The sequence below is a fragment of the Gopherus evgoodei genome, chromosome 4 (genome assembly GCF_007399415.2).
Source record: "Gopherus evgoodei ecotype Sinaloan lineage chromosome 4, rGopEvg1_v1.p, whole genome shotgun sequence".
Classification (NCBI taxonomy): Eukaryota; Metazoa; Chordata; order Testudines; family Testudinidae; genus Gopherus; species Gopherus evgoodei.
This window is the reverse complement of record NC_044325.1, coordinates 67747216-68000558: the sequence shown is the minus strand read 5'-3', so window position 1 is coordinate 68000558 and position 253343 is coordinate 67747216. Positions and strand designations below refer to the sequence as shown.

The following is a 253343-nucleotide window of genomic DNA, read 5'->3' as shown; positions in this document are numbered from 1 at the left end:
TAGGAACCCACATGAGACACATATCTTATTTCACGCCTTAATTATAAAATTGTTGAAATTCAGGATGTTTTATGCAGCAAAAATAATCGTAGTCAGGCAACATTTATGTAGGTCACTCGGGAAGAAATCCCTTCACAAACAGCATTTAAATGTACAGCACTGAACACTGATTTCACAGCTGTAAGAGTGGGGGGAAAGCCTTACACCCCTCAAACTGTAACACATCGGTTTTATTCCTATTGAGTGATGAAAATTTAAGTCAATTTTACCACTGTTGTGTGGAAACTGAGGTTTCCTGTACTGGGATTTGTCCTGTGTCTGTTAAAATAGAAAATGGAACTCAGATTGTGAACAGAACTCAGCAAATAATTTGTGATGAAATTAGCTGTGTTGTTGTTGAATTGTCCACAAGCAGCTTAAGACTTTCTCAAATGTAGCTGCTCAAAAATGATTCAGTACATAATTTTGGTCTGTAGAGTGTTTGCATGGGTTTCCTTGAAGTTCTCACAGCAGCTGTTTGGTCTACAGCTGACACCTTCATTAACCAAGCACTATAAGGTGGATTTTCTGTCTTCCACTGAGGCCTCCTTTGGCCTGAAGGTGCTGCAGGGGGTGGCCCAGAAATAAATGCCAACTCTTGAGCAAGCTCACCAAAAGAAGGGGTACTTCTTTCCTTCAGAACTTTGGTTTTATAACCATCCCCACATCTGTTCTTGGCTTGCTATTTCTCAGATGTCCAGAATTGTAGGAGATGCTGGGCTGCAGAAAGGAAAGTATTGGTAAGAAATTTTCCGTTCTGTTTAACATATAAGCAATGTTCTGTTTTAAAAAACAAGCTATTGGAACTATTTTTGTATGCTTCTGCCTATAAAGCCTGGTATCATAGTCATCATGAATCCAACCAAATAAGGCCTGAGAGGGAGAAATTCTAGCTAATAACGTTTCAGGGATGTTTTAAATTATGTCCCAATTTTAAGATCTGATATCTTGGGATCGTTCAAGGTTTCATATAAGTGCTCAGAGAGGCAGCGCCTTCTCTAGAATGAAGACTTCAGACTTAATTCAGGCTGTTGGGGTCTTTCTAAGAAGTATTGTCTTGCTGAAATGTGTATCTTTTTAAATACAGAACTGAGAATACTTGCTTTACCATTCTAAAATCTCAGGGTTTGCAAAGTAAAATGCTAACAACTTATCCACTGCTTCACTTTGAGTCTCTTTTCTTACTCCCTTCCTCTTTAATGTAATCACCTGGTCTGTGTAACATGAGATTACTCTGTGTTGATGTTTGAGATTTTGCCATCCCTCCATTACTATGGAAAGGGCTGGTCTGCCTGCAATGGAGACATTGTTAGATTCTGAATTGCTGGGAAATTGCAACTGAGGCATGAGAGGTGACTGAATTAATTAGTAAAAGTTTAGCATCAAATTCTGATCTGCTGTAAGTGGCAATAACTTCTCAGCTCAGAGCAGGGGACCATCCATCTTCATTGTTTGTAAAGTGCTTGGTATATTGTGGGTGCTTGTAGTGGGCCGGCGTGGCTCCCCTCCTCCCCGGAGAGGGTCAAGCCCCGCTGGAGGCCAGAGTGGGCGGAGCTATGGAGCTCTGAGCCCACCCCTCAAAGGGTCAGGCGGCGACCCAGAACTATAAAAGCCAGCCCTCAGAGCTCAGTCAGGCCTCAGCAGCCGGAGAGATCAGACGTACCTCAGAGAGCTCGAGACTGGGAGACTCCGGCGACCCAGGGGAGCCGCCCAGACTGGCCGGAGCTCCCCCGCGCTCGCTATCTGGAGTGGCTGCCGGAGTTTCACCGTGCTCGCTACCCAGAGGAGCCGCCTTAGCTTTCCCGCCCCTGCTACCCGGAGGAGCCGACTGGGCTTCCCCACGCCTGCTGCTACCCGGAGGAGCCGCCGGCGCTACCCTGGCCTGACTATCCCGAGGAACTCCTGGACCTACCACCCAGCCCCGGTCGCGATGAGCCTATGCTCGTGGACCCTTCAGAGGCCGTCGTTAGGACCCAGGTAGGTCCCGAGGGGGAGTACGGAAGCAGCCCGGGGGCAGCCGACCCCAGTCAGGCTGTGGAATTGCCGGAGCCTATGTCAGTGTGTTGCGGCCAGGATCCCCACTGACTGACCAGCAGAGTGACAGCAGCTGTTTGGGCCCCGGGCTGGGATGCAGTGGAGTGGGAGGGTCTGCGTTCCCCCTGCCACCCCACTCCGGGGTGGCACAGTCCCCCTCTCCCTGGCCTGAGGAGGCCGAAAACTGTTACTGTTGCTCAGCTCTGACCAAAGGCCTGAGCTTACTGACTCAGCGTCTGTTACCCACCCTGACCTCGGGCTGAACCTTAATCTATTACTGGTACTACTCAGTCCTGACCCAGGCCTGAGCTTACTGACTCTGTGTTTGCTGTCCGCCTTGGCGTAGGGCCCGACGCCTCGCAGCTAGCACGGCAGCCCTGCCGGAGGGCCTGAGCCCCTTGCCTGCTGGACGGACAAGCACCGCAAGGACCGTCAGGCTAGTTTCCCGGACCAACCGGAGTGGAGTGGGCCGGCGTGGCTCCCCTCCCCCCTGGACAGGGTCGAGGCCCGGCCACACACGTTTACAGTGCTATAATAAATAAATACTAGTCTTCAGTAAGGCTACACCAACTCTGAACTGGGGCCTTTACTATTTTTAAAACTGCATTTACATTTGGGTGATGCTTTTAATTTGTCTTCAGGTGGCATTAATAGATAATTCCTGTGTACTCTTGGTTTTTTTAAGTGCAACTTTAGTCTGTAAACAATGTGAAAAGGGCAACATCTTACTCGACAGAACTTCCCCTTGTCAGAAGGGGAGATTCTGAATTCAAACTTCAGTGACGAAGCTGTTTACCCTTTTGATCTGGTTAGCACTAGCTTCAACTAAGCACAGTTCCATGCACATTGATGTGATGGCTGAACACCAAGGAGAATACTCCTCAGAAGACAGCACAAGCTGAATTCTGTTGCTTCTCCAGTGTAATTGTTGCACACAAATTGTCATACCATATAAGCCCGATGGTCCTTCTAGTCAGTGCCAGATGCTGCAGCATTGCAAACAACTCCATCATGGAATAATCTGCCCCAAAGAGAAGTGCCCTAACTCCCTCAGTTAGTGTCTGTGTTATCCCCTGAAGTACCAGGGCCCCCTGCACAGGTATGAAATTTATTTGGCACACAGGGCCTAATTCCATTTTTTAATTATGATCAGTGCACCAGGATATAAATGCATGATTACACCCTACCTTTAGTCCACAGCAAAACATCCACAGATGCCGATAGGAGGTTTAACAAAGATGGTGGTGTCTAGCCTTTATGTTGTAACTATGTTTGGTTATTTATTCACTACCTTATTGTCACATTCAGTTTCAGCAAAGAGGACTTGTTCCCAACTCAGGACATGAAACAGGCACCATATTAAGGACAGAACTGAGATGAGCTGGTCTTTCAATGTAAAATATCTGGGCCAAACTCCCACCAAATATTTTTTACAGAGCTGTGATCCGAGCGCTATAATTAAGGATGTTTCTATTCTCAGCATCCATTAACAGGAAGTTCCAAGTGCAGGAAGAAAATAGATGTTAAAAAGAAAAAGTGTCACATTTTGTAATAGGGTTTCTTTTTATAAAGTGAGTGTCAAGGTTCTGGGTAACTGGTACTGAATCCTGTAGGTGAGTCATAGATAAACTCCCAGTTATCTGCTAAGGTTTCAAAACTATTTTAAGAACTGTAGAACTTGGCTGTTGCCATAGCAGCAATAAATCCTTTAATCTCACTTCCTGTGGAGCTGAAGCTGTAATTTGATTATCTACTTTGGGATCTTCAAGGCAGGTTATGCGAGAGAGGAGTAGAGAGACAACAGCAAGAAGAGATATTGTTGTCTTAAAGCTGCTGTCCAGTCTGATACCATTTGATGAGGATTTCCTGAAGCAAAGATTCTACAAAGGGTTAATAGGAAGAATGCCACTAGGGAAACAATGCAAAATGAAAGTGATAGGACAGACCTCTCACTGCTATGACTATGTGAATCTACTAGCCCCTTTTTGGAGGCAATATGGGCTAGGGATTGGAGAACTAGACAGAAGAAAGAAACCTAAGTTTGCCAATAGCAGAGGTGGAAATAGAATCATCTTTGAGCAAATTGCTTCATCCTCTGTGTTTTGTTTTCCCTGTTCGATTTATATTGTAGTAGTGTCTGTAGACCCCAATCAGGGATTTGGGACCCATAAAAGCTTGGTAGACGTACAGAAAGATAGTCTCGCCCCTCAAGAGTTTACACTCAGTCTGTAAAGTGAATTTGAAATACCTCTTTGTGCAGTGCCTTGATATATTTGGATAAATGTACTCTCTAGCTGCAAAGTAGGGCATGCTTGTTTGCTTGTTTTAGATTACCATTTTGTGACTGCAGAGTCATCAGAAACCTGCAGAAAACTTTTCAAATTCTGCAAGGGGCAACGCCATCTAAATCTGCATTTGGATATCAGCATGGCTATAAAGCTGTCATAATTTGAAGGGCGGGGAGGGGGTTAAATGTCACATTGAAACACACTGCAAAATTCTGCACTGCCACCAGGAATGACTTAAAACCTACGAATCCAAGATTGAGGTAGTTTTCCTTCCAGTTAGTAAGGTTTGGCAATTCTGGTTCAGAGTATAAGAACTGAGGCCTAGTCATTACCAGATCACTATAGTTAGTTCCACTGCAGTTTCCACAGAAGGCTGAAGTTAAGTAATCCACTGAGCATTGTATGTGTAAGCCAATATGTTTCGTCTGTATCTGTATTCACTATATACCTCGTTTCATTTCTGTGTTTTCTGAAGCCTGAGACAAGACCCTGGCAGGATGCATGCTTTACCTGTACAAATAAAACCATTTGCAGTGCATAAAGTGTGTTTCCAAAATGGTGCTCACTGGCTGACAAATACTAAATCCATAGCTGATCATCCCTCCACAGGGTTCTGATGACAGAGGTAACTTCACCTCCTACCTCATCTTTCCTCTGCCTTCTTTCCTGCTCTGTAGCTCTGAACAACTCTGTACTAAGTGGTGAGATTGAGACACTGGAGTTAGACCAGCCAATCGTTCTGTCCCTATTGGTGGGATTGTGACTTTAGTATGAAGTCAATCAGTTATCATCCAACCCTTTTCTTATTTCCTCCCTGAGTGGATTTGCAAAGTGTTAAAAGCATTTTCGCATTTCAGTCTCAAATATTTGATTAATCATAAAACATCTATTTGATAAGATTTATTTGATGTCTTGCAGATCTGTAGAAAAATGTGATTTGCCTGATTACTCATTGATCTAACTTGGCTGGGCCGGCTCCTGGCACCAGCCGACCAAGCACGTGCTTGGGGCGGGGCAGAGCTTAGGTCTTTTGGGGGATTTTTTGGTTCAGCTGGGCAGCACTGGAAGGTTTTTATTTGTTTGTTTTTGTTTGGCTGGGCTCTGCGAGGGGGACTTGGGCAGCGCAGTGCTCGGGGGGGCTTGAGTGGTGCGATGTGGCACTTGGTGAGGCTGGGGACTTGGATGGCGCGGTGCTCGGGAGGGGCAAGGGGCTTCGATGGTGCGGTGCGCGGGGGGGGGTGGGGACTTGGGCGGCGTGGCGCTCAGGGGGGAGGGAGACTGCTCTTTTTTTTTTTTGCTTAGGGCTGCAAAAAAGTTAAAGCTGGCCCTGTAACTTGGGGTTGCCAAACTCATGTTTTTCCAGAGGGCTCCCAAGAGTCACACAGGCTGTGCCACACCCAGGCATTTGGCCATCTGGTTACACCGCCCTGCAGTCAGGCTGAGAGGTCCTACATCCAGGTAGACCCTAGAAATGTCCTGTAATTGCTGCTGCCTGTGAGGGTCCTCTACTCTCCCTGTTTGGGCCAAGCTGGGAAGCAGCAGCTGAGAGGAAGAAGTGGTGGTGGTGGGAAGAGAAGGTGAGGGGCACAATTATTATAGGACAACTCTAATTCTTTAATTTTATATTTTATCTTAAGTTTCCTTAAGGATGGATATATATATATATATATATATATATATATATATATATATTGTAAAGAGAGGCCCTGAGTAGCAAGTAAAAGGAAGGCCTTGAAAATAATGAGTTAAGAGACCAGGCGGAATGAAGTAGGGAGGATGTCTGGTTCAAAAAATCACTTCATGAAATAAGGGGAAATTTCTAAAAAGAAGGCCTCTGACATGGGGGTGACTGCACATGGCTTTAAATAAGACAAAAGAAATCTGTCTTTAAATGAACTAACTTGGCCCTTCCCCACCCACACACCACTGTTACCTCAGACGTTAGGGCCTATGTGAACCTAAGTGCAAAAACTGTTCATCAGCGAGAAGGAGGGGAAGAAAAGCCTTGGGAAGAAAGGAGGTTGTAACTCTTATCTGGATTAAGACTGGAAATAAGGGTGAACTGTCTCAAGTTGGTTTTTAGCTAAAGTTAATAATTGGCAACAGGTGAGTGACAGCCCGGGGCACCATGGTCAAGATGCAAGGAGAAGGGTTTGCCTGTGGCATGGGACCATGGAACGGGAGCTTGGGACTGGGGAGGGGGAGACGGGAGAAGCAGCAGGGACCATGGGGGGATGGGAGAGGAGCCTGAGAAGGAGAGGCAGTGTTTGGGTGGAGAGGCAGTGAGGGTCAGAGGCAATGGGTGGGGAGGCCGGAGAAGGTAGCGAGAGTCTGGGGGAATGGGTGGGGAGGCAGCGGGGGTCAGGGTGATGGCGGGAGGGCACCAAAATACAAGTTTGCCCAAGGTGCCATTTCCTCTGAGGCCTGCCCTGATTGGTGATGACATCATTTGTTTGTAAAAGGGTTATGAATTGACCCGTTCTTTGTCAGGCTCTGCCTAATCATGCTGGAATATGCCAAAATGAGATGGTCATCCCTAGGTCTGGCCTATTTGTAAGTATACTGAACACATGCTTATGAATACTTTGTTGTTACTGTATTGGGTGTAGTGACTTTATTTTTAGGCTGTTAGATGTGTGTAAGGCAGCTGCATAAAATACCGTTTGGCCTTTGGATTTAATTAACTGATGTTTGCTGATTTCCCATATAAATATTAATAATTCTAACCACAATGGCTGCAAGCTCCCACAGACATTCCCACTTGGTTCCGTATGCCGGACACCCCACTGCTCCCCTATAACCTTCTGACATCCTCCAGCACTCACCTTTCTACATAACTCTCTCTCCTTACACTTCCCAAAAGGTACCATTGCACCCCCTTCCCTCCCATACTCAGCTACCATCATTTGTGCAGCAACACATCCTACCCCCACCACTGCCTGGCACTATGTTGCCTAGAAAGTTAAATGTATGGTGTATCCACCTCTTTGTAGAGTTGACTGAAATCTCTTAACGGCACTCTCTGTCATGCGGTTGATGGTGAATGGGAGGTTTTTGTTTTTCCTCATGCTTTGAAGCCTTTATATAAATAAGGCATAGCATCATGGAATATCTCATTTTATTTGCAAGGAAGGTGATAGTAGAAAACTCTTCAGTCTGTTTTATTCTCAGTCAGGCAAGGATTCAGAAATTTGTAGGTCACAGCTATTCTCTCTCAGCTTGATGTCTCTGTGACCTTATAGCTAGATCTTTATTAATAACTTGAGACTTTGTCATCTTCTCCATGTGTTAATAGGACAGGTTTAAGGCATTTGTTTTATTTTTCTAAGGACCTATCAATGCCCAGGAGGGAGTTAATGTAATTGTGGTCACTTTTAGAACTGATTTCCATTATTCCATATTTGATTTCTTTAACATGCTAATTTTGAGACAAATCCATTAAGTGCACTTAATGTCAACAATTTGTCCTTTGCCTGGCCATCTGATATAAAACCAATTCTGCAGTGTATTGATCTTCTGACTGGTGATTAGATGAAGCATGGAGGGAAGTGCTGCTGCTTTCAATGATTTGCTGATTTATTTTGCAAACTTCTCTAATATTGTGTTTTCAAATGTAAGTCAGTGTGGCCAGGGCTGTGGATGGGAGGGAACCCTTCGGTGTGGAGTTTTAGTTCAAAATAAATAAAATGTATAGCTGTACATGCAGCTGAACCTACAAAGGTTGCCTTGAATTTCACAAGACTGAAAAGTATCAAGGCAAACAAACATATTTAGTGATATGGGAAATCAGCTACTCTCTGTTATACTTAGAAGTGATGATAGTGTATGCAAGGACCCAGTCACTGTCATCTTGCAGTGGCCCAATAATCCATCTAACATAGTATTCTGACTCCCAATATGATGATTGCATTAGCAATATGTATGTAAGCCCTATGGCCTGAAACTCTAGAGCAGTGGTTCTCAAACTTTTTTACACATAGCAAGCCTCTGAATGTGACCCCCCTTTATAAATTAAAACACTTTTTAATATATTTAACACATTATAAATGCTGGAGGCAAAGCGGGGTTGGGGTGGCAGTTGACAGCTCGCAACCCCCCATGTAATAACCTTGTAACCCTCTTGCAAACTGATCCCCAGTTTGAGAACCCCTGCTCTAGAGCGCTTGGAGCTCATTCCTGACACCTGTTGGTGAACAGGGAGAAGAATGACCCAGAGTTGCCTGAGAACTCCAGATGGGCAAAGGCTCCATAGGATAGAGGGATGGGGGGAACAACTGAAGGGGCCTGGCAGTTTGGGGCATTTTCATTAAAATTCAGTTAAGTTTTGAGCTTGGGGCCCAATAAAATGTTGTTCTCCCTGTTGGGAAATGAAAGAACAATAGAACAGCACCAAATGTGCCTGGGGCAGGGGGTTGCCATGGCCCAGACTGCAGTAAGGAGCAGTTGGGTAAAGGAGGCTGGACAGGGTGAAAAGGAGGGAAGAGGGGAGTACCTGGCTGATGGTAAGGACTCTGTAGAGTGTCTTATACTCCAGGGGCTCTCTACCTTTTTCTTTTTGAGGCCCCCTCAGCATGCTATAAAAACTCCATGGTCCACATGTGCCACAACAACTGTTTTTTTCTGCATATAAAACCCCGGGCTAGGGTTAGGGGGTAGCAAACAGGGCAGGTGCTCAGGGCCCCAGGAGCCTTGCAAAGCTAAGTTGTTCAGGCTTTGGCTTCAGCTCCAGGTGGTGGGGCTTCAGCTTTCTGCCCTGGGCCCCAGCAAGTCTAATGCCAGCCCTGCTTGGCAGACTCCCTGAAACCTGAGAGAGGCCCCCCCAGGGTACCCCAAACCCCTGATTGAGAACCACTTTTATACACCATTGCTCCTTCTGTAAATCAGCAATGAGCTGAGGCAGCATACAGAGCTGAGCTGAGGTAGCTTCAAGGTGGTGGGCTGAGGCAGCAGACAGTGCTGAGACAGGTAACAGCACTGAGGTGGCTTGGGCTGAAGCCAGATAGCACCACAGTTTAGCTAAGGGACTCAGGTGTGGGCTTCCCTATCCAGCAATGAAACTGAAATCACTTCAGCTGGGTCAGGTGGTAGAGTTCTTGGGACTGTACTGACAATACTTCTCATAGAGGCTGGAGAAGGACCTGCCTATCCTGGACAACAAACTGTGAGTGAGGGGGTGGGGAGAAGGAGGGAAGTGGCTAGAACAGTGGTTCTCAACCAGGGGTCTTCAAGGGGGTACATTAACTCATCTAGATATTTGCCTACTTTTACAACAGGCTAGATAAAAAGCACTAGCAAAGTCAGCACAAACTAAAATTTCATACAGACAATGACTTGTTTAAACTTCTCTATATACTAAAAACTGAAATGTAAGTACAATATTTATGTTCTAAATGACTTATTTTATAATTATGAGATGGTAAAAATTAGACTAAGCAATTTTTGAGTCATAGTGTGCTATGACACTTCTGTATTTTTATGTCAGATTTTGTAAGCAAGTAATTTTTAGGAGAGGTGAAAGTTGAGGGTACGCAAAACAAATCAGATTCCTGAAAGGTGTACAGTAGTCTGGAAAGGTTGAGAGCCACTGGGCTAGAAGGTGTTAGCCACCCTCAGCTGTGAGAGGAGGTTAAGACTGTTGCTCGGACACCCTGCAGAACATGGTTGATTTGTTAATAGCTGGCTTTCCCAAGTTCATTCTGTGTCTCCTTTTCCCCACCACTAATAAAAAGATTTTGTTTTATACCCCTGGACTTAATGCTTGCAGATTGGGAATTATTGCCTGCAGTTGAGACCCAGGGGAGGTAATTTAGCTTCCCAGGTGTTTGGCGGGAGCTCAATCCGGTGTTTTGTTTTCAATAGGAACCTCTAGAAAACTGTGCCTGGCATGTGTTTGCTGCTGACAATACATATAAAAAATCCAACTGGAAGGAAGTAGAAGGCATAAACCACTCATAAGGATCCTAACTGTGGAATACAGTGCTGATACTCTTAATAATTAAGGTTGATGGGTGTCATCTTGGTGACTTGGTTGATTACTGTTGTTTCTTGTGATAGATAAGGGGGGTGAGTGTATGAGTGAGAAGGAGATGTGTATGGCTTTACTCCATATTTCCCAGGTTTTGTGTTTTGAGTTGGGTTGTGTTTGGCTTTAACATCCACTGTCATTAATGGGCTTTTTTGTTTGGTTGGTTGTTTGCAAATTTAAAAGTCTATTTTCAAGTTGCGCTCCCTGCAGTGTGGAGGAATGCCTGGAGATAGTGTGAGGGAGCACATTGACTTATCCCAGGGGTGTCTCCTGTGCCCCTTTGGAAGAGCCCAGAAACTAAAATGCCCAAGGTACAGTCACTCTAATGGGAGATGAAAGGCCTTTGTGCCACCTTCTTCCAAGCACCCTCTTCCAAGCACATACAGGTATGTGTTAGGTGAGCTTGTGCCTTGGAATCATCTGTCTCTTAGGTGCCCTTCTTGGTGATCCCCTCCCTCCCCCCGGCCCCCTTGCCTCTGGGGCTGAAAAGGTAGTATGGCTGAGTGTACTGCTGCAGCCAATAGTGGCAGTTCCCAACCAGTACGGAAAACCCCAAGAAGTCCCTTCCCTCAGTCTATGCTAGTCCCTGTAATTTTCTTGCTCCCCTTCTCCTGCCTCTCCTATCCTTAGCACTAGTGCTGCCCATCTGTTGACATCTCTTTCTCAAACGTGCACTCTCCTGTGTGGCAGGGGTTGGTGGTCATTTAGGAATTGAGGTCTTTGGATATAGTGTGTCTAGAGCAGCCAATGAGTGGCTTAACTCAAGCCTTCTGATTTAGTATGACCTTGACGTGACTAGACTAGCAGCCGCTGGTTGTACGCAAGCCCGTTCTTTAATAATGCGATAGAAGCACTTTTTTGTACTAATCATCTCCCCAGAGCACTTGGGGATTAGGCACGACTGAAAAACAGTCTAAAAAATGTTTTGGACCATGCAGTTATTAACCTTTCCTCATCAACCAATCCTTGCAGCCCACTGATCATTTATGTTGCTCTTCTCTGAACACTCTCCAATTTGTCAGCCCCCTTCAGACAGCGAGATGCCTACAACTAAGCACCAGGTCCCTGGAGTGATTGTAGTGGATCAAACTTCATTGCACCGCGACCCCCTTCTGATAACAAAAATTACTACATGATCCCAGGAGGGGGGACCCAAGCCTGAGCCAGCCCAAGCCCCACTGCCCCAGCGTAGGGAGGCCCAAAGCTAATGCCCAAGGGCTTCAGCCCCAGGGAGTGGGTCTGTAACCTGAGCCCCAATGCCCCGGGCTGAAGTCCTTGGCATTTGGCCCTGGGTCCCAGCAAGTCTAAGCCAGTCCTGGTCACCCCATCAAAGTGGGGGTGTGACCCACTTTGGGATCCTGGCCCATAGTTTGAGAATCACTGTACTAGAGCTTTAAAAGGAATGATATTAACCTTGCTGATTCATGACATGAAGCTTGTAAGTGATGCAGCTCAGCACTGCTTGATTTTTTTTCTCTTCCATACTGAATCTCAAACTCCTGTTGAAGTTGTGCTGTCCCATACCATTCCCCCACATCTTTTTTTCTGCACTGTTGCTAGTCAGTTCCCTCCGCCACTGAATAATTGTGGTTTGAATTATTTTCTCCCAGAAACATTAGCCTGCATTTTTCTAAAACAAATTTTCATTTTGTTGTGTTTTGCCCATGTCTCCAATTCCTCTGTAAGGGCCCAACCCAACACCTATTGAAGTAATGCCCAAAGTCCCATTACATTATTTCTCTACCCTCTAGGGTATTTGTAGTTCCCTCCCAGTTTGGTATCACCTGTGAATTTCATGAACACACTGTTCACTTTTTCTTCCAGATCATCAGTGAAAACATAGAATAAGACCAGAACTAAACGTGATTCCTGCTTTTCTCCACTACAAATACACACACGTGCACACATGCGCGCGCGCACACACACACACACACACACACACACACACACACACACACACACACACACACACACACACACACACACTTCAATTTAATGTTACCATGGTCTTTCAGGAAGTCTTTAGTTCCCAAAACAGTGTCTGTATCCAAGTCAGTTTGAATGAGTTTTGAGAGTAAGATTGTGAGAGACAGCATGTTTACATGCTGTACTAAAGTCCAACTAAATTACCTCTCTACTGCCTTCTCTATGCATTGGTGTTGTAATTCTATCTGCATTAAATTGTGTAGGGCTGCTTGTGTACGTCTCAGTGCTGGCAGGGATAGCTCCTCACTAATAAAGACCTGCAGTTTTGTAATGCTGTTACATGTTCCAGCCTATTCCATTGCCATGTGTGTCACGTGGGGTCTGGGCTGGAAGCCAGTGCAAATGTTTCTACAAGGACTTTAGGACATATATTTTAATTATGTTTATACTCCTCCCTACCCTCCTTCCCTTTTGTACATAGTTTTCGCTCTAGCCTTTGCAAAGTGCTCTGGTCCACCTGCCAGTGCTAGTTTCTTGTATGACTCTGGCCCCTTTAACTTCCCATCATGAGAAGTTCCAAGGCTCTGGCTTGAAATACCAATACTGAACACTGTCAGGCCCCAGCACAATTCCATCGCTGCCTTCAGCTTAAGCTGGCATGGGAGGAGAGGAGCCACTCCCTGCATGAGGCAGCTTTATTGTCTCTGCATAGTCAGAGCTTGGGAGAGGGGGATGACTGTAGAATGAACACCTAAAATTTTCCAATATTAGAGAATGTCCTGATCTGAGGCCAATGGATGGAGGAAGAAGGTCTCTGTGGGAATGATGTCTGCACACGGCCTGTCTCTTTCTAACTCAGGCTGGCATTTAACACAAACGGTAGTGCCACAGAGGCCACTTAAGGCTCCCTCTTAAGCAGACCAGTTGTCACTAAGCATACAAAATAAAGTGCAATACAAAGAGTTGTGTACCAGAGCATAACTAAGCTAGGGGTGGGTCTGAGGGAAACAGTCTCTCTGTCTCAGCGCACATGCTCTGTTAGGTGAATGGGGTTGTGCATGTCTGTGTGTGTGTAGAACACGTGTGAATAGAATGGATGTGTAGAGGCATGGACTGGAGTAATATGTTATCAACCTTAGAGGGGCTGCTTTTTGTCCTTACTTTGCAAAAGGTATCTTTGCGCCTGTCTCCCAGTTTCTTTGTAGACTGACCAGATGGCCAGTACTAACCTACAGTGAGTTTCCTTCCTATGGAATTGTATGCGACGTCCCTGTTTTAGCTGAATGACAAGTATCAGAGGGGTAGCCGTGTTAGTCTGGATCTGTAAAAAGCAACAGAGAGTCCTATGGCACCTTATAGACTAACGGACTTATTGGAGCATGAGCTTCCGTGGGTGAATCCCTACTTTGTCAGACGCATGTTCCGAATGAGTTTCTCAGGGTTAATGTCATTACACTGGATCCCAAGCAAACGAATGATCCTTACTATTTGGGCAAGTTTATTATTAAATTAACGGAATTTCCAGGGAAGTACGCATCACCCCCCCACACACATTGCCAAAGAGTGGGCAAAGTGCTCACAGGCTCCAGTGACTGATGGCATCAGCCCATTGCCCAGGGAAATCTGAGCAGTGTATAGGTCGATTGTTTTTGTGTCATTTATGTGGCTGGCATCATTGTCAAAGCTGAGGTAGCAGGGGGTGGAGGGTGGGACCAGTAGGATATTGGGTTTAAGCTTCAGGATGGTGTGAAGGCGAGCAGGTATTTTGTGCAAGAGTGAGAAGTTTAAACTTGATTCACTAGCTCCCCCTTACCCAGAGCAGAAATAGCTTGAATCTCCTCTTGCCTACGCATGTTTTATACGGCTGTATGGCTCACTTCACTGGAGCTACTCCTGATCGACACTGGTGTCTGTCCACAGGGTTGTTGTAGCCATGTTGGCCCCAGGATATGAGAGAGACAAGAAAGATAAGGTAATACCTTTTTTTGGACCAACTTCTGCCAGTGGAAGGTGTGATGGGTGAGGCAGGCCATGCTCTTAGCAGGAGCTGAGGAGGGTGCTGGCTTGCAAGAGGCTCAGCTGAGTAATAAGTGCAGTTAGTCTATGTGAGTGATGAGCACTGCAGAGAGCCTCTGTGTGAATCTCCATGGTGAGTGATGGGTTGTTGGGCCTTTTGCTACACAGCAAATATGTTACTGTTGTCAGCGCTTCAGCAGATTTCTACAGTGCAGTGAAAATAAGTAGATTAACACAGCAAAGAAGATTAGAGTTGCTTTGAGGAAAGGAAAGGGGGAGGATGAGCAGAGGAGAGTATAAAAAGAGACAGCAGGAGTGTGAGTGCCAGGCTTCTTGGTGTGTGTTACTCAGGGTACCTGTCTTTGGCCCCTTCGGTTTCGGGATAGGCCAGCTGAACGGAACTGTACCAGGCACGATGTCGAAGGAGAAACTGGAGTCGCTGGTAAAAAACATGGAGATCATGCTGTCGGAGGTGGAGCAGCTGAAGATCCACTGCACTAAGCAGACAGAGGAGGTGAACCAGGTGGTGCAGGAGTTGCGCCGGGAGAACAAGGATCTGATGCAGAAGTACGAACGCATCTGCCAGGATCTGAAGGAAGCCAAGGAGACCATTGCCCAGCTTCAGGATACAAAGTTTGCCTTTGAGGCGAAGGAACGACAAGCACAGAAGCTCAACAGACAACTGTGAAGCACTACAAAGGAGATGCATGAGATTTTCCAAGCAGACCTAAAACCAAACCAAAACCTTCTACCACTGGAACCAGAAAACACTGGACTGAACTGGACTACATTATCCCCAGACCAAAGGGACATGGTGGGGAAAAAAGTCACCTATTTGTGGGGGTGAGATCTCAGAAAGGCAAGAGAAGTGCAGCTTGGATTCTCTCCTGTGGGGTTCCTTAGTAATGACTGCACACTTTATCATTCTGGGAGAAGATCCCTAACCCCTATCCTGGATCATAGAGATCTAAATCATAGTTGTAGTGGGGACCACCAAAACCTGAGCATGGCACCATCATATCTGCCATGGAGTTCACACAGGGACAGAGCTGGGGGAAAGGAACTGGACCCACCTTGAGTTTGCTGGAGGGGACTGGACTGTGTGAATACATAGAGGAGAAACAGAGAGCTCATCTTCTCATCACTCCACTTTGTTGCAGTATATGCAGACTTTTTTGTGCTGGCATTAGGCTTCAATACAGTCATGGCTTTCACTTGAGATATACATTTTCTTACTGCCTGACTGAAATACACTTGCAGAGGTGGCATTGTCTCAGCCTCATGATTCCAAGCACTAGCTACTAAAGGCATGGCTGGCCAGAGGATATTAATGCTATTACAGTCATTCTTGTCCTTTTCCCATTCCAAGCTGAAATGTAAAACTTTCAGGGATTTCTGTCTAAATTTCTATTTCAGTGTAGTCAGCTCATGATGATTTGGAGTGTTTGGTGTGTTAGAATTAAATCTTGGCTGACTTAAACACTTTTTAACTGAAGGGCTATGTTTTGGCACCAGATTTACATTTATTAAGTCTCAGTAACTGTATATTAATGGACCAGGAATTAGAGGAAAAAAATGGAGGAGGGGAGGTGGAAAGTATTATCAGGAGGCTGTTTTGCTTTCACTGTCTTTCTGATACTGTCTGTCTTGTTACCAGCACTGCAGTGGATGTTCAGTGCTGAATGTAGCTAAGAACAGGTGACTTTTGACCATACAGTGAATAGCAGGAGGGGTAGAAGGTGGGAGTGTGCGTGGGAGAGGCTGGTTAGAGAAAACAGCCTCAGAGCTTAAACAGAATAGTTGGAGTGGTTCCAGGAGGATCTTTCTTCACATCAACTGTGCTATGATCGGCTTCCTTTTATCCTTCAAAACTTCTCTTTATTATTCTTTTGCAGCAAACTCAAATACACAGTGAGGGCCAAAGGGCAGGCATAGAGGGGAAACTGAAAGGGAAAACTAATTCTAAAACCCGCAACATCAAATCGTCACCTCTCATAGTCAGTGTGCAGCTGTTGGGTGTGTTTGTTTTTCCCAGACGATTAGCTATCCTGTAAAATATTATAATCTTCGCTTTTGAAGGAATCGGTGTCACTTTTTGATCAGCAGAATAAGCTCCTAGAGCATTGGTTCTTAACCCATGACCCAATCAGCACACAGCTGCAGCCCATATGCCATCCTCAGATCAGTTATAGGTAGTGTATATAGTGTGTGGATGCAGCCCACATAACACATAGAGAGCTATGCATGTGGCTCACAATGGAAAATAGGTTAAGAGACGCTGACCTGGAGGCTCAGGACAACAACTAATGCTGGGAGTCCTTAGAACCTGTTTCTGAAGAGAGAGGTGGAGTTGCTTAGTTGGCTGCTTTGGCTTCCCAGTGAAAACCCTGTTGTGAAAGATGCAAAACCCCTCCAACACAGAGATTTTCAAAATGTGGGGGGTGCAGAGGAATGTTTGGGGCAGGGGGAGTGGTGATGCCAGGAGGCTTGGGCCAACCCTGTGCAGGGGAGCTCGGGAAGGGAGCATCACCTCCACCTTCTGTCTCACCTAAGTGGGCTACCTAGGCTGTGGGTCAGTGTCAATGCTTCTGCACCCAGTGCTAGCTCCGCCCCCAGAGGCAGTCACACACAGCTTCCCCCACCCTGAAAACAGAAGGCAGGAGGGCAGGTATTAGGGGTGAGGGCACAACCAAAAATTGAAACTCAAAGTGGGGGGAGGGGCTCAGCTAAAAAAGTTTGAAAACCACTGTTCTACTGGGTCCCCATCCAGCACAAGTGATGCCAAGTGGAGTTCTGCCATTGGCTTTAAAGGGTGCAGAGTCAGGCCCAGAATGAGGTTAGATGCATTTTTCTCCTCCAAGACAACCTCAGTTTTGGCCTGATCCAAAGCCCATGGAAGTCCAGAGCATCTTTCCATTGATTTCAATGTTCAGGCCTTCTGAGCAGAGTCACTGTGTCTGAACTGCAGTCAGTACCCTGGGATTTTCTTTCTACTTCACTTTAAACAGATTTCACTCTAGAGCTTAGTGTAAGCAGGGTCTATTCCATAATAGTTTGTTCCGTTTGTATCATCTGGGCCAGGGTTTAGCTTTAGCTCTTCTGTTCTGGGTGGGGCAGACTAGAGTATTTGAAAAACACTTTGGAGTTAAGAGATTTTTCCTTTACATTTTAAAGTGTAACCTGAATAGAAATGTCTGGGCCTGACCCTACATTCCTTGCAGTCCAAAGGAAGTTTGCAGGGCACAAGGAACACAGGATCCAGAACTAAGTTTCTTATGTTTTTTTCTTATGAATCTTTTCACTTCAAATTAATTTTCTAGCCCAAATCCACCTTTGCTTTGTTTTTCTACTTTTTTTAAACAATTAAAATTTAAACCAATAATAAAAAGGAAAACAAATGTTATATGTACAGGCATAGGAGCTTCTGTTCTGCATAAGGTAATTTCTCACTTCATTCATATCCATGGGGTGTGTGTGTGTGTGTGTGTTTACTAAAAGATAATTATTCCAGTTTCAACTCCGTGGAACAACAAAGGGTCTAATGGAGACCATGCAGATTACTCAGTGTTCCTAGGGTAATCACTCTAAATAAGATTCTCTCTCTGGATGCAAGCTTCACTCTATATTTAAATCCCTGACACTGGGAGGAAAAGGAAATTTCTATAAACCTGTGATCAGTTTCTTGGCAGTTAAGAGAATTCTAAGGCCTTGTCTACACTGCCATTTTACCAGCGCTGGTAGCTACTCCCCTCATAGCGATGAGTTTTTTACAGTGCTGGGATTGCTCTCTCCCAGCGCTGGTGCTGCCACTACACAGCCACGTTAAAGTGCTGTCGTGGCAGTGCTTTAACATTGCTAGTGAAGACGTACCCTTAGTGTCTGTCTGTCTTTAGGAACAGGGCCAGCCCTAGATCAAATGGCACTCCAGGCCAGGAGCATCTTTGGTGCCCCTCAACCCATTTGTTAAACTTTTGAATACCTTATTTTTTATTCCATTTGTAGCCAATTTAATGGCTTTGATGAATGATTTGCATGTATGATTTCTCTCTCTTATATAAGATGATAAACATGTGGAACCTTCCAGACTCTGTGAGAACTAGAAGTTTCTACCAAGGTCCAGAACATTCTAGGAGGTTAGTGGAAAAATGAATCCACACACAAAATACCTGAAACATTTTACCTGAAATATTCCATTTTCCCTTTTGTTGCTAACAACAAAAACAGCACTCTAACCCTGGCACCTCAGCAGTCACCTGACCGTAAATCCTGCCCTGTTTAGGAATGGTGAAATGACTATATATAAATATCCGAAAACAGTGGGTTTGGGATGTGAAATGTATCCCAATGCTTTAAAAACAAAAATGGAATTGAAAACATGCCCAGTGATCTTGGTCTTATTCTGATCTCTTGCTGGTATAACTCAGGAGTAGCTCTGCTGATTTAAAACCAGTGTAAAGGACATTAGAACTGGACCCTTGGTTTTTATATCCAAACCTTCAAATGTCCATCTCCAGCAGGTCATTTCCCCAGCTCCACTCTATTTTGAGGTTTCGTTTTCAGAGATACTCTCAGATGCAGAATAGTATCTTCTGTTAAAATTAGTCATGGACTTTGGAAGATTTTAATATAAAAATTATTCATACATGTTTCTCCTCTTCTGTTTTAAGGTAAGGACAAGAAGCTTGTGCTTGATTTTTCTTATCTCACCTGGCCTGGAGTCTCCAGGAGGTCAGGATTTTAATCTCAACTGATCGGAACTAGAGTAATAGAGTTTAAGGCCAGAAAGGACCAGATCATCTAGCCTGACCTCCTACATGTCAAAGGCCACCAATGGACCAAATGGACCAAAAATAATTAGAGTGACAGGCTGATCACTTACCTGGCAATGGAGAGGGGCAAGGGCAACTGCCTAACTCTGAATACAAAAGGCCAGTTCATGTACTGTCCCATTGGGGAAATGCAGCACGGGAGTCAGAACCCAGCTGACAGAAAGGGCTGAAGAAGGGGACAGAATCTGGCTCAAGGACACTAGAGCCCAGGCTGTGCTGTGCTGTGCCTGAGCAGCAGCCAGAGAAGAAAGTTGTTCTACCCAATTAGGAGAGGTGTGCCTCTGCTGCTGCATGTGAGTCCTGCAGGTTACTACAGTGGACAGTTGAACTCATCACCTTCCTAGTCTATAGGTGGCAGCTCTACCACATTAGTCAAGAGAGAACCTCCTGCGGCCTGACCTAGTAGGTGCTAGGCTGAGATGATCTCTTTACATCTCTTATATACCGCTCTTCCCTGGTGGTGCAGGCAGTGGCAGGGTGCTGACTGATTTCATTGGCCTTCACTGAACTGTCTTGTCTTGATGTGCTTGAGTGAAGGATCTGAATGGGAATGAGAGTGGCACCTCCAGCTGCAGGCTCTGCACTGAGATTTTTACGCACAAGCCCATTTGTTTACTATTGATCAAGGCTGTATTTCGAGGGGGATGTACCATAAGCGGATGTATGGGGATCTTGGGCTGGTAGCTCATGTCATTCAGCAGTCATCTTGCTGAGACTGAGTGTAGGATTTTGCCAGATGCTCCCAGCCCCTCAGGGGCATGAATGAACAGGAGTATAGATCTGTTTGGGAGCACTCACCCCTTGCATCTTAGCAGTAAGCCCAGAGCATCCATCCAGTACTGGCCTTCTCTACTCAGCCAGCATGCTCATGCATGGGGAAGAACTCCCAAGGGAAGTGGTGGGTTTGGGATGAAAGCTCAGCACCCCCTAGAAAGCCTGGCCTTACAGTCCCTTGCATCAAGAGGCGAAATAGCCCTAGCTTGTATCCACCCTGGGCAGGATGAGCTAGAATCCCTTATTCCCCACCTCTGCAAATGAAAAACAACCATATGAAAATTTAATTTTAAAAAATGCTGAGTGCCCAACAAGTCTCTCTTGAGATCAGTGGTCATTCCTGGGTATTGACAGTTAGGCCCTAAATATTAACGTACCAGCCCAACTTCAGACTTCTGTTTTGGGAATTGTTAGGCAGAATTCTTTCTGTTTCATTCCAAGCCTGTGTGTGTCAAAGACACTATAATAATAGCATGACTCACAGATTATTGATTCTTGTGGCTGTAGCCCTGCTAATACTGGGAAATATTTTTCATGTACTTTACCCCATCCTACTCAGATACTATTGCCCCCTCTCCTAACCTGACCAGGCTCCTGCTGATCCCTATACCCAGGTGCCACAGAAAGAACATATCTGCTAATAATTGTAGTCATACAAAAGTTCTGTTAATTCATCTGATCACATTGCATTGAGTGGGCCAGTCCTCAGCACTCCAGGAGAGAGATCACAGGAGTGCATAGGTGACCAGAACCGTGGAGCAGAGAGGCATTTATGGAGCAGTGCAAGAATTCCTGATAAAAAATAACTATTGCAAATAACTTGTTTGGTATAGTAAGTTATTTCAGACCTTGCTGTAGTCACACAGCAGAGTCCATCTACAAGAGAAGTCTCATAATACTTTCCAGCTTTCATTTGAGGGGCTCAAAGTGCTTCATGAACATTAACTCCTCCTCACAGGCTAGCGCTCCTGGGGGTAGGCAAGTACACCTCTACGTCGATATAACGTGACACAATATAACACCAATTCAGATATAACACGGTAAAGCAGTGCTCCGGGGGGCAGGGCTGAGCACTCCAGTGGGTCAAAGCCAGTTCAATATAATGCGGTTTCACCTATAACACAGTGAGATTTTTTGGCTCCCGAGGACCATGTTATATCGAGATAGAGGTGTATTGTCATCCCTGTGTTAGAGATGAGGAAGCTGAGAGTCTGAGGGATCAGGTGACATGCTCAGGATAATAAAAAGTGAGTCATGGCAGAGCTGGGGTTAGAACCCAAGTCCCTGACTCTCAGTTCCCTGCTGGAAGTACACAGATATTCCTGGATCTTGCTAAAACAATGAAGGGAACCTTAAACAGCAACAGCATGTCAGTCATGTGAAGCTTGTCAGGTTCTGTATTCTTATATGAATCAGTCCTTCTGAAAGGAGAAAGGGATTTCCCTGGCAATAAGGGAGTCTGGTGGTTCCTTTCCATCAAAAGTCTTCTGAGGGCTTGTTGGAAGAAAATCTGGTATTGCTGCTGCCAGGACAGACCCCTGCCTAAGAGATCAACAGCACAGTAGAAGGGATCTCCTTCATAACATGCTTTGTACCAAAAATGTTTCATTAACAATATAAAACAGGTGACCTGACTCACCCAAATTCTCCTCCTGATAGTGGTCACGCCTGTGACACTGCCCTTGCCTGCCAATGCATCCCCTGGATGAAGCAGGCTGGTGGAGAGAGTGAGTGTTCTGTGTGTCTGACTAGACTTGCTGCACTGTAAAGCTCGGGTTTGCTGTCAAATTATGAGAATGACCTTGGTGCGTTGTCACCTTTTTTTTTTTTTCATTCAAAAGTGTTTCCAGGACTTACAAGGTACACAAGGATCACTTCCTCTTTCACAGAAACTGTGTACACTTTAACTACTTACAACAGCAAGCATGGGATCACCATGCAGAAATTTGTTGCACACTTATACCCAATCATTTGATTGCTTAGAATGTATCCTTAGGGCTCCACTTTGGCCTGGAAATTTTGCAATTTCAAGCTGTCTTGTGAGACCCATAGTACAGATTTCCTGAGATGAGCTGGGCCTGGACTAAAATCCCACAAGAACAGCCTTTGTTTTTCCCATGTTCCTGCCCTCCTGTTGGAATCAGGAAGTATTAGGTACAAGGCCTTTTTTGTTTGGCTGGTTGTTGGGGTTTTTTGATGAAATGAACTTCACCAAAGTTTCAGATTGTTTGAGTTTGGAGTGAAAGTTCTGGTCAGTGCTGATTTTATTTCAACATCCCCAGGAAACATTTCTTATATCTTTATGGTTAAAAGTCTCCAGATGCTGTATGCAACCAGGATCTGCTTTAGCAAAGTAGGCACAGCTGTTTCTTGGCTGTATCCTGGCCAAATTCCAGTGTGGGCAATTACATTCCTCCTCCCAAAATTCCTCCTGTCATTGTCACAAGAGCAGCAATGCCAAACCCAGGCTTTCAAAAATCATGAGATCTCTAAAACAATGCGTATGGAGTTCTGTTGATTTGCCTGCTGGCTTTGGAAGCTTTAAGGATCATGTTTACAAGCTTTTCTCCACAACTGTGAGGGCTAGAATTTACTTTAAAAAATTACAAGCTGAGAGGCTGGTATATTCACACAATGCCAAGGCCTGTGGGGGTTAAGAAAAACATCAGCTAACACAAGACTTGTTATAAAATCATGAGACTTGGCAACACAGGTTTCTGGTAGGCTTCAGGCTGGTTCTCCAGCAGGGCCTTGGGCTGCTACACCCACATCTTGTATGCTGGGTTGCTTGGGAAGCGCTTGGTCTGGCCACAGCGGAGACATCCAGTGCCAGTTGCGGCATCTTCTCTGGAGCACCAGGGAGCTGACATTAGGGACCAGGAGGGCCGAGCAGGATTTGCAGATGGTTCTCTTCACTGACAAGTCCTGTTTCAGGATGAGCCTGTGACTGATGGTGCACTGCATGTGACAGTAGAACCGTGCCAGCTCCTGGTTCTCAGGATCTGGGCGAGGACGCAGTGAGCCGCCTGGTAGAGGAAGCTGAGCCTTTGGAAAGCCGCCTTGTCCTTCACCTGGGCCGACATCGCTGGAGGATGTGTGTCTCAGTCACCTGGAGACACCAGCAGCTGCAGCCTCTTCCTGCCCAATCCCCAGCTTTGTCAAAGAAGAATTTGGATGGCTGTGTGGAGAGCAGTTTCTGTTGTGACAGGACAATTATTTTTATGTTATTAAATGAATAATTCTCTTATATAACGTGCTGACAAGGGATGGATGAGAGGAACAGCTATTTGGTTGTGTAACTGATGCATTGGTTTGTGTACTGCACCTTTAAATCTACAGAGTTCTGCAGTCTACAGGGACAGGAGGTCATTTTGCTTTCATTGCTGTGCAGACTGACACAGAGGAGAGACACACTAGATGCTCTCTCATACAGACCTTACTGTTTTCTCATGTTTTGTTCACGTAATAGTAATTTAGAGGGAAAGTATAGGGTTGGGTTTTTGTATCTGGAAAAGCCAGAACCATAACTTGGCATTTTAGTGCCTGGGGTGAGCAAGTATATTTGCACCCTACAGTTTTTCATTATTTTTCTATCTCTCGCAGCTTTGCACACCAGGCATCTTCCCTGCTCGTGCCACCCTGGTTACAGCCCTGGGAAAAGCATACCTGGGTTCTCCTATGGCACCCCTCAGCTTTGTATCTGAGCACCATGCATCATTTGAGATTTGCTTGTCAGTAGATATGCCTCATGGGCAAAAATCTCTGCTGTAAGATTATCAAGTACAGAAGCAGTGTTACCAGCTCTCCGGATTTTGGGGGAGTATTTCCTAAAGCCCCAGCTCCTGGAATCATGTGAACCCATGAGACCCTCAGCTCTCATTTAAAAGTAAATTTCTTTGGGCTAGTCTACACTACTGCGCTACATCAGCACAGCTGCATCACTGTAGCATATCTGATGAAGATGCATTATGTTGACGAGGAGAGCATGTCCTGCTGACGCAGTGCAGTATAGACATCACATTAAGTCTATGTAATTTACATCATTGCTGGTGTGGAACCCATTTTGTGGACCAGTTATCTGGATTCTTAAAGTTATTTTGCCCTGGATAGGGGCCCAAATCAACAGGTGAAAGAGGCTCTGTTTTCAAGATCAAAGAGGGAACTACAAGCAAGAACTCACTGTCATCCATTAGCTACACTGGCATTCTGTCAGCATCTTTCCTCCTGAGCAGTTTTTACTGTTGCTAAATTGTTCTCCCAGCTGGTTTTTCACAGAGGATGTAAACTACATGGTGCATGTTAAAGGAGAAAAGAACATCTCAAATAGAGATGGGCCCGAGCTGTAATATTCATCTCTGGATATAGGGCTAACTCTTCCAAAATGCTGGGACCTTCAGATCTGACAATCTGGTTAAGCCCATCATAGAGATGGGGCCAGCTGTGAACTGGATTTGGATTCAAATTTCCCACAGTCTAGGGGATGCCTTGTTGATGACTTGTGGCTCTGGCCCATCTCTAGTTTCAAAGGAAATGTGATTACATTCAATATTTTGTTATTTAGACTTGGGAATTTATTGAAAATGAGGAACAGTGAGTGGAACTAGGAATTACTGTATCTGTCTCTTGATATGCTGCCCGCAGCTACAATAAAACTAGTTATGAAGGTCTCCACCCAGACAGTAACTTGCAGCACAGTTTTCAATTAAAGCACGCACACATTCAAAGGGAACTGGAAATCGTCCTAAATCAGGCTTTTCCATGTGTGCCTGGTTACAACTCTGGCTTTCAAAAGCAAAACAGGAAACTCATAAAGAAACTTTGAGGCTCAAGGGGTTAAATGAAATCCAACTCTCTCCTTTTCCTGTGCAGTAAGGATTAGTAACCAAACAGAAGCTGGGGAGAGGAGAGTGTTGGAGCCACTGATTGAGCTACAGAAGTGGGGAAGTGGACACGCAGCTGGGCTACAGGGTGGCTTTAGTGCCTCTAAACCTTACACTCACCTTCAAACAAACTGAGGCAGAAGGTAAGAGTTAGTTTTGCAATATGGGTCCCTTCTTTCCTCTCCTCTTCATCTCATTTGCCACTTGTCTATTTGTCTTTCCTTTGCTGTTTATGGGCTTTTTATTTCCAACTACTTTTTATCAGCCTGGCTACAGTTTAAAGGACAAGAGAGATGTTTGCTGAATGGAGTCCTGTGATTGCAAAATCAGATTTCCTGGCAGAGAGGGAAGACGACGCTCTATATATTCAGTGAATGTTAATCCCTGCTGCTCCCAACTCCCAAGTTAATTAGTCCAAGGGTTAATATAATCAAAATAGCCATTACTAACATTCTTGGGGGAGAGGGAAGAGGTATCAGTTAATGTTGGATGAGCCCAGGGGCTTGGTGCCTAAACAGATCCTGCCAGCATAAGTGTAGAAAGCAATATAAGTTTAGCAGGGCTTGTTTTGGTGTGAGAACTGTTACCAGTTTGTGGGAAAAGTAAGCCCAGTGATTAGGACGGTTAAGCTGCGGAACCAGTGGATCCCTGTACCTATTGGCAATTAATAATCAAATAACCATTACTATGGGAGACAGCTGTATGGATTGAAGGAGCACCTGCCTGTTTCCAGAGGAAGTGTGTGTCTATAGTGATCATTACACACTCATTTCACCTGTCCAGAACATAGACCTGATCCTGCAGACCTCTTCTCAAGCAAGTAGTCCCACCAAAGCCAGTGCAAGGAAGGGTTTGCAGGATCAGGACCCACTCTGACATCTTTTGTGGTTTTCCTGTTGCTAAACAAGTGAACATGTCAGCTGAGAAGGCTACTTTGGGAGCTCACTCTGAGAAAGAGATGGTAAAAGGATGGCTAGTGTTGTGACAAGTGCTGTGCTAAATCTAAAGGCACAGGATTTACAAAGTGCCCTGGTATTCTCTGGGGTGGGGCCAGCTCCTCTAAAGGACTTACACAGCTCAGAAAACCCGCATGGCTGTCAGCATGGAGTTCCCAAGATCAGGAGGTACAAGACTTGGTATAGGACATGGGGAGGGGGAGGAAGGCTGGCGGAGGTCTGTTTGTAAAGCTTGATTAAAAGTTTTTGTACCTCTGTACTCAGTGATCTTGGAAATTTTTGCACTACCTTTAGATTGTACACTCCCCATTTCTACATTGCAACAACACAGAGCCCTTCAGCAAGATTGTCTGTAGACAGCCTTGGGATTCATACTCCCCTTCCTCTCTGTACTTTGATAGATGTGATCCCCTCTCTTTCTGTAATGCTTTTTGATCCTAGAGTGTTTCATAAATGGTATAGACACAGGTCCAGTGAAATGCAGCTGTTTCTGGAGTGGAGGGCAGCAAGCAAGAGCACAGCCCACTGTACAACAGTGTGTATGGTGGGTAGTGTTGTCCAGGGATAGCAGGACAAACACTCTGCTCTTATAGAAAGTGCTTGGGGATTTTTAATGCCTACCAAAACGATACAGGGCTATGGATTTTAAAGGGATAGTAACTTAAATATAATTTAAAAAGAGAAATTGCTTTACCTACATTACTAAAACAGATTAAAATGAACATTAAAAAAATTAAATGAAAATTTCCACTATAGATGTTCTGTGTTTACTTTATTATTTCTCTCTGGCTGGACAATGAAGAGATGTTAGATTTCCCCCCCCACCACCTTTTTTTTTAAGTCATTTTCATTCTCAGATTTTCATGCAACAGCACAGACCTGTGCTGATGACACTGCAGGGAGATGTTTTGTTTCTAAAATCTGATTCCATCAGATTTGTAATGTTTCTGATGGTCTTCAGTTTTGTAAAAGTACCTTTTTTTCCCTTCCTCCCCAAAAAAGCCTCTAACAACGAAAAGTTTGGGGCCAAATTTGCTTTTACAATGACACTGTAAGGTTGTACTGCCTCCATACAGTAAATTGTGTGGAACCTGATGTACATACATCAGATGGATAAAGGCCTGAGTTAACCCCCCTGATATTGGAGACTCTGATTCTATAGAATCTACACATTTCAAACCTTCAAACCTTATTACGACTAGGCTAATAAGACATCCCCTGTAAATGTAACCTGTGAGACAGAACTCCTGTGTGACCCAAGTGGATTTGTGGCAAATGCCAAGCAGGGGTGCAAAATTTTGTCGCTAGGTCTCTCCACATTCTCTCTCTCTCTCTCTCTATCTCCCCTTAATAGTTTTAAAAAAAATTGAATTTGTTTGCTTTTAAAAATAAGCTGTAAATGACTCTCTCTCTCTAAATAGAAGGACGGCAGCTCTGAGGCTGGGATGCAGCATCAGACAGAAGTTAGAGACTGGATAACCTGAAATGTTGTTGTTTTATAAGCTAGGTGCCTTCTGATGCAGTCTGTGTGTTTCTGGTTTCGGCTCACCCCTTTTTGGGTCCAGGTGTTTATCAAGTGTGATGCAAGTGTTCTGCAGTGTCAGTTCATCTGGTCATTAAAGGGTTAGCTATCTCATAAGATATGAACGTGGACTCAGCTGGAGTGCATGTGAGTAGCTGTGTTCCAATTTGCTTGATGTGCTAGAAAAGGTGATACTTTGTTGCTGCCTTTGTGCTTTAGTCTAGAGACCCAGCTGCTCTGTAGAGGAATTTGGGAATTTTTTTATTATTATCAACACTTTAATTATGGTATTGCCCAAAGGCACTAATCTGGATTGAGGCCCTGCTGTTCTAGGTGCTGTGCAAAACATAAAAAAGAGATAATCCCTGTCCTGAAGGGTTTACTCATTAGGCTGCTGATGGTTATCTCACTCTTTAGAGTCCTTGTGTAAAATAAGCACTTCGTTAAAGAAACCAAGTCTGTGCTTTGAGATTCTTCAGAGCACAGCGTGTGGAAATAGTAAGTTTCATAAAAAAATGAGCTGTTTCTGTGAATAAGAATAACATCTGGCATTACAGTACCTAGGATGGGATTACAAGCTTTATCAATCCTCTCCTTTTAAGCTGTAGGCTCATCACCACTTGGGATCAAGAGGAATAATTTTTCTCCCAGAGGCATAATACTGCTTTAGCATGAGCTGGAATGGCTTCACTGCAATGTTATAGCCCTATAACCCGAACCAGGGGTGTGGGCAGGGTGGCCATAGTCCTCACACTTTTTAACATGGGCATACTAGTCTCAGGCAGGCTGTCAGAGGCTGCACTTTGCGGCAGGGGAGCTGAGAAGATGATCAGCTCCCCTGCCTGCCAGTGGCACCTGCCTCTTCCTGGTGGAGGGGCTGAGGTGGGCCTTAGCGCCCCGCCTCCCCCATGGGGACCTGCCTCCTGCTCCTCCTCTTCCCCTGAAGCCCTGGCCAGGCCAGAAGCTGAAGCTGGGCTGTGGTAAGAGCTGCTCAGGTAACCCAGGCTGCTGTGGGGAGCCCTGGACCCTCCACCTGCTTTGGGCAGTGTGCACCCAGGGGCAGGGACCTGAGCTGGGGGCTGCTCTCCAGCCCCCTGCCCAGAGCAGGTGGAGGATCTGGGGCTGCCTACAGTGGCACTGGCTCCCTGGGCAGCTCTTACCATGGCCTGGCTCCAGCTATCTGGCCTGGCTAGGGAGCGGGGCCCCAGGGAAAAGGGGAAGAGCAGGTGGTGGCAGGACCTTTGGGGGAAGAGGAGGAGCAGGGTTGAGACATAGCTCTGGCTCTGGTGGTCAGCCCACTTCTATGCAGGTTCCGGCGCTCCTGACCCAAGCCCTGTGGCCTGAGTCAGTTGGCAGCTGTGGGTCTTTTATTACAGTGTAGATGTGGATTCCTTTGAAGCATCCAATACTGGTTATGGTTAATGGCAGGATACTGATGCTAGATGGACGACTGGTCTGAGACAGTACATCCATTCCTAAATCCTTAAAGGTGTCCCTTAATCCTGAGGGATTTACACACTGTTCTGTGAGGGTCTCAGAGCCGTCTCCTATTGTAATCTTTGTTCTGCAGGAGTTCATTATGTGTATATCCACCCACAGTTGGTCTCTTATTTGACTCCATTATTGGATTATACCAATAGTCCATCTAAATCCAGTATCCTGTTTCTGGCAGTGACTAAAAGGCATCTCTGGTTTCTGAAGAGGGGTATATATGAATGGAACTGGATGCTTAACTACACATGTGCTCGTGCATATGTACACACCATGTGGTTCCTGCTCACTCACGCAAATGCACAAACACACTCAACATGCAAACGTATGATGTTGTCTGGAAAAACTGTACCACCCATGGATTGTTTATTTTGCTACTTAGTTCTTAGAGCAGTGACTGCTGTGCTCTGGCTGCTACTGGGGAAGCACGGTGATGGGTCTTTGCAGAACAAACAGCAGGTTTATTTTTAGATGACACAGTTATAATTTTTCTCTGATCATACAGTCCCATATGCGCTTCCTTTCATATCACACTGCAGTGCCAGGAGTGATCACACACTCATAAAGCTATTTTTTTTTTAAGCTAATTTTTAGCAGCTGCTGAGAGGTGCTGGGCTGGCAGCCCTGGAGATGGAAGCTGTTTCTCCTAGCACAGGTACTGCCTCTTAACTGTTTTTAGTGGAGTCAAAAGGATTTTTCAGTTCTGCTAGCTTTCATCTCCTCCCACTTACACAGCAATGTAAAACTGGTGTAACTCCATTTACTTCATCAGACATACTTCTGATTTACATCACTAAGGGAGAGGAAACTTGGGCCCCACAGGTGCAAAGAGAGAGAGAAAACTGTGAAGATTATTTTAAAGTTTACACTTGAAGTACTATTACAATACTTGTATGGTTGAGAAAATTGTCTTGTTGTTGGGGAGGGAGGAATAGTTTAATTGGAGGTAATTACCCAGGATCTAACTCCAGTTAGCTTCTCAATAAGTTTCCTAAAGTTAAGTGTGTTAACCAGAGCCAGCTAACAAGTTTTTAAACATCACTGTCTTTGTCCACATTCAGTGCTAGTGTTTAAAATCATGTTAGTTAATATACATAAGCTAAAACTTTTAAAACACCACTCATTTTCCTAATCTATCCAAACCCCAAATTAATGACCCATAGCAGTATTAGAATATAAATGCAAGTCTTTAGCTAGTCCTTTTCATTCTTCTTTTTAATGCTTAGGATTTCTTAATTTTAATTCTCATCATGTATGTTCTGTCTGTCTGTCCTGTTGTGGCTTGTGGCAACATTAGCTGTCTAGATTTTTTTTACATGAGGCAATGTAATAGAGACTTAATCAACATTGTGTAGTCAGTGAGATTACTAAACTACAAGTTATAATTAAATCTTTAAAAAAATAAAGGTTTGTAATGGAACCCTGGTTACAACCTTAACTATGGAAGGCTTTCTGCAGAGGGCTAAATCTGAACAGATAGCTTAGCGTCTGCCTATTACTATCCTCATGAAATATTGCATTTTTCCTTGTAATGGAACATTACAGGCTGGGACAACCACCACCTCTTCTCTGATGCACAAGACATACCTACAAATGTGTTCAATCTACATCACTAATGTTACTGTGCTATGAATTTCATGGGGTGGGAAAGACACAAATGTGCAATTTCTGCAAAGACATAGCCTCATCTCGCATTGCCATCCCACCCCTTGGCTGGGTGTGGGAGGGTGAAGGCTCACTGTAGAATCCTCTTGGTCAGGAGGTGCCAGAATCTGACCTTGCTGTTGTAGTTGATGATTTTTCAGTTTCTCTTTTCACAATCCCTACGTGGTGGGATTGAAACAAGCTTCTTGTCTGCCTGTCCACCCCGGTTCCTGACTCACAGGTCCAACAGTGTCTGCCATGAGTTACTCTTGTTCAATTCTCCTAAAGTTCTGCCAAGCTTGGCATTGTTGTAAGAGTCCCTTGTGATAATAGGGCCCACCTAAGCTGGCCACGTCAGTGATCTAGATATGATTATATGTCCGTAATGAACAGTGCCCCAGATCTCACCATCTCTCTCTCCCAAATTACAGGGGACTTAGGTGTCAGAGTGACAGGGTAGTGACTGGAGACCTCAGTACTAATTGGATCAGAAGCTTGTCTAGGTGTCTTGATTTAGTTCTCAGTCCTTAATGCAAAACCACAAACATAGCTTTACTCACAGGGCTGAAATTGCCAGGCATGGTTCAGATCGCAGTAGAAGTGCATTGGCATAGCTGTAGGGGCGGACAGGACTGGAATAGCATGAGGTGCTGCAGGTCAGGATTGAGGTGTGTTAGCAGAGCTGGACAGGTTCCCAATTGGAAAAGCAGGCAATGTTGCAGGTTGAAATTAAGTATGTTGAGAGCTGTGCAGGGAAACTTACAACGCACTTGCACTCAACCATGAAGTAAGAGAGTGCTCTTACTGTTACTGCTTCATCAATGTCTTATTTTAAGGTCAGAATTCACCTCAAATCTAAAAACACAACAACTTCATTTAAGAAAAAAGTTACAGCTGAAAGCATGTTTCAGTGATGACTAATACAAAAATAAAATTACTTTCTTAGAATCCTGAACCTCTTTACAAAAGGTCAAACATTAACAAGTGTGGAAATGAAGAGTTAGGGGATCCAGCCAGTTCCCCACTGCCATGTAAACCTTTCTCAAGCACCCAAGTCACCCCACTTTTTATCCTCTGGTCTCCTAGTCATGCTCCATCCCTCCATTCTCTCCTAGCATCTCCAGCCAGTTTATATGTATAAACATTTTAAAATTTTAAACGTTGCTTTGTATTCAGATTAAAAATAGCTCTGTCTGAGTGTGTCCCAGGACTTAGCTGCAGGTAACAGGAGAGTGGGGAGGGAAACACCATACAACATCCTGCCACTTTAACACACGCTTGCTCGTTTTCTATACAGAGTATTTCTCCATCTTGGTTCAAAGGGAGTCAGGACCAGGGTTTGCTTCGGCTTGGTCAAAAACAAAGAGAGAAATGTCAATTGAAGGACAGTTGGCTTTAGGCAGGGGAGAAAAGAAACAGCCATTAAGTTAATAAATCTCTTGGACCCAGTTTAATCCTCCTGTCTAAGGCAGAGGATCAGTTTCTCAGTGCTTCCTGGCTTGGTCCTCAGACCTTCCCAACCCTCTTTCCAGCCAGGGGAGAGCTAACCCTCATAGACCTTCTCCTGGCCTCTTTATATCGCTGCTGTAGTGAGCCACTAGTTGCCTACCTCTGTATAGGACGTGTTCACCCCATCTCATGCTGTTCGGGTTATATCTCTAATTCCTATACTAATCCCACCATAAATCCTAAAAAAGGAACCTGATTCTCCCTGGCAAGGCCAGCAAACCAAAAAATAAAATAAAATGTGGAGTTGAGCCATATTGGAGATAGGGTGAGTAAAACAACAGTTAGGAACATTTTAAGAAAATAAACAGGGAAAATTTTAAGACATCATAGGCCAGATCCTCTGTTTATGTAAACTTTCAGCTATGACTAAACCACCTTAGGAATCAAGCTCCATAATTTAAAATATCCCTTTCTGATTTGTTGGTTGGTTGGTATGTTTCTTGGTTGTAGGTTTGGTTTTTTGTTTTTTTTTTCCTTCCCCTCCGTCCCTCTTCCAGACTTCCCAGAAAATCTGTCCTTGCATAGAATCTTCAAGGGACCTTGAGAGGTCATCTAGTCCAGTCTCTTGCCTCAGGGCAGGACTAAGTATTATCTAGAACATCCCTGACAGGTGTTTGTCTAACCTGCTCTTAAAAATCTCCAGTGATGGAGATTCCACAACCTCCCTAGACAATTTATTCCAGTGCTTAACTATCCTGACAGTTAGGAAGTTTTTCTTAATGTCCAACCTAAATCTCCTTTGCTGCAATTTAAGCCCATTGCTTCTTGTCCTATCCTCAGAGGTTTAGAAAAACAATTTTTCTCCCTCCTCCTTGTAACAACTTTTTATGTACTTGAAAACTGTTATCATGTCCCCTTTCAGTCTTCTCTTTTCCAGACTAAACAAACCAAATTTTTTCAATCTTCCCTCATAGGTCATGTTTTCTAGTCTCTTGTCTGGACTTGTACCATGTAAAGCAGAACCAGGCACTGCTGTCTGTCCAATGATTTTTTGAAAAGATATAGTTTAAAAAGAGAGAGAGAGAGAGAGAGAGAGAGATAGATGGGGAAACCATTTTGAAAAGCAGCTGTCTAAATTGTGTCAGCCATTTCCTCAAGTCCAAAAGAGCATGGTGTGCAGTGACCCATCCCGAGCTCCTATGGCCTCATTTGCACATGCAGATATGATTTTTGAACAAGCAGTTTAGGCACCCATAGAACTGGGGTAAAGGTGCCCAGGATTCCACATGAAGCTATAAATTGGACCGAGGCTGTGTTAGAACATAGACCTGAGCTTGCTGAAAGGTTTGAGTTTAGAGTTTGCAATAAAATGAGATTCACAGAGTTTCTAGTTTCCATTGCCACAGTGTCACACTGGTGTTGTCAAAGCTACTGTGGAGGTACAGCTACAGTGCGGACTATCAGCTCTTTCCAGGCCTCCTAAATGCTAGCAATGGGCAAACCTCAAAATCTTCAGCATTGGGTAGTTCAATATTAAACCTGAGAGTCTGGATGCTTATCCCAGCATTCTTGGGACTGCACAGCTGGGCTGCACATTTCACCAGTGCTTCTCATGAAATTGGTGGGATCTCATTCTGGCCAGGCTGGATTCAAACCAAGGAGCCCCTCTTAGTATTCTGGCACTTCTGCTTCCAGGCCCACCCTTTCAAATCTCAAAAAGCGTCAGGTTGGGGCTAAGCTTTCCATATTCGGCCCTTCACTCAAACTCTTGTATCCTGGTGCAGCTGATATGGGGCAAATTTTTTAAACTTGGGTGCCTAACTCTAGAAACCTGATTCCATATGAGGCATCTAAATAAATGTAGGCACCTGACAATTCCTGTTGACTTCAAAGGCAGCTGCAGGTGGTAAGCACCTCTCCAAAATCAGGCAAGATCTTTAGATGCCTAAATATGGATTTTAGACAGCCAAATTTGAAGATTTTAGACATGCAAGATCACCTCCTGTATTCTAAGACCCTGATCCTGAAACTCCTCCAAATCAAACAGGGTGAGTCAGATGCAGAAAGAATCTTTAACCTGGGAATTTCCTGGTTTTGATTGGCTGAAGTCAGAACATTATTATTTTAAATACCTTTTTTAAAAAAACCCTATATATGTTGTATGCATAAATAGGTGGATGGGAGGACAAGAAACAGCATGTGTTTCCCTCTCCTGTCCCCTCTTCTCCATGCCCTGTGATGGTGTTCTCATTATGCCAAAGGCAAGCTTAGGAGAAACGCTGGGGATCAGTAATTACATGCTGGGTTTCTGTGGAGGATAATTTCAGTCTTTAAGTTGCCTTGATTTGTCTGGGATACGTAGTGACAAACTACCTTTTACTTGCCTTTGGTTTCAGTCCATCCCCTTTTCCTGTTGAGTCTCTTTCACTCCATGGTCCCTTCCATCAGATCTCTCACCAGACCAGCTTGCCCCTTCCATCCCTGACCTGTGCTCCACAGAGAGTTCTAGCCAGGAAGGAGCAAGAACCCAGCAGTTCTGATCAGTGTTCTCTTTATTCCACAGAGGAAGATGAAGAACTTGTTCCTCCTGCTCATGCTAACTATGATGTCACTTCCTGCATCTTCAGTAAGTTAAGCACCTTTTCTCAAAAGTGGCTGCTACCAGGGATGGCACGAAACTTGGGGTAGAGGGTTTCAACTTTTGGCAGCCAAAGTGTTTGTAGAGAACTTGGGGTAATGGGTGTCCTGCTTGAAAATGGCTACATACATGCACTTGAAGAAGTTACTACTTGACTGACGTACACTTTATGTTGTATCTGTCCTCCATGTCTCCACCAAGGAGATAGTGGTACACACGCATGCTAGTCATTGCATTAGAAAGTCTATGAGCTAGTTGAGTGTGTTACACAATCTCTCCCTGCTAGCTGTTAACACAATATGGCTCAAAACCAGCAGCCTTGGCCAAAAAAGAGCCAAAAAAGTTCATCCCATATGAGCAACGCACCACGCTGTCCTATGAAGCAGGAGAATCTCTGGAGGATGGCTTTATGCTGCTTGTCTCTGATATTAGACACTGTGTCCTAAAGTCAGTAACTTCTCTTGGCAGAATGTGTAATGAATGGAAATGGTGGTGCATCTGTAGAGAAGGGGAAGTTTAACAATCTGTCCTTAAGTGCCTCTGTGGTGTGAGAGCCATATTGGATGCTGGAACTGCCCAGCTAGGGAGGTGTGAGGAGATGCAGTTGAACAGTAGAGAGAGGAATGGAAGCACCCACGCATTCAGATGGGTCATTCCTAGTTCCTTCCATGACAGATTAAAGGCATGACTCCTCATAGTCATCAAGGGAATTTCATGCTTAATTTGCCTCACATGACATTAAAAATTTCCCTCCCCCATTTGTGATTCCTGTAGTCACAGAGATCAGTGAGAATTTGAAAATATCTGTATTGGAAGGTGCACTTAAACATTTTGCAGGAGGAACAGTTTTTCTTTTATGAGAGGTATTGTGTCTTTAAAATGGTGGAGCTCTGTTACTCCTCTTCTGATGTAGTCAGAGCTAATCCCAGAGCAGCCCTGCTGTTGAGGCAGGAACCCTTGTTTTGTGTTCACTGTTGAACAAGTTGCATGTAGCATAGAAGTCAGGTGAGATGGTTGTATTTGAATAAAGGTAATTCACCCTTCAGCCTTGCCAGAGCAGTATGGACCTCTGGAGTCAATGGTACTCCAAAAGGGGCTTAAAGGACTGTCCAGTGACATGGCAGCATGAAAAAAAAACTAACCGTCATGTGTGGGCTTCACTGTAGACACAGTAACTCTTCTGTTGTAAACTGTTCTCAACCTTTTGCCTAGAAATACAGAAGTTTTTCTGATGAATCAGAGCATAGGCAACTGTCATTGCTGGAGGCTATGACATTTTGTGTTATACAAACACACAATGTTCTGTCCAGGGTTGAGTAACAAACCAGGGCCCTTGGACACACATCTGGATAAACACCTCTAATCACTTCTGTCAGGCACATCTCTTCCAATGGGCCATAAAACAGCTAATAGGATACTGCTAATGTTCCTTCTTCTATAGAAGCCCCAGGTCAAAAGTCCATGCTGTTCCAGCTGACACTGGGTTTTTGCTATTCTAAAAGAGCCCAAATTTAGAACATTTCCCTACTAGGTGCCAGAAAGATAGAACTTTAGGAGTTACCTTCACATTTGCTGGAAATCTAACCAAGGAAATGAATTAAAACCTCTCAATGTGTAGCCTTTTGGAAGGGGCTAGCTCACAGAAAGTAAATCCCCAATACATAAGCATACTTTTGCTGCTATATAATTTAATAATAATATTTTACCTCTTGAAACCTATTTCCATGCTTCACATACGTCATAAGTGACAGGTACCTGTCCTTACCTAGTCTCAAATCCAACATGTCCATATTATTGTCCACTCTGCTCAGAATAAATGCAGGATTGGAAGAGATGGTATACTGCAGGGCAGAACTGAGATATATTGACAAAACTCTGAGAGGACCCAGAGCTGGAATAGCAGGGGCATTGGCAGGTCAGCTTGATAGGAACTTACAGATATAATATAAATATAAAATGGAGATATACCTATCTCATAGAACTGGAAGGGACTCTGAAATGTCATCAAGTCTATCCCCCGGCCTTTACTAGGCAGGACCAATTTTGCCCCAGATCCTAAGTGGCCCCCTCAAGGATTGAGCTCACAACCCTGGTTTTAGCAGGCCAATGCACAAACCACTGAGCTAGCTCTTACAGAGCTACTTATAGAGTTCCTACCACTGCTTAGTGGGAAATGTGCTAAGACTGAAAACATTGTTGGGGTGTCAAATCAGTAAAGAGGTCCATTGCCAGAGTTGTGTAGAGGATTGAATAACAGGGATGATGCAGCTCAGCTGGAGGGGCTCTGGGAGAGCTATATGTAAGAGGCTTGCGCTGTGTCTGCTTGCGCTGTATTTGCCTTTAATTCTTTCATGGATGATAAAATGAATAAAATTAATTCCTCTGCCTCCCACACCAGTGCCCAAAAAAGAATCTACATGTCCTGCCCTGCTCCCACAGTGTCATTGGCTGATAGCTATGATTCCCCAACTGAATGGGCTAGTATATGACAGCAAACCCCTTATGGCTTAGTGGATTAACAGTATGAGGAGAAGTGCATAAGGAGGATGTGTGCAGGGGTGCTGAAAAGGGTATATACGGACACAGGGATTATGCCCCCACTCCCCTTATTAGTAGCTGTGAATGTTGTGGAAAATGCAGCTGTCTCAGCTCTGAGAACAGTGAGTGGAGGTTGATGAATCACATCATGGGGCCGAATCTGCTCTCACGGAAGTCAGTCAGAGTTTGAACACTGACATGATTGAGAGTAGGATTGGGCCCAGTGTATTCCAAAATTGAGCATGTGCACACGCAAATTTACAAAACGTTCTACAGAAGGTACAGTCTGCTGGCTTCTGAAATTCCCTGCCCTCATTGAATGGGAGGGGAATCTGGGAAGAAGACCTTCTGATAATGAACCACATGCCCCAAAGGACACATGCTGCCTGGCTACACTGATTGGGACCACTTCCATGTGATGACATTGCCTTAACAAACTGCCTTCAGTGGAGGTGGATCGAGAGCATGGACTTTGCAACGATACAGACTGATAATGATAATGCACATATAGAAATCAACTGGGTGTGAGCTGCAGGCAGGGGTGTGTGAATATGTGTGTGTGCCTGCTTGTGAACAGGACTCCTTTAAACTAATTTGATTGAAGGGTGAGTCCTAGTGGCTGCTCTTTTCCTTCTCCTCTTCCTTTTTGTGTTCCTGTTTTAGTCTGGAGTGGGCAATTTTTTTAATTTTAATGACATCAACTGTCAGATCAGGGAAAGCCCAGATAACTGAGTGGGGAGGTGCTGGCATAGGTGAAAACTGAGAATTTTGTCTGGGTCCAGCCTCAGCAGGGTGTCAGATTTGTGGCCAGAGTGAGCTGCAGATTTAGCTGCTGCCTGCAATAGGCAGCACTGAGGAGGAACTCAGATGCACTGATTGCCTGCAGCACCCAGCTGGCTAATATGAGTTTATCTCCCAATGCTCCATCCTCAGTGGCACCCGCTGTCCCAGGCTTTGCCTCCCCTCCTCGCCAGCCAGAACATGCTGGTACAGTAGTTTCCCCAGGAACGGAAATTAGTGGGAGTGTCAGGGCCAATGAGATATATAAAAGAGATATGAATAAAGTAAATGTAAAGTAAACCATCATGGGATAAGAGGGAAGTCCTCTCATGGATCAGTAACTGGTTAAAATATGGGAAACAAAGGGTAGGAATAAATTATCAGTTTTCAGAATGGAGAGAGATAAATAGTGGTATCCCAGAGGGGTCGGTGCTGGGACGATTACTGTTCAACATACTCATAAATGATCTGGAAAAATGGGTAAACAGTGTGGTGACAATTTTCAGATTATACAAAACTATTCAAAATAATTAAGTCCCAGGCAAACTGCAAAGAGTTACAAAGGGATCTCACTAAACTGGGTGACTGGCCAGCCAACAAAATGGCAGATGAAATTCAATGTTGATAAATGCAAAGTAGTGCACATTGGAAAACAATCTCAACTATACACACAAAATGAAGGAGTCTGAATTAGCTGTTACCACTCAAGAAAGAGATCTTGGAGTCATGGATAGTTCTCTGAAAACATCCACTCAATGTGCAGCAGCAGCCAAAAAAGCAAACAGAATGTTGGGAATCATTAAGAAAGGGATAAATAATAAGACAGAAAATATCATATTGCCTCTATATAAATCCATGGTATGTGTACACCTTGAATACTGTGTGCAGATCTGGTTACCCCATCCCAAAAGAGAGAGATTGGAAATGGAAAAGGTACAGAGATGGACAACTAAAATGATTAGGGGTATGAAACAGGAGGAGACATTAAAATGATTGGGAATTTTCAGTTTAGAAAAGAAACGACTAAGGTGGGATACAATAGAGGTCAATCAGCACAGGCTAAGTACACTTCTACTGACCTTTACTCATACAATAAGAACAACATTTCATTTCCCACCCTCCACGCCCCGCATTCAAATGATTTGTAACCCAACCCCAGCCAAAATCTATCACTTGAGCAACACAGCTCTGTTTGCTGGATACCTAGGTACATTAGGTGTGAATGTAAATACAATCTGGTCCTGAAGCCTTTCCCCTCCAGCTCATCACTAGCTATCAGGGAGAGCTCATTTAGAATTTGCTTACAAATCATTATTTGAAATTATTAGGTTGGCCAACATCACCGAAATGAATGCACTGACATTGTCATAAAAAAATAACAGTTGTATAAAGAAGCTAGTCTATGTTCATACTTTTGAAATCTATTATACTTTTTCAGATCTATGTATTTTATCATACACTGTATATGCTTTTAAAGTGTGTATTACTGTTTCAGTTTTAATTCAAATTTCCAAACAGTCACTAAATTGGCATGTTTCAGAGTAGCAGCAGTGTTAATCTGTATCCACAAAAAGAACAGGAGTACTTGTGGCACCTTAGAGACTAACCCTTTATTTGAGCATAAGCTTTTGTGGGCTACAGCCCACTTCATCGGATCCATAGAATGGAACATATAGTGAGGAGATATATATACATACAGAGAACATGAAAAGGTGGGAGTTACCCAACCAACTCAAAGAGGCTAATTAATTAAGATGAGCTATTGTCAGCAGGAGAAAAAAACTTTTGTAGTGATAATCAAGATGACCATTTAAGATAGTTTGACAAGAAGGTGTGAGGATACTTAACATGGGGAAATAGATTCAATGTGTGTAATGGCTCAGCCATTCCCAGTCTCTCTTTAAGCCTAAATTGATTGTATCTAGTTTGCATATTAATTCAAGTTCAGCATTTTCTTGTTGAAATCTGATTTTGAAGCTTTTCTATTGCAAAATTGCCACCTTTAAATCTGTTACTGAATGGCCAGAGAGGTTGAAGTGTTCTCCTACTGGTGTTTGAATGTTATAATTCTTGACGTCAGATTTGTGTCCATTTATTCTTTTGCATAGAGACTGTCCGGTTTGGCCAATGTACATGGCAGAGGGGCATTGCTGACACATGATGGCATATATCACATTGGTCGATGTGCAGGTGAACGAGCTCCTGATGGCATGGCTGATGTGATTAGGTCCTATGATGGTGTCACTTGAATAGATATGTGGACAGAGTTGGCATCGGGCTTTGTTGCAAGGATAGGTTCCTGGGTTAGTGTTTTTGTTCTGTGGTGTGTGGTTGCTGGTGAGTATTTGCTTCAAGTTGTGAGGGCTGTCTGTAAGTGAGGACAAGTCTGTCTCCCAAGATCTGGGAGAGTGAGGGATCATCTTTCAGGATAGGTTGTAGATCTCTGATGATGCGCTGGAGAGATTTTAGTTGAGAGCTGAAGGTAACAGCTTAGTGGCGTTCTGTTATTTTCTATGTTGGGTCTGTCTTGTAGTAGGTGACTTCTGGGTACTCTTCTGGCTCTGTCAATCTATTTTTTCACTTCAGCAGGTGGGTATTGTAGTTGTAAGAACGCTTGATAGAGATCTTGTAGGTGTTTGTCTCTGTCTGAGGGATTGGAGCAAATGCAGTTGTGTCATAAACAGATAGTTAAGGGTTAATGCCTTTTTTACCTGTAAAGGGTTAAGAAGCTCAGTAAACCTGGCTGACACCTGACCAGAGGACCAATAAGGGGACAAGATATTTTCAAATCTTGGTGGGGGGAAGTCATTTGTTTGTGCTTTTTGTGCTGGGGGTTATTCACTCTTGGGACTAAGAGGGACCAGACGTCAATCCAGGCTCTCCAAATCTTTCTGAATCAGTCTCTCATGTTTCAAACTTGTAAGTAATAGCTAGGCAAGGCATGTTAGTCTTATTTTTGTTTTCTCAACTTGGAAATGTTCCTTTTTGCTGATAGGATTTTACCTCTGTTTGCTGTAACTTTGAACCTAAGGCTAGAGGGAGTTCCTCTGGGCTATATGAATCTGATTACCCTGTAAAGTATTTTCCATCCTGATTTTACAGAGATGATTTTTACCTTTCTTTCTTTAATTAAAAGTTTTCTTTTTAAGAGCCTAATTGATTTTTACTTATTTTAAGATCCAAGGGGATTGGATCTGGACTCACCAGGAATTGGTGGGGAAAAGGAGCGGGGGGATGGTTAAATTCTCCTTGTGTTAAGATCCAAGGGGTTGGATCGGTGTTCACTAGGAACTTGGTGAAAAAGCCTCTCAAGGCTGCCAGGGAGGGGAACGTTTTGGGGGGACAGGAAGTGTTCCAGACACTGAAATTTCTGGATGGTGGCAGTATTACCAGATCTAAGCTAGTAATTAAGCTTAGAAGTGTCCTTGCAGGTCCCCACGTCTGTATCGTAAAGTTCAGAGTGGGGGAGGAACCGTGACAAGTTGTATCTTAGAGCTTGGCTGAAAACAGTGGATCATGTGGTGAGCCCAGGATGGAAGCTGGAGACATGTAGGTAAGTAAAGTGGTCAGTGGGTTTCCGGTATAGGGTGGTGTTTATGTGACCATCACTTATTAGCACAGTAGTGTCAAGGAAATAGATCTCTTGTGTGGATTGGTCTAGGCTGAAGTTGATAGTGGGATGGAAATTGTTGAAATCGTGGTGGAATTCCTCAAGGGCTTCTTTTTCATGGTTCCAGATGATGAAGATGTCATCAGTGTGCAGTAGGGGCATTAGGGGACGAGAGCTAAGGAAGCATTGTTATAAGTGAGCCATAAAAATGTTGGCATGCTATGGGCCATGCGGGTACCCGTAGCAGTGCTGCTGACTTGAAGGTGTATGTTGTCTCCAAATGTGAAATAGTTGTGGGTGAGGACAAAGTCGTAAAGTTCAGCCACCAGGTTTGGCATGTAACTGGTTCACAAAACTGGGGGGGGGGTTGGGGAAATTCGGGAAATTCAGGGGAGGTGTAGGGAAATAACTGTGCCGGTACCAAGCAGAACCGACAGGATCTCTCTCTCTCCTCTTCCCAACACATGAGGGACCCCAGGCTCCATAGGGGAGGACCTAGGGAGGAGACCAGCCCAGCTTGCCAGCATCTCCTCTGTTGTTTGTATCAGTAGTGCCTAGGTGCAGGATACGGGCTCATTGTGCTAGATGCTCTACAGACAAGTAACAAAGATGACAGTCCCTGTCTCCTAGAGCTTACACACTAGGTGTCGGACAAGACAGGACAGGTGGACAACACAGACAAAGGCCTTAGTGTAGACAAGCCCTAAAGCTGCTTCTGTTCTAGGAAAGTTGGAATTCATGGTAATGATGGTGGAGGCTAGGAGTGAGGCATTTTTTATCATTGAGACTCAGAGCAGGAGGAGATAACACAACAGTAAAACTTCCCAAACTCTGTCTACAGTACAGCTCCACTGCTGCTACTGCATGTGGAACTGTGCTACGGGAGACGAGTGAATTTTCCTGCTGTAGACAAAGCTTCAGATAAAAGCCACTTTCTCAAGGTCTTGCACATGACTAATCCTTCCCTCTTGGCTATGGAGATTTTGATTGTTTGGTACATAATGGGCCTGATTTCCAGCCAGGCCTTGTCCTGGCTTCCATTTGTGCAAATGTAATTTTGTGCCTCAAATAACTGCACCCTGCATGTTTTTGCCCCTTTTGGGCCAGATTACAAACCCCTTCCCCATGCTGGTGGCAATCCCAGTCATCAAAGCAGTCCCACTGAAGTCACTCAGCTTATTCCAGTGTGTAACTGCTCATCTGATCTGGCTGTTCAGGTAGTTAGAGGATGTCTAATTTGCCCCCACTCTGAATAGCAAAGGGAGGCTGTTTTGAGGCCTGGTTGAAAATCCTGCCCAGTGTGTGTTAATCTGGAGACTCCTGCCTTCCACTGGTATCTCTACATTTACACTTACATGAATAGGTTAATGTGATGTTCTTTAATATGGTGCTCACTACTTCTGTACCATTTAGTGTTTCATCTCCTGCTGCCACCACCTTGTTTTGTTTTAGTTGTTCCTGTTTTGTTTGAATGCATTTCCTTGATGACTTTTGTATTGTTCATAATAATGATACTTAGCACTTTTTGCCTTTAAAGATCTTTACCACCGTGTGTCTCCCGAGGCAAGAATAATGAGGAATTAAGACAGAATTACTGGAAATGATTGCCTGAGTCCAGCCTCAGCAGAGTGTCTGAAACTCATGGCCAGAGTGAGCAGAGATTTAGCTGTAGCCTGCAATATATACAGGCAGCACTATAAGGCAGAAGATGGACTCCTACCTGCAGCACTCTGTGTTGAGGGTTTTTCTTTTGCCTTATTTATATAGGACATCCATTTATTTCTCATTTGTTTTGTTACACCAACAGCCTAAAATGAGTTGCATATCCAAAAGCAATCCATCTGCATACACCCAAATAACTCCACTTGTCATGTTTCTACAGTGAGATGCTGAGCGCCATCAACTCCCCTTCATCTCGATGGGAGTTGAGGGATCAGCACCTTGTAGGATTGAGCCTTCAGTCACTCAGGAAAATGACATGCAGATTATTACTACTTAGATGATCATAATGCACCACAGATGCTAGGATTTTTCCACATAGAATCTTAGAAAATCAGGGTTGGAAGGGACCTCAGGAGGTCATCTAGTCCAACTTCCTGCTCAAAGTAGGACTAATCCCAGATAGATTTTTGCTCCAGATCCCTAAATAGCCCCCTCAAGGATTGAACTCACAACCCTGGCTTTAGCAGGACAATGCGCAAACCACTGAGCTGTCTGTCCCCTCATTTTAGTCCAACCCCCTGCTCAAAGCAGGACCAATCCCCATGTGGAGGATGACCTGGTCCAAGACCATTAACACCATTTTTTCTCATTGATAACTGCTTTGTTTCTCAGCAAATTGTTTTGCAAACACAATCAGTCACATTCCTTGCTGAGGACTCCATGCACCTCAAGAGTGGACTCTCTGTCAATCCATTATGAAATAAACTGTGATCAACCCGGAAGAATCAGAACATTTTTGTGTGTGTTGAAATAACTGTTCCTCCAACCCCACAATCACATATCTCAACAATGGCCAAATGGAAACGTTTGCCCTTGATTAGACCTCAAGGATGCATCAATACAAAATAAACTTGATGCCATTAAACCGACTTAGCAATAAAAGCATGGAAAGTTATCTAAGAAATGCAAAGTACTGTAAGATCAAACTGGATATGAGAAATGACCTATGCAGTCTCTGGGTATGATTGTAGTTTTATGCGACAGATGTTCTACGTGACTTGACAATAAGACATAGGGAACCAAGTCCACATTAATCTTTTATCACTGAAGTTGACAGTCATACCTTCTCTTCCAGCAGGTAACATTGTGCAAACTCTTGTAGCTAGTTCTCCAATGTGGAGGCACTTTTCATCACCACCTTTTTTTTGGAAACAAGCTTGTGTGCCCAAATAAGCAAGGTTTGTACCAGATCTATGTAGAGTCTAATAATTGGATTATTGGGTTCAGTAAGCCCCAGAAATGCTAATTATGGCTCAAGTAATGTGTTTGTTTTTTTGAGGAATTTCCAAGGAGTTTTGAACAGCAGTTCACAATATAAAGTTGCCAACTTAGTGGAGAACAGGCCTGATTAGATACAGTGCCCAGTGCAGTTCTTTGGGAAACTTCTGAAGGGGCTGATTCAAAGCTCTTTGAAGCCAATGACATGGATTGGGCCCTAAATGCTGAAAAATAGGACCTTAGAATGTAAATTCCTTCTTAACCATAAAGTGGTGCTATAATTATAAAACCATTGTGTCTCCAACAGGAATTTTATGCCTGATACCTGCCAGTGCTCCCTCTATTTGCAATATGTTGTGTAGTTGTAGCCATGTCACTCCCAGGATATTAGAGAGACAAGGTGGGTGAGGTAATATCTTTTATTGAACCAATTTCTGTTGGTGAGAGAGAGAAGCTTTCTATAAAGTTTTCAGAGAAGAGTTCTGTGTGGCTCGAAGGCTTGTCTCTCTCACCAGCAGGAATTGGTCCAATAAAAGATATTACCTCATCTGCTTGTCTGTCTGAAATACCCAGACTTTTCTCTTTACTTATCTACTTGTCTGTCTCCCTGAGCGGCTGAGAAATCCCCAAAGGGCCTTCTCTAACGCCACACAGGTACTGCCAACATTCTCTACCCCTCCCAGTTGGGTTTCATACCTCCTCCCTGCAGTACCTTGTACTGTAAGTTCAGTTTGTATCCTGCTTGGTTCATGGGCTCCTTAGAGCACTGCGTATATTGGAATCACTCTCAAAGGCAGGGTATGAACCAATCCTCACGGGAGCTGGAGGCATCCCTTTTACACCACTAACTGGTTACTCTGGACACAGTTGTCTTTGTAAGCAGAAGATGCCACAAATCAGGTCAGCAACAGCCTAACCCAGTAGTTACAAATGTTACACTAGACTTAGAAATGAGACCATTGACCTTAAAAAGTTCCACTTGGTTCAGAGCACCACTGTGGGGGTGCTAGCCCATTAGGGGCCATATGCAGGAATGTTTCCGCCCCCTCATATTAAAACATAATAAAAAGCTAATAGGTGGCCCCTTGAGCTGCCCCTAAAGCACTTGCTTAGTCTGCTTATGCCTAATGTTGGCTCTGGAGCACAGCAGCCTATTTACTCTGCCACACCGACCACGGAGAGCTGAGCATGTCACATGAATATCCCACTCTCCTGAGTAATCTTACTCTTTAAAATCCTCCATGCACCTGGAGTACAAGATGTCCAAGCAGAGGAGAGAGTCAGCAAGGGGGGGCATATGTCATTCTACTGCTTTAACCATTCCCCACAATGGACGGCTGCCTAGTAAGGAGAGCTAACCAGAGCTTGTGTTTCTGATGCCTTTGTGTGTCAGGCAGGGCAATTCTGTACCCTGTGGTGCTTTCTCTGACATGTTAAAACATGCTCTCCTAGGCACACCCATGGCAAATTAGAGAACTCTGTGGATGTGTGTTGCTGAAGGCAGGAAAATGAAGCTGGGTGGTACACTAATAATGAACGTTGAGGATTCTGCTCGAGGGTCCAGCAGGGACAGGGGGTTTAGTCATCATGGCTGACACTAGATGAAAGCATACCAGAGGCTGAGCAGAGCAAAGGAAGGCTGTTAGGACAAAAACTGGATAATGGCGTCTAGAAACAGCTTATTATAAGGATCCTGTAATAATAGATTTTGTATCTATCATAAATACACAGACCTATAAAATAGCTATATATTTATGCAAGTCTGTACACATGCACATAAGACAAGCCCAGTGCATTGTTTTGAATATATGGGAGTAGTGAGCCCAGCATGGAAATTCCTCTGTCACTATACTGCTCAGCAAGGGCTCTTTTGCTGAGATATCCCTTTTGTGCTGTGGCTAAACGAAGTAGTGCTGAATCGATGGTTGCTCCTGGGCTCTGCAGGTCCATACACCTCACTGTGAAGAGTCCATGGGGATGTCACTTTGTGTACAGAGAAGAAAGAATGACAATACTTATATAGCAGAAATGCCTGAATATTTATCACACTAGGCCATGTGCTAAGGGAGGGCTTGAGAGCAGCTGCTGCCTTTCTACCCCCTCCCAGTTATCTGATTCTCAACCACCTTGAGTCAGGATTCGATCTAGGTGTTTTCTTCTTCTTTCTGCTGACTGAAAGATCCTGTGTTTCCAGAATGAATTAATGCTGCTTCTGAATCAGCCAGCAGGTAGAAAGGAGAAACACCGCAGAGCAACAGATCTGTAGCATGTTTCTTTCGTCTGTGTATAGGGACTCTAGGACTGGAAGGGACCTCGAGAGGTCATTGAGTCCAGTCCCCTGCCCTCATGGCAGGACCAAATACTGTCTAGATTATCCCTATTAGACATTTATCTAACCTACTCTTAAATATCTCCAGAGATGGAGATTCCACAACTTCCCTAGGCAATCTATTCCAGTGTTTAACTACCCTGACAGTTAGGAACTTTTTCCTAGTGTCCAACCTAAATCTCCCTTGCTGCAGTTTAAGCCCATTGCTTCTTTTCTATCATTGGAGGCTAAGGTGAACAAGTTTTCTCCCTCCTCCTGATGACACCCTTTTAGATACCTGAAAACTGCTATCATGTCCCCTCTCAGTCTTCTCTTTTCCAAACTAAACAAACCCAATTCCTTCAGCCTTCCTTCACAGGTCATGTTCTCAAGACCTTTAATCATTCTTGTTGCTCTTCTCTGGACCCTCTCCAATTTCTCCACATCTTTCTTGAAATGCGGTGCCCAGAACTGGACACAATATTCCAGCTGAGGCCTAACCAGCGCAGAGTAAAGCGGAAAAATGACTTCTCGTGTCTTGTTTACAACACACCTGTTAATGCATCCCAGAATCACGTTTGCTTTTTTTGCAACAGTATCACACTGTTGACTCATATTAAGCTTGTGGTCTACTATGACCCCTAGATCTCTTTCTGCCATACTCCTTCCTAGACAGTCTCTTCCCATTCTGTATGTGTGAAACTGATTGTTCCTTCCTAGGTGGAGCACTTTGCATTTATCTTTATTGAACTTCATCCTGTTTACCTCAGACCATTTCTCCAATTTGTCCAGATCATTTTGAATTTTGACCCTGTCCTCCAAAGCAGTTGCAATCCCTCCCAGTTTGGTATCGTCCGCAAACTTAATAAGCGTACTTTCTATGCCAACATCTAAATCGTTGATGAAGATATTGAACAGAACCGGTCCCAAAACAGACCCCTGCGGAATCCCACTTGTTATACCTTTCCAGCAGGTTTGGGAGCCATTAACAACTACTCTCTGAGTACGGTTATCCAGCCAGTTATGCACCCACCTTATAGTAGCCCCATCTAAATTGTACTTTCCTAGTTTATCTATAAGAATATCATGCGAGACCGTATCAAATGCCTTACTAAAGTCTAGGTATATCACATCCACTGCTTCTCCCTTATCCACAAGGCTCGTTATCCTATCAAAGAATGCAATCAGATTAGTTTGACACGATTTGTTCTTTACAAATCCATGCAGGCTATTCCCTATCACCTTACCACCTTCCAAGTGTTTGCAGATAATTTCTTTGATTACCTGCTCCATTATCTTCCCTGGCACAGAAGTTAAACTAACTGGTCTGTAGTTTCCTGGGTTGTTTTTATTTCCCTTTTTATAGATGGGCACTATATTTGCCCCCTTCCAGTCTTCTGGAATCTCCCCCGTCTCCCATGATTTCCCAAAGATAATAGCTAGAGGCTCAGATACCTCTTCTATTAACTCCTTGAGTATTCTAGGATGCATTTCATCAGGCCCTAGTGACTTGCAGGCATCTAATTTTTCTAAGTGATTTTTTACTTGCTCTTTTTTTATTTTCTCTTCTAAACCTACCCTCTTCCCGTAAGCATTCACTATACTAGACATTCCTTCAGACTTCTCAGTGAAGACTGAAACAAAGAAGTCATTAAGCATCTCTGCCATTTCCAAGTCTCCTGTTACTGTTTCCCCCTCCTCATTGAGCAGTGGGCCTACCCTGTCCTTGGTCTTCCTCTTGCTTCTAATGTATTGATAAAAAGTCTTCTTGTTTCCCTTTATTCCCATAGCTAGTTTGAGTTCATTTTGTGCCTTTGCTTTTCTAATCTTGCCTCTGCGTTCCTGTGTTATTTGCCTATATTCATCCTTTGTAATCTGACCTAGTTTCCATTTTTATATGACGCCTTTCTATTTTGTAGGTCACGCAAGATCTCGTGGTTAAGCCAAGGTGGTCTTTTGCCACATTTTCTATCTTTCCTAACCATCGGAATAGCTTGCTTTTGGGCCCTTAATAGTGTCCCTTTGAAAAACTGCCAACTTTCTTCAGTTGTTTTTCCCCTCAGTCTTAATTCCCATGGGACCTTACCTATCAGCTCTCTGAGCTTACCAAAATCCGCCTTCCTGAAATCCATTGTCTCTATTCTGCTGTACTCCCTTCTACCCTTCCTTAGAATTGCAAACTCTATGATTTCATGATCACTTTCACCCAAGCTTCCTTCTACTTTCAAACAGACAGAGGACAGAGGATGAAGGAGGAGAGAAAAGGCGTATACAGATTGATACCAGTACAGAGGACAGGAGTAGGGGGCTGGAGGATCAATTTAAAAGATTGAGAGGCCCAAAACTCCACTGATGGGACCATTCCTAAAATGGCGAGGTAGGAAGGAGAGACAGACATCCAGCAGGTTATTTCTGACCAAGGGGAAATGCATGACTGAGTGAGACAGACTGATTAATAAGAGTTCAGTTTTGGGCCCTGTGCACCAGCAATGAGTGCTCTGGCCAGGAAGATATTTACTAGAAGGGGAAAAGTGCATGGAAGTGCCTGTAATACAGAGAGAGCAGTTTCGCTGAGTCAGGCATGCTGTAGCTAGGATGAGCATAGGCGGCAGGTTATATGGGCTCGAGGTGCCCGGGCTCCAGGAATATTCAGGGCTGGGGGCCCTGCCCCAGCAATATTTGGAGCTGGGTCTTTCACCCGGCCCTGCCTGGATTGGGCCTGGGCCCGGGCCCCGGCCCCCGCGCCCGGGCCCCCGCGCCCGGGCCCCGGCCCCCGCGCCCGGGCCCCGGCCCCCGCGCCCGGGCCCTGGCCCCCGCGGGTATCCCCCCACCGTCCCGCCCCACCACGTCCCTGCCTGGAGTGGGTCCCAGCCTCCGCCTTCTACCCCTCCCCCTGCGTCCCTCCTCTGCTGCGTCTTTGCCTGCTCGTGCTGCCAGAGAACTGCTCCTGGCAGAACTGCTGTCTGCTGCCCCAGGGTCCTAGCACCTGCCATCCGCTAATGGCAAGGCAGGCTGCCCTTATCCTGCTCTTCTGCCCTAGCCTTGAGCCTCTCCAATGCCCCAAACCCCTCATTCCCAGCCAGAGCCCTCATCCCTCTGCACCCTAATCCTCTGCCTCAGCCCTGAGCCCCCCCACAGCATGAACCCCTCATTCTCAGCCCCAACCCTCATTCCCCTGCACCCTGAGCCTCTGCCCCAGCTCTGAGCCCCCCCACAGCATGAACCCCTCATTCTCAGCCCCAACCCTCATTCCCCTGCACCCTGAGCCTCTGCCCCAGCTCTGAGCCCCCCCGCATCATGAACCCCTCATCCTCAGCCCCAACCCTCATTCCCCTGCAGTCTGATCCTCTGCCCCAGCGTGCACCACCTCCCCCTTACTACACCCCCATCCCCAGCCGACCCTGCACCCAAACTCCATCCCAAAGCCTGCACCCCTCACTCCCTCCTGCACACCCACCCCCTGCTCCAGCCCAGAGCCTGCACCCAGCACCCAAACTCCCTCCCAGAGCCTGCACCCCTCACCCCTTCCTACACCCCTATCACCAGCCCAGAGCCTGCACCCAAACTCCGTCCGAAAGCCTGCAGCCTTCACCCCCTCCTGCACGCTCACCCCCTGCCCCAGCCCAGAGCCTGCACCCAGCACCCAAACTCCCTCCCAGAGCCTGCACCCCTCACCCCTTCCTACACCCCCATCACCAGCCCAGAGCCTGCACCCAAACTCCGTCCCAAAGCCTGCAGCCTTCACCCCCTCCTGCACGCTCACCCCCTGCCCCAGCCCAGAATCTGCACCCAGCACCCAAACTCCTTCCCAAAGCCTGCACCCCTCCTGCACCCTAATCCCCAGCCCAGGACCTGCACCCCAGACCTCCCCCCTGAAACCCCACCCAGAGCCTTAGGCAGGTGGAGGCGGAGTTTGAGGGGGCGGAGATGGGGGGGCGGGTTCTGGGCAAAATTTCTACAAACTTGCCTCCCATGAGGATGAGAGAGATGGTCAGCACCAAGGGATTCATCTCAAGGGGTTTGGATTGTAGACTTGTAGTGTAAGAGGTTGAAGAGGGTTGTACATAGCTTGTATAACGCAAACAGGACATAAAAGTGCAAGGAGAAGGAACGACTTCTTCCAGTGCATCCTTACAAATGCTAGGGCATCACAGGGACTAGATAGGAAGAACTCATGAGGATGTTGCAGAAAGACATTCATGAGTGTGATTCGGTAGCAGTTACAGAAATATGGGATGATTCCTGTGACAGTGGGATGATTCCTGTGACAGTGGGAAAGTGGGATGATTCCTGTGACAGTTGTATCAGCAAAGGGAGACATTCTGTACAGGAAGGAGACAGGAGGAGAGACAGCTATGGGTGTTACACCAAGGACTCATATACAAGTAAGGAAATATATATAGAAAATAAAAAAGCCATCTCCAGAAGACGGGGAATTTACACACTGTTTTCTGGAGGAGGACTAATTTGATAGTTTACAAGGGCCAGGCCAAGCTATGGCTGGGCCAACAGTCATACTGGAGATCTGAAACAACCATTTTAGGATCAGCCTGATCCGACCCAACCCAGCAACTATTCTGTTACAACATAAGATCACAATGAGTGATGTCATCATGCTGTGCTGCCAGCCTGCAACAGCTTGTTCTTCAGCAGGAGACCATTCCCGGAGTGCAACTGGAAGATGATGTCTGGGTGCAGGGGAATGCCAGCTTTATCCAGAACACACATGCCTTCATTGCACAGGGGTTGCAGTGGCCGTCAGCACACAGGAGGTTAATAGCCTTTGGCTGCTATTTTCTGCAAGGTTGTAAATAGTGTAAGATTTGACTATTACATGAGTTTGTATTTAAAGTACCAAAGAATGTTTAGGGAAGCTCTGGATATGTTCCAAAAGACACAGTCACCTTTGCACCCCTCCCTTCCAGAGCTGTACCCAATACAGCTTGGATGCAGTCCAGGCTCTGGGCCCTTGAGATTGATGTAAGCATTACAGTAGGCATCCTGGGTTCATAAATCCTGCCAGATAAACTCAATTGCTTTTTGGATAGAATTATAACATTAAAGGGCAAAGGAAATGGAGTGGTTGTAAAGACAGCTACTGACTCCTGTTGCAACCTTTTATATCTCTCAGCTCCATCGTCCAGGCGGTAGCAACGTTGGCTTGCTGCCCAAGCAGACACTTAGCCCCTCTCAACTGCAGGATTTGCAAACAGAGCCCTGTGGACACAGACACACAACCCTAGTTACAAGCCTTATTTTCAATTACCATTCTAAATCCAGGACTCCTATCTCTCTCTGGGGTGCACTGTTTTCCCCCCTTCTTTCTTCCAAATAATCTCATAGTAAGTAATCTCCTTGCATCTCTGCAATCATTATTCCTTCTCAGACTATCTCCCCCCTCCCCAAGTTCCACATCCTTCTCTGTACTGATCATGCTGACTGCGATGAGCCAGGTTTCCCCCAGCTACAATATTTTACACCCTTCTGGGGCAATGTTCTCTTACTGATAGCATTGCGCTTAGTACCAATATCTTATCCTAGTCTTAAATGTATCTGTGGGTTCCCTTGACACCCATACCTCAGTTATATCATCTAGAATACAAACATGATAAGGACTATCAATGCTGATGCCCAGAGCATGTGGTGACCACCAGGGATAGTCAGGAAAAAATGTTCCTCCCTGGAATCATATTGCAGACAGCTACATTGTAGGTGTTTTATGCCTTTCTCTGAAGAGTCGGGCCTGGAGACAGGATAAAGGAGTAGATGGCACTATTGATCTGGTCTGGGATGGTGATGCCTATGTCACCATATCTTTTTGCCTAATCTGGGAAGTAGTGCTTTGTGTCTAGACCAAATTTCATTGCACTGCAACCCCCTTCTGACAACAAAAATTACTACACGACCCTTGAAATGGGGACTGAAGACCAAACCCCTCCACCCCAGGCAGGGGAGCCAAAGTGGGAGCCTAAGCCCCGCCCCACTAGGTTGAAGGGCAAAGTCAAAGCTTGAGGGCTTCTGCCCTGGGCCGGTGGGAGCTGTAACCTGAACCCCGCCGCCCAAGGCTGAAGCCCTCAGGTTTCAGCTCCAACTCTGGGCGGTGGGGCTCAGACTTTTGGCTTCAGCCCCAGGTCCCAGCAAGCCTAATGCCAGCCCTGGTGACCCTATTAAAACAGAATCACAACCCACTTTGGGGTCCTGACCAACAGTTTGAGAACTGCTGGTCTAGAGTGTTGGGAGAAACATCCCAAGGAACTGGAATCCTTTCTTGGAGGCAACCGAATTGATTGAAGGTGAATAGAGTTGGCCCATATGTTTATGCTGCAATAAAAGACTTGTGGCACAGCCATGGTGGGCCCAGATCAGCTGGCTCAAGTTCACAGGACTTGATCTGCAGGGCCATAAAACTGCAGTTTAGATGTTCAGGCTTGTGATCCCATGGATGGGTGGGGCACTAGATGCTTTTTCTAGTACTTAAGGCTTTTTGTTCTTGGCTCTTGTCCTTTTCCCTGTATCTCCTTACCCATTAGCTAGGGAGAGGGAATGGTAACACCTTTGCTTGGTACAGCATGATGTAGTTGGTTCAATTTTGCTGCTTTTGTTCTGTCTCAACGTGTTCACTTGAATGTTTGGTTTTCACAGGCCCGCAAGGCAAAGCGGCAGATTGATTTCTGGGGGGACTGGGGAGAATGGAGCAGGTGCAGTCGGAGCTGTGGTGGGGGCATCAGCTTTCGGCAGCGACGCTGCTACTCGCAAAGGTGAGGGCTCTCTCTCTTTATATTACCGTGCTCTTTCTCCTCCCATAAGAGGCATCACCAGGTAGCTCAGGGTAGCTTTCTAATTTCTCTTGGTGGACTGAGCTGTCAATCACCTACCAAAGAAAGTTTGACCTGTCACTCTTATTCCCTGCATGGAAATAAGGCTAAATCTGTTTTCTGGAAGGCATCTCTAATAAGCAGCTCTCCCCCAAAAGAGTTCATTTAGAGATGAAGTAGAATCTAGTGTATATAAATAAGATGAAACTGAGAGGCAGAGTTTGGCTCCAGAATGGGGCCAGATCCCCAGCAAGTGTAAATCAGCATTGCTCCATTAGCCTCAATAGAGCTTCAACAATTTACACCAGCCTAGGAGCTGACCTTAGGTTTCTTTTATTAGGGTTTAGAGTGTGGCTTCAAAGCTGAACAAGGCTAAAATTTGATTTTGGTGATGCCAAAATTGCATCAGCTTTTCTGTCAAAATTTCAGCCCAAATATCTTAGATCTTGAGAAACCAGCTGTTGCCACTGGATCCAGAAAATAGGCCTTTTCCAGTTTTCAGCCCTAGACACAGCTAAAATTATGGTGGTGGGTTCAGATCCAGGGGAACAAATCCAAACTGACCCACATTCAAGGTGGATTGAGTGGGGTTCTTATCTGAGGTTACAGTTTGGGGCCATCTCTAATATATAATGGAGTCACAGTAAAAACTCTATTATATAGGAAGCTTTTCACATAGTTTTTGTTACAAACCTGATGGAGATTTTCCTCTAACTTTCTGAACAGGCTGGGCTCGCTTCAGCCTGAAAAGCCCATGCTAGAGGAGAATGGCATTGTTGGAAAGTTTGAGGTTAATTGGACAAGAAAAGTTGTGTTTGGGGCACAAGTTTGATATGGCAAAATGGTGTCTTTCTGGCCAGGATTATGGTGCCCTGTGGGGGAAACGTGCACACCACTGTGCCTATCATTCTCCTGCAGGCAGAAAGCCATCTCCGTGCTAAGATCTTTCAGACCAGAGCTGGTGGGAAATTTTCCATTGGAATGATTTTTGATGACACGATGTTAACAGTGCCTAAGATATGTCCACATGACAGCTTCCTTGGTGAGGCAGCACTTAATGGGAATCATGGGTGTGAATTATCTGGCCAGACAAGGGAAACCCCTTCCTGCAAAATTTTCTTTTCAAATTTCCAAAAAAAATTTCATCTCAAATTGGGACAAAGTCAAAAACACTCCCCCCTTACCCCCACCCCCACCCCCCAAGGAAGGGATTCCCAGAAAAATTCTGATTGTCCATCAGGAAAATTAAAACAACCTCTCTGCCAAAGAGGTTCTTGTAAGTTTCATTTTCTGCTTCAGGGAAAAAGTAAAATTGACAAGAGCCTTCCAGGCAGGCTGTTGGTGGCTGAGTGCCCAGGTGTTCCTTTTTCCCAGTGCTCAGCCTTCCTGCCACCTGCCTCACCTGGCTGTGTCTCTGGTGGGGAAGCTGAGCTGCCCTGGTTATCTTCTCCCTACTGTCTGGCTGCCAGAGAGAGGAGGTGGTGAGGCTATGAGCCAGGAAGTCAGAGAACAGGGGCACTTGGCCTCTGGCAGCCTCAGTCAGATTCTCTTAGATTAAATCCTTCAGTTCTCCCCAAATGGAATTGTTCTGGAAATCCCTTCCCATGAATAACTTTGCATTTTTGATACTGGGACAATTTTTCCCCCAAAAAATGTGATTTTTCACAGGAGGGGATTTCTTTTTTCTGGCTGCTATTTCAGACCCATGTGTAGACGTGCAGACTTACCCCTGCAGCATCTCCTGCTGGTCTGTTCCAGGAATTAGCTCATTCCAGCTCTAGAGCACCTTCTGCAGGCCAGTGATCCGCCTGTCCTCTGGCCCCCATGTCTCTCCCTGGACCCAGTGCCCTTTATTCCCACCTTGCCTCAGTATGTGGCTACTGCCTGTCATTGTCTATCCCCCATGCCCTGGGGCAGACTGCAGTATCAGCCTACTCATCACTGGCAAGGAGGGTTTGGACCTGCTGCCTTCGCCTACTTCTGGGCTGCCCTCTGCAACCTCCAATACCTGTTAGTCCAATGCTAGGCCGCAGCCTGGAGCTCCCTGGCTCCTCAGCCTTTCCCCAGCCCTGCTTCACTCAGGTACCCTGTGTCCGGCTTCCTGCAGCCAGGCCCTTCTCCCTTTACAGGCAGAGGGAGACTTTGGGCTTCTGGCTCACAGCCTCTTATAGAGGCCATCTGGGCCTGACTGGGGCATGGTCACAGCTGAGCCTACTTTCCCCAATCAGCCCAGGCTTCTTGCCCCAGCCACAGCCCTCTCCTGGGCTGTTTTAAGCCCTTCAGGGCAGGTGCAGGGGACCACCCTGTTACACCATGATTCCCAACAGGTGCTGTTCTACCAGCAGAAGCCATAAGGTAACAGTGCCTGAACAATGGTCAACATTGTTCTCCCTTCGGCTCCTCAATCTCCTTTTAAAATAGGCTTTTTATAAGAGTTCTGATTATTCTGCAATATTTCAAAAAAAACAAAATCTCCAAGCATACCTCTTCCCTTTGCTTCATGATCTGGCCTGTCTCGCTCTGTGTTGACTCAGCATTCCTGGAGACCCGCCTTGCTGTGTCACAAGTGTTGAGATGACAGACCGAGAGAGTAGGAGGAGGGGTACAACCAGTGGTAAATTAGCCACTGGGCCAATGGTCCGTGTCCAGAGGCCCTGGCCAATATGGGGGCCCCCCAGAAAAATGGGTACCCCCACATCCTGACCTGCTTCACCTGCCTGCCAGGTGGGCACAGGGGCTTGCCCCACTCCACCTGCCCAGCACTCCTGGGAAGTGAGGTCAGGATGTGAGGACTTGCCCTGCTCTGCCCACCTGGAGCTCCTGCTGGGGAGCTGGGGATGCCCCCATGCCCAGACCCTGCTCCCCGGCAGGAGTGCCAGGTGTGGGGGGTTAGGGCAGGGCAAGCGCCTGCACCCCAACCCCATTTCTCTAGCAGGAGGGCTGGGGGGGCAGGGTTGGGGAACTGCAGGGTTGGGGGTGGAGAGAGGCCTCCACTTGCTCAGGCCCAGGACCCCACAAATCCCTAATCCACCTCTGGGTACAACAGATGGCTTTTTCAAATCCAATTTCTCCCTGGATATGAACTTGTCAGGCATTGAGCTGTATCCCTCTCATTTTAAAGAGTCAGCAATAGAATCAGGGAAGATGGTTACCTCCCTTCCCTTTGGCCATTCTGTTCTTCCAGCTAATGAGTCCCATAACAGGAGGAATGTGAATGGCAAGGTAGTTTGAAGTGTGCGCACACACTGACTTCATATCCATTGCCACTCCACCCACTCTTCCTACTCACCCCCAGGTAGACATGCTGTATCACACAGGTGCTGTTAGAGACATCAAGCTTTGTGTTAATAAAAAGCCTAACAAAGAATTAAAAAAAACTGCCTGCACTAATTGGTGGGGAAAAAATGTTGCCCCCAGAAAATTTAAAAACCACCCTGTGACAATACATAGTGTATATACTACCTGTATCTATAACAAGATTACAGCAAGAGAATGTGCTGAAAGATGCCAGGTTCAGTACTGTAGGAAAGAAATGGGCTTTCTTAAGTTGTTAGCTCTTTGGGACAGGGAACGTGTCTTAGTGCTGCATGCCGTGTGCTGATAAATTCACTGTGTTACCTGGGAGATTATTAATAAGTAGCAATTAGGATGATATTTACAATCTCTTCAGAACTACTTCACGTTGTTTCTCTGTCTTTCAGGACAGATGGTGGGTCTAACTGTATTGGACCAACTCGAAACTATCACTTGTGCAATATTCAGGTACAGTGCTCAGTATATTCTCTCCCTGCTGCTTCCTCTCCTGAAGGAGCTTAATTTTCTTCAGAAGCCATGTGCTGAGCCCACTCAGTGCCAATGGGATTCTTCTCCTCCCAGGAGCATCAGAGCCAGTATTGCTGGTGAACACTGTTTGCTTGGGGACGCTCACAGGTGACTAGGCCCCAGGCTAGAATTTGTGCCCTTGTGCAATAGATTCTGGGCACATACCAACTCTGTTTGGTGATTGGAGCATGTAGCTATTAATGTAATTACAACTATCTCACCCTCAGTTTTCTGAAAACCCTAGTATCTGCTCACTACACTGAGAATTCCTTCTACTATCCAGAGCCTATTCAGAGATTCCCAACACATACAGAGCATCAAGGTTGCATTTGAGAGACTGTGGGGAGCAGAGAGAGCAGGAAGACAATATGAGAAAAGGTTTAGGGCTCTGGGTCTGAATTATTTGACTATGAGACGGGTCTGGTTTATTATGGACAATGCCATGGAAAGAAATCAGGGAGCACTCATGCTGTTGATGTTCATGGTTATAGCTTGGTAGCCATCCAAAGACCTTCTCTCTGGGAAGAGGCAGTTCCCTAATCACCTGCTTTAAGAGAAGAATGAAGCTGGCCTGACCTGGAGACAGCTTAATGCACTGTCATGTGTCAGAGCTGCATTCAGGAGTGACTTTGTCATTGCCAGTCTGTGAGGAAACTGTGAGGAACACACCCCAGTGAGATCCTTTCCTTTACCTCCCTCCTGCCTGTGAAAACGTTATGCGACTGGGTCCTCTCTTCCCCCACAGAGCTGCCCTGAGGGCTCCAGAGACTTCCGAGCAGAACAGTGTGCTGAGTTTGATGGGACAGAGTTCCAAGGAAAGAGATACAAGTGGCTGCCTTATTATGGAGGTAATGAATACAAGGTTTTAAACTTGTTTGATTTGGGGGTATTTGGCTTTTCCTGAAAGTAGGGGGTCTCTGTCTGGAAAGAGTCCTAAATGCATAGGTGTCTGTCCGGAGGGGTCCTCTTCTGGAACAGCTATAGATATCTGTTGGAATGGATCATCTTCCAGAACAATTGCATAAGATCTCTGGCAAGGGCTGCCTTCAAGGCACAGAAATCTATAGCTCCAGCAGCTGTTCAACACCTTTGATAATCAGGCAAAAGGTATCTCAGATTGGATCCCCCAAAATCAAAGCTCTTCATGTTCGCTGCCAAAAATCTTGCTACATGTGGTTTGCTCAAGGACACTCAGAGAACCAAGTGCAGAGGCAGGAATAGAAATCAGAAGTCCTAGCTCTCTGCTCTACCCACTGGACTCTACTGTCTTCCATATTCACCCAGCCAGCTCTGAGTTATTGGGTTTTTTTAAGCTTACTTGAAGAATTTCATTCTTTGTTGATATGTTACTGCTGTTCTTCTGTCTTAACATTTGTTCTCTGAAAAGCCTCTTACTACATGGGAATGCATTCTGCAGGAACCAGTCATTAATGTTAATAGCAATCCACTCCTCAGGGCTTAATCCTACATTTCAGGTTCAGGCTCATGGTGTGTTTGTAAGGTATTAACCATGTCACATGACACCTGCTATTTTCTTTCCTTCCAGCTCCCAATAAATGCGAGTTAAACTGTATTCCCAAGGGAGAGAACTTCTACTACAGGCACAAGGAAGCAGTGACTGATGGGACACCCTGTGAGCCAGGCAAATGGGATGTTTGTGTCGAGGGGGTCTGCCAAGTAAGTCATCCTACCACCTCATCCCTTTTCTGTGAGAGTGGGTGTATGTCAGTCTTCTTGGCATTTCCCTTTGTCCTATCCAGCACTTCCCAAACAATGCCCTTGTCACCCAACAACACAGCAAATGCATTTGGTTTCTAGGGAACTGAAGGAAGAGTGGGGAGCATGTATATACATTTCTGTGGACTCCTGGGGAGAGTTAACCACCAGCCCAGTCACCCACCCTTTCTACTGCACCCCGGAGCTATCTAGTTTATCCTCCTCCTAGTGATCAGTCTAGGCCCTGGCCTTTTCTTTCTCCATCCTACCCCATGCTCTGGTTTTGGTTTCAGCACATTAATACCATTGTTTTCTGACAGGCTGTCAGCTGTGACAACATGCTCAATTCTGCCAAGAAGGAAGATAAGTGCCTGCAGTGTGGAGGGGATGGCAGGGCCTGTTACGAGGTGAAGGGTACTTTTGATGTGCTCAGCCTCCCCAAAGGTACAGTAGTAGTGGATTTTCTAGAAGGGTGAACAGGGGAGAAGTACAGAGTAAGCCTAGCCTCATTTTGACCCTTTGCATGAAGCTGGTGGATTTATCTGCTCTTTCTGTTTACTGGAGCCATTAGACCAGTGCACTCACCCAACCCACCCATACAGCAGGCTAGAGCTAGAAAATATAGTAATCACCTCTATGTGGGGGTCCCCTCCTATTTCCCACTGCAGCCCTAAGGTTCTCCTGCTCCCTCTCTCTTGTAGATGCCACAACTCTTCTAGACTAGAGACACTCCATTAAACTATCCCTCAGAGCATGCCTGCTGGAAGTGCTCTTTGCAATGGAGCTGGTTACCCAAGGTCTGCAGAACCTTTCAAAGGAGTGGGAGACTGAGACCAGGACTTGGAACCTGGCTCTCCCACATTTGTCTGGCTCTGAACTACTTCTTCAGCCTAATGATTGCACTGGGATGAATCTTTTTCTGTGGAGTTGTAATCTGATGTATTTTGAAATGTCAGAGATAGGAAACACTGAAAAGTAGGGTTTATAATGGAAGCCCAAACAGGCCCCTTCCCATATTGTTTTCAGGGTGCGATGCTCTGATAACGTAGCTCTCCGATGTATTTTAGCCATGAAGTGGGTGGACTAAACCATGAGTGAAACAAATCTGGGTGCAGCCATTCTAAAATCAATGAAGCTGCAACAACTGGATTGAGTTATTTCCAGTTATCTCCAAACTCATCCATGCAGCCACTAGTGCAGTTGGGCACAGCTCCCACACGCATAGGTGAGCCTCTCACATCCTCCATCACAGTCTGTCAGTACCTTGACCAACTTCCTTCATTTTCTTCAGGTTACAATCAAATCTTCATCATTCCCATGGGAGCCACAAGCCTCCGCATTAAGGAAGTTATGCCCAGCAGGAACTTCCTGGGTAAGACAGACATTGTAATGAATGTATTACGACACCAGAAAAATGGACTCAAGCCACAAAATTCTATTCTGACTTTCAAACACACGGGAGTTCAGGGGCATGTGGGGCTGAAGCTTGGGCCTGCCCCCTGCAAAGGGAGGAGCTGGGCACAAAGTTCAATTCTAAATCCAGGTTTGGATATTGAACACCATTGGAGAACTAGGGGTGCTCAGACCTGGGACTCGGACTTGGCCCAGCACCACTACTGTGACTCTACATATGTGAGGATAAAAAGACCAAGCCCTATTTAAACCTTCTGCCTGGAACTTCTAAGAGTCTGGCAAACATGGCAAAGTTTGGGTTGGGATTTATCTGTTTGCCACAAAGCTTGGTAAAGTCAAATCCAAACTTCTGCCACCTCTGCTTTCGGGATGGGCTCTCAGCACACAGGCCTCTTCTGGGCTGGCCAGTTCCTTGTACATTAGGCCCTATCTTCCCTATGTTCTATGGATGGACTCCTGACATGCTTTTGTACAGTACAAACATGGCAGGGTTTTCATTATGGTGTCAAAATGTTCTATGCCACATTGCAACACAAACACCTTTGCCTACCAAACAGAACATGCAATAATCAGATGAGGAATGGAAAGTACGGCAAGGGCTGGAATGGAATCTGTGGCAAAAAGTTGGACCATGCAGTGAAAAAGGCTCACAGTGCAGAAAAGCAGAGAGCCTGAGCAAGACAGTAGGGAGCATCAGTGGGGCTAGAATGTTGTCACAGGATAATGGTTTCCTACAGGGACTTGATTTGACTTGGCATTTATTGAAAACAAACACCGAAGGGAAACACAGCTGTTTATCTCCAATGCAGAAGGTACTGAACACAAGAGGGCATTCGTTTCCCGTGAGTTACCATGTTTGATGCACCTGTTGCCACTGTCTAATGGACACTGGTATGTTAGCCCAGCAGTTACTCTCAGCTTTTAGGAAGGCTGTGGTGCTTGTGTGAGGAAGCTGGGTTTCAAGCTGTTGAACTGAGGGCTTTGTGAGTTGCTGATGTCCTGTGAGATCTAGAGCAGAGTGTAAAGCCATGTTATATGGCATCTGGTTGAAGTGGTGTCAGCGTATCATGTGAATAGTGGATCTTCCAAATCATTCATCCCCCACCTCCTCTCTTTTGCCCTGTGGCTTTGTCCAGCCATCAAGAATGTGCAGGGGGAATATTATCTGAATGGGCACTGGACGATTGACTTCAGCCGAGACCTGCATATCGCTAGCACAGTTGTGCACTACGATAGAGGCTCTGAAGGGGACCTGGCCCCTGAGCTGCTTCACTCCAGGGGTCCCACCACTGAGCCCTTAGTCATTGAGGTAAGCAGCTGTGTTTATCCTCTCTTAATATCGTCCTGCTCTGTTTGTAGGTCTTGGGCTGCACGTCACATTTTGCAGAGATGATCTGCTTGGTTTCTACAGGATAATGTCAGAAGATGACAGGGGAGGTGATACACCTATACTGAGCCCAGTGAGCAGGGAGATCACCAGGGCCAGCCTTATGATCTGTGGGGCCTTCCCCTGTAAGAAGGGGAACTATCAAGCCATGTTCACACCACTGTCTGCTCTGGTTCTGTTGCCAGAGAGGCAGCAGGAGGAGACCTGCTTGTGACTAGCTGTCTCTTCTTTCTGGTCAAGAAGCTAAAGAAAATAATAGGGGAAGCTCATGATTTAAAGATCTGGTATAGGATGGGGGCACCCAAATAGCTATTCATTATGCTTATGCGTAAGGCCAGCCCAGAATACCCCCTGCTGCCTATTAGAGGATCAGCACAATCAACCAGCTCTGAGAAAGATGCATGCTCTCTCTTCACTGGAAAAAGTGCTCTAAGTCTTATTAGAGTCTAAGATGTATTAGGGAGGAAACAAAGCACAGAAAATAAATGGCCAATGAACAGGGGGGTGCAGGGAGCAGAAGGGGGAGTTTACCTTGCATGGATCCTGAGGTAAGGACGGGAAGCGTGGCCAGGAGAGAGAGAAAATACTGTTTTGTTTTCTGGCTCTTACTTCGTTCTCTTTCCTTTGCAGCTCATCAGCCAGGAGCCAAACCAGGGGGTGCAGTATGAATACTACCTGCCCATGCAAGGGTACAGCTCGGGCTACAGCTGGAGCTACGGCTCTTGGAGTGATTGCAGCTCAGAGTGTGGCGGAGGTGAGAGGGCTGGGGGCACCCTCACCAGTGGCAGACAGTACCCAATGCACAGCCAGTATCCAAAAGGGAAGACACTATGTACTGCCATCTGAAAAGCTGTCAGCGGTCCCTTCCCCAGGGCTGTCCCACAGAGAGATTAAGGAGCATTGGCAGCTGCAGTAGGCTACGAAGGGTCTGTGAATCAGAGGCCAGGCTGGGGGTCACTTCAGGATTGTTCCCTACTTTCTGTTTTCAATGCTTTGTCCAGTCTAGTTTTCTATGTCCTGAGTGATGGTGCTCCCACTGCTTCCCTTGGGGACAGTTTTCGAGACCAATAGATCTCTTTGCCAAGGATTTCTTTCTGACAGGCAGCCTAAGTTTTCTTTGGTTTAACTTCAGCCCTTTACACACAGTTTTGCCCGCTCGAGCCACCCAAAACACATCCTCACCAAGCCCAGCTCCTTGCTGCTCCACCCCCATGTGACTCAGCCTGCCACCGCTAGTGCCTCCATATGGAGCATCCATCCAGCAGAGAGGCTTCCAGAGCTCCCCTGTGGTCACGCTATGTACACATTAACACACTCGTGGATTCTCAATGAAAACCAGTTTCACAGTATGCTGAGCTCCTGCCTGCCCTTTCTCACCTTCTTTGCTAGTGGCTGCTGCAGTGACTTACCACTCTTGTCCATAATATGAGTTCAAGGATGCCTCTGTAGAAGGTGACATCACCTCACCTGCTGTTATAATCCTGGAATAGGGATGCAGAGTTGCCCCTTTCCCCAGGGGCTGATCCACTTTCATCCTGGCTTAAACCCAGCCTTATTGGGCTGACCCTCAGCTCTGCTATTGTAACAAGTCCATGTGTTGCAGAAAACAGACACAATTACTAGATAAATTATGTTTGGCCGGGAATACCACTCAGGAGCCAGGATTAGAATCCTGGTTCTTCAACTTCCAAAACACCGGGCACCGCCACCTGAGCTAAAGGAAAATTCCTTCTGGCTCTCTCTTACCCTTCCAGTGGGCCCAGCCGCTATCTAGGGTAGGTACTTCTACAGCATCTTTCACCAGAGTATTTGAGCACCTCACAATTGTTCGTGTGTTTATCCTCCCAACACCACCCTGGAGTAGGATAATACTAAGATCCACATTTTACAGTTGGGGAGCTGAGACACAGAGAGTCCATGGAGAAGCAGGGAATTGAACCCAGGTCTCTCAGGTCCTAGGCTACTGCCCTAACCACTGGACAATTTATGGGGGAACAGATTATATAGAGACTCCTGGAGGTGCACCTGGCCCAGTTCTCTCGGCAGCCTGCAGATGCTGTGAGGGCTCCAGACTACCTCAGAAATGTGCCATTCCCCAAACCATTGCATTTAAATCCCTTTTATGGAGGGGCCACTTTGACCAGAATATTCTTTTCCTCTTCTCCTTTAGGTTACCAATCACGCCTGGTGTTCTGCACCATAGACAATGAAGCCTATCCAGACTATATGTGCAGGGACAAACCAAAGCCAGCCAATAACCGGACATGTGGTCTTCAAGCCTGTCCTCAGACAAAACGGTGAGACTTTCTTTTTCCACCTCTCTGGATTCTTCAACCCCTTTGTGAAGTATATTGAGAACCAGGAAAAAGAATGCTGATTGCCTTCAGCTTCCCCCACTGCCGGCCCAGTCTGGAGCTGATGAAAAACACATACACTTCACGTGTCAGTGGAAACAGATGTCTCTAGAGCACCCAGGGGTAGGTGATACCTGAGCTGTGACTGGCAGAACAGTGGTCAATGGAATTTAGTGCCTTAGTCACTTTAGAAAGTGGGATATAGGCTGCTAAGTTACTTAGGCTATGTCTACACTACTGTGGTAAGTCGACCTACGCTACGCAACTCCAACTACATGAATAACTTAGGTCTGTACCACAAGGGGTCGATGGGAGAAAATCTTTTGTCAACTTACCTTACTCTTCTCATTGGGGGTAGAGTACAGGGGTCGACTGGAGAGCGATCTGCTGTTGATTTGGCGGGTCTTTGTTTGACCCGCTAAATTGATCTCCGTGGATCACTCTCAGAGCGTCAATCTGGCTGTAGTGTAGAAGTAGCCTTAGGCACTTTTGAAATGTTTTATCCAAGATGTGAGAATGGATTTCTGTGCCCATAAGGAATGGATCTACATGGCCTGAGTCTGTGTCCAAAACCAGGGGCTCTCACTTTGCCTAGATAGAGTTGCTGGAGATATTATCCTAGCCGAAGTAGGGGAAGGAGAAGGATTCATTAGTGTTCATTCTTCCCTTCACTTAGAGCTGCAAATATAAGAGCGAAGGGAGTTAACTTGCTGCATTCCCCAGGTCCTGGCCCTTTCTGAGAGGGCTGAGCCCTGCAATCCTTCCTCCTATTGGGCTGTCAAGCTCCCCCTTCCATTGCACTTACAGTTGGCTGCCACATGGCTCCAACTTGAGTATCTGTAGCATGTACCATTTTATCACCCTGGGACACCCTCTTTGCATATCCAGTGGAATTAGCGTGAGGCCTGTTGGAGCCCCTGTGTTTTGAGGGCACCTGGAGACCTGGGAACATTTCTGCCTACACAATAAGCTGTAGCTCTAGAATTCTAAATATTGCTTAAAGTCCTTTTAAAACCTTTGTTCTGTGTATAAAGGATATCTTACATCTATCTGCCGGGAGTGTGGAGCCACAGCGGAGCCTGGAGCTCTCAAATGAAGAGGTAACAAGAAGGAGATAGAGATTATAGAAAGCAGAGCTTCAGCTATTCTCTGCCCACTTCCCACCTAGAAAATCTAGTTGCTTGGTGAATCCCACTGGGTGTTTTCATCCTTGGTGATGGTCTAGGTTGGTGCTTTGCTTTTGATTCTCACCCCCTACAGATGATGGTGGAGGGTCCTGAGTACTAAAAAAAGGGAAGCTTTGCTCAGACCCTGGTGAGCCCTACTGATTATTTGTTCTTCTGATGTGACTATTGGAGGGGACACTTCTTTGTATCTTTCTGTTTCTGACCCTGAAATAAGTATTGCCATTTCCCTTGGGCAAGGTGGCTGCTTTGGAAGATTTTGCTCAATTTGTCAAGATGATAAACTCATAGAAAGAAACAGAAATGGGGTAGGACTGCAGTGAATCAGATTATTTAAGAACTAGTCAGAATGCCAAACTTCCTTTTGTTGCAACCTCGAGTTTCCTCCGAAGCTCTTCTCCCAATAGCGTGCGCTCCAGTTCAGGCACAAAAGTGCCTGGATGCAGTGTTTACTGTGATTATATGGCTCTCCACCATGGCACTGGAAGCAAAAAAGAGAAAAATTGTCCTCCCAGCAGACCACTCTACTAATGGCTGAGTGGGACTTACCACCACGTTGCCCTCTTCTGTCAATAGGGTGGTCCTTAGGCATCTTTTTTCATGGCTTCAATCTCACAGGTCACCTCGGTTTACAGATGGCCTGTGATGAAAGAAGTGAGGCAGAACATGCCTTGAGTACCAGTTGCAAAAGCCTCTGGTTGAATTTGGCCAATTTTCGTAAAGACCTTTTAACACAAGAGCAGCCATGCTGGGTCAGACCAAAAGTCCATCTAGCCTAGTATCCTATCTTCTGACAGTGTCCAATGCCAGGTGCCCTAGAGGGAGTGAACAGAACAGATAATCATCAAGTGATCCATCCCCTGTTGCCTATTCCCAGCTTCTGGCAAACAAAGGCTAGGGACACTCTCCCTGCCCATCCTGGCTAATAGCCCTTGATGGACCGATCCTCCGTGAACTTATCTAGGTCTTTTCTGAACCCTGTTATAGTCTTGGCCTTCACAACATCCTCTGGTAAGGAGTTCCACAGGTTGACTGTGCGTTGTATGTGTGTTTCTTTTGTTTATTTTAAACCTGTTGCCTATTAAGCATATTATACTGTGGCTTTATGGGAACAGGAAGAATTGGTTTTTTAACTCCACTATAGCATCTGCAAAATCTTGATCAGTGAGTTTTTGCGTGGTTGGCAGCCTGATTAATCTGGGCAGTCTGTGCCTGGCTGCTGATTCTTTTTGTGAGGGAATTTCTAGTTATTTTGCAGATTTAGACTGAGTTATTTAAATTCGTGGCAGAACAGATTTATATCTTGTGGGGAACAAACACCAGGTCATCTTTGCTCAGATTTCATCATGTGGCACTCACTGAGGTACTGGAGGTGTTGAGTGAATTTTTAACCACAGTCTGTGACTTAGCTCCATGTCCCTCCTGTTTGCTAAAGGCCATTTGGGAAGAACTAGGTCCATTGTTGGTGAAATTGTCATTGCCTCCTTTGAAGAGCACAAGTTGCCATCTGCTTTGAAGGACACTTGCATATGCCCTTTGCAAAAGAAACCATTGCTTGACATTAACATATGAGCAATTATTTAACCATTTTAATCTTCCCTCTTTTGGGTATGATAACTGAAAAGGTTGCAACAAGATGCTCTTATAGTATCTAGGTGCCCCAGATCTCCAACACAGTTTGGTTGCAGACTTGTGTACGGTACAGAAACACAGCTTGATGGATAATGAATGATCAGGTATCCACACTAATACTATTAGATCTATCAACTGCTTTATTTGCAGTTGACTGTGAGTTGTTTATGACTGGCCTACGGTTAGGATGACCAAACAACAAGTGTTAAAAAATCAGGATGGGGGTGGAGAGGTGAGGGTAATAGGAGCCTATATAAGAGAGACCCAAAAATCAGGACTGTTCCTATAAAATCAGGACATCTGATCGCCCTACCTTCAGTCATAGGTAGGAATTGAGTGTGTCTGTTCCTTCCTGGCTGAGAGAACCCAGAGTTATATTGGGAAATTGCTCATTGACCTTGAAGGCATTCTTGTACAGGATTCTATTGTGTCGCTTCTCTTGCTCAGTAAATATATGGGACCCTTAGTGGAGTTAATGAGGAGGATGGTCTGAGGACTCAGTTTGGTTAAGATGAAGGTGATGATGACAGGCTGGGGGAACAAGTAGAAGGAGATGGCAAAGATTATATCTGCCCTCTTGACTAATCAGTGGAGCTGTTTTAGCTGGAGCTCACTTGATTAACTGGAAGGTAGCTGACAGCAGGAAGTTCTCCATGAGCACCCCCTACCTCTGACCAGGGCCGCCCAGAGAGGAGGGCAAGTGGGGTAATTTGCCCCAAGCCCCAGGCCCCGCAGGGGCCCCCATGAGAGTTTTTTGGGGCCTCTGGAGAGGGATTCTTCACTCGCTCCAGGGGCCCTTGAAAACTCTAGCGGGGCCCAGGCCCCCGAAGCTTCTTTTCTCCGGGTCTTTGGTGGCAATTTGGCGGCGGGTGTCCTTCTGCTCCAGGACCCACCACCAAAGTGCCCCGAAGACCCGCAGCGGAGGGTCCTTCCACACCAGAACCTGCCGCTGAAGTGCCGGGTCTTTGGTGGCAGTTTGGCGGCAGGGGCCGCCAAAGACCCCAGGCCCCCTGAATCCTCTGGGTGGCCCTGCCTCTGACTTTGGGCTCCACTGGGGTCCAAAAGCATAGGCGCCAATGTTGTAAGTGCTCTGGGGCTGAAGCACCCATGGAAAAAAAATAGTGGGTGCTGAGGACCCACCGGCAAGCCCCTCCTCCCCTAGGGAGGCCCCTGGCGGGCCTCACCAATCAGCTCCTCCCCATCCCCCCAGCACCTCCCTCCTGCCACGATCAACTGTTTGGCAGTGTGCAGGATGTGCTGCGGGGGAGGAGGAGGAGTAGGGGGCAGGAAGAGGCAGGGGAGAGGGTGGAATGGGGTGGGAAGAGGTGGGGTGAAGAAGAGGCTGGGTGATATCATGGGAGATTTCCCCAGATGCTGGGAAGTGGAAGGGACCAAACCCTTCCGGATTCTGGGACACTGCTCTACAGCATGGTGGGCTGGTTGCTGCCTGAGACAGCCTGGCTGGGGAGGTTGCTTCCACTCCCTGCCTGGGCTTGGGTGCCAAGGATCGGGGATGAGTGAGCTGGAGCCCCCCCCCCCCCCAGCACGTTTCCAACTCTCTCAGCTGCGGTCCCTGGTGGCTGAGCCTGGGCAGGGAGCAGAAGCCACCCCCCCAGCCAGTCTCTCTCAGGCAGCTGGCGGGCTGCAGGGCAGCAACCAGGAAAAGGCGGCTTTAGAAGTGACTCCCTTCTGCTCCCCACCCAGGCTACCTCTTGCCAGGGAGAGCAGAAGGACATGCAGGGGGGCCAGGCACAGTGGGAGGGCAGAGCGCCCCCTTCCTGCAGGTAATGTGCAGTGGGGAGAGCACGGTGGCCCAGGGCTGAGCACGGAGGGGTGGTTGTTCAGGGGGACACGTGCCCTCCCTTTAGATCATGCCTTCCGGTATGGGGAGGCACCAGTTGTCCATGGGGCTCCCTTCAAGGCATGCTGCAAGGCTCATCAGTCTGTGTTCCCAGGGTTGGAGCATGGGTAGAAAGGGCTAGGGCAAGGGTTTTCAAACTTTCATAATGTAGACCTCATCCTAACAGTGGGATTATCTTGGGGAGCCCTCCTCTCCCAACTTGGTGACAACTACTGCAACTGCTTACATGACAAAGGGTTTGTCTAATGAATGTTTAGCCTTTTTTAATGCAAGTCCGCAGTTGGAAATAAGGACCTAAGCCAGCACCACGTGACAAGGAAGCTGTCCACTGACCGCCAGCAAGGGGTCACCACCCACACTTTAAGAATTGGCTTTGAGACAGAATGGGGTTTTGGTTTGTCTCTATACTGTAGCTTGTGGCTGGAGTTTAAGTGGTCGGGCTGATTGCGTTGCTAGTCTTCTGTTGTGCAGTCCTGTATGTGATGTTTTCATGGATAGGGACCTAGTGTGATAGAGAGATGCCTTTTGTCCCTCTTCCTTTTAGAAATAAATAAAAGTGGTGCTCTAAGGGCATGGCTACGCTATGGGCACTACAAAGGCACAGCTGTAGACACTTCCTGCATCGATGGACATGGTTTTTCCATTGATGTAGGTAATCCACCTCCCTGAGGGGCGGTAGCAAGGTCAATGGAAGAATTCTTCCAGGGACCTAGCCTCATCTACACTGGGGATTAGCTCATCTTAACTATGCCACTCAGTATGAATTTTTCACACCACTGACTAGATCACTCTAAATTTTAACAGTAGACCAGGCCTGAGGAGTCCCCACACAGTCAGAAAGCCATGTGGGTTGCACTCACAGATTGGTTCCACAGTGCTGCCCCATTGCCCTTCTATGCTATGCAGCAATTGTTCCTGTTTAAACTCACTTGTAACTTTATTCCAGCTACATTTGAGTTTCTGCCTCTGGTAATGTAATGGGGATCAGCTCCACACAGACTGTTATGGTGAAATTCCCTTAATATATGGTCAGCTTGTGTAGGCAACTGTTACTTTCATGGCTGCCTCCTGGACATGCAGGTATTTTGCACTCTCTCAAATTGCCACCTTCACCACTTTCTTGAGTGGAAGACTAAAATATGACTCTGTGATGTCCTGTCATGCTGTGATGGCCCTTTGTGTCTTCCTTCCTTTCTGTTGCTGATGTCACAACACAAAAAGAGATTTTTCTCTAACTAGTTGAACTGGGGATTTCAGGGTTAACCTTGGCCCTTTGGGCACCAGCTGTGATACAGCAAGCCCTAAGTACAGAGACTTCCTTGCTAGCCCTCTTTGTTCATTGGTTCTGTGATGGCTTTCTGTTACCTACAGCTGGAAAACCGGGGAGTGGGGAGCCTGCTCAGCCACCTGCGGGGGAGGTACCCAAACTCGCTCAGTTTACTGCATGTCATACGATGGACAAGGCTCCCCTGCGGTGGTGGATGATGCCAAATGCATGGCCTTTGTGGAGCAACCTCGCAGCACGCAGCCCTGCAACATGCGACAGTGTGCGACGTGGAGCACAGAGCCCTGGTCGGAGGTGAGTTCACACATTGAATGCAATGTACATATCTGACAACCGCCCTCTGAGCTAACACACCAGGGATTGAACCAGGGACCTTCAGAGCTAGAAGTGTGAAATGCTACAGCTTGAGGTAAAGAGACAGGTTATCCATCTAGGGCTGCAACAGACTTAGATCCTGTGCAGATGGGGCAGAGAAAGGGACTTGTAGAACATACTCTGTGTAGACGGAGGACCAAATCTGCCTTGGTCTTTGATCTACAAAGGCATTGCACTAAGCTGTATGTCTGGGCAGAGTTCAGCCCATACATGATATTGTGAGTTGGATTGTTGGTGCCTGGGTATATTTGTGTCTCCACAAGGGGGCAGTCTTTGAACCACTTACATGCAGGCCAGCCAATGAGGAGGACATTTGAAATCCTAGAAACATAAAAAGGGGAGAGATGGAGGACACCTATTAAGTCCTGTCTAGTCGATCTTCAGTGCTGGGCTGAAATTTATTCTCCAGAACTTACATTCAGTACAGCAGTACAGCCTGGCAACATTTGTATTGCTGTGTTGAGACATTGCACTGCCTGAAAAGGTGCAGCACCATAGAATCATAGAAGATTAGGGTTGGAAGAGACCTCAGGAGGTCATCTAGTCCAATCCCCTGCTCAAAGCAGGACCAATCCCAACTAAATCATCCTAGCCAGGGCTTTGTCAAGCCAGACCTTAAAAACCTATAAGGATGGAGATTCAACCACCTCCCTAGGTAACCCATTCCAGTGCTTCACCACCCTCCTAGTGAAATAGTTTTTCCTAAATCCAACCTAGACCTCCTTCACTGCAACTTGAAACCATTACTCCTTGTTCTGTCATCTGCCACCACAAAGAACAGCCTGGTTCCATCTCTTTGGAACCCCCTTTCAGGTAGTTGAAGGCTGCTATCAAATTCTCCCTCACTCTTCTCTTCTCTTCTGCAGACTAAATAAGACCTGTTCTCATGTCTTTCCTCATAAGTCATGTGCCTCAGCCCCCCAATCATTTTCATTGCCCTCCTCTGGACTCTCTCCAATTTGTCCACATCCTTTCTGTAGTGGGGGATGGGAGGCAAAACTGGATGCAATACTCCAGATATGGCCTCACCAGTGCTAAATAGAGGGGAATATCACTTCCCTCGATCTGCTGGCAATGCTTCTACTATAATGCAGCCTAATATGCTGTTAGCCTTCTTGGCAACAAGGGACACCCTGTTGACTCATATCCAGCTTCTCGTCCACTGTAATCCCCAGGTCCTTTTCTGCAGAACTGCCACTTAGCCAGTCGATCCCCAGCCTTTAGCAGTGCATGAGATTCTTCCATCCTAAGTGAAGGACTCTGCATTTGTCCTTGTTGAAACTCATCAGATTTCTTTTAGCCCAATCCACCAATTTGTCTAGGCCACTCTGGACCCTATCCCTACTCTCCAGCATATCTACTTCTTCCACCAGTTTAGTGTCATCCACAAACTTGCTAATGGTGCAATCTATCCCATCATCCAGATCATTAATGAAGATATTGAACAATCTAATGTGACAATGTGGCATAACATCATGGTGTTACAATTCCTGAAACAAATTCAGGACTCTACATTTGTCCTGAAAGATGCAGAAAAAAATATATGAATATGGTGACTGCTACAGATTCCAGAATGGTTTGGATACTAGGAATCATGACAGTGAAATTAAAAGAGGAACGTGGCATTGAAAAACACTAAAAATATATGTAAATTGTAATTTCTAGCATAGTGATCACAACACAGCCCCACAGCCCCACCCTGTGAAAAAACAGGGAGTTCCTCTTCTCCCTCTGTCATCAGGAGAAACAGATTAGGAACCAGACTGTGGATCACTTGAGTGGGACAAGGTTTTTGGGCCTGGGATCTGGAGAATGCAAGAACCTATGTCCTCTTTCCTGCTCTGAAATCCTTACCTTGTGCTGATTTCTGGCAGGAGCCACTAACATAATAACCTGTAGCTTATGTGTATCACTTTGCATCAGTAGATCTCAAAGCACTTTACAAAGGTAAGTATCCTCATCAATGGAGAAACTGAGAGGTGAAATGACTTGCTCAAGTCATCTAGCAAGCTAGTCATAGAGTCAGGAATAGAGCCCAAGTCCCAGGTCAGTGCCCTGTCCATCAGGCAACTCTGCCTCCTATACAGCCTAAGAATGATGGCATCCCAGTAACATACGCATTAGGCTGCTTCTCCGGTGGTTGTTCGTACTATACATTTTCAAAGCTGATGTCTATTTTCAAATTGGGAGCAGAGCCAGGAAACTTGGAGGTACCTGACTGCATTCCCTATAACAATCAGGGTCCTTCTTGCAGTGCTCAGCTAGCTGTGGAGAGGGCATTCAAACCCGAACTGTCACCTGCAGAACTGAGTTGGGCTCTCAGACTCAAGACTTTGCCTGCCTGACAGAGCCTAAACCACTCCTCAGCCAACCCTGCAGCAAGGAGAATTGCATCCAGAAAATTGGTTGGCACATTGGAGCCTGGGGCCTGGTGAGTGTCGTTTCCTCATGGTGCTCACTTCATCAATTAACTTGTGCTCATGCAGTTTCTCTCACATATTGTGCTGTAAGTGAATCGGTCCACATGTTGATTGTTGAGGCCAGAAGCACATACTCCTTCGTTATCAGCTCCATGGCTTACTGTCACAGATTGTGTCTGCTCCAAAAACAAGCCCAAGGGAGGATTAACGTTTCAGTGACTGTGGCCAGGACCGCCGCTAGGGGTTTGAGCGCCCTAGGCGCATGGCAATTTTGCCGCCCTGCGCGCTGGTCCCTTGGCTCCGGTGGAGCTGCCGCAGTGGTGCCTGCGGAGGGTCCGGTGCTCCGCAGCTCCGGTGGAGCTGCCGCAGTGATGCCTGAGGGCGGTCCACCGACCGTCCGCAGGCACGACTGCGGCAGCTCCACCGGAGCCGCAGAGCACCGGACCCTCCGCAGGCACCACTGCGGCAGCTCCACCGGAGCCGCCTGCTGCCCCCTCCGGCAAAACGGCACCCACCATTTATTCTGGCGCCCTAGGCGATTGCCTAGGCTGCCTAAATGGTAGCACCGGCCCTGACTGTGGCAGCATGCAGCTGATACACTGAAACAATTCACTCCTGTTGCTTTTGTTGTTCCCATTTCTGTGACACCACTATCAACATCACAGCTACCCATTTGAATGTGACAGACGGAGTATGAGGTAGGCTCCATCTCTATTGGGCTGGACATCAAGTTTGGTGAATTGAAGTATGTTTCTGAAAGGGTTCAGGGTAACCCAGTTTAAACAGAGGGTCGTCTGCCTAAAATTTAGATAGAGGGCCAAACTGTGTTTAGCCTGACTTGTGGTCAGGATCAACACCAAAGCTAGTAGGCAATTTCCCAAACTCAATTTTGCCCCATCTGTGCCAGCTGAGTTAGCCTGGACTGGCTTAAAAGATGCTAAGCACAGTTCCTGGCACCGTGTAGATGGGGTCTTAACAAGGCTAGGTGAGCCCTTACACCTTAATCTAATTCTGTCTGATGTGTAGGATTCCAACAAAATGAGGGAATAGGAGCTTGGTTTGAGTGCTTAATTTTGAAAATGATGTCCTGTATCTGATTAAAGGCGAGAAGTTTCTTGCTGGGGCAGATGGTTTTTATACAGATACTTGCCCCCTATTCCCTGACTAACTTGCCTTCATTCCTGGCTGCTGCCAATCCCTCCTTGCCACCCCCACCTTAATTCCTAGCAAAGGTGCCAATGCCAGTCAGCTATGCTACCACAACCATCAAACCTGGTTTCTCCATTGTCAGCCCCATTGTAATTTGGTACCTGGCCACAGAGAAGGGGGACTTTAGGACTGTGCCTAGCACGGCTGGTGGACCCCAGTAACAGTCGAATTGCTTCTAGGCATGTTCAACACTTCCATGTTGGTCACACCGTCATTCAGCAGGCTGTCATGGGCTATGCTTTGACATGTTTTGCCAGCTGCTAATCATGTTCCTGGTCAGCATGCCAGGTTCATAGGGTTACTGTGTTCTGTCTTCCTGCTCTCTCTCCTCATCTTTCTGCCCAAGTGTTCGAAGAGCTGTGACTCAGGCATCCGAAAACGCCAGGTCATCTGTGCTGACGGCGATTCCAAATTCTACCCCCCTGAGACATGCAAGGCCAGCCAGCCGCAGACCCCAGCCATGCTGGGAAGCTGCAACACTCAGCCCTGCTATCTGCCACAGCGTAAGTGACATTACTAGACATCTGGATTTTCCTAGGATGTTCCTGCTTTTGAATAAAAATTCTCAGTATCCCATGCCAGCGGGGCTGATTGTTTTGAGGCCTCTGCCTCTTGCCTGCCCATTCGTGCAACTTTCATAGAGCAGCTAGTTTGCTCCATCTTCCCGCAGTGTCTGGAATGGGTTTCCTGCTACCTATGCTGTCTGAAACATGTTCATCAGGCATGTGAGCAACACCAGTGCCTTTTCCTTTTGACACTGATGCTTTTAATTCCTGTATTTCCCTTACCTGTCTGATGGCCTCTGTTTGGCTGACACTGAGGATTGCATTAGGGACCACCAGAACTAAAAGTGTGAGTCTCTGCAGCTTGGGCATGGATCTGTAGCCTGGGGCCGTAACAGTCTCATCTTCTGTGGATCAGGTATATATGGGGGCACACAACATGCTGACCAGAGTGTTATTACAAACACTAGCTCTCTATACTTCTCCCTCCAGCCATATAGGGGAATCAAACCAAATGTACTAAAACCTGTCCTCCTGGGTGTATCGCCACAGAACTAGGGGTACTGTTTTGATGTTCCATCCAGTCCAAGCTGTCCCTCAGCATGGATGCTCTGAGAAAACAAAATTTCTCATTGGCTTCAGGAGCTTTGAGGTCTCCTACTGGCCACATTAATGCTATGGTTCCACTCCCAAAGCCATAGGACCCACTCCTGATTGATAAATGAACCACTTCTTGGCTTCAAGCAACAGCAACCTGAAAATGGGCCCCAGAATTAGTTACCTGAAGTTTCACATGACAGAGCAGACAATGTTTCACCATTGCTTAGCAGTGCTAACCATAGGTATCTTTGTTAATCCATCTTACAGTCTCACCAGCCCCTGCTGGGCAATTAATTTTTGGCACACTGTGAGAGATGGATTCTGTTGTCCAGAGTTAAGATATTGCCCCTCCTGGCCTGAAAGCTAAAGGCTGCAGAGATGCTGGTGTCCACAGCTGGGTCATGGCAGATCCACAATGTGACATTTTCAACATGTCATCTGGTTGGCTAGGGGCTTTCTGTCCCTCTTCTTGCCTTATAGGAATGTGGCAGTGGATTATGCAGGTTGACAGAGAACAATGCCAAGCACCTCTCACACTGTGTCCCCCCAGGAGTTGAAATAATTCTGGGGACACTTTATCCCAATCTGAATATTTCTTCTCCTGTCCAGTCCTATGGCACAGGTGACTACAGACACCTGTATTCACTAGTCCAACCCACTGCCTATATTCTGTCATTTTTCCATCTCCTTGCAGAGGTTCCCAGTATGCAGGATACCACAGGGTATGACATCAGCCGAGAGTATTTGCTGACCCGCTACTACCCAGACAGTGGCACAACAGGTTTGGAGGTCTTATGTTTTCTTTTATGATGTCCTCTTCTCTGTTTTCTTTATTATCTTCCTTTATGTGGTTTCCATAAGCTGCCAGGAATCCTAGGGTGAGGAACAATTTATGGATCCTTTTATATCTATATTGAGTTGTATCTAGATACAAATTCACAAAGGAATGTATATATGTATGCATAAATCCTAGACTTTGATATGGGCGGCATTAGCATAGGGTAAATGGAGTGCCTCCTTGGCAGTCACGTCAAAGAGGTTGCCAGGAGAATAAAAAGTTTACTATGGTCCCTTGCCAGCAGGCCAGTCCCAAACCTTTCTTCACCACCTGCAGACTTTCTTCCCATCTCATCTCTAGAAGAGTTCCCCTGTTTCCACTCAGTTTTTTGCTGCAGGCATCTTTAAGTTTCAAGTCTGTCCCAGAATCTTGCATTGGCAGCTGCAGTGCCTAATTTTGAACTACTGCAGCTGATACAAAAGATATACGGGAACTAAAGACACCCAGAGAATCTGAGAGAACAGGGAACCCCCATTTGGAGGAGGAAGTGAAACAGGTGGGGGGTGTCTCAGGTGTGTTAATGAGCTGGTAGAAGAAAGGGAGTAGCCAGCAAGTGATCTGAGGTGACTGATGCCATATTCATTCTTCATTAAGGTCATCATTCCTTCAAAGGCCAGTCCCTGTGTATTGAGAAACCTGCTAAACACTTGCCCTCAGTCACTTTATAATTGGCAGTTTTGCCCCTCAAATATTCCTATCTGATGTAGCTAGCAGTGTCACCTGAACTAGTGTGAGGACAGGAAGAATATTGTTAGAGACCATTTCTTAAGGGTAATAGGTTATCTGGTAGCACAGTAATCTTAAGGAACCAGAATTCACTGTGAATGGGAACCAAAGCTTCAGTCAGGAAGTTTTCTGTGACTTTCTCCCAGGTGAAAAATGTATGTTAACAAGTCTGGACTCAGAGTCGGACTGGTAGAGGACTCCTTTCATCTATCTATGTGCTTTGAACAGACGCAGAGGAAACAGAGGCTGGATTTTGATGCCCACCTGAAATGGGCTGCATGCATTAAGGATTTTTCTTTTCAGTTTATAGCAATGAAAGAACAGTCCAAGGTAGCGCCACACACCACCAGTTCCAGCCCAGTGAAGATCATAGCTCCAACTTCTTGCCTCTTCGTTGGGAATCTCACTCAAGCTCTTCAGGATCCCGGCAGTTCAGCTCCCATCAGGATATTGCCACAGGAACTGGCCCTCGGGACTGCAGCCAGAGCCCTCATGGCTGCTGCTCAGATGGTCACACTACGGCTTCTGGCCCCTTTGGGCAAGGCTGCCCTTTCAGCACATGCCATCAGAGCAGGTTGGATGAAACAGTGGGGTTTGGGCTGGTGGAACCACCCTCTATGACTGGGTTGATGTTTACAGACTACATTTGTTGGGTCAGGGTTCCAAATAAGAAAGATTTTGCTAAAACCCTTTATCTTTTCCCTGCAGGTATGGATGCTGCCCTGATGGAATATCAGCTGCCCAGGGCCCCAACAATGTGGGTTGCACGCAGTATTACAGTGATGATTATGTGAGCAGAAACAGGCCCACTGCAGCCTCCGCAGCGGTAAGTAAGTGCCAGAACTCTCTAGAACTTTTTGCTAATAATATTGAGATCTGGTTGAAATAGTCCATTGTTTTCAGGGTTTGGCTCTGGCCCTAGAGACTGATGTTTTTGGCTCCTATTCTGCTCTTCCTTTATGTCTCCTGACAATAACTCTGGGGAATTGATAGAGGGAGGATGCTAGATGCCCACTAAGTCAAAATTCCTATCTGCTGCCGCTCAGTGAGCCCCAGTGGAGTTCCTTCGTGACATGGGTCTGGGTGGTGGAGTGGCAGCTACAGCTTGTGCTGCCAGGTTGACGAGTGGAGCATCTTCGTTTGGGGAAGACTCAATATTCCTCATTGTAGGATGCTGAACCAAACTCTCTCTCTCAAGGCAACCAGAAATCAGCAGCACTGCATGAAGAGAGGGAAGTATTTGATTGTTGTGCCTGTGTTTGACGTATGGTTCCTGCCATTTTGAGGCTCCCTTGGATGTGATTGTTTTTTTCTGATAATGTCAGTTGATAGGTCTTTGCAGTGGGAGATGCTAGGTTCCAGGACTGTGTAGAGTCAGTTTGGGCTAACAAGGTGGTCCGCAACAGGTTAGTGGGGCATGCCAAAATGCAAATAGGGGCTGGATGGCTTAGGAGATATGGAGAGTTTCACACTTCAAAGTTGCCCATTTTAACCTAACCTAAGTGAATAATGACTGACATTCCATACCATACCATACCTGGTGCTGCAGCAGTAACTTTTGGCTTTGAATTCCTTTCACTAAGGCAAGCCAAGCTTTGTCCCAGCAGAACCCGTCTGATGAGTGTCGAGGTTCTTTGTATGGCTGTTGCTATGACAACATTGCTTCAGCTTCGGGACCTCAAGGGGAAGGATGCCTCAACAGACCCAGCCAACGTAAGTGATGTTTTGGCTCCCTGCTTTAGAAATGTGCCTCCCCTGAAAGGAAAGTCCTGCAGAATGTAATAGAAAATGTGAAGCTTTGTATAGAGTTTTTCACCTATCCTGTAAAATGTAATAAAAATAATCTCCCTGCAATAGGATTCTGTATGATGGTTGGAAAAAAAAATTAGAGAAATTCCTATTAACCCATATTAACTTCCTATTGATTTCATCTCTGTTGGAGTCTATAGGACTTCCTCATAAGGGCCACTCTGCAGGCCAGGACTCACTCATGGCATCTCTGTTTGCATTGATCCCCTGTCATTTGCCTTGATCCATAATATGGAGATATATGTATCTCTTAGAACTGGAAGGGACCTAGAAAGGTCATCGAGTCCAGTCTCCTGCCTTCACTAGCAGGACCAAGTACTGTCCCTGACAGATTACCCCTGCTGCAATCCCTAAAAGGCCCCCTCAAGGCCTGAACTCACAACCCTGGGTTTAGCAGGCCAACCCTCAAACCACTCAGCTATTTCCCCCCCCACCCCCAAAATGGAATGCTTCACGAATTTGCAAATCATCCTTGCACAGGGGCCATGCTAATCTTCTCTGTATCATTCCAATTTTAGTATATATGCTGCCGAAGACAAGCTAGGAATCATCCCATTATCAGTAGGCCATATCTCTCCCCCCCCCCCCCCAACAAGCCTATTGACCGCAGTATGGTTTCAGGGCTATAACTAGGGGTCAAATGTGTCACTTAGGGCTTCAATTGAGGATTTTAAGCCACATCTCTGAGTAGGGGCATTGCAAAGGCATGGTGCCCCAGGAGGAGCTCCAGGGAAATTGTGTCACTCAGTTTTGTTTCTTTAGCTCAGAGAGCTTGCCAAGTGCCCCATTCTAGGATAGAGCTGCTCGATCCCCCAGGACACCAGCTGTACTTGGCAGAGTAGTGTCAGGAGTGTGCTTATTACATCACCTTCCCCAACCCCCTTCTCAGAGCTCAGGGACAGCCACTGGGAGCATTTCTGCCCAGCCACCCCCAGGAAGGGACAATTTCTTGCTCACTCCTCCACACCCCTACAGTGGCCACTCGTAATCTGGGCTGTAACATCTGAAGCTGTTTCTCCGATTCATCATGGCTTTAGGGAGTCAGAACAGTGCCTGTGAGCCAGCAGAAAGCCCAGGGTTCATAGTGCCACGGAGTTACATTTATTCCTCTGTCCTAGTATATGGGTTCCAGAGCACCTTGTGTTACCCTAGGTTTTGTGACCAGTTCTGGTTTCAAGCCTTGGGTTGGATGAACTTGGAATGACACCCTCCCTCCCTTCCTCCCTCTCCAGTCCTATAGCAGGAACCCCCGAGTACAAGAATAACTCACAATTGTGTAACACTGTGCCTGGCTATAAAACCTAAATTAAGACCAGCAGCTCCTGGGAGGTAGGTGATGTTATCTCCATTTTACATATAAGGAATTGACACACAGAGAGGTGAGCGTGTCTTACTCAAGGGCAGAGTTAAGAATAGAACCCCAATCTCCTACTGCCTAGCTAGGTGTGCTACCCATGAGATCATTCTCCGTCCATGGACAGCAGCCTTGGGTAGCATGGTGATGAAACTATCGGGGCTATGTGCTCAGTAGAAAGAAGATTCCAGGAGTCAACTCTCACAATCAGGTCTCTTTCTTTTCTGCCGTTTGTTGGTAGCATATCCTGTCAAGTGTCTGCTGCCCAGTGCCCAGGGCCCCTGCACAGACTGGACCACTCACTGGTACTTTGTAACTGCTGTTGGCAAGTGCAACCGGTTCTGGTATGGTGGTTGCCATGGTAACACAAACAACTTTGCCTCAGAGGAGGAGTGCATGAGGGCCTGCCAAGGCTCCATGGGAACAAGCAGTGTGGGGCACCAGCACCACAGGGGGACTTCATACATCCACTCTGGCTCTCACCCACGAGAGGGAGAAGCCCAAGGACTCCCGCAGCCATCTGCAAGAGGAACTGAGAGTCATAGCCGAGAAGGAGGAACACGAGGGTCCTTCCACATTGACCAACCTGGGCCTGATAGCCATACAGCATGGCAGGGCACAAGGCTGCACCACAGGGAGAATGGTTGGAGAAGGACCATGAATGTGGATATACTGCCAGAGTCTTCACAGAGGAATGGCACATTGGTTAGCCAGCACTGGGGTTCTCATCACTCTGCAGCTCCTGGGGGAAGGAGGACGGACCAATCAAGCCGGCTGCATGGGAGAGGGGAAACAATGGCGTCTGGGCACTCAGAGAGGCAGCTAACTGTCAATGGGCAGGTGGTGCAGCATGAACATGAGCAGTGGCGGAGTTCCTCTGGAGCAGACATTCCTGGGGTGGATGGATTTGGGCATCAAACCTCACCAAGTTCCACCTTGCAGCGAAGCTTGTACAGGTGACACTTTTATACTACCCCACTGTGATATCGAAGCACCGAGTGCCATCTTCTACAGGGGGAAATGTTTTTCAATCCACAACTAACTCACTTTTCTGAAATGTCCCACTACAGATTATTTACAATAGTGTGGCTTTGGAAAGCCAACTGTCCATGTAATGGGGATGTCTAATACCCACTTTACCTCTTCTGGAGCCCAGTCCTGCACATCTCATACAGCCATTGACTTGAGTGGAAGTATTGGGTGTGTAAGGAATTCAGGATTTGGCCCTTAATCTCCATCCTTTATATCAAGTGGGCACTTCACAGGGATCCTTGTTGGCCAGCTCTGGCTCCCATTTAAATCAACAGGAGTTGTGCTTGCTTACACCAGGGTTAAATTTGGCCCTGTCTGCGATTTCAAGACTATTTTGGCATGGTAACGGAGCAGCAGTAGGTTAATACTAGAGATGGATCCAGATCCAGCTGATGAACACCCCACATATCAAAGGCATTTGGATTTCAGGATTTAGTTCAATTGTAAGTCTAGAGAAAACACTAGCTTAGTGTCTCCAGGGACCTGGATTCAGATTTGATTTAGTTCTCCCAAACTAAGGGGTTTTAATGGTCTCTGCCTCTACCTCATTAATTGGCTATCCACAGCATTCAGCTTGTCAAGATCCGTCTTCTCCCTCCTAGGAGAGGTCTAGTCCTGGATTGCCGAGTGCAGGCTCTCAAGCCTCTAGTCTCTTACAGAGCTATATATAACAGACCTCTGGGTTACCTTAGCTCACTATTGTGCAACTCTCATCCTGTCCTGAAGGGCTACCTTACGGGTATGTCTACGCTGGAGCTAGAGGCATGATTTCCAACTTGAGTAGACATACCTGCATTAGCTCTGGTTGAGCCAGTGTGCTAAAAATAGAAGAGTAGCCACATCAATGAGAGGGCATAGCTGTCCAAGTATGTACCTATGATTTCAGACAGGATCATACATGGGTGGCGAGTCCCTCCTGCCAGTGTGGCTACACTTCTCTGTTTAGCACAAACACTCAATCAGAACTAACGTGGGTATATCTACTAAAGCTGGAGATTATGCCTCCAGCTTCAGTGTAGATATACCCTTAGAGAAACCAGAGAGAGGCTGGGGGAGCGAGAGATGGACACAGGGAGTGAAATCATCTCTCTGTCTGTCAGAGTCATCCTGGAAGGAGCTGAGTCCTCTGTAGTGGAGGCAGCCTTGGGACAGACCATTCATCTTCTCTGCAAGGCTGGTTCTTCTCCCTTCCCCAGAATTGAGTGGCAGAAAGATGGGAAGCCACTATCATCTGACAGGTAAGTCTGGTCCCATGTTGCAATTCCTGTTCCAACATCACCAACCCTTCCCTCTCCCCCATTACAGTTTGCAGAAACTTTTTTCTAGAACGTTCTCAAAAACCAAAATCACTAGGTAAACTGGAAACGCCTCTCCTAACTGAACCCCACTACTAGGTGATACCAGAAAGACCTAGGCATAGCAATAACAAATAGGACATTAATTGTTCGATGTGGTGCAGCTGAACACTTATGTATTATCAGATAGAAAAGGATTATCACATGGCCAACTTTCAGCAACAGCACCCAATTCACAAGTGGTTACACAAGTGAGTTTTGAGTGCAAAGTCCTTTTCAGTGTTGTTGGAAGACAGTAGAGTTGTCCAGGAAGTACATCGATAGCCTACCATGTATACCTTGGAGTGCCTTAATGCTGTCAGATTGTGGCCGCTCATCCCATTTAAAATTTAACCGTTTCGAGAAACCCTTCTTAAATCTCAGCTTTACAGAGTTTTCTGGGAGGTCTCCTGCGGCAGTTTGTTGCCCAGTAGTCACCTTCTATTGTAGAAATTAAGGTGGGAATATTGAACAGTTCCAAGTCGTGTTTTACAGTGAAGAGCCACACACTATAAGGGCAGCTCGGCACTTCGAGGGAGGGGACAATTTAAAACAGTCCCTGTGTCTCCTCCCTCCCCTTTGTTTCTCCATCTCAGCTTCCTCTTGACCTCTGTCTCCCCTCCTCTCACCCATTCAATAGCCTGAGGAGTTTTGTATTCCAGTGATGAGGACTCAGTCATTCACCCCAGGAAGGTGATGGGCCCAATTGGCCCATCAGAATGTGGCTTTAGACAATCAGCATCCACAGCCAGGTTCTCTTACGTAACTGCATGTGTTCTATCTGTAGGCATGCCTACCAGTCTGACAGTTCCTTGGTGATAAGCCGTGTCAGAGCTGAGGATGCTGGGATGTATACATGCATAACTTCAAATGGGAAGATGGAGAGCAGACAAATTCAGCTAAGGATCAAAGGTGACTTATTATCTTCCATTTAAAACCAGAATATTAATTCTTTTCTGCCCCTTTTTAAGAGTCATTGGTAACAAGAACAATTAAAGTCAGTTGCAGAGGCAACTTGTAATGGAACTTCGAGTAGACACAGCTGTGTATTCTGCTTAGGTATGTGCACGCCCAGTGCACTGGCATTGGAGAACTTTGCCTTGCAACACTCATAGGAACTGCACCCGCCCCGATGTCTTAGCCCCTCCTTTGGCCATATAAGGGCAGCACCACCCCAACCCCCTCAGTTTTTTCGCATGACCTGTGGCTAGATTTGAAGCTCCATCATCACTTGATAATTGCCTGCTCTGTTCATTCCCTCTGAAGCACCTGGCATTGGCCACAGTAGGAAGACAGGATACTGGGCTAGATGGACCATTGGTCTGACCCAGTATGGCCATTCTTATGATCTTATGTGGTGTTTTTCACCTTGCACTCTTGGTCTTGGTCTGAGAGACTTTTTCTTGTATGTAGTAGTTAGTAGTACCTTAAGTCCTTAAGTTAAGTTTAGTGTTAGTATAATAATAATTGGAGTAGTTGGCTGCCCTCACCAGGGTTCAAGCATTGTCCATCATGTGGGAGAGCCATTTTACAGATTATTTTAAAGTATATCAGGACTTGCGGAGGCGTGTGGCCACTACCCTGGGTATCCAGGCAGAATTTCTGTAGGAGAATACGTTTAAGCTGCTGGATATTCTCCAGTCATCAGCTCCAGAGAGAGTAAGCATCCCAATAAACAAGGCTCTTCTGAAGCCTGCAAATGCACTCTGTTGCCTCCCACAGTGAAGCATTTGGAAAAGCAGGACTTCACTCCCATGCAGGATTCTAAGGGTTTCCACTCCCACCTGGACCCTAACACTCTGGTGGTAACTGAAGCGAATGACAGGGCACGGTAGGGGAGGTATAAGTCTAGCCCTAAGACCAAAGAGTCCAAGAGGACTGACTAATGGGAAGGAATATTTATCTCCCCTCTTCCCTGCAAATGCACATCGCGGACTAGCAGGAGTTACTCTCTAAATATGACTTTGTCAATTGGTTGGCCGTGTCTGTGTTCAAGGACAAGTTGCCAGAACCCTCCAGGGAAGAGTTTATGGTACTCATTGTGGAAGGCCGTATAGTGGCCACGACCTCGTTGCAGTCAGCTCTGGATGTGGTAGATGCTATGGCCAGAATTATGACATCAGCTGTGACTACGAGGGCCTCAGGGCTGCAGAATTCAGTCATTGAGCCCGATGTGCAGCAGACCGTTGATGAATTACCATTTGATGGACGGGTTTTGTTTTCAGAAAAAAATGACAAAACCCTGTGCTCTTTTAAAGGCTCCTGAGTTACTTTACATTCTTGGGGAGTTTGTACTCTTGCCGTGAAGAGATGCCACTGTAGTGGGCAGCAGCAGCAATACTACCCACAGTATTTTTTTCAGACAATCCTTCCTTCATTTAAGGCAGCAGGACTATTCCCAGAAGGGTAGTAGAATCCTCTGGTTCTGGGTTTAACCAGATGGCTCCCCTTGCGCTGCACCTCTGCCCCAGCATCCAGCAAGTACCTATTTTGACTCATGTGTCCAGGACAACAATCTAGTGGTGTCCTCTTCTTCCCCATCCCCTCTGTTTGGGGACAGGCTGGTGCATTTTTACGGTTCTTGGGAATCGATTACCATAGAGAACTGGGTCCAAAGCACTGTCAGATCATGTTATGCTATCCAGTTCTTCCCCCATCCATGTTCCCCCTCCCCTTTTCAGGGACCCCTCTCACAAGATACTGCTCCTTGAGCAGGTTCAGTCTCTAATGGCTCTGGGGGCTGCAGAGGAGGTTCTCTTGCGGCATCAGGGGCAGGGCTCTACTCACAGTCTTTCCTGGATCCCAAGCCCAAGGGAGGGGTGAGACCTATCCTCGACCTCTGTGACTTCAACAAATACAAAGTTGGCTTATATCCAGAATATCTTGGAGTACGTGTTACACCTTCAATCTTAAGGTCTGGCACTTATTTCATTGAGAGTCCACCTGGCAGCAATTCCAGCATTTCATCCATCCATCCATGGGAAGTCAGTGTTTTCAAACTCCATGGCAGTGAGGTTCTTGAAAGGAGTCACTCATCTCCATCTGCTGGTTAAAGAGCCAGTTCCTTTGTGGGACCTTAATACTGTCTTAGAGACTTTTATGGGGCCTCCATTTGAATCTCTAGCAACTTCTTTCACCCTTCCGTGTCAGCAAACTGCCTTCTTTGTTGTGATGTCTGCAAGGAGGGTGGCTGGGTTATAGGCTTTAACGGTGGAGCTTCCTTACACACAATTTTTGGAAGACAAAGTAACCCTGCAGCCACACCCTAAGTTTTTATCCAAAGTGGTTTCCCAGTTTCATTTGAAACAAGCTATATACTTACTAGTGTTCATTCCTAACCACATTCCACCCCAGAGGAATGTCTTCACACACTGGGTGCCAGGTGATGTTTAGCTTTTTATCTGGATAGGACCAAAGCTTTCTGCTCCTGATCTCATTTGTTTGTGTCACATGCAGGTCACATGAAGGGTCAAGTGGTCTCTTTACAAACAATCTCCAGGTGTCTAACTTCCTGTATCATGACAGCATGCAAAATAGCCCAAGCTACACCACCTCAAAGGGTGCAAGCTCATTCCATGAGAGCCCAGGCAACATGGACAGCATTCCTAACTGCCATTCCAAGATTGGACAGTTGCAGGGCTACCACTTGATCCTCTGTGCATACTTTTACAAACCGCTCTGGCCTTAGTGTTGCACTCAGATCAGATGCAAACATTGGGAAGGCAATTTTGCAGTCCTTGTGTAAACAGACTCCAAGCCCCACCTCCTATGAGTACTGCTTGCAAGTCACCTAAGTAGAATGCACAGCTGCATCTGCTCCAAGAAAACAAAAAAAATGTTTACCTACCTGTAATATTGCTCTTGGAGGTGTGATGCAGATATGTATTGTATGCCCCACCCTTTGTTCCCTCTGCATTGGAGTCTGTGCTGTACTTCTGATGTTCAGTGCAAAAGAACAGAGGAGGTTGGGACAGTGCTGCCCTTATATGGCATGGGGATTGGGGTATGGCTGCAGGGTGTGTGCCCTACCCTTACAGGTATTACTAGGCAAATTCTCCAGCTCCAGCGCCCTGGGTGTGTGCAAACATCTAATTAGATTACATGGCTATAACATGTCTATAAGAACAACAGTTACAGGTAGATAACTTTTTTTTTTTTCTCCACTGCAGTGTCTTGCTACCTTCTTCCATGGCAGTGGCCACAACGTGCTGAGAGCTAGCCATAATCCCAGCAATATGTTTCCTCAGTGCAGTGACTGCTGAGTGTTAGCCCTGACACCAGCAGTGAGAAATGCTGCAGTGCCAATCATAACTGGAGCAGTGACTTGCCCAATGCCAGTCACAGCTCCAGCAGGACAAGCTGCCTCAGTACATTTTATCCTGGAGTGCCATCTTCTCTCCCCTAACATTTTACTGGGTGCAGAGAGGGTTCTAAAGAAGGGGAATTCTGCAGGCCTTGGTCTGAAATCACTGTCATGGCTACCTGTCCTACATCACGTCATGTTATATGCTCTGCTGGGACGGACAACTCCACTGGGAGGTGCTGGAGTTTTGCCCAGAATGGACCTTCTGGATAGCGAATTATTTACTATGTTTTTTTAAAAAGTGCATTATAAAAAAGGACTATTTTAATTAAAGAAGGCTAAGCAGCCTCCTCGCACCTCTCCAGAGCGTGCCCTCATGCCTCCGCAGGGGGATGGGAAATATCTGGCTTCTCTCTGCCATTCTTTTGTGTTAATGGCAAAAGGCTTCTGTGCCTAACAGATACTGCTGCATGCCCATTGATGGAGGAAAGGAAGGAGTCTAATATCCACTGCCTGCATGGTTGTAGCTCCCATTAATAGGAATCACAGGCTTACAGCACTCATCAGTCAGAGAACAGATGCTTTAACTCTCCCAAGTTCACAGCAACCCTACACAAGAGGTCACAGTGGATGGATCATATTATTCACGTATAGCATTTTATTTCGAATAGAGGACCGTGGATCTCCTCTGACAGAGGGTATTAGAGGTCGGCTCCTTCATGGTCTGAATCACCATCACAGAGATCTCAGCAGAGGAGTTAATACTGTACAGTCACCTGGTTCCTCTGTACACCAGCCGCTCATGTACAGGTAAGGCCAGCAACCGTTCTCTGGTATGCCCAAGTGACATCCACCTGGTATCCATGTGAGGAAGATCAAGGTGAGAGGTGCCCTCTTGCTTTGGGGGGCAATGGAAGGTGGTGGTTAGGAGTGTTGGATGGGTGAAAATGGAGTTTAGCAAAGGTCCCAGTCACACTACTCTGAGAGTGACAAACTGTTCCATTCATAACAACCATGTTCCTGGCTGGGCAGTATCTGGTGGCTGGCAGTAGAGAAGGGTTTAAATGACAGAACACCTGGGCTGTGCTAGCTAACAACTGAATTCATTGCCATAAGGAAAGAAAACAAAACAGGACTATTTTAAACAAGCACAAACCAGACCCATTGAATAAAAAAGCCCAGCCCCACAGCCCCACTCATCTAGAGTCTTGTGAAAACAAACTGTCTTGTGATCCTTCTAGTCCTGCCTGGTTCCCAACGGCTGAGCTGGGCGTTAGGCAAGGTACATGGTACTTGGATACTTCTGGGTCTTGCGGTAAATAGAGAAGGGAGAGAACTTTTTATTCACTTTAACCACACAATTTGGTGGCTCAGATAAAATGGGACCAGTACCTGAGCTTTCCCTGCTTTCAAGTTTGCAGATCCAAACCCCAGTCACTGAGGTCTGCTAAACCCTGTAAAACCCTTAGCCAAACTCTGGCTGCAAGCAGGAGGCAGAAGATGAAGGTGTTAAACTTTTCTGAAGCTCAAGAAGGATTTGGTTTGAATTTTGAGTAAAGGATGGGGGCTGGTGTTTTCCCTTTACTCTAGCCTAGTTTGTCCATCCCAGCATGGCTCATCACCCATCCCAATAGAATAAAACAGGGCTGATTTAGTCCCATCTGAAATGATGTTTGGCTGCATCACCTGATCTTTATGCAGACTGAAGAGACAAATATGTTACTATCACAGGACCCCAGCCAGTACAGCAGAGTAGGGCTTGATGCAGACATTCCCTAGGAGATGAGGTTCTATGGCTGTTGCTATGTAGAGCTGGTGATCAGAGTGTAATAATTATTCCTGCCTGCCTTTAAATCTATGAATATATTCAGTTCTGTGTGGTGGGCAGGCACTTGAGGGTGAAGCTCGTTTAGTTCCCTGATCAGCAGTGCCTAACATCACTCAGGGCTTGGCTACACTGGAGAGTTAAAGCGCTGGTAGTGGCTTTACAGCGCTGCAACTCACTCACCATCCACACTTGTAAGGCACATACAGCGCTGTATCTCCCTGACTACAGCGCTGGTTGTACTCCACCTCGGCCTGGGGAATAACAACTATAGAGCTGCTGATGCAGCGCTGCTCCGCCAGTGTGACCACCAAAAGCGCTGTTGTTGGCCTCCAGAGGTATCTGGAGGTATCCCAGAATGTCTGCTCAGCTACTCTGCTCATCAGTTCGAACTCTACTGCCCTGACCTCAGGTGACCCGCCCTTTAAATGCCCTGGGAATTTTAAAAATCCCCTTCCTGTTTGCTCAGCCAGGTGCAGAGTGCAATCAGTGACTCTTTCCAGGTGACCATGGCTCCACGTGGCAAACGAGCCCCAGCATGGAGCAATGGCGAGTTGCTGGACCTCATCAGGGTTTGGGGGGAGGAAGCTGTGCAGTCCCAGTGGTGCTCCAGCTGTAGGAATTACAATACCTATGGGCAGATATCAAGGGCCATGCTGGAAAGGGGCCATGACCGGGACATGCTGCAGTGCAGGGTTAAAGTGAAGGAGCTGCAGAGTGCCTATTGCAAAGCCTGCAAGGAAAACCACCGCTCCGGCACTGCCCTCATGACCTGCTGTTTTTACAAAGAAATGGACGTGATACTTGGGGGTGACCCTACCACCAATCTGAGGACCACGGTGGACACTTCGGAGCGGGGCAGGGAGGAGGAGGAGGAAAGTGAGGGTACTGGGGTGGGGGAAGACACCCTGGAGTCCCTGGAGACATGCAGCCAGGAGCTCTTCTCAAGCCAGGAGGAAGGTAGCCAGTCGCAGCAGCCAGTACTTGGTGGAGGACAAACCGAGGAGCGGGTTCCCGGTAAGCAGCTTTTATTTTCATGATGGAAATTTTTCGGTAGAGGAGGGAGGGTTAGGGCTGCATGCCTAGATGCGGAATAGCACACTGATATGGTCTATCACATTGCGGTAATCTGCCTCGGTAGTCTCTTCAAAAGTTTCAGCCAGAGCGTGGGCAATGCACTTGCGCAAGTTTATTGGGAGAGCCACTGTGGCCCTTGTCCCAGTTAGGCTAACGCGTCCGCGCCACTGTGCCATGAGGCGGGGGGGGACAATTGCTGCATACAGGCAAGCTGCATAGGGGCCAAGGTGGAATCTGCATTGCTGTAGAAGACCCTCCTGTGCCTCCCAGGTGACCCGCAGCAGCGAGATATCTTCCAGGATCAACTCCTGTGGAAAATGTTGGGATAGTGTTCAGTGTAGGTGCCCGACAGCTGTTTGGGGTTTCTGTGCGTTGGGGAAAGCAAAGAGAGTAGAGCCCTCGTGGGTTATGTGCGCTCTCTTTGGGATGGGAAAATTATGCTATTGTGAAGACTGTTACACTCCTTAACTGGGTGGGAATAACTGTCTGGTATAAACAATGCTGCCTCTGTTAAGTGTTGCATTTTTTGCCTTTACAGAAGCAACCTTGAGATCTCGGCTGCCCATGTCATCAACGTCTCAAAGACTACAAAACCTCCGGAAGAAGCCGTCAAAAAGCAAAGAAGACATGCTGCAAGCACTTTTTGATTCTCTGTGACAAAGTGCTTCAAAGTGCAGGACTGGAGGCAAAGGGAAAGCAGGATCCGCCAGAAAAACGCAGCAGCCAGGAAGAAAAGCACAAAGCAGCTGATAAGGATCCTGGCACGCCAAGCTGACTCTATCCAGGCGCTTGTAGCCATGCAGGCATAGCACTACCGCGCCCGCCCCCCCTTCCCTCCGTCCCAAAGCTCTTTCCCTTGTGCCCCAATGTCAGCTCAAAACCCCCTTCCCCAGCATCCAGGTTCTTACCACCAGCTGCCTCCAACACCTGTATGTTCACCAACCAGCCCTGAGAACTGTGACCCTTACCCTCTGCACTCAACCCCCATCACCATGCAGTACAGCCATCCTGAAGTGCAGCAGTCATTGCACAGCACTCCAGACAGGACATATTCAAACCTGTGACTGTACAGTTCCCCACCCCACCCCCCTGCCCTTTTAGGTTCCCAAAAAGTTGTGTGTCTGTCAATAAATAAATTTTCTTTTCAATAAATGAATTATTGGCTTTGAAAACAGTCTATTATTGCAGAAAGACAAAGATTCTTTCCTGGGCTAAAGTAACAGGCACTGCAAATCAGCTTAGGAAACACAGATTTCTACTAACATTATAACCACTGCACTTCACTCCCGTGCAAGGCACCAAACATTACTGGTGGTGTTCAGCTTCAAATTCCTCTCTCAAGGCATCCCTAATCCTTGCAGCCCTGTGCTGGGCCTCTCTAGTAGCCCTACTCTCTGGCTGTGCAAATTCAGACTCCAGGCCTTGAACCTCAGAGGTCCATGCCTGACTGAATCTTTCATCCTTCCCTTCACAAATATTATGGAGGGTACAGCATGTGGATATAACTGCGGGGATGCTGCTTTCCCCCAAGTCTAGCTTCCCATACAGAGTTCGCCAGCGCCCCTTTAAATGGCCAAAAGCACACTCCACAGTCATTCGGCACTGGCTCAGCCTGTAGTTGAACCAGTTCTTGCTCCTGCCAAGGTTCCCTGTATATGGTTTCATGAGCCAAGGCATTAATGGGTAAGCGGGGTCTCCAAGGATCACAATGGGCATTTCGACGTCCCCTACCATGATCTTCTGGTCTGGGAAAAAAGTCCTGGCCTGCAGCTTCCTGAAGAGGCCAGTGTTCCAAAAGATGCGTGCATCATATGCCTTTCTGGGCCAGCCTGTGTTAATGTCAATGAAACGCCCACGGTGATCCACAAGCGTTTGGAGAATCATGGAGAAATACCCCTTCCGATTAACGTACTCGGATGCTAGGTGGGGGTGGTGCCCGATAGGAATATGCGTTCCAACTATCGCCCCGCCACAGTTAGGGAAACCCATTTGTGCAAAGCCATCCACACTGTCCTGCACGTTCCCCAGAGTCACGGTTCTTCTTAGCAGGATGCGATTAATGGCCCTGCAAACTTGCATCAACACAATTCCAATGGTCAACTTTCCCACTCCAAACTGGTTCCCGACCGATCGGTAGCTGTCTGGAGTTGCCAGCTTCCAGATTGCAATAGCCACCCACTTCTCCACTGGCAGGGCAGCTCTCAATCTTGTGTCCCTGCGCCGCAGGGTAGGGGCGAGCTCAGCACACAGTCCCATGAAAGTGGCTTTTCTCATCCAAAAGTTCTGCAGCCACTGCGCGTCTTCCCAGACTTCCATGATGATGTGAGTCCCACCACTCAGTGCGTGTTTCCCGAGCCCCAAAGCGGCGTTCCACGGTGCTGAGCATTTCCGTGGATGCCACAAGCAATTTCGTGTCGTATGCATCATGCGACTCACTATCATCGTCGAACTCCTCATTACTTTGGATCTTAAGGAATAGCTCAAATGCCAAATGTGATGTGCTGGCGAGACTCGTCAACAGTTCGGACTCCATTTCCCACAAAAATCGTTGAGAGTCAAGAGGGCGCCAAACGTGAACAGAAAAACAGGGATTGCTGGGATGTGAAGCGATGAATCACAGGGCGTTGGGACAGGAAGCAGAATGACCCGCACCCTCCGCCTGCTTCCCACAACCCATGGCACCAGAATGGGAAGAGGTGCTCTGTGGGCTAGCTGCCCATAATGCACCACTCCCAACACCGCTGCAAATGCTGCCACACTGCAGTACTGGTAGCTGTCAGTATGGCCACACTGCAGCGCTTTCCCTACACAGCTGTACGAAGACAGCTTTAACTCCCAGCGCTGCACACCTGCAAGTGTAGCCAAACCCTCAGAGTGACCTCTTGAGCTGACTAAAGCCTTATGAAAGCTGACATTTTTCTAGTCCGACAGCCAAAGGAATGCTTAGGAGGATGTGTACGTAGGTCTGCAGTCTCCCAAGCTTTAATGTGGAGACAATCCATTTCAGCAAGTCACACTCAGCCTCAGTTTAACCAAGAGCCAGCTATTTTTTCCAGAGGGGGAGGAGGTTGGGAGCATCAAGATTCTGAGGAGAATGTAGAGGTTCTCATTTCCTCCCCAGGGGGACAAACAAAGCATGTAATACAACAAAGCTGGACTGATTTGCAAATACTGAACTAGGCTGTCACTGTATTTCTCTGTGCTTGTGGGGACCTGTATTGCAGATTAATAATGGATAAGAATGATCCTTCGGTGGTGGATGCGAACATTGGGGAGCGAGTCAGACTGCCCTGCAGAGTAGAAGCCTCACCTGCTTTAACTATAGAGTGGCAGAAGGATGGGCAGCCTGTTTCCTCTTCCAGGTGAGTTCATGTGGCTGTGTTGTCATCACAGGCAGCCCTTGCACATGCCAGTGCTGGGACTCCTGGCAGATAATGTATTCTCTACCTGAGAGAATCAAGGCTCTAATGATGGAGGCAGGCCTTGCACTGGTTTATAACGATTATGCCATCCAATCAGGGAACAGAAACAATACCATGTGACTTTGGCATGGCCTACCGTTTAAACTGTGAAAATCATTCTCAAGTGAATAGCTGTGGTGAATAATTCACCAGAGATCCAAAGGCTGAAATTTATTCATATGCAAGATTGCCACATGTTGTCATTTGATCAACAAAATTAGTGTAAAAAAAAAATCACATTCTGTGGAGAATTCACAGAGAAAGGGGATAAATTTACCTGGTAAGTACAAGGTATTAGAACATTGAAGGGGAACATCAAACGTTACTGAGGTCACCTTGTAGTAGCTTTCCCCCAGAGGGTGGATCTGAGCATTCTCTGAAGATCACAGCACTAGGATATATTTTTGTGTAATGGCTGAGTGATTTGGTGGCACAGTTCCCCTTATTGCTAATTGGTGTATCAGCCCACTTAAATCTTTGTGTTGCTGCTGAATGTTTGCCCAGAGGGTGTTAGCAGAAAAGTTGCTTAAGACCTCACCTGCAGAGCTGCTGCTAACACCATGACCGCAGACTCCCTCCCCAAAACTCAGGGAAATTTGTGGCTTTTGTCCCCAGGCACAGGCAGCAGTCAGATGGTGCCCTGGTGATCAGTCATGTTGGCTCTGAAGATGCTGGCTTCTACACCTGCATTGCTTCGAATGGCCGTGACCAGAATCAACGGCGGGTCCAGCTTCAGACTCTAGGTATCAAAAGGAGGAAAACGCCCCACTGTATTTTTAGATTATTAAAAGAAGGGAGTGGGAGAGAGTGTAGAGTACCGCAGCTGAAGTCATGGATTTGGCCTCTATAGACCCTATCCTGTGTTAGTCATATCATATTCAGGACTAGACTAGGAGTAAAGGGGTAGTTATATTGACTGCTTTGCCAATGGCTGTAAAGTCCATATGTGACTAGAGTAGCTGTAGCTACGGTGTGTAATTATGCTGCTGCTGAGTTCTGAGAAGAGCTGCTGACTGTAGCTTCACAGCTGTACCCTAGTGGTTCATTGAAAGGATGGTAGTATGGACAAGATTTCAGCAGGGGTGCAGAAGAGAAATCAAGGGGATTCCCCTTCTCCACCCGAGTCCCACAGGCTAGCGCCCAGCTGGAGGAACAAAGCTGGCTGGGGGCTCAGGAGCCTGCCCAAGTGTTGGTTGAGTATTTAAAGCCACAGTGGAAAGACTTTTGATCCTACCATCAGTGGCAATATAGAAGGGTCTTCCTGATATTGATAAACTTCCCCCTGCCCAGGAGAGCTGAGGATCACGGGTCTGCTGCCAAGCCTCACTGTGTCTGAGGGAGACAATGCCCAGCTCCAATGCATGGTGGCAGGCAACAATGTGAACGTAAGATGGTCAAGGTGAGCAGTACAACCCTTGGTAACAGTATTTCCTGTCCCCCTTTCCTCCCTGAATGGTATCATTTATCCCCCACTCTAGGCAGGGTCCAGAACCTCCATGAAATATTAACACAGGGCAGCCAACCAGGCTCTCAGAGCCTCCTGCTATATCTCATACCCCTGTGACTGAGCCTTCCCCAAAGTAGGACAGGAACATCCTGCAACACATCCAGGCTCTGGTGAGCCATGGAAGAAGGCAGATTCTAGAGCTAAGGACCGCTTGCAGAGAAGTTCAGATCTTGGCTAGATTGCAAAACTCTATGATGGATAATAGTGATGTTTACCTCAACAAGAAGTAGAGGCTGAAGAATTGAGGGTTTTTGCCAGACCATTTAACACCTTAATGTCCAGTAAGTCTCCTAGCTCCACTGGAAGGAGCCATTCCATGCCCCATCTTCCTCCATTCATGCCCCTCCTAATTATGGGCAGGGAAGAATTAAAGATCAATTAAACAGGGGAAAACATTCTTCCCACTTTTTTTTTTTTGCTACTTTACAAGGTGTATTTGATAAAATAAATTTTTGTGTTTTTTTCTGCTTTAAAACCAGTATCACTGTGCTGGTGTTCTTGGTGGAGGACCTAGAGAAGTGGCATGGCCATGAGCTTGGTCCTTAATTGAAGGGGCAGGGCTCTTGAATCTATAACAAAGATTTTCTTCCATGCGTGTTAGGTATTTGAATTAACTAAACAAGAAACAGTGTTAAAGTCTGAATAAAACACCCTTTTCAGTGAATTAGGTTTCATTTAGTTTGTAACTGAGTTCGTAACTCTACTATTCTCCAGTCCAGCATAGCGTATTCCAGGAGAAACAGCTTAGCAATATCTGACATTGTGCTAGTTTTCTACAGTAGAGGCTTTTGGATCACCTTGAAAAAGGGGCCAATACCCCAATCTTCCACCCCCTTTACTGGCCACCTTTAAGGCCAGCTGCCTGGGTCTCATGCTCAGAAGGAGCCTTGAAAGTATGAGATAGCAAGCAGCAGGTACCACAGCTGATCACTGCTAGCCAACCACTTAATGCCATTTGAGAATGGAGAGAAAAGACGGTTACTCACCTTTGTAACTGTTGTTTTTCGAGATGTGTTGCTCATATCCATTCCAGTTAGGTGTGCGCGCTGTGCGTGCACGTTCGTTGGAAAACTTTTTACCCTAGCAACTCCAGTGGGCCGGCAGGTCGCCCCCTAGAGTGGCGCCGCCATGGCGCTCGATATATACCCCTGCCGGCCCAACCGCTCCTCAGTTCCTTCTTGCCGGCTACTCCGACAGTGGGGAAGGAGGACGAGTGTGGAATGGATATGAGCAACACATCTTGAAGAAGAACAGTTACAAAGGTGAGTAACCATCTTTTCTTCTTCGAGTGATTGCTCATATCCATTCCAGTTAGGTGAATCCCAAGCCTTACCTAGACGGTGGGGTCGGAGTGAGAAGTCACGGCATGGAGCACTGCCGAGCCGAAGGCCACGTCATCTCTGAACTGCTGGACCAGGGCGTAATGGGAGGCGAAGGTGTGGAGGGAGGACCAGGTCGCCGCCCTACAGATCTCCTGGATGGGCACGCGGGCGAGGAAAGCCATCGATGATGCTTGTGCCCTGGTGGAGTGCGCAGTCACATGGCCCGTAGGGGTTTGAGCCAAGTCATAACAGGTCCTGATATAGGACGTTACCCACGAGGATATCCTCTGTGAGGAAATGAGAAGCCCTTTAATTCGGTCCGCTACTGCCACGAAAAGCTGGGGGGATTTGCAGAACGGTTTGGTCCTCTCCACATAAAATGCGAGTGCCCGACGGACATCAAGCGAGTGGAGCTGTTGCTCCCTGCGGGACGAATGGGGCTTTGGGAAAAAGACGGGGAGAAAGATCTCCTGGTTGACGTGAAAGGCTGAGACCACCTTGGGGAGAAAGGCCGGGTGCAGTCTCAGCTGCACCTTGTCTTTATGGAAGACCATATACTGGGGATCTACCGTGAGGGCCCGGAGTTCTGACACCCATCTGGCTGAGGTGATCGCCACCAGGAAAGCAATCTTGCAGGAGAGATAGAGCAGGGAGCAAGTCGCTAATGGCTCAAATGGAGGGCCCATGAGCCAAGTCAGAACCAGGTTAAGATCCCAGGTAGGGGCAGGGGGTCGAACCTGGGGGTAGAGGCGTTCCAGCCCTTTCAGGAATCTAGTTACCGTAGGGTGAGAGAAAACCGAACGGCCCTCTCCTCCCAGATGAAAGGTGGAGATAGCCGCCAGGTGAACCCGAAGGGACGATATCGCCAGGCCCTGCTGCTTGAGAGACCAGATGTAATCGAGAATACTGGCGATAGAAACCTCCGTAGGAAGGGAACCCCTCCCTGAGCACCAACAGGAGAAACGCTTCCACTTGGCCGAGTATGTTGCTCTAGTGGAAGGTTTCCTGCTGCCCAGTAGTACCTGACATACGGGGGTAGAGCACCGTAGTTCTGACCTGGTCAACCACTCAGGAGCCACGCCGTGAGGTGTAGAGACTGGAGGTCCGGGTGACGGAGCCTGCCGTGGTCCTGGGTGATCAGGTCCAGGTAAAGGGGGAGGGGGATTGGTTCGGCCAGAGACAGGTCCAGCAACATTGGATACCAATGCTGCCTGGACCACGCTGGAGCTATCATAATCAAGCGGGCCCTGTCCCTGCGCACCTTCAGAAGGACCTTGTGGACCAGCGGAAATGGAGGGAACGCATAGAGCAGGTGAGTCGTCCACAGGATAAGGAAGGCATCCGCTACCGACCCTGGTTCCCGGTCTTGAAAGGAGCAGAACATCTAGCATTTCCTGTTCCCTCTGGACGCGAAGAGGTCCATCCGGGGACAACCCCACCTCTGGAAGAGTGAGAGGGCGACGTCCGGGCGAAGGGACCATTCGTGCGAAAGGAAGGATCTGCTCAGACGGTCTGCCAGCGTGTTCCGTACTCCGGGGAGAAAGGAAGCCATGAGGTGAATGGAGTGGGCTATACAAAAGTCCCAGAGCCGCATCGGCTCCTGACATAGGGGAGAGGATCTCGTGCCGCCCTGCTTGTTGATATGGTCGTCGTGTTGTCGGTGAATACCGAGACACAGCGACCTTGAAGCTGATGGGAGAACGCTTGGCAAGCAAGATGGACCGCTCAACTCCCGTATATTGATGTGGAGGGCCACTTTCTGCGGGGACCACTGGCCCTGCGTCCTCAGGGTTCCGAAGTGGGCCCCCCAGCCCAGGTCTGAGGCATCCGTTGTTAGGGATACCGAGGGTTGGGCCGGATGAAACGGGAGCCCCGCACACACTACGGACTGGTCTAGCCACCATCGGAGGGAATCCAATACCTCCTGGGGGATGGTGATAACCGCATCCAGCAGATGTCTGGCCTGACGGTACTGTGTGATGAGCCAAGACTGGAGAGGCCTCATGCGAAGCCGCGCATAACCCGTAACAAAGGTGCAGGCCGCCACGTGGCCTAAGAGGGTTAGGCACATCCTTATAGAGGTCAAGGGGGCCGGCTGTAGGTGCTGAATGATGGCCGACAGCGACTGGGAACCTGGGCAGCGGCAGAATGGCCCTGCCGGAGTCCAGAATGGCCCCGATGAACTCTATCCTCTGCGTGGGAGCAGAGTGGACTTGTCTACGTTGATAATGAAGCCCAAATCTCCAAAGAGCCTGCTGATCCTGTGGACATGGCTGTGGACCTGCAACTCTGACGTGCCTCGAATCAGCCAGTCGTCGAGGTAGGGAAATACGTGTATGCGACTGCGCCGAAGATATGTGACGGACGACCGCCATGCATTTTGTGAATACCCTCAGGGCCGTGGAGAGGCCAAATGGGAGGACCGCAAATTGATAATGATGGCGGTCGACCACGAACCGAAGGAAGCGTCTGTGATGCGGAAAAATGGCTATATGAAAATAAGGGTCCTGCATGTCAAGGGCGGCGTACCAGTCTCCAGGATCCAGAGATGGGATAATGGTCCCCAGGGAAACTATGCGGAACTTCAACTTCACCATATGTTTGTTGAGTTCTAGCAGGTCGAGGATAGGTCTGAGGCCTCCCTTGGCCTTGGGGATCAGAAAGTAACGGGAATAAAACCCCTTGCCCTTCTCGTTCTCCGGAACCGCCTCTACGGCTCCTTTGTCGAGGAGCGTCCGCACCTCCTGAAGGAGGAATTGCTCGTGAGAGGGGTCCCTGAAGTTGGACAAGGGTGGGGGGGGGGCGGGAGGGAGGGTGTGAAATAAATTGCAGACGGTATCCCGTTTGCACAGTGCATAAGACCCAACGGTCGGAAGTTATTTGGGTCCACGCCGGGAGGAAGAACGAAAGGCAGTTGGAAAACGGGGGGGGACGGATCCGTGGGGGAAACTGGTACAGCGTCCTCGGGCGCATCTTCAAAATGAAGGTTTTGGACCAGGTGGGGCTTTGGAGGAGCCCTGATTCTGCCCCCCCTGGTTGCCCGATTGTCTGCGCCTGCCATTCCTGCTTCGGCGCCTACTAAAGTCCTGCCGCTGGCGGTACTGGGGATATGGCCGGCGCTGCTGCTGCTGTTGCTGTTGCAGCCGGAAGGGTCTGCGCTGCGTCCCAGGCGTGTGCATCCCTAGAGAGCGCATGATGACCCGATTGTCCTTCAGGCTTTTCAGCCTGGGGTCCGTCTTCTCTGAAAACAGGCCCTGACCTTCAAACGGGAGGTCCTGGATGGTGTGTCGGAGCTCCGGAGGAAGGCCAGAAACCTGTAACCAGGAGATGCGGCGCATCATAACCCTCTGAAGCCGGGGTTCTAGCAGCCGAGTCTGCCGCGTCCAAGGATGCCTGCAATGAAGTTCTTGCGACCTTCTTGCCTTCATCAAGAATTGCCGCGAATTCTTGACGCGCATCCTGAAGCAACAACTCCTTGAACTTGTCCGCTGCCACCCAGGAGTTATAGGCATACCAGCTAAGGAGGGCCTGCTGGTTTGAGACCCTACGTTGGAGGGTGCCCACTGAGTAGACCTTCCGGCCTAGCAGGTCCATACGCCTCACCTCCTTGGACTTCAGTGCTGGGGCCTGCTGCCCGTGACGCTCCCTCTCGTTCAGAGACTGCACGACGAGGGAGCACGGGGTCGGGTGTACATGCAGGTACTCATATCCTCTGGAGGGTGCCATATACTTGCGCTCCACCCCGCGTGCAGCAGGAGGGATGGAGGCCGGTGATTGCCAGATGGTATTAGCATTGGCTTGGATAGTCCTGATAAAGGGAAGGGCGAATCTGGTGAGAGCATCCGCTGAGAGAATGCTCACCACAGGATCTTCAATTTCAGAAACCTCCTCAGCCTGCAAGTTTAAGTTTTGTGCTACACGCCTAAGGAGGTCCTGGTGCGCCCTGAGGTCAAGTGGGGGAGGACTGGAAGATGACGTTCCCGCCACTGCCTCATCGGGGGAGGACGACAAGGAGACCCCCGGTAGGAGTGGGTCCATGGGGGGCTCCGTCTGTACCAGCGCCTCTGATTCCGGAGGGAGCTCAGGGTCCTGCTGGTTGGACCAGTCTTCCCCCGGCGGAGAGGGGGGAGGACGAGATAACGAGGCCTCCAGCACCCTGCGCTCAGACGTCACAGGCTGAGGTGGAATTTGTTGAGGGCCCTGGGCTTGATGGTACGCCCAGGGTGTGCAGAAACCCCACTGCTGTGGTCCCTGATCCTGCGGGGGAGGGTCATGCAAGAGGGCCGCAGGTCTGTCTGCGTCTAGAGCGTACATGCTGTCTGTCTGCGATGAGACAGACGGCTGCCGGGAGGGCCATGGTGGGGCCAAACATGGCTGGTAGGGCTCCCTCGGTCTCGACGCCGATGATCTTCTCGGTGCCGGGGACCGGTACCGGGAATCGTACCGGTGCCGGGATCGGGACTTGGACCTGCCTCCGGCGTGGTGCCAGGAGGTCGACCAGGACCAGGACCTGCCTCCGGCGCGGTGCCGGGAGGTCGACCGGGGTGCTGATCGCCGACGGGAACGGCTCCTAGAGTCTCAGTGCTGGTAGCGGCGACTCGATCCAGACCGGTGCCGGGAGTAGCGAGACTGTCTGGAGGATGACCGGCGCCGCGAGTGTGACCGGTACTGAGGGGAGCGGTGCCGGGACTGCGAGCGGCGCCTGGAGCGAGAACACCTACGGTGTTGGGACCTCGAAGGGGATCAGTGCCGGCTGGGTGAATCCGGAAACGGCGCTCACATCGTTGCAGGCTTGCCTCTGGATATGACCCACACCGGGGGTACCGGGGGTTGAGGCTGGTTAGGCTCCGTGAGAGCAATTAGGTCCCGCGCCGAAGCGAAAGTCTCTAGCGTCGAAGGGACCAATAGCTCAACCCCAGATCTTATAGGGGAGCTAGGAGGGACCAGACTTGACGGACCTCCAGGGCCTGGAGTCGACGGAATCCCTGCTGGTGGTGCCACGGCCGAGGTAGGCACCGGGTGCTCTGCTCGAGCCTGCAAGGATGGAGTCGCAGACTTCGAGGGTCTTGCTTCGGGTCCCGGAGAAGGTCGGTGCCAGGGTGTCTTTCCAGTGCCGGCGCGGTCCGGTGCCGGTGCAGAGCCGGCGCTCTGTGTCGAGGTCACAGGATTAAGTGCCGCTTCCATTAGGAGAGTCCTTAACCTCTGGTCCCTCTCCTTTTTTGTCCTAGGCTTAAAAGTCTTGCAGATGCGGAACTTGTCTGAAATGTGCGATTCCCCCAGGCACTTCAGACAGGCGTCGTGGGGATCGCTGGTCGGCAATGGCTTTTTACAGGCCGAGCATTGCTTGAACCCCGGCGAACCAGGCATCGGCCCGGTGCCGGGCGCTGGGAAGGGCTACAGCCCAAATCCGCTAATAAGAATATACAACTATAGTACAATTAACAATAACTAACTACACTTACAACTATTTACAACTATCTACAACTATGAGAACAGTAAAACGAAGGAGAGCTAGGGACGTGGAGGACAGCTATGCCGCGCTCCACAGTTCCAACGACCGACACGGCGGTAAGAAGGAACTGAGGAGCGGGTGGGCCGGCAGGGGTATATATTGAGCGCCATGGCGGCGCCACTCTAGGGGGCGACCTGCCGGCCCACTGGAGTTGCTAGCGTAAAAAGTTTTCCGACGAACATGCGGCGCGCACACCTAACTGGAATGGATATGAGCAATCACTCAAAGAAGCAGCAGAGGTTTTACAGAGTATGCTGCTGTCTCCTCACTTTGGTGGATTCAGGCTTTAATTATACCCATAATTATAGGGCCCCTGGCATGGCAGAAGAAGTGTTTACCTTAATTTGCTGTCTTAGCTTTTCAAAAGAAAAGATTACAGGCACTCTATCATTCACCTGAAAAATTAGTCAGTTCATGTGCCAAAGGAAGTTTAGGCCCTCAAACTCTTATTATAGTAACTGGCAGAATGGGCTTCCCACTACAGGAATGGAGTTCCAATGCGAGCAGATGGTTACCGCATCCACCTGTCACAGGATGGAAGCCTGATTATAAACAATGCTCAGGCCAGTGACGAGGGATCCTACACATGCAATGCCTACAGGGGGAGCAACTCTGTCAGTGCCAGCTCTGAGGTGAAAGTGATCAAGAGCAGGCCTGAAGGTAAGACCAGTTCTTCCCCTCTTCTCCCCCAAAACATCACCAAGCCTTGTGTGGTTGCTGTCTGGATTCATTAATATATTATTGTTCCATTTCTAGGCCTGTTTTACTTTGAAAGAGACTGATAACAACAGTTTGGGTACCTTAGAAAAAGCTATTTGTTCACTTCCCTTTGCAGCCCTCCGATCAGGGTTCTGTGCTGGCCCATCACCCACCTCTCCCTCCCCTAACTGCTCTGAAAGGGGGGGGAAGGCAGCAGGACTATAGGTTCTGTTCCAAACTCTGCCACCAGTTTGCTGCTGAACTCACATCAGACCTGAGCATCAGTTCCCCCAGCTGTGAAACAAGGATGATTAATTTCAGGAGGGAACTGGGAGGCTTAAATGCCAAAATGTTCAACTTGGGCAACTAGAAGTTGGCTCTGAAATCCATATTCAGGCATCTATACATGACATGCCTGATTTTCAGGAGGTGCTGAGCTCCCACAACTCCCTGTGCTTCTGGTGGGAGCTGCAGGTGCTCAGCAAACCAGGCCACCTACTTTGGTATCTAACTTTCAATTTCTAGAGCCCAACTGAACAGTTTTGGAAGGTAGCAAAGACCTGCTTACAGAGTCAGCATGGGGAAGGCAGGAATATGCTCTCTAAGTGCTTATGGTGTTTAAAGACTAAATTAAATCCTGACTCTAGCCAAAGCTCAGTTTATCTGCCAGGACCTAATTATGCATTTAGAAATATAAATGTGTTTGTCAGAAATTATGCTATTAATGTGAGGCACTAAACAGGTACTGATGCTCTCTCCTTCTCCTCCCCCATTTTACCTGTCATTCTCCTCCTGCCATTTGTTTTGCTGCAGCTGTGAACCTGAACAGCGAGTGTGTTGACCAGCCACACCTTGCCAATTGTGATCTGATCTTGCAGGCCCAGCTCTGCACTAATGAGTATTACTCCAGCTTCTGCTGTGCCAGCTGTTCTCAGTACCAACCCCAGGCCAACCCTTCTCGCCACCAGGGATGAGAATCAGCTCTAGCCCAGCTCCCAAGAGAAGGCAGCCTAGGACGATTACTGGACAGGAACAGGGACTTTGTCCTTTTTACTCCCAAAACAATCTAGGAGCCTCGTTCTGATCATAACTCAGGTGGGCTGTTTTGCCAATATACGAATGCTACTCAGTGTAATTGTTCAGAGGCAGCAGAAGCTCCACTGTCCCAAACACATCATATCCCCTTGTTTTTACACATGCTTTGCTGTAACAGCACCTGCCTTCATTCACAGAAGAAATGCTAAGAACCAAAGAATCCTGTTAGGCTTCTCTAAAGTGACAGGCAGTGTGAAAGAGAGGGAGATACACTTCATGCAAGAGAAAGCCTTCCTAAAAACAAAATCTGTGAGCCACTTGGAGAAAGACAACTGCCACCCAGCTAATGCCCTGAACAGCGAGGCTGCATAGACAGTGTGGTGGGCACTGAAGGGGCCAGAACATATTACATGTAAACATGGTGTTCCAATCCCATGACAGCCTCCAATGTTTCTCTATTTCTTTCATCTTAACACACTTTACAAACAGAACTCTGGGCACAGGTCATTTCAGCCTCCACTGAAACATGGCCAGTTTCGGGAAGAAACAGATATTACTTAACTGCTTACAGCAACAGGGGCATTTCAGGTGGGCCAAGTCCCTGTGCTTTAACCATCCCTGCACTTAGAGAAGCAGGGTCCTGGTTTTTATAATTCATCCAACACCACAGCACCATGATGGGGCTTAGTGCAAACACTACTTTCTGCCAACTGACTCACTAGTGCTTTAGAGCTCTGTCCTTGCTTAACTGCCAGGAGACTACATGTCCTTTAGGACTCCACCCTCTCCGAGCTGTGGAGGAAGTCATTCCATCAGTGTGGTATTACAGGTAAGGAATTCCACATACAGTGTAAATAAAACAGAAGCATTCATCATTCTGTGACCAACAAAGGGTGCCACCATCAAATGCATACACAGGACTGTGAAAGAAAACTGAGGTGCCTTGCTTAAGCCAAGACAGGGCAACATCCCAAAACAGAATTACCACCTCCTATGCTAGTGTATTATGTTTAAAGCTTCCTCTAGAGAGTTACAGGCTTATATAGCATCCTCTCCTTGTTCCAATGTGCCTGCAGTAACTTGAGTGAGTTGGTCAGCTATACCACTACACAGTATATTCCAGCATGTGTAGAGGCCCAACCTACTCAGTGTTACTGAACCTTTGGTATTTTCTTTTTGATTCTATGCTGGGCCCTGAGGCACTGCTATTCCCTCGCATCCAACTGTCCATATTCTGTGCTGCTGAGACCATTTTATTAGCATAAAACCGGATTTTGGTCAGTTCAATGGTCAATGTGGGTTGTAGTGAATATAGGTGAATGTGTGCTGGGTGCATGCTGAGGTCTAAACTAGTCAATTAACCTAATAATCCATAATTTGCTAGGAAAGAGTCTCTATTTTCTACTCTTTAACAAGGCTGAGCAAAATTTTACTGTAGTGTATCTATCTCCTCCCATGCAGGGTACTAAGCAAAATTGGACATTCTTTGCTCCTGTATAAGGCAGCAATGAAGTCTGCATTCTCTTCCTAGCCTTGTTCTGTGACATTAGGCAAATCCCACCTCTTCTCTGCTTCAGTTTCTCCATTAGTGAACTAGGGATACCACCTGCCACACAGGAGTGCTAAGCACTTTAATTCACTCACGTCTGTAAAACACTTTGCTGGTTTGCAGTCAAGAAGAAAACATGCGGAGAAATATAAATTAGTGCAATTCAATTCCTAAAGCTCTCAATATTTGCTGGCTGTGCATGTGCTCTACAGAGCAGCAGCAGGAGAATAGCACTAGATGCTAGCCCTGCCCCTTCTGATTTACCATTGCAATGCCCTGAAGCAAACATATAAAGAAAAGTGAATGAAACACAGTTATAGTGATGGAACTTGATCCGAAACTGAGCGATCACCACATTTCCCACAGGCTGAGTTGAGGAGGATTTACCAGTGTAACAATTTCTACAGTATAGTATTTAAAACACATTAGCAAGAGTCAACCGTTGGTTAAGTGATATGATTTTGTAGCACTTATGTAAGTGGGCAGCTCCTGCAGCACAAGATTGGTGATAAGATCCACTTGCAGTAAAGGCCTTTTTGCTGGTGAATGCAGCTGATGTCACTGCATCTAGTTTTGATGAACTGGAGTCAGCTACATGAAGTTGATCATACTCTCTCTTCACTGTATAAAGATGGATGGTGGTCAGTTTCAGTATAGCTACTTGGAAGCAGCTGTCCAGATTTGATTTTTCAAATACAGTTTTATACTCTGGCTATTTTCAAATGGATTCCTAAATGCACCTGTTACTTCACACAGTTTTAAAAAGACATATAACCACCTTACAAAATGAATGAAGATGTCCTTTCCCCTACCCATTTTATTCTCTATTTGAGAAGTACGAGATTTTGCTGAAGCTTTAATTGTATAATAACCAAATTAGCAGGCTGTTTAATTTTTTGGGCTGTCTCTAGAAATTATGAAGTAAAATATGTTCACTGTTCAGGGAAGAACGTTAGTGCACTGTAGGAAGATCATATTCTGCTTGGACTGACATCAAATGGTAGGTGTAGCTGTATCAGCCAAATCTGAATGTTGTATTCTCCTTGATTGTGGACATCTACAAGAGGAGTGAAAAGTTACATGCATGACAGCATTTGTATTTGACGTTGCAGAAAAAGCTGGGTCACTGTTTGAGGAATGGGAATGCTCATGGTATTAGACAACGCAAAGACCAGAGTTAATGTTGCACGTCCAATCTTAAACTCAGCATTGCCTGACTTGAGAGCTTAGCCATGCAACTTTAAAATAACACGATAAACAGACTTAGCAAGTGCTACTTTTTTTTTGGTTTCGTGTTAAGAGAAAAGCCAAGTATTGAGGAACATGGCCTAGAGCTAGGGTGGGTCTTACCCCAGGGTCACATCAGGTTGTAGCAGTCACAGAAAGTACCAATTTATTTCAGTGGAAAAATGAAAGCACAAGTTCCCTTTACCTAGCGTTAGTGTTTGAGACAATCTCTCATCATTCAAGATACATATTATTGGATTCAGCAGAATGATGGACTTTTTAGAAAGGGAAATAAGAGCCACTGTTGTATTTTGCTTTCCCTGTGCAGAGAGGCTGTGCACATTCACTAACTCCCTTACAGCATAGCATAGGTAGCAGCTTACATATTTGTGGAATATAAAGAACCTCAGAAAAAAATGGAGACTAGTAAGAGCAGCAATTGATTGCTTTCTCCAAGGGCTGCCAGGATCTTCATGTCTTTACATTGGGAAAGAGAAGAGAAGGTGGTTTTTCTCTTAACGACACATCAAGACTAATAGCTTTGGACATAACTGCCATGGAACAGAAAGGTGTCATCACCGCTGAGTCCAGAGCATGGAAGCAAATAAGCACCTAAGACATTTACTCTGACATGTCAGTCAGTGATGCAAATCAAGGATCTCACCAGGCAGTGAAAAATACTATGAGTGATTTTCAAAATACTCAAAACTTCACATGAAGTAAATGAGAACCTTGGGTGCCCAGCACATTTAAAAATCAGGTCCAAGAGGTCTAGGTAACCACTTTTAATAGTATGTAGTAAATATGAGAAAAGCAATTTAGCTGTTGAAAGAATCAATATTTTGTTTGGCTTCCACGCCTATCAGGCAAGTAAGGGTATGAACTGAGTGCATAGGCTACAAAGAAAGTGTGCAGAGGGAGAAAGGGTATGAAAACAAGGAAAACTTTGCAAAATGCAACCTTTCTACCACCAACATTTATTTCTGTTAAAGCAGATTATAAATCATCATCATCAGTACAAATATATAACTTACTTTTGCTTGTAAGGCCAAAGTTTAAAAGTAAAGTTAAAACGAGATGGATTTCACAAGTCACCAGAGGCAGAACTTGGAACAGCTGCAGCCCTAATCACAAGGTTTCACAAACAAACAAAAGTTGAAAAACAAATCTATTGAAAAAAAAAAAAACACAAAATGGGTTCCTGGGTAGCCCCAGATTGTAGATATGGTTACAGTAAATCACAGTAGTGTTAAAATTGATAGAATTAAGACAAGGAAACTGCAGCAATACATGAAAGAAAATATACATATTATATAATATTTAGTTTGATTCCATTAAAAAAAGACAATAGAATTTCCCCATGGTTTTCAAACCATGGCAATACTGTTCTTTAATTATTTTTTTTTATTTAAAACTACTATATAGTGACTTTATTGGTCATGACTCATGATTGTTGTTGCAATATGCCACTTACAAATGAACTGATACAAGAACAAGCTAGGGACCCATCTCCTCCCTCCCCCCATATTACTTACAATAAGAATCAGTGATAAATCAATCTTATGTACAATTTCTTACATCCCACCCCTTTTTACCTTTGGCAAGATTACTTACAACTCATACAGCTTTTAATAGCCAGAACTATTTAAAATATTCTAAATGCATAAAAATAAAGATTTTGGCTTTATTTTATTCTTTATATATATAATATTCGCTCTGTTACTCAAAATGGAAGCTCAACTTTTTCCACAAACAGCTTTTGCTGGAAGTTGACAACTCCACCCTCTCCTAGTACATCCGACAACTCCTTTCTCCACCTTAGAAAACGTTGCTTCCTCTTTCCTTGAGGGGAACGTTCACAATTTACAGAAAAGTAGAAAAATCCTAAAGACAAAGTTGGTTCATTTGATTTTCATCATACAAGATCTCTTGATGTTCGAGCAAATGGGCTTCAGGGCCCAAACCCCACCTCTGATCTGTTACATTTCCTCTGCCATTTAGCTTTCCAAGGGGCGAGGGAGTGCAGAAAAGGGTGTTTCCATGATTCCTTTTTAATAACTGCATAACGGGTTCATCAACGGTTTCTCCTCCCCATGACTGCTTCCTCTTCATTTGTAGGGATCTTTTGGGTTTATCCAAATGTACTGATTAGAAATAGTCCTCTGTTCCCTCCATCCTAGCACACAACACACCCAAGCCACAGGACTGTTTAAAGTTCAATCTCAAACGTCTTCTGTAAATCACTTGAGAAGGGGTTAGTTGGAGATGGGTTAGTGCGCTGCTTCGACTTGCTTTCTAGTGCTGCCCACTGTGCTTCAAATGGATCTACCTGGTGGGCAGATGCAGGAGGCTGTAACTGCTTGTCCTCAGTGGCCCATTTGCCACTGTCAACTCCATTGAAAGCTGCGGAGCCATTGTGCTGAGCAGGAGATTTGAAGAAGGGGCTGGCAGTAGCATTACTGGTTTCATACTGGGGGAATGTCGGCTGTTTGACAAGACTAGGTGACTGATGGGGATGGGATGCTGGAGTGTGACTTGCCGTTCCAAAAACATTGGCTACCATCTGAGAAGGAGTGATTCCAACCACAGGCACACTGGGAGCAGAAAAGGTCATTCCGTTTGCTACACTATACGGCTGAGCAGGCATAAATGCTGGCTGCATTGGCGGTACCACACCAACTGGCACTGGCTGAGGTGCAACAAAGGTGTTCACTGGAAAAGGTGTTGCTGGCTTGGAAGCTGCAAGGGGAGGCTGTGCTAGAGGCTGTGGGGCCGCTGGTGGTGGCTGCTGGGCTCTGACAGTCTTTGATACCTCTTCCAACCAGCGGTCTGCCTCTGAGGGAGTGCGTCTGTGAGTCATCTGGAAGAGACTTGGTGAAGCCGCACCTGAGGAGGTGCTCCATTCAGTACCTGGAAAGGAAAACATGGTGAAGCCGTTAAAACATCAGTTTGCCAGCTACATTCATCTCCTTATCAGAGCTAGTCAAAAAGTTCCAAAGATGTGTACTCAAAAGCAGCTCCAGGCTCTCAACCCCCACAGCTTGTGCGGATGCTGCAATCTCTGCAAGCACATTTTCGTACCAACATGCGTGGCCAGTTGGCTCTACTATGTTCAACTCAAGTGGAAACTGACCTCTTCAGGAACTGGAAAGTAGGCCCTGGGCAAACAAAGGCTTGGGGGTGGTGGGAGTGGGGAGGAGAAGAATTCTCTTCTTCCAGAAGAGATTTTATCTAATAAATTTGCCACTAGCACTCCCATCTCCTCCATTCAGGAGGGGACACTGGCAGCACCAAAGCAGCCTTTTACAGTAGAGCTCTGATGTTGGTTATCCAACACAGGGGAGAGAAGGAAGGTGAGAGGCAAGCAGGAAAATGTAGCACTACCTTCCCTTACTACTTGCTCCTACTTTGGTATAGGAAATGGCAATTTAAGACTTTCCTGTTCAGAGCCGAATAGCTTTTGAACATGGCAGTCAGGCCTGGTGGACTCTCAGACCTTGTCTACACTACAAAGTTTTGTCAGCAAAGGTTATGCTGCTTTAATTAAAAGCTCTGTTGCGTGTCCACACTAGTTCCTTGGGTTGGCTGAGTACATCCACACTAGCAGCTCTTGCATTGACACAGAGAGAAGTGCACTGTGGGCAGCTATCCCACTGTGCAAGTGGCCACAGGGTGTGTTGGGAAGGATTTGCAATGCCTCACAGGGCAGGTACAGCATCACATGATGCAGGTTTCTCCATCTCATCATTCCAGAGGCATCCTTCTAGATTGCCAGCCACTTTTCAACTGAAGTGTGTGGGTGGGGAAGGGGGAGGAGGGGAGAGGAGAATGGCTGACAGACCTATCCTGAGGCAGGGGGAGGGGGACACCCCCCCCCCGCATTTGCCCCCGACTCTGCTCAGCACAGCACTCTCTTCTGAAGTAGTCCATTCTGCCTATGGTTCTATGATTCCCACCGAGTTCTCCCACAGCCTCCTCGGCTGCCAGGAATGGCATCTAGCTCTGTGAGCTCTCTGTGCTGAGGAATGTCAAAGCAGCACAGTGGTCCCTCCCTCCCTCCCCACCCCCAGCAGCAGTCTGCCTGCACCTGTGTTCCTACTGTAGGACAGAACAGGAGCATCCCAATGATTTGCTCTTTGTTCCCTAAACGGAGCAACATGCTCAGTTGTCAGATACTTCCCCTTTAAAATAGGGGGTGGGGAGGAGGGCACATGCCTGCAGGGCAACAGAGTTCAAAACAGTGAGCAACGTGGTCATGGCAGGTATTGTAGGATACCGATGGAAGCCAATTATGTCGACAAAAAACAAACAACAGTGTCTACACTGATGCTTTGTCATTTTAACTTTGCCACAAAACGCCCTGTGCCTCTTGTCAAGGTGGTTTTGTTTTGTCAGCAAAACAGCAGCGTTTTGCTGCCAAAAGTAGCTCTGCAGTGTGTACGCCTCCCCTGTTTTGTCAGCAAAAGCTGCCTTTTGCTGACAAAACTTTGTAGTGTAGACAAGGCCTTAGAATTCAAGCTGTAGCTGCTACGGTGGTAGCAACAGTATCTTTTTTTTTTTTTTTTAACACTTAAATTAGCAGGATCACAAAATCTCTTTCCTATTCTTTATCTTGTCCCTCATTTTCCAAAACTACTTAAGTGATTGTGAATAGTGCTAGATTGGAAGCCTTGGGGACTAAAGTCCTATTCATCAACAGAACATGTAGATAATGGGCAACTATATGAGTTCTCTTGACTGCCTATAAGCCCTGGGCTGGGAGGAACCATTCCAGTTAGAAAAAGATGGTAAGTTTGTCACATAGCCAATTCAAGCCTTGGTCTTTCTATTTACAATCCACAAGGGTGCGGATAACCTGCCTACTAGAAATCCTGGCCACTCAGACCAACCACCAATTGCACACAGGGCCAAGGTTTTTAGATGTCAGTAAAACCTTAGCATTATAAGCTGAGGCCAGATTGGAATCTGGGACCTAGCAACAAAATGCTCTGTCCTCCAGTGACTAAGACTGAACTTGTAACAAATTGCATTATTTAGGGGAGGGGAATATCCTTGCCCTGATGGATTTCAGGATTTTTACAGGAGGCTGGATCTGATGGGACTAGGAACACTTTAGAGTGCCTCCTAAGGTACTCATTTTCCATTACCTAAATGTGGGATTGCACATATATTTTTAAAATAGTAGACAAGATACACACACTTTGTATTGCAAATATACACTCAAACCTTTGGGATGTGTATTTAACAATTTGCAACATTCAATAAAATAGTTAAACTGTACTTACTATGACACCCTTGTTTTGTTCTTCCTTCATCTCCACTCTTCCCTTACTTTTTTCCCCACATAATTCAGTCTGTTAACCTCTGTCTAATTTTTCTGAAATGTTCAATTCTCAAGATTTCAGTTTATTTTCTCTGGCAGTTCAACTTTTAACTCATTTCTCAACACAGTTTAGTTTCCATGTCATTTCTCCCTCCTCCTATGTTTTTTCTTTCTTCCCTTCTCAAGTTCCCCGCAACCCCTTCTTCCTCTCCCTATGCCAACTTTCCAACCATGAAGGAAAGGGGAACCAGAAAGGCAAGGAGGCAGTACTATAGTTCAAATGCTGCTTAGTGTTTTGCTGAAATAGAAGAGAATCTCTGTGAACAATGAACTATTAACTGTCTAATCCCTAAAATCAGGCAGAGAAAGAGCTCTCTGACTTTGGCCAAAATAAGTGGAAACACAGTATCCACAGATCAAGAGTCTACTGCTGTCATTACATGTGAGCTCCGCTGCTGTGTAGGGCCTGGATTCAAGGATCAGTGGTTATTGCTGCATGGGATGCTAAACAGTTGAAAACATTTGAGTGGCAAAATTAAACCCTTGGCTGCCTGGGAAGCTATCAGAGCAGGAGTTTAGGGCCTGTCTGCTAGAAAAGTTCTACAGGTAAAACAACCCTCCAATCCCATGTAGACATTTACTCTGATATAAAGATGGCTTTTTCATTTAGCTTAAACCCATTCCCAAGCAATGTAAGCTGTATAAAAAAGTCACTGGAACAGGAGTGCCCACATGTGGGGTAGTTATACTAGTATAACTATATTAGTTTAAATTCACACCACAGCTTATACCAAAAAACCTTTCCCATGTACACAAGGCCATGGCTACCTCAAGGGCCAGATCAACTGCTCAGGAGGGTCAGATCATGAGCACTGAACACTGTACAGCACCAGATAAAAACTCCTTATTAATGCCAATAAAAAGGGTATTTCAGGTACAGAAACAAATGCAGAATTTTCTTTGCTCTAGATTTCCATGACTTGCCTTTCTGGCAACTTAAGAAAATCATCAGGTGCTAAGACAAAACTCACAGTACAACCTATAATCCCATAGCCATCCAGTTCATGGCTTCCCTCTACCACTTGGGAAAAAAACCTTCTATTTCCAGCTATTGTCACTGTCCCTTCCACTCCTTCAAGGAGACAAATTTGTAGGTGTCCCAGGGGTTCAATCATACTTCTGAACCTAAGTTCTCAAAAGAACTCAGAGGACCTATACCCAATCTTACCAGAGAATGTGGCTGCAGCTCCAGTATTAGCAGCAGGAGCATGAGCCCAAGGATTGGTTTCACGAACTGGCATAGCTGTGGGTGCTACAGCAGCTTGGGATGGTTTAACAGCAAGCACACAGAAGGCAGAGGCAGTGCCATTAACTAAAATGGGAGCAGACAACATCATTGCAGTTAATTCATGCAAGGCGTGCAGGTGATTGGAGGAAAGGGCCTTGTCATTCCTGCCAAACATACACCACTTTTACAAATACACATGACAAAAGCTTGTGTAAATTAGCTCAGCGTGGAATAGTGACTAATTTGCAGCCCATTCTAACTTTATAAAGCCAGTTATTTTAATTGTACCAAATCAACTGTTAGCTACAAAGTTGGACTGTGGATTTTCTAAAATCCTATCAGTAAATAAGAAACTAGTTTTATTAATGAAGCTGTTTCAAACTGGCTGAAATAAAAGCATGTATGCAGAGAGAATCAGAATGAAAGTCAACAGAATACTCAAATGCAACTGATTTTGTTTTCTCTGTGCTTTAAAAAAAATGAAGTTCTCCCATAATAATACTCGATTCCATTCACATGATTTCATATATAGTAAAAATCAGTAACACAATTATATAACTCCCATTCATCACACCTCATGTTAAAATTTCTCCATGTTTTAGAACAAATTGATGATTTGGTGTCTTATGCATGCTTCATTTGTGATTTCCAGTTTGAGGGGCCCTCTGCATCAGACTTGCATACACTGGCACCACATTTAAAACCACTCTGCAATTCAGTAGCCAGAATAGTAAGGTAGCCATTGTCTTTCTCTCTCCCCAACCCCTGGACATAATACAATTTGGTGATGGTGTATGAATTTTTTTTGGAGATTAAAAACAAAACAGAGGAAACAGCTATATGCACATGAGATGAATAAAGCAAAATGTGTCTTCAAAGAGCAGATGATATAATGGTTGTGCAAGAAGAAATCTAAGACATTACAGTGATAGCATGCTACTGGAAAGCAACATTACATAAATACAAGCATCATCCAGCATGTCCATGCAAGCTTAAAAGTTACAAACCTTGAAAGGCAGGAGACTGTGGTGCAACTACTGTGACTGGTTTTGTCATAGGAGCAGAGGAGAAGGGGTCCTCTGGCGGTGTGCTGAAAGCATTAGTAATCTGGGAGCACAGGGAGCTAATGCTGTCCACTTCCCCTTCCATCTCAGGGACTGAAAATTAAACACAGATCATTACTCATGGAAAGTTAAGGGATACAGGAAAGATGAAGTAAATATTAAAGCAGTTAAACATGTGCCCAAGTTCCTTATCTCACAAGATATTCCTTCTGTTGACTTGGATAGCCTTATATGTAGATTGGGTTCACCACCCTCTCAATCCATGGTGAAGTCTGGGCAGTAGAAATACAAAGCCATATCCAGCATATTTGGGGAGTTTTATCCTTGAGAGAAAGTGGAGTATTTGTAGGGTGACCAGACAGCAAATGTGAAAAATTGGGACAGGATGGAGGGTAATAGGAGCCTATGTAAGAAAAAGACTCAAAAATCGGGACTGTCCCTATAAAATCGGGACATCTGGTCACCCTTAGTATTTGGTTTCCAGTTTTGAAGCGAGTTTCTCACAGCCTCTCTCCTGGTTGATAGGACAGGCCATCCGTTTTTAACATGTAATTGTATCAGGTTTTGTTTCCAGGAAGTTCAGAAAACAAGTTCTTACACAGCCTTGTTACAGACATAAGACAGTTGTACATTATATTGTCTTATACAACATATCAATGGCTCACAAGGCATCTGATTCAAGATGTAAAATGGATGTTACAATTCAAATGATATACTTCAAACTGCAGGACAGCAGCTCACAGGGGCTAATAAGATGTAGCAGTAGGTGTAGTTGTCATTCAGGAAATGATCAAATACTTTGCCCTCTAAAAGGTATTTTGTGGGATGGGCTTTTCTGAAAGTGAAGTTGTAAGGAACACCACTGACAATTCCTTACTTGTATGGGGTTACAGCTGTGACAGTTAAAAGCCAGGAAACACAAAGTGATGTTGACACTTTGTCAAACTGCCGAGGCATTGCAGCTCATGTAGTATAATTCAATATCATTTGTTATGGGCCCATTTGATGTACAATGGGAACTCACTTCGATTGTGCCACATCCTTACTACTCCGTCAGCTTAAATTTGTGCATATTTCTTTAATAAAACCATGACAGTTAAGCTTTTATATGTCTATTCCGTAACTAGACTTGATCTCATTTCCCCTTGTGTCAGTACGTGTGTGGAAACAGTGAGAGGTATTTTTGGCATATGGTGCTGAAATGTCAGATTTTCCAGATATTCCAACTTGTATTGCTCTCCAAAAATGCCTCTGGATATCAGCCCCACACCATTCAGCAGTACATGGAAGCAAAACAACAGGAGCGCAGAGATTACAAGTGACACGAAAAATTCAGGAAGACTGGGCAAAAGCGAATGGAGTGTACACCACTTAAATGGGACATGCTTACTCAAGATAGTACTTTATCGGGACACCTCCCACAGAACCCATTTAACTGGATACTGAATGGAAAGGACAAATGCAAAAATGGGACAGTAATAGAATAAATTCTTAACATGAATGTATTTAGCTAGTACTAAGCTGTTCATTACCAGATGTTAAACAGATGTGAAACTAGTTGGCAACTTCTGCTTTAAAATCAGAGCTTAAAGATGAAAAGATTAAGAATGAATGAAGACGTAAATACTGCCTGTTATTTTTGCCGTTATTCAGTATTATTTTTCATAACTTTAAGGTTTCAGATTTTTAAAATGGGGCTATAAGAATATAAGCCATGCAGCATGATATCCTACTTACTGGGATTCTTGTGTGTGTATATATATATTCTATTAATATATTGCATAATCGTCACTACTTACATTTGTATTGGGATGATTTAGTGTGAAAGCTTCGAAGTTTTCTAGACATGGCACCACACACTACTGAAATACAGCTACTTTGCACCACTTAATACTAAACAAAGCTGTTTTAATTGGGGGAGGCAAAAGCAGCTCATGTAACTGTTCTGAAGAATTTAGGGAGGCAGAATTTGACAGGGACTTCTAGGATAACACTTATGAAAAAGGTCACGGGATCTTTAATGATCACAAGTGGTCAAGACTTTAGTGTTTTACATCTCAAAAGCCATTATGAGAACAGAGCCCCCTACCACCACACTCAGCTTTGGTTTAATGACAGAGGGAAGAGTGCCATTTACTAATTCACCAACACCTCTTCCTGAGCTTTTCTTGGAAGTCTCAAACACCAAGAACAAGTCAGTTTACCTTGTGCTGATGATTTACATATGAAACCCTAACCCCTTCCCTGTCAACATAGTTCTTCTGAGATGTGACACTTTTGTTAGCAGCAGGCCATTTGAAGTGAAGTGGAAAGAAGGAGCTGGTACATTCAATAGCATTCAGCAAATTAACTGCATGGTTAAAACCAGGAGGTAAGAGGCATGCAGGGAAAGGAAGCTTTTGCCTTCTGCACTTGCAAAGGACAATGTTACGATATAGGGGTTCTCAACCTTTTTCTTTCTGAGGCTCCCCCCCCCACCAACATGCTATAAAAACTCCACAGGCCACCTGTGTCGCAACCACTGTTTTTGTGCATATAAAAGCCAGGACTGATGTTAAGGGGTAGCAAGCAGGGCAACTGCCTGGGGCCCCATGCTGCAGGGCCTTCTGCGAAGCGACAACGCTCAAGCTTCAGCTTCAGCCCCATGCAGTGGGACTTCGGCTTTCTGCCCTGAGCCTCAGCGAGACTAATGCTGGCCTTGCTTGGCAGACCACCTGAAACCTGCTTGTGGCCCCTGGACCCCTGGTTGAGAACCACTGTGGTAGAACACACTCTTGCTTTTACCTGAGTTCTTCATGGGGAAGTCGGTCTTCCTTTGCACTGTTGAAGGCAGCTCATTTATTCGCAATGACAGCTGGCGTTTAAAGGGGGACATCTTTTGGCTAAGGGCAGGGAAACCTCGGAAAGAGCCTTGCCTAGCAAGTTGCTCTATAGGGGCATGCCTTCGTGGGATAGCATGGGGATGGTTCATCTCTTTATCTAGAGAGGCAGTGAGGTCAGCAGTGGGAGAGGCTGGGGAGCCAGGAGATGGGGCAGTATTACTGGGTGTAGCACTGGGAGCTGCTGCTGTTTTCACTTCTGTTTCAGCTGTGAAAAGAAACAGGACATAAGTTTAGGAAAGCGAAGCACTATTAAACACTTTTCCTGGGTCAGAAGTATTGGTGTTTTCAGAGGATAAACTTGCTGTAATTATAGTTAAAACTGTCTTTGTTGATCAAAGTGTTAATATTACAACAGAAAAAGCAGCTCTCTACAGCTGTGTTTCACCATTGGCAACTGTTTGCAAACACTTGTATCTAACATTAACTAAGACTATGCAGGCGCTGTGTAAAATGTATATTCCTTTTTAGGGGTGGTATGTCAAGTGTTCCTAAACCAATAGCAATTCAGTTTTACTTGTGGCTCAAAAAAAACCCAACCAAACACAAAACCTTGTGAGATTAAAAATACAGTCCCATACTTATTTTGTAAATTCGTGCAAAATTGTGAGGTGAACAGCATAGGGACAGAATTGTTAGTGTTACTTCTACACAATTAAATCACTAAAAAGTTTACATGTCCCAGAAAGCAAGCCTGGTTTATCTCAGAACACAATGAAGAGGCAGATTCTTCAGTTGTATTTACCTTTCCAGACAGAGCAGCTGCCAGTCACTAGTTATATTTACACCAAAAGCTGCTCAAAGTAACAACTAAAAATTAAGCATCTTTGTTATGTCACTTGAAACCTACTTCCTGGTGATGCAGTGGACCAAGTTTAGTTTTGGACATGTAGAGGTTTAAGCCCAGATTCGGTCACGAATGAATGCACTTAAAAACTAATGTCCACATATCAGATTGATAATACTATATCACTACAATAACAATTCCTGCCTAGGAGGCACCTCTTACTAGAATACTAGATGTGCTACAACTCATAATGGATGGGATATGGTATAAAAATGCACCTCTCTAGCTGTGGAATAAGTCATTCATGTTTAGGAGAATTAATCACTATTTAAGTAGAGAAACCAATGTGCACAGAACCCTCCCAACTGTAGAGTGCTGCTGCTTTCCAAGCATCTCTAGGGCCTGGTCCACACTATGCTGTTAAACCGATTTTAACAGTGTTAAATCAATTTAACGCTGCACCCGTCCACACTACACTGCTCTTTATATCGATTTAAAGGGCTCTTTAAATCGATTTATGTACTCCTACAAAACGAGAGTAACGCTAAAATCGATATTACAATATCGATTTAGGGTTAGTGTGGACGCAAATCGATATTATTGGCCTCATTCTTTTACAGTAGCTACCCACAGTGCACCGCTCCAGAAAATCGACGCTAGCCTCGGACCACGGACGCACACCACCGAATTAATGTGCCTAGTGTGGATGCGCACAATTGACTTTATAATATCTGTTTTATAAAATCCGTTTAAGCTAATTAGAATTTATCCTGTAGTGTAGACGTACCCTTAAAGTCAATTTTTTTTCAAGAGACATCAACAGAACAAATAGAGATCTGCAAAGTAAACACCACTCTGGAGAATCAATGTAAGGCTCAGTGGGATAGATAGCTATAAAACTATTAGAATAAACGCTTAAAGGTTGAGTATATCCAACAGTTTTATTAAAAAGGGAAGCAGGCTTTTGGAAAGAAAATAAATAGGTATTAAAAGAAAACTTACTGGGCTGTCCTGCCCCCATCAATTCCTATTAGCCACAACTACTCAGCATGCTGCCCACTCAACTGAAAAAACTTTAAGTCTTCATCGAGAAAGATTTCACACCTTAGAGACGATATTTTCTATGATTCATTCCCTGGAGTGACATTGACTTCTGAGTTAAAGCTTCATTTAGTAAGTTTTAAAATTAATGTATTGGGAATAATGAGTGGCTGATGAAGACTACAAGATATATCAAGATTAAGGTTTAGCAAGATCAGAGTTGAAGTATGAAACTTGTTATGGGACTTTTTATTAGAGATAATCTACTGAATTGTCAAATAGCCGATGGAGAATACTATTTTGTAATATTACTAGGCTACTACAAAATACAGAAGGCCCCAACTCATTTAATAGTTTATTTATTTGACAAAAAAATTGGGGTCTGAAGATGGAGCCACCTTTACAGAAACCCTAAAACATTCGAGAACCTTTAACACCCTTACTTCAGATCCCTCATTCTGACTGTGCAACTCTGTATAACCCCATTATCACTTATTCATCAGACTAATGAAAAAAAAGCAACAAATACAACTGACTCAACGGATACCTTTACATCTCCAATATTTTCTCATTGGGTATAAAGCCATCAGTTTTCCAGTAAACTGGACAGTGTCATCAACATCAGAAAGATACATATATTTTTTGTGTAAAGCCAGAGTTTAAAACCATTTAAAATCCAGCCATTTTTGATTTTATCCTTACTGATTTTTTTTTTAAAGCTTTTTAAAAGTTCCTGGACCATTTTTATTGTAAATCCCTTTATCCTGGGACCTACCATCTTCCCTCTACAAGACACCTTTTAACCTACCTTCTAAAAAACAAACACAAAGTAGCAGCTTTTTCTAGTTGCATTCACACATGGATCAGTGCCTTCTGATTTTCTAGGGGGCATTTAGGGAAGTGAAGGTAGCTGAGATCATATTTCATATCTTTACGCTGACATTAAATGTTCAGTGAATGACAAGTGTGCTGCACCATGTGATTAGCTTTGTTTTGCCCAGAACTGTAGGATTTTGTGAGGAAGTAAATCCTTTATTCTCTGCATAGACTGTGAGTCAGACTTGTACAGATTGTCCATGGTAAGCAAAAATCACACAACTTGCAGTCTTTTACCTTTAGCATCCTGTATCTGTCTCATTATTTCCTCTCTTTCTGCTTGTTCAGTAGCTGTAGTGACTCTGAATGATCCCTCTCTTGTGAATGTGGTTCTGCTGGCATCAAAGGTGGCAGTCACTCCACACTCCTTCTCTCGTTTCTGTTTTCGCTCCAGGCATGCTGCAAACGCACAGCCCACAGCATGACTCAACCGTTCCCCCTGTACAAGAAGACACTGCATCATATAGGAACTGGCACAGACATGTGTTTCATGTATTACTCAGTGATTAGATTCTTCTTGGGGAAGGCACCTTATTAAGGAGCCTCAGATAACTGCTAGGCCTAGTCATACTGCATGGGTTTAAATTAACCCTTTATGTACAAAGACTCACTTCTGTTACTACATGAACATTGCTGGAAAAGCCCAGTGTAAGAAATTTCCAGATATGCTGTTTAGTTCAACTGCTACTAAGATACTAGTGGAATAATTTGCCTTTGGGTTCAACTGTGCTCAGAGGAACTCTGTAAAGCCATTTTTTGGAGTAGCAAGCACTCAAGGTTGCCACTGTTACAGAGGTAGAAATTTTTCAGAGGGCTCTGACTCACAAATCTTGAGTACTTGTTCCTGTAATGACCCTGATTGCAGGCCTAAACTAGTACTTAGAGGCAGACTTTCTGAAAAATGGCTGTCCGTAATATTCTCAAGATTAAGATTTACAGTGGTTCCATAATGACCCCAGCTTTAATAAACAAAGAACAAGGTTACTGTGATACAAAAGGGAGCTTCCCCACATCTTATCCCCCCATTTAGAAAATGAGAGGCCAGGAAGGGAGGTTCATCACAACAGCAGTTAAATGCGAAGAATCTTCATGACTCAGTCTAGTTTGACCTTGGCTGGCCTGGGTGTAGGCACACAAAGTGATTTTATTATTGTATAAAAAGCCTTCAAGCCTTCTAAAAAGATAACTCCAATATTACTGCTGATGTCTGGAATTCAAAAAAAACGTACTGTCTTATAAGTACTGACAGAAGTAACCGGCTTCCCAGTCTCCTTTTAATATTTAAAAGCTAAAAGGTGATCACAATTTAAGCAGTTTAATTTTAATTCTGAGGATTAGAATGTCTTTGTCTTCTATGTGTGTTTGCACACAAGAGGCCTCAAAATCAGGGCTGCCCAGAGGATTCAGGGGGCCTGGGACAAAGCGGGGCAGCTGTGGCACTTGTACTCACCTGGTGGAGGTCCAGGTCTTTGGTGGCATTCCGGCAGAGGGGGCCCTTCAGTCGCTCCATGTCTTCGGCAGCACTGAAGGGCCCCCCACCGCCAAATGCCGCCAAAGACCTGGACCGCCACCAGGCCAGGGCTTGCGGGGTTCCTGCGGGGCCCGGGGCAAATTGCCCCACTTGCCCCCTCCCCCCAGGTGGCCCTGCTCAAAACACTCACCAGGTCTATATTTAATTACCCTCTATAGATTTTTTACCTCAGAGACTGTCATTTCTATTTCAGTTTTCAGCTGTACACATTTTCAGATACAAGTATCTTCTGTCTTTATTTTTAAATGTGTAGTTCTGTTCTGACTGCCTTCCATTTATACACCGTGCTGGGTACCATCTCTCTCCATAAGATGACTAGGCTACCACAAATCAGGGAGCAAACAATTCAAACAAAGAATTAGAGTTGCAACCATTCAAATAGTTATACAATACTTTGGTTTAGGGTAAAAAACCTTTGGAGCATATTCTCTAGGTAAATTTAAATTTTATTACATATAGATTTCAAATATCTGCAGGGTGCAGCTCTTCCTGCTTCTAGCCACAGCAGAAGCTAAATGCATACACTATCACACTCAACTTACTGTGTCCTTTACAGCCATGAAGCAGTGACATATCCAGCGCCGGGTAGTGCCATCTCGGCAGATATAAGAGAATGCCCTGTCAAAATTTCGGTCCGGAGCACAGAAAGAAACCTTCTCTATTGTCTGATCAACTATAAGATCCTAAAGGAAACCCCCCCGCAAAAAAACCAAGAGTGTAAAGAGGTGCTTACTTAAAAAAAACCAAGTCATTTTCAACATTACCTACCTAAATCTCAGAGAGATGAGTCTCCTTACTGTATGTTTTACTTAACTTCCTTGCTGCATTTTTGGAAGCTTGCTCATAAGATATAATGATCTGGAACTTCAGATGCACTGTAATCTGGACTGATCAATATAAATTTCTTTACGCATTAATCTCTCATGTATCTCTATTAGTACATAAAGGACATCAGGGTCAGGAGAACACTGCATGTACTATGTGGACAGAAATGATTAGGCAAATGTGCTTTCCTGGCAGATGAAACAAAAACAGGATTCCAGGCTCACATTAATTGCAATGTTTAGTCAGATGAGCACAGGACACACTGCAGAATAAGACAATAAAAATAAGCATTTCAAATGGTTCACTGAAAATTTCAGTTTATTTTCACTAAGTAATGAGTAATTAAACTGGTCATGTGCATGTAAGCCTCTCTTTCAGAGACCTGTACTTGTCCAAAAAAGAACAGGCTACCAAAGATTAGAGGCATTTTGATACAATGTAAAATCAAAGTCTCACCTTAGTTTTCTCATCTACAACTCTGAGTCCATCTGCCGAAACCCAAAGGACTGCCTTAACTGCCTTCCTTCCAGTCTTTCAAAGGAAGAAAAGAGAAAAACACAGTATTACAGCGATGTTATCAGACTGTACACCCACTTCCGCTTTCCGAGAACCACAATAGTAAGTGCAGATGAAGTCCAACTTCAGTAGAGATGCCCAAAGCCAGATACTCAAATCAAACTGCAAAACATTCAGAGAACCAAGCCAAAGCCAGTCTTTCAGAAACACAATGCAAATGAGGAGAGACAGGGAAAGGGAAAGGAATAGAACAGGTGAAGTTAAAGACAGGTTAATACATTCATTTATAGGCAAAGAATTCAAGATTGAATTGTTCACCCATTTTAAAAGGTCAACCAAGAAAATTAAAAGTCAGATAACACTAATGCATAAGGAGTTACACCACAGGTAGCTTCTATGGCACAAATTTAAACAATGTAAGAACTCTTACCTGGTCTTTCCACCACCCTAGCCCTCTTCCCCAATAATTGTGTGGCAGAATCACGGCATCACCTTTAATCATAGCATTAGAATCACCTGCAAAATGTTATTAGTGCTATGCACCTTTAATGCATAATATCTGCACTGAGCATTAACGCTAAATGTTTTTCATCTATTAGCTATGCACTAAACGTGCAGTGAGACAAGGCAAGTAGGATATACCTTTATTAAAATGTTTAATATGTCTACAGAACAATGTGTTACAAGATGAAAAGGTTAATATTTGTTATGGAGCACTTTGGCAAGCATCCAAAATTTGACTATGGGAGCTTCTACCTGCTGTGAGTGGAGAACAACAAACATGTGAAGCTGAGAGGAAGAACTTGAAAAGCTAAAAGTGCCATTTATTTTTTGGATAGTAAATTTTCATTTAAGAGAAAATTGCAAAATAGTGCATAACACCCATCATCAGATAAAACAATTTTTGAAGAATGACATCTCACATTAGAGATGGAGCAGTTTTTTAGTTTAGTAAAAATACCATTTTGCTGGTTGTGATTCAGAAGTGCAGCTAGAAAAAAAATTCTTTTCCAAAGTATTGCATTTTCCTACTCATGACTTAAAAAAAAAAAATAAAAAATCTATACTTCAGGTTTTCATGCCTGCCTACCTATCCTTTTCACATCTAGGCCTGATAAACAATTTCCCTTCTCCCTGGTTTGTTTTATACACTAGGCTTCCATCACACCACAACGGTCCATACTATAAACAGCCGTCTCAGTGAGATCTTTGGGTATCACCCCTCAGGCTACAGTGTGGATGAATGAGTGATCTCTGGTGGCTTTCCTGTGTAAGAACTGCGATTTTTAAAATGGTTCCTCTGTAGCTACATCACTCATTTCCATGAGTTACTTAACCTAATACACAAAGGACTGGAGCACTGCTGAAGTCCATGATTCATCCCAATTTAAAGCCAATGAATGTTCCATTTATGCAATACTGATTTTAGAATTACAGTGTAGGGATAGGATATTTTATTGTGTACTGGAGTGGTAAGCCTTCACTGGTATCACAGTGGTTACATTATCAGAGGAAAGATGAAGGGGTGGGAGAGAGGACTTTGCAGTTGGTTGCAACTGACTGTCCCTGATTTCTGAATCAGTGAGATACAGGGGAAGACCAGCACATTAAGATAAACACTGATAATGGTACCTGGAACTGAACTGTAAGGAAGATTCATTTAAAGGAAGACTCTAGGAAAGAAAGCTATGGAAAGGGGCACAGTTTTAGAATGTAGGTTATCAACCAGGGTGAACAAACAGGAAATACTGCAATATATAAATAAAGTGATTTCTAAAATTCTTTGTTTTAGAAGGCAGTAAATATGGGATAGCCACATTCTTTGGGCCTGTGCTCCCAGCTCTCAATCAACAACTTCCATAACTTCAAAATTCTTCACAAATCTAGATGTGTCTCCTTTGACTTGTTTTAGAACAGGTACTAGTTTCTTTTAAACCATCCATCATGTTAATCAAGATCTTTGTTTCAGCAAATATAAAAATCAGGAAAAAACAAGGTCTGTGACGAAGCTGGGTGGGAAGAATAAGGAAAACATAACTTTCTCCAAACAGTAAATACAGCTTCATTCCAGGAGAGTAAAGCTTCCAGGAAGGGTCTTTTCAAGAACTACTAAAGAGGCAAAACTTGTTACAACTGTTTTTAGAAAACAAACTCAGCCATGTGCTTCTAGAAGCAAGCATTGATTCCAAGCAAAGTATATCCTCATCCTTTACTCACATGTCACCAAATCCCAATTTAATAAAGCCATGAAACTCTACCACGGATTTCTCATAATGAAGAAACTGGAAGATGAGAATATGTATGCCACTTCTTGCACAGTGCAAACCCAAGCTTGCCTGCATAGGACTGTCACCTCCTAAATCAAGGACTGAAACTTTCCTACCAGAGCCCACCTTTAAGGCTTGCTTCAAAAACAAATTAACAGAATTCTTACTATAGTCATTGCAGTCTGTATTCCAAATGTAGAGAGACAGCCTGCAGTCTCATAGTACAAGATGTTTGTTTTGCTATTTTTTATACTAAGTTTAAAATTCTTCTAGAGGTCCTTGCACTCTTATTCTATCACCTGGTCAAGAATTAGGTAAATAATGAAGCCCAATTATTAAGACTTCCACAAGGAACTCCCATTTTCACTGGAGATTCTTGATAGTTTCTAAATTAAATGGGAAAGCTTTGGTTATCCTTTTTGCACAGTCCCAGATCCTCTAAAATTCAGCAAATGACATTTTCCTTTTCTGTCTCCTTAGACGTCTGGAATTTCTACAGCTCTTCCATCTGCTGAATCCTTAGCCTACCCTTCCCAGCTTGGTTCAAGATACTAAACTGTGTGAAGGGAATGCTGGCAGCCTGACAAGGCACAAAGCGCAAAGAACAACTCCCATAATCAGTGGAGCACAGTGAGAGGATTGTGCCAATGGTCAGAATGGAGACATGTGTATCTGTGCATATGGCACTTACTGTGGTAGCAATATTTGGGGCTGCCAAGACATACAATGCATGAAGTATTGACTCCACTATGACAGAAGACATTCCATTCACCAGGCCATATAGATTAAGTAGTGTCAGAGACCCCAGTGTATTACATAAAGTATAATCAACAGTGTTAGTGAGCAAATGCCAAAAGTTATAGGTGCTGAAAGTATCAGACATGCAGAACAAGATATGCTGGACCAAAATAGTCTCAACCTATGTTATTAGGGAACTCCATCTTGATTTCCACCAAGGATACATGCAGAGACTACAGCAGCCCCTCAACTCCATACAGGTAGCTTTTGGATTACTGTATATCAATGCTGTTAAAGTACAGGCTTCATAGCCATGCTCAGTCAGATCTGCTCTAATTCAGTATGGAATCAGCAGGAACATCTTACTTCTGAATATACTCTTATGACGAGTTTCTAATCTGTGCCAATGTGATAGCCACCATCTTGATCAATATTGGAGGACTGAACCAGGTACCTCCAGAGTTAAAAGCATGAGTCTACAAGACGAGAGCTATAAGAGATTTGCATTCTCTGTGGACCAGGCACAGAGGGGATGCATGACACACACTGATCAGTCAGTTACATTAATGCCGAAAAATGGACATCAGTAAGTAGAAGAAAGCAGCAGACTGAAGTTAAGGCCTTTCCTAAAGAATAGTGTTTCTCATGGCAGTTAAGATGTTAAAATTAAGAGGAAATGAGGAATTACTAAGTTACATGTCTATATGCAAGTTTTGTGACATTAAAAGCTTTAAAACAGCAAAGTAAAACAATCCTGACCACTATGCATCTAGCTGACTACTGAGACTCAGATACTGCAAAATAAAATATTTCATTTTTAAATACAAAGTTTCTAGCCAGTTAGATTAAGACAGATTTCTGAATGTCAGCCAGTTAGCACTGCCTTAAACTAAAACAGCAACTCAGGCTACATCCAACACTTGGAGCTGGTGGCGAGACACTCAGGGTAGCACTCATTGAGCTAGCACACAACAAATAGTAGTGTAGCCATGGCACCAGAGGCAGCAGCAAGCAGCAGCATGGGCTAGCCACTCTGAATACAAACCCATCTGGACCCCACAGATTTGTCCGTAGTGTGGCTAGCCCATGCTTCTGCCCATCACTGTCTGTGGTGCCGAGGCTACACTACTATTTTTAGCATGCTAGTTCAATGAGAGTTAGTGCATGTCTATGCGAACCAGGAATCACACTCCTAGCTCCAAGTGTAGACGTGGCTTAAGGGAATAGCAGTTAGACACATGCGGCTGGCCTGTGCCAGCTGTCTCGGGCTCACAGGGCTAGGGCTAAAGGGCTGTTTAACTGCAGTACAGATGTTTGGGCTTGGGCTGTCAGGATCCTTCCATCTCATAGGGTCCTAGAGCCCAAGCCCAAACATCTACACTATAATTAAACAGCTCCTTCCTGAGCCAGTTGGATAGGTCAGCCGCAGGCTTTTAATTGCGATGCAGACACATACCTTAAAAGGTATGAGCTGTTTCCATTCATTTTGTTGCTGTGTCAACTCTGAAGTCTGAACCCTATACAAAAACACACAGATACATTTATAATTTCTATGTATATATACACAGAGACTTAAGAATGGCCATGCTGGGTCAGACCAAAGGTCCATCTAGCCTAGCATCCTGTATTCTGACAGTGGCCTATGCCAGCTGCCCCAGAGGGAATGAACAGAATAGGTAATCATCAAGAGATCCGTCCCATTGCCCATTCCCAGCTTTTGGCAAACACAGGCATATGTCCCTGACATATGCATGCCTACATTTTACAGATAACATGTGCCAGTGGTACACATGTGCTGACCATCTCACCTGAGCTTACTCATCACAACTCCACCGCAGACAAGTTTTATTTAAAAAAAATTGCACCCTTCCATCTATAAAGGCAGGACATACATTTATGTGTTGCACAGGGCTCAGAAAATGAAGCTTTAGGAACTTTTAATGACCTTTAAATAGAATTTTCATACTTAATTTTATGATTTTAAGGTGTACTACCTTGGAACCTTTCAAAGTTAGCCACAAGTGATATCTCCCATAGAAGCACAAGCCTGGATGGTTGAAAGATAGATCTACTAATATGTCACTGGTCCAGGTCTGATTTCTTATCACATCAAGCAAGTGTTTTGCTCAGGTTTTTTTGTTTTTTTTTTTTGTTTTTTTTAAAACACTTGTGGTAGTTATAAGCTTCTAGAAGCTTTGGAACACCTGAATTAATTTCAGTGGAAGCTGATCAGTTGGGAACATATAGATGAAATAGGCAAAGGTGCATGTTAAACACAATTTATTACAGATATTCCTGGTAAAAGCTATACTTTGTTATATGAAAGACAGATTTCCCCCCTAGATTTGCAAGACAACTTCAGTGTCTTAATTTAGGCAATTAACATACCAATTTCTTAAATGATACCTCCACTAGTAGTTAGGATAACTGTTTTTAAATGCTGATTGAAAACTTAACGGACTGAAAGGGAACCAAATCTTTTTCTTTTTGGAAATTGCAAAAAAAACAAAGAGCAAGATGAGAAAAAAGCTGTAGCAAAATAGTGCCTATCAGAAAAAGGAGTTGCTGAGTCTTATAAGTCCAAGTATTTAATACGCTCTCTATCCTGAAAGATATTGCTCTTTAAGAGTTGCTGTGTGTAATTTATGTTCCTGTACCCAATCACATATCTACTTTTTAGCATGACACTGGATAGGAATGCCAATATATAGTAAAGAGAAAGCCGACATCTCATTTAATGTGATAACTCTGGTTTCTCCCTTCGCCATTAGGTAAGAAACATTTTTAATTCTAAGCTGTAAACAGCACAAACTTCCAGTCAAAGTGTTGTAGCTGTTTTAGGCAGAGTCTTCTCTAAATGTGGCTTTTACAACACAGCAATCTAATTAGATCTGTCCTATAAAACACATCTCCCAAATATGATACGTGGGCCTTGAGTCAAAGCCTCTCACTTCATTATTTATACCCATCACAGCAGAATGTGCGTTTCCCAGCTTACAGGAATATGGATGGAGATGTAGCTGTTTCTCTATGTGGCATGTACTGTAAAGACTGTTACTTACCTCTACTGTAACTGTTCGAGACGTGATACAGAGGTGTATTCTTTGTAGGGGTATGTGTGTGCCCAGCAGCCAGAGACTCTCGGCTACCAGTACCTCAATGGTTGTCATGGCTGTAGCTCCTCCCCCAGCTATATGATGGGGGAGGAGCCCCAGCCTCACTCAGTTCCTTCACACCAAAGGTCAAGTGCATAGACTGATGCGGAAGGGAGAGGGAGGATTGCGGAATACCCTTCTGCATCACATCTCGAAGAACAGTTATAATACAGGTAAGTAACTTTTTTCTTCTTTGAGGAGATGCAGCCAAGTATGCCATGTAGGTGAAACAAGCAGTACTCACAGGAGATGTGGCTTGGAGCCTATTTAAGCAAGGATTGCAGAACTGTCTTCCCAAGTTTGTCTGCTCTGCATGCTGCGGTAGTGGCATAATGGGTCAGAAACATATGTACAGCTGACCAAATGGCAGCCCTGCAGACATCCAATGTTAAAACAGCATTTAAGAATGCCATAGCATGAGCTCTCCCAGAATGAAGTTGCACCTTTCATGGGTGTGTTGTCAGACCTATTTCATAAGCTGTTTTGATACAGGACGTTATCCACCTAGAAATCACCTGCGAAGAGACTGCTTGTCCTTTCATTCAGTCTGCACATAACACAGATATGGAGAATCATGAAGAGGTTTAGTCCTGTCCAGGTAAAAGGCTAGGCATTACCTGACATCCAGCATGTGAAGACAGTGCTCTGCCAGGGCTGAATGTGGCTGAGGAAAGAACATAGGAAGCACACCACTAGGTTAAAATTAATTGAAAAACCACTTTAGATAAAATCTTAGTGCCTGGCCACAAGGTCACTTTGTCTTTGGAGAGCTGCGTGTAAGGAGGCTCTGCCATCAAGGCCTACAACTCTCACATGCTCCTTGCACATGTTACTGCTACCAGAAATGCAATATTTTGGCACAAGGAGAGAAAAAAAGATGCTAGAGGCTTAAATGGCGGTCCCATCAGAGCCAGTAAGACTGTACCAAGGGTCCACAAAGGACTTTTTCTCTCACTGGTGGGTGGAGATGAGATACTCCTTTCAAGAACCTTGTTACCATAATATTCAAAAATACCAACTGCCCCTGGAAACACCAAAATCGCTGCCAGATGTGCCTCAACTGGGCTTCTGAGACCACTCATGATTCAGAGAAAACATTTGCTTCTTAAGGAACTGTCATTGACAATAATCCTAGTCGGTGGGGGCCAAGCAAGAAGAACGCCCTGGCATATATTGCCCTGAACCTCCAACACCATAAGGCATCCTGGATCAGTAGAGGAAGTTGGACAAGTCTGTCCAAGGTATGATGGGTCGGATGATCGACTGACTTCAGCTGCATTTGGTGGGGTCAAAGATGCAATCTGGCAAAATGGATCATTTGTGTGTATAGTCATGTGATCCAGCAGCCTCAGGCATACTCAAGCTGTGGTAGAGGGTTGAGCTTCAGACAAAGGCGACGAATCATCTGAAAACATCTCAGACTACTAGAATCTATTAGGGCCCCAAGGAACTAGATTTTTTTAATGGTGATCATTGCTGACTTCCTGTTTAGGGTGAGGCCCAAGCAATTGAGTAAGTGTACTGAGATGTACACGTAAGAGAGGACCTCTTCCCTGGACTTGCCTCTCAGCAACCAATCGTCCAGATATGGAAGATATGAATTTCTTTTTTCCTGAGGTATACAATCACCACAACCATACACTGGGTAAAGATCCAGGGAACTGAGTTTGGTGTATTGATATTGCTGGTTCGACACAACAAACCATAGGAATCTCCTGTGGCTCGGGAAAATCGCTACGTGGAAATAAGTATCTCGATGGTCCAGGGCAGCAAGCCAGTCATTGTGATTAATATGAGGATAGTTTTTAGGGTGAGCATCCATGAACCTGATATATTTGTTAAGATTGCAGGTCTCACCCCTCCCTTGGACTTGGGAACCAGAAAGTACCAGGAATAAAACCCCCAATCCTGTTACTGCAGAGGAACCTATGCCACAGCTCCCAAATCTAGCAGAGACTGAACCTACTTGAGGAGCAGTGTCTCACAAGAGAGGTCCTTGAAAAGGGATGGGAAGGAGGGAAGGGAGAAAGGATGGAAAGGAACTAGATGGCATAAGCAATATCAGATTGAGTTAGGACCCAGCTGTCCATGGAAATCAAGTCCCAAGCATCGTAAAAATGAGTCATCCTGTCCTCAAATGTAAAAATCATGACTGGATCACCGCCCTGGATACACAAGACAAAATTGGTGCTTAGTAGATGCCAGAGGATGGGGACAGGGAAAAGTCAGACTGAAACCAGAACCAAAAGGCATTTGCCTCCAGTACATATGACCCTCTCCAGGGTAGTCCTGCTGCCTTGTGGAAAAAGACTGCCCAGTGAAGTGCAGTGAATGGTGCTGCTGCTGACTGCCATAATAGCGCCTCTGCACCACCAGAGTAAACCAGGAGTCATAGCAGATCACAAGCTAAATATGAGTGAATAGTGTAACACCGTTGCAAAAAAAGCAAACATCATTCTGCGATGTATTAGCAGGAGTGTTGTAAGCAAGCCACCAGAAGCAGTTCTTCCACTCTGCTCCGTGTTGATTAAGCCTCAGCTGGAGTATTGTGTCCAGTTCCATTTCAGGAAAGATGTGAACAAATTGGAGAAAGTCCAGAGAAGAGCAACAAAAATAATTTAAAAAGTCTAGAAAATATGACCTATCAGGAAAGACTGAAAAAAAAAAATGGGTTTGTTTAGTCTGGGGAAGAGAAGACAGAGGGTATATGATTAACAGTCCTTGAGTACTTAAAACAGGGGTGGGCAAACTTTTTGTCCCAAGGGCGACACCTAGGAATAGAAATTGTATGGCGGGCCATGAATGCTCACAAAATTGGGTTGGGATGCAGGAGGCGGTTAGGGCTCTGGTTGGGGGTGCGGGCTCTGGGGTGGGGCCAGAAATGAGTTCAGAGTGCAGGAAGGGGCTTCAGGCTGGGGAAGGGAAATGGGGTGTGGGCTGAGGAGTCTGGGGTGTAGGAGAGTGTTCTGGGCTGGGATTAAGGGGTTCAGATGGCAGGACAGGGATCAGGACTGGGGCAGGGGGTTGGGGCTCGGGAAGGGGCTCATGGGTGCAGGCTCTGGCAGTTCTTACCTCGAGCGGTTACCAGAAGGAGCAGCATGCCCCTTCTCCAGCTCCTATGCGGCGGCGCAGCCAGGCAGGTCTGCATGCTGCCCCATCCACAGGCACTGTCCCTGCAACTCCCATTGGAGCGGTGTCATTGGAGCACGTAGGACTCAGAGGGGGGCCATGCCGCTGCTTCTGGGAGCCACATGGAGCGGTCCCTGACCCTGTGCCCTGGCTGGAGTGCCTGAGCAGGGCAAGCCCCAGACCTTGCTCCCCAGTGGGAGCTCAAGGGAAGGCTTAAAATGGCTGGCGGGCCGGATTCAGCCCGAGGACCATAGTTTGCCCAGCCCTGACTTAAAAGGTTGTTATAAAGAGGAGAGAGAAAATTGTTCTTGTTAATCTGAGGACAGGACAAGAAGCAATAGGCTTAAATTGCAGCAAGGGCGGTTAGGTTGGACATTAGGAAAAAATTCCTTACAGGGTGCTTAAGCATGGGAATAAATTTCCTACAACGATGTGGAATCTTATTCACTGTAGATTTTAAAGAGCAGGTTAAGCAAACACCTACCAGGGATGGGGTCTAGATAATACTTAATCCTGACATGAGTGCTGGGGACTAGACTAGATTACCTCTTGAGGTCCCTTCCAGTCCTACGATTCTATGATCCCTAAAGAATGCAGTGAGACTCGTGGGGGAAGCAGACAGACAACAGTACTCTTGCCAATGAGGTATCAGCACAGCCAGTACTGAATGTGTGTCACCCACTCCTGGTGCTGGGGAAAGCATTGGTAAACAGGTTAGCAGTAGTACGGAAGCAGAAGACAGGATTTCCTATGGACACAACATTGGTGCTGAGGACTGTACCGGTGTCAACAAAGTCCTTGGTGCTGGGCCTGGCACTGGCCTCAATTCTATAGGCTGCAGCATTGATGGACCCTGTGTCTCTACGACATGACCGGATGGTGTTGACTAGACAGTGGAGGCTGTGGCCTCAAAAAAGTGCTGGATGAGTGTAGAGTCTGTTCCAGGCAGAGTAAATCTGCAGCCACTTTGTATGCCACCAGCATGGAGACAGTCAGTGTCGGCATTTATGTTGTCAGTACCAGACTCAATGGACACTCTAAAGCCGGAACTGGAATCAACTACAGAGGTTCTTGGTGGTTTCAGCCTGGTACCAAGGAGTATTTGGTGGACCTGCTCAAACCTGTGTGCTGAAAGTGGTATGGTGCTGGCCTGTACCCTTTTTAGAAAAGAAGGAAACTCCACAAGGCCTGAGATGGTCCTGATTAGTTTTATGGGACTTCTTCCTCAGTACCTGCAGAGGCTGAACAGCTCCTCTATCTCTTGGGGGAGACGCAAGCATTGGAAGGGGGAGAGCCTCAATCACCCAGTCTGAAGATGACCACCAATCAGATGTGGCCCTCAGTGCCAAAACAGGACATATAGCATGCTTGAGAAAGTTCTGCTTCACGCTTAAGCCTCTGGCCACCTTGGTCCTTTTGGTAAACAACTTACAAATGGAGCATCACTCCTTTGCATGTCTCTCACCTAAACCCAGCAAGCAACTCGTATAGGGATCGCTATTCAGCATCCCCCTCCCCTCAACAGGCAGTGTTTGAACACTGGTGAGGGCATAACGCAGGGCAGTAAGTATCCTAACTTCACTAACACTATCTACAGTATTACTGACTATATATACGAAGAGGCGGGGAAAACTCAGAAAATTAGGTGGTAGAAAACGTGAGGTAACTACCACACAGAGCTTTGATTCCAGCCATGGGTGGTGAGAAGGAACTGGGGGAGGAGAGCAGCTGTGACAGCACAGCCTCATAGCTATGGGAGTGACTACAGCTACAAGGCATGAGTGCCACCCCTACAGGTACTGCTGGGTGAGATTCTCTGGCTCCAGTGCCCTGGAATACCAGGTGCACCTATTTGAAGAACTTTAATTTTCTCCAAAGGTCTACTGAAAGTACTTCTGCTTTTACTCCCCAAGCAGGGTGGAAGAAACTTCTGATCAGAGAGTCTGTCATAAAAGCTTTTCTTCTTTAAGCAGTAAATGTAATAAAAACATTTTAAAATTCAAACCACTAACAGGTGTTTAAGCTAAGCTTACACTTAATAAGATATTTCAAAATCAAATCCTCTCATTTGTCCTGTATAAGTTAAACCATTTTAAAAGGTTTTAACTTTGCTTTAACACAGCTTCTGTTCCCCATGTACAAGGAAGGCACAGATTACTGATGTACTAAAGGAATGCAATTTGATTTGTTAGAGATTACAATCTTTGCCCTATAAGAATGTGTGCCCACGCAAAATAACTTGGTACAGTACACCAACATGGAGAATTTATATTCACACACACACACACACACACACACACACACACACACACACACACTAAGAGGGTGCTTTCCTGAGTAGCACTGCACTGAAACGAAATATCGCAGACAGCAGGTTTCTGAGTCCCACAGTGTTATGCATTATCTTAACTTTGGTAAGAAAAATATATAAACAAAACCTAAGTTTTTGCCCCATCCTCATATGGCCTTAAATTTAATTTGGTTCTCAGGAAAGGAAGGTGTAAGATGGATAGCACTGTGCCTACCAGTATTTTCTCCCTACACTATCGAAAGCTGTAGTTCAGGGTCAACTCTGCAATGATTTCAGGATGTGAACAAACTTCTAATACATCAGTCTGTCTTCCATATGGCCTAGTCCAAATCTGAGCTCAGGAGACCAGAGGGGAAGTACTAACAGCATTACCAATCTAGTGCTGCAGTTTTGTCAGGAAGACCAAACCATTTAAAAACTGGAATTTTGCATACCATCAGCCTGTCAATAGATCGTTATTTTGGGCTGCCTTTTACCCAGATTATTTTCTTGAATAGTGTCATTCCAGGTCATCTCAGTCAGAAGCAGACAGACACATTCTGAAATGGATTGCTGTGGCTTCTATAACACTCTGATCTATGACAGTGCTATACCAGGGATGTAACTCCTTATAGTGCAAGCACAAATGAGGCATTAAACTTACTTTTCCAAAGAAGCCTTTGAAGAACTTCCTTTCCTGGAGGAACAGGGGGGACAAGTCGAGTGCTATTACTGTAGGTAGCTAAAGTGTCCCAGAGTTTCAAACCAACAAGTACATACAAGAGTTGGGAAATGGAGGGAAAGTAAGGGGTGTTTAGAGTTAGCCATAGAGAATGCGACAGGCAAATGTGAAAAATCCCATGAAAATGTAGATAAACAGGTTGTACATGGAATGCTAATAAGATCAGAAGCTACAGCCCCAAAACAGGTGAAAAGAGGGAAATGAGAACTGAACTGAACCTGAGACCCAATTCCATGCAAAGTGGTTATTTTGTTTGCAGCAGTCTTCCTGTTTAGTTCTCTTTAGTAAGGTTATAAATCCAACTTGGCAGCAGGCGTGGAGATTAAACAATCCAGATTCTGTAGTTTAAGACCACTGAGAAATGTAAATTTTTAATTTTTATCATAACAAAGAGTTTGCTTCACATGAAATGAGGATTCCCAAAACAAATATTTGCAAACTGGAGAAACATCTAAAATTGCTGGAATAGCACACAGTTAAATACAGAGACACACTTTTGGGACCCCATTTCCACTATAATCCAGTTTTTGGAATTTAGAACTCAGCCATAAAAAACTTGCTCTGGACCAGTGGTCCCCAATGAGGTGCCCGTGGGCACCATGGCACCCGCCGAGGCATCTTTGTGTGCCCACGTACTGTCCGGCGGACGAGTATCCGCTGAAATCCTGCCGAGAAGCAGCGTCATCCAAAGGTATCGCCGCTGAAATGCCAATGATTTTTGGAGGCATTTCAGCGGTGACACCTCTGGATAACACTGTTTGTCGGCGGCATTTCAGTGGCGACGCCTCTGGATGCTGCTGCTTGTCAGCAGCGAAGCCTATTGACATTGCTGCTTCTCAGCGGCGTTTCGGCAGATGCTCATCCACCAGCCATGGTCCTTGGTAGCTCGTCGTCCGGCGCCCGCCAGACGAAAAAGGCTGGGGATCACTGCTCTGGACTGAAAGTCCTGAGGGTCTGCTTCTGTGTGCTCTCTCAATTTCCTCTGAAAGCAAAGGAATTGTTGCTGTTTTTGAAGTTGGTTTCTTTTTTTATTGTAAATGCCAAGAAGTTCACTTGTTTCAGAAGCCTGTTTTTTAAATTGAAGCTGTTCAAGCTAAACAAAGAATTAAGCTTGGCAAGTACTCTACAATACAGATCATTTTTGTGCCCACCCTTCTCATGCACTTCCCTATGTCCTAGGATCCTATATCCCCTAACAGGAATCTTGAAGATCCTCTTTATCTGTGCTTTAACTGTCCTACTTTCAAGATGAGTTTCCTCACAAAACTCATTTTGAAGCCTTCCAATGTTACCTCTTTACACAAAAGAGGAACACTAGGCATTCATCGTACTTCCCAGAGCCTCAGGATGAATAAGGCATCTCTGAAGTATATCCAACAGAAGTCAGCTCACAGAGGGAAGGTGATTCAGTGAAATAATTGAACGTGAGTGCTCTAGATAGCTTCACACCATGGGCTTGATTTTGGTGGTGGGGGTGTTGAACAAAAATGGACAAGTTAATTAGGTAAGATGTGCAAATTTCAAGTGTATTTACCATGCAATTTCATTCATTCATATTTTACTGGCTTCACCTTTGGTGCCAAAGTCTAACAAGAGACTAAACACTCAGATATATCTGAGGTAGGTAAAATCTTCTTGAGTTAGAACCCATACACCTGCTAACTCATACCCCCATGTCTATATGCATGTCCATTCAGTAATTAATGGCAGGCTCCTAAAGAGCATGATGCTGCCTTTGCTATCCCTCCAAAGTATTTGCAGAGGTAGCACACTATGCCACAATGAATTATTCAAGTTAGAGATAATCCAGCTCATCTCTCTGCCAGTGAAAGACAGTAACCATCCTGTAGGAAACAATCTAATGGTATAGCGGTAACCAGCAGAGGATCTCTCTACCCACAGCAGGGAAAAATCTCATCTCATTCCCCACTGCAGTTTAAGACACCATCTATACCAATGTTCCAATAGTTAAGCCTTTTTATACTAAAGATCTGCATGTTTATACATATCCTGAGAGTCAAACTGATTGTTAAAACAAAATTCTATATTTAAACAAAACTAAGGCTGACACCAGGCAAGCAAAGCCAGGAAACTCAAAAGGGACAAGGGATCATCAATCTTAACCTTGCATTTCCTGACTTCTCCCCACCCGCCCTTCATTCTCAGCCTGTAATTCTTTTCATATGTAATTATTTCATGTTTACTACACATTTTACTATCTAAACATACATATATTCTTTAAATTTAGAGATATTACATAAGGTTTATATCAGCAGAGAGGCTCCAAAGAAAATTTTTCAAAAGCAAGAGCTCCTCTACTTGGACAGGACATACTGAATATTAGTTGGGGAACTAATGAATTAATCACACTGTGAGGTACCTAATAAGAAGGGGCTGGATGCTGCTGCCAAGTTGAGTAAAATCTATTGTATTAAACTAAGTAACAGCTTTTAAAAGATGTAGCAAAAGCTAAACAGATTCACCAGAAGTGACCTCATTTTTACAGGGATGGTTAATCATTAATTTTGCTCTCAGCAAAGCACTGGTTAAACATGAATTTCTTTGAACACCCCAGGAAAAAGTTAACTGAAAGACAACATGCAAAATGTTTTTTAAACAGCAATAAGAGTTAATAGTTTAGAGATAAATAATGTATGTTTTAAAAACAATTAAATTATGTTTCTTTTACCTGCTAAAACAAGAACATATATTAAAAGAAATGCATCATTTTTTTAAAATGAACAACAAGTTAGAAACTGCTAGTACACACTAAAGCAACTTAAAACCAAAACAGATATGACATGAGACAAGAAAGTACAGTCTTTTTGTAGTGCCTTCTTGCACAGGAGTAACATACAAGAGACCTGTAAGTTTAAATCCTGCATGAAGCTAATGATTTTGCAATTTGCAAAATACATTTCTTTAATTGACAGTAAAGTGGCTTCAAAAAATACATCTATAGTGTCTGAGTATAACACTAATATATGTGCAATTTAAATCCAACTGGTAATGCAGCCAACCAATAGAAAAGCGCAAACCTCATTGTTCACATCAAGAAGAATATTAAAACGATGACAAATGGATGTAATGACCCCTTAACTACAAACAAGATTGCTGTGCCACTGCATCAAAATAGGACAAAGGGCTTCAAAAGCAATGAAATTCTAATGTACTCTAAGTGTCTATTCTACCGGGGAGACATTGTAAGTACAATTAGCATCCTGACTCTATTAACCTGCAGTAATAGAATATGCTACAGTTATAGAAATTTCGTTGACAAATCTACACAGTGCTCACTTTGAAATTTTTTCTTCAAATTAATTTTCCAACATCAGAACATGAAAGTACATTTTTAGTTAAGTACCACTCAATCTTAGCTGGCAGGCAACCAGTGCTGTAGTACTGCTTTATCTTTTTCTGGCTACAGTACATATTGTTGACTACTCATGGGACGGAGATAGAAATTATAATCATATGTTTAGATGCAGTCTATTTCTGCATCCAAGTGCAGTTTTAAACAGCACTTCAGATTCATTATTTGAGTGCAATCATTTCATAGGCCATGACCTCACCCATGCAAGATTAATCCTGCATTGTATTTATACTGGGATCTTTGATGTGACACATTCCTCATGTATTTAAGTTTCAAAATGAAGGAGTTATTACTTATCAGTCACAAACTAAATGTTTGGCACAGTGCAGATATCAGGGTTAGCAGGGGCTCACTATCTACAGACTTTTTTTTTTAAAATACACTTCTACCCCGATATAACGCGACTCAATATAACACAAATTCGGCTATAACACAGTAAAGCAGTGCTCAGGGAGGAGGAGGGGCTGCATGCTCTGGTGGATCAAAGCAAGTTCGATATAACACGGTTTTACCTATAACACGGTAAGATTTTTTGGCTCCCGAGGACAGGTAAAGGTGTAGCTGGAGTGGCTCTTTGAAGCTATTCTACTGCAATTAAAAGTCAGACCTGTGAATTTAGTTGTGTAGGATACACTGGTCAATATGCTACAGTCAACTAATAAGTGACAACAAAACCCTCTAAAAATCGGGACATTTCCCATCAATGTGTTGGAGAAGTCAATTTGTATTTATTTTTTTTAGGAGGATACTGAGAAAAAGGATTAAAAAAGTTATTTTCTCAATGAGATTCCTGTTTTACACTCTTCCTGAAGGATCCCATAAAATTTTGTTTGGACTGATGAGTCAGGCCTAAGAGGTAGAAGATGATGCATAACATATTTGCTAGATTCTTCTGATTGCAGTCCAGAAAACTGGAATTTGGAAAAATCCTACACTATTAAAATAAATTAGAAAGAAAAAATAAGCATAACTACTTGATGAGCTACCAACCAAGCAAGTGTTTTGACAACTCTAGACTGCTATCACCTAGTCCCTCCTGCTTGTAACTAGATATATCTTATGTCCATTCTTCCTGTTGACTGGATTTTGAGAAAACAATACATTCGCTGAAAAAGGTCAGTGTGGCATAAAATCAGAACAGGCAACATAGATTTGAAGGCATTGTAACCATACGAGAATTAAAGCTTCTCAAGGTCTGACATTCCCTAAAAGAAGTCAGAAGATTGCAGCCTGAACTGTTATATTTGGTTATAGGGAAGAAGATGAGCACCTAAATTTACCAATTTAGGATGAAAGGTAGAATCCCTCTTAAGGATGAATTCCATTGTTGGATGTCAAAATGCTACTGCTGGAAAAAAGCCTTGTATTTTAGTAATCTTGCACATGGCAGACACACACAAGAGCCTTAAAAAAAAAAAAAGAGGAAAGAGCTTCAAATAATCTGATTTCTAAGATATTAGAGGGAAATATTCCAAAAACAAAACCCAAATGATAGTGTCTTAAATTCTAATGACAAACTCCAAATGAACTTCAATTTCATGGAGTTTCACCATTAAAAAAAATCCCTGCCAAAAGTAGGCTCAGTAGTCTTACAGTAGGTGGCATGGCTGAGAATTTTATGTCAGTTTCTCAGGTTCCAAGCTGGGAGATAGGACTATGAAGACAGCAATTGGAACAGGCATGTGCTGTTGTCATATTTTCTGTATCTGCCTCACATTAATTAATTCAAATACCTCCTTTAGATTCTTACAAGCAGAAAAGCTATCTCCACCTTGAATGCTGCATTAAGTTTGGAAACTTAAAATCAGCTATCAGGCTATTTAGGTAATTAAACTATTTACAAGGAATATATTTAGCTGTCCACAGGAAAAGCAGGTAAACCTTTAACTTTTATCTCAATTTAAGTTTGGTATATGAATTGGTAATTCAAGCAAGCTAAATCAGATATCTGCTCTTATACGGATTCCAAAGAAATAGTATGCACTGTGCTTTAAGAACTTTTAATGTTTACATATTTCACTAGTTGTAAGTTTAGCCATACTTAACTGGCTTCTGGGCTTCAGGTTTTTTAAAAACTACCAGAACAGAACACTCCATTCTGCACACAATTCTCCCCCTGGGGAGAAGATAAGTAGAAGAATAAGCTACACAACAGATGTTAGCCATATCACTTAATATACTAACAGAAGGAACGTAGACACTACATCAATGAGGGAAGTATAAGAACCTATATAGAACGGGATAGGACAAAAATGAATGCAGCTTGATTGTGTGGTCAGTCTATATTTGCGTTTTTAGCTACATAAAAAACTAAATCTGATAAAGGACAAAGTGCCTCATTTACATCATCTGTAACCCTGTTTGCAAAATTAGGGACCAATCACTGCTACACTGAACAACAACAGATGGGGTGTAGCTTTAACCTGTTGCTATAAATTGGCTGGGCCAGAAATGAAAGAAAAGATTTAAGATGAAGTTTAATCAAGGTACTGAAATCAGTTCAGAAATTTTATAGTGTAACACGAGGAGGAAAAGGAAATCTAAAACAACCTTCTGTTATGTGTGCTAGCAGAGAAGAAACACAAGTGAGAAGCCACGTGACTCGCTAAAAATGAAGTCTGGCAGCAGATGCCTTAAAATTTGCAAAGGTGCAGCAACATCATCTACTTAAAGTAATTTTGCTGCACCACTGAACAGAAGCTCCATGAACTGCTTCACTGAAGAGCTTACACAGCCAAGATGTGCAGGGGAAATGATAAAAGGGACTGGAGTTCTGTATCCATCATAGTTAGCATTATTCCCGTGCTGAATTTTATTTTCCCTCCTAACCTTCAAGATTGGGTCAGGGAGATAGCTCAGTGGTTTGAGCATTGGCCTGTTAAACCCAGGGTTGTGAGTTCAATCCTTGAGAGGGCCACTTACGGATCTGGGGCAAAAATCTGTCTGGTGATTAGTCTTGCTTTGAGCAGAGGGTTGGACTAGATGATCTCCTGAGGTCCCTTCCAACCCTGATATGATTTTTGGAGCCTGATTCCTTGATAACAAACCAATTGACTGGACTTCATTACTTTCACAGGATTTTGTGGCAACAGCACTACAGGATATAGATGACAATCTCCAGGTACGTCTACACTACCCACCAGATCGTCTAAACTAGACGCGATAAAATCGATGCCCGAGCGCTCTCCTGTAGACTCCTGTACTCTACTGCCACAAGAAGTGCAGGTGGAGTCAACAGGGGAGCAGCAGCAGTCAACTCACTGCAGTGAAGGCACGACAGTGAGTAGGTCTAAGTACGTCGACTTCAGCCACGTTATTGACGTAGCTGAAGTTGCGTAACAGATCGATTCCCTCCCCAGTGTAGACCAGGCTTCCTAAAGTGAGATGCAGGAGTAGAAAGTATTTGAACAAGTGCTGTTCACAGGAGCAAATGTTTATAGAAGCCAAACTAAGAGCAGCCCACCATACTGACATCACAACCAGGTAATCTTTTAGGCTATTTTGAGCAGATCCAAGCTTGGCATGCATGAAGTAATGCTACTAGTCTATTTTGCATAGGAAAGAGGAGCCCAAATCAAGCAGTAGTGCTGTGTGTAATAAAGAGTGGATTAAGTCCCCTGTTTAAGGGGTGTAATAGTACTGGCAGACTCCAAAGGGAGAGGCCATTCTTCAAATCTAATCAATATCAGTAAAATAAAATCTCTTATGGACAACAATTCAGTATGGGTGACTGTTGTCTCCATTTTTCTTTATCTAACCCTTGTTTAAAAATATCTACTAGCTACTACAACTAGGAAGAATAAACTTAACTCTCTCCCTTCCCACTCCCAGATTACATGTGCCTCTATAATCATATGCAATGGGTCTTATAAATGATCCAACTTTTTCTTACATAAAGGTGAAAAGTGCACAACTTGAAACTGGAATGCTATTGCAGAATCAGCAACATCTTGGCATAACATTCACAGCATGAGCCAACATTTTGATGAAACGGATATACATACAGCTTTCAATCTCTTCACAGCATCTTCACAGACATGCATTCCTCTGGATTCATCCACTTCCACATGACCCAAGTACTGCAAGGAAAGAGGAAAAAAAAGTTAGACTTCATGGCAGCCCCTCTGAAAACTTACATGCTTACAGAAAGCCACACTCACCTCCAACCCATACCAATCTAGATGAGATGCTTGAGAGAAAAAAAAAATACTGGGTGAGCTGAGACTCAGATTTGTATTCCTACTGTATATGGCACAGGAATTAGTGATCAGGTGCATAAGTGGCTTTCTGTGTCACTCAGGCCTATACTGGATAGCACTTTTAAGGTGACCCAGCACCAAGAAGGGAAACATTTACTAACCTCAAACCATCTCAGAAAGACACTTGCATTCTGGTAAAGAGCCCTACCCCTTATGTTCTTCCTACTGTGGTTAGAGTACTTTAAGATCTCATACTGCCATTGCAACATAATTAAAATGTTCAGAGAAAGCACCCAATATGAGATGAGACTTAAGTTTATTTCAATAACCAAACCTAAAAGTCTTAAGCAGCAAAGAATGTGGGAATGCTGTATGATACTGTTAACACAGGTTACCATATCTTTCACTTCAGCAATTCATTCTCACCATTTAATATTCTATTGCAAAGTATCTTTAAAACCTTCAGTTGTAGAATGGTTTGCATAACACAAGATAGAAGTCAGCCATTGAGCTACACAATCAGAAATTTAGGCGTTTACTATTTCACAGGGCATTAAGAAAAGAAAGACATAATATATTCAACTCAGAGGAAATTTTATATTTAAAAACTAAATACTTTAAAATTTGTTAAACTGGACATCAGAATTATTTTAATCTAGTACTACAAGCTCCTCAAGATTTCTCCCTGCTGAAATACCATGCTCTAGATGTTGTGAAACTATTAAAGATTTAACTTTAGAGTTACCCAAACAGTGTTGTGAATTCATGATGTTTGGCATTTTTAAAGCCCCAGCTCCTGAAAACATCTGATTAGGCAGGAATCTCAGCTTTCATTAAAAAAAGTGATTAATCTTTATGGTTGAGGAGAATGTGGGAAAATGAATGAAAAATGCAACCCAAGAAATTCAAAAGCCAGAAGACAAAATACATTTTTTAAAATTTAGTTTTTATGCCAATCCCACACTCAACTTGAGATTTTTGATTGAGGCTTTGTCTCCACTAGTAACTTTTTGTTGATATAACCATGTTGCTCAGAGATGTGGAAAATCCATATCCACAAGCGACAGTTATACCAATCTAACCTCCGTAACAGATGGTGCTACGTCAACAGAAGTGCTTGTCCCGTCGACATAGCTACTGCCTCTCGGGGAGGCGTATTACTTACACCAACAGCAGAAGCTCTCTCGTCAGCATAAGTAGCGTCTTCACTGAAGCACTACAGCAGTGCAGCTGTGTCACTACAACCTTTTAAGTGTAGACAATCCCTTACAGACGGCAATACTACAATTATGCTCCTCACTTGGCCTTTGTGGAAACTTATCCAAGAAGGGAGAAGTGCCTTGCATTCATAAAACTCTCTAACTAGAACAGGAAGTTTAATTACTTAAATATGATTATATTTCTTTAAAAATGCGTTCAAACAGCAATTACAATACATTTTTAGTAGTTATAAATGCATGCTTCCAGGCACAGTTTTGTATTGCAGCTATATACAGACTGAGCTTCCAACTTAATCACTACTTGTATGACAATAGTAAAAATGCCTGAGCCCTTCTATGCTTTGCTTTCATGTTTTCTACCACTGGTGGAGCTGCAACAACGGAGAATTATGATCTGAATTTTGTAATTTGACTGACCAAACTGTGTTAAAAATAGGTTAGGACATAATCAATCTTTATAAGCAAGATTAGAAACTATTTCAGTTCTACGTAGAAGTCAGCATAGCCAGGATCAAAAGTATGCCAACATGGTATCAGAGTTGAGTTAGTAAAACCACATCACATATCCATGGATTTTGGCCAATATATTATTTCCAAGGAAACATCCAAGCTGCACTTATGGGTACAGAATAGTTCAAAAAAATCTTGGAACTATTTGTGCATCTCATTTACAGTAGTGTAGGCAGAATGTTTCCATCTACATAGATCCAGCCAATTCAGCCCCTGTACTTGGCAACTTGTTTATCCTACTGAACTTCTTTCTGAGCAATGGACATTGCCTCATTTCCCACTACAAAAAAGACAGCCATTTTCCAAAATGTTGCCAAACCTCTCCTTGAGAAGTCACATGTTCTGATTTTCACCAGCTCTGTTGCTGCTGTTTTGAATATGAGTTTCAGCAACAGTTTTCAACAGCACTTTCACATCAATGAATGGGACATTATTACATATCAACTGCATCTGCTCACTCCACAAGAGCACAATCCACACTTCATTCGACAGTCAATGAATTATAAAAAAAAAAGAGAAATCACACAGCTGTGCCTTCCTCCAAATGTACTGGGGAAGGGACAGAGAATGCATTTTTTCTACACTTGAACTTTGAGATCTTTGGATGAAAGACACAAAGTATTATTTTCATCCTATCATTTTGACAGAGCCAAAAGATAGCATCTATTGACTTCAACGATGAATGTTACAAGTGAAATTAAAAAAAAAACAAAAACACAACATTTCTGCAGTCTTTGTTGTGCTCTACAGAACAAGATTTTTAAAAGAATCTGTCTGCAAAGAACTTTCAACAACGTAGCTATTGTCTCGTTAGCTCAGCCTTGAAGAAAACAGTTTCCAACTGAACAGTAGCAGCTGGTTCTCTCCATTCATTTATCTTTAGAAACCTTATTTCCAACTCTTAAAATGTGGCTTTCACCTCCAGCTCAGAGGAGAGGCATATGACTCCCATATTTAACCAATGCTAAAAACTACATCATGTATCACCTGATTTAGGCTATCATGCAAGCATAAGGCTTCAATTTTGCTTCCAGAAACGTGGAAGGTACACCTTTACAATTCCCAGCAGAGAGAGAGAGTGTGTACACACTTCAGATCTGAAAAACAAAGTTTACCTTCCTGTCTGATCTTAGTTTGAAATGTTAACAGAAAAAGACGGTTACTCACCTTTGTAACTGTTGTTCTTCGAGATGTGTTGCTCATATCCATTCCAGTTAGGTGTACGCGCCGCGCGTGCACATTCGTCGGAAAACTTTTACCCTAGCAACTCAGTGGGCCGGCAGGTCGCCCCCTAGAGTGGCGCCACCATGGCGCTCCATATATACTCCTGCCGGCCCACCCGCTTCTCAGTTCCTTCTTGCCGGCTACTCCGACAGTGGGGAAGGAGGGCGGGTGTGGAATGGATATGAGCAACACATCTCGAAGAACAACAGTTACAAAGGTGAGTAACCGTCTTTTCTTCTTCGAGTGATTGCTCATATCCATTCCAGTTAGGTGAATCCCAAGCCTTACAAAGGCGGTGGGGTCGGAGTGAAATGTGGCAGAATAAAACTGCTGAGCCAGAGGCTACAGCCTCTCTTGACTGCTGAACCAGGGCATACTGCGAAGCAAAGGTATGGACCGAGGACCAATGGAGCTTCGCGACAGATCTCGTGGGTAGAAACACGAGCCAGCAAGGCGGCAGATGAAGCCTGAGCCCTGGTAGAATGCACGTTGATGTGGCTTGGGGAAATATGAGCCAAATCATAACAAGTGGGGATGTCCGCCATCACCCCAGATGAGATCCTCTGAGAGGAGAACAAGCAAGCCCTCCCTTTGGCCCGCTACCGGGATAGAGCTGGGGCACCTTAGGAAATGGTTCTGTCAGCACAATATAATGCGAACACTCCACAGATGTCCAAGGAGTGCAACGGTTGTGCCCATTGCGTTGAACTGTGGGTAACATGAAAAGCCAAAACCACCTTAGGGAGGAAAGCCGGGTGCGGTCATAACTGCACCTTGTCATTGTGAAACCTAGTGTACGGCGGAACCCCCGTAAGAGCTCTGATCTCAGAGACCCGTCTGGCCAAGACTAGGTTGAGGTCCCAGGTCGGGGCTGGGCGGCGCACCCGAGGGTGCAAGCGCTCCAAGCCCTTGAGGGACCTCGAACCCATAGAGCGTGAGAACACTGAACGTCCATCTTAGCCTGCTGGAAGGTAGAGATGGCTGCCGAGTGTATCCTCAGCGCTGATACCGCCAGGTCCTGCCGCTGAAGGCCAGAGGCAGGCCAAACAGAGGGGATCGAGACCTCAGCAGGAGCAAGATCGAGCGTATTGCAGCTGTAAAAGAAATGCTTCCACCTGGCCCGGTACGTCGACCAGGTGGAAGGCTGCCTGTCACCCCGACTCAGGTACACAGCAGCCACCGTGAGGCGAAGAGGTTGCAGGTCCGAGTGACGAAGCCTGTCGTTGCCCTGAGTGATGAGGTCTGGGCTGACAGGCCGAGTAACGTGGTATGTCAGCGCTGCCTGGACCATTCTGGAGTGATCATGATGATGCACGCTCTGCCCCTGCGGAGTTTGAGCAGGACCTAATGAACCAGTGGGAACAGTGGGAAGGCATAATGCAGTTGGCCTTTCCACGGCATCAGGAATGCGTCCAAGATCGATTCCGAGGAGAGATCTTGGAAGGAGCAGAACACCTGGCATTTCCTGCTCTCGCGGTGAGCGAACAGGTCTGTGTGAGGAAACATCTCCACTTCCGGAAAGCGGGACGCCTCACATGGGGCAGAGTGATCACTCGTAAGGCAGGAAAGACCTGCTGAGGCAAAGAGTTAGGACGTTCCAAACGCCTGGGAGAAAGGACGTCGCCAGCTCCATCGAGTGGGCCATGCCAAAGACCCGGAAATGGATGGCCTCCTGACAAAAAAGGGGGGGGGGGACTATGTCCCCCCTGAATACTTATGAAGCACCTGGTCGTTGTGTTGGCTGTAAACACCGAGATACAACGGCCTCGCAGCTGCCGCTGGAACCCCTGGCATGCCAGGCGGACTACTCTCAATTTTTGGGGCATTGAGGAGGAATGCCAGCTCCCTAGAAGACCAAAGGCCTTAAGCTCAGAGGTGACTATGAACACTCGAGCAGAGAGATGAGGCGTCCGCCGTCAGGGGCAGTGAGCCGGACTTGGAGAGGACGGAGGCGGAGCTTGGCGTGTTTGGTTACAAACTTGCGGGCAACCATGGACCCAGGAGACTGAGACAAGAACGAGCTGAGGTCGTTGGGAAAGCCTTCAGACCTCAGATGATTGTTGCCATCGCCTAAAATCTCAGTTGCGATAAGCAGGCTCCGGCTAGGTAGGAGACCAGGATAGCCCCTAGGGAGCCCAACCTCTGCGTGGGGACCAGAGTGGATTGCTCTATAATAAACAGCAGGCCTTGACCTGTGAATAAGACCGTGGCGATGCCCACGCGCTGAGTGGTTTGTGTCTCAGAGTCTCCGTGGATAAGCGAATCGTCCAGATACGGAAAAACGCATATCCGACATCAGCGACGGTAGGCGGCGACTATGGCCGTAAACCGGAGTATTGACAGTCGGCTATAGAGCGGAGGCATCTCCCGTGCGGAGGGAAGATGGCATTGCGAAAGTACGCGTGCTTCATATCCAGGGCGGCACAGTAGCCCCCAGGAGGCAAGGATGGAATAATGATTCCCAGGGATACCATGCAGAACTCCAACCTTATCCTAACCCGGTTGAGTCCGTGCAGGACCAAGAAGGTCTGAGACCTGTGTTCGAGTGGGGGACTAGGGCATAATGGGGGTAAAACCCCTTACCCCTTTCGTCCGCTGAAATGGGACAGGGCTGGAGCAAATTCAAGGTGGTACCTATGCTCCATCGTGCGCAGGACCCAGCGATCTGAAAGTAACTGGGGCCATGCCAGGAGAAAGCGGGATCGGGATCCCGTCCTGCGACTGGTACACCGCCCTCAGGTGAACCTTGGAAGGTCCGTCTTTGGTCCCAGTGGTAATTGCGAGGGACCTTGACTTTGGCTCTTTAGGGGTCCTGACGTTCGTCTGCGACCACCTTGGCCCTGCCGTTTGCCAGAGTTCTGCCTCTGGCTAGGCACAGAGTATGGCGGCTGGGGCCAGAAAGGCCTGCGTTTTGTCGCTGGCGTATACATGCTGAGACGCATTAGGACCCTATTGCCCACCAGACTTCGCAGTCTGGGGCTGTCTCTGCCGCGAAGATGCCTTTACCAACAAAGGGTAAATCCTGAATGGCATACCGCAGCTCCGGCCGGAGGTTTAAAACCTGAAGCCATGAAATGCACCTCACGGCGACACTCAAGGCCAGAGTGCCGGCCGCAGAGTCTGCTGCGTCCAACGAGGCCTGGAGGGACGCTCTGGGAACCTTCTTTCCCCCCGTCCTCCAAGACGGCAGCGAACTCCAGGTGGAAGTTTTGAGGGAGAAACTCCTTCACTCAGGTGCTATAATTATCGCAGCTAAGCAAGGCTTGTTGCTTTGCTACCCCGAGCTGCAGGGCCCCTGCAGAGTACACCTGGCGGCCAAGCCTGTTCATTCGCCAAGCCTCTTTCTGCTTCGGGGCTGGCGCCCGCTGGCCATCATATCAGGATCGTGGTCCTGAGCATAAAATCTGCGCATATGGGATGACACGGATGCGTGTCCGGACGGCCATGGAGGTACTAAAAGAAGGCACAGGCAGAGTCTCTGACTCACTCGGACCTTGCCCAACTCGGCACCGGGGACCGGCATCGGGAGGCGTATCGGTATCTGGAACGAGATCCAGACCCGCAACCAGAACGGTGTCGGGAGGTCGACCGAGATCTCGAGGCTCGGAGAAGGGCTACAGGAGTCAAGGTACCTGCCCCGGTGCCAGAGGTCGGAACGGTGCCGATAGCGGGTCGGCGAACGGGATACCGACCGGTGCAGCGAGTGTGACCAGTACCGAGGAAAACAGCACCGGGACTGCCAGTGGTGTCCGGCGTGCCGACAGGACTTGGAGTGTCTGCGGGACCGTGATCATGAACGGTGCCGCTCTGCTGTGCTGACAGGGGACAGTCACCTGAAGAGACTGTATTACCCGTACCGGCGGTGCCCGGGTCAGGCAGCACTGACTCTGTCATGGCACTGAGAGCCCTCGCCGTTGGTAACATCTCCGGCGTGAAGGGAACAGCAGGCTCAACCACAGTGCGTACTGGGGAGCTGTCAGGCACCGGATTCGACGGCCCTCGTGGGACCGGGATCCACGGTACCGAGGTCATCAGAGCTTCGGTAGGTGTCGGTGCCGGGCGATCCGAGTTAGATAAGCTGTCTGGCTGCGGTGCCGTCAGCACTGAAGCAGCGGGAGTAATACGCTCAACCACGGCGCGTGCCGGGGAGCCGTCGGGCACCGGATTCGATAGCCCTTGTGGGACTGGAATCGACGGTGCCGATGTTGTCGGTGCCTCAGAGGCGTCGGTGCCGGGCAATCCGACTTAGACTAGCCCTCTGGCTGCGGTGCCTTTGGCACGGAAGCAGCCGGAGCATTAGCTCGACCACGGCGCGTGCCGGGGAACCGTCAGGCACCGGATTCTACGGCCCTTGCGGGACCGGGGATCGACGGTGCCGACGTCATCGGTGCCGCAGCAGGTGTCGGTGCCGGGCGATCCGACGTAGACGAGCTCTCTGGCTGCGGTGCCGTTGGCACGGAAGCAGCAGGAGCAGTAGCTCGACCACGGCGCGTGCCGGGGAGCCGTCAGGCACCGGATTCTACGGCCCTTGTGGGACCGGGATCGACGGTGCCGACGTCATCGGTGCCGCAGCAGGTGCCGGTGCCGGGCGATCCGACTTAGACGAGCCCTCTGGCTGCGGTGCCGCTGGCACGGAAGCAGCAGGAGCAATACGCTCAACCACGGCGCGTGCCGGGGAGCCGTCAGGCACCGGATTCTACGGCCCTTGTGGGACCGGGATCGACGGTGACGACGTCATCGGTGCCGTAGCAGGTGTCGGCGCCGGGCGATCCGACTTAGACGAGCTCTCTGGCTGCGGTGCCGCTGGCACGGAAGCAGCAGGAGCAGTAGCTCAACCACGGCGCGCGCCGGGGAGCCGTCAGGCACCGGATTCTACGGCCCTCGTGGGACCGGGATCGACGGTGCCGACGTCGTCGGTGCCGGGCGAGCCATCTTAGACGAGCTCTCTAGCTGTGGTGCAGTTGGCACAGAAGCAGCAGGAGCAGTAAGCTCTATCACGGCGCGAGCCGGGGAGCTGCCAGGCACCGGATTCCGTGGTCCTGGGGGACTGGAATCGACGGAGCCGAAGTCATCGGTGCCTCTGCAGGTGTCGGTGCCGGGTAACGCAACTTAGGCGAGCTCTCTGGCTGCGATGCAGGTGGCACGGAAGCAGCGGGAGCAGGGGGCTCAACCACGGCGCGTGCCGGGGAGCCGCCAGGCACCAGCAGGAATCGTAGGCTCTCTCGACCTCGGAAGAAGGGAGCGGTGCCGAGTCGACATCGGTGCCGGCGACGGTCGGTGCTGAAAGGCCTTGGTAGTAACGGCGGGGTCCGGTGCCGAGGAGGCGCTTCTGCCCGCCCCTTGAACATCGCTCGGCGCCCAAGGTGGAGGGGTAAGTGAAAGTCCCGCACCTTTTTGTTCTCGGCTTAAAAGCCTTGCAAATGGGGCACTTATCTGTCAAGTGTGATTCCCTGAGGCACTTCAAACAGGAGTCATGTAGATCTCTCTTCGGCCGCGGCTTCTGGCAGGCCGGGCCCCTTTTAAAACCCGGTGAGCCATGCATGGCTCCGGCACTGGGCTCATGGAAGGGGCTACTTCCTGAACCCCGCTAACTAAACTAACCATGTTAGCAAAGAAAACATGTATAACCATACAAATATATATATAAAAGGGTTATAACTGCATAATTATATACGAGAAAACGAGTAGCTAGGGAAGTGGAGGTCAGCTAAGCCGCGCTCCACTGTTCCAACGACCGACACGGGCAGTAAGAAGGAACTGAGGAGCGGGTGGGCCGGCAGGAGTATATATGGAGCGCCATGGTGGCGCCACTCTAGGGGGCGACCTGCCGGCCCACTGAGTTGCTAGGGTAAAAGTTTTCCGACGAATGTGCACGCGCGGCGCGTACACCTAACTGGAATGGATATGAGCAATCACTCGAAGAAGAACGGTCAGATACACCTACTAATGAAGCAACAATTATGGTTCTGTAGACCAGTATTTCACGTTCTGATGAAACAGCTAATTAGGTTCAGACAGGGGTTCTCAAACTGGGGGGATGGGACCTCTCAGGGGGTCACGAGATTATTACATGGGGCGTCGCAAGCTCTCAGCCTCCACTCCAAACCCTGCTTTGCCTCCAGCATTTATAATGGTGTTAAATATATAAAAGTGTTTTTACTCTGTGTGGGGAGGGGGGGTTAGGGAGGAGGCGTGTTCGCATTCAGAGGCTTGCTATGCGAAAGGGGTCACCAGTACAAAAGTTTGAGAACCACTGAGTTAAGACATGGTCTGTTCCCTAAAATTTATGAAGGAAAGTTAATCTACAAAGTTCAGCATTGTGGGTGAAAGGCAACAGAATTCACTGAAGTTCTGTTGGCACTGCAGCAATATATTGTGTTAGAACCAACTAAATTCAGGGGGCCACACAAGAGTCTACAAAACTGGAGGAAGCCCAACAGTCCTCTGCCCAATCTTTCATTGTCCCAAAAATGAGCATTCTGGGAAACACACAAAGGAGGGAGAAACATTCAATTTAGATTGTCAAGTCCTTTGGCTGAGGCTTGTTCTTTGTTACACAGCACAATAGGTCTGCATGGTGTTTTACAGAAATACAATGTTCCATTGACATTAAAAGCCTTCAGGAACGCAAAAATTGTTGGTGGCAAAAGCTTAATGTGCTTTTGTACAAAACAGGTACATGTCTTCTTCATACCAAAGTCTACACAGGGTGAAAGATTTTTTTGACAGACAGTAGAGAGGCAGCAAATTCATTGGTGAAAGGCAGTCACTGATACAAGGATCATGGCATCTCTAACCTCTCTTCAAAAACCTGGATTTTTTTCCCCAGTAGTATGTAAATAGTAAGAACACAGTACTGAACCTGTTTCCATTTAGCTTCCAAGGCAACCAAAACCAGGAATGAATGATACTACACAATCACCAACTTGCAGCCTTAAGATGCTCAACAGATTTCACTTTTACACCAGGATTTCACTCACAATGCCTTTATAGGAAGCTAAAATCCCTGTAGACAGAGCCCAGTTCAAACAGGATGTTGTGTATAATACAGGTTCCTAAGATGATACTGTGATGGGTTAGATCACAAAAACCCCCTGGGAACGGTCACCTGATGTGCTGAGACTACCTCTAAGCTCATTTTCCCAAGCAGCTTGGGACTTCAGAACTCTGCCTGGTTGTGCCAGACATGCTAGCCTACTACAAACAGACCCAGGTCTGAACTACGTCCCCCAAAAGCTGCAGGCTTAACTGAAAACAGATTAAGTGCTCCTGTCTCCAGCACTCAGATACCCAACTCTCAATAGGGTCCAAACCCCAAATAAATCCATTTTGCCTCGTATAAAGCTTATACGGAGTAAACTTAAATTGTTCACCCTCTATAACACTGATAGAGAGATATGCACAACTGTTTGCCCCCCTAGGTATTAATACATACTCTGGGTTAATTAGTAAGAAAAAAGTGATTTTATTAAATACAAAAAGTAGGATTTAAGTGGTTCCAAGTAATAACAGACAGAAGTAAATTACCAAACAAAATAAAAGAAAACACACAAGTCTAAGCCTAATACAGTAAGAAAGTGATTACAGATGAATTACACCCTCAGAGATGTTCTAGTAAGCTTCTTTTACAGACTAGCCTCCTTCTAGTCTGGGTCCAGCAATTACACCCCCCCCCCCGTGGTTACCGTCCTTAGTTCCAGTTTCTTTCAGGTATCCTTTGGGGGGTGGAGGGGCTACCTCTTCACCCAGATGAAGACAAAATGGAGGGGTCTCCCAGGGCTTTATATAGTTTCTCTCTCATGGGTGGAAATCCCTCCCTCCCCCTGTGTAGAATCGCCTCTACAAGATGGAGTTTTGGAGTCACTTGGGCAAGTCACATGTCCATGCATGACTTAGTTTTCTACAGGAACCTTCCCAGGAAAGCTCAGACATGGATTCGCATCTATCAAAGTCTATCATCATCTTAAGTATTTCTTGATTGGGCACTTACTGAGAATAGCCTTTTCTCGAGAAGCTGACCAAATGCTTCACTGAGGCTACTTAAAAATCAAACAAGTACACAGCCAATATCCATAACTTTGAATACAAAAATGATACATGCATACAAATAGGATGACTATATTCAGTAGATCATAACCTTTCCAGAGATGTGTTACACAGCATATGTAGCATAAAACATATTCCAGTTATGTCATACTTACATTCTTAAGCATATTTCTATAAAGCATTATGGGGTGCAACATCACAGATACCACTGAAGGTTGTCCTAATAACTGGCCATCAAAATTTTATTTTAACCAGTGTATCTGAACATTTTCAGAAACCAATCTTTATGGGATAGATGATGGAGCAAGCTATTACCCTGAGTCTTCCACTCTAGAGAAGGAGATTTAAACCTTGGCCTGTATCACAGGTGAAGAGGAGTATCAGGGTAAGGAGAGTTTCTCCCCAAGATTAAGATAATGCTGAAGCAACTCAAACTGGGTCAGTTTATGCCTTCAGTGTGAAAAATGTGAGGCTTGAACTCTTCAAGGTTGGGGGGTGCTTTCAAGAAGGGAATATGCGGGGTAGGATATGAAGTATAGTAAACTGCTACCCGCATGAGATATTGGGGATACAATCCTACTGCTCCCATCGAGCACATCATACCCATTACTTTTGGGGTCTCCACTTGGAAGAGGCCTGGGGATGGAATGGCAGGTGGGTTGCAGATCAGAACCAAGATGATTGCAAAGCCCATCCATTTGCAATGTAGCAGGCTCAAGCCAGTGCTATAAGTCCCTAGCTTTTTCCATAAATAAATCCATTTGTTCTGGTCTGAATATTGGTGACATCACAGCAGAATTTTTGGAAGCCTTTACCATCCATCACTAATTGCCACCACTCAATAGATGGCCTTCCAGTGATCTGCCAAACACCATCAATCCATCTCCTGGATGTTTGTCCCATATTGCCATGACCCTCAACCTTGAGAAAGTAATGGAAGGAATAGTGATTCCATTCTCTACACCTAGTATGATCAAAGTACATACAGTTTGAGTCTGTCAATTTCCAACATCAACTACTTCTCTCCAATATTTCCTTGTCTTTTTTTCCACATCCAGGATATATGTAAGTCTTCACCAGCACCACATTTCAAAAACTTCAATTTTCTTTTTGTCAGCACTGACATCCCACGATTCCCATCCATAAATCACTAAGGAAAAAAGTCACAGGTTTGTAGATTCTGAGATGCCATGGTTTTTCCACACTTTAAGGAAGGCTATAATTGAGTGAGTCCGCCCTAGTTTTCTAGTTTCTGAATTCTTTGGAACAGTCTCCTTGATTGGATATACATGATCTCGGATTATTAAAATTAATTACTGCCTCTACAGCTTGTCCATTAATTGTGATGTCTGCTTGCACCCTGTTTTTGTTAGTCAGGTCAACACGCATGCATTTTCTTTTCAAGCATATTCAGGAAAAGTCCATATTCCTCACTAACTGTTTTTACACAGACTTCCATACTTGTTGCATTGCATTGGTGGTTGTAGAAAAGAGCATCGTTTCATCACGTTATCTGAGGTCAGTTAAGATATGTTCATCAATGGACATCCCAGCTCCTTCCACTCTGTCAAAACCTTTGAAGACTTGTCTCATAATAAATTCTGTGTCTATGGTAAAGGCACCTGGGACAAAATCCACCCTTGTCTCTCATTCAGCCCAGTGCAAAACCACTCACTGTGACCACTGCCATACTCACCATGATCTCTTGGTGGTAGTGACTTCCAATATGAGGCTTTAAATCCTCATGTCTGCCAGCACCCTACAGAGATGCTTGTGTCAGACAGTATCACACTTTAAAGTAGTCAATGAAGCACATGATGAATGAGTGATTGTACTCTTCAGTGATTTGACTAGGGCTGTCAAACCATTAAAAAATAATTGCAATTAATCACGAGATTAAATAGTCACAATTAATCGCACCAACAATAGAATACCATTTATTTAAATATTTGTGGATATTTTTCTACATTTTCAAATATATTGATTTCAATTACAACAAGAATACAAAGTGTATGCTGCTCACTTTATATTTTTGATTATAAATATTTGCACTATAAAAAAAGGTGGACCGACAGGTCACACTTTGCTGCACTCCCCTGTCCTCCTTTGGATCCAGGGAACATCCCCTTTTGGACCATTGCTTTTTGTGCTTCTTTCTTGGCACCGGTGAAGGGGAACAGTGCAGAAAGACACATGCCACCAGAGGAGAACTCCGCACAGATGCCGAGGTACCTTGTGCTGAGGCTGACTGGTTTGGCTCCGACGTTGGTCTGAGTGCAGCTTCCATCAGGATGAACCTTAGTCAACCCTCTGTCCTTTTTACACATGAGACTTGAACTGGTGGCAGATCTGGCAACGCTCTCACACCACATGAGCTTCCCCCAGACAGAAGGGATGAGGGTCACTCACCAGCATGGGCTTGCCACAGGAGACACAGAGTTTGAAGCCTGGAAACCACGGCATGCCTGGACCCAAGGAAAGAGGATGTCTCTCTAAACAAATGTGAGGGTCTAACTATTTACACTACTACCAAAAGAAAAACTGAAGGGAATGAAACTTGGAAAGAAAGCAAGAACAACAAGAACTACTGATGAATGCCTTGCTGAGGCAAGATAAGCTGTTTTTACAGGCAGTAAGAAGGAACATAGTGTGGTAGGCTGGTCAGGCCCCTTATAAGGGCATGTGAGCGCACAGCAACAGAGGGTGCTAGAGCTGGCCCAATGGATATCACGGAGAGAAAAATCTCTGGCAACTGTGCACACATCGCGCACGCCCCTAACATGGAATGGAAAATGAACAAGCACTTGAAGAAGAACAGATCAGTTTCACTTGGGAAGTCCAACATCTAGGAAGGTAAAAATAATTTGGGTGAGAGAAGAAAACCATCAAGTCCTTATAAGATCTTATAAACTCTGCATGCTTCCAAGCACTTGACTCTTACGTGACATTCTGACATACCTAATTCAGCATAGGCTAACTTTAAAATATGATTTTCAACATATCAAGTGTTGCCAGCTCTCACAATTTTATCGTGAGTTTCTATTCAGGTTTTTACCTCCCCTTAAAGCCCTCAGCTCCTGGAATCTTGTGATGAGGCAAGAGAGTCTCAGCTTTCATTTAAGAAAGTAAGTTTCTAGCTCTCCTGGTTACAGAGAAAGGCTTGAAAGCATGACTCCAGGATAACCTAAAGGCTCAAAAACCAAAAGGCCAATATAAAAAGAATCTCGGTTTTAAAAAAAGGCAGCTACTCACCTTTGTAACTGTTGTTCTTCGAGATGTGTTGCTCATATCCATTCCAGTTAGGTGTGCGTGCGCCGCGTGCACGTTTGTCGGAGATTTTTACCCTAGCAACACTCGGTGGGCCGGCAGGGCGCGCCCTGGAGTGGCGCCGCTATGGTGCCAGATATATACCCGAGCCTGCCCCTCTGCTCCTCAGTTCCTTCTTGCCAGCTACTCCGACAGTGGGGAAGGAGGGCGGGTGTGGAATGGATATGAGCAACACATCTCGAAGAACAACAGCTACAAAGGTGAGCAACCGTCTTTTCTTCTTCGAGTGCTTGCTCATATCCATTCCAATTAGGTGATTCCCAAGCCTTACCTAAGCGGTGGGGTCGGAGTGAGATGTTGTGGAATGTAAGATCGCTGAGCCAAAGGCGGCATCATCTCTAGACTGCTCGACCAGTGCATAGCGGGGCGCAAAAGTAAGGACAGAAGACCAGGTAGCTGCACGACATATTTCCTGGATGGGAACGTGGGCCAGGAAAGCGGCGGAGGAGGCTTGAGCCCGAGTAGAGTGGGCGGTGAGATGGCCAGTCTGAACGCGGGCCAAGTCGTAGCATGTCCAGATACAGGACGTCACCCAGGATGAGAGCCTCTAGGAAGAGACAGGCATGCCTTTCATGCACTCTGCGACCGCTACAAATAGCTGAGGCGAGCGTCTGAAAGGTTTGGTCCCCTGAATGTAAAAGGCGAGGGCCCGGCGGACATCCAGGGTATGTAGCTGTTGTTCCCGGCGTGATGCGTGCGGCTTCGGGAAGAAGACTGGTAGAAAAATGTCTTGATTAATGTGGAAGGCAGAGACCACCTTGGGAAGGAAAGCTGGGTGTGGTCGCAGCTGTACCTTGTCCTTGTTGAATATCATATACGGGGGGGTCAACCATCAAAGCACGAAGCTCCGATACTCGCCTGGCCGAGGTGACAGCGACGAGGAAGGCTGTCTTCCAGGACAGGTACAGCAGCAAGCATGTGGCTAACGGCTCAAAGGGAGGGTCCGTGAGCCTAGCTAATATGAGGTTGAGATCCCAGGTAGGAGTAGGGCGCTTAACCAGAGGGTACAGTCGCTCCAAGCCCTTAAGGAACCTGGAAACTATAGGGTGAGAGAAGGTCGAACTGCCAGATTCCCCAGGATGGAAGGTGGAAATCGCGGCCAGATGCACCCTTATCGAAGCGAGTGCCAGGCCCTGCTCCTTGAGGTACCATAAGTAGTCCAAGATAATGAGGACCGATACGCCTTCGGGAAGAAAGTTACGCTGGGCGCACCAGTGGGAGAAGCGTTTCCACTTGGCGAGATATGTTGCCCGCGTGGAAGGCTTTCTGCTTCCCAGGAGAACCTGTTGCACCAGGGTGGAACAGAGCAATTTGGATTGGTTTAACCAGACAGCAGCCATGCTGTCAGGTGGAGGGACTGCAGGTCCGGGTGGTGAAGTCTGCCGAAGTCCTGAGTTGTAAGGTCCGGGCAGAGTGGCAGAGGTATCGGGTCCGCTAGAGATAGGTCGAGCAGCATGGTGTACCAGTGCTGTCTCGGCCACGCCGGAACGATCAGGATTAGCCTGGCCCTGTCCCTGCGGAGCTTGAGCAGGACTCTGTGGACTAGGGGAAAGGGCGGAAAGGCATAAAGCAGACGACCTTCCCAGGGAATTCGGAACGCATCCGAGAGGGAGCCTGGGGAGCGACCCTACAGGGAGCAGAACACCTGGCATTTCCTGTTCTCTCGGGAGGAAAAGAAGTCTATCTGGGGAAAGCTCCACTTCTGGAATACTGAAAGGAGGATGTCCGGACAGATGGACCACTCGTGGGACAGGAAGGACCTGCTCAGGTGATCCGTGAGAGAGTTCCAGACTCCCGGGAGGAAGGAGGCTACCAGGTCTATCGAGTGGGCTATGCAGAAGTCCCACAGTAGCATCGCCTCTTGACAAAGGGGGAAAGATCGCGTCCCTCCCTGCTTGTTTATGTAATACATGGCCGTTGTGTTGTCTGTGAAAATTGCAACACAACGGCCCTGTAGGTGATGCTGGAAGGTCTGGGATGCCAGTCGGATCGCTCTCAGTTCGCGGACATTGATGTGAAGCACTAGCTCCTGAAAGGACCAAAGGCCCTGGGTGCAAAGGTGCCCTAAGCGAGCACCCCAGCCGAGAGAGGAAGCGTCTGTTGTCAGAGACACAGAGGGCTGTGACAGATGGAACGGACGACCTGCACACACCAGGGAGGGCGTCAGCCACCAGTCGAGGGAGCCCAGAACACTTGGTGGAACTGTGATCATCATGTCTATGGCATCCCTGCGTGGATGATAGACTGAGGAGAGCCAAGTCTGAAGAGGACGCATGCGCAGTCTCGCGTGCTTCGTAACGAAGGTGCATGCAGCCATGTGACCGAGGAGGCCAAGGCAGGTGCGGACAGAGGTTGTTGGGAAGCTTTGTGGTCGTTGTATAAGGGAGACTATAGCCTGAAACCGCTGTGGGGGCAAGCTGGCCGTTGCAAGATTGGAGTCCAGCATGGCCCCTATGAATTCTATCCTCTGCGTAGGTAGCAGAATGGATTTGTCCAGATTGATAATCAGGCCTAGACGGGTGAATAGGTCCTTGATGACGTTTACATGAGCGGTGACCTGAGCCTCGGAGGTCTCTCGAATAAGCCAGTCGTCGAGGTATGGGAAGACATGTATTCGACAACGGCGGAGGGAGGCGGCGACTACCGCCATACACTTCGTGAATACCAGAGGGGCCGAGGAGAGGCCAAAGGGAAGGACCGCAAATTGGTAATGTTGACGATTCACCACAAAGCGTAGGTACCTTCTCTGCGGAGGGTAAATCGCAACGTGGAAATATGCATCCCTCATGTCGAGAGCAGCGTACCAAACTCCGGGATCCAAGGAAGGGATGATGGTTCCCAGGGACACCATGCGGAACTTGAACTTTCTCATGAATTTGTTCAGTCCTCGCAGGTCCAGGATAGGCTGGAGGCCCCCCTTTCGCCTTGGGAATTAGGAAATATCTGGAATAGAACCCTTTGCCCCTTAATTCCTCCGGAACCTCCTCTATAGCTCCCATCGCAAGGAGCCTCAAAACCTCCTGCAGAAGGAGTTGCTCATGAGAGGGGTCCCTGAAGAGGGACGAGGAGGGAGGGTGGGAAGATGGGGTTAAAACAAACTGAAGACGGTAGCCACACTTCACCGTGCGGAGGATCCAACGGTCCGAAGTTAGCTGGGACCACGCAGGGAGGAATGCAGCGAGGCGGTTGGTGAACTGAATAGGATCCTGGGAGGTCATTGGTACAGTGCTCTCGGGCGCACCCTCAAAAGTTTGGCTTCGGTCCCGCCGGTGGCTTGGTGGGACCGGAACTGTTACCCCCCTGAGGTCCAGACTGTCGTCTGCGAGAGGTACGACCTCGCCTTCTGGTGAAGTCTTGCCTTGGTCGAGGTGGGGGGTAGGGGCGCTGAGGTTGCGACCGGAAAGATCGTCTTTGAGTCTGCGGCATATGCATTCCCAGCAAATGCATAATTACGCGATTGTCCTTCAGACTCTGTAGCCGAGGGTCCGTCTTCTGGGAGAAGAGGCCCTGGCCATCAAAGGGTAGGTCCTGTATAGTGTACTCAAGTTCAGGTGGCAGGCCTGACACTTGCAGTCACGATATATGCCGCATGGCAATTCCAGAGGCGACGGTTCTAGCTGCCGAATCGGCGGCATCCAGCGTGGCCTGGAGGGAGGTCCGCGCAACTTTCTTCCCTTTCTCCAGGAGAGCTGTGAATTCCTGGCGGGAGTCCTGTGGAACGAGCTCTGCAAACTTCCCTACTGCCTGCCAGGTGTTGTAGCTGTACCTACTCAGGAGGGCTTGCTGGTTCGCCACCCTGAGTTGGAGGCCACCCGCGGAATAGATCTTTCTCCCCAACAAATCCATTCACCTGGCCTCCCTTGATTTAGGAGCAGGGGCTTGCTGGCCATGGCACTCCCGTTCATTGACAGACTGTACCACCAATGAACAAGGAGGAGGGTGTATATACAGGTACTCGTACCCTTTGGAGGGTACCATGTATTTACGTTCAACCCCTCTGGCTGTGGGCGGTACGGATGCCGGGGATTGCCAGATGGAATCCTGGATTGAGTGGATGAAGGGGAGGGCCACCCTGGTTGGGGCCTCTGCCGACAGTACACTGACAACCAGGTCGTCCACCTCAGGAACTTCCTCTATGGGCAAGTTGATATTGAGGGCGATGCCGCGCAGAAGGTCCTGGTGTGACCTGAGGTCGATTGGGGGCGGTCCAGATGTAGACGTCCCCGCTACCGCTTCATCCGGGGAAGAAGAGGATGAAACCCCAGGGACCAGCATGTCTTGGATCGACTCCTGGTCTTGGGGGATGTCCTGAGGCGGCGGATCTTGTGGGTCTGGCACGTGGGTTGGAGATTCCTCCGTACTCGCCGGGGGAGGTCTGCTCACTGTGGTCTCTGGCGCTTGATGTTCAGAAGGGCCGGAGCGCGATGGTATATGCAGATCACCTTGGGTGTCCAAAAGGGCCACTGATGAGGTCCCTGGAGGTTATCCGAATCCCCATATGATGCAGTGTCTGCATGGGAGGAGCCATCGACGGATGACGAGAAGGCCACAGGGGGGCAGAGACCATTTGATGTGTGTCTCTGCGTCCACTTGAACCATCCCTACACGGTGCTGGAGAACGGTATCAAGAGTCGTGATGGTGCCGGGAGTGGGAATGGGACCTGCGACCAGCGCGGTGCCGGCAGGTCGACCGGTGCCTGGAATCGCCGTGCCGAGATCGGCTGCGAGAAGTACGGTGCTGCGAGTGGTGCCGAGATCTGGAGCGGTGCCACTAGTATGTGGACGGCGACTGGGACCTCACGCGACACCACGAGTACGACTGATACCTCGATGGGGAACAGTACCGGGACTGTGAGCGGCCACTGGACCGATGGCGGGACCGGGAGTGCCTGTAGGGCCTGGATCGGGACCAGCGATGTTCCGTGGTATCAGGTGAAGAAGGTCTCATGAGGGTCGGCTGGCCTATGGATTGAGGAACCCGCACCGGCGGCACCGGGGGTTGAGGCAGCTCAGGCTCCGTCAAGGCAATCAAGTCCCGTGCCGTGGAGAACGTCTCCGGAGTGGAGGGCACGATAAGCTCAACCACGGCGCGTGCCGGGGAGCTGGTAAGCACTGGACTCGACGGCTCTTGCGAGGCCGGAATCAACGGTGCGGAGGACGTCGGTGCCGCGGCAGTTGACAGTGCCGGGTGGTCCGACTTGGCTAAGCGCTCAGACTGCGGTGTAGATATAGCAGCCGCAGGAGGCTTGTGCTTCTTGCTCCGTGGTGAGAGCGAATGGTGCCAGGTGGGAGCTTGGGCCGCTGATGGCTGATGTCGAGGAGCCTTCACTGTTGGCGTGCGCTCCGGTGCCAAGGAGGCATTTGTTCCCGGTGCCGCTGACGGTGCCGAGGACTGGGGAGTCAACGCTGCCTCCATCAGAAGTTGTTTTAGGCGAATGTCCTGCTCTTTTTTAGTCCGGGGCTTGAACGCCTTACAGATGCGGCACTTGTCCGTAAGATGGGATTCACCCAAGCACTTAAGACAGGAGTCGTGAGGGTCTCCTGTGGGCATCGGCCTCGGTACCAGGCGAGGAGAAGGGGCTAATCCCCGATCCCTCTTAACTATCTACAATAACTACTACAAAACTAATAACTAAACACTAACTCTACTTGAAGAAATCCAACTATATACACAATTACAATAGAAATGAGTGAATCGCTAGGGAGGTGGAGATCAGCTAAGCTGCGCTCCACCGTTCCAATGACCGACACGGGCGGTAAGAAGGAACTGAGGAGCGGAGGGGCCGGCAGGGGTATATATCCAGCACCATAGCGGCACCACTGCAGGGGGCGCACTGCCAGCCCACCGAGTGTTGCTAGGGTAAATATCTCCGACAAACGTGCACACGGCGTGCGCACACTTAACTGGAATGGATATGAGCAAGCACTCGAAGAAGTAGTAATGATTTTGGGGGGCCTGAACTCATGACTTTTGATGTTCGTGATACTGGATCTCATTCTGTGCACTAAAAATGCAATGACCTTTCATACAAACTCTCCATTTAAAATCTCAGATAAGGAGAAAACAGGAAGAGGGTTAAAATGGAAGTTGAAGGGAACACAGGAACATGAGGACAGTGGCTGATTTGCTACTGATGTCAAGCCCACCGGGGCCATATAAGTAAGGCTGTGATTTAATCACTGGTATTTTAGTAAACGTCATGGACAGGTCACAGACTGAGTTCTTATTTCTTGCCTGTGACCTGTCCATGGTATTTATACCATAAATACGCGACTGAATTTTAGGGTAGGTGCGGGGGAAGGGGAGGGAGAATTCCAGTGGGCCAATGGGAGCCCTGGGGGGTCAGCGACTGCCCTGGGACCGCTGCTTGGGCAGTCCCCGAGGCCAGAAACCCATGGCTGCCAGAGCAATGGCTGCAGAACTACTCCAGCCGTGGCCAGTGTGGCTGTACCTCAACCCCCTGACCCAGGCTCAGCCCAGAGTCCCCTCCCACACTGCAAACCCCTCTGTCTCAGCCCAGAGCCCACACCCCTTCCTGAACCCCAATTTTTCTTCCTCCCTCCTTGTTTTAGGGATCACTGAGCATAAAATGATAAAATTTCATCTCAGTCTCCCCCTAAATTGAGGGCTAGTTAAAAAACTAAAGAAAAACATTTACTCTGAAAATTCTGATATATTAATGATACAAATGTAATTAGAAAATGTATAAGTTGTCATCAACACTATGTGGAAAATCAAATATTGATGGAAAGCCTAAATCATTTGACACTAGCAGTATAGGATCCAATGTGAGAATGTAAATCCATTCTGCTCTCACTTTTATACAAAAGTTGCACAAGTTTTGCATGTTTCTTTCACTTGGACCTTGCTGGTGAATATATCCTGTATTCCATTTGAAGACTCTAGAATCTGAACACTTCTCTTTGATTTCTCTTGGAGTAAGAGCAACCAAAAGCCTTCTCAGACGTGTTAAAATCAGAAACGAGTCTCACCACAGAAAAGGATATAGTACAAACGATGGATTAAACCCAGATATATCAGGCTGCTGAGCATTCTAGATTTACAAGTAGGAAATCATTTATTACTGTCCTGTTTGACACATGCAATTGGATAAAAGCACTAAGAACTTGCAAAAATCTGATATGTTTAGTTACGTAGGGAGGGAAATTATCTAATTTTTCTGATATAAATTTCACAGATAAGTTACTCCAAAGTGCACTTGTATGAATAAAAACTAGTATCAGAGGGGTAGCCATGTTAGACGTTTTGGAGCATGAGCTTTCGTGGGTGAATACCCACTTTGTGCATCCGACGAAGTGGGTATTCACCCACGAAAGCTCATGCTCCAAAATGTCTGTTAGTCTATAAGGTGCCACAGGATTCTTTGCTGCTTGAATAAAAACTACTTACGCAGAAAGACTTTAGAAAAGGCATTTCAGAAAGAAGAAAAAAAGCCATAATGTTGAATACTTTAGTCACTGAAACAGAAAACAGCTGCAAATTCTGTGAGGTAACGTCTGCAGCATGAAAGTCTGTTTTTAAATGTGCATGCATAAATTAATTTCACATTTTGTAATGGATATAAGTTTATGGAGCACGTATATAAGAATACATTTGATCAATTCTATCACTAAATTAGACGATTTTTTAAAAAAAGCTACTACACTTCTACATTTTAAACTAATGAGAAGTGAGTCACACGTGAAGTGAGTTTGTCTCTCCCTGGCACACTGCATATGTTTGGCAGTTTTTCCTCTGCTCAAAGGTTAGCTTCACTGTTGCAACATAGCATTCCTGTTGTACCTTTTCCATTTCCCTTCTCCTCCTACAGGATAGCTATCTCTATAGGGGGAAGTTTTGCACACCTTGGCACACAGACTTCCAACAGCTGAAACAGCATGTGGATTTAGTATTAAGGAACTTTAAAGAGGTCTATGAATCAAATGACTATTCCATTCCAAAAAATATTAATAGGATGCAAAGGTTGCGTGTCTAAGGAGATAGTCTGAAAGTCACGTTTGTCTGAACATCTGGCACAATGGAGCCTTTATCCCTGACTAAAGGCGGTAGACCTTCTTGTATTATAATATACTCAGTTAATTTTAACACTTGTGTACAAAGTAAACAAGTTGAAAGTCAACCTTTCAATTTTAATAATCTTGACAGTACTGTGTTCAGTTACTCTGTCCACTACCATAATACCACTCATGCAGCCACCCTCCCCTCAGGGGCCTTTAATTGACAACACTGACAACAACGTGTCCTTCTGAACAGGAAGGACTATCTTGCCCTCAGTGGACATCCACCACAAGCACAAGCACCATGCTCTCTTGGGCCCAATGTGGAGCTATAATAATATTTTTGGTCGATTTTCCTTGAACATTCCACCAGAGCCAAGAGGTAGAAAGGAACAGGTTCACAGAATTGAGACTCTCTAATAGTTCCATTACCTGCTGAAGGAGATAGCTTTACAGATTCCTATGAACAAATTTTGCAGATGGGCCTACTGGGTTACTAAAATGCAAAGATGATCACAGAACTGGAAGGGACCTAGAAAAGGTCATCTAGACTAGTCCCCCGCACTCAAGGCAGGACTAAGTACTATTGACAGGTGTTTGTCTAACCTGCTCTTAAAGATCTCCAATGATGGGACAACCACCCTAGGCAATTTATTCCAGTGCTTAAACATCTAGACAGCTAGGAAGTTTTTCCTAATGTCCAACCTAAACCGCCCTTGCTGCAATTTAAGCCCATTACTTCTTCTCCTATCTTCAGTGTTTAATGAGAACAATTTTTCTCCCTCCTCCTTGTGACAACCTTTTATGTACTTAAACTGTTATGGCCTCCCACCCCCTAGTCTTCTCTTCTCCAGATTAAACAAATCCATTTTTTTTCCCAATCTTCCTTCATAGGTCATGTTTACTTGACCTTTAATCATTTTTGTTGCTCTTTTGATTTTCTCCAATTTGTCCACCTCTTTCCTGAAAATGTGGCACCCAGAAATGGACACAATATTCCAGCTGAGGGCTAATCAGTGGAGTCATTCTTCCAGACAGATCCTCTGTCAACTGAGCTAGTCTGTCTATATGTTCAACGTCCCTGAAATACAAGAGCTCAAGAGGGTGATTATACAGTATATGATAAACCCACCTGAACAACAGACTCATGCAGTAAGTATTTGCTTGTTATCCTCTGACAATTTACAAAGGCAACACTTGTGTGAACCATTCTTGAGAAACCTGTTAATGAATGCCAGCAGGACCAATCTGCCTTCACTTCAAGAAAAATCTTTAAATATTGTTTTGCGTTGGATTCTCTGTGGGCATCACCTCCCCAAACTATAAAACCTGAATGTGCTTTCTTCAGTAGCCACTAATCCAAAGACTTTCACTTTAGAGGTGATTAGGAGTTGTGTATCAAATTTTAATTAAAATCCGAAGGACGGAATGAAATACTGACAATGTGTTTTTCTGCATTTTATTGAAATAGTTTGGTCCTTGATTAAACTTAATTATGTAGAATGTTTTGCATTCTCTGAGATATGGAGAAAGGATATTTTTCTTATCACTTCCTTCAAAAATATTTCTAGCCTTGTTCACAAAAGCATATCTACACACTATGAGCATAAAAACAACTGAGTATTCAAATCCATTTCTAAAAACCAATACACGCAAAAGGAATAGATTAGTACTTCCAATGGAATTCACTTTTATATTCATCTCTGGATCTAAAGTCACTCCAATCAATAATGTGAATATCCCTACAGTTTTAATTATTACAGTCCCAAATGAGCAGATCTAGAGTCTTGAGATAATATCTTCTTAAAACATTTATGTTTGGCTGCTTCAGGTAGTTTCTGGAAGAACATATAATTAATGCTGCTCTTCAACTCCATGGTCACTTATAGTCCTCCCCAAATTCTTGCCCTTAACTATGTTCCCTACCACTGTGCTTATGAATAAGGTTATGATTTAATCACGGGTATTTTTAGTAAAGGTCATGGACAGGTCATGGGCAAGAAACAAAAAAATAAAATCACACCCGTGACCTGTCCATGACTTATACCAGAGGTTCTCAAACTGTGGTCCACGGATCACCAGTGGTCTGCGAGCTCCACTCAGGTGGTCCACGGATAGTTCCCTCTAAGGTGCCTGCCTGGGCGGTTGCACACTAGAGAATGAAGGGCCATCCACCTAATTAGTGGAGCCACGCAGGCATGGCTCTACTAACCAGGTGCCTGGATCCAGGAGAAGATGCACATGTAAGGTGAGGTGGTGACCGTGGGGTGTGTGTGTGGGAGGAATAAGGGGTAGGTGGGAGGGAGCAGTGGGGTAAGAAGAGGGATGGGAGGAATTTGGAATGCATAGGGTTGAGGTGGCTAGAGAAAGAGAGGATTTTCCCCAGCTCCAGGGCTGCGGCTGTCAAGGAGAGATGGCTCTCCTTCCCAGCCTCAACTCTGTGGCTGCTGGAGGGAGGTGAGGAGATATCCTCCCCCCCCCCCCTTCCAAGCCCCAGCTCAGGGGCTGCAGGGCATATCCATCACATTAGAAAGATAAAACTACTGATATTAAAAGATGAGTTGCGCGCTTTTATCTGTAAAACAAAAAAACATTTATTCTTAAGGGTTTTTTTTAATATAGCGCTTTTATCCAAAGAGCCTTACAATAGTTAGCTAACGGCACAAACAACATTTGGAAAGATCCTCAGCAATTTAAGTGGTCCGCAAAAAAAGTTTGAGAACCACTGACTTATGCCATAAAGAGACAGGAAGGGGACACAGGGGACCCAGCTGCCGGGAGGTGGGGCTCAGCCACCGCCGCTCCAGCAGCTGCCAGGGGGAGGAGCCCTGGACGGCCCTCTGCTGCTCCATCCAACCTGGGACCACTGCTGGGAGCCACTGAGCTCAGGCTGCTCCCACCGTCCCCGGGACCACTGCTCAGGCAGTCCCCGGGGCCAGCCTCATCGGCTGCTGCTCAGGCAGTCCACAGGGCCATCTACCAGGGGCCACCAGAGCAGCAGTTGGTGTGGCTGGCTGCAGGACTGCCCAAGCGGGCGCCTGAGTGGCTGGCACCAGGGACAGCTGCTTGGGGTGTTGCAGAAATCACGGAGTCTTACTTGTAAGTGTGGAAACTTATATTATCCACTGTCTGCATGTACGTCAATACTGAAGACTATACCTGTGATTATAAATATTACAAATTTGGGTGACTGGGCAACAAAATGGCAGATGGAATTCAATATTGATAAATACAAATTAATGCATATTGGAAAATAATCACAACTATACACATAAAATGATGGCGTCTAAATTAGCTGTTACCACTTAAGAAAGAGAGCTTGGCATCATTGTGGATAGCCAAAAAAGCTAACAAATTTTGGGAACCATTAGGAAAGGGATAGATAAGACAGAAAATATCATATTGCCTCTACATAAATCTATGGTATGCCCACATCTTGAATACTGTGTGCAGATCTGGTTGTCCGGACTCAAAAAAGATGTTTTGGAATTGGAAAAGATACAGAAAAAAGGCAACCAAAATTATAAGGGTATGGAACAGCTTCCATATGAGGAGAGATTTACAAGACTGGGACTTTTCAGCTTGAACAAGACAACTAATGGGGGGATATGACAGTGGTCTATAAAATCATGACTGGTGTTGAGAAAGTAAATAATGAAGTGTTATTTGTTCCTTCTTGTAACACAAAAACTAGGGGTCACCAAATGAAATTAATAGACAGCAGGTTTAAAACAAACAAAAGGAAGTATTTCTTCACACAACACAGAGTCAACCTGTGGAACTCTTTGCCAGAAGATGTTGTGAAGGCCAAGACTATAACAGGTTTTAAAAAAGAACTAGATCCGTTCATGGAGGATAGGTCCACCAATGGCTATTAGCCAGAATTGGCAGGGATGCAAAACTATGCTCTGAAGTGTCCCTAGCCTCTGTCTACCAGAAGCTGGGAATGGATCACTTGATGATTACCTGTTCTGTTCACTCCCTCTGAAGCACCTGGCATTGGCCACAGGATACTGGACTGGATAGACAATTCATTTGACCCAGTATGGCTGTTCTTATGGAAGGCTGCTGGACTGCATCTCTCACCAATGTAATCCATAGAAAGCAACAATGTCAAGTCATTCAACATCCCATCTCCATTCTATTTATCTGTTTCCCTTCTCAGTCTCAAACCGCCTCCTTTCCCTTACCCACAAGGGCAGAGATAGCAATGGTGGGAGTTTTAGTGTAGCTAAGGTGTCAGCTGCCACCAGTCTTTTCTTTACCATCGTATTGCCTAGACTTGCTCTGAACAAGGTGAACAGTGATAAAAGCCAACAGCAGCTTTTAGCTTCTGAAATTGCAGAAGTTTTAGGAAAAGACGACTAGTGTAGCTGCAATTAACTACAGATTTAAGAATTTTAAATCTGACTACAACATTTACAAGAGGGTTCAGAGAAAGCTAGTGCTTTTAAAATTTTCTATTTCCCTCTATGTAGTTCCACATTCCAGAGCAAAAATGACTGCAAAGTAAGCACAATACCACACTAACATTAGGTAAAAAAGCAGAGCCTGATAGCTACATCTTACCCCTCCTCAATCTCTACATTTCATCCCCTTTACAAAGAAAAGGTAGACATATAGCAAACACTTTAATTGACTTTAGTTAGCCTTTATGCTAGCAATAGGCTCATTTCCAAAATAAAGCTCAGTGATACAGGTTAAATAAATTGTTTAGTACTAATATTTTAAAAATACTAGCTTCAAGTTCCAAGTGTATGTTTTACTTCAGCACAGGACATTTTACAGCCTGTTGTAACAACATTACATGGATGATTTTCAGCTCTCTGCCAATTAGACTAGTAAAATAAGCCTAATCCTTTTAAGACTCTGAATCCATCATCATAATTGTTCAGTAACCTTTTGGGCATCTCAAAACAAAAGCTAATGGCAGACCGAGGCAGCAGTATTGTCTCCACAGCATAAGTATACTTTAACATAAATGCTCTCTCTCTCTGCAACATCCACTTATGGGTTATTAAAATGGAAGGTCCGGTTTCTATTTTCACAGTGTATCAGATTGTTGGGATCTTTGGAAAAAAGTCAATTTTAAATGTTTTGTTCTCCACTGATGTTCATCAGGAAGCAGGAACACCCATTTAGATATAAACCCATACACAACAGCATGCTTTCCTGAAGTATAGTGCATTATTGAACAGCCCCCAAGAATTGTCTGACAGGATGCGCTCCTTCAACAGGGCAAGGCTATATTCCTCTAAAGAACAAAATATAATTCCACCCACCAAACTAACAATTTCAAATTTGGTTTATCTTGTTTGCTCATAATGGCATACTTCCTCCCTGTATCTGTTAAATACTGGTCACCATCCACTTTAAATCCCAAAGCTAATAAACCATTTTCCATTACTGCCCATCTCAATGCATAGTGTACTGAGACACAATCAGAGTAATTTGCTATCACCATCAATAGGTCTGATTAACTTCTGCAATTAGAATTCAACTTCTCATCTTAAATCTGAATTCAAATATGAACTCCATTATACCAGTGGAGCAAGTAAGCCTGCAGAGGGGAACCTACCTGCACAAGAAGTATATTTATTCAGTCATTTTTCCAATAGGAACACCAAAAACCGACTCAATTCTACAAGTTAGTTACAGCATAGATCAGGAAAACATGGCTTTGATAAAGCTCCAGCAACAATACATGATGTAAAGAATCATTTATTTGCTTACCGTTTTACCAGAGGATACTTATTTACTGTTGCATTGTTTTTAATCTTTGGGAACACATGCCCAAAGATAGGTGCATCTTACAATTCTATGTAACAAGCATCTGCCACTACAACTGAAGATCCTAACTTGTAGCATAACACTTATGACATGTGAGAAGCTATTCATGCCAGTTCAACATGTAGTGATCACAGAAGCAGTTTCACTTTGAGTTAATCCAGATGCCCAATAGACTAGAAGTTAGGAGACATCCTAGCTTTTATACCTAGACTCTTACAACATCTTATTACAACTCTGAATCATGCATATTCTATTTATTACAGCCCCTCCCTTCTAGTCTAAGGCTAAAACACAGTATTTACATAGAAAAGCTTAACAAATAGCCAACATGCATGTGCTTCAGAAGCCTCATTATTTAGGGATACTATATATTACAGTTTTAAAGTAGCAGAAAACACCTGTCTCTCTGAAAGGAGCCTTTAAAATGTCATTTTCCTTTCTGTGTACTGGCATGTAATCCTTTGGTGTCCAACATCTTAGAAGCTGACCAGTTTCTAGAGACTGTGGAGCTACTCAGGGTATGTCTATACTGCAATAAAAGATCCATTGCAACAAAAAGACTGACTGGGTTCATGGGGCTGAAAATGTCAGTATACACATTTGGGCTTGGGCTGGAGCCCGGGCTCTAAAATTCTGAGAGAAGGAAGCACCTCCAAGCCCAAGCCTGAGACCTCTCCCCTCATAGGGCTTCAGAGTCTAGTCCAAAATGTCTACACTGCTATTTTTTTAGCTCCGCAGCCTAAATCCAAGTCAGCTGATCTGGGTTCAGAATCGCTGCCATAGGTCTTTTACTGCAGTGTAGACATATACTAAGAACGATGTTCCTAGTGGTGGTCAGAAATCCTCTCTCAAGGTAGGGTAGAACCAGGAAACCTTCTTGCAAGTCATCCTAACCATCCCAGCTTCCCCTATATCAGGAAGCACCTGCATATCCTGGCCTACCCAACTTGTTCGGCCTAGGAACAGTCAGGCAGGCAGAGGTGGCATATGAGGCTGACTAGGCACCAGAAAAAAAACAAAAAAAAAAAAACTCTTCACCAGCATTTTGAGACAGGTAAGAAGGAGGAAAAGCCAAGAACTGAGAATACAGCTCAGTCAAGGAAAAGTAGGGACCAGTAAAGGGGAGCGAGAAAAGAAGGGATAGAAGTAAAATCTGCTTAGGGTCCTCAGATAGACTGTATTTACAGTACTTGTTCTGAGGGTTCAAAAAGGTTAATTCCAATTTTAAATATTTATATACTTGATCCACTCATTAAGTCGCTGTGCATACAATCTACACATCCTAATATAGCAGCATGTCTTCCCAAGACTGAACATCTGCTCACACACCAAGAACTTGAAAGACTATGTAATACCTGCCACAACAGTAATGAAGAGTTAATACTAAATCTGGAGGCTAAATTCACTCAGTAAGTGTCAAAGAGGGGTTTAGTATTGCTGTAAATGCAACTCATAGTTCAGTCTTAACATTTGAGTCCCTACTGAGGCCTCCATAATATTTTTTTAAAATAAAACATAGCACTTTCCTGAACAGCCTACAGGTATGCTTGGAAGAATTAGATTTTTATTGTTAAACGTCAGTAAACATTGATTTGTGTGTACCATTGCAATCAATGAAAAAATATTTCCATCAATCAAAATTTACAGATAGGCTAAAAGAAAAACTATGTTTGAGAACTTAAGAGATTGATTTAATGTTATTTACTTTGCATATTTTGACATGCAATGTTGATAATCTGTTTTAACCACTATACAGCTTTAACTCTTTGAATCTCAACGTTTGTTATTAAACTGTCTGTCCCCCCACAGGATTTCCCACAAAAGTTTAAAAAAAATAAAAATAAAAAAAGTTTTAAACCCATAATTTGTGCATCAGAAAATTTTTAAAAACTGCTTAAAAATTACCAATACTGTCCACTGAAATTCTAAAAAAGTAAAAATCGAATTCTGCCAAACCAATCTACAAGGTTTGCAGACACTTGTATTCAGCCAGAGAATAAAAGCAAACATATTATTTCCCTGCCCAACTAGAAGACTTCTTTCACTCAGGTAATATCCATACAGAAAACTCCCGAGCAACCCATTTTCCAAGGCATTTGTTGTACGATTCTTTTTAAAAGACTGCATCTAATCACACGAAGAGGTTTGACCATGAAATAGGTCAATATGTAATAAGGACCTCAGTGACTTATGCCTGCCAGAAAAAACGTTTGCCTAGTAATGCATGGCATGAATGACTAAAATGAGAGAAAGGCACAAACTCTTACCTTAACTGGAAAGCTGCATTTTCCAGTGCGAACCCCTTCTTCATCTGTCTGCCATTGGTGTGGCCTACTAGCCTCTGGGACGTAAACATCTTTCTTTCTCCTAAAACTCTGCCGTAGTTTGTTCATTTCTCAGTTTTCACGTCCTAGAGAAGAAAAATATATTTCAGCAGGTATCAAAATTAAGTTCTTCCACAGTTCAGGCCACCAATATCACCATATGCTATTTTGTGGAGAATCTGGGCTTCTACAAAAATAGAAGGAAGTCTCTCAAAGGAAAGCAGCTTAGTAAACAAGGAGCCAGCTAGAGATGGGATCTGAGAAGGCTCTGCTTGTAGAAGGGTATTATGCTCAACTAGCCAACAGCAACATCAGATGGGATAAAGTAATGGTAATCTAGAAGGAACAAGCTTGTCAGCCCCCTTCCATCCTGAAATTTCTAGACGCCTCCAAAATGAAGTCTCCCTTTTGACCAGGAGGTTTTAGAATGCAAACAAAACCAAACCAGGCAAGCCAGGTGACACTTGCACATGCCTCTTTAGATCAAGGGGTGATTCCCAGGAAGCATGGGGATTGTGTGTCCAAATATGTGAGCTGCAGGGCTTTGAAAGCTCGTTTCAAAAGCAATTTGAAAAGAGCACCATATTAAAAACTTACATGGAGAAAATTTTACAGCTGACATTTTTGCTTTCCAAATAAAACTATTAGACACTGAGCTACATGGAAAGTGATTCACTTTTGTCTGTGTTTACAATTCCTGACATCTCAACAGCTTGAAATCCTCAAAGAACACAGCTATCACATAACTGAACACAGGCAGGGATTAAAAAAGTTAAAGAAACTTGCTACCAACCTCACTCCTAGTCAACCTAGTTTTCAGAAGAAATGTCAACCCCTTTCCATCTGCCATCACTAAAGCACTCTGGTGATTCCAAATGACAAAAGGCCTGAGTTTTGTCTTTAACTCCCCCCCTCAAGCTTTGTGCAGCTGTCACTTTTTGTTACAAATTAATATGGTAATTGGGCAGAGCAGTTCTCTATTGTTTTACATGGGTGTGGTGATATTAATGAACCCAGACAAAGGAAATGAAATTTTGGATTGCCAGTAAGTACGTTTCCCTAGCATTCTTTATTTTCCTATAGCCTATTTTAAAAAGTGACACTGTCAAAATCATCATTTAAAGCTCTCTTTACTTTTTCATCTTTATGATTCAAGCAATAAGGCATCAAGCAGTATGCTTGTTCCTGGAATAGGGAATAGGAACGCCTTGCCAGAGAATGCTGTGAAGGCCAAGACTATAACAGGGTTCAAAAAAGAACTAGGTAAGTTCATGGAGGATATGTCCCTGGGCAATGCTCTGGAACTGCTCCCCACAAAGCCAGTCAGGACTTTGGGGAGCCTCCTCTCCCTTGGAGCAGACTTTTTCAGGGCAAGAAGCTCACACGTCTTCACCTCCTGGGTCTCTCCTTGGAGCATTCAGCATCCTCTGCCCCTCCGTGTGCTTCCCACAGTGAGCCCGCCCCAGCAGGGTCCTGGGGAAGCCAGAGGTCCTGCACCCCTACTTTGCAGTCAGACGTGACTCTCAGCCAGCCAGTAAAACAGAGGTTTATTAGGTGACAGGAACAGGGTCTAAAACAGAGCTTGCAGGTACCGCGAACCGGACCCCTTGGCCGGGTCCATTCTGGGGCCCAGCAAGGCAAACCCACACCTCTGCCCTCACTCCTTATCCCCAGCCAGCTCCAGACTCAAAACTCCCCTCCAGCTCCTCCTCTCTGGGCTGTGTCTCTGTCCCGGGCCAGCAGGTTACCTGATCTCTGTCTCCAACACACTTAGCATCCCCTTGCAGGGGCGGGGAGGGGAGGGCCTGACCATTAGTTGCCAGGCGACAGAGGGTTGGTCAAGTCCATCAATGGTTATTAGCCAGGATGGACAGGGATGGTGTCCCTAGCCTCCGTTTGCCAGAAGTTGGGAGTGGGCAACCAGGGATGGATCACTTCATGATTACCTGTTGTGTTCATTCCCTCTGGGGTACCTGCTATTGACCACTTTCAGAAGACAGGATACTAGGCTAGATGAACCTTTGGTCTGACCCAGAAGGGCTATTCTTATGTTCTCCCCATAACAACGTGCTGCCCCCTAGGGCAGTGGTGGATGGAGGAATCAGACTTGCACCCCAAGATAGTGGGACAGAGTGGGATTGTCTCCGCAATTTGTGATTCCTCACCGGCAGCTACTTGAAACAATATTGTCCTCATTGCTCTTTCCTCTCCCAAAAGTCTCCTTAATTTTAATAAATTTGCAAAGGTTAGTAGTATTGGGCTTATCAAACACATTGGGAGTAAGCACAGAGCTCAAACACCAGATCAAAAGTGATTTAATCATTAAAGAATTTCGTAATGGGGGTGACTTGATTTTTGAATTTATGGTTGGCAAAACTGTAAAGCAGTTTGGTAGTAAAAACAATTTTAACAGACGAGGAAGTGTAAAACTAGTATGTGATATAACTAGAGCAACATCAAACATGGATTTGATTAACTAAAAATAAATAGGATGTGAAAATGAGTGCACCCTCAGCACCTGCATGCAAAGAGATCCCATTTCTTATCACACACTCCGCTGACGACTGACAAAGTTAATCACGCCAAACAAGTAACTCCTCCACATTCATGAAGTCCTAACTAGGTAAGTTCAAAGTTCTTTGAATAATAAAAAAAATGCTGAGTGTGCAAAGCAAACTGCAGAACAGTTCTAAAGAGGATAGAGTAACATTAAGTTCGAATTTTGCTTTACCCATGAAAAACCTCTTTAAGATAAAAATATGCAGATTTTAAGAACTGCAGCCTCAAGAGCCTTAGGGAATATGAATTTCTATAGGAGCTGGGCACTTAACTCCCACAGGGTATGTCTGACCTGCAGCCAGCCCAGGTCAGCTGACTCAGGCTCACGGTGCTCAGGCTGTGGGACTATAAAATTCCACTGTAGACTTTCAGGTTTAGGTTGAAGCATTGGGACCCTCCATCCTCCCTTGTGAGGTCTCAGGGCCTAGGCTCCAGCCAAACTCAAATAGTTACATTGCAGTTTTATAGCCCAAGTCCAAATCAGCTGATGGAGGCCAGCTCTGGCTGTGCCGTGGGTCTTTTATTGCAGTGTAGAAGTTGGTCTCTTCTGAAAATTGCAGCCTCCTATTTTGTCTAGGGATTATTTTATACTAAGAGGAAGAGTTAACCAATAACCATAGAGTAGGACTGGTTGAAAGTTTTCCATCTCAACTGTTACTAGAAGATCAGTTAAAAACCCAAACACAATTTTTCGTGAAAGTGTCTTTCTGTAGAAATTTTAATTTTCTGTCAGAAACCCAAATAGGCCAAACCCCAAAATATTTTGGCAAAAAACAATTTTGTTTGCTACATTGCCTCATGGAAGTTGTACTTCGGTTACCTCATCTCCCCCATTCTCCTCTATGGATCAGGCTCCCCACCTGAATTTCTCCCATCTTGCCCCACAGCTATGGGACTCCATGATGCACTTCCTCCTCCAAGATGGGAGACTGATGCATCATTCCAACCAGATTTATTTCAGCCAGAAAGCTCAGCCTACAGAGGAGAAAAGGAACATCAGAGACCCCTGAAGTACATCTTCCATGAGGAACTACGGTAGCATTTTCACCAAAATAGTTTGAATTTTCAGCAAAAATATTAACGTTTTGTGCAAAAGATAAGCCCATTTCCCAGGGAGCTCTAATTATGAGGGTGTGCTTTCACAACTTAGTTGCCGGAATTGAAATGGACCCTCTACAGTAATAGAAGCTATTACCTACTTAGGATTAATTTCTGTCCAACTAGTCAGAACAACCATTTGCCGCAACAAAGAAAAACAATGGAAAATTGAAAGAAGCTGAACTGTTATCAGAATCACCTGACAGCCCAAAGTAGTTTGTCCTACAAACAGCCACCTGATTGGCAATGCACATCATCCCTGTCCCGTCAGATTTAAAATTTTAAACAAAGCTAATGTTAAAAAATTATATAGTACACAGGTTAAGAAAAGAGTGTCTGTACATCTGGATAAAGTGCTTAGATTTACTCAGATGTTAAAATAAGCAATTCACACTGGATGCATATCTGAGATTCAGGAAACAAGGACATGGATTGCTGTCACTGTGACAAAATGCTCAAATTCGCATGACAATGTTCTCTAAATGATAATTTAAAAACCTTAGCATAAAAAAAATAGAAACTTAGTGTCCCTCCCCCCTAAGTCATTTGCAGATTCTTGGCCCTTTCATATAGTTGTAACAGGTATCCAAGAACATTATTGTAAATCCTCCTAGTCTAGCCCAGGCTAGTGATTTATTCTTTCTGTACCAAATAGATAGACACAGACATATCTACAGAATGGTTTCTATTCCCTCTCAGGGGCTATCATGGCTAAAAATCAGCTACTGATTTCTGTACTTATCAAGTTTAGTGTTTTGCAATTTTAGAGTTTTATACAAACATGAAATCAGCCAATTTCCACCTGCTGGAAGAAGGAAGTATCCCATTTGTCTGGGTCAGGATAGGGAACTATGGAGAAATTAAATTTTATATTGTTCAGAGTTCTGTTTAAGAGCCCAGATGGAAAACTTCCAAGTTTAATGCACACAAATATACTGCAATTTGTTACAAAAAGCTGAAAGCTTTGAGGGAAGCAGAACCACTTGACTTAGGACTTATGTACTTTATAAAAATCAGTCATAACAGAGGAACTATTACAAGAGGTACAGTTCAGTGTGTAGATGACTTTGCCCACTGCAAAAGTAATAAGAAAGGAGGGCAGAGAAAAAAATTCTTAAAAATCAAGGTGATTACCCCAAAAAATAAACAGACCAGTTACCCACTAAATCCCAAATTTCTACAAACTAACCAGAGGTTAAATTAAAAAGTTATTCAAGAAGATGAGCCAATTTAAAAATTATTTAATTTTATTTTGTGCACTTGGCATATAGTCAGTTTCACAGTTATGTATTGTCAGTTAGCCTGTAAGTTTCCCCTTTGTGTAGGTCTTTCACACAGCAACAGAGAAGAGGAAAAATCTCCCAAGGCAACTATAAAAATGAAAGTTGGCAGAGGGACTCTGGTAGGTCTGGTGTGGGCACCTGAAACTACTTTTAAACTTTACTAAAGTTTAAATTAGCAGCAGTACAAGTTTCCTCATTCAGAGAGCTACTAGTTAAATACTCAGTCTGAAGGACTACACAGCCAACCACAAATCTGAAGACTTAATCTTATGAATTTTAAAGTGAACCGGGGTAGTCAAGCCACATACAAATACACAGCACTTTTTCCAGTTGGACTGGAAAGGGATATGATCCATTTTAGACCAAGTCTTGGATTGTGGGTATGGTTTGTGAAACTGTTCAGGGTGCGTGGTACCACCTGTTGCCCCACCCATGGGTTGAACAAATACTGAATGTTTTCCAGCTCCCTTTGATCAAAAAACAAACAGGTCATATAAGGGCACAAAGCACCAATGAAATCTTTAGCCAACAGAAAAGTAATTAGGAAGATCATGAGAGAGGAAGCTCCCTGTGCAATCCTCCTGTTTTGCAAGGGAAAACAGCCTTTAAGTATAAGCCCCTCGAAAAAAATAGGTCAGATTCACTCATCTGACTCCAAAAGTAAACAAATTTCAAACTAATGGAAAAAACAAGGTTTAAAAAAACAATTTTTGTTGAAAAGATTCTTCTAGAACTGCATAACTAGTCTAGCCTCCACATTACATTGCAAGTCAGTGCACATTTTATGATAGGGCTCTCTTTAAAACAAGTCAAGAAAACAAAAAAACTCTGCAGTTTTGGCTACACCTATTTTAAGTCATGTCCATGCCCAGTAAATAAATAATGTAGCTGCCACCTATCAATGGATCTTTTTTAATAGCTAAATTAATATACACCATCTCTAGCACAGAGTGACAGGTACGCTGCCCCAGAAATTAAAATCTAAATAAGAGTTGGAGCAACAATCATTCTCCATTATTCTGTCTGTAATATGCTTTGTACCAGAGACACTCAATGTTAGGTGTAAGATATTTCCAAACTTCTGACTAACTACTTTTTGCGGCTTTCTTTCACAGTCATCTGACATTTCTGAGCTAAGAGGAGATACAAACTGTTGCAATCTCATTGGGAATCTGGCAAGGGGTGGTTGTGTAACTGATTTACAAGGGAAGTAAACACTTGAGACACATTCTTCTACATTGTTAGGAAGATTTGCATCCCAACGCAAGGCTTGTGGTCTGTGTTTTTGCCTGTAATAAGGTGTTATTTGATATCTCAAGTTTCATGGAAATGATACTTTGACTCCACAAAGCTTTCACGATTTTACTATGCAATCAATATTGCAGAATAAGTAAACATGAAAAAATATGCACGTATTTCTGGTTTTCCAGACTTCACATTTTAATCTACAAAGAGTTTATGAGATGATTCAACAACCAGAAAGAGTGCTATATAGTCTCTTATAGAACCTAATGTTTATTGTTGGTGCTTTAATATTACTAAAGTATTAATTTAAAAGACTTGGTTCATAACAGTATTTCTGTTCATCACAAATGTGTCAATATTAATGGCACAACAATAAAAAGCTTCTTTTGAATATTTAAACACATATACATACATATATAAAAAACTGTGGTCAATTTAATAATTTCAGAACTATTTAAGGGGTATCATAAAACTTTTTTTTCCGGTAAGAGACAGATACAGGCTAAAGAAAATGTTATAACCAGGTTAGTTTGCCTCCAGTCACACTAGGCTACTAAACTGTTTTTTCCCCTGTTCAAGAGCACTTAAGTCACTCTTAAACATCGTTGTGATACATGGTGGTTCTTAAGCCGAGTCCGTAATGGAGTTTAGTGTGGGAAAAACTGACATTAACCTTTCCCGAGACCTACTGGGAAAATGAACCCTTATTACATTTTATCAGCATCACTGCAATTATTCTTCAGTGTAAGAATTGTGTGAAATAATCTGTCCTCGCTTTTTATACTAAAATCATACTCTCTGTATGCTTTTCAGTGCAGAGCTTTGTTTTGAATCAGTTTATTCTTTTTGGAGGCTTGGATGCTATAAAATCTAATGAAATCCAGCTCTGTTCACACTGATGGAAATGGAAGAATGCACCATATGAGCACTCGTTTACTGAAGCATTGCAGTCCTACTTACGCATCACAGTATCACTAACCACATTATACATTACAGGACTTTCCAACCCATTTACCCTTTCATTACCAAATTAAAATCCAATAATGTACATACTGGGGCAAACTTTCTCCTCTAAGATGACAAAACGTTTGCCCTTCTCTCCATTTTAATAGTATATTGGTTTAACAAATCTGGATCAACTCTTTTACTATGTTTTGTATTTGGCTTTGAAATAGTCAAGTACTTTTGCTTTTCATTTGGGTCGGGGTGGGAGGAAAACAGGGACGGAAGCAGTAATGGGTACACAATGAAGAGAACAATCCTAAGTAACAGTTTTGGTAGTAGCAGGTTGCATATAATGATTTTTGGGAGACCTGTCAGAAATCAGCTCTGTGAGAAGCAAGAGAGTCCTGAGGTTAAGATTGCACAGGTTGCAGAACTACATTCAGATCAAAGGAATGGGGAGTACTCTGGCAGAATACCGCATGAGACTACTCATGAAAGAGTATCAAGCACCCCAGACACCAACATCCACATATGAATTTTGGAAACAGGGGAAGAGTAAGTGAACTCTGTCCAGGCAGAACTGGTTCAGTTCAAGCCAGAACTGAAGAACCTATGTTTGAAGTCTCACTGTGAACACAGAAATAGATGATAAAGTAACACAGTTGACTGGTCTAGTCTCATTTCCTTTATGACATACCAAATAATTGAACATTACCTGAACTTTACAAAATGCTAACAATAGCACTATGTGTAAAAATAAATTTATTCTTTCCTAAAATTTTACGATTTTGTTATTAGGTTATTAAACATTTAACTAATTCAGCATTAATGGCAATGCATTTAAAATACCTGTAACTATCTGGCATCCTGCCCCCAAAAAAGGAAGGTCATACTCAGTATATATCAATAGCCATATAAGCATCCATAGATTGTCAATCTGTAGGTGGAGCAAGGAACGGGTTGGCAGATTCAGATATACATTCAAACTCAACATTTAATATTCCATAAGAGCGATACTTTGAAAATGTTGGCAGTGACATAACGCAAAAAGTTACTCCAGACCTTTGTCAAAAGAAATACAGGTTTACAAGAGACCTTTAATATTCTTCTTGCAAGATAAAGATAAAGGATTAAATGCACTGTAGATGTAACAACTACTTCATTTACATATTGAATCCAGTTGCCCACTTGAACTTGTGCCGAAAAAAAAGTTCAGCCAGTGAGAGAAAACCCAAAAGCTATCCACAAATTACTATTCTGAAGCAATGTCCCAAATTATCACATTCCACTATTTTTGTAAACGCAGTGATATATGGTCCTGTATGACTCACTTCCATTTCTAAGAGGGAATTATTAGAGAAGCAATCCCCTTGTTATATATGCTCAACCTGAAATACACCTAAAATATTTTCAAAGACAGCTAGCTAGCTATACAGCAGGGGTAGGCAACCTATGGCACGCATGCCAAAGCCTGCATGCGAGCTGATTTTCAGTGGCACTCACACTGCCTGGGTCCTGGCCACCAGTCCGTGGGGCTCTGCATTTTAATTTAATTTTAAATGAAGCTTCTTACACATTTTAAAATCCTTATTTACTTTATATACAACAATAGTTTAGTTATATATTATAGATTTATAGAAGGAGACCTTCTAAAAGTGTTAAAATGTATTACTGGCACGCAAAACCTTGAATTAGAATGAATAAATGAAGACTCGGCATACCACTTCTGAAAGGTTGCCGACCCCTGCTATACAGGGTGCTGTGGAAGCTGCCAGACCCATCAAATGTTAAAAAGTAATTTGGTTTTAATTAACAGTTTATATTATTCTAAAATGGATGTAAAATCTTACCTTTGACCTTTGCTTAGCCTTTTGGGAAGCAGTAAGAGAGGTGTTCCTGCTTGGCTGCAATCATGCATGCATGGAATGCTAACAGATCAAACTTCCCTTTCCAACTGAAGGCCTTCTCTTTTAGCCAGATTTATTTTATTTTATTTATTTTATTTTTATTTAATCTCATGAATCAGAATTGTTTATTAAATTTCAATTATGCAGACCCATGGAATACCTTTGAAGGCAATGGTGTTGTATAGGTGCCACAAACGGCATAATTTGGCCTGCCAGAACCATTATTGTGAAAAGATGGAAACAACCCAGCATGAATCAAGAACCAGGCCATGTCTACACTACAAAAAGTTTTGTATCCATGGCTATAAAGTCAGGGTGTAAAAAAAACTACATAAAAGCTGACGTAGCTATGACAGCAAAACACCCGCTGTAGACACAGCTATGCCAACAAAGGAGTGCTTCTGTCAGCAAAACTGATGTTGTCCAGGGAACAAAACCTTTCTGTTAGCATGCTCTGCATCTACACTAAGGGGCTCTACTAAAGCACAGAATACATCTGCTTAAAGTGTAGTGGCATTCGAAAAAAAATATGTTAGGAACCATTAGGAAAGAGATAGATGACAGAAAATCATCATACTGCTACTATATAAATCTGTTGTGCATCCATACCTTGAATCAGTGGTCCCCAACGCAGTGCCTGCGGGTTTCATGGCGCCCACCGGGGATCTGTGTGTGCCCGCCTACTGCGCCCTGCCGCTGAGAAGCGAGGCTGCTGGACAAGCAGCCACTGAAATGCCGCCGAGAAGCATCATCATCATCATCATCAAGAGGCATTGCCACCGAAATGGCACCAAGAAGCAGCGGCATTTAGGCGGTGATGCCTCTTGATGACGCTGCTTCTCTGTGGCATTTCGGCAGCTGCTTGTCCAGCGGCCGCACTCCTCGCCGGCATTTTGGCAGCTAGTCATCCGGCGCCCGCCCACACTCAAAGGTTGGAGACCACTGCCTTGAATAGTGCATGCAGGTCTGGTTGCATCATCTCAAAAAAAGATTAGAACTGGAAAACATACAGAAAAAGGGCAACAAAAACAATCACGGGTATGGAACAGCTTCCATATGAAGAGGGATTAAAAAGACTGGGACTGTTCAACTCGGAAAAGATGACTAAGGGGAGACATGAGAGAGATCTATGAATCATAAATGCTGTGGAGAAAGTGAATAAGGAAGTGTAATTCACCCCTTCATATAACATGAACCAGGGTCATCTAATGAAATTAACAGGCAGCAGGTTTAAAACAAACAAAAGGAAGTACTTCTTCACACAATTCATTGTCAACCTGTGGAACTTGTTACCAGGAGATGTTGTGAAGGCCAAAAGTACAACTGGGTTCAAAAAAGAATCGGAGAAGTTCATAGAGGATAGGTGGGTCCATCAATGGCTATTAACCAGGATAGTCAGGGATGCAACATCATGCTCTGGGAGCCTCTGAACAAGTGACTACTAGAAGCTGGGGTATATCATTTGATGAAGTGATCTGTTCTGTTCATTCCCTCTTAAGAAAACAGGATACTGGGTTAGATGGATCATTGGTCGGGCTGGGTCAGACCATTCTTATAGCTATACCAGTACAGCTCCGTAAACTGAATCCGTGTTGATTAGCCCCAGATTGAGCTGGCAGTTTGCAAATCCCACATTTAAACGTGATGACTCAAGATGCTAAAAAAAATCATGACACTGGTTTAAAAAAATCAAAACAAAAATAAATTGTGTTCTTTTTATTTGCTTTTTAGTTTAGGTCTTTAGGGTGTGTTCAGGTAATGTTGTTCTACATTTCTCTAAAGCTGTAAGGGAGATAAGTAAATTAAATGGAAGACAAGAGACTCCCAACCACAGGATTCCAGGAATTTGGGCTTTAAGAAAAAAAATCACCAAATATGGCAAGCCTCAAAATCAAAGCACACAAAAATTAACATTGATTAAACCCACTTTTTACATGTAAATTAAGCACATTTAATTTGGATATCAATCACTGAGAGAAACCAAAGACCCACAATGCCATTTTTACATAGTTATTTACTGTAATCTCAGTTTAAGTGCTTCCTATCCAATCTTAACATTCAGGCCTTGTCTACTCTACAAAATTTTGTTGACAACACTTATACCAACATACCGCAACTGCTTTAAAGTGCTGTTGCATGTCTAAACTATGCTTCTTGTGCTGGCAGAGTGCACCCACACTAGCAGCTCTTGCATTGAGACAGAGCAGTGCACTGTGGTAGCTATCCCACTGTGCAACCGGACATAGGGTACTTTGGAAAGGGTTTGCAATGCCTCACGGGGCAGGTACATCACCACATGATGCAGGTTTCTCAATCCCATCGTTCCATGCGCATCCTACTAGATTACCAGCCAGTTTTCAACTGAAGGGGGAGGATAGAGAGTGCAAAAGTGAGCATGACCATGCTGACACACAAAGTTCAGATAGCAACTAGAACCAACCAATCTTGCGGCAGGGGGAAGGGGTCACCTCTACAGCTACACACACATTAGCCCCTACCTCCCTCCCCGGCTCTGCACGACACAGCAGTCTCTCCCTCTCTTCCCTCCCCGCAGCAGTAGCCCGCCCTGCCTGCCTGCCGCTGTGTTCCTAGTACCTTCGAGTTCTCCCATATCCTCCTCAGTCCACAAACCAACGATCCATCCCTCCTCAGTACTCCAGGCAGGAGAGCGTGTTGTTGTTTTCCTGCGGGCATGTTCAGCATATGAGCTCTCCATGCAGAAGAATGTCAAAGCCTCCTGGAGCTTTGAAAGGGAAGAGGTGCATGCCTGCAGGGCAGCAGAGTTCAAAACAGTGAGCAGAGCTGTCACCGCAGGCATTGTGGGATTCTGGAGGAGGCCAGTTACATTGACGTAACAAATGACAGCATCTACACTGACACTTTGTTGCTTTAACTTTGCCACAAAAAAGTCTGTGCCTCTCATCAAGCTGGTTTTATTTTGTCAGCAAAACAGACAAGCTTTGCCACAAAAAGTAGCATTGTAGGGTATGCACCCCCACTGTTTTGTCAGCAAAAGCTGCCTTTTGCCAACAAAACTGTCTAGTGTAGACAAGGCCTTAGGAGCTTTTTGTACGGAATACAAAAACTTTACTCAGTGTGCCAAGTTCTTTGCTCCTCAGAAGCTCAATCTGATTAATGGACTTCTTAAAATTTATCTTAAATCCCATGTAAAATTTTACTCTCCACTTTTTTGACCAAATGAAGTTATTCTGTATTTTCAAACTTCACAAAAAGCTTTTGATAATAGGGAGATTTTTTCCCCCAAAAACAGCAATTACATCAAACCATGCCTCCCCTCATATGTCCTTGCACTGCTTGTCAGGTCAACATTTTTCAGTTTGAGCATTTGCTTCAGAAATGAAATGATCATCCAACGTCATGCTGAAGCTCTATCCTAAGTGAGAGCTCACTGGTACAAATCCACACAGTCTGCAGCATTTTAAAGTTTTATAAAAGGTAACCCATTCCAACCAAATTTGGAATGTGGGGGTTTCAATGAACTGAAAGAAAAATTTATTTGCGCAGTGAGCTATATGTAGTTTTCGTTTCATATGTAGAAAATAGAACTAAATTCAAAGAGTAAGAATTCCCATTCCTTGGAGCAGCCAACTGAACTAGCAGCAGTGGCTGCAGCACTACTCAGGAGGCCCAGAACCCAGTGTACTAGGTCCCCAAACAGAGGTCAACTGAGACAAGAAATAGTATCCCCATAGATACAAGTGTAAAGTACAGCCACAATGGTCTTCAAGAGAGTTTTATTCAATTCTTAGATCACGAGACTGATTAGAGGAGAGAAAAATCTGGGAGCAACAGAAGGGGCACAAAGCAGTTTTACCTATGGTCAAAATAACTGAAGATAAATTGACTCATTTTCCAAGAAGACTGAACATCTAGTAAAAACTGCAGACTGTGTTACTAGGTTTTCATCTCAATTATGCTAGGACAGTGTCCACACTGTACTAGGCACTTTCCAGATATGACAACATAGTACCTGTCCTGAAGAGTTTGCTATTTAATGTTTAAACAATAATTTTATTTTCTGGACACATTAACATTTGTAGGCCTGTCCAAAGCAAATCGCTTGCTTCATAACTCTTTTTCAAAATACCTCTTTTTGGAAAATTTACCAAGAACCTGACAATATTTCACAAGTCTGTTTCCTTTAACAAAGGAAAGACAATTGGCTAATTAATTTGAGATATCATAGTTATACCTTCTTCTACAGCCACACCTAACAGTAGAGAAATATGACAGGTTTCAGAGGAGCAGCCATGTTAGTTTGTATCCGCAAAATGAACAGGAGTACTTGTGGCACCTTAGAGACTAACAAATTTATTTTAGCATTCTGTCTGTATCTGTACGAGTTTTTTCATGAAGTTGATGGATTTCCACTCCATACGGCTAAATGCAGTGCCCTGCATAATGACAGGTTCCAGAGTAGCAGCCATGTTAGCCTGTATCAAGTTTTCAGGTCCCCACAGCAGCACAAAGATAACGTTTTCAGTGGTGGGAATCTAATTCTGAAAACAAGATTAGAGGTTCTTAACAACCATCTACACAAAACTTAAAAATGAAGTTTCCAGTAAAGGTATCCTTATTTAATAAGATTAAACCCTAGACATAATATTCACCACTTTCAACATTAGGCTACATCTCTTAATAAAGTTTCATATAGCCTCAACAGGTATAATAATGATACACATTACATTCTTCATGACTGCACTAGAACATAAAACCTAAACTCTGATCTTAAACTTAACATACATGTCAGCCATATGCGCACTGGTGAAGTGCATTAAGTCCCCCCACCCATGCAGAAGTTATGGGATCTGAATATAACTATAGGGAGCCGGTGCTTAATTTTGAAAGTCATGTCATTTATTGATGTGCCTAAGTAGTATTTGAAAGACTAACTTTAAGAACCCTTTATTTATTGAAGTCTTGACCTAGATGTTTTGTGGCAGGAACTGAGAGATATTTCCAAAATTTCAAGTATGGTATAGGAGAAGTTAATATGCATTATATTGGTTGTAGGAAGTGATGCCAACGTTTGCAATTTTGTCAGTCTTGCAATATTTGCTGTTTTTCTTAAAATCCCAGCTCCTTGATTCACTTGATTTTATAAAGAATCTTAGCTTTCATTTAAGTTGATAGCTCTCATGGTTGTAGAGAAAGGTTTGAAAACATTAACTATAAAGGCTCAAAAACCCAGAATGCAAGCAAAAATTCAAAATGTATCCTTTAAGAGTCCCATGATTATTGGGGCCTGGATTATGATTTTTGACCACTTATCAGGAGAAACATTCCTGCATCATTCCCAACCCAAAGTTCGCTGCCCCCTCTCCCTACCTGACAGGGATGCCAATGCTGTTTTCTCTTCCCAGTTCTCTCTCTCTCTCTCTCTCTCTCTCAACCTTCAAAACAATCCCAATTCCTCCTAGTAAGGCAGCTACTTTTATTGCATCTAGCCAACGTTTGATAGAGTAGGCAAAGAAAATACATATTTCTCCACAATTAGCCACCCAATTTCCATCCATAGCCATCCTGAACAGGAGAATCAGAGGTTTCTAAACACTGGATTCTCTCGCTCTCAACACAGAGTTGCATCCAATGAGCAACTAGTATCACTTTAAGAATGGATATCCACATTGATAGCCACAGACACTTATACCTAAGACTACTACTACTGCTTCATGAATACTTAGATGACTTTCCCCAAAGAATTAACCCAATGGAACATAAAGCTGTCACCTAGAGGAGGAGGATCACTCATAAGCCATCCTTCAAAGTACAGATGGAGCAGACTGATTAAAAAATACATAAAAAAATAACGCCCTTTCAAAATGGTAGTTCAACTACAGAATAGTTAAGTGGTAAGGTTTCAAATGCAACAAACAATTAATAAGAGCATGAACCACATAGCCTTTTATATGCTTCTCTGGAGAATCTACCCAGAGTTTGAATTAATTTATTCTTTCTACAAGTCTGTCATGCCTTCATCTGTTTGGGGCTGAATATTCTTTGTTTAGAGGAAATTTATCAGAAATCAAGAGATACTAAAGGCTCATCTCAGACCTAACCAATTGCCCAAGACACTTATCACACTTATTTTTGTATTTGTATATTAAACAACTCCTTAAAACACTGGAGAAGAGAGCTCAATTAAATTGTGGAAGTTTCTGAAATAAAAATGAAAGGAACATGGAGACAAGGCAATAGATACACATTTGATTGATAGAGTTCTTTAAAAATCAAAGTTCATAGACTTTAAAGTCAGAAGGGACCATTATGATCATCTAGTCTGACCAAACAACTTTGAGACAGGAGTGTGGAAAACAAGCACAGCACCCTCCTGCCACCCCTCCCGTATTTAAGTTTATTGATTATAATAAAATCATAGTAGCTCTGTTTATGGTGGGAGAGAACAAAAATTTCAATTGCTATTGATACAGCAAGTCCCAAGGCATCAGACTTTCCGGAAATTGGCATCCCTTCCTCAGTTAATTCACTTCATACAAGTAACCATGACAAAGGTTTATTAATTATATTACTAAAATTAACAATGACATTACACCTCTGCAAATCTAGCCTACTTCATTGTTTCTGGTGATTAGTCAAGTAATTATGTCATATAGAACAGAGAACTCAATCCCTTTTACAATATGAAACTTTTAATATGAATATTAATCAAAGCATGGGAGGAATAGCCAAAAGGTAGGTAGATAGTATATCAATGGACGTAGTTTCCATAATTAGTCATAATAATTTTGCCTTTCATCATCATGGCAACAAAACTGTCTCAGGTTTTTGATCAGTTTTATTATACTAAATTGCAAATAGGGCTTATTTAACATTTAACTAGCCAGTCCACATTAGCTCATTAATAAAATTACACCAAAAACCCTATGATTAATCTGTTTTTCCCAGTAACTGAACCAGGCTGTTCTGATCAATAGAACTGAACTATACAGTAAATTGTACCAAGGCACACTTCATTGTGTCGGCTTTCAGACAAGATTTAATCTACAGTTATTTGCACTGTAGTAACCAAGTCCTTGAACTACAACTGCTACAGGATCAGCGTCACCTGCTGAGAGAGTAAGCGCCTCACCTTTGTTACAGTATTTTTCTACTGCATGAGTATATAAACTTGATATAAAGTAGTTCTGTTCCATCAGTATTGTCTTTCACATATTTTATTTGAGACTTCTGGCTTCCTACATTTAGTATACCTCCTGCCCATCCCCCATGTCAATAGCTCCTTTTTTCATGGCAATACCAGTAGTTGTGTTAATTTTACCTCTTTCTAATAAAAGAAATCTTAGAAACGAACACTTCATTAAATCAGTGCAAGTCTTTGCATATATTTCCCTTGCAATACTGTACCCAAATATCTCAAAGCAAGTCTTTCAGAAAAAACCCATAATGTTTTCAGACAAACCCTATAACGAATACATTTAAATTAAATCCTTAATGAAATTTAACATTGATTTGCAAATTTAAATGACCTTGCATTATTCTGCAAAAAGCAGTTTCAATTAATCTAGAAATTGATGAAGCTGCAAGCATTATGCAACCCATGTCCAGTGGTGCCTCCAGGCACCAGCGCTCCAAGCGCGTGCCTGGGGCAGCAAGCCGCGAGGGGCACCCTGCCAGTTGCCGTGAGGGCAGCAGTCAGGCTGCCTTCAGTGGCATGCCTGCGGGAGGTCTGCCAGTCCCGCGGATTTGGCAGCAATTCAGCAGCAGGTACGCCAAAGCCGCGGGACCGGCAGACCTCCCACAGGCAAGCCACCAAAGGCTGCCTGACTGCCGTGCTTGGGGCGGCAAAAAAGCTAGAGCCATCCCTGCCCATGTCATAAGTGCAAATACGACAATGAACATGTTATCTAACTAGATTTTAATTTTCCATCAAAACACTACTTGGGAACACTAAAGTTGATCTGTACACTCAAAATCAGGAAAGGGCAAAGTTAAGGTTGCACAAACATTAATGCTGTGTTTTTGTGTTATGATACAGACACTATTTCTGAAACAATTTATAGGATTGTTTTTCATGGGGTTAAAGTAAAGATTAAGAGAATTCTTTGATCACAGCGAGTGAACTGTTTACGATTATCGTTTTTGACATCAAGAATCAGCAAACATCAAGACATACTCAAAGACTGCTTTCCATTTCAGCATGACACTTTGCAAATCATTTGCATCTTATCATAACTATTGAAACAACCTTCGTTCACCTGTGAACGAACTGAAATACCCCAAGCCACTTGGTAAAGCAGCTTTTAATCAAAACGCATCAGGTCAAAGCTACAGAAATATTGTATGCTGCTGTAACACACCAACTAAGTTACTGCATCTAAATGCCAATCATTGCAGAATGAGTTGTTGGCTGAACTAAAGATCTCAGAAGGAGGCCTGCAGAGAAAGGCGATGAACATTTGCAGTTTTTTTCTAGTTATAAAATTACAATATATTTCATACATAGCATGCCATGTAAGATGATATATGAAAAGTCATGATCTGTTGAAACTCACTGTTTTGCCCAAATACATATACTGTTTGCGTTAGGACTGCCAGGTGTCCAGGTTGCAACCGGATCACCGCTCAAAAAGGGACCCTGGCAGCTCTGGTCAGCACTGCTGACCAGGCCATTAAAAAGTCTGGTTGTGGTGCAGGCAGGCTCCCTACTCACCTCCTCACAGCTCCTGGACATGTCCCTCTGGCTCCTAGGTGCAGGGGCAGCCACGGAGGCTCCAGACACTGTCCCCCCGCAGCTCCACAACTGTGGCTAGAACCTGGAACCGCCTGAGGTGAGCCCACACCCCAACCCCCTGCCTCAACCCAGAGCCCCTATCCACACCTCAAACCCCCTCATCCCCAGTCCCATCCCAGAGCCCACACCCTCAGTCGGAGCCCTCACCCCCCCCCGCACACTCTTCATTTATGGCCCCACTCCAGAGTCCGCACCCACCTTCCCCAGCCCCCTCCCACACACCAAAGCCCTTATCCCTGGCCCCACCCCCAGAGTCCTCACACCTTCCCGCACCTGCCCCAGCCTACTGAAAATGAGTGAGTCAGCAAGGATGGGGGAGAGCAAGCGACTGAGGAAGGGAGGATGGAGAGAGTGGGGGGCGTGGACTTGGGGAAGGGGCAGGCAGGGGTGGGGCAAGGGTGTTCAGTTTTCTGCAAATAGAAAGTTGGCAACCCTAGTTAGTGTGTATGAAGTTATGAGATTTTTCTGTATGGTTGTTACTGAAATATGTTGTAAATTTGAGAGTCTCTACTGCCACTCCCAGGAGGACATTAAGCAACCATTAATCTGCAAGGGAGTTGGAAACAAAGGGATTCACAATAGAAGAGAGCTGCACAAGCATCACACAATGTGGGACTGCTCAACTCTGATTCAGGACAAAGCCCACCAGGACAAGCCTAGGCTAATGTTTTCCAGGCACATGAATTGAGGATCCAAAATAGGGGACAGTGGCATCATGCTTTTACCTTTCTCCTCTCCCAACTATGCTAAAAGCAACAAGAATGCCAGGAAGACAAAGACTTTAACTGAAGAGTTTGGTCCCAGGCTTAAAGGGGAAGCCTGTGTATTAAGAATTATAACCTACGTTCAACATCCAGTGGGGTGAGAAAATTGCTTGACTCAAACACCACCTAATCTAATAAGTATCAGAGGGGTAGCCGTGATAGTTTGGATCTGTAAAAGCAGCAAAGAATCCTGTGGCACCTTATAGACTAACAGACTTTTTGGACGCATCTGAGGAAGTGGGTATTCACCCACAAAAGCTCATGCTCCAAAACGTCTGTTAGTCTATAAGGTGCCACAGGATTCTTTGCTGCTTTTGCTAACCTAATAAGGTTTAAGATTTAGACTGTGCGCTTACCTTTTATTTTCTTTGGTAACTATCTCTGACCTTTTGTGTCGACCATTTATAATCACTTAAAATCTATCTTTCTGTAGTTAATCTGTATATAAAACAGTGTGTTTTGGTCAAAGTGCTTGGGAAATCTCAGCTCAGTTTACAAAGGCTAGTGTGTCCTCTCCACATAGAGGGAGGAGTTGACTGGGTAATAAACTTACACTGGTCAGGCTTCTGACCAGGAATGACTACTCAGACACTCACTCAATTTTATGACTGGATCAACAGTGCGTAGTATATGGACTGCATTGCAGTTGAGATTTAAACCAACAGCTCAAAATCACAAGGCTCCCAAGTTAAGGCATTACACCAGTTTTTCCTATTACAGAGTATATTTCTCAACTTCATCTACTTAATGTAAGATCTCTCACCAGCTCCCAAAAGTGTAAATTAACTCCAACTTAACTCCAAATTAACCAATCCCCCCTTCATACAATTGATTCCTATGGTAAAAGTGTTTGAGACTTACAATGCAATTCTGAGAAATGAATAGTATCGTAAGTCCGAGAACTCCTTGTAATATACCTTTTTTGGCTTATGTATATGAAGCACTGGGGGCAGACTGTGGGCACACTGAAGTCCATTCACTCAATGTCCAGAGTTACTTTGGGAACATTACCAACCTTCATCAGCCACAGATAAACCAGAGCTGTAATTTCCTTGCAAATTTCCATTACCACAGCACTGTCAGTTGACGTGCTAACTAACGCCAAACTGATACATAGTAGTCTGGGGTAGCCAGCTTCCAGGTGGCAACAGCAACCCACATGCACACTAGAAGACCTTTTCTGCTACGTGACCTTGCACTGAAGGCCTGGGGCAAATGCCTCATGCAGCTCCACAGAAGTGGCCTTTTTCATACAGAAGTTCTGGAGTTATTCCAGGTCTGCATGACAATGTAGTCCCACCACTTCGTGCTTGCGGTCCAGAACTTCAGCCATCACAGGGGCATTCCACAGCTATTAAAACCTCCATCATTAGTATCTATTGCTCCACATCCACTCACAGACTGCAATTGCTGCTCAGGAAGGCATGGTGCTGCCTTCTCAGGGTGAAAAGCTGATATGGAAATATCCTCTAGCTCCCTCTTTTCTTGAAATGTGACTTGAATTAACAGATGGAATAGATTAGATCCATGCCTTGCCACCAGTGATTTAATTTACTGAATTTGCAGGCTAAGAGCATTTTCACACAGAAACTAAAAAGGAAAGACAAGTTTTCCCATCTTACACTCAAAATTAATTCACAGAGCAGTGCAACTTGGCATTGCACTAAAGGCCATGGGATACCCCACGAAAAGTCCAGCCAAGCACATGGGTTAGTACTACACCAGTGTGGATGCGGCTCCATGAGTCTGGCACAAGAAGGGCGTCATAGTGGGCCCACTTCACTAGGACTAGCCAATCCTGGGCTCACTCTGCAATGAAGACACCCCCATAATATTACTGTTCACTTAATTTTGTTTGAGCGCTGCTCTGGAAATCCTTTTCACGGAGATGATCTGCACAGCAATATCTTCTCTGTATGCTGCTTGCAGACAAGTATTTGGACTGATTTTTACTTCCATGCTCATGTTCAGTAATACAAGGGCAATGGGGAAGAGAAGAATTTAAGCCTTATGTGGAGATGCATAAATCACATTGAAAAGAGTACTATTACTATGAAGAGAGATCCCTCTTCTAAAGAGCATTGGGTGAGCTTTTTTCTTTTTTTAATGCTACCTGCTGAAGTATGGGAACTGGGGAAAGCACTGACTCGCATGTAGCAATATTAAAAAAGAAAACTAAATCACAGCAGCCTAATTTACTATTGCAGATTAGAGAGATGCTTGAGAATTATATTAAAATATCCTATTTAAATAGAAATGGACCAACTTACCAAGTATTAAAGTTATTGGCACTTAAAAACAGAAGTCTCCTTTTCAAACGCTGCAACTAAGTCTGAACACTGACTTTACTTCATCAACTTTTCCACAGCATCGAAATGACAAGTATGACATAACTACAGGCTCAAAGAGGAGAAGTTGCATGGTTCTTACTCAAAAAAGGTAGCAAGAGAAAGCCAGGTTACAAAAAAAAAATAAAAATGTTACATGTATGGTTCCTCAGTAAATTTCCTCTCAATGAAGGTTGCTGAAGTTATGCAACCAACAAAGCATTTGAGATCTTGTGCCTCTGCAAGCCACAAACCATTTATGCTTCACATAAAGTACAGCCAGGAATTCTGCCAAATTGATTGTTTCCAGTGGTTACAAGTGGGAAAATCATGAACATTGCCAGAAAAGACTATTCATGTAAGGAGCAACAAGACATCAAACTATTCTAAAATCAGAAATATTTATACTAAACTAACATTTCCTAAATTAAGCTCATGAAGCTGCAAGGAGACATTTTGAAGACTGCATTCTTTTCTGGTGAACTAGTCTGTCCTTAGAAAAGTTTGATTTACCAGTTATTCAAGAGTTTATATATTTGATAGATGAACTGTATTTAGTATGAGATGGTTAGGAGTGGGCATAATGGTATAAAATCAGGAGTAGTGGGATTCAACCAAGGAAGGCAACATGTAGACTTAATATCAGACAGGCTTCCTGACAGTGACATGAATTTAACAGTGGAATGGTCTCCCTAAGTAAACCTCATCTCTGACTTTTAAAAGTCACAATGGACAATGTAAGAAAGCGTATCTTAGGAAAAATACTGCATTGTCAAGATGGACTATGATTTAACAGTCTGGGATCCCCCTGAGCAGCCATCTTACTTCTATAAGGTACACCACTGAATAATACAGAGGGGGAAGTATTATCTTGAATGTTGTTTCTCTATACTGGCAAAATTAGAGTTCAGAAGCACATTCTGAACTGACTCCGACACATACACACTCAGTCCTGATAAGTCTTGGAATCACAGAAAAGCCATACTCATAGGTACAATGGTGCCCAACTACTTTTGTTGGCATTTCCCTTGTCACAAGATTGGTCGATAGACACCCTGTGCCTGGTATTCTCCCCCCCTCCTTATTTTTTTTTTTGGCAGAGGTTACTTGTTCAGTAGCCTTTTGAGCCTGTAGATCTGTTCACATGACTATCCCTGTAATTAGGCACTGTAGCAGAAAGAAGGAAGGTGTATGTCAAGGAGCTTCTCATCACAGGGAGTTGGAAGAAGAACTGGTTGAGAATTTGACAAAAACTGCTTTTCACTGGAAAAAATGCAGATTCATCAGAATCAGAACTTCGTGCAGGAACGTACCACTTTCAACAACAAACAACAAAATCAATCAGGAAAAAGATCTCAGGTCCAGGATGGAATTTTTGGTCAAAAAAACAAAAACAAAAACAAAAACAAAAACAAAACGATGACGATGACACTTCCCCCTTGAATATCCAGTAGCCTTGTTGGTGATCAGGGCACTTAACTGGGAAGTGGAAGACTCAGCTTTTGTCCAATTCAGACCAAGGACCAGAACTGGATCTTGTGCATTCCAGACGAGTGCCCTTACCACCAGCAAATTGGGGCTCGGGTGCTCCTTTCTAAAAGTTTTAGTCTCTAGTCGCAATGAATCCTGGCCTCTCTACTATGCTCTCCCCTCTCCCACCCCGGGGTTGCAGGGGGGATTCTGCCCTGCAGTTAAAACTATTTTATTTGCAGTTTGCAAACCCGCTGTAAAGTCTTACATGACAGAAAAGACTGGAGTGTGTGTGTGTGTGTGTGTGTGTGTGTGTGTGTGTGTGTGTGTGTGTGTGTGTGTGTGTGTGTGTGTGTGTGTGTGTGTGTGTGTGTGTGTGTGTGTGAGAGAGAGAGAGAAAGATCTGAGGCAAAAAAGGAATGTAGGCTCACACTTATTTCATATTCTGGAATGAAAAGCTTTTTCATAGCCTACAATTTGGATTTATAAATTGTGACTGATTGTTGTAATGGAGCCAAGATGACTGAAGCTATCTGCCTCCTCTAGAACTACACTCGAGTATAACGTTTGCCAAAATTCAACAGTAGGTCACTGTCCTGGGCTTGACAAGAAGGATACTAGGTACAAGATCAATTGTTTTGACCATGAAATTATGCCCTTCTGGTGACTCATTTGAAGTAAATCTCTAACTGTATAGAAACAACCATATGGCTCAATATCTGTACATAAGCTCAAAGAACAGTTGTATATAAAGCAATGTGAGGCAGTAATATAAAATAATTAAGGCTGAGGAGAAGATTTGGGAGGCAATTGGTTTAGTCATCTAGGGGCAAAACTGCCTTACAGCACAAGATATCTGAATTAGAGTACAGCTTTCTAGAAACTGTATGTGGGGCTAGGCTAGGGTGATTGGCAGTCTCTCAAAGACTAAGTTGTTTTTTTGTTTTTTAATTATAGACCCAATTCTGCAAAAATAAAAAGGTCTTAATTCTCTTGTCTATCCCAGAGTGGGACTAGGGCTGCAACATGGAAACAGAAGATAACTATTCTACTATTGCAATAAGAAATCCAAGTATGGGTTGCGGAACTAACAATGCACTAACCTTCTGGCAATTCACCTGAGTCAGTGGTTGCCTGCAAGAGTTTAGGGTTGAGTTACTGTTAATTTTTTGCAACATGCCACTTAGTTCTTTAGTGCAGTGGCTCTCAACCTTACCAGACTACTGTATCGGTTTCAGGAGTCTGATTTGTCTTGTGTACCCCCAAGTTTCACCTCCCTTAAAAACTTGTTTACAAAATCAGACATAAAAATACAATTGTCACTTATACTAAAAAATTGCTCACTTTCTCATTTTTACCATATAGTTATAAAATAAATCATCTAGAATATAAATATTGTATTTGTATTTCAGGGTACAGTATATAGAGCAGCATAAACAAGTCATTGCATGTATGAAATTTTAGTTTGTACTGACTTTGCTAGTTCTTTTAAAGTAGCCTGTTGTGAAATTAGGCAAATATCTAGCTAAGTTGATGTACCCCTAGAAGTCCTTGACATACCCCCAGGTAAGTTCTTATAAGATGCATGCAACAGTAAAAATTTGGACAGCAAAAGCTCAGAATCTAGAGCTTAAGAAGATCAAAATGCACAGAACACAAATTGTAAGACTTTTTCCTCAGAGGAAAAATATAGAAAATTCAATTAAGCACAAAAACCTAAATGTACTTTTGTGAAGTTGGTAAAAATTTCACAGAATTAGGGCTGTCAAGCAATTAAAAATAAATAAATCGCAATTTAAAAATTTTATCACAATTAATCGTGCAATTAATCACGCTGTTAAATAAATGGTATTATATTGTTTATGTATTTTTGGATGTTTGCTACATTTTCAAATATATTTATTTCAATTATAACAGAATACAAAGTGTACAATGCTCACTTATTTTTATTATAAATATTTGCACTGTAAAAAATAATAGTATTTTTCAATTCCCCCATTACGAGTACTGTAGTGCAATCTCTCAGTCATGAAAGTTAAACTTACAAATGTAGAATTATGTACAAAAATAACTGCATTTAAACATAAAACAATGTAAAACTTTATAGCCTACAAATCCACTTAGTCCTACTTGCGATTGTTTAACAGTGCAATTAAAACTGTGATTAATCTTGATTAATTTTTTTAATCAGGATTAATTTTGAGTAAATCATGCAGGTTAACTGCGATTAATTGAAAGCCCTACATAGAATTGCAGGACTGGAAGGGACCTCAGTAGGCCATCTAGTCCAGTCCCCTACACTCAAAGCAGGGCTAGAGTAATAACTAGACCGGGACATGCAAACTTTTTGGCCTCAGGGCTGCATCTGATTTCCAAAATTGTATGGAGGGCCGGTGAGGGGAGGCTGTGTCTCCCCAAATAGCCAGGCATAGCCTGGCCCTGCCCCCTATCCAACTCCCCCGCTTCTCGCCCCCTGAAGGCCCCCCTCCCGGACTCCGGCCCCATCCAACCCCCCCATTCCCTGTCCCCTGACAACTCTGACCCAAAACAGAGTACTAACAAATGCTCATCACACCACAATTTGAGGCCAGTAAATCCAGGGCTTAAAAAATAAACTCTATGGTAAATTTTAACTGGCAAGTGTGAGAGCTGGTTTATCAGTTTCTGCTGAATTCAGCCTGTCATTTAAAAAAATGCTTCTAACTTTGGAGTAGTAAAAAGACAAAAAACTTTTCAATTAACACCTGACAAATCAACACCAATAACATGCACTTTAAAGAATAAAATTCAACTAATGTAATTCTTTAATGTGTAGCAACATAAAAGAAATGACCTCTGTAATAAAAATACTTCGGGTATAAGACAGGCTAGCAATCACAGGCTACATATTAGGCAGATTAGTAGATTTTGGGAGTGTCTTTTGAAGTGTTTGGTGCTTTGGTACAAACAGAAAACCAGAATACAACAGGCATATATCCTGCTTCACCTAGGTTCCCCCCACCACCATCCGAGGGGCATGCCTTGCTATTTGGAGTGACCTAATACTTTTAGTAGTATGAAAGGAATTGATGATGCTGTTCCCAAGCAACACTTTGGTTTAGCCTTGCCAATATTTTAATCTGCAAGATTTCTTAAAAATAAGTTCACTGATAGACTCCAAAGGAATCAAACTCACCTGTCATATCAGAATGCCAATGTTAATGCTTTACAGGAGCTCAGCAAGTTGACTTCTCTGTCAAAGAGAAGCTAACTAAGCTCTTTTAAAATGCTCTTCTTCCCCACCTTGACCACAAGCATTCTAGACAGATGGATATATTTACCCACTTTCATGAACAAAAGAGCAGTGGCTTAATACTATGTGCTATAAACCTCTACCAGCAGTGGAAAGGATACCTGCACACTGCCTGAGTTTGTAAATTAGGTATGTCAGGATTTGGAGCACCTGTCAACTGATCTTTTCTAAGTGATATTTACGGACAAAGCAATTAGGCAAAATACAGAAATACACAAGCTCTCCCAAGAATTAATATGTTCATCTTCCAAAGTTATCAGCTCTCTCAAACTTCCTCAAACCCAGTCTAAAGTACGCTATACAGTTTAGAATGAAATCCCATCTTCCTAATGATTATTATACAAGTCACCTAAGAAAAGACTAGGATATGGTAACATCCATCTGAGGATCGAAAAGCAATTTAAAGTAGCTGAATTTAGCCTTCACCTTTGGAAGCAGTCAAGTCTTTCCATTTTACAATTGGAGAAGTGACTTATCCTACAGGTGTGTGATCTTGGTTAACAACAAACACCTGTACATGACCGCCAGTTCTATTCTAGCCACTAGACCAAGATTCCATTAAAAGCAAATGCCTCAGAGCATACTGTTGACACAGATACTGGGTCAAAAACATTTTAGGTAACTGCAATAAATCAACTCTAGGTTAGGCATTTCCTGGTCAGTAATGACTGACTGGATTGAGAGCACTTACTTCTAGCCCATCATTAAATAATCAGGAAATACCCTTGCTAGCACCAATTATTATTTAATTGCATGCTAAAAATTGCATTTCATATTGAAGTCTGAAGATAATTCATTCATAGTGAAATGTCTATAAGAGATAATGGAAATAGGAAGAAAACTTTGCAGGATATTCATAAACTATTCTAAGTACAGCTCGGAACATCCTTCCCATCTGTGCAATGATCCACAGCAGCATTAATTTATTTCCCAGACATCTTAAAGATAGCCAAGCACTTGAGAAAGAAAGCAAGTGATTTCTATTGAATGAATCCATGCAATTAAACAACATTGAGATGGAAACATGAATGATACCACACTAGCAATCCAAAACAGGTAGAAACCAATATTGCTCATTTGTATCTGTATCCTAGAGGGGCTACTTAAATATAACTTTGGCTTTTTGGAGCATAACATCTAAACACTCAGATATAGATTATTATGTAAACAAAACATTAAAGGATCCTTGGCTTCTGTGTCAGCAGTGTTTATACAGAATAGACAAAGTAGGTTTTGGTCAGAAATATATCCATGCCATGTGGACTGACAACTGAGGATGTCTTCACTGCAGTTAGAGCTCTTACCTGTGTATTGCATCTAGCCCTCCTTCCATCCACGTACAAAAAATATTTACTGGAATTAAGTGGTGCTTTCAAACCAGGCTAGCTAGCACAGGTGGAGATCTGGGTTAGTGGCTGGGATCCACTTTCACTCACACTGGTAAGTCACTCATGTTGCAGTGAGGACACAGGTTAAATAACTCATGCAGTACTAGTCCTCCAATATCATCCCAAAATTACCCATCCCTGCAGTGTGACCAAAAAGTCAGACGTTCTCCCACAATTCACTGGGAAAGAATCTAAATGCCTCAGTTTACTGCTTAACAATATGCCCCTAAAAGTCCTGGAAACACACACAGCAGAATGCAGCACCAGTGAGGAAGCAAAAGCAAAAGCAGTAACTCGCGTATGGTCTTGCAGTGCGGCTGCTCACATCCAGGATAGGCTCAGACCCAGCTGCCAATCCACCCACGCTCTCTCTACAGCAGGGGTCTCAAACGCTCGGCCGGGCTCCCATCTGCGGCCCGAAAACCTTCCCAATGTGGCCTGCGAGGCTCAAGCAATTTTTGGGACAGATCTCTCCCTTGGCTTCACCTACTGCCACCTGGGGGGGTGGGTTCTGGGCAGCATGAGTGATATTATTGGCCTGCTGGGAGGATTTGAGGACTGGCACTGGCCCTAAGGTAAAATTGAATTTGAGACCTCTGCTCTACAGCGAAGATATACCATGGAAGGCATGCACCAAAGACAAGCTCCGAGCCTGGAAAGAAGATGCAGCTATTTGATCATTTGAAACATTTGCCTCTCAACCTTAATTTTCATTCAAGATCAGTGGGAAGAGTAGTTGATGGTTTCGGAAAGACTGTCTTTAGCCAAAAATCGGTATCAATCCAGTAAGGAAGATCCAACATTTTACTTATACGTTTAAGAAAGGCTCACTGAAAGGAGAAGATGGTGTCCTCTTCCCTCTTGCACGAGCCAACAAAGTCATTATTTCCTTCCAATGGGAAATCACAACTATAAACCCCCATCAAGTGACTAACAGGATTAAGATTCCATCAGTACAGACAACACTTCACTTATCTAGAAGCTGTATTGTAGAAATAATACTTAAGTCTGAAGGAGTGTTTTGAAAGATTGCTTATAGTAGCCTAAAGAAAGTGCAATAAAATATTACTGGAACAGTTTCCTGAAAATGCAAAAAAAAAGATTGCCCAAGGTATCCATTGACACTTTCTGCTTAGTTTTATTAGTAAAACTCCTAGGAAGTGTTCTGGGCCAAAGTATAGCATATAGCCATGTCCAGGGTAAAAGGCTTTAAATACATTATAGTCTAATATTTGCAAGCTAATAGTCACATAATTTATTAAAAGGACATTGTGTCACTGATTTCACTATTTTTGTAAGCATTCACCACGTATTTGTTTACAAAAAAAATCAGCTGAGTGTTTCAAAATGGATTGCAGGAGCCTTATTTTAAGCACCCAAGTTTGAAAATTTTAGCTTTAGCTTTTAAAGATATAAAGCGATAATACTTCTTGCTGCACAAATGTGTATTTTTACACTAAGCAAAAGAGGTGAGCAGCTCTCTTTCAAAAATAAATGGCTAGCTTACAGCTGATCCTTAGTTTTGTATCAGCAGTAAGTGGGTCAGTTTTCTGCTCCAATGGACATTTTGTCACTATGTTCTGCTGCCTGAATAGAGTAGCTGCTCCTTCTGGTAAAGGCATACTACTTTGTACTTTCCCTTATTTCCTTCTAAGATTTAACATTCATGGCTATTCAATCATAGGACATGCCAGTATGACTAAATGTACTGCACCATAGTGTTTTATATCACTGGAAGAGAAAAGAAAGCTCACCACCTGTAAATTTTGTTTCTGATGATTTAGATACATAAATCATTCAAAATCCCTTCATCTGAGTTTAGTTAAATTTGTATAAGGCAGCTCCGCTCTATTTGTCTGAAATCCTGTTTCATTAGGGTAGTCACCTTATCATAGGCAGAATATGATTAAGCTTTCTTAGGCCATGTCTACACTTACAGTTTTGCAGTGCTGGTAGTTACAGCTGTGTTCGTACAGCTGTGTAGGGCCAGCGCTGCCGTGTGGCCACACTGACAGCTACCAGCGCTGCAGTGTGGCCACATTTGCAGCACTTGCAGCGCTGTTGGGAGTGGTGCATTGTGAGCAGCAATCCCACAGAGCACCTCGTCCCATTTTGGCGCTGTGGCTTGTGGGAAGGGGAAGGAAGTGTGCGGGTCTTTCCGCTTCCTGTTCCACACCCCCCGTGGTGCTTTGCTACACATTCCGAGCAGTTTGGCGGCATTGTGAGTCTGCAGCACGATTTCTGAGATTTCTGTTACAAATGGAGCCTGAGCTGCTGAGGACCTTGCTGATGAATGTTGCCAGCACATCATGCATGGCAGTGGAGCTATTCCTTCAGCTGCAAAGTGACAGTGAGGAGTCAGACGATGATATTGAAACGCCTGACGCTCAAGACACTCAATTGCTTGTGGCAGTAACAGACGTGCTCAGCACCGTGGAACGGCGCCTTTGGGCTCGGGAAACCAGCATTGAGTGGTGGGATCACATCGTCCTGCAAGCCTGGGATGACGAGCAGTGGCTGCAGAATTTTCCGATGAGAAAAGCCACTTTCATGGGACTGTGTGCTGAGCTCGCCCCTACCCTGTGGCGCAGGGACACGAGATTGAGAGCTGCCCTGCCAGTGGAGAAGCGGGTGGCTATTGCAATCTGGAGGCTGGCAACTCCAGACAGCTACCCATCGGTGGCGAACCAGTTTGGAGTGGGAAAGTCCACCGTTGGAATGGTGCTGATGCAAGTTTGCACAGCCATTAATCGCACCCTGCTAAGAAGAACTGTGACTCTGGGGAACGTGCAGGACATTGTGGATGGCTTTGCACAAACGGGTTTCCCTAACTGTGGAGGAGCAATAGATGGGACGCATATTCCTATTCTGTCACCACCCCACCTGGCATCAGAGTACGTTAAATCGCAAGGGGTATTTCTCCGTGGTTCTGCAAGCGCTTGTGGATCACCGTGGGCGTTTCACTGACATTTACTCAGGATGGCCTGGAAAGGTGCATGATGCACGCATCTTTCGGAACAGTGCCCTGTTCAGGAGGCTGAGGGCGGGGACTTTTTTCCCAGACCGCAAGATCACAGTAGCGGACATCGAAATGCCCACTGTGATCCTTGGAGACCCCGCTTACCCCTTAATGCCATGGCTCATGAAACCGTATACAGGGAAGCTTGACAGGAGCAAGGACCGGTTCAACTACAGGCTGAGCCAGTGCAGAATGACTGTGGAGTGTGCTTTTGGCCGTTTGAAAGCCCGCTGGAGGTGTCTTTATGGGAAGCTAGATTTGGGGGAAAACAGCATCTCCGCTATTATATCCGCGTGCTGTACCCTCCATAATATTTGTGAAGGGAAGGGTGAAAGATTCAGTGAGGAGTGGACCTCCGAGGTTCGACGCCTAGAGGATGAATTTGCACAGCCAGAGAGCAGGGCTACTAGAGAGGTCCAGGAAAGGGCTTCAAGGACTAGGGATGCCTTAAGGGAGCAATTTGATGCTGAGAGCCAACAGTAATGTTTGGTGCCTTTGCTGTGCTCCTTTCTACCTTGGGGTACAATATTTACCACTTCCTGCAATAATAAAACGTATTGTAAAAGCCATAAAATCCTTTATTCAAAGTACAGTACATAAAAGGCCAGGGGGGTTAGGGTGGTGGACTGTACATTCAGAGGTTTGAATATGTCCTGTTTGGATTACTGTTCAATGTCTGCTGCACTTCAGGATTACTATGCTGCAGGGTAATGGGGGTGGAGTGCACAGGGTAAGAATTGTAGTTATCAGGGCTGGTAGGTGATCGTACAGGTGTTGGGGGCAGCTGGGGGTAATAAGAAACTGGCTGCTGGAGAAAGGTGTTTTGTGCAAATACTGGGGAACAAGAAAGAGAGCTTTGGGCGGGGTGTGGGTTACCACGGTACAGATCTGCCTGCATGGCTACGAGAGACTCGAAAGAGTCAGTTTGGCGAGCCAGGAGGCTTATCAGGTGCTTTGAGGTTTTTTTGGTAGCCAATTCCTTTCTCCTGCTTTCTGTTTGCCTCCACTCATACATTTTCTCTCTCCATTCCTGCGTCTTCCTACTTTCTCTGTTGTAGTGAATCATAACTGCTTTGATCAATTCTTCTTTTGATTTTCGCGGATTTTTTCTCAAGTTCTGCAAGCGACGTGAGGCCGGTGATCTGGCTGCATTAGTCAAGGTCACTAAAAAAAAACAGATAGAAACATGTAATACACAGAGGCTACATTGTTTATTATCACACAGTGAAGGAGTTTTTAGACTTTTTGTAGCATCCTTCCCACATACCTAACATAACACAGAGAGGCCAGGGAAGCGAAGGCATGGCGAGCAATGGGGTGAGTGTTTCTGCCCCAACTGCACCCGGGAGGGGGAATTGACCGATAGGTCACTGGGGTTTATCTGCACTGGGTACAGGAAATAGCTGGTGTCCTGCACAGGGGACAGTAGTGAACAGGAAGGTGGCGAGCTGCTGGCGGGGGGGCGGTCCGCATAACTGCTGGCCTGCTGGTGGGGGGGGGAGCGCACCTTGGGGCTGGCTGCCTGCTGGGAAGGGGGGGGAGAGACCGGAGCGCACCGTGGGGCTGGCTGCCTGCTGGAAACGGGGGGGAGAGACCGGAGCACACCGCGGGGCTGGCTACGTGCTGGGAAGGGGGGAGGGGATGACCGGAGCGCACCGCGGGGCTGGCTACGTGCTGGAAGGGAGTGGGGAGACCGGAACGCACTGCGGGACTGGGGGGGGACCGCGAACCTGGCGCCCTGCACTCAAGTATCCCTAAATTCTCAACAGGGTTTCCTACTGCCAGATATATCACTGCTGCGTGTTACCTGGGAAGAGAGGGAGGGTCTCCTACAGCAATGTGGATTCCACCCTGGCCCCTATGCAGCTTGCCTGTGTGCAGCCATGGTCCCCCCACCCCTCGCTGCACAGTGGATCAGACGAGTTAGCCTGACCGGGACAAGGACCACGGTGGCTCTCCCTATAAACTTGCGAAAGCACATTGCGCACGCTCTGGCTGCAACTTTTCAAGAGATTACCGAGGCAGATTACAGAGACGTGATAGAGCAAATCAATGGGCTATTCCACGTTTAGGCATGCATGCAGGCAGCCATAACCCAAACCCTCCTCTCCCAAAACATAAAAATCTGCTTACCCCGAGCACACTCCTCAGCTTCTTCCTCACCAGCAACTTCCAGCTGCTGCGACTGGCTAGCCTCCTCCTGGCTTGAGAAGAGCTCCTGGCTGCATGCCTCCTGGGACTCCGGGGTGTCTCCCTCCACGCCAGTAGCCTCACTGTCGGCTTCCTCTACACCCTCCCCCACTTCTCCCTGCTCTGAACTCTCCATCGTGCTCCTAGGATTGGCAGTGGGGTCACACCCAAGTATGGCATCCAGCTCCTTGTAAAAACGGCAGGTTGTGGGGGCAGCTCCTGAGCGGCGATTTCCCTCACGGGCTTTGCAGTAAGCACTCCTCAGCTCTTTTATTTTGACCCTGCATTGCAACGCGTACCGTTCATGGCCCCTTCTCAGCAAGGACTGTGATATCTGTCCATAGGTATCATAATTTCTCCTTCTGGTGCGCAGCTGTGCTTGCACAGCTTCCTCACCCCAAACACTGATGAGGTCCTGCAGCTCGGAATTGTTCCATGCTGGGGCTCGTTTGGGGCGTGGAGGCATGGTCGCTGATTGATTGAATGATTGATTGCACTCCACACCTGGCTGAGCAAACAGGAAGGGGATTTTTAAAATTCCCAGGGCATTTAAAGGTGGGGTCAGCTGAGCCCAGGGCAGTGGAGTGTGCATGATTACCAGAGAGGCTTCTAAGGTATGCTGGGATACCTCCTTATCCCCCGGAGGTCAATAAAAGCGCTGGTGGGCGTCCACACTTGCTGACCAGCACTGGATCAACAGCGCTGGAATCCCTACACCCGAGGCTCGACCAGGTGTACAGCCAGCGCTGCAACCAGGGAGTTGCAGCGCTGGCCATGCTTTGCAAGTGTGGCCACATCCTAAGTTGCAGCGCTGTAACCCCTTCACCAGCACTGCAACTCTCTAGTGTAGCCATGGTCTTAGGCCATGTCTACACTAGCACTTATGTTGGCAAAACTTTTGTCACTCAGGGGCGTGAAAAAAAACAACACGCACCCCTGAGCAATGTATCAGAGGGGTAGCTGTGTTAATCTGGATCTGTAAAAGCACTAAAGAGTCCTAACAGACGTATTGTAGCATTAGGTTTCATGAGTGAATACCCACTTCCTCAGATGCAACCGACGAAGTGGGTATTCGCCCATGAAAGCTCATGCTCCAATACGTCTGTTAGTCTATAAGGTGCCACAGGACTCTTTGGTACCCACGAGCAATATACGTTTTGCCAATACAAGCGCTGGCATGTACACCACTATGTCGGCAGGAGACACTCTCCCACTGACATAGCTACCGCTGTTTGCTGAGTTGGTTTTATTATGCTGACAGGAGAGCTGTCTACCATCAGCATAATGCAGCTACACAAGTGATCTTACAGCAGTACAGCTGTGCCACTGTAAGTTTTTAAAGGTAGATACGGCCTTAGACAACATTTTCAAGCCATTATGTGGAAGCCCATGCACACCATAATACAGCTACAACTTATTTGTGTCAGATAGCTCCCAAAATATCTTCTCAGAAGTCTTACTGAAAGACTCACTGAAATAAGACTAGTATTCCACTCAGCTGCAGAAGTGAGAGAATTCCATTAATCAAGTAGCAGCATTATTTAATAATCTCTCTCATCCTACCCAACTGAAAGAAAGAAGATTCCCAAAGGAAGTGGTGAGTTGCTGTTACAGTTCCAGCACATAAGAAAAGTATCCTGATTAGAGCCCAAATCCTCTCATTCAAAAAAGTCTGCCAGAGGAATCCTGACATCACATTTCTTCAGATTACTTCCAGTCTTCCCTGAAGAGCTGTATTCTAACATCAAGTTACAACTTATACATCCAAAGCCAAAACGTAGTTATAAAGCCAGTAAGTCTTACTATGCAGAGGTGAAGGATGTAAAACACTACAGAGGATCTGAAAGACTGACATGCTAGTTTATTTTCATTAGGTTGGCTGCTTCAAACGGAGCAGGCTAAACATGTTCTATAATACAGCTACATCCACTAAGAGGTGGGAGGTGTTGAACTGAACAGGACAAAGGTCGTCTTAAAGAAATTTTTTTGAGTTTTGCACACATTCCACATTTGGTGGACTTTGAGATGTTCACAATGATACCTTCTGCTGCTTAATTAGAAAGTCATTTGAGGAAGTGTGCTTGTTATTATCAACAGGCAGTTACATATAGTGTTGCAACACTGTGTAAAACTTATAAGATCTTCATTCCTAGTGCAAATACAAGCGTTTCCATTAAAAAGTCACACCCTTAAACCTACAAAATAGCTTGCCAGGAAAGTAATAAAGGTGTGGAGGGAGAGGCAGTAAAAGGGGGCAGAGGCGAGTAAAAGAGAAGAAATTCACATTACTCTGTGGCTATTTCTTTTGTCCAGACAGATTATTATGGGCTGGGAACGTGGGTACATTGCTTAATCTGATGCAACTTGTGGAGAATGCTCTTGCTTCCTGCTGCTGAAGGGAACCAAGAATGGTATGCCTCTTAATTGTGACACTGATGTTTGTTTTGAATACAGTAGACTAGCAGAATTACAAATTGACCAGTCAACCACACACCTCATTTGGAACCGGAAGTACACAAGCAGGCAGCAACAGACACACACAAAAAGCAGATACAGTACAGTACTGTGTTAAATGTAAACTACTAAAAAAATAAAGGGAAATTTTAAAAAGATTTAAAAGTTTCCTTACCTTGTCAATGCTTTTCATTTAAATTAAGATGGTTAAAAGCAGCATTTTCTTCTGCATAGTAAAGTTTCAAAGCGGTATTAAGTCAATGTTCAGTTGTAAACTTTTGAAAGACCAACCTTAACATTTTGTTCAGAGCTATGAATGACCTCCATTGCCAAGGCATTCATAACTCTGAGGTTCTACTATAGTTATATTTCTTGGTTTTAGTTCAGCAAAGGAAAATATTCTATATTGATTATAATCTACTATTTATTCCTGTGTAGTGCTGTACTATAGAAGAACACCAGTGAGGCTGCACCCTACCCTGACAGCACAAGGACCAGGCCTGCCTCAGAAACATCCCAGGACCCTGGCCCCTCTGTGCCAGGTGCACCAGATGTTGGCATGCAGGCTCAGCAAAGCAGGATCCAACTGTGGAGAGGCTTGGGGCAGGGGGATCCAGGTGTGGGTTGAGAGAGTTCTGTATGGGGAAACCTGGGTGCAGGCAGCTCTGGGGGGATCTGGATGCACAGGGGTTTATGGGGGGGGTTCTGGGTGCAATGGTAAAGGGCTTCTGCAGGGGGCCCAGGTGATTGGGGCTCAGCGGGGGGTGGCTGGGTGTTGGGGGCTCAGTAGGGGGTCCAGATACAGCTAGTTGAGGCTTGGCGGGGTGCGGATCCGGGTGGCATGTCAGGGTAGTCCAGGGTAGTAGGGCTCATTGGAGGGGTTAGGCTCGACAGGAGGGTCTGGGTATGAGGGGGTCTGGATACACAAGGCTTGGGCGGATGGGGGGAGCAGCTCCCTGTACAGGAATCCCTCCCCTTGTAGCTGAGGAGTGATGGATGCAGGAAGTGGGGGCAGGGGGAGAAGTTTGCAGAGCTTCCTTCAGCTGGGGGAAAAAAATCTGGGGGTTGGTCTGACTCAGCCCTGGATGCTGTGCAAAGAAGAGGAAAGTACTGTCCTCCCAGCCCAGCTGGGACTAGCAGCTGAGCCTGGCGCAGGGTAGGAGCCAGCAGCCAGGTTTTCCCCAGTCCAGCCTCCTGCTCCACAGTGATTTACCTCTCCGCTGGCTGCCCTGGGCTCCCGAAACTTATTGCTGGTGAGGGTTGCATCGCTGCTCTTGTGGCTTCCCTTTGCTTCCCTGTCAGAAAGTCATTTTTCTGCAGAGAAGCAAATAAATCTACCGTGGACATAAATTGTGCGCATGTGCAGTGGCACAGAATTCCCCCAGGAGTAACAGATATTCAAGGGGCCAATCTAGGCAATTACCTTTGGAGCAAATTTTCAAGAATTTGTTGCCTAGAGTGACCATTCCACTCCCAGATGCCTACCAAACTTGGTCAAATGCCTGCTACCCTGACATCACTGCAAGATTTCTTTCCAGCCATTTTAAGTGGAAGCCTAATTTAAATAGGACAAGCACCAATTTATGTTCATAAGCCAGTAGAGGTGCCTCTTTGATGAATACATACAAGCACCTCAGATGCCCGAAGGGCAGAAGGCGATCTCAAAGCAATTTTAATCCTAAAAAAATATATAATTGGCCTGATTTTGGAAGTGTCAAGCACCTGGCTCTCCCAGCATCATCCATGGAGTTGCAGCTGCCTATTACAGTGGAGCACCATTAGTACAAATAGCAGCTATGTTAACCTAGACATGAGTGCTGCTACCCTAATAGTGGACATAAATGGCTGCAATCAAGGTAAAACCTCACCAGATAATGCTAGAGGTTTAAGAGTGCCTTATATCAATTTAGCTTAATTCAGTGAGCCAAACTAAGACAAATTGGTTTAAAAGTAGCAAATATTGACCTAAGACAAATATTGCTTTAACAGCATAACACAAGAGTGTTCACAAATTTAAGTAAACTGATTTAGAAACAGAATAAAACTGGTGCAATCTCTGTATTTAGACAAGCACTGAAAAAAAAAAAAAAAAGCTCTGACTAGAGAGACTACCTTCTCCTCAGTTCTCACCTGATATAGTACAGATCTTGTTGGGAAACAAAAAACAAACAAACATACATACATTCTCCCCCACCCCCTGGCCACCCCCTCAAAAAAACAAAACACTTTAGAACTGAGAAAGGACAATTTACCATTACATATATAAATCCTACAGCAGATGCTCAAAAGAGACAAAAATCCAACTCAGTAGTTTGAGTCTTTGTTCCATAATCAAATGTCTCTAAAATACATCCCTACATTGAAGAGTATTAAAATCCCAGGACCAAATTACTGCATCTATTTTAAGGAACAAATTGGTATATTAAGTGTACATATCTAAAAAGTGATTTCTGAAGCATGGCATGATCTGAGATGTAGTGTTTTGACAGTTTATTTAACAGTCATGGATCACAAGGTGTGCTACTCTGTGTTCCTCTGCAGTTTCATGATAGGCCTGGGCCCTTGTTTAACTCACGAGGGACCTAGAGACCTATAAACTGAATCCCTAAGCTTCAGCTCTCATTTTTCACCATGACTTCTTTAACAGGGCCAGTTTGGCTTGGCCCCATACAGAAGCCTTCTCTCTTGGGAGCTTTGTAACCAGAAAATGTATGCAGCAATACAGTTCAGCTTTTTCAAAACATTTATTCATCAACGGAACACAGCAGTCAGAGAAATGGGTTAAAAACAACAAAAAAGGCTTATACAATAATCTTGCCCCAAATTTGCAAAAAAAGAATGAAATTTAAGTAACTTCCACTCAGCCCAGATACCTGTACTGCTTAGCTTGGAGAGACAAGACAATCCTGGCAGGATTCTCAGTGTGATCAAATCTCACCTCCAGTCATTGTGGTCTACTCACCTCCTTCCTCTCTAGGACAGAGTACTTAAAAGTTTAGTGTCCCCTTTGATCCTAGGCTCAAGCTTGGGGAAAAATAAGCAAGAGAGCCTGGCTAGACCAAGGCAGACGGGCATTTCCCAAATAACAGCTCTCCCCCTGTTCTGTTGAAGACTCTATTCTCCCTAGAAGTATCTTATCTACCCTCACTGCACCACTGGTTGAATAGAATCAATACTGATCCACTGGGTACAGTTCTTGCCCAGACTCAGGAGCCCTGGGTTCTAGCCATAAACTGTGCCACAGACTTCCTGTATGACCTTGGGTAAATTATTTCACCTCTTCTGCCCTTCTCTCTCAGGCCATGTCTACATCTACAATTTTGTAGCGCTGGTTGTTACAGCTGTATTAGTACAGCTGTATAGGGCCAGCGCTGCAGAGTGGCCACACTTACAGCAACCAGCGCTGCAAGTGGTGTTAGATGTGGCCACACTGCAGCGCTGTTGGGCGGCTTCAAGGGGGGTTCGGGGAATGCGAGAGCAAACCGCGGGAAAGCAGGTCTCCTTCCCCGGTTTTGCTCCAAGTGTTCCCCGAACCCCCGAGCAAGCAGGTCTCCTTCCCCGCGGTTTGCTCTCGCGTTCCCCGAACCCCCGAGCAAGCAGATCTCCTTCCCCGCGGTCTGCTCTCGCGTTCCCCGAACCCCCCTGCAAACGGCGGGGAAGGAGACCTGCTTGCTCGGGGGTGCGGGGAAGGAGACCTGCTTGCACGGGGGTTCGGGGAACGCGAGAGCAAACTGGGGAAGGAGACCTGCTTCCCCGCGGTTTGCTCTCGCGTTCCCCGAACCCCCGAGCAAGCAGATCTCCTTCCCCGCGGTTTGCTCTCGCGTTCCCCGAACCCCCCTGCAAACAGCGGGGAAGGAGACCTGCTTGCTCGGGGGTGCGGGGAAGGAGACCTGCTTGCACGAGGGTTCGGGGAACGCGAGAGCAAACCGGGGAAGGAGACCTGCTTCCCCGTGGTTTGCTCTCGCGTCCCCCGAACCCCCCTGCAAACCGCTGGGAAGGAGACCCGCTTGGGGGGGGGATTCGGAGAACACCGGAGCAAACCGCGGGGAAGGATACCTGCTTGATTACCAGAGAGGCTTCCTCAGGTATGCTGGGATACCTGCTTATTCCACGGAGGTCAAGAAAAGCGCTGGTAAGTGTCTACACTTGATTACCAGCGCTGGATCACCAGCGCTGGATCCTCTACACCCGAGACAAAACGGGAGTACGGCCAGCGCTGCAAACAGGGAGTTGCAGCGCTGGTGATGCCCTGCAGATGTGTACACCTCCTAAGTTGCAGCGCTGTAACCCCCTCACCAGCGCTGCAACTTTGTGATGTAGACAAGCTGTCATTCTACTTAGATTCTAAGATCTTTGGGACAGAGACCATGTCTTAACATGTTGTATACTGCTTACCACAATGAGCCCTGATCTCAGTTGACGGTGGCGGGTCTCTAGGCACTACCATAACACAGATAGTGTCACCACTAAGTTTTACCTACATGTCAAAGCACAGTTATATGTATTCTGTTCTCCAGAGAAAGGAAAGGGAAGGAGGAGGATCTGGGGAACTACAGGCCAGTTAGCCTCACTTCAGTCCCTGGAAAAATCATGGAGCAGGTCCTCAAGGAATCAATTCTGATACACTTAGAGGAGAGGAAAGTGATCAGGAACACTCAGTATGGATTCACCAAGGGCAAGTCATGCCTGACTAACCTAATTGCCTTCTATGGAGAGATAACTGGCTCTGCGGATGAGGAGAAAGCAATGGATGTGTTATTCCTTGACTTTAGCAAAGCTTTTGACAAGGTCTCCCATAGTATTCTTTCCAGCAAGTTAAAGAAGTATGGGCTGGAGGATTGGACTATAAGGTAGATAGAAAGCTGGCTAGATCATTGGGCTCAATGGGTAGTGATCAACGGCTCCATGTCTAGTTGGCAGCTGGTTTCAAGTGGAGTACCCCAAAGGTCGGTCCTGGGGCCAGTTTTGTTCAATATATTCATCAATGATCTGGAGGATGGCATGGACTGCACTCTCAGTAAGTTTGCAGATGACACTAAACCGGGAGGAGTGCTAGATACGCTGGAGGGTAGGGATAGGATTCAGAGGGATCTAGACAAATTAGAGGACTGGGCCGAAAGAAATCTGATGAGGTTCAACAAGGACAAGTGCAGAGTCCTGCACGTAGGACGGAAGCATCCCATTCACTGTTACAGACTAGGAACCGAATTGCTAGGAAGCAGTTCTGCAGAAAAGGACCTAGGGGTTACAGTGGACGAGAAGCTGGATATGAGTCAACAGTGTGCCCTTGTTGCCAAGAAGGCAAACAGCATATTAGGCTGCATTATAGTAGAAGCATTGCCAGCAGATCAAGGGAAGTGATATTCCCCTCTATTCAACATTGGTGAGGCCTCATCTGGAGTACTGTGTCCACACTACAAGAAGGATGTTGAAAAATTGGAAAGAATCCAGCGAAGGGCAACAAAAATAATTAGGGGGTTAGAGCATATGACTTATGAGGAGAGGCTGAGGGAACTGGGATTGTTTAGTCTGCAGAAGAGAAGGATGAGGGGGGGATTTGATAGCTGCTTTCAACTGCCTGAAAGGGGGTTCCAAAGAGGATGGATCTAGACTGTTCTCAGTGGTAGCAGATGACAGAACAAGGACTAATGGTCTCAAGTTGCAGTGGGGGAGGTTTAGATTGGATATTAGGAAAAACCTTTTCACCCAGAGAGTGGTGAAGCACTGGAATGGGTTACCTAGGGAGGTGGTGGAATCTCCTTCCTTAGAGGTTTTTAAAGTCAGGCTTGACAAAGCCCTGGCTGGGATGATTTAGTTGGGAATTGGTCCTGCTTTGAGCAGGGGGTTGGACTAGACCTCCTGAGGTCCCTTCCAACCCTGATATTCTATGATTCTATGGAAGAACCTCACAGAAACAGGTTTAGTTCCTCTAAGTTAGTGAAGTGCTCCTCTTTCTTCAGGGGTTGAGCACCATACCTAGCCACAATCTGAAAGTGAACTATGAAAAAATGGCTTCCATTATCATATCTTATCATCCTGGTGCCATATTTTACTTTAAACCCCCAGCTCTCAAAAAATGTCTATTATGGGGGTTCACTCTCTCAATACACACACTGTGATTTAGCAATACTTCCCTGAAAAAAACAAAAACATATGGGAGTCATGCTTGCATCCACCCAAGAGCCTATAGCAGTCACCTCCAATAGTCTGAAACAAGCTCCAAAGCTGCTCCTGACTCTGTGATTCCTGAATTACATGAAGACCACCAGCCTGGTGTCATTTTTCTACAAACCCAGCTAGAAACTATACCCCTATCCTGTTCCAAACTGAAAACAAATGAAATAGCAATTAAAGATTACTGACATGCATACTATGTTCTATTTAAGTACTCTATAAGCATCTGCAACACAGCAAGAGCATGTCAAAATAATCTGTAATCAGCCAGTGGTATAGCTGGCACTAAATTAGGGGTTCTCAAACTGGGGGTCGGGACCCCTCAGGGGGTCATGTTATTACATGGGGGTCGCAAGCTGTCAACCTCCACTCCAACCACACTTCACCTCAAGCATTTATAATAGCGTTAAATATAAAAAAGTGTTTTTAATTTATAAGGGGAGAGGGGTCACACTCAGAGGCTTGCTGTGTGAAAGAGGTCACCAGTACAAAAGTTGGAGAACCACTGCACTAAGTGATTTGTGTAACCAGCTCAGCACATTTTTTGCACCACAAACAGGCAGAATACACAAATAAACACTGTTAGGTAGCCGTGCACATGTGATTATAATGGCAAAAATTCTACTTTTTCTGAAAACTGAACTGTTACTTTTAGCCAGCTAAGGTAATTATTAGGGCTGATGATTAATTGCAGTTAACTCAATTAAAAAACACTGTCATTAAAAATTAATAGAAATTAATAGCAATTTTAATCTACTGTAAAACAATAGAATATCAATTGAAATTTATTAACAATTTCTGCATTATTTTTTACATTTTCAAATATATTGATTTAAATTATAACACAACACAAAGTGTACAGTGCTCACGTTATATTTGTATTAATATCTGCACTGTAAAAATGATAAACAAAAGAAATAGTATTTCAATTCACCTCATACAAGTACCATAATCTTTTTACGGTGAAAGTGCAACTTACAAATGTAGATTTGTTTTGTTACATAACTGCACTCAAAAACAAAACAATGTAAAACTTTAGCACCTACAAATACACTCAGTCCTACTTCTTATTCAGCCAATCACTAAGACAAACAAGTTTACATGTACGGAAGATACTGCTGACATCTCTTTCAAATAAAGAAGTTTATATGTAGGGACCTCAAGCTACCCAGAATACTTCAGCTATAGCAAATGGCCAGCATCAGAGAGAGAAAAGATTCATCCCTCCCATACATTTATGTTACAGGCCAAAGAAAAAATGAAAAACTAAGTTAAAAAAACAAAAAAACCACAAACTTCTAGAGAATGGGTTTCATTATTTCTGCTACTTGTCTTTACTACTATATTGCTGATAAAAATGTCACTCAGCAAATTAAGATTTAAGGGGCCCCGCAATAGTTCAGTCATGATGTATTCATGATGACTCAAGATGTGGCATTAATGAACATTTGTTGATCCTGAGCATTTCTATATTTTTAGTTATAGTAGAAGCATTCTGAACTGCAGCTTCCCTCGAGAGCTGGAAATGCAATAAGGTTGTGTGCCCCTCCCACACACACTGAAAACAACCCAGATAGGCTATCAGGAATGGCATTAATTGGGCAATGAAAACTTTGCTCAATTCTTTGAGTCACAGAATTCCAGCAACGAGAGGCTATATTCAGAGAGTTGCGTTTTACCATATGGCAGCAGGTAGTCGCTATGGAAAGATTCAGACATGGCCAGGACACCCTACCGTAAGTATTTCAACTTGTGTTCTCACTAGGTTACCTGCCTGTATTAAGGTAAAGTCACAATGCACTCGTCTGGAGTGAAGAGGTCAAATGGAAGAGGAATGGCAACAGAAATTTGCAGGGAGGAAAAGAATTAAAGATCCCAGGCTGCCTAATACATGGAGTTTCACTAGAATCTCTCCAGAAAAGTACTGCTGGTTTTGTTTTTATAGTACTGTTTAAAAGTCAAAAGGTGCATAAAGTAGCAGGTAGTAATACATAATATACAAGTTTACATTATAATATAGTGCAGAGGACAGTTCTAAAGAAATTTGGATTCCGTGTGACTCTCCAATGTAGTTTCACAAATAGAAGTACAAAGGGGGGGTAGAAGGGGGAAGAAGAGTGCACTCAGCTTTACAATTATGTCAGTTTCTATCAAAAAAAGGTCTATCATGTTAGTGTCAATATTTAGCACGTTTATGATACAGTACTTGAGGCAAATGACAACGGATCACAAAAATGGAGGGAGTTTAACAGGCCAATTGTCTTCGTATTTGTGATGGGGTGGATTAGGCCCAAAAGCCTCCTGCTGGACGCTTCATGGCCCTGCCATCCCCCGCCCCAGAAAAGGGCAGTGAAGAAGTCATCCAACCTGCCTCGAGCAGTTGTATGGGATGCAGCCAACCATGAAAGAGGCTGCAGGGAGCAGCCAATCAGGGCTCAGCAGGCTCATATAAAAGGAGCTGCAGGGATAGAGTGAGTTCGTCCGCTGGCAGGGACCGAGGGAGCAAGGGTATCATTCGCCGCTTCCCACAGCCCCCATTGGCCTGGAGCGGCGAACCGTGGCCACTGGGAGCTGTGATCAGCTGAACCTGCAGATGCAGCAGGTAAACAAACCAGCCCAGCCTGCCAAGGGCTTTCCTTGAACAAGCGGAGACCCTAGTTAGAAAACCACGGGTTTAGACAAGGCCTTATTGTATTCCTCTATTCCACCACACAGGTATTCAACATGGACTACTGAGAGTACACAGAGTCTTCCAAGAAGTACATTAACTCATCTAAATATTTGCCTAGTTATATAACAGGCTACATAAAAAGCACTAGCAAAAGTCAGCACAAAAAAATTCCATACAGACAATGATTTGTTTATACTGCTCTATATATGATACACTAAAATGCAAGTACAATATTTATAGTCCGTTGATTTATTTCATGATTACGTGGTAAAAATGAGAAAGTAAGCAATTTTTCAGTAATAGTGCGGTGTGACACTTTTGTATTTATGTCTGATTTTGTAAGCAAGTGAGGTGAAATTTAGGATATGCAAGACAAATCAGACTCCTTAATGGGGTAAAGAAGTCTGGAAAGGTTGAAAGACACTGGTCTACATTGTTAGCTGAGACATCAGTCTCAAATTTGGAGGTTAACCAACTGTAGTCTTCCACATCAGCAATAAGAATGGTTTCTCTTAATCCATAAAAATGTATCCACACATATACCAGATCAGTTAACCTATACTCTCCAGATCTCATCATACTTGCATCAATAGTTTTCCTATAGCTCCTGATTTAATTTTTGAATATTTCACTTTCTATTTAACAGAAATAGAGCTGAAATGTAAGGATTTTGCTGTTTCTGGAATCTGTCATTAAAAGAAGAAATTTAGGCCTACACCAAATTGAGATCTGGGTGATAGGCTCTCAAATCTTTATGAACACAACACTATTCTCTTTTTAGATGACAGGTGAATGGAGACAATGGGGGAAGCACTGTACAGGGTTACAGCTTGCCAAAGATGTCACTGGACATCTTATAAGGTTAGTAATTTCCATCCATATGAACACTATTAATGCATGCTGTAGTTTAGATGTAGAATAACTCTTTTCTGAGCCCCCTTTCCCCCAACCAAACTTCTGGGGCAAGTAATATTACAGATAATGCTTTGAAACTAGTTTGCTTCACTATTACTTTTAATTGAAGCATGCTTATTGAGGGTTTTGGTTTGTAATGTTCCCAATAAAATGTTTTCAGATGTAAGGAATGAAATGTTATGTCAAATTTCTCGGTTTGCTGTTTTTTGCTTAATTTTGAAACAGACTGGAATGCATTTTGTGCTTTAACTTTGATTTTGACATAGCCCTGTCTACTTCTGGAAGAGTGAAATAAATTGAAAATTTGTAAAACAGTTTTGCAGAATACTGCTCAGTTCTATTCCTCTTAAACCTACCCCACAAAAAAGTTTAACCAACTTAGGTGGATCAGTTTGAACTGTACACTACATGAGATTCATAAGATACACTAGACATGTGGTAGAAGCACTCCTTGAGTAGACTAATTGGTGAACACAATTCAGCAAGATCTGTACAAGCTACTTGGTAAGCTGACTGAAAAACTGGTTTCCAAACACCACTTTTTCTGATGTATATAGAACGTTACATTTAATGAGAATGAAATATACAATAAGATGGAGCATTCTACAGGTTCATATATTTGCTTCATATTTTTGAAGAGCTCCTGTAGCAACATATTAGTACTATTACACTATATTCAATGTGTGTCAAATAAAGAAGGTGCCTATTTTTACATTTGTTTCTCAAGGTAATAGTACCAGAATCAACAAAGCCATGTGTTGGCAGGCACCAAAACACTTACTTTTGTTTTCCTCCTATACCCCTCACAGCCTCTCCTCCCTGCACCAGCCAAAGAACTCTACCCAATGCACATCTGCCCTAGTCTACAATTTTGCTATTCTTTTAATCGTGAACAGAAAGTCCTAGAGATTTTTGAGGCCAGAAATAACCATCATGATCACCTAGTCTGACATCCAACAACACACAGGCCATAACATTCACCCAGTAATTCATGCATCTCTTCTTATTCAGCTAAATCATATCTTTTAGAAAGACATCCAACCTTAAAGACTTAAACTGAAGAATCCACCACATCTTCACGTAAATTGTTCCAGAACAGCCCATATTAAATGGTTAGACACTGGTTAAGTGACAGACTACAAAAAAGTAATTGTAAATGGAGAACAGTCATCTGATAGTTCTTGGTCCAATGCTATTCAATAGCAATCAGTGATCTGGAGTACAGAATTGCTATTAAGATTTGCAGATAACAAAAACTGGAAGAATAAACAAGGGGACAGATGAGTCATGCTGACTAACCTGGATCACTTCCTAAATGTATTCATTTGAATAGCATGCATTTTAATATAGCCAAATGTAAAGTTATATGTCTAGAAACAAATAATGTAAGTCACGCTTACAAGACTGGGAATCCAGTGACAGTGGAAAGTACGTAGGGGAAACGATAGATAGCCAACTGAATATGAGTTCCCAATGTGATGCTGCAGTTAAGAGAGAGAACAAGATCCTTTGTTGCATTAAGTAGGGGAACGTCAAGCAAGAGCAGGGAAGACAATACCTCTGAATATGGTATTAGTGGGACCATTACTGAAATGCTGCCTCCAGTTCAAGCGTTCATGCTTCAAAGAGGATGTTGCAAAAGGTTCAGAAGACAGCTACAAAAATTATTCAATTTCTGAGAAATATACCATATTACAGTGGGACCTAGATAAACTAAATTGAGTCCCTTAAGAACAACAAGCAACTTGATCATGATCTACGAAGTTTCTACATGAGGAAGGGATTTCAAATAGTAGGTGGCTCTTTAATCTGCCAGAGAGAGGCATAATATGATCCCATGGTTGGAAGTTGCAGCTTGACACAAATTTTGCACCTTATTTTCAGTTTGAATTTAACAGTGAGGGAATTAACCATTGGAACAACTTATCTGGGGATGTAATAAATTGTCCTTCGCTTTAAGTCTTTAAATCACAACTGGAGGTCATCCTAAAAGTATGCTATAGCTCAAGCTACGGCTTTGATTAATGGGTGATGTACTTGGCTTTGTGTTATACCAGTCAATCTAGTTCAATGGTTCTCTACCTGAGCCTCCAGGCCACTTGCGGCCCAATCAGCACAGAGCTGAAGCCCATGTGACATCCTCAGGACCATACAGGTAGCACTGGATGCAACTCAACGGTAAATAGATTGAGAACCACTGGTCTAGATCATTGTGATGAACCGGAGCTGCTCTGTAATAAAGTATAAATATATTGGTTCAGTTTAATATGGGATATCAGGGAAAAAACATGCAGGAAAGAAAGAGATAAGCCATGTCTCCCCAAACACTTGAAGGACAAGAGACAATGCCAAGACAGAAAGAGACCTGTGCACACTGGAGAACAACTGTGGCAGGTTTAAAAATCCTCTTTAATTGTTTTGGTCCTACAGTTAAAACCAAAATATTCTTCTCTTAAGATGACTGTTTTGTCATTGACCACCTGTGACACTCTGAACCTCGGGGGAACGCCCTGCATCCCCATGTTTATCCTTATAATACGATTGTATGGTATCCAATGCAAAGTTTGTCATGTCAGGTGTCTTCGGAAGGCTCATGATGCACTGAGCATTGTTGCTACCGTAAAGTTATAGGTTGTAATTTCACGTATATAGTTATGAGGCTGAAAATGTGTCCTCGTGGCTTAAAATAAGCCCAGGCAAAACTTTCCAGGAGCAGAGGGGTAGTTCACACCTCATCAGGGCATGTATGGAACAAACCCAGCCCAGCCTCACAGGAACAAAGGAGACTGGCCAAAAAAGGATCTGTTGGACTCTCGAGTGAGTCACCCCCCTTCCCTTGCTCAATTTGGGACTATGATGAGGTAATGTTCACCTGACTCTGAAAGAAGAGAAAGCCAAGAAGGAAGAAAATATGATAAAAGGGAGAGATGTTTGCCATGCTCTCTCTTCCACCTCCATCTACAGACACCACCACCAAGCGACTGAAGTGCTGATCAAAGGGGAGCGCCTGGCTGAAGGGCAACCAGTCAGCCTGCAGTGAGAAGCATCTAAGTTTGTAAGGGCACTGAAAGTGTGAGATCAGCTTAGAATGCGTTTTGCTTTTATTTCATTTGAACAAATCCAACTTCTTGTGCTTTGACTTATAACCACTTAAAATCTATCATTTGTAGTTAATACATTTGTTTGTTTATTCTACCTGAAGCCATGCATTTGGTTTGAAGTGTGTCAGAGACTCCCCTTGGGATAACAAGCCTGGTACATATCAAATTTCTTTGTTAAATTGATGAATTCATATAAGCTTGCAACATCCAGCAGGCACAACTGGACACTGCAAGACAGAGGTTCCTAGGGTTGTGTCTGGGACTGGAGATATTGGCTAGTATCATTCGGTTGAACAATCCAAGCAACGGCTATCCAAAAGTGCTCACTCGAGTAGCTGGGAGCAGCTTACATACCAGAGCCTGTGCGTGAACAGTCTTAGAGTGGGGGTTCTCACAGGAGAGCAGAGTAAGGCTGGCTCCCAGAGTCGAGGATGGCATGACCTAGCAGAACACTGGTCCAGATAACACCAGGGGAAAGTCACACCACCACTAGTCCCAAATGGAAGAATCCAAGTGCCAAAATTCAGTAAAATCTGCTGGGTAAGCATGATAAATACACAAATACTCTAGCCAAGAGCTTAGAGTAAGAGTGGAAGAACTATGGAATTCTGTTCCAGGATACGTGAGAGTACACTCAGAGACCAAGAGGGGGACAGATGCAGCGAGCCCTGCAAACGTGACCATCATAGTGATTTTAAACCAGAAGCATAGGAAACTTTAGGAAAGTAGTCAATTATGTCAATTTTTGCAATATAGGACAATATTTCTCTAGGATTTATGAGATGCCAGCCCAAACTCATTTTCATCTGTGACCAAAGCTATGGATTTGAACTGAGAAAACCCTGCATCAAAAAACTGATTAGAAAAAGGATAGTTAACTGAAAGTTTCCAACATATTATAAACAGAATATTGTTCATTAAACTTTTAAAAGCTAGGAATTAGACAAAAATCTGTCAACATGTTCCATTATTCAGTGAAAAACACACACTCCCCACCATCTCATTCCACTGGATTGGAGAGGAGACCACAACATAGTGATTTTTACAGTCTGACAGAAAGATGATGAGAAGGTAACTCCCTACATTACATAGTCAATAGGCTTTGATATATTTAAACCTCCAATAGCCTAATATATCTGGAATGAACAGCAATTTAGTTGGATCTTCTCAGAAAGCAGGTCAGCTCCATACAATAGCCACAAGCCTACCAGTCTTGAAAGTTACACTCGGACTAGACCAAAACGTCCATGCACAGTGTCAAAATGAGGTTGAAATCCAGCATTGTTCTCTGGATTAAATATTTTGCTGCTGCAGTCTGAACTTGCCTCACTTACAGCCAGCAGAATATTGCAACCCCAACCATAATTGGGCAAACTTTGAAGCCAGGGTGAACTGCTCTAGATAGACAAAGCTGCTATTTGCACTATTCTAGCAGTTGATCCAATAGAGCTACATAGATATTGACGTGATCAAGGCAGATCCTCACAGTAGAGAAGAAGTAATAGCTGTTTAAGATATTTGGTAGTCCTTCTCAGTTCGGTGTTTGAAAACTCAGCACTAGTCTCAGGAAACAATTAGGTGAAATTTACAAGACATATTATACCATTTAGCACAGAGAGCAGTGCAGATCGCATTGTGGGAAATTATTTTTTTTGGTTACATTATCAATGCAAGCCTTTCAAAAATTAAACTTGAATACTACTGTGTTACTTGGTTTTAGAAAAATCCATGTCAAATAAATTAAAGGAAATGAAGGGAGAAAGTTAGATGGAAGACTGCATTAGTGTGCCATGAAGCCGGATTAAAGTAAATGAGACTTCATTTCTTTTATTGTGTTACTAATGCTATTTCTGAAATTCAACCTACAGTGCAACTGTGCTTACGTAGGGTGTAGCTTCCAATATCCACCTGAATGAGGCAAGTGAAGGGAACTTGCTGGAGATGAAGTAGGAAGAACTGGGGAAATTTCAACTGCCTTTAAATTAGGTAGCATGATGAAAACCCTGATTTGCAAAATGTGCACACAGAGTTTTGTAACCCACTTTGCCAGTGGGTTACATTTCCCTCTACATATGGGTGCACAGAGGTTATGTCTACACTTTGAGCTCAGAGTGCAACTCCCAGCTCAAGGAGACACACTCACATTAGCTCTCAGACCTAGCATGCTACAAACAGAATGTATCCTATGGCAGCACAAGCAGCAGGATGGGCTAGCGGCCCCAAGCATGTACTCACCTGAGACCTTATGCATTTATTCAGAGTAGCTAGCACGTCCCGCCAGTGCAGCTACACTAGTTTTACCATGCTATCTTGATGAGAGCTAGAGGGAACTACACTCCCAGCTTGAAGTGTATACATACCTATATAGGATAAAGAGCCTGCTTCTACTACCAAAAGGAAATGGGTCCATACTATAGGTCTGCAGGTTCAGAACCTGCTTATGCCCATCTCCTCCACCAAATGGGGAATTTTTATGTAAGTCTCTCTCTGTAAAATGACCCCTAAGTGTAAAGACCCTGTAATAATAGTAATTGTTAGTAACTTTATATTGAAAACACTTTAAAATGAATTAAGATGTTGTGTTCAACATTTGTTTTAGTGTATTTTGAACAGTTTGTATTGTTAGCAAGCTGTCCCTTTGAGAACAGTGTGAGCTACTTAATTGTATAATGTGATGGAAGCTTTGCCCATACGTCCAGAGAAGAGAAGATCCTATGCATGTAAGCTCCAAAAAGACAGACCAGAATTTAGTAAGCTTGTCTTTCCAAAAAGCAAGTCTTATTCTTGAAGAAGAAACATTAGCACTTATCAGGGACCTGGATCCCTCAGGATGCTACTAACAAGTTACAGCCTCTCTCCTGGAGATCACCAATCCAGCCCAACTCAGAAGGATTCAAAGTTGTTCCCATCCATAGGGAATCTGGTGGGTCTCAATTATACCTCCTCAGCTAAACTTTGTCCTATGTCACCACACTTTGTAATAACTAGCAGATTCAGACAGGTCAAGTCCTGCAAGGGCCACAGAGACTGAACTGACCCAAAACAAAGTTGCCCTGCCAGCACCACCAAGTCACAGGAAGTTTGTCCTGCTGCCAAGTGTTTTTATTTACCAAGGCTGTCAACAACCCCTTTCACAAGCAGTAAAGCCACACTTTGAAGATGAAGTGTCTATAGCAAATTTACCAATATGAAAGTTAGGTCATAAATTTTCATAAATTTGTCACACATGGAGCTACTCAAAACCTGGTATCTATACTTCAGAAGAAGGTGAGAGTTTCCTCCTAAAAACCTAGCTAATTCTTTTACATACTGGATATTTTCAAGAAATCCCCCATCATTGCACCACTAAGTGGCAGTAATTGTAGAATCACTACAGCAGACTGGTGACCACTATTTTTACTACCATCATACAGACCTGCTCAGAATTAGAGGGCAGTGGAGTAAAAATGCAATCAGCTGGTCTGTACTAATGCTTACCTCATTACTGCTACTTGTAGAACTGCACAAGTGGGAAGTTTCCCCAAAAGCTGCTGTGTTAAGGAATCTGAGGTCCTAAAATAAAAATACTATTTTTGACTCTTTCTAAATTCTAGGACTCAGTAATCTTTTGAGATAATGAACATCACAAGTTTTAAAACTTATTTCCTTTTATTATTTTTAAACTTTCTCCCTGTCTGAGTTGAGAGGCAACATTTATTTATATTAGCAGGACTTAAAACAAGGTCTATTGCACTTGCATATATGAAATTTCAGATTGAAAAAATGTTGCCAATTTACAATTTTGATTCCCCAGGGTCCCCAGCGTTCAAGAACTACACCACTTGTCTGGATGGTCCTAACCTCGATGTCAGTTAAGCCATGGACTGTCCAACTTTCTTTCTGAGGCCCCGCTCAACATGCTATAAAAATTCCAGAGTGGAGCAGAGAGACTCAGGGCTCCAGGCCAGGAGGAACCATTGGGCATATGCACAGTTTGACTTTATTTTGGGGGGTGAGGGGCACGAGAGCCGGTGGGACTCAAGCCAACTCCACACAGATAGGTCCAAGAAGGGAGTGCCACCTTCACTCCCTGACTCACCTCAGCAGGCCACCCAGCCCATTTGAGTTGTATTTTTTCGGTTGCATTCCCCACACAACTCAAAGGGGACTCAGCTCAGAAAGTTTGAAAACTACTCGGTGCAGGCAGGAGGTAGCTATGGGCTGTGCGCAGCGAGGGGAGGGGTCGCTAGGGGCTGTGTGCTGGGAAAGCTCCTGTGTTGGCAGCTCCCCAAGGGCTCGGCCAACCACCAGAGTCAGGTCTGTCCCCCCCACCCCAGCCAGGTAGCTCTTACTGGCTGCCTGAGCAGTCAAAGGGGGCTGGGAGCTGAGAAGCAGCTGCAACACCGGGCACCAGCAGCAGATGGGGGAATGCCAAAGCTGCACACTCCATGGCACCAGCAGTCAGAGGAGCACCTGTCCTGCACTGCCTGGCTCTGGTGTACCCCCTATAATCCAGCCAGAGGACTTGCCTGAGGGGAGCTGGGGTAGAGGCAGAGTTCTCCCAAGACTGCCCCACTCTGGGTAAGGCACTTCAGTTTGAGGGGGCAACACCCTGTGCACTCCCCCCCCCAACCCTGCCCATGGGCTCAGGGCTTCAGTCCCTTGCTACTCCCAGCTTCAGACAGAAGGGAAGAGGGGGACCACGACGGCTACCGGGTTCAGCCCCACAGGGAAAGGAGAGGCATTGAGGCTCGGGGCACTGTGTTTCATTTGTGGGGCCCTGCAGCCTCCCTGAAACGGCTCATGGACCCCCAGTGGAGAACTGATGAGTTAAGCCGTAATTGCAGCGGAGTTTGAGTTTCCGACATACCTTAACCTGATGATACAATATTTTAGGAATTTTACATGGTTAATCATGCACACTTAAGTTTATTGTCTTAAAAAGCTTCAGCTGACATGACTTGAACTAATCACAAGAGTAAACTTGTATGCAGGTTTCACAATTAGTCTTGACTCAAGTAATTTCTCCGATTTGTGATCCAAAACACAGATCTTAAAAGCATCAGGGTAGATCATGACTTCTGTATCCATTAACCATGATCTGCAAAGCTTTACTGAAATAAAAGATAACCCTTATGTGTCAACATTTGTTCAAGTCACCCAAATAACTGTCTTTTTTTTTAACTCCTTGAAGTTTGCATTTTGTATACCCCTTTTTACGCTCACAAAATAGAAATATCGAAGACCTCATAAACACATTAACCATAGAATAGTAGTCAGAGTTCCTAGAAGTCTGAGATTTTTCCTCCTATCACATTCTGGGTATGTCTTCATTTCAGAAGCAACTCAGATGACTGATACGCAGGTCCGAGCACTCAGACCAGCCTAGCCCAGATCTGAGCAGCCATATCTAAATTCTGCATCCTGAAATGACAGGACTTCTGGGCTCCTATCCCATGGTTCGTGTCACAGAGCAGCCATATCTAAATTCTGCATCCTGAAATGACAGGACTTCTGGGCTCCTATCCCATGGTTCGTGTCACAGTAACCTGAGCCACTCTGATTCTTTCCCAGTGAATTGTGGGAGAATTTGTCAGTCCTTCTGGGCACATAGGGGAATTGTGGAAAGGCACTGGAGGACTATCAGCAGTCAAGTGATTTAACCTACATCCTTGTTGAAAATTCAATGGGCAAGTTACCAACCCAAGTGAAAGGAGCACCGAAGCTTTACCTAATGCCCCATGATGGGCCAGACAGCTCAGATTGAAAGCACCACTAAACTCAGGTGAGATGGTTTTGTGCATGGACAGGAGCGAGGTTAGGAGCAACACTCAAATAAGAGCCTGAGTTAACTCTGTAGACAAACACTTAAATATTGCTACCTCTCAGTACAGGTTTAGTAAGCAGTGACAGTCCCTCAGGTTTCCCTAGGAGTTTGGGGTTCAGAACCACTGTTTAAATTAAGAATAATAAAGATGAGGGTTTTGACAGTGGATTTTCATGGATGATGAGTCAAGCTGAAAACATTAATAAATTTAAAAAGCTTTGCAGGTTACCTTTAATGAGTATTAGACATTGTCAGGACTGTTGAAAAACTGAACAAGATAGAGGAACCCCCCAAAAAGTTCAAAGATCCTTCTAAGCTTAAGTTTTCATTTTAAAGGGTCTCTAAGCTTTTATCATTTCAAACTTTCCATTATAAACTTGGACACATTTTCATCTTGCAAACATTTTCCAGACCAGCAGCAAAGGTGTGATCCTTAACCACAGTCTGACTCACCTAAGAGGTGCTGCAACCTGAACCAGAATTTCAAATTCATGTTTTTAAGTGAGAAACTTTGAAAAATGAAACTGGACTCAGTGTATTTTTAAAAATTAATTGCCTTGATATTCACTGCATTCTTCGCTACCTCAGATAGTCTTTTTACCTATCCATTCTTTGAAGTGGAACATCTGGCAAAGATGTCTTAACAACAAAATTTAGATTTATCCACCACCACGTTATCCTTTCAATTTGTCCTTTGCTTAAATTGCTGCTAAAAAAGTTATAGCACCTGCACCTTCCCCCAGACATCTGGCAGATATCTCTGTAATTCTCAAACTTTAGAACATCTGTAAAACTAAGCTCAGGTCTAACTGTGGGTTTTCTGTTTCCCTGTCCAAGGTGGCTTGCACTGGTACAAATCAAAGTACACCTCTACCCCGATATAACTTAACCCGATAAAACACAAATTCGGATATTTCGCAGTAAAGCAGTGCTCGAGTGAGGAGGGGCCAGGGCTGCGCATTTCAGTGGATCAAAGCAAGTTCAATATAACACAGTTTCACCTATAATGCAGTAAGAATTTTTGGCTCCCGAGGACAGCGTTATATCGAGGTAGAGGTGTACCTTCTTTTGTGCCCAAGCATACGCTATTTTACACAGTAAACACCTTGCTGACTTAAGTAACTGAGTTATATGGTTTTGGTTCCTATGCGGGGGAAACATAGCTAGGGTTCTACTAAACTCAGTCCATTTTGATCAATTTCACAGCCAGAGGGTTTTTAAATTAACAGTAATCAATTTCACGTTTTCAGATCTTTACATCTCAAACGTCATGGTGTTGTAACCCTGGGGGTCCCAACTTAAAAGGAGGTCATGGGGGGAGCTTGTAAAGCTGACATGGGGGGTTGTGGGATTGCCACCCTCACTTCTGCGTTGTCTTCAGAAAGCAGCAGCTGTGGAGCTCTCTGCAGCCAGGAGAGATTCCTGGAGGTGGAGGTGGGTCTGATCTCCCCTGTGCTGTGGGGAGCCTTCAGCTGCTGGGAGTCACGGAACTTCCTGTGTACCTTTCCTGGCTACAGAGTTGGGTCTGATCTCCCCCACAAGAACAGCCTCCAGAGGAAGTCCCATCCTTCCCCAGCCTGGCGGAGAAGCAGCTGGAACCCGGTTAACAGTAGGTGGTCTCTGGCTGGCACACCTCCACCCCGCCCCAATCCTTCAGTAGCTAGATTAGCAAAATATCATCACCCTCTATATCAAACCAATCTACTTCCTCATTAGGAATATAATTAAATATAAACCCTGTCAGAATTTCTAGATCAGCTGCATTCACAGCAAAAAATGTGGAAACAATTAAAAAAAAGAGTGAAGCTACACATTTCAAATTTTGCTTTTTGTGCAATTCTGACTTTCCCAATATGCAGCTAGAGTAATGACTAAGCATTACTCTTTAGAAAATAAACTATGAACTGTGTTAGAAAATATAATGCAAAACTATGAAGGATAAACAACTAAGTCTATAAATAGGCAAAGAAGCAAATGCAATTAACACGTAAACATCTTGAAGTTTTAAAAAACTGATTCAACCTGATAAATGTTTGCTTCATAAAACATCAGAGCAGAAATTTGTCAGGAGTACAGATTGAAATTAAATGCTTCCTTTGCACCTAACACACATGATGCACACTCTGTAGAGTGTGCAATTATGATGTATCATACTTCTGCTTCAAGTGCTAAAATTGATTAGCACCTCAAGAAAGACATTGCCAACTGCTCCACTAATAGAGAAGTTAAGCCTTGAAAGTTTCAAAGCTAATTAAAAACCAAGTAAGCTCATTTTTGCCTTATGTATCCATGCCAGAGCTGTTTAAAACTAACAATTGCTATGAATTTCAGAAACTCTGTCTCTACTGGCAGGTCTTATTGCCAAGTAACAACCATGATATAGTCTACATCACATTTGCTACTAAGATAAAAGTTATTTGATAATGATGCCCATGCACTACAGAAAAAGGGCTATTACATCAAGTGTTTACCTGTTGCTAAAGACCAAGAGATAACTTAGGAGAATCTTACAAGATTTGATGCAGTCATTTGTTATGCTTACAAAGCGGTTATTTTTCCATCTTCTGCCTAATGAATTAGAGGTCTCAGAGTTAAGCATTAGTTTGATTAGCTGTGGCACTTACAACAACAGCTTCAAGACAGAAGGGAACAGAGAAGGACTCCAACAGCTGACCCTATGTAGATGGGCCGAAGACTAGAAGAAGAATTAGAGTTTACTATCTCTAACAGTCAAATGAATGCAGCAATCTGAGCCATTTTATGAACTGACTGTAACACGACAAAGTGTGTTATACCCATATATCCTTGGGCACATTTGAGAGTTTCAATTGCTGGCTGCTAGCCTTTTCTAAGCAGAGCTCTGACTCAGCTCCTGTATCCATAAAGATTGATTTCAAATCGGGGGGAAAGGTTTTAAGATGAAAATTAAGATCATCAGTAGTATTAGGATAGCACCTTGAGGCTCCAGTTGAGATCAGCACCCACTGTGCTAAATACTGTACAAACACAAAAGAAGAAGCAGTCTCTACCATTAAGAACTTTTTTCTACTCAGACATAAGAAAGAAATGAGACAGACAATGGAAGAAAGGATTATCTCCATTTGCAGATTGAAGTGACTTCCTCCCAGGGCTTGTCTACACTTAAAACATTCCAGTGGCACAACTGTAGCTGTGCCATTGTAGCACTTCAGTATAGATACTGCCTATACAGACGGGAGGAGTTCTTCCATTAGTATAGGAAATCCATCTTTCTCAGAGGCAATGAGTAGGTCAATAGAATAATTCTTGTTCGATATCTAGTTTTGATGCACTCCAAATAATTGTCCGGAGCAAGTATTTAGATACATGAAACTTCAAACACAAAAACATGACATTTCAGTGATCATACCAGGCAGCGTGAATAGGTCAGGCAGTTATTTTAAAGCAAACCCATGGACCACCTCTGTTCGGTCTCATGTGTGTCAAGTCCAGCAACTCCTTACATGGCAAAATGGTATTAAGGAAGAATTTATTAAGTTTTAGCTGTCAGTGCCAATTTAGGAGAATGAGGAAAAGTCATCTGTGACACTCTGACACCCCAATATTCACCATTGTCATGTATGTAGGATATGTCTTATACAAAGCATGCCTTGTGCAGTATCATTCTAAAAGTCTTGATCTGCTAGATAGTAATATCTCGTTAGATTGTATGTACTATCGTTGTATGTGAAGTTATGAAGTTTGGGTAAGTATGTGTTACTGAAACACGTGAGGTTGAAAATACCCACAAGCAGCCTTTCAGGTACAACAGTAAAAAGGCTAGACAATGTTAATGGCTTATTGAGAAAATGCACACAAGCACAAGGATTACTCCAGGATATGTGTACAACAGAAACCTCTAAGAAATAGCACTACACAATGGAAACTGCTTGACCCATGTCACAGCAAAACAGCTTTCCAGCAAGTGGAAAGATATAAAAGAGGGAAAATGATGACATAGGGGGGAACCTCACTCTACCTACAAAAACATACCTGGAAACACCTGAGGAATAAACTGGGGCAACTGATGATCCTCAGGCTAAAAAGATTCCTAGCCTGTAAATGAAAACCTGGGAAACCCATGCTGAAAAGCCAAGGCATCTTATGCCTTAAGAATCTGCCAGCCTGTTTATAACTCAGGGTGAGAATTTGCTAATTCGTATCTTACCTATCTAGTATGTTAAGATCAGTTTGAGGTTTTGTATATTTACTAAGTAATCTGCTTTGATCACTTATAATCATTTTAAATCTATCCTTTTGTAGTTAAACTTATTTTATGTTTTAATCCAAATCAGTGTGCATTTGATTAAGGTGTCTGGGGAAAATCTCAGCTTGGTTATCACAAGTGTGTATGGTTTCTTTGTATTGAGGGAGAGGCAGATCAGGTGTTAAACCCACATACTAGCCAGATTTGACCAGGGCAGGATAGTACTGCTCTGAGATCTAGGCTGGCGGTTAGATAGCCCGCATGTGACTGCAGCTGGGTATGTCCCTGTGTGAATGCTGGTGAAAGTGAAAGCTTGGAGGGCTTTGCAACTTGTCACATCAGCACAGTGTGAGAGGGAGCCCAGGCTCATGGTTCAGAGGGCTCAGTGGCACCCCACTTCCAGGTGGCACCACTCGGGGGAACCTGTCACACCATCATTAGAAAGTGGAGCACCACTTTAGAGTTCAAAAAAGCCTGTTTTAAATTAGGGGTATGTGTAAAAAGTGATTATAGTTTGTGTTGCACTATCAATATTAATATAACTTGTAATAGCTCGGTGGAGTTTTGGCTGAGTATAGTTTCAGTGAACCATGTCCAATATAGGTCCAGTAGATGTGATATTAAATACATCCTGTACTTGCTCTCAGCCATATGGTTCATCCCAAAGTAATAGAAAGAAAATCTCTCTTTGCTGCATACCAGTGGTTTTCAAACTTCTTTTCTGGCAACCCAGTTGAAGAAAACTGTTGATGTCTATGACCCAACGGAGCTGGGGATGAGCGGTTGAATGTGGGAGGGGGATCTGGGCTGCGGTAGGGGTGCAGAAGGGGGTCAGAGCTCTGGGCCGAGGTGCAGGCAGGGATGAGGGGTCTGGGGTGCATGAAGGGGTTCTGGGTTTGGGGGGAGCTCAGGGCTGAGGCAGGGGGTTGGGGCACAGGGTTACCTCAGGCAGCTCCCAGTCAACGGCACAGCTGGGGAGTTAAGGTAGGCTCCTGCCTCTCCTGGCACCACAGACCACACTGCACCCCAGAAGCAGCCAGCAGCAGATCCTAGGCAGAGGTGCACAAGCGGCTCAAAGCAGCTCTCACCCGCAGGCACTGCACTCCTCCCCCCCCCAAAGCTCCGATCCCTGTGCAGAGCCAGTGCTCAGGGCAGGGGCAGCACACAAAGCTCTGTGGCCCTCCCTGCCTAGGAGCCAGGCATGCTACTGGCCACTTCCGGGGCACATTGTGGTGTCAGAACTGGTAGGGACTAGCCGGGACTAGCCTGACTTAGCTGAGAAGCACCACCCAAGGGACTTTTAATGGCCTGGTCGGCGGTGCTGATCAGAACAACCGTGACCCAGCGCCTTAACATTCCGCGACCCAGTAGTGGGTCACAACCAGCAGTTTGAAAACCACTGCCATATACCATCATCAACAAAGAAATCTGAATCATTTGCAAACTGCCTTGAGAATCAAACATTTTTAAAGGTTATCTGCAAAAAAAAAAATCAATCAGGTTTGTGGGGTTTTACTTCTGCAGTAACAAAAAGGTTGTTCTCCCCCCCCTTTTAAACAAATCAAGTATAACCAGTATTTTCTTCTTGTTTGAGAACATACTGGATGACTCAAAAACGAGCAATAAGAAGTGCTGTTAATTGAAGAGTCAAGATTGTTGAATCCTTAATGTTTATCACAAACTTAATTTAAAAAGTTTTGAACAGTACAGAGAAAAATAAATTCCCCTCACAATAAATTCTGGTTTTACTTCTTTGGTAGCTGTGTTGCCATAATCTTTCTAGTTTCTTCCAGAATGTTCTAGGATAGGTAAGATACAAATTTCTAATACTGGAAATGCAGAAAGTTTGAAGTGGAGAAACTTTCCCACCCTTCTTTAGGTACAATAAAATAAAAAAGGAAAAGCCCAGTTTTGTTTATTCCTTTGCAGAATGCCTTTAAACAGTGTGGAGGTGGGAGAAGGCAAACAATGTCTGCTGTAGGTTTTTCACCACCGACCCATTAGTGGCAGAAACTCAAGCGCACCCTTCTTCACCAGAACCTCCTGACTTCTATGCAACAGCTCTTGGTAAAAATGGATCCCAGGCAAAGAGTCACTAAGGGTATGGCTACATTTGGAATTTTGGAGCGCTGCCGCGGCAGCGCTTTGAAGTGTGAGTGTAGTCGGAGCGGCAGCGCTGGGAGAGAGTTCTCCCAGCGCTGCATGTAAACCACATCCCTTACGGGTGTAGCGTGCAGCGCTGGGAGCTGTGCTCCCAGCACTGCCACCCTGATTACACTGACGCTTTACAGCGCTGTATCTTGCAGCGCTCAGGGGGGTGTTTTTTCACACCCCTGAGCACGAAAGTTGCAGCACTGTAAAGTGTGAGTGTAGCCATGGCCTAAGTTGAAGTTAAGTCTAGAAGCTCAGTCACATTATTCAAGATTTTGGAAGTGGAAAAATTGAGTTTATAATGGAGTGAGTGCTAGTCTACACTAGTAATTTACATTGGCATAGCTACTTCTCTCAGGGTTTGAAAAATCCACATCCCTGAGAGATGTAACTATGGCAACCTAACCCCCAGCGTAGGTAGTGCTAGGCCAATTGAAGAATTCTTCCATCGACCTGCAGGAACTTTAGTAAGGGTCCCAAGACTCTACCCCTCCTGTCAGCATAGGTAGGGTCTACACTTAAACCATTATAACTGTGCCACAGGAGCAGTTTAAAAGTTTGAAAAAGAAAAGAGCTACAAGAGTTTAGAAAATATGGAGAATTAAACCCTTGTAAAAGTTATAGCCATTTGTTTACTAAGGGTGCGGGAGCAAAACCCATTGCTTTTACACATGAACATATAGTTGCATTTTAGACCTAGAAATGGATGATTAGCCAATCTCTTACAAAAGGATGCTTCTAAGCTCATCATTATAAAGGGGACTCAACAACCATGACTCAGTTTTAATTTTATCAGATCTCAGGCTATAGCTACACTTAAACCATATAGCAGCACAGCTGTACTGCTGTAGCACTTCAGTGTAGCTACTCACTAGAGTGACAAGAGGGGTTCTCCCATCAGCATAGGTAATTTACCTCCCCAAGAGCCAGCACCTAAGTAAAAATGGAAGAATTCTGTTGATCTAGTGCTGTCTACACCATCGGTTAGTAAGTTTAACTACCTCACTCAGGTGTGTGGATTTTTCAACCTAAGCAATGTAGCTGAGTCAATCTAACTTTTTAATGTAGACCCGACCTCAGATATTCAAGACAGACCCTTCCCTTACCATTTGCCTTTTAGACTAAGATCCTTTGGATGGGAGTCATGCTTTTTATGCTTGAAAAAGAACTAGAACATGGGAGGCACTGCTGAAAACAAGAATGATTAGTTCACTATAAGCAAGAGTAGTCCCTCTGCCCCACTCCCAACAGATATTAGCCCTTGTGCCCAAGAACACAGGAAAGCATCTTCTAGTCACAGAAAATTTAAAGAGGCTAGCACAGGTGATGAAACACTGCTGTATCTGAAACTTCAGATGCGAGATCAAGAAAAGTTCTCTATTTTGAAAGTCCTTGGCAAATAAATGTCACAGGGAGTCAGTCAAATGCCAACAAAATGTTAGTTTTGTTCTACCATAAGGAATAAGAAGAAGACACAGAAGTAGGTTAAACAGCTGTTTCCTCCTAAGTAATTTTGCGATATTACACTTCATAGCATGTACTCTACTTTATTGCACTGTAGTTGAGGAGGAACTTAGGGCCAATATATTTAGCATTTCAGAACATGTACCATACTATAGAGCCTGTTTCCAGGTCTCTATCCAGCTCTCTTCCCTACAGCTGGAAGACACCTTCATTCTTCATGAGGAAACAACAAGGGTCACATTAGTCTGGCCTTTTTTTTTTTTTTAATAACTATTGTTAACTGTAACTCAGGCTGCAAGTCTTTCATGGAGGTCACAGACATCACAGATTCCATGACTTTCTGAGACCTCCGTGACTTCTGCAGTGGCCAATGCAGCTGAGGTGGCCCAGGGACAGCAGCACCAGCTGCTGCTCCGGTGGTCCCATGCAGATATTCCTGGGCGCTACCCCAGAGCACTGGTCCGGGAGCAGCAGTGGCACCCTGGCCCACCACCCCACACCAGAAGCAGCAGCAGCAGCAGCGATGGTGGAACCCTGGGCCGCCCCCACCCTTCCAGCAGCAGTGGAACCCCAGGCCAACCCCCCCGCCCGAGACATGGATTAACTACATTGACAAAACGAACCCTTCTATCAAAGTAGGAAATGTCTATTCTATAGCACTCGAATGGCCCTATAGTAATGTAGACATACCCCTCAGCAAATCAGCATAGACACTATTTACGCCTATGGAAGGGGTTTTCTGGCAGCATAGGTAATCCATCTCCCTGAGAAGCAGTAGCTAAGGCAATAGAAGAATTTTTCCATCAACCTAGCACTGTATACACCAGGGGTTAGGTCAGAATAGCTACCTCTCTCAAGGGTTTAGATTTTTCACACGCCCAAGACATATAGCAATGCCAATATAAATTCCCAGTGTAAACCAGCCCTTAGTTCACAGTAAGATGAGGTGCAACTCTACCCATACAATAGCCTGCCACACACTAAGGGCTGGTCTGCACTGCAAACTTACAAAAATTCACACCCCTGAGAGATGTAGCTATGTTGACCTAACTCCCAATGTAGACAGTGCTAGATCGACAAAAGAATCCTTCTGCCAACTAAGCTACCACCATTCAGGGAGGTGAACTACCTACACTGACAGGAGAACGTCTCCCATTGGTGTGTGTCCAGTAATGTCTACACTGAAGTGCTGCCTACGGGTATGTCTACATTACAAAGGCACAATTATGGCACTGCAGCTAGGCTGCTGTTACAGTTTAAATGTAGACATACCTTAAGTGTCCACATGGACCAAAATGCTGCACATTAAAAGTTCTGTACTGCAATTTAATCAGGAGTAGATCAAAGTGATCTAGCAATCTTTTAGTCAGCATCAATAGGGTCCACGTTGACACTTAGTGTGTGGCAGGTTAGCAGGGGATAGAGCTACAGCACAGCTGGCTGCAGATTAAGTGTTTATGTCAACAAGCCCTTAATCTCATGCACTACCATGACATGAGCTTTCTAGACAATCACGAAAACCCACATGCCTGAAACTGGGTTCCTATAGCCAAGGTTTTGTTTTGTTTTTTAGAAAGACTGTCATGCAAAGTCTATGGGTACTGCAGTTGCCCAGGATAGGAACCAACAGCACAGCTCCCAATGCACCAGAATATCTATAGGAGCCAAGGAAAGTGTTCAACCCCCTAAGGGTATGGATATACTACAACAGCACAGTTAAGGCACTGCAGCGGTTGTATAGATGCTTCATATGTCCATAGAAGAAGTTTTCTGTTGATATAGGAAATCCCCCTCTCCAAGAGGCAGTAGCTCAGTAGACAAAAGAATTCTTCTGTAGACCTAGCTGCATCTACAGCATGGGTTAGGTTGATCCAAATACATAGCACAGGGCACAACATTTTTCACAGCTCTGCGCAATGTAGCTAGGTCCAGGGTGGATAAAAAAAAAAAATTAAAAAAAAATCAACGCTTGTTTTGGTTTTTTTTAATAAAATGCTTTGAGGAAAAAACCTACCTAAAGATAGTTTTAATTAAAATATATTATAGCTCAAAGATAGCTCATCATGGAATATCTATTATAAATTCTAATTCTGTAATATGAGACAATATATTCATGCCATGTTTAAGAAAAGTTTTATAAATGAGTTCCAATAGTTCATGATTAGGGACTCAATCTTATGGGGTTCCAGGGGCTTCTGTATAGAAAGATTTACCTAAATAATCTACCTACCCAGTGGGACTCAGTGCTCAGTCTAGAAGATATCAGAGATGCTTAGGTTTGCAGTTATCAAACTGTGGACTTGTGTCTTCAGAGATAACATCCTCGTTAACGGCAACAATGTTTTTAAATAAATATATAGAGGGGAGAAATAATGGACCTCAACCCTATCGTCCCTCTGGAAATGTGTGTACACACAGTCAATCCCTTACCTCTCTCTAAAAGTACAAAGTTTCAAAAAGTTCAATGAATAGACGATTATTGAGGGCAGAATAGATCTGGATCAGGAGGAGAAGTCTAGAGATACATGTGAGAAGGGAGGGACAGTCAATAGAAACAAAAGCAAAACTGTTTGAGCAGCATATTCAAGAAGTCTTGAGGTCTTGGGGAAGAGAATTATTCATACAAAGATGCCCTGCTAACAAAGGAAATCTAGCAAGTGTCACGCTCATGGGGAGCATGCGGGGGGCGGGGAATATGCTCCAAAACACCTCTTACTAGTTCTCAAACCCATGCATGTCCCATTAGGCATCCTTGATATTACAAATAGAAGGAAAAAAAGAAACTCTCACCAAAGGACACTTAAATACCCACATTTTTTATCATCATTTCCAAAAGTGAAGTTGAGATTTGTGTAGTATCAGTGATTTGATTTCCCTGTGCATCCCATGCTAAAACATGGTAGTTCTTTGTCCTCTAATGCAGGAGTTCTAGAGTAGCAGAAAACAGCCACAAGAAAAGCAAAGCAGAGCAGCGTTAGTTTGTGGGTGTCCTCAAACAGGTACACATTACTCCAGTCAGCTTGGTGTTACAGTAGAGGAGCTCTGAAGTATGTTTTCATTCTTGTGCATTTGGCAGCATGAGGTACCTGAGATTGCTTAAATCCAAAGAGTCAAAGGAAACTAATCTGTCTTGCAAAGCAGTTTGTTTGCAGCCAAAAAACCTGAACCAGAATCGCTGAATGGGTTGGTCACAAAGGAGTACTGAAGGAAAGAGTTTCCCTCACTGAAATTATTTTCAAAATTCTCTGAGAGGATAGTCAGGTATTTGGTTAGAGCTAAGATGACCTTTCACTGCACATTCTCATCCTGACAGCTGAGGAAACTGACCAAGCTTATAAAAAAAAGTCCTGTTCCTCTCATAGATGCAGGACAATGTCAGCAATTGTCATTCTGAATGTATTAAATATTTCAATATTGTCAAATATCATTTGCTGAGGTTTCTGAAGCTCTAGATTCAAGGAAGCAAGCTTTAGTAGAAACTCTTTCAAAAGGAGCACACAACCATGTACTTCTGGATCTTGCAGCTTTTGGGACAGTTCCAGTGAAACTATGTTAAAAACCTCAACAAGCTCTTCCTGGAGCTCAGCCAGCCTCTGTACACTGTCATTAAAATTAAGGCAGCAGATTGGATTACAATTCAGCAGCACCTTGTATCTCGCAGCCAGATTTGTATCTCCCTTTACTGACACTGCTGGCTTTGACAGCATTGATGCACTTTTTTACTATGGATTCAACCTCATTCATACTTTTCATTGAAGCCTTGCTGGCAACTACTTCCTGGTGGCCAAAACAGTATAACAAAAAAAAGTTTGAGCTTTCTTGGAAGCAGTTTAGCACCCCTACTCATGTACCTTGCAAAACCACTGCCCCAGCAGCTGTCAAGCTGTACAGATTGTCAAAGTGAATGGGGGCACTCCTCCACTCTTGCCTGAAAAATCCATTTGCCAGTTGGCCTGTCACTGAGATTCAACTGACATAAAACACCTTCAGAAAAAAGAATGGCAATCACAGTCAAAAAAGAGAGCGCATACAATTATCTTGGGATTCCTCGTGACATTAAGGCTCTCATCCAACCACAGGCTGTAGAAAGGCTCTCAGACTTTTTCAGCTATTTCATTTTGTAGAAGATTCACTAGATCTCTTGTGCTCCCTCTGTAATGTGTTATTGCTCAGTGGTATTTCTCTACAAGCATATTTTCTGGTTGTATGGCCAGGACAATTTTCTTCACAAATTCTTCGTGCTGAATGGTTTCCTTGCTTTCCCCAAAAGTGGTGCAACTTTAAAAGTAGCCATTTGTATATAATCTACTTTACTCAAAAATCCAAGCCATTATTGTCTTTCAAACTCTGTTTTTGCATCATTTAACAGCTTGTGCCTCTGAAACGCCCCATAGTAATTCTGTTCAACTTCTCCTGTATGAATGCTATAAGGACATTGCATTGTGTAAATTTTAATTTGATGAATTTCTTTCTTACAAACTTACTCAGAAACTGAATCGGATGGCTTCAAAACCACGAAACTGCATTTTCCACTGGTCCTAAATGTTTTTCTTCTTTCCATGTTCTGCTTTCTTAGCAGCAGGTGGCTCCCTCTGGGACAGTCTCTGTATCACGTTCAGGGTCATTTTCTGGTACTGATATTTTGAAAAAACGTTTGATACCCATTCATGTTTTTAACTCTCTCTTCTTCTACCACGAACAAATCTCAACCTACCCTAACACCATGCAGTGATCTTGCCAACGATGTTGGTCTGTAGTTGCCTACGAAGCTACAGCAGTATGAGATGTAACCAGTAATCAGCCAATGAATACGCTCTGTGACTTGAAAGAAAGTCTGTGTAGTTCAGTTCTGCCTGCATTGTACCATAATACTTAGAAGAGAAAGAGTGCGTATTATGATCTATGGCATTTACAAGACAATTTTAATACTTCATGTCTCAGCAATTTTGGGGGCACTTTGGAGACTGTGGTGGCCACACAAAAAATCTGCTGGGGCCATGTTTGAGAAATGCTGCTTTAGTGGCTAGACTATATTAAGAGTTTTGCCATCTTTGCCAGTTTTTACCACCTTTGAACCAATAGGACTGGTCTTTTCAGTTCAAGCAGTAGAAGATCATACGGGCACTATTACACCTGCACGATCATTAGTGTTCATAATTTTCTCTGACAGAGAAAGAGAAAATTGATCCAGCTCTGTAGAATAGGCTGGGTAGCCCACTTTTGTTCAGACAGGGAAACTAAAGTACTCTACTCTACCAAGGACTCTTAAGGCTAAAGCATCTCCCCTCTCATCCCCAAATCTGATTAACGTATGTACATCCTTTTCTCCAAAAGAATATTATTTTCCTTGCAGAATTAGACAACTTGAACCTGTCCCCACAATAGACTGGTATCTGTATTCACTATACACAAGTCATGTTCCAGAGACCCCTTTAACGGGTGATTCCATCAGCTTCCATGACAAAAGAAAAGATGCTTCAGGTGCATATTCTCCAGAAGTGGAAAAAAAAAAAACTAGAAAATTCCAGACTGTTAAAAAGTTACAGGCCTGGCTTTTAGATGGGTTAGTGGAAGACCCCTGTAAGTGCAGTGATCCTTTTGTACAGTGCTGTTTTTCTGGGAGAGGTCCTAAAAAGATATTCAGAGCTTGCCATTCTCCTAAATCAAAGGCTGCCTTTGACCATTTTGACTCAGACTAAGAAGCCATGTAGTAACTAGGGACGTAAAATTTTAAACCGTAAGAATTAGTTTTACTGGTTAACCTGCCTTAATCGTTAACCCCCAGCTGGGAGGAGCAGCCCTAGCCGGCCTTTAATCGGTTAACCGTTTAAACAAAATATTCTGTAATTGTTTAAATGGTTAACTTTTTAAACATTTACATTCCTAGTAGTAACCAGGATTCTCTATTCCTTTCCACAGAGCTAAGACAATAACAATAACCAGGTCAAATGGGGTAGGTCTAGAACACATGAAATACTCAACACATTTAATGAGGCTAAGCAAAGGTGGAAGTAGGGCTACATCTAATAAGTTACAGACCAAGAGTTTCCTACCTCTTCCGTGGACTTGAGTGGCCCAGACAGGTTTGTAAACTGCAGGAAGCGCAAAGCACAGGCACAAGTTTCTGAGATTGTCTCACCTGATGGCTCAAATTCCTGTGAGTAGGAGACACAAACAGACCCAAATAGCTCTCTGCAATTTAGAAACTCCCTCCCTTTCCCCGACCTCTTGGTTTATAATATATGGAGATACTGGAAGGGACCCTGAAAGGTCATCAAGTCCAGCCCCCTGCCTTCTCTAGCAGGACCAAGTGCTGATTTTGCCCAGATCCCTAAGTGGCCCCCTCAAGGATTGAACTCACAACCCTGGATTTAGCAGGCCAATGCTCAAACCACAGAGCTATCCCTCCCCCCACCTCATCTTCCTTCCCTCATATGTAAAGTAACATTCTAATCTCTTTCAGAGAGACAGAAATTATACTTTTGTAATTCAGTCCATGGCAAGACCAACCAGGAAACAAAAAATGGTCTCATGGTTAAGGGAAACACTCAAGAGATCAAGGTTCAGTCCCTGGTTCTGTTGAAGACTGTGTAACCTTGACCATGTCTCTTAACCTCTGTGCGCACATCATAACCATCTGTAAAACTGTGAACACTGGATTTTGGGTGGCTAAACTGGTTAGTATTTGAGAGGTATTCAGATATTATAGTGATGGCATCACACAGACACACTGAAGGTTTAGGAAGAAAGTGGGTAGGACTGAGCTCTACAGCACCAAAACAGTTCCGATTGATAAATGAAAGTTCTGATCTTTTACATGGAACAGACTCAGTTTGATTTATCTGAAACAAACAAAAATACTGCTCTCTTTGAAATCATATTTACTGCACTGTCTCCTACTTTTAAAAAACATGGCATTGTAAATAAACTTAAGGCAGATATAAACTATACTAAATTTTTCAGCATGAGCAAAGTACACTAGTGTAGACAAGCCATTAGTGTCTTGTCTGTCTGGATCTTGATTACTTTGAAAACCTTTTCTCTTGCATGTAAGTGTCATATCCACAGAAGCAAGAGTCCGTTATCTACAGAGTAGTGGAATACAAGCAGTATTTTAATATAATTAATGTATGTGAATTTAATTTTCTGCTTCTGACAGTGTGCAGTCATGTGAGGACACTGTCAAGAAGTTCAATCACACCCATGTCAACAACTTTATCGAAAAATAGTTTTCAAACAGCAGGTGTCATTTTTGAGAATCAGACTTTGCATTTTTAAGTTAAAAATTATTTCTGTTGCATTATGCATTCATACAGCAGATAGACATGTTCCCTACCTGAGAGAGTTTACAGTTTAAATATCTTTTTTAAAAAAAATCCACCATTTCACCTAAAATAAATTTCTACCAAATTAATCTTACAACCTTTCACTTTGCATTGATATTTTTCCTTGGACGGCCTTGGGCACTTTTGAGTCTTGGTACTGAAAGAAATTCTAGTGACCCTTCATTACCTGGACACCATAACCTACAGACAACATCTGGAGTTTTCTTTACTACAACTGGATCCATGGTGAAGTGCTGAGGCTGCTCAAATGCAAAGAGAAAAACTGAATTCTCATGATGCAGTACTTGCCTATGTTCTCAACATGTACATGTGCACGATGTGTCTTATATTTTAGGTAGGTTTACACTAATATCTCAGTTTAATGAGGAATACTCTAAACTTCCCATTAACCCATTCAATATAGACTATTTACAACAGCAGTTCTCAAATTGGGGGTCAGGACCCCTTAGGGAGTTGCGAGTTTATTACATGGGGAGTCGCAAACTGTCAGCTTCCACCCCAAACCCCGCTTTGCCTCCAGCATTTATTATGGTGTTAAATATCGAAAAAAAAGTGTTTTTAATTTATTGGGGGGGGCGTCTCACTCAGAGACTTGTCTGTGAAAAAGGTTACCAGCACAAAAGCTTGAGAACCACTGATTTACACATTACCATGGTGCCTAAAGGCCCAAAGTCAGATCAGAGTCTGGCCTCATACATGCTCAATTCCAGCAATATATTTAATCTAGAGCTGCTATGCTGTACTCAGTTATTCCAGTTTTCCTTTACAATATTGCCTGTATTTACCAGTTACACAGTGTAGGTTCCAATTTCAGTTTTAACAAACACCAAAGTGTATACAGACTGGGAGAGTACTTGATCTGATCAAGTATGACAGTGCTGAAGAAAATTAGGCCTGTTAGAGATGATTATTCAGGATGTTTACCTGAATGCAACATTTTTTTATTATTATGATCATAGTTCCACTAAGATAAACCCATAAGCATACAGAAATAAAAATCAGAATGTTAAGGCCTGGGAGAGCCTTGGAATACATACAGTTGGCCACCTGTTTGAAGAAACTTTTCTAACTTATTTAGATAGCAAAACTAACTTTAACTGGCCCACTCTCTCATGGTACCACTACATTCAAGTTAGGCACTATGTTTCTCAACTTCTCTGGGAAAGTTCTTTTATGTATTAAAGTTAACTTTAATAAAAGTGATGATTTCTGGATGACTACAACACAATAAATACCTAATTTATATCCATCTTTACAGACAACTTTCCTAACAAAAAGATTTCCATATGAATGACAATGTAGGAAGTGGTTTGACTAGACAAATTACTCCAAGAGGAATGAGAATAAACGCAGAAGAAACTCTGGTAAAAAACGATTTTATGCATATATAGTGGACATATATGCATCAGCGGAGTACTGCTGTGATCTGTACCAGAGACTACAGACTGTGGGATAACACAACAAAGCATCCTTTGGTAATCTACCTGGGGCTTCTTTGTGGAAGTGGGTACACCCAAGAAAAGAATTATTATTTATTCAGTACTCAAAGTACACTCACCTAAAAAAATCAGCATACCTGTCCATTTTTTAAATATTGATAGACACACCTGGTTTAGTAAATATGAGCAGTCAGTAGTTTCACTCAACTTAATAAAATTAACAGAAATGTGCTCTGGATAACATGCTGTAATATAACACCACCATGTTAAGCAGAAAGATTGGATTATGGTATATTACTGCACAATGTTTCTCTTTAAAAAAAAGGCTTTGGTTGACATTTACTTTGCAGTGATTTTCAACCTGTTAAAAGCTTCTAAATAAGCTGTTACAAATATAAAAAACAGTTTAAGTGGATGAAGTAACAGTGATCTAATTATAGTTGGAGCTCACAGGACAAATAATTGTATATGAAGATGCCAGTTTATGAAAAGGTACAATGACAGCATGTAAACAAACTAAAGCAACTACCTGTACAGTAGGAAAAAAAAATTCTAACCAATAATTTAAAAAAAAATCCAGTACTTAAACATTTGCTAGAATAATAACAGCAAAAGGCAATGCTGCAGTCACTGACTTCCTTCAAATAGTAGTATTTATGATCCAAACATGTACATTCTGATCATATACTGAGGCTTAAACTCAAACACATTAAGTCATTAAGCTTATAAGTCATTAGACAACTAACTACAGAACCATATGGAATTCAAGTATGTGTTCATTTTTGGTCTCTAAACTCATCCCTGGATTTGTCAGATAGTTACCTACATAAAACAGATGCAAGTTTCTGTACGCATATTTTGAAACAAGAAACATGAACGGAATTCTAACCTAAAATACCAGTAATACCCCCATACTATACAAACAAAATAAATTCTCTCTAAAGTACTTACCTCTACAGCATACTTACTGATGTTTAGTAAAGTCATTTGTCACATCTTCTCACAGTTGAAAAATAGATAAGAGAACAGAAAGTCTTCTAAAGCTGACTTGCAAGTTAGCCATAAAACATGGCAACTCTGCAATAGGAAATCTACACATCTACCCTCATATAATGATAACACACCAAGGATATTGCCCATCAAAGTGATTCAAAGGATTTTAAATCAAAGTTAAGAAAAGTGAGCAAACCACAAACATAACCTCCTCCCCTGCCAAAAGATACCTTACTTGAGAAATACTAAACCCTACAGCCACAAAACCACAGAAGTCAGTACAAGTCAAATACATACGAATCATGTTTGCATGAGAAAAAAGAATCAGTTGATTTAGTGATTTTTCCACAGAACTTAGTTCAAGCTCTTTCTGAGGAACAAAAGTGAAGCAGGGAAGGAGTGTAGCAAAAAGTCAATAGCAACCTGATCTGAGGAAGTTGTTTCTTACTTGGCAAGCCACATGCTTCACCTACATATTCTAATGATAGTAAGCTCAAATATCAGAAAAGTCCAAAACAGTTAAAACTATACAGCTAAACAACTACGAGGGACTTAAACTCTTTTTTTCTTTTTTTTAAGATCTTGAGGAAAAAGTAATATCATCATGAATTAAATAGGTACAGAAGTAAAACATGAAAGTACCCTCGAACTCATGTTTCTGTTGCAGCTTTTAACAAAAACAGAACTGTAGCGAGGGGGCCCCACTCCCCCGCGCTCCTGAGGGACATAGGCCAGAGAAGGTGTGGCCACGGGCAGAGGCCCCGCCGCCTGTCCCCGCCCCCCCGGAAGTCAAGGGGCGGGACAGGAAGTACAAAAGCCTGGCCCAAAGGCTCAGTTGGAGGGAGACAGCCAGAGAGAGCAGATGCTAGGGCCTGAGCTCCCGCTGGGCCCAACCTACCCCGTGCCAGGTACCTGGAGGGGTACTGGCCTGACCTCCCCTGGGGCCAGCACTCAGAGGAGCCGACTGAGCAGTCCGATGCTCGGCCTGTGGAGGAGCTGCCTGGACCTCCCGACGCCCGGTACCCCAAGGAGTGGATCGGACCTCCTGAACCCCAGTACTCCAAGGAGTGGACTGGACCTCCTGACGCCGGACACCCTGAGGAACCCATGGTCTGGGACACCCCGGACAATGCTGGCAGAGGGCAGGTACCCAGTGAGGGGGAGGTGGTCCAGGGGCAGCTGACCCCAGTCAGGCTGCAGGCTCGCCTGAGCCAATGGCAGTGTGTTTCGGTCAGGATTCCCTACTGGCTGTCAGCAGCGTTAACCGCTACTAGGGCCCCGGGCTGGAACGCAGTGGAGTGGGAGGGCCTACGTTCCCCCTGCCACCCCTCCAAGGGTGGCAGACTCCCCCTCCCCTGACCTGAGGAGGCCGTCTCCGCTCGCCTGTTGCTCAGCCCCTGCTGAAAGGCCTGAGCATAGACTGTGTGCTGCCCCGCCCTGCCTAAGGGCCGGGGTGTATTTGTATACTATTCTCTTGTGCTCAAGCCCGCAGCAAGGGACGGGCCCGAGGCCGAAGGAGTGAGGCAAGCCGGTGTGGTTCCCCTTCCCCCTCAAGGAGGGTTGAGCCCCAGCAGCGCTCTACTACAAGAACCAACTCACCAGTTGTGCAACAAGAGGCAATTCTGTATCATTCCTTTGTAGTGGGAAGAGAGGAATTTCTTAAGCCTCTACACAAAATTTTACTTTTGAAATGAATGGAAGAAAGCCTGTCTGCAGAGGCAATCTTCCCTCTGATCTCAGGAAAACTCCTTAAAGAAATTCACTTAGCATCTAGGTTAGCCAGAGCTACAAGTTGTCAACTGTTACTGGAAAGACTCAGGCCTGGCCTATACTAAAAAGTTAGGTTGACCCTGCTATATCGCTCAGGAGCACAAAAAATCCACACCCAAGTGACGTTATTAAGCTGACGTAACCCGTTAGTTTAAACGGTGCTAGGTCAATGGAAGAATTCTTCCACTGACCTAGCTAACGCCTCTCAGGGAGATGGATTACCTGCGCCAGGAAGAGAACCCCTTCCATTGGCATAGGTAATGCATACTCTGAAGCACTGCAGCAGTGCCTCTGTAGCTAGACTATGTTTAAGATTTCCAAAGAGGTCCGCACCTCCATTCAAAAATTTTAGGGGTCCACAAACAAAAAATAGGTTGAAAACCACTGCTTTGTTTTCAAGTGTAAACAGGCAGTAGCACTGATTAGGCACAGGGAATGAGAAAAGCTGGGTTCCAAACCTCTCTCTGCTCTTGACTTGGCATGTAGCATTTGGAAGTCAAAACCTCTCACGGTCTGTGTGGATATGGGGAAATGGAATTTTTAAGAGTTATCTACCTAGCGTGGAACCAAGGCTAACTTGATTAACAATTTAACACCTTTAAGACTGTTAAACTTTTTTTTTTTTAAAGCATCATTTCTCTCCAGCTACCCTCAATCTACTTAGTTTGTTTTGACTAAGAAAAGAGGTCACAATTAGCTGATGTGCTAGTAATTGCTTCTGGCCCAGTCCATCAATATAGAATTTCTTTCTGCCTGATGATGTTGTTTGTGGTTTCTAGATCGCAGCTGGCACGGAAGCCCAAGATAATTGGATATTATACAAAAACAGCTCAGTTTAATAGATTCTCTTGGCATACAGACCAACACAGATTAGTGAGCAGAGAAGGGCTGTGTTTAGGACCCAACACACCAAAAATCCCTACTTTAATTCTTCAAGAAAAGGTATGCTACCCAGGAACAATTCTGAGCTGTTTTATATCTTTTTGCAGATAAACTTTTAGGCTAAGATTTGAAATTACTTAGATTTCACCTGGTAATCTGAAGACTGGTGAATTTGACCTTGAAGTCAGATCCAAAACAGTTTTCCAGCAATGCCCTAGATTTAATACTCTAGAACAGTGACTCTCAAACTTTCCAGACTACTATACCCCTTTCAAGAGGCTGATTTGTCTTGCATACCCCAAGTTTTACCTCACTTAAAAACCACTTGCTTACAAAATCAGGCATAAAAATACAAAAGTGCCACAGTATACTATTACTGAAAAATTGCTTACTTACTCATTTTAACCATATAATTGTAAAATAAATCTACTGGAATATAAATATTGTACTTCCATTTCAGTGTATAGTATATAGATAGAGCAGCATAAACAAGTCACTGTCTGTATGGAATTTTAACTTGTACCGATTTTGCTAGTGCTTTTTATCTAGCCTGCTGTAAAACTAGGCAAATATCTAGATGAGTTCATGTACCTCCTGGAAGACCTCTGCATAATCCCAGGGGTATGCATACCCCTGATTGAAAACCACTGCTCTAGAATAACTAAGGTTTGTTTCCCCTCTAGAGCCCCAAGGAAGACAATTGCTTGGCTTCATACCTTCAAGATAATTTAGACTGTGGCATTTGCAACCCCAATCAGTTGTTGGTGTACAGAGCATTTGTCCTCCACTACAGAAACTGCTTCCTCAGACATTTTTTTACTCACAATGCTCCAAAACAATGGGCCTGAGGGAGTGGACATAAGTCACTGCCCAGAATCAGCTTCTGCAGATGAGGTAACTCCAAGACATCAGAACTCTTCAGTCTGTTACATATTAAGGATAAAGGCTGACCAGCATATGAATACAAAATATAAAGATGAAAAGCTTTTCCCAGATTGTTGACAGCTGACTCATGTTTTCATGGACTTAAAGGTCTGCTAAACAGGGAGTACATCAGAGAGTATGCTGTGCAAGTCCTGTAAAGTTACAAGCTTCTCCAGATTCCATGAAATGCCAGATGACCCCTAGAAACCTCACAAGTGTTAGTAACTTATCAGAACAAACTCTGAATCAATTAAAGTAAATAGGGCTGTGTCTCATGCAGGAAATCAAAGCAAGTCAGAAGTTAAAACTGGAAGAAAAATCTTTTCTAATTAACATCAGCTGTCTCTACTGCAATAAGTTTCAGCCCTAAAGTGGTCCCCGATGCACTGTGGAATTAGTTTGATCAAACATACTGGTCTTGTCTTCACCAAACATTAAGATCCTAGCAGACAAAGCAGTTATAGTTTTAATGTTAGAATGTCAAGGTAAACCCTAGAATTTACCTACACAAGCTAACACAAATACTTTTTTGTCCCCTAGCCTGGACATGGCTGTTACCTGCCTGGACCAAAGGTGGTGCCCAGAGACAACTTACCAGATTTAAAGGGATAGTTCAATATACTTTACTTGAGTCCTTTTTCCAACTGACTGGATTTTCACAGAAGACTGAAAATGAACTTCAGACATTCTGCAAACCTACTATTTCAAAAAGGCAGAAGATTACATTAAGGCTTTGTCTACTGCATCAGTGCTGGATATGGAATGAGAACAACTGTATGCAAGATTCAAGAGATCTCACCATCACAGTGTTGCCAATTCTTGCAGTTTTAATCACAAGACTCAGAACACTGAGTGTTTTTAAGGCCCTAACTCCACAATGCAAGTGATTATACAAGACTTTCAGCTTTGGTTAAAAAAAATTCTAGCTCTCATAACTGTAGAGAAGAGCCTGAAAACACAACTTGAGTGAATCCCAAAGGCTCAGAAACCAGAAGGCATATCAACATTTGCCATTTCAATCTTAAGATTTTTTTTTTTAGGGACCAGATGTGATTTTTGAATGCCTGGCATTGGCAACTACTACCATAGTACCATGAAAACATTTTTGAGACATAGTGGCAAAAAGATATCTGAATGCTGTTTACCCCATGACTAGAAAACAGGACTAGATACTTTCTAGCTTAGATGCACCATTTTCCACTTTTTAATTGAAAAGAGATAAGAAAAATAGTATAAAGGTCAAGCTAACATGCTAAAAAAAGCATGGACATTGCAACACAGGCTAATGAACAGAGTACAAGAGCAAATAACCCCCTGGGTCTGTAATCAGGTGGCTAGCTAGATCCTGCAGGCAACATCCACAAAGCTATTTTTAGAGCACTAGCTCAAGCAGAGCAAGTTCATGGCTTGTCTCTGCCACCATGTCCAGGCTGAGCTAGAGTGCTAAAAATAGCAAACAGAGCTAGCAAATGTCTTTCTACCTAGGCTAGGAGGCATGCTCCCAGCCGCAGTATAGACAAATGCTAACACCGAGGGTTAAGTCAACCTAACTGCATCACACAATCCTGAGGAATATAGCTAGGTCGAATTAAGTTTTAGGCACAGACCAGGCCTAAGAGTCCAGGAAATAAAACTCTCAATGTGAAAAATGTATTTTGTGCAGGAACTGCCAATATAAACAGGTTGAACTCACAATTTAAATCTTTGATGGGGCCATTTAGGGAACTGGGATTTAACAAAACAAAAAAATGAGGACTTGTCCTGCTTTGAGCAGGGGGTTGGACTAGGTGATCTCCTGAGGTCCCTTCCAATCCTGATATTTTATGAGTCTATGAAGTGCTTGATGCTAATTGCATTTCTTACTTAAATGCTTGAAAAAGCACTCTGTTATGTGATCTTTGAGTTTTGTTACAGAATTGTTCTGCAAATCAGAGGTTTCACTGATGCCTAAAGCCACTATTTTATTCAGTTATAGATTAATGAAGTTCAATATAGGAAATAAGCAAAACTGTTCAAGGATGATTGATCTCCCACTCCTAATTCAACTTATGTTTAAATTTTGTTCACATGATTTGATATCATTCAAATGCTTCTTTGACAGTTTCCACACAGAATGGCCAATAAATGAAGGGATGGATAATCTATTTTGAGTGGGAAAAGTAACAAGTGCTGCTTTTCTCTGGTAAGTCGGTTAACCCATTTAAGTTTACATTTTATGCTACAAGCAATACCCAGAATAACATTGTAGCTGGACTGTATGAACTTGTTTCCCATTATAACTGTCTCTGTGCTGATGACAGGTAAAAGCAGGAAGACCATGAAACATTTAAGCAACCATTTGTTATAATCAGATAGTTAACAAATGACAGATTTGCTACACTAGATTCCTGAATTAGAGACACTGAAATTAACCTTGGAAAACATGACAATGCACACATTAAACAGAAGAAATATAACCAGAAGCTCCCTTACAGTTTTCATAAAACATTAATGAGCAGGTTACATAAATCTTGAGGATTAGCAGAGTTTTAGATGACAGCTGCTGCAAGACATGTTAACTGTAGCTAGGGAGACATATCCTTTCATTTAAGACTGTTCACTTTCATTAATACCACAATAAAATTAACTAATTCCTTGAAACAGAAGGTGCATTTAAGCCTTGACGAAGTTTCCAGTAGCTAACTAGTTAATAATCAAAGACATTACATCAGGAAATGGTGTTCATTTCAATATAGAGTACTTAAAGAAATCACAAATATTATGCACTTTGTACCTCAATTTCTGTTGCATTTTGCATTAAAAATAAAAATACCCTGTATTTGATTCTGCACTATCTTGCAGTCTATTTATTACTTGCACACAAACAGATGGCAGAAAAGAGTTAATGAAGTCAACAGCAATGCTCTCCCTTACAGGGGGAAACATTTTGAAATCTAGTCAATTTTACATTATCTCACAAACCAATATTTTTGTATCCCTCTCACCAGAAGATTTTAATCTCAGTTTATCAAAGCATATTCCAACCTCACTTTTTACAACCACAACCGCAGTAAGAGGAAAAGGAAGAGAGAATAAAAAAACCCAAAACAAAAACAACGTATTCATCTAGTTTCAAGCACAAGCCAGTTACTCGCCTTTTCTCTCCCCCTACCCTAGACCTCCAGAGTCCCAAGTCCTAAAACTCAGAATCCAGAAACATTTCGCACAAACACCACACACTGTGAGGGCCAGGCATAATAAGCACAAACCCTAAAAGGCGCCCCCCTGGGTAATCTTGCTGGAAAGCCCCCCCCCAGCCTAGAGATGGGCAGAACTCAGGGCCTAAAAGAAAGCCAAGTGCCAGGCAACCCTAGGAGAGTGAATCAGGAAGTTGAAACACTCCCAACTGGGTAACTCTTCTAAATAAACTGATGGGTTTGGTGCCTGGGGACCGGAGACCGCGGCTGCCCTCCCACCTCCCTCCACTTCCTCCCTATCTCCAGGGGGCTCAACGCCCCTCTTCTCCCCCAAGACTCTCGTTCCCTCCCTCTTCGATCCCCCCCTTTCCTCAGGCTCACCCCCATCCCGAGGATCAGGCGCTTCGCCCCCTGCGCTGGAGCGCAACCCTATGCACCTCCCGCCCCCGGTTTTTTCAAGCCAACCCCGCCGCTCTCCCTCGGGAGCTCAGGCCCTCACCTCCCCCAGCGACTCTGGCCAACCTGCCTCGGAGTCCGGCCCTGAGCTCCCGGTCCACGGGGCACCCCTGCCCCTTCCCGGGGCTCGGGGCCTCCCTCAGCGCCCCCGTCTCACCCTCTCTTCTCACCTCCGGCTTGGGGGTCTGTTCCCCACCCCGAGCCCACCGGCCCCTCCCACTTCCTCAGGCCCTGCCGCTCTCACCTGCCGCCCGGAGCCTCCTCCCTTGCGCGCCGCCTCGGCCGCCGGTCGCCACTAAGCAGCTCGGCCGCCCCCTCCCGCCCCTAACAACCAGTCCCGCCCCATTGCCCTCCGCGCCCATCCTTACATCCCATTGGCCTGCCGCACTGCAAATCCTGACTGTGATTGGTAAAAACATATGTCTGTCAAGGTCTCGACCCCACCCCACCCTCAGTATTTTATTCACTCTAGCGTTTGGAAAGCCCTACCTCCCTTCGCCTTTCTGATTGGCTTAAACTGTAGAGGCTGAGAGTTAGGATAGGATGGTAGGGATGACAGCTGTTGCGATGCGCCCGCCTTCCTCCCTCCCTTCTCCGCAGTAGAGGTGCATGTACTTGCCCCTATGCTGAGTTTGGTTGCACAGTAGGGAGGGACAGGGCGGGAGGAGGAAAGAGAAGAAAGTACCTGGACAGAATTAACTATCTGTTTGCTGGAGATAATTCTCTCAAGCAATTCCTCTGTCCCCATAGAGCTGTGGATGCCCATGGAGGTTTTAAGTATATTAATATGCTCCTGGATTAAATCCTCAACCCGCTTTAATTGTGTCGTTCGGCGGCGGGGGGGGTCGGGGATGTCGAGCTCTAGATGGGTTTCAAATTCATTAGGCAAGGTCAAACTATTAAAATATTACGGGTTTCAAATGTATGAACTCAACAGCTCATTTCACCCAAAACAATTTGCAATCTCTCTCTAAATTTTCACTCTGAAAGGGGATGCTTGTCCACCAAAAGGGGGCTTCAGATCTGGAATTTTAATTCTCACCTGATTTTGATACCAAATTGTGTAATAAAATTAATTTTTTGAGATGCAAAAGGTCTGAAATGAAACTGATCACTTGCATATTACATTTCACAGAAAATGTTGCCCATTTCCTACATTTCTACTTGTAGTTGTATTTTTCTTAGAGAACAAATCACCATACCTGACTCAGCATGCACTAGATAGCAGCTACCTTCATCCTCCTGAGAAAGGCAAAAGGGAGGTTTGTATTGTGCTTTAGGCACAGTACAAGGAGGCAGGGTACCTGAGTTCTATTCTCATCTCTACCACAGGCTTCTTGAATGACAGGTTACATAAGTGGTGTCTCCATTTCCCCATCTATAAAATGGAGATAAGAAGACTTCTCTACCTTAAAGGGACATTATGAACTGTTTTGATATCACAGTAACAAGTTATATAGAATACTTTTAAATAAAGAAGCCATTAATCCAGAGGACAGAGCTTGACATACAGCATGACCAGAACTGTATGATCAAGAGGGAATACTACATATTCCCCCCAGTTACTGGGATGAAAGTAACTTAAAGAATATACCAGTAAGCCAGAGTCCTGGGCAGGGGGGTAAGGCCTCAACCAAAAGAGGCAGGGCCTTTAAATCCCCACCTTTAAATCACCACCGGAGCCTCAGGCTGCCACTGCTACCCCAGGGCTCCGACAGTGGGGTTCTGGCGGCCATTTAAAAGCCTGAGGAAGCTGTCCACTGCAGGTACGGTCGGTGGTGTAATGGCTCTTGCCAGTATGCTGCACCTGACTGTACCGGCTTATTTTCACCACTGCCCCAGTGGTAGATTAACCTTTTTGATTCTGCATTTTCAAGACTGTTCTCTCTAGTTTCTCACCTAAATTGAGGGAGCAAAAACCAGTGTCCCTCCCTGCAATCTTCAGTTGCTAAATTCAGCAAGGAGACAAAAAAATCAAGCAGAAATGACATGGTAATGTTTTGCATGCAGTGTCCAAGTGACACACACACTTGGGAGGGGTATGGCCAGAATACATTGTGCAGTATTCTCATCTACTAAAGGCTTCTATTCCAGCCAAAATATAAATTACAGCAGCCCAGAGCCTCCAGTTGCCCCAAGAATAGAAGAAGTGCAAAAGCACCTCTCCCACCATTTTTCTGAGCAAAGTATAGGACTGGAGCAACAGAGAATCAGGCCCTCATGGTCTCAAAATGGGCATCCAAAAATAATTAAAATTAGTGATGATTTATGAAAATTTTGTGCTAAATTAGGTGCCCACAGTCAAATAGGAAGTCTGTGGAAGAAGTGAGATGTGAACTCGGACTTCCTGCCCTCAGTGCAGTGCATTAACCACAACATTATTATTTTATTAACATTAATCATTATTATATAATAACATTATTAACAGTTTTCTGTATTAAGCCTGAAAAAGGTCTTATTTTTTCACTATCCCTTTGCATATCATTCAGCTTGGAGAGTGAAAACAAGCTAGTTAGTTCATTTCTTTTTACTGTCAACTTCTAGTCACTTTCACATTGCAATTCTGATACACTAACACAATAAACCAATGGTTTGGATTCCAAGGGCATATGTTAACATATATTTTAGATGTTTCGGCTGAAATGTTAATAAATCATGGAAACAAATCTATTGATCTTAATTTTTTAAAAACCTTTTTACAAAATCTAAAGTCAATTCTGACCTGACATGTCCCTCAAATATGGTATGTTCCAGGTGGCTTTGGTTGAGTTCTACATCCT

General features: G+C 44.6%; 2 protein-coding genes and 3 pseudogenes across 9 annotated transcripts; 1 reads left to right on the top strand and 4 right to left on the bottom strand.

Moving 5' to 3' along the window:
• Nucleotides 1-22615: 22615 nt before the first annotated feature.
• Nucleotides 22616-23079, bottom strand: LOC115651157 (annotated as a pseudogene).
• Nucleotides 23080-24865: 1786 nt separating this feature from the next.
• On the top strand, nt 24866-107060 carry PAPLN (papilin, proteoglycan like sulfated glycoprotein). The gene is made up of 28 exons (XM_030559631.1): nt 24866-24954; nt 34437-34499; nt 53330-53445; nt 57204-57264; nt 58070-58172; nt 58871-59001; nt 59361-59484; nt 60332-60412; nt 61590-61762; nt 62471-62594; nt 64011-64137; nt 65229-65294; nt 70243-70450; nt 72786-72962; nt 74507-74663; nt 75958-76044; nt 77131-77401; nt 77536-77653; nt 78411-78540; nt 80232-80946; nt 82123-82260; nt 83144-83268; nt 87331-87469; nt 92786-92923; nt 93638-93765; nt 94313-94421; nt 101848-102023; nt 102876-107060. Exons 2-28 carry the CDS (start codon nt 34443-34445, stop codon nt 103034-103036), a joined length of 4140 nt encoding a protein of 1379 aa, XP_030415491.1. The 5' UTR covers nt 24866-24954; nt 34437-34442; the 3' UTR covers nt 103037-107060.
• LOC115651765 lies at nt 79075-79175 on the bottom strand (annotated as a pseudogene).
• Nucleotides 106831-250884, bottom strand: NUMB (NUMB endocytic adaptor protein). 8 transcript variants are annotated; one of them, XM_030559632.1, is made up of 12 exons: nt 250808-250876; nt 239631-239732; nt 172300-172442; nt 141702-141776; nt 134247-134279; nt 121944-122018; nt 121205-121345; nt 119369-119570; nt 116333-116635; nt 113492-113641; nt 112425-112568; nt 106831-108783 (listed from the first exon to the last, which is right to left on the bottom strand). In XM_030559632.1, the coding sequence occupies exons 3-12, from the start codon at nt 172423-172425 to the stop codon at nt 108083-108085; spliced, it is 1950 nt and encodes a 649-aa protein (XP_030415492.1). In that variant the 5' UTR covers nt 172426-172442; nt 239631-239732; nt 250808-250876; the 3' UTR covers nt 106831-108082. The 8 variants fall into 8 exon arrangements, with proteins under 8 accessions (XP_030415492.1, XP_030415493.1, XP_030415498.1 ...); XM_030559633.1 differs by lacking the exon at nt 239631-239732 and having other exon boundaries at nt 250808-250884; XM_030559638.1 differs by lacking the exon at nt 112425-112568.
• Nucleotides 236633-243349, bottom strand: LOC115651156 (annotated as a pseudogene).
• Nucleotides 250885-253343: the final 2459 nt, after the last annotated feature.

What these genes read in the sequence shown, in the direction of transcription:
- PAPLN (XM_030559631.1), top strand. Translation starts at nt 34,443, where the DNA reads ATGAAGAACTTGTTCCTCCTGCTCATGCTAACTATGATGTCACTTCCT. An exon ending in TTGCAGCGAAGCTTGTACAG is followed by an intron (nt 80,947 to 82,122) that starts GTGACACTTTTA and finishes TCTGTCTGTCAG; the next exon opens with AGTCATCCTGGAAGGAGCTG. An exon ending in CACCAGCCGCTCATGTACAG is followed by an intron (nt 87,470 to 92,785) that starts GTAAGGCCAGCA and finishes CCTGTATTGCAG; the next exon opens with ATTAATAATGGATAAGAATG.
- NUMB (XM_030559633.1), bottom strand. Translation starts at nt 172,425, where the DNA reads ATGAACAAACTACGGCAGAGTTTTAGGAGAAAGAAAGATGTTTACGTC. An exon ending in AATGCAGCTTTCCAGTTAAG is followed by an intron (nt 141,777 to 172,299) that starts GTAAGAGTTTGT and finishes CTTTCCTTGCAG; the next exon opens with TACTTGGGTCATGTGGAAGT. An exon ending in TCATGGCTGTAAAGGACACA is followed by an intron (nt 119,571 to 121,204) that starts GTAAGTTGAGTG and finishes CTTCTTGTACAG; the next exon opens with GGGGAACGGTTGAGTCATGC.